General features: G+C 40.3%; 1 protein-coding gene, 1 non-coding gene and 2 pseudogenes across 7 annotated transcripts; 2 read left to right on the top strand and 2 right to left on the bottom strand.

The window, feature by feature from the left end:
* Positions 1-41,653: 41,653 nt before the first annotated feature.
* Positions 41,654-43,681, bottom strand: LOC128563372 (centrosomal protein of 120 kDa-like; annotated as a pseudogene).
* A 6,841-nt stretch (positions 43,682-50,522) lies between these two features.
* LOC128563680 (nicotinamide phosphoribosyltransferase-like) lies at positions 50,523-259,920 on the top strand. 5 transcript variants are annotated; one of them, XR_008373856.1, is made up of 8 exons: positions 50,523-50,639; positions 63,289-63,445; positions 65,184-65,287; positions 68,114-68,242; positions 74,369-74,527; positions 75,502-75,638; positions 87,752-87,849; positions 90,162-90,663. XR_008373856.1 is itself a non-coding variant. In XM_053559111.1 (7 exons), the coding sequence occupies exons 1-7, from the start codon at positions 50,583-50,585 to the stop codon at positions 259,875-259,877; spliced, it is 750 nt and encodes a 249-aa protein (XP_053415086.1). In that variant the 5' UTR covers positions 50,523-50,582; the 3' UTR covers positions 259,878-259,920. The 5 variants fall into 5 exon arrangements, 4 of the variants coding, with proteins under 4 accessions (XP_053415086.1, XP_053415085.1, XP_053415084.1 ...); XM_053559111.1 differs by lacking the exons at positions 87,752-87,849; positions 90,162-90,663 and adding an exon at positions 259,871-259,920; XM_053559110.1 differs by lacking the exon at positions 87,752-87,849.
* Positions 157,990-158,125, top strand: LOC128564241 (U4 spliceosomal RNA). Its single transcript, XR_008374086.1, has one exon. It is a non-coding gene; the product is annotated as a U4 spliceosomal RNA (small nuclear RNA).
* On the bottom strand, positions 196,270-197,987 carry LOC128563679 (KH domain-containing, RNA-binding, signal transduction-associated protein 1-like; annotated as a pseudogene). Its single transcript, XR_008373855.1, has one exon. The product of XR_008373855.1 is annotated as a KH domain-containing, RNA-binding, signal transduction-associated protein 1-like (transcript).
* Positions 259,921-288,358: the final 28,438 nt, after the last annotated feature.

Raw genomic sequence — 288,358 nt, 5'->3', positions numbered from 1 at the left:
TCGTATGCCAGCTATTGTCATTTTCACTTGTTCAATTCATAGTCCTATAAATACTCTTCACCTTTGTCCTTTACACCATTGTCCTTTGGCAATGGTTTACTTCTTTCAGGGGTTGCTTTTAAGATTACTTACATAGAACCAGAGTTTACCCTACGATGAATTTTTACCTGACTACTGAGTCAAACACCTTCTAAAGATGTCACCTGATTCTGCATAAATAATGAGGTTTTCCACCCTGGCTGTTAGAAAAAGGAACTTTTCCAGGCCCAGCAAGAGCTCTAAGCCTTTGGGAAGTTCTTTCTCCATCCTTGGCTAATCTCCTCAGACACATACACTGATCAGTACTCAGCTAAAGATGCAGGTACCCTGTGCTGATCTCCAGAATTCTCTTCTTGAACCCCACCCTGAAAACCCTCACTGCCTTGGCCTCTCCACTCTCTGAACCAAGTCCCTGAGTCAGGCAGACATCCAGGTTCTTCCTGACTTTCCCTTCCCTGTACCGACGGCTGAAAAGTCTGTGTAGGCAGTAAATTGGGGCAATTACAGGGTGTACTTCATTTGTTTTCCATCGCTCAGAGGTCACTGTACTTTAGTACCTCATATCCAGTGTCTTGATGTTCATATCTTTTTTCTTATTTTTTTAGTTGTTTCAGGTAAGAGGTTACATCCAATCCCTGTTACTTCATCTTGATAGAATTGGCCATACTTGTTTGTATTATTATTTAGTAATTGCTCTAGGAGTATAATATATATCCTTACGTGTAATATTGTACCACTGAAGTAAATTATAGAAACCTTGAACTATTGGTTCCATGTGCCCCCAGGTTTCATGGTAAGAGGTGGGGAAGATAAAAATTACTCGTTTGTGTTTGCAACTTTTTATGCTATTTATTCTTTTATGGAGATACCAATGTCATCTAGTATCATTTACCTTTAGCCTGATGAACTCCTTTTAGCATTTCTTCTCATGGGGTCTCTTTGTGATGTTGTTTAGTCTTCTTTCACCTAAAAATATCTTTATTTTACCTTCATTTTTGAAGAATATTTTCTCTGTATATAGAATCTGGATTGATGATTTTTTTCAGCACTTTAAAGTTGCTTTTCTGCTCTCTTTAATTCTCCATGGTTTCTGATTAAAAACTTATCTGTTAATTAATCATTGTTCCCTTGAAGGTAATGTATTATCTCTTGATCCATTGAAGACTTTTTTGCTATATCTGGCTTTTGACAGTTTGACTATGAAGTGCCTTCATGTGGGATTGTGTATGCTTATTTTACTTGATGTTCTTTGAGAATATTATACCTGTAAATTTCTGTCTTTTATCAAATTTAGGAGGAGTTTTTTGCCATTTTATATCAAACTTTTTCTAGTCCTTTTTCTTCTCTTCTTCTGGGACACCAATTATACATATGTTGGAACACTTAATATTAAGATAACAAGTCACTGAAACTCTGTTCCTTTTTTTTTTTCAATCTTTTTTCTCTCTGTTCTTTGCATAGGATAATTACTATTAATCTCTCTTTGAGTTCACTTACTCTTTCCTTTGTCACTTCCATTGAGCTGTTAAGCCTATTCAGTGAATTTCTTTTTATAATAGTTCATATATTTTTCAGTCCTGGAATTTCAACTTAATTTTTTCTGCTCTTTTTTTTCCTCTGTTAAATTATCTATTTTTCTTTATTCATTGAGCTCATATTCTATTTTATTTCATTGCATATCATTATAATAGCTGTTTAAGAAAATCCTTTTATGCAATGTCTAACATCTTGTTTATCTCAAAATCTCACTCAATTTATTTTCTTTCCCTATAAGGATGAGTTTCATTTTTCTAGGTTCTTTTTTGTTGCAAAATTTTGGATTTTCCCTGGACTTTATGAACATTAAGCTGTGTAAACGCTTCACTTATCTGTTTCTTTAACTATTGGTTTTCTTTTGCTTATACAACTTTGTTTCTTGCATGGCAACTCCAGTCTCAGTTCAGATCATTTGCCTTTATTTAGTTGAGCTACCTTGAGTCTGTTTCATTCATGTGTCTCAGGGATCAGTCAGAGAAATCAGTAGACAAAACTTGGAGATGCCCACTCCGTCTCCTTCTCTCTAGGGATTCTCTAACTCTCTCTATCAGCTATAGATTCCCCTACCAGAGATATAGTGGGTTTTCTAGTGAATCCCTACCACATTGTCACTGTGCACACTCAAAGGGTTGCACTGAGACTCAGACTAAAAGCCACAGACATGTGGGAAACTTACTTCATACTGCTCCCCTTATCCAAATATTTCCTCCTCACCCCTATCTTTCTGCTTCTGTCCTCTCTCTAGCACCTTCTGGTATTTGTTTTCTGCTTTATGTCCAGGTTTTATAGTTGTTTACTGCAAAAAGTTACCTGGAGTGTCTTATTCCATCATTACCTGGACCAGAAGTTCCTCTCATTTGTCATTTAAATTCAGGAATCCTGTCACTTATAGTAAAAATATTCTCTCTCCATCTTTACAGATACTTGTTCAAAATTCATTCCCATGATGAAAAACGTCTGCTTTGAAGGCTACCTTCTGTAGCCATTGTTCATCATCAAAGCACTGAGCAAGATCTGGCCAATATTCTCTTGACAATACTTTCAAATTTCACTTTTCAGCTCCAATACCCTATTGAAAAATCTTCCTCCCTGAGCCACCAAATTTCTGTGTATAGCAGCATTTTTTTATGGTCATTGTTGATGTTTTTCCACAGTTATAAAAATATTCTCAAATTAATCTTTGTATATCAAAGTTGGCCATTTTGTAGCATTATCTAAAACTTTCTCCCATTTATCTACAGGAGTGTTTAGCAACAGCACCTCTCTTTAAAGAAGGTAATGTATCGTGACAGTGTGAACAACTTTTTCTTTCAATGAGAAGCAAAAGCACTCACAGAGCCAACCTTTGACAGGCACTGCCAGTCTGGAAGTCAACATGGTCCTCACGAGGCAGACCTTCCATGTATAGATACGAAGTCCAAGCATTAACTACATCTTGGCCTTTCCTCTTTCTGGGCAATTCTTCATTTTCTTGAATTTCATAATTACTTGCAAATCTTACAAATTCTACAGCATGACATCAATTGGTGAAATACGCTAACATCAATTGGTAACTGTGGCTTTCAAGATCATGACAAGTCATCAAAAATTCAACTTGTTTGAGAGTATGTTGTACTGTTTATTTTGAGATTCCAATAGCTGTTTGAGGTGACCAGCACCTTTATTTCTCAAATGGCTGCGGCTTATGTTTAAGGATTCTTTTCTTGTTTTGATTTTTTCAGTTTTGCTGGAGCCACTGCCACATTTGTAAGTTTGACACAGGAGAGGTTGGCAAAGCGTAGCCCATGAAGCAAATCCCACCAGAGGCCTGTTTTTGTACCCTAAGATCTAAGATGGATTTTTATATTTTTAAAGCGATGTAAAGAAACCATCAACCAAAGCAGAGAAGAATACATATAGCAGAGGCTATATGTAGCCTGAAAAGCCTAAAATGTTTACTATCTGGCTCTTTTCAGAAAAAGCTTGTTAATTTCTCACATGGATGATTCTTAAAGGAATGAGATGATTTAGATAATTAACCCATATAAACCCCTTATAAATGCTTTTTTTCTATGTCTTTTGTTCCAACAGTATAGTAAAATGACTCAGAAGATTACAATTCTTCATCACTAACCTTATCAGGGTTATCTCCAGCCCTAAAATCTTTCTCTTCCATCTCATATGTCATCTTCAAAAATTACCAATTGGATTATCAGGCAAGCTTATAAATCACAAACACTGATTAAATATAAGACATAAGAGCACAATTAAGTGAGAAAATATCCAAATTCATAACTCACTATGGAATTCACCTCTAGTTTTTACAATCTACATTTTGCAATGTTCACAACAAAAGGAAAACCAACATTCATTAAAACAGCAGAGGTAAGAGTGGGGAATAGCTAAGTCTTCAGAATGAACATTAAGTTTCCCTCCAATTTCTTATTACATTAGCAGAGCTAGTTACAGCCTGCAGTGCATAAGGGGAGTGTGGGAGAAATAATGGGAGACTGAAAAACTCATGTCATCTGTCCACCATCCTCTCCACCCTGCAACAGAGCACTCATCAGTTACCAATGACTTCCCACATTTGGCATAAGAAGCCACGACTGGACAAAACCAAATGAATACAATCCTAGCCCCCACTGCCACATGGGACTGAAAGACCTCTGATGAAATTGCTGATAGGTCCACTCAGTCACTGTGTAATCTTCACAGTGTATAAAGCTCAAATATTGATGTTTAAATTTTTAAACCAAAATTCCTCAGAGAAATCCTCGTGATGTCTGAACCCTATGTTTTTGTGGAACCCAGATGAGAAACCATGGGCCAAGGTCTCTGTATACCAAAATACTTTATCTTTCATTTGCATAATCCAAAAGTCCATTAAGTCTTGTTCTTCTCTAAAATCAAAGAACTACCTTTCTGCTTAGAAAAATTTAATAACTGCTGGCAGAACTAAAACAGCAGATTATCCTCACTTGCAGCCATCAATGTTTCAGAAGACATCAGGTGCAGAACCAGCATTGTGACTCTGTTACATCAGTACCTCTAATATCCAGAAGACTGTGGTAAGCCCATAGACAGTGGGCCTCTGAGTCCAGAGAGGGAGAAATCACTCTAGGTCGAGGGAACCAGGCAGGGCGTCACAAAGGAGGTAGCATTTACACGTGCAGCAAACCTCAGACGAGGCAAGCACTTCCACGGTCGCATATGATAGGAGGACATTTACGTGGAGTGTTAGTCCATTTGTGTTGCTATGAAGAAAATACCTGCGGCTGGGTAATCAATAAGAAATGAGGTTTATTTGGCTTATGGTTCTACAGGCTGTACAAGGAGTGTGGTGCCAGCCTCTGCTTCTAGGGAGGGCTTCAGAGAGGTTCCAATCAAGGCACAAGACAAAGCAGAAGCAGACGTGTGACCTGGCAAGAGAGGGAAGGGTGCCAGGCTCCTTTAAACAGCCAGTTCTTGTGGGAGTCAGTAAAGTGAGAGCTCATTTGTTATCAGGGGAGGGCACCAAGCCATTCACAAGGGATCCACCTATGACCCATGCAGCTCCCACCAAGTCTCCTCCCCTACAATTAACACTGGGGATCAAATTTCAACATGAGATTTGGAGGGGACCAAACCTCCAAGCCCCATTAGATGAAGAGGACACAATTTCCAAATGCACAGAGGTAGAAAATTGTGGAGTAGGTTCGGACAATAGTCAGTGTTCCAATTTGGCTAAAGTGTAAGTGACATATAGAAGGAATGGGGAAGGATATTGCATTAAAAAGGTGATTTGAAGCCCGAACAACAGCTGGAAGCCTGAATAAAGGCTAAGACTTATTTGTTTATCATGAGAGCTATTAGAAGTTTCCAAGCAGTAGACAACAGAATCTCACGTAAAGTATGAGATACGATTACTATAAAGCCCTTCCCATAGTGTGCTCCATGGTAAGCGACCCAAAAGAAAGAACGTGAGTTGTTTCTGGTAGAACCTTAGTTTTACATATATTCTTTCTTTCATTTCTTCCAGTGAGTCACGTAGGGTGTGACTTGTACACTTGTAAGACTGCTAGTAGGGTTAAGCTGCCTGTGTCAGTGAAATGAGTTTCTCCTCAGAATACATGAAAAGCATCACAGAAGTAGGAAGTAAATGAGGCCCACAGTTGGCAGAGTGGTCGGCCTTACCCAAGTTCGCACTAATGTCTCAAAACCCCACACAGAAAAGCAGACAACCTTGTAGAACCTTTGTATGCTTCTGTCTTTACAGTCAAAATTCTAAAAATTCTTTGAAATAAGAACAACAACAAAAACCTATGAAATATAAGAAGAAATCACTGTGGAAGCAAAAATCCTTCTCCCATGACTTTGCAGAAGGCAGCTTTTGGTCAATATCTGGGTTTTTTCTGGGTCTGGGCCTCTCTGGTGCCTAGTTCCAGCATCCCACCACCAAGCTGCCTAATTTTTCAGTGCCAACCCAGGCTCAAATACAACCCTGTCTTGGGGTTGCCACCTTGGGAGAAAAAGATTTTATTCTGGAATCTTTGTGTTTTAGCAGATAAAATACTAACAAGCACAGCAAAAGATCTGGGGAGAGACCAAAAGGGTAGGTATAGGAAGGCAGATAAGCGTTATCAATAAGGACTCTCCAGGATGACATGAAGGCTGGGAGCAGGCTGGGAGTACGATCAACATCGTATAAACTTGAAGATTAGAGATAAGGAGAGTATGGGGTTGCCACCAGCTCCTGAAATGTTAGAAAGTAGACAGCTCTGAAAGCTTAAAAACTGCTCAAATTGATTGATAAAACAAAAAAACACTTTGGGTTTCATATCCTATATGACTCAATTCAAGTAGGAGTCAAGAAATATCAAGATTACACAAAGAAGAAATAAAGAATAGAGAGTTAAGGAGCCACCATATTCTTGCCAAGCAGGCAGAGTGAGAAGGCAGGAAAATGTTGAGGGAGACAGGAATCCACCACTTCAAGGATGCCAGCCTCCCGGAAGGACCACCACAATGCTTCTCTCTTGATACTTCTCTCAATTTTGTGCAGTGTCTTCTCATGTCAGTCAGCTGGTCTATGACACCAATTGATGACAACAATGTTCAACCTCTGAGGATAGGTCCTGTGGCTTTTGCCTTGTGGTCCTGGATCACTTTCTCTGCAGAACTAGCTGCCCAAGGGTGAGGACCACATGAAAAGGTTAGGAGCCTCCCACTGATGGCTGGGACCAACTTGACAGCCACGTTACTAAGCCACTTTTGAAGCCACTTCACCTCCAACTAAGCTTCCAAATGATTGCAGTCCTGGCCAACATCTAAATAAAATTTATCAAAAGAAAAAGAAACCAACAAACTAACAAAAATAAAAGCCTGAACCAAAACAACCTAGTCAAGTCCATTAAAACTATAAGAAAATACAAGGTCATTATTATTTTTTTGCCATTCAGTTTGTTGTGATTTATTAGAGAGCAATAAATAACTAACACAGTGCCCTACTGGGACCCAAACTGGTGGTAAGCTGAAACTCTTGTCAGTGGAGTAAAGAGGTGACAAACTGAGAAAAGATGAGAGGGGCTAAGGCTTATGAATGTGAGGTTAAGTTTGGGGACTCAAAGTTAGGAAATCCAGTGGATGTTTGAGTTACATAGTCAGGATGAGGGAAGAAGATAAATGCCAATTGCTGACTCCTTTTTTCTGAACTGGGAAAGTACAAGATATGATATCTCTATGGTTCTTTCTGGGAAGGTAAGCCAAAGTCAGAAGAATAGGAAGTCAGCGTAGGTATAACACATGTTCTTGGTGACCTACCCAGATCCTCTTTACAGAACCAAAGTACCAATCCTCCAGCTGCTTCAACCTTTTCAGAGAATTGCTGTGGTAGCGTCCTTACCCAGAAGTGGAACCTGGAGCCATTAGCTAACTGATTAAGGAATATAAAAAACCCCTGTATCCTCAGTGTTCGCCATGTCCAGGGTATCAGTGAGGGAGGATACCTGGGAAAAGTCTATAAAAAAAACAAAGACTTCTCAGAGAAGACCAAGAACACTCCTGCAAGGTCCTCCCCACGTAACCCAGCCCTTAACAATTTGTACAAGTTAGCTTCCTGGGTCCTTGAAACTAACCCTTGCTGCTTGCTTCTGCTTCTATAAACCCTGCACATGATTTGACATCTCCACTGAGAAATAATATGATAATTCCTTTGTCTGTCTACTTGTGGGTCCAATAAAAGGACAAGGACAGAACTGATCAAGGAACTCCATTTTGGATTCTAGTCTGCCATGGCTCCACCAGCTAAAATAAAATTCCTTCTCCTGTAATCTTTGGTGAGATTTTCCCTGGTCCTGCAACATCAATACTATTCTTGCTCCAGAGCTCCCCAGGGAGCAACTGATCCTAAACTCCAGCTGAAACCACATCTTGCTTAGCTTCTTCCTCAGTGCTCTCCTACTTCTCTCATTCCCTTAACAGAAATCACCTGAGATTACTTCCTCACCAAATGGCTTATGCAAGAACTGCTGCCACCAGCTCTGCTTCTAGGGAACCCCAGCTAAGATCCCAGATTGAAATCAAGTGCATATATTTGTAGCATCTATGTGCTGCGTCTCTCAGCCACTATGACTGACCCAGACAGTGTGTACGAATGAGACCCCCCAACAAGAGCTGATTAATACTGTAAATAGTAAATATCTGCATATTTAATGTAGATATGTTTAAATATCTACATATTTAACATAAAAGGAAAACTCACAGAGAATTAAGAGTATTTAAAGAGAAAAGAAGGAAGCACAGGTGATTGTTTCCTGACTTTCAAGTCTAGTTTCAGAAGAACTACCACTGACTCATTTTCAGACACAATATGAACTCTTTGCAAAACTAGTCTAACCCTATGAGATAATTTTATGGCTTTATGTTATATCCCAGACCTCCGTGCAGTTATGCAAAAACACTGGGACAAATAGTATAATAAATTAGCACCTACCCAAGATGCTTCTATCATAGAAGAAAATACAAACAAGGTTATGTGACTATATTACATAGGATCACCAAAGAGTTCCCAGGAAGATTCAGTATAAAAACTAAAATGAGGCTCGGCACCTGTAGCTCAAGTGGCTAGGGAACCAACAACATACTCGAGAGCTGGCAGGTTTGAATCCAGCCCAGGCCTGCTAAACAGCAATGACAACTGCAACCAAAACAGTAACTGGGCGTTGTGGTGGGTGCCTGTAGTCCCAGCTACTTAGGAGGCTAAGGCAAGAGTATCACTTAAGCCCAAGAGTTTTAGGTTGCTGTGAGCTGTGATGTCACAGCACTCTACCCAGGGCAACAGCTTAAGGCTGTATCTCAAAAAAAAAAAAAGACTAAAATGAATTTAAAAAGTTTACACATCTGAAAGAATGTCTATTCTTGGAAGAGAATATAACAAATTTCATATTAGCTTTTGAATCCTCTGTCCAAGCCAATAGCAAAGGAAAAAGAATCAATGGAAGGTGGTTTTCTCAGTCTCCTGGAAAGGAGCTTCTGGAGCTATTCCCCTATTAATTGTAACTCTGATAGCTTCCTCTTTGGCTGACATGCCATCATTGATTAATAACCTCTCTTTGAGGATTATTTCAACTAGGTGGGAATTCCTACCATTGTCATGCTCAGGGTCCAGCAAATGGAGCCAATTTCATCAAACTCACAAATTGGTCCATTTAACACCTTCCACCACCCTCTGCTGGCACATGGACTGTTTCTCAGAGAAATTGGACCCCAGGGGAAAAGGAGATGGCCCCACTAGCTGATAATCTATACACACAACCATCATCAAAACAAAGCCAATGGGGCTGCCATTGCTATCATGTGCCCATCTCCCACCTGCTCACTAACCAGGCCTAACTTCAGCTATACAGAAATGCTGAAGAGGTACAGAACCAATCACCTGCTTGCCCAGGTCAAACACCTCCCTAGGAATGGGCCCAATTCTCAGCATTTATTATCAGCTTTTTATATTTTGCATTTAGAAAGAACACTGTAATCGGTAAACTGCCACAAACTCTGTGACCCAGGGCTCCTCCTCTCTGTTTGCCTCAGTTTGTCAGCAGCAGAACAGACAGATTTATTTTTATCAGTATATGTGCATCAGGAAATGTTGGTTCAGAGAGATGAATCACAAACATACACACACAAAAAAGATTATCTGAGTATAAGAACTAGGGATCACTGCAAACTAGACTCCCCATTTGGGGGATTCCCAATACATTGAGCATAACAAAGGCTTTCTATAATAAATCAATGTGTTTGGCATTGTTTACATCATAAAGATGTTGACCACAGAAACTTTTGGGGTGGTATACTTATTAAAATTCCAAGAAATCTGTCTTTGGTGGGACCCTGAACTAGAAGAGTCTTTAGAGCTTCATGGGGCAGTGATTACAACTGACCTGGCCAACCACAGATCTACATTTTGCTGTAAAGGGATTTTTTAAGTGAGATTAACATTTAAATCAGGTAGGGTTTGAATAAAGAAGATTACTCTCCAATCAGTTGAAGGTCTTAATAGTGAAGTCTGAAGTTTCCCAGAAAAGAAGAGATTACAATGTAGGAACCCTGCCTAAGTTTCCTTTCTGCCTTCATGGTCTGCCCTGTTGATTTGAGGCTCAAAATTGCAAAATCAATTCTCACCTAAATTTTCAGTCTGCCAACCTGCCCTGTGGACTTTGGACTTATTAGGCCCTACAATCACGTGAGACAAATTCTGAAAATAAACCAATATCTCTCTTTCTCATACATATTTTAGAAAGAAATATTTATCTGTTTATCTCTAAAATGTCTGAGAGTGAAATAGAGATAAATAGAGATAGATGACATCGTTAATCCAAGTTCCTGATACAGCTTCTGGTTCAAATTGGCCTTTCATAAAGGCCTTTCAGTGCTAATGTACAATTTATAAAAGATACTTCATGACATCCTGCCTTTGTATACTGTGTCATTACTTTGGAATCCCAACAGAACTCTTATTCTGGCCTGGCTATTCCGTGCAAATAGTCCCTTAAAAGAAGCAAACACCACAAATAGAGTGAGATTCTTTGTGATGTCTGTTACGGGCAAATTTTTTTATCAACTCAATGACTCACATTTCTCATTTACATGGTACTGATATAAAAATTCCTACTCTTTTGTGTTATTATAATATTGACTACGATAATGAATATAAAGTCCTTAGCACAATGCTTGGCATAACAGAAGTGCTCAATGGTTATTATTAATAGTTATTATGAACAGCACAAACAACAGCTTCTTAGATTATCACTGCAAATTTTAACTGAATATAGTTATGTTTGGGAGCACTTTTGTTTGCCTTACGTATAAAATAAAGCAATGTAATAACAAGTATCCACTTATAAATCTTAGTCTAGAAACTCAAATGAGCACAAAATATAGGATTTTTTTCTGTCATTTTTACTTAATTTCTCTTTCTGCTAAGGTAGTGGAAACCTACTCCCAGCCAATTTAGACTCTGCTTTGCCCAAGGTTTGTCTTGGTTTCAGGAGGCCTCAGAGAGCTAAGGCACTGGGTGGGGTAGTAGAGGTGGTAGCCTTTTGTCCCCTAGTTCACTGTGACATCTACACTGTGGTACTTAAGCAAGGTCAAGGCTGAGATTTCCTGTGCTTGTACCGTTTTTTGTGTATCCTTTTCTTGTCCTACTTTCTGACATGTGTGAGGGCACGAGCATCTTCCACTGCTTCCCTGGCAGAGGTCCTCAAACTTTTTAAACAGGGGGCCAGTTCACTGTCCCTCAGACTGTCGGAGGGCCGGACTACAGTTTAAAAAAAAAGAAACTATGAACAATTCCTATGCACATATCTTGTTTTGAAGTAAAAAAACAAAACGGGAACAAATACAATCACACCACCTCATGTGGTCTGCAGGCCATAGTTTGAGGACCCCTGGGAGAGCATGCAGATCCCATTACAGCTGTCTACAGCAGCCTGTCTGCCCAGACACACCATTTCCACAGTTTTTCCTGGGATCTTGCTGCTTCTCAGGTGCTGTGCTTGGTAAATGAATTTCCCTCTATTTCTGGGTCCTTGGAGGTGGGGAGGATTCCTGTTTAACTTTGCTCTTCTCTGGGTTTAGGTTTTAACACACACAAGAGTCTGAGGACTCAGTGGGTTTTCTCTGAATACTTCTGAGGGTTTGTTTGAGTAGGAGAAAGGGGACCTGCTTAGAGAAAGAAAATACAAGCTGGAAACTGCAATTTTTTTTTTTTTTTTTTTTTTGCCATGAGCAGACTATCAGTGACAGTCTACAGTAACTCAACATTTATGAAAGGAAAAATCCAGATAAATATTTTACTTAGAAACATGATCTGAGATGGGTCTTAAAAACCTGAAATCACCAGAGAAGCTACAACGTGGTGGCAAGTCATTCTGGACTTCCCTGCCTTCCCTGGTAGGTGGCAGGGCTGCTGTTGTCCTGCCCCTCTGTATTCGCAAGGAACAGAAAGCCAACCTGAATTAGCTGACACCAAAAGATCACAGAGTCTCATGAAAGGCAGAGTCATCAACAGCTAGAGCCAGGGACTGGAGCACTGTCAACTGCTCTCAGATCCTTTCTTTTCTTCTTTTCTTGGGCCATCTGCCTTTATTTCTTCCACCCTTATAATGACAAACATAGCCCAAAGCTTCTGAATTTTATATCACTAGTAGGTTAAACCATCTGGAAAGAGACTGAGTTGGGTCTCAGATCAATGTCCACATTCCTGGAAAGAAAATTGGTTGACCCAGATTGTATCTGGGGTTCACTCCTAGACCAATAAATTGTGGCACAGGTCTAATTTACATTCAAACTAACGTGGCAGCTCCCAAATTCACCTTGTGGACAAGCAAGAAGACAGGATAGTTCCTAGAAGGGGAAGGGAACCCCCCAAAAAGGAAATGGGTGAACTCTGGGCATACAAAATAATGGAATGCAGTCACCAGCCCCATGTTAGAATGCTCCTCCAAACCCAACAGCCTGCATTCAGACCCACTCACAGAATCCACCAACCCCAGTGAGGACAAGTTATGGGAGAAACAAAATATTAGAAAATTATTTTTATAGAAAAGTTTAGCAGCCTTGATCATCATTTGGTAGTATACTGTTTTTAAAAACCGACATTTTTCCAGATTACAGAGAAGAGGAGGAAGTAATGAAGAGGCAGATCCCACTAACTTGAGTGAGGGACAAGCTGAGATTTTTATCTCTTCATATCAAGCCAGAGAAACTTTTTGAGGGAGTGACTTTGAAAATTAATAATGCTTTAGAGAGGGATGGAAAATAGCTCAACAAAGTCTTGCCCAAGTACTGTAATACTGGCTTGATGAAAAGACTGTTACATGGGGACGGAGGGACAGACAGTGTGACAGGAATAGATCACTGGCTGCTCAGGGCTAATTTTGTAAGTCTGAAGATGGAAGTTCAAATCAGAAAAGCATAAGAGGGAAGGAAAAGCTAAGTCCCTCCTCCCAGACCTTAGTAAGAGCCCATTCTTATTACAATAGAATTGAACTGAGATTCAACTGTACATGCTTACCCAAAAGATGAAAAAAAGATAGATAAAAAACTAATCATGCTGCTTCCCTGGGGGAAACTGGACAGCCAGGCTATGGTGGTGGGACAGAGAGACTTTTACTGTATTCTCTTTTACATTTTTTAATATTTTGACCCATATAATACCTAATAAAAATTAACTAAAATGAGTGGCACCTGTAGCTCAAGTAGCTTAGGCACCAGCCACATACGCCAGAGCTGGCGGGTTCGAATCCAGCCTGGGCCCGCCAAACAACAATGACAACTACAACCAAAAAATAGCCAGGCATTGTGGCGGGCGCCTGTAGTCCCAGCTACTCAGGAGGCTGAGGCAAGAGAATGGCTTAAGCCCAGGAGTTGGAGGTTGCTGTGAGCTATGACACCACAGCACTCTACCCAGGGTGATAGCTTGAGACTCTGTCTCAAAAAAAAAAAAAAAAAATTAACTAAAATGGTTCAAACTTATAAAATCATTAATAGAATAGTAGTAAAAAATAATAAATGGAGAATAAGTTACTGGTAAGATTTTATATATTAATAAATTTTATAATAGAAGGAGGATTATTTTGAAAATGTATCTAGATATGAGTATGGTGCAATTTTAAATGCTGGCCCAAATTGATATTCCCAGAAATACTTTCAATAGGCATATTAACAATAAGTTTTGCCTTTCTCTTTGTAATGAGGATCATATAAAAAGGAAAAAATCCATCCTTAATGCTGTCCCATGATCTTTCTGTTTCCCCATCCTCTGCACTGCTCAACCTCCCACCTTGTCAGCACTGATGCCCAGGGAAGGGAGCCATCAGCTGTGTGGCAGCGGGAATGGGTTCCCTCCACCTTTCCCTGAACGTGTGGAACCATCTTTTCATACCTGTGCCTACCGGAAGGCCACCCTCTCTCTCCAGACACAGAATCACATTGTACAGAATTAAACGTATGTTGAAAGCTTTTCTAGACACCATAAAAAAGACCAGAGTATACAGTTGAATAAAATATAAGGCCTCTACCTAAGAAAATCCTACTCGGTGAGGGCAAATAATAAATACACATATTTTGGCATGATGACACTAAAGCCTATTTATTTGTGCTATTTGCTTGTTTCAGATACTTATTTGAAAATGAAAGCTTGGAAATAACCAAAAGTTCAGTAATTTTCTTACACAAAAAGAGATCTGTTCCTCAATAGTACTAATTTCAAAATGAAAGCAACTTATATAAGCACAGTGCATGTTGGGGGGACATTTTATAAGGCATAAAAAGACTTGTTCCCATATCATAAGGGCAAAGCCAACTGTTCCTCCTTAATTTTTCCCTGTTAGTTCATCCTAGGGCATCAGTTCCTAATCATTTTGTTTGCTTTCCATATTTGGTCCTTTGAGATGAGCTTACTATAGCCTTTCTCTTTCCATTAGTGAATCAAACATGAGACTACCCAATTCATTAATCTATTGCATTTCTTCTGGGTGTTGGGAGGATGGTGGCTGCCTTCAAATATGCAAAACATTCTTATGTAGAAAGGAACTTACCACATATGACGCAGAATACTGAACAACTATAAAGGGGGAGGTTCCTGCACAGCATCAGAACAAGTTTTCTAACTTGGACTGCCTTGTAGTAACTCGTGCTGCCTTAAAGAATTTCGAGTTCCTTTTAGCTTGAGGCGTCCACACAGACACTTAATAAATACTTCCCAGGAATATGAGAAAAGAGGGTTGAAGCTCAGAGGGGGGCCAAAGTAGGACAAGACGTATATTTAGAAGGTCCAGGACAAAATAAAAATGTGGAGCTCTTTGTCCCAAAATTAAAAATGTCAAGATGGTGACAGCAAAGCAGTAAACCAAGTATAAGGCCTTCTGAGCACGGGGCCCTTTGCAAGTGCACAGGAAACGGGCTTGTGAAGAGGGCCCTGGGTCGGAGTTCACTGGCTATGAACTCAAAAGGTGGCTTAGATCCCTTCCAAAGCTAAAAAGGTATGAAATTTGTGCCAGAGTCAACTATCCCGGATCACAGCCCTTAGAATAAGAAGATAGAGATAGTAATGGGTCTGGGAGTTTTAAACCTGGACTTAAAGACTATGTAGGTTCTCAGTGTTGAACCCCCAGAGTCATGGGGGTTCATGTCTAAGCATTCTCTCAGGCAACAGCATCCAGAACTTTTATCTGATTACGGAAGAAGTCTGACACCATCCCTGTAGAAGTCAAGAACCTCTAATCCAACTGCCTCATTTTGTTCATGAGGAAATTGAAGCCTAGAGAGGACAAAATGATTTTTACAGAGTTGAAGAGCTAGTTCCTTTGCAGTGTTTTAGACTCCGGATAAAAAACTTTTTTTTTTATTACTGTAACTCAACCAATCAATTTAACTGAAATTGCCTCACCAGTAAATTTTGTGTTAGTCCCAGCTTTACCCACATTATCATTCTATTTTAACCTTCAGTAATAATTTGATTCATGTTTTACATGAGTCTCTGACATTGTCTGTCACTTTGTAACTTTATTTTGGGAACTAATAAGAAATCCTTATGTTGATTTCTCAAAAAAATATTGAAGACACATTTTAGGAACATTGATGTTGGTGCTCTGCTTCAGTCATGGGATTAATAGAGTAAAACTTCAGCCATAGAAGTTTTGAACCAAGAGAAGAGATTGGCAATTTCCATCTTCTCTTATTATTCAAACATAACTGAAAAGATAGATAAATAGAAAACTTTAATCAGAAATACTAACATATGTAGAAACGATAACAGACTTATAAATACTATACTTATAAATACTTTACATTTCCTTTCTCAAGCTTCTGGGGAGGTTATTATTGGTTTCCTTTGTTTCTTTGGTGTTTTGTTTTGCCTTAAAGATCAACATGATACAATTTGGGTGATATTTTTCTCCACTCACTCTTTGATCTTTCCTCACTAGCATTTTCTTGGCTTGGCCAGAGGATTATTTCCAGTTCACACAGTCTTTTTAGGGTCCCTCAGTCCATTCAAGTCTTTAGGTCCATATTATATTTTGTAGTATAGTCTTTTGACAAATTTGATTTGTCATCAAATTTGATGACATTTAATCTTCATAAAAACCCTATAATGTGTGGTCCATTATATTTTCCAAAATGGCCATGCCAGTATATCCCAATCCAATTGTTCTTGTAATATGATGTTGGCACCCACCTAGTAAGAGGTGGGGTCTACATTTGCTCTTCATGAATCTGGGTAGGCCTGGGACTATGGTGCATGTAATGATTCATGATTTCTGAGGCCAAGGTCCAAAGGACACCTTCTCTCCCACTCTCCTCTTTGGGACAAGTGCCTCGGCAGCCCTCAGCTGACATGCAAAAGTCCAGCTATTCTACAGCTACTATGCTGGAGAGAGCACACAGAGAGACGAAGGAAAGAGAGAAGAAAAAGAGAGAGGGGAAGACCAACCTTGGGAGCCCTGCTTCTCTAGTCCCAGCTGCGTGATCCTCCCTAGCCCAGGCAGGAGGCTTATCAATGAGTGAAGGTCCGAATCATTCCAGCCCCCAGGCTCAAGCCACCACAGTTAATGCTAATGGAGCAGAAACAAGCTACCCCTTCTTATCCCTATCCAGACTGCTGATTTGTGAGCAAACTAAATATTTTCTAGTTTTAAATCGTGAAGTTTTGGTGTCATATGTTATCAGCCATAGGAAACAGGGCTGCAGGTAATGTTACTTTTGGTTTCACTTGTGCACAAGTAATTGAAAATTCAATTTATAGTTTAAGCTTAAGAGCAAATGTGTCACTTTATATATATAACTAGAAGCCCAGAGCTAATGCTGACATGATTTTAATAAGGGGATTATAAGGCGGCCCCAGGCCCTTTGCATCTCTGCTCACCTCCCTGCTGGCAGCCTGTTCAGGTTTCCTGCAGTGGGCAGAGGGAGAGCAACTCCAGACATTTACCCTGTCACATTCAAGTGCCACAGCAGAAACAGAGGGAATTCCAGTTCAACAATTCAAAGGAGAAGTGTATGGGTGCAGCACACAACTATAAAAGGGACTCTACCTAAAAGATTCACATATCATGACCTGGTTGTTTATACCCTCACATTAACTTGAAATAAAAAAAAAAAAATTATACAAAGGTCTTAACTTTAATTCCATTGTATAATGAATGCAAGTCTACCAAAAGTTTAGGAACTCAGAATAGGAGAAGGATATTTCACACACACACACCCAAAAAATTTCTAGATACTAATACCAATAGAAGGATCAAAGAATATTAGCTAGCCAAAAAACAAATGTCCTATTTTCCCTTGACTATGTATGAGAAAGATTTCAAAAGTTTTCTGTCGCGACCCCTAAGGCCCTGGTCTCAGTTGCAACAGGGGGGCATGACTCGGATTAGAAGTACAAGCTTGCAGGAGGCAGGCTAACCTTAAGTGCAGGTAGCCCTGAGCCCCCTCCGCAATGGCTAGTTAGGCAGGTTATACACAACAGGTGTAGAGAGTTAAGGTAATTACATATGAGGGCTGCCTGCGTAAGGACTGCCACGTGCTCTCTCCTCACGTACTCTTTCCCCACAATCCCCATGAAGAAGTACTAAGCATCAATGTTTAACAAATGCTTACTAGTGAGTGACAGATCTTATCTCATTCCAGAACACTGAGTTACTTGGGGGACTGCCCCTAAGTCACGAAACGTCTCTAGGCTTGCCAGGAGACTGTTCTGTTCTCAGGGTTTCCTTTTAATGCGATAAGAATCAGAAACTGTCCTTTGCGAGCATGATGTCCATTCCTCTGCAGTTTTGCTCAATTGTTGCCCTACCATTCATTGAGTAACTGTCATTTTTCGCCCCACAGGATTTGAACACAAGTCTGTCTGATGCAAAGTTCCTTTTCTGCTCTCCAAAGAGAAACGTGCACTCACTTTTCTTCGGAGTTCTTAAGCTGCACACAGCACTCTGAGAAGAGAAACTTTATATGAAATTGGAGAGAGGTAGCTTTCTGTTTTAGTCTCTAATTTAGCTTTCCCTTAGGCTTTCTCCAGCATTCTAGTCAGGGGTCCTCAAACTACAGCCCGCGGGCCACATGAGGCGGTGTGATAGTATTTGTTCCCATTTTTTTTTTTTTTTACTTCAAAATAAATTATGTGCAGTGTGCATAGGAATTTGTTCATAGTTTTTTTTTTTTTTTTTTTTTAACTATAGTCTGGCCCTCCAATGAGGGACAGTGAACTGGCCCCCTGTTTAAAAAGTCTGAGGAGGTGGGCGGCGCCTGTGGCTCAAGGAGTAGGGCGCCGGTCCCATATGCAGAAGGTGGCAGGTTCAAACCTAGCCCCGTCCAAAAAAAAAAGTCTGAGGAGTCCTGTTACCAACAGCCTGCTGCCACTAGTATCAGCTTAAGATTCTTCTCTGCAGAAAAATGCCTTCAGAACCAGTTTTTAAGGGACTTATTCTACACCAACATAAGAGCAATTTCTTTCTTTCTTCATAATAGCTGCTCTATTAAGTTATAATTGACATATAATGTAATTTACCCATTCCAAGTATACAATTCAATGGTTTTTTAGCATATAAACAGCTGTGCAGCCATCACCACAATGAATTTTGAAATTTGCATCACCACTAAAAAGAAATCTGATACCCATTGGCAACCAGTCCCCATTTCCCAGCTGTCCCCTCCCTTTAGCAGCCCTATATCTCTGTGGCTTTCCTTATTCTGAGCATTTCATGTAAGTGGAATCAGACAATATGTGGTCCTTTGTGATCGGCTTCATTCACTTTGCATAATGTATCCATGTTGTAGCACATTTTGGTATTTCATTGCCAAACAATGTTCCATTATATGGATATATCACATTTTAATTACATGTATCCATTCATTAGTTGATGAACATCTGAGTCCTTTTCACTCCTACAGTGCCACTAGGAACACTGACATACAGGTTTTTGTTTGGACATATGTTTTTATTTCTCTTGGGTAGATGCCTATGATTAGAATTGCTGGGTAACTATGGTTAGCCTTTTGAGCAACTGTCAGACTGTTCTCCATTTTCCTTTCTTGCCAGCAGGGTATGAGTGTTTCAATTTCTCCCCCTCCTTGCCAACACTTGTTAGTATCTGTCATTTTGATTATAGCCATGCTAGCTGAAGTAGGGTCGTGTTGCATTGTGGGTTCTACTTGTGTTTCTCTAATGGCTGATGAAGTGAAGGACCGATTCCTGTGCTATTGGCCATTTGTAAATCTTCTCTTGAATAATATCTATTCAGATTCTTTGCCCATTTTTTTAAGTTGTTTTCTTTTTATTATTGGGTTGTAAGAGTTTTTTATTCATTCTAGATACAGATCCCTTATCAGCTATGCACATATGAGTCACAAACATTTTCTTCTATTCCATGGTTTGTATTTTCACATTCTTGATTGGCCTTTAAAGTACAAAGTCTAATTCATCTACTTTCTCTTTTGTCACTTGTGCTTTTGGTGTCAAGTAGGAAACAAATGCCTGGTCAAAGTTCAAAAAGAGCTACAGCGGCTCACACATGTAAACCCAGCAATTCAGGAGGCTGAGACCGGAGGATAGCTTAAGGCCAAAGTTTGAGACCAGACTGGCCAACACAATGAGAACCCCATCTCTAAAAATATGAAAAAGAATTAGTTATGCGTGGCATTGTGTGCCTTTAGTCCCACCTACTCTGGAGGCTGAGCCAGAGGATCACTAAAACCCAGGAGTTTGAGGATTCAGTGAGCAATGATAGTGCCATTGCATTCCAGCCTGGGGGACAGAGTGAGACTCCAATCTCTAAAACATAAATAAACAAATATCAAAAATTTTAATTAAAAATTTAAAAATAGGCAGCACCCATAGCTCAGTGGGTAGGGTCCCAGCCATATACACCCAGGCTGGCGGGTTCAAAACCAGGCCAGGACAGCTAAAGCAACAACAACTACAACCAAAAAAAATAGTTGGGTGTTATGGCAGGTGTCTGTAGTCCCAGCTACTTGAGAGGCTGAGGCAAGAGAATCGCTTATGCCCAAGAGTTTGAGGTTGCTGTGAGCTGTGACACCACAGCACTCAACCCAAGGTGATAGCTTGAGACTCTGTCTCAAAAAATAAAAAAATAATTAAAAATAAAATTAAGAAAATATTTAAAAATTGAAAAGACTTTTGCCTATGTTTACTTCTAAGAGTTTCATAGTTTGAGGCTGTCACGTTTAGTTGTTAAATCCGTTTTATTAATAGTTTTTGTATTTTGTGTTACCTAAAAATCCAATTTCATTCTTTTGCTTGTGGCTATCCAGTTGTCCCTGTACCATTTGTTGAAAAGACTATAGTATTCTCTCCCCCATTGAATGGTATTGATACTGTTGTTAAAAATCAGTTGGTCCCGTGGTTTATTCCTGGACTCTCAATGCTACTCTATTGATCGGTATGTCTATCTTTATGCCAGTACCATATCGTCTTGATTACTCTTGCTTTGTAGTAAATTTTAAAATCAGGAAGTGTGAGTCCTTCAACCTTTTCCTTTCTTTTTCAAGATTATTTTGACTATTCTTGGTCTTTTGAATTCCCGTATGAATTTTAGATAAGCTTGTCCATTTCTTTATGACTGTGTGTTTTCAATCTTGACCATGCATAAATCCTGTTCATAGTGATGCGGTCTATCATTGACAACGTTAGCAAGTTCTGATGTAATTTTTGCCCAAGACTTGCAGTTGTCTGTATGATCTTATCCAGGATGTTTTCTCAGGTAAGATGGTATCTGAATTACTGTCAAAACCTTGTCTAAATCCTGTCCATCAATTTCATGATATGTATTATTATCAGATCAATCAGTACTTTTTCTTCGATTTGTTAAATCTCTTTATCAAATAAAAAGTCAAACTCTTATTGTTCTTGTTCTTCTGGAGTATGTAGTTGATGTCTCATCAGGTAAAGGTGTTGATTTCTTCAGTTTCATTAGAGATAAAGGATGCCTCTTTTTCACTTTTATTCAAAGCACTAAGTCCAAGTAAGAGAAACAGGTAGGCAAATCTCTATGCATTCCTTAAAGATTACTCAGTGAACTTCTAATTCTTGGAAGATTTGGGGCAGACTCTATGTGAGCTAAAGGCTTAGCCTCATGTGAAACTCTTTACTCAAATTCTTCACTCATACTGCAGTATGTGGAATTACTATTGATTATAACAGTATAAATCCTGGCCCAACCCAAAGCGAATTTCCCTGAGGCAGATGGAAAGAGCCTTTGATGTCTTTTATGCTACTCACATCTGGCCTAGAAGCACTCCATTCACTGCTTGTTAAACTGATGGCTTCGTTCATCAACTAACAGGTTACTGCCTTAAACAAATTACCTATGCCTATGTTTTCTTCTAGAGTTAGTGGGATCTTTTAGAACATACGCTCTCAATCAGTGGTACAGCTGGAAAGGAGGTCACAGCAGAAAAATCACATGTGGAGTTTTGCCAAAAACTTGTGGTTGCTTTCCATCCCTGATACCACCCTACTCCCAGAATATCAGGATGAGGACAGAAGAAATACGAAAATCAGACATATTTGTTCGGGAAAATTCCAGGTCAATACAATAACAATAGTTCTAAAATCACATGCAAAGAAACAAGAGTACCGTAAGCTACCAGAAGCCAAGTCTCCAACCTTGGGGTAAGAAGAAACAGATGGAAAGAAGATCAGGTTTGACATTAATATGTTGTTTAATTTGGATCATACAGTGAATGAGAAGCAGAAATGGGCTAATTGGTCTTGCCAATCAAATGGGCAAAAGCAATTAAAGGGCCTGAAGAATTAAACAAAAAGGTTGAAAAAGACATAATAAAAGCAATTGATGAAGTGAAAAATAAGAAGAAAGGAAAACAGAAAGAGAAAAAGGAGGAAGTAAGAGCTTTTCTTAGAAGCTGGAGTCAGGATATGGGAAGTTACATAAGAAACTGCTGACTCTAAAGTGGAATTACAGACACAGGATCCCAGAAGAACCCTTTGAGAATTACTTGAGTTTTATTTTTGAGGAAGTGAGCAAAGATTTGAGAAAAAGAAGAAAAGAAGAATTGAGAAGTAACTTTAAGGAACTGTATAAGAAGAGAAACTTTAAGAAAGAGAAATTGAAACAAAACAACAGTATAGAGTTTATAAAATAAAGGCCACTGTGAGACATTCTTTTTCTGAGGCCAACCTTTCTTTGGTGGAGGCTCAGCAAGGTTAGGTTTATAAACATGAGAGTTATGCCTCACAGAGAGAATAAGAATTAAATAGACCAAGCAGCCAATTAGTTAATCTTCAAAGTTCCTATACATAATCTCAAGAATCTACTGGGTAAACCATTTTTAAAGGCAAAGCTGTAGGGGACTTTATTACTATTTCCCTTAGGGAAGTGATTAATCAAGAAGGGAATACAACAGAACCAAAGGCACTGCTGAATCTTGTGTGCATGTTGTATACTTTCTTTTTTTTTTTTTTTTGTGGTTTTTGGCCGGGGCTGGGTTTGAACCCGCCACCTCCGGCATATGGGACTGGCGCCCTACTCCTTGAGCCACAGGCACCGCCCCAACATGTTGTATACTTTCAACTCAAATAAAATCACACATAATGTGTTTTTAATTGTCTTATTAGGTACTACTTGCAAAACGTGACATTTTCCTTATCTAGTTCCACTGATGTTGTTATGCAATTAGCCAACATTAAGTGATTTTCATGACATGCTTTCTTTTTTACATCACTAATTCGAGTTTTTATTAAAGTTCTTCTGAACTGGCTCCTCACTGTACTGAGTGATCCACGTACAGCCGTGGAGACGCCAGCGTGGAGAATCTGAAGTGGAGGGTTCTAGCTTCCAATCTCACTCCCATTTGCCAGGTGCGTAATTCAGGACAAAGTATCTAATCTCTCTATTCTTGTCTCAAAGCATTGAGACAAACAGTAAGTTAGGTAATTTTTGTAAAATGTTTGTCACAATGCCTGGTACTTAGAAAATGCTCAGTAAAGAGCAATTAGTGTCATTATTATTATTGTTGTTGTTGTTATTTGGAATAACCCTTGTCTTAAAAAACAAACAGACAAAACCCTGTGTTCCAAAAGAAGAAAGGAAATAAACACTTAGTAGCATGAGGAAGAAGGAGCAAGCTTCGTCTCTCATTTTTCTCCCACCCCATGTTTTTTCAGATCTTCCTAAAACATGAATCACATAGCACTGAATATAACTGTTCATCTATTTAGACTTTTTCAAGAATATTTCCATATAAGTCACTGAGAAGATGTGTAGAAATGGCCTTATGCTGCCAATTAACAACTTCTACAAATTCTAACTTACACTTATGTTGTTTATATAGACACAGCTATGCCTTGCCTATTACCCCCATTAACATGAAAACTTCCCGGTGATAATAATAAAAATGGCTTCACACTTTAAAAATTTCCTGATCCTCAAAAGGCTTTTCCAAAAAGGAAGTATAGTATTCAATGTTTATTAAGAAATCAAGTTCTTGGGCGGCGCCTGTGGCTCAGTCGGTAAGGCACCGGCCTCATATACTGAGGGTGGCGGGTTCAAACCCGGCCCCCGCCAAACTGCAACCAAAAAATAGCTGGGCGTTGCAGCAGGCACCTGTAGTCCCAGCTACTTGGGAGGCTGAGGCAAGAGAATCGCTTAAGCCCAGGAGTTGGAGGTTGCTGTGAGCTGTGTGAGGCCACGGCACTCTACCAAGGGCCATAAAGTCAGACTCTGTCTCTACATTAAAAAAAAAAAAAAAGAAGAAGAGAGGCGGAGCAAGATGGCAGCCGAGTAACAGCTTCCTTGCATCTGGGCATCGTGAGTCTGGGGAGATAGGACTCCAGGCATCTCTGGCTGGGGGGAACTGCCTATCATCACTCCTATGAAGATACAGGGAGTCAGCGAGAGACTTCTGGACCCCAAGAGGAGGACTAAAACAGTGGAAAACCGGCAAGTGGTCGCGTGTGTTCAATCCATCTAAACCCGCCCACAACTGTAAGTTCAGTAGCAGCGAGACTGCAAACCAGAAAGGCCTTACCTGTGAACTGTTTTGGTGTCCTTGGACTTGGCACTGAGTTGAACTGCCTTGGGGAGGGCCTGAGTGGGAGTGCGGAGAACTTTGGCCGTTGTCTAGGGCCCCAGTCTGAGCCACTGAGCCAGACGGAGCTAATAGTGTTTGGCAGTGGGTCACACGGAACCATTGTCAGTGATCTGCCCCGGCAAGCTCCGCCCTCAGGGTCGCAGAGCTAGAAACGGGTGGGAGCTGGTAACCCAGCAACCAAGTAGCCTAAGGGTGGGGTCTGAGCAGCCGTGCAGCCCTAACCCTCGGGGGCAGAGTGAGACCGGTTTTGGCACACTGGGTAAGTGGATAGCCACTTCAGCAGTGATTCCAGCGAGAAAAGTGGGAAAGCTTCTGCTCAGCAAGTTTACAAGGTCAAAGTGCCTTTAAGTGGGCTGAAGAGAGATTTAGGGTGTCTACCTGCTGGGGCTTGAGAAATCAGCAGCCTCCAGTCCTATCAGAACTGTAATTAACATCTCATACCCCAGAAGACCACGTGTTGCCCAGACAATATTCAATAACATATACAAACTGCTTTGTTTTTGGTTGTGTATTTTTTTCTTTTTTTTTGTTTGGTTGTTTTTTTTGTTTATTTTGATGTTGTTGATGTTCTTTTGTTTTTTAATTTCAATCTTTTCCACACAGATCCCTTTTTCTTTCTCAATTTTTCTAGTTTAATTATAATTTCCCATTGCTGCCTTTTTTAATAACTAGAACTTCATTTTTGCTAGTGTTTCTACCGCTATCATTTGGTTTTTCACCCAATTTTATCCACGTAAAGTTTTCTGTTTCCTTGTTTTGGTTTGATTTATAGCATTTTTGTCTTTCCTCTCTACTTGGTGGAGGTGGGGTACTGTGTCTGATCAGGTTAGCAAAGAGCTGTTGACCTCAAGGGAACCACCAAACTGGGCACCCCCAGAAGGTGGTTTTTTTTAAGGTTGTGTCAAAGTACACTACTGTACACCTATATTGCCCTGTCTCCCTCTTTCTGTGCCTCTCTTCTTTTTGTCAATATTCCTTATACCCACCCCCTCTCCTTTCTCTATCTTTCTTTTTTTTTTATCACTCGGTCCTCCTTTCTTTCATCCCTTTTTTGCTCTTCAACCTTCTCACCCTTCTGGTCCTGTAACCCTTAGTCCACAGGCACGAGAACTTAAAGAGCAAGAGGAAGTGAAAGGAAAATTAGGGCAAGGAAACAGATAAAAGAAATCACTCATGAGGAAGAATCAACAGAAAACTCGAGGCAACATGAAGAACCAGTCTAGAACAACCCCACCAAGGGACCATGAGGTAGCTACTGCAGATGATTCCACCTGTAAAGAAATGTTAGGAATGACAGAAAGGGAATTTAGAATACACATGTTGAAAACAATGAAAGAAATGATGGAAACAATGAAGGAAATTGCTAATAAAGTAGAAAATAACCAAAAGGAAATCCAAGAACAGAATCAAATAAGAGATGAATGATATGAAGAATATAAAAGGATATGGCAGAGCTGAAGGAACTGAAACAGTCAATTAGGGAACTTAAAGATGCAATGGAAAGTTTCAGCAACAGGTTAGACCATGCAGAAGAAAGAATTTCAGAGGTAGAAGACAAAGTTCTTGAGATAACTCAGACAGTAAAAGAGGCAGAAAAGAAGAGAGAGAAAGCAGAATGTTCACTGTCAGAATTATGGGACTTTATGAAGCGTTCCAACATACGAGTTATAGGAATTCCAGAAGGGGAAGAAGAATGCCCCAGAGGAATGGAAGTCATACTAGAGAATATTATAAAAGAAAATTTCCCAAACATCACCAAAGATTCTGACACACTGCTTTCAGAGGGATATAGGACCCCAGGTAGCCTCAACTCTAACCAAGCTTCTCCAAGACACATTGTGATGAACCTGTCCAAAGTCAAGACAAAAGAAAAGATTCTGCAAGCTGCCAGGAGTAAGCGCCAGTTGACTTACAGGGGCAAATCCATCAGAGTGACCGCAGACTTCTCTAATGAAACTTTCCAAGCAAGAAGACAATGGTCATCTACCTTTAATCTACTTAAACAGAACAATTTTCAGCCCAGAATTCTGTACCATGCTAAGCTAAGCTTCAAAATTGACGGAGAAATCAAATTATTTACGGATATACAAACATTGAGGAAATTCGCCACAACAAGACCAGCTCTACAGGAAATACTTCAACCTGTTCTGCACACTGACCACCGCAATGGATCAGCAGCAAAGTAAGAACTCAGAAATCAAAGGACAGAACCTAACCTCCACACTGATGCAAAAGATAAAACTAAGCAATGGACTCTCACCAAATAAGATGAATAGAATACTACCACGCATATCAATTATCTCAATAAATGTTAATGGCTTGAATTCCCCACTGAAAAGACATAGATTGGCTGACTGGATTAAAAAACACAAGCCATCCATTTGCTGTCTGCAAGAAACAAACCTGGCTTTAAAAGACAAATTAAAGCTCCGAGTCAAGGGTTGGAAGACAATTTTTCAGGCAAATGAAATTCAGAAAAAAAGAGGAGTTGCAATCTTATTTTCAGATACATGTGGATTTAAAGCAACTAAAGTCAAAAAAGACAAAGATGGTCACTTTATATTGGTCAAGGGAAAAATATACAAGAAGACATTTCAATTCTCAATATTTATGCACCCAGTTTAAATGCTCCCAGATTCTTGAAGCAGACCTTACTCAGTCTGAGCAATATGATATCTGATAATACCATCATAACAGGGGACTTTAACACACCTCTGACAGAGCTGGACAGATCCTCTAAACAGAAATTAAACAAAGATGTAAGAGATTTAAATGAGACCCTAGAACAACTATGCTTGATAGATGCATCTAGAACACTCCACCCCAAAGATAAAGAATATACATTCTTCTCATCACCCCATGGAACATTCTCCAAAATTGATCATATCCTGGGACACAAAACAAATATCAACAGAATCAAAAGAATTGAAATTTTACCTTGTATCTTTTCAGACCATAAGGCACTAAAGGTGGAACTCAACTCTAACAAAAATGCTCAAGCCCACCCAAAGGCATGGAAATTAAACAATCTTCTGTTGAATAACAGATGGGTGAAGGAAGAAATAAAACAGGAAATCATTAACTTCCTTGAGCATAACAACAATGAAGACACAAGCTACCAAAACCTGTCGGATACTGCAAAAGCAGTTTTGAGAGGAAAATTCATCGCTTTAGATGCCTACATTCGAAAAACAGAAAGAGAGCACATCAACAATCTCACAAGAGATCTTATGGAATTGGAAAAAGAAGAACAATCTAAGCCTAAACTCAGTAGAAGAAAAGAAATATCCAAAATCAAATCAGAGATCAATGAAATTGAAAACAAAAGAATCGTTCAGAAAATTAATGAAACAAGGAGTTGGTTTTTTGAAAAAATAAATAAAATATATAAACCATTAGCCAGACTAACTAGAAATAGAAAAGTAAAATCTCTAATAACCTCAATCAGAAACGATAAAGGGGAAATAACAACTGATCCCACAGAGATACAAGAGATCATCTCTGAATACTACCAGAAACTCTATGCCCAGAAATTTGACAATGTGAAGGAAATGCATCAATATTTGGAATCACACCCTCTCCCTAGACTTAGCCAGGATGAAATAGACCTCCTGAACAGACCAATTTCAAGCACTGAGATCAAAGAAACAATAAAAAAGCTTCCAACTAAAAAATGCCCTGGTCCAGATGGCTTCACTCCAGAATTCTATCAAACCTTCAAGGAAGAGCTTATTCCTGTACTGCAGAAATTATTCCAAAAAACTGAGGAAGAAGGAATCTTCCCCAACACATTCTATGAAGCAAACATCACCCTGATACCAAAACCAGGAAAAGACCCAAACAAAAAGGAGAATTTCAGACCAATCTCACTCATGAACATAGACGCAAAAATTCTCAACAAAATCCTAGCCAATAGATTACAGCTTATCATCAAAAAAGTCATTCATCATGATCAAGTAGGCTTCATCCCAGGGATGCAAGGCTGGTTTAACATACGCAAGTCTATAAACGTTATCCACCATATTAACAGAGGCAAAAATAAAGATCACATGATCCTCTCAATAGATGCAGAAAAAGCATTTGATAAAATCCAGCATCCCTTTCTAATTAGAACTCTGAAGAGTATAGGCATAGGTGGCACATTTCTAAAACTGATTGAAGCTATCTATGACAAACCCACAGCCAATATTTTACTGAATGGAGTAAAACTGAAAGCTTTTCCTCTTAGAACTGGAACCAGACAAGGTTGTCCTCTGTCACCTTTACTATTCAACGTAGTGCTGGAAGTTCTAGCCAATACAATTAGGCAAGACAAGGAAATAAAGAGAATCCAAATGGGAGCAGAGGAGGTCAAACTCTCCCTCTTTGCTGACGACATGATCTTATACTTAGAGAACCCCAAAGACTCAACCACAAGACTCCTAGAAGTCATCAAAAAATACAGTAATGTTTCAGGATATAAAATCAATGTCCACAAGTCAGTAGCCTTTGTATACACCAATAACAGTCAAGATGAGAAGCTAATTAAGGACACAACTCCCTTCACCATAGTTTCAAAGAAAATGAAATACCTAGGAATATACCTAACGAAGGAGGTGAAGGACCTCTATAAAGAAAACTATGAAATCCTCAGAAAGGAAATAGCAGAGGATATTAACAAATGGAAGAACATACCATGCTCATGGATGGGAAGAATCAACATTGTTAAAATGTCTATACTTCCCAAAGCAATCTACCTATTCAATGCCATTGCTATCAAAGTACCTACATCGTACTTTCAAGATTTGGAAAAAATGATTCTGCGTTTTGTATGGAACCGGAAAAAACCCCGTATAGCTAAGGCAGTTCTTAGTAACAAAAATAAAGCTGGGGGCATCAGCATACCAGATTTTAGTCTGTACTACAAAGCCATAGTGGTCAAGACAGCATGGTACTGGCACAAAAACAGAGACATAGACACTTGGAATCGAATTGAAAACCAAGAAATGAAACTAACATCTTACACCACCTAATCTTTGATAAACCAAACAAGAACTTACCTTGGGGGAAAGACTCCCTATTCAATAAATGGTGTTGGGAGAACTGGATGTCTACATGTAAAAGACTGAAACTGGACCCACACCTTTCCCCACTCACAAAAATTGATTCAAGATGGATAAAGGACTTAAATTTAAGGCATGAAACAATAAAAATCCTCCAAGAAAGCATAGGAAAAACACTGGAAGATATTGGCCTGGGGGAAGACTTCATGAAGAAGACTGCCATGGCAATTGCAACAACAACAAAAATAAACAAATGGGACTTCATTAAACTGAAAAGCTTCTGTACAGCTAAGGACACAATAACCAAAGCAAAGAGACAACCTACACAATGGGAAAGGATATTTGCATATTTTCAATCAGACAAAAGCTTGATAACCAGGATCTATAGAGAACTCAAATTAATCCACATGAAAAAAGCCAACAATCCCTTATATCAATGGGCAAGAGACATGAATAGAACTTTCTCTAAAGATGACAGACGAATGGCTAACAAACATATGAAAAAATGTTCATCATCTCTATATATTAGAGAAATGCAAATCAAAACAACCCTGAGATATCATCTAACCCCAGTGAGAATGGCCCACATCACAAAATCTCAAAACTGCAGATGCTGGCGTGGATGTGGAGAGAAGGGAACACTTTTACACTGCTGGTGGGACTGCAAACTAGTACAACCTTTCTGGAAGGAAGTATGGAGAAACCTCAAAGCACTCAACCTAGACCTCCCATTCGATCCTGCAATCCCATTACTTGGCATCTACCCAGAAGGAAAAAAATCCTTTTATCATAAGGACACTTGTACTAGACTGTTTATGGCAGCTCAATTTACCATTGCCAAAATGTGGAAACAGCCTAAATGCCCACCAACCCAGGAATGGATTAACAAGCTGTGGTATATGTCTACCATGGAATACTATTCAGCTATTAAAAAAAATGGAGACTTTACATCCTTCGTATTAACCTGGATGGAAGTGGAAGACATTATTCTTAGTAAAGCATCACAAGAATGGAGAAGCATGAATCCTATGTACTCAATCTTGATATGAGGACAATTAATGACAATTAAGTTTATGGCGGGGGGAAGCAGAAAGAGGGATGGAGGGAGGAGTGTGGGGCCTTAGTGTGTGTCACACTTTATGGGGGCAAGACATGATTGCAAGAGGGACTTTACCTAACAATTGCAATCAGTGTAACTGGCTTATTGTACCCTCAATGAATCCCAACAATAAAAAAAAAAAAGAGAGAAAGGAAAAAAAAAAAAGAAATCAAGTTCTTTATTTTTTTCTATAAACCATATTTACAACCATGTTTTTACTTTAAGTTTATATATAATCCTATAAATATTTAATCTCGTAAATACCTGCCTTTGCAAATACATCTGTTTCCAAGTAGTTTCAGATAACATGCCACTAACACTTTATTCAATCTTAAGGAAAATCCTGCATTGACTCCACCTATATTTATCAGTTTCACTCCAAATATATTTGTTTACTTCTGTAATTTCCTATAAACTAAGAATTTTGAGCTGAAAGGGGGCATTTACCTAATTTAGTCCAAATCTTTCATTTTACAAAACAAAATGTAAGAGTCATTAATTTACAGTTGCTCTTTCTAAGTTATGCCCCAAGAATGGACAAACCCAGTGGTATGGTTTTTAACCTCAGGCTCATCCCAGCTGCTGATGGCTCTCTCTCCTGACATCGTATCATAATTCCTCGAATTCCCACCCTTAGTTATTGTGTCCTATAGAAGAATTAAAATTCCCCATCAAAACTTGAACTATAACTAGCCATGATGCTGATTCATTGATTAACAGGAAAAAATGTACAAATTATATAGCAACCTAATTGAAAAGAAACATTGAATAAGAACTTTGAAGGATGGGGAAGGAACTAGGAAAAGGTTGCTTTCATTCAGCCAACACGTGTAGAATTGATACTGCCTGCCAAGCACTGTGCTTCCTAAGGTACCAAAAGAGAGCGTGGTCTTACCCTCAAGGCCCACCTGGCCAGGAAGCATTCTAGTAAAAAGCTAAGCACAGCACAATGCAATTAGAACTCCTATAAAAGCATGTACAGATTCATGAGGGTAAAGAGGGTGGAAGAGCTTTGTCCTGCTTCAAAAGGCAAAAGAAGGCCAGAGAGGGTGGCACTGGAGCTTGTTTTAGAGGCTATGTGGCATTTGGGTAATGTCAGTATATGGGCTCTGAAGCCAGATGGAGTGGGTTTAAAACCCACCAGCACTTACTGATCTTAAACAAATATGTTGCCTCCATGTGGCTCAATTCATCACCTGTACAATCAGGATATTAGAATCTACGTGTAGCTGTAATAAGTAATTAATAAATTAATAAACATTAAGCACTTACAGAAATTTGTAAACGTTGTAAGAGCACAAAACTTTTAGCTATTATTGTGGTTTCACAACATGGAAAAATAGGATTAAGGGCCAGAGAGTAGGCCACACCACTAGGGTAGCGCTAGATGGAAATGGGCCCTTTAATTTAATTGCCCTATGATGAGAAAGGTAATAGTGCTACAATAAGTAGCAGAGTCCGGCACACGCAACTGGGTCTGGATGGAAAGCATGTAATGGCACGGCAACCATATCCAAGTCCATATCAAAGCAGATCTTATGTATTTAATGAAGGATTTGTCCTTATTAGAATGGACCTTCAGATCAAATATAAATGATGGAAGAAAAAGTCTTTTTGGAGAAGTGGGTTTCCCTCTAAGCAAAAAGACCTTGGAGCCTTGATAGGGGGGAGAGTCACCAAGGAAGAGGGAAAGGACACAGGAGGGGGAGATTGGAACAAGACAGACGCACAGAAGGGCCTTGGCAATGATGCCAAAGGGCGCAAAGTGGAAGTGGGATCTGAAATGGGGAAGGGAAGACCATGCTCTGTGAAAAATGGGAAACTCAGTCATCACCCAATGAGCCTCACGCCTGGATTTGGGCTTTTGTTGAGATGTGCTGGTATCCCACAGAAACATCTAACAAGTCCCTTTTCAAAACCCAGCATGAGAAGACAAGCTTGATTTGGAAGGTTGAGCTGTGATTTGTGAGGATATTGAAAGTTCAACATTTTATTTCATCAGCCTATAAAGCTCAAGACTGACTAATTTCTTTGGAAATCTAACACAACTAGTTTTTCCCTTCGGTGCAGAGGAAGTCAGGGCCACTGCATGTGGAGGTGAAGGCTGTGCCCTGCCTGCCCAGGGCTTCTGCTGGGGGTGAGTAGGGACAGATGTAGCCTGCTCTGTTTTCACCAAAACCTGAGAGAAGGGCTTCTTGGTCATTAGCACTGAGGTTCTAATATTTAATAGTGGCTATGAGAATTGATTTCTGTTTATTCACTTATGACCAAGGTAGTGTGTTTGTGTTTAGGAGTCATTTGTGCCTAACGTGCGCACGTGTGCGTGTGTACACACACACACACACACACACAGGAATCATACTCGCCACCACTGAAGGAAGAGGACATCACTGTCCCTCATCTCACCTCATATTATCACTTTCTCTTTCTTTTGGTATCAACATACTGAAAGATACTCACCAAAGGGTGACTGAAGAGAGTTTAATGGAGAACTTTACCAAAGCGTGAGCAGGTTTAAGGAAACCAGCAAGGTGTGGGATTGACCCCATGGGTTGGTAACCCCTAGGCCAGAAGTGACAACAGAAAGAGTCCTTACCAGGATTTCCAGGGAGAGATGGAGGGGTGTTGAGCTGCCCCTCAGGAGCAGGGACCTTCCGTAGAGAAGAAACACAGTCATGGCCAAGTGTGCCTTTCTTGTGTATAGTGCCAACATCCCAAACGCTGTGCCACTCAGAGGAGGATGTTCTGGAGTCAGGGTCAAATGGATTCTTCTTTATTGCTCTCCGCCTGCTATTGGAAGTCATTACACATTTTAGATTGTATATTTGGATTCTGACTTTCTTACCTAGCTTTTTTTTTCTCTGGTATTTCTAATTGCATCTAATTTTTCTTCAGAGAAGAAATACCGTCCTTCTTTTTCATGTGATGAATAGATTTCAGCTTCTTAGTCATGCTAGATATTACTTGGAATTCATTCCATTTTTCTTCTTAAAAATCATAATTTTCTCTTTTAATTTGGATTTATTGCTTCCTAGGCCCACTGAACAAATGACATTCTGAGGTTTCTTTTGCAAGAAATTATTATAAGAATTATAAGTAATTGTATTACTGGGTTAGTTCAACTTTTTCTTTTATCTCATGCTTTCTTTTTCTTAGGTTTTTTTCATCTTTAGTTAACTGAATAATATCACTGAGTAACACAGAAAAAAGAAACAACACTGACTTTTTTTTTGCTTAATGCTGCATTTTTCTACTTAACTTTAGAGTGTTGGATCTGGCTAATGTTGAATAGGACCTTGTATTTCCTGCTGGCTGATGAAAGATGGGATACCAATCTTTAGTTACAGATTAGCTCATCTTTAGATGTATAATATTATATTCTGAAAGCCAAGTCCTTGATCATCTAGAAGCAAAATAAACTATTGACTGTCATGAGTATTATTCCTGCCACTCACATGCTATTGGTTTTCTCCATTTGGACCTATGCAGAAACCACTGCCTGCAGGATAGCAGCGAGGTACTGGTCGTGCCAGATGAACCAGCAGCAATGACGAAAAGAGAGAACGGCCTGTACCTCATCTTCACCAATTACTGCCATCTGAACCAGACTTTAGCCAAAACATTGAATCCCACAAAGAGAGCTCCAGGGAGACATAAAACAAAATTGGCAAAGAATCCTTGACTTAAAGGACTTCATCCCCTAAAAAGCACATGCCACAAATGTATTTTAAAAAGGAAAAGGCCATGTACATAATGTTAGAGTAATGATGTCAAGAGCAAATGACCTAAATGGTCTCACTTCATTTCATCTTCACTCACTGAGCCAAAAACAATAAACAAAAACCAGCCATCAACATACATCCACCTGAACAAGGTTTCAGAAGACTTAACTTTTCTGAGCACAGAGACGGTTGCTGAGAAAGTGAGAGGTCAAGTGGGTCTCCAAGGAGACAGGAGAGTTTGTGTCAGGTAGAGAGCTGAGCGGGTCTTTTTTGAAAGCATTTAGGAAGAGCTAGTTAAGTTATATCTACTAGTTCTTGCTCCTTGCCTAGCACTACACTATGAGCTTTGAGATACACAATAAATCCAAGCAGCTCCCTGACCACAGCCAGTTTTCCCCTTTCACATACTTATTCTCGGCCAACAGAAAGATGGCTGCTGAAAAAAAAATCTGGCAGCCAGGACATGAATACCTCAAAAAACTTACAATAACTGACTTTGGTCACCTTCCTCCCAGTGCTCCCCAACAGCTGTTTCAGCTCTCCATCCTCCTCATGTCTGCTCTGTCCTCACTCTCAGCTGACGACACAGCCTTGGGCCTCATCAAACACTGAGTCTGGAACTTGTGCCATTCCCAATCACAACTCCAGGGGCAACTCACTGGCACCCCCAGCCTCTTCTCCCTCGACGTTTACAGTACAGGGATCCCTCCTCCCCTCCAAGGCTCACTGTATTCTGGATCCCACACTCTCCTGTTTTTAGGGATTCTAAAGTTTTTTATTATTTCTTTTCTAGCCAGCATCTTTTGACTCATTAGTCTCTTCTGACTCTTTCTATCTTCATTAAAAGTAAAGAATAAAAGCAAAGACGTTTTACACTCACTTTCTAGCAACTCTCCTTCACTGCAAAACTCATCAAAGGGATTGGCTACATTTGCTGACAGCGTTTCCTCACGTCCCACCAATTACTCAACATATTCCCAGCTAGCTTCTGTCCCTACCAAGCTATGAAACAACTTTCAGAAAGATTTCTAATAATCTGCATATCACCAAATGTGGTAAATATCGTGGTCCTTGGCTTAACTCAGTAGCCACATAGGTGACCAATCCCTTCTCCAAGGACACATATCTCTTAACTTTCACGATACCATGCTCTTCTGGTTTCCTTCTTTCATTTGTAGCTGCTACTTCTGAGTCTTCTTTGTTGTCTCATCCTCCTCTACGCATCCTCTAAGTTTCCCAAGGCTTAGTTGCAGGCCTCGAGACTACCTCCCTTAGGCAATCTCAAACACCCGCAGCTTTAAATACCATGTATCCTAAATCTGTCCTGGACCTTTCCTTTGAGCTCTGGACCAGAACAGCAATGTGCAATCTCTATTTGCTCTGTTTGCACGCATCACAGGCACTTCATGCTCAAATATTCCAAAATGAACTCATGATGTATACCCTCAAAATAAGTTCATCTATGTTGTTTTTATTTCAGTAAATGGCACCAAAATCCATTCAACTGAGCAAGTCAGAGGCTTAAGAGTGACCCTTTCCACCCACCACTTGCTTATCTCCAATAACCAAACCATCACAAAGAGCTTCTCCTGTTACCATCTGAAAACCTCTTGAATCAATCCATTTCCTTCCATCTCTTCTCCTACCAACATGGACCAATCTCTCCCATCTCTCACCTGGACCAATACAGCAGGCTTTTCAACTCATCTTGTACCCTCCAGGCAGTTTTCCAATCCACTAGAAAACTGATTTCTCTTAATTTAAAGATGATCATGACCGGGTTGAGTAGCTCACACCTGCAATGCCAGCACCCCGGGAGGCCAAGGTGGGTGGATAGCTTGGGCTCAAGAGTCAAGGCCAGCCTGAGCAAGAGAGAGACCCCATCTCTAAAAAAATAGCCAGCACATTCGGTCAGGTGCCTATAGTCCCAGCTACTTGGGAGGCTAAGACAGGAGGATCACTTAAGCCCAAGAGTCTGAGGTTGCTGTGAGTTATGATGCCATATCGCTCTACCCAGAGATCCATGGTGACAGAGTGAGACTCTGTCTCAAAATATATTTATACATGAACATGTCATTTCCCAGTCTAAAACCTTGTCAACAAATTCTAATTGCTCTGAAGATTAGGACTAAAATTCACATCATGTATATAATTTGGCCCTGACCCCTTTTCCAGCTTTTTTCTTCCCTACTTTTCTCCTGTAGAAGTCACTGGCAGCCCTGCGGGTACCTGGGCTGTCTTCCACTTCCCAGAATTTGTCATGTTCTGCCCTTCCTCAAAACACTTGTATAAAGTGTTCTTTCTCCACCAAATGCTCTTTTTTACCCCTTCAGTTTACCTACTTAATTCCTCCTTCTCCTGCAGATTTCAGTTCCAACATCCCTGTCTGGGAAGCACTCTCAGACTGGGTCAGGACCACCTTTTAGACATCTCTGCAGCCTCCTGTATCCTTCTTTCACTCATGGGGGCTTGTAATTCAACATCCACCACTAGACTGTGAACTCCAGAAGAGCAAGAACGGTGTTGGTTTTCTCATCACTATTGTAGCCCCAGCCCGGAGCATAGCACTTAGCACAAAGTAGATGCTGAATAAATAAACAAGTCAGTAATGGAGTTTTACTGTGCAAGGCAGCCAGTACAAGAGAAAGAAAGAAATTAATTCTATGTCTCAGGCAATAAGTATAAAAGGACTCAGAGCAGGAAAAAAATCAATATGAATATAATTTCTAGTGACATATTTATGAACCTTTTACAAACTAGAACAAAAGGTGGTTGGGAAAGGATATATAACTCTGTGCCATGTCCTCTGCAGTGCTGTCAGATTCGTTCTGAAAATGTAAAATTCCCAGTAACAGATTCTACAAGAAAACTGGGGAGAGGGGGAATGGAACAAGGGAAGAATAGCAGTTTATAATAAATTTTAAACTAAACTGTCAATTAGTTTTTTTTTTTTTTTTTTTTTGTAAAATAGACCTAACCTTTCCTTCTACTCAAAAAATCTAGAAAAAAAAATGTTCAAAAACTAATGAATCACAAAATAAAAAGCACATATGATTAAACTGAGAAAGAGAGCTAAACGTAGAAAACCACGGTCAGTATCATGCACAAGAGCTCCCAAGAATACAAACAATTGTAGAGCTACTTTAAACCAGGTGCTGGGGAATGATTCTTGTCATAGGCTAAGTGGTAAGTGTTCTAGGAAGAGCAGGAGCTAGGGTTAGATGGCTAGTGAGCTCATCACGCTCAAGGTCAAGCAAGTGCAGGGTGGGTCTCAGAAAGGAACGCCTCCTTCACATTGCACCCTAAGCACTTCTCCGTCCTCATCATGGGCCTAGCCCTGATCTGTGAGTCAGACGGTCTCTGCAGCAGTTACTCCAGTCTGCTGTTGCAGGGCAAAGCAGCCACGGATGTGTAAGCGAACCAAGGTGGCTGTGTTCCAATCAAACTTTGTTGACAAAACAGCTGACAGAGGGGGTTTGGCCCAAAGGCCATAATTTCTGGACCCCGGCTCTAAGCTCAGGATCCACAAATACAAGGAGCACAATTGGGCAAGAAGAGTAAAGAGTTGGACTGGATGAGAATTTTGCCCCTGCACCATCATTTCACCCACTCCACACTAAGCAATAGGCAGCAGTGGCATGTTCAAAATGTCTTTTTTCCTCTCTTGCATTTGAATGCAAGTGTGGCTGATAATAGAATTGTAGTTCAAGTTTCCCTGAGGACTAGACCAGCATCCTGTACTGCTGATGCAAAGGCCATTGGCATTCTGCTTCCTAGTCTTTGGTAAGTGACTTACCTTTTTTTCTCTGCCAACTTTTAGAATTTTCTCTTGATCTTCAGAGGAAAGGAGAATATTTTATATTGATTTGTTGGTGAAAAAAGGTGAAATAGTCAAAAACCTTAACCTGACAATATAACATCTAAAGCATAAAATTAAAAATGTTATTAATGCAAAAAGAGAAGGACAATTGCACAAACATAACGGGAGACTTTAACATATATCTACGGGAAACTGATAGATCAAGTATACTGAATTTAAGGAAAAGTGTAAAGAATTTGAATACTATAATTAACAAACTTAATCTAATATATATTCATTCCCCCTCAAAAAAGAGAATATGAACATTATTTTCCAACACTCATGAAATAGCTACAAAAATTGAACATGAATAAGTAAAAGCGAAATATCTCAAATTCCAAAAAATTTTTGAGAGCTGAAATCATAGTCTTGATTCTCTGATCACAAGTAAAATTAGAAATTTACTAAAGAATAAAGAACATTTTAAATTGTTTCAACCCAACTCTTAAAAAGTGTTCATAAATTAAAACTTAATTTATAAACTATTTTAAAATAAACAAAAATGAGAAAGAATTCTCTAAAACTTAAGTAATGTACACAAAGTAGTATTCAGGCTATAGTGTATCAACTTAAATAATATATTTTAAAACAAAAACAACCAAAAAGAAATTAACTTAAGAAACTAGAAAAACAAAATAACTCAAAAGAAAAACCAAATCCTATGGTAGAACTTCTGTAAGTGGACCACCCAAGGGACTGTAATGCATTGGCCAACATACAGGGGTGGTTGACGTAAGGAACTAGGCCTACTGTATTGATAGGCACGTGTGATATATGTCTGGTCTTTGAAAATCAAGTCAACTTAAGGAGGTGGTCAATGTAGGGAGGTAGGAACTATGGAGGTTCTACTATAATTAATAAAACATTAGAAGCAAAAATTAAATAGAAAATATGACTTGTTCAGTAGTATTACAAGTTAGTCCCTCAAAAAGAGCAATGAAATAAATAGGCCTTTGGTAATCTGATTACAAGGGAAACAAGTAATCACATTAGGTAGGAAGGTAATTATAGAGATGGAGCTTTTTTTTAACTTCAGAGGATTACTAAAGGCCAATATTTCTAGGAAATGAATAATCTTGCTGGAAAATATAGGTAATCAAACTTCTAAAGAGAGAGAGAGAAATAACTTCACTAGATTAAAGAAAAAACCCAGGAGAAATTTAAAAGGTGTCAGAAAATCTCCTGCTAAAGAAATGCTCTGGTTGCAAATTATAGTAGCAACAAGGTTTTAAGTACTCTCAGTTCTTTCCCAAGAAACAGGGCACAACTAGGACACAAAGTCATCTTTCTTCCCCTCGTATTGGCTGGCTGCCTTGCACAGTAAAGCACCCTTACTGACTTGTCTATTCAACATCACTGTGAGGCAAGACACATCTGCGGTGTTGGGGCTCCTAGTTGGCAATGATATGGTGACCCCTGTTGTTGCCCATGCAATGGCCATTCCCAAACCCCTTGTTCCTTGTTGCCAGAACTTTCTACCCATTGTAGAGAGTGAATATGCCAGCTTCCTCTCCCTTTTTAGCCTCCCTTGCAGCTATGGCCTGGGCATGTGTCCAGCTCTGGCCAGCAGGGCCCAAGGGAAGTCTGCTAGAGGCTTGTGGAAAAGAAATCTACACAAAACAAAATACCATTTTCCCTTCTTACTTTTGTGTGTTTTTGCATGCAGTTGGGATACTTAGAGCTATGGCAACCATCTTGCACCCATGCATAAGCAAACATTCGATATAAGGGTAAAAGAGGAGAAAAAAGGGAAAGAGCCAGAAATCCTGATATTTTAGAGTTATTGAATCCACCATAAGAAAGCCTTTCTCAAGATTTCCTGCAGTGGATGAAATTAAACCCCTATTCCTTAACCACATTTAATAGGCTATTGTGTTACTTGCAACCAAAAGTGTCCTGAGAAAAGTGAGGAGAGATCTTTTTATTCAAACAGATGTTACCATTGAAATATCCTCTAGGGAAGCTTTTAGAAAGTTGTCCTAAGTATCTCAGTGAGAGAACCATGAAAGCCAGAATTCTTTTAAATGGTGTATCACCAGTTACAATCACCAACCTGCTAACAGCCTTACCCAGCACTACAATTTACAAATGACAGAAATGATAGATTGAGCACAGCTGTCGTACATGTGGCTGTGGAAAGAGGCCAGACATGCCAGAGGAGCCCACCCTGCATCAGAGTAAAGAACAGTGAGAATGATCCCAAGGTCCCAGAGCAATCAGTGTGTTGAAATGAGTCTCTCAGAGACATGGGGTAGGGAGGATTAGGGAGATTTTGGAAGAAGAGAGAATTTGAAGTCCTAAACCATTTTGTTTCTTTCACACTTTTTTATTACAAAGCTAGTATGACCTGGGGAAACAAAAGAAAATCTAGGATGATGATTTATTATGTGAATGTCTGTAGTACCACAGGTATGGTTCAATAGAACATTCAAAAAGCCTTGGCAAGAGCCACGGACCTTAATTATATTGAATGATTTTAATTAAACATTCTGCATAGAGATGCTGCTCAGTTTCCAGGGTAGTGCTCATTTTCATTCTTACTGAGTTTGGATGACTTTCAAGAGCAGATAAATTTTTCTACAAGTAGCTTATACCATGATATCTGTGGGGAATCCAGTCCATGTGTCCAATTATAAAAGTCTGAATTTCAGGGCAGGGATTCTTCATTCCTCTTTGCATGAGGAGTCCTTCAGCATCCTATGAAAAGTGGAGAAAAGATTTTTGGGACTGATTGTTGGACCCAGAACAGTATGATTAATACCTTTATACAAAGATGGCATATACAACATCCTCTAGCCCCCGATATTAACAGATGCTCTAGGCGAATAATAAATACAACATCGAGAAAGAAAGATGTACCTAGCCTAGACCTAGAACTTCACCTTATGTGTTTAGGAAGATAAATTTTGAGGTAAATAATAGCCAAGCTCCACGGCAGAAAGAACTACGAAATAATAAAGAAAATAGTTAGAACTATGAAATAATAGAGAAAATTTCCCTTTAGAGAAAATGTTCTCTTGCCCTGGTTTTAGAAGAGAAAACAAGAAGAATAGTGTTTTGTTTTGTTTTTTTTTTCTGTACCAGAATGTTTATTGCAGCCTAATTCACAATTGCTAAGTCATGGAAGAAGCCCAAGTGCCCATCGACCCACGAATGGACTAGCAAATTGTGGTACATGTATACCATGGAATATTATGCAGCCTTAAAGAAAGATGGAGACTTTACCTCTTTCATGCTTACATGGATGGAGCTGGAACATATTCTTCTTAGCAAAGTATCTCAAGAATGGAAGAAAAAGTATCCAATGTACTCAGCCCTACTATGAAGCTAATTTATAGCTTTCATATGAAGGCTATAACCCAACTATAGCACAAGACTATGGGGAAAGGGCCAAGGGAGGGGAAGGGAGGGGGAAAGTCAGGGTGGAGGGAGGGTAATGGATGGGGCCCCACCCGCGGTGCATCTCAGAATGGGTACAGGCGAAACTTACTAAATGCAGAATACAAATGTCTACATACAATAACTAAGAAAATGCCATGAAGGCTATGTTGAACAGTTTGATGAGAATATTTCAGATTGTTTATGAAACCAGCATGTTGTACCCCTTGATTGCACAAATGTACACAGCTACGATTTAACAATAAAAAAAAAATTAAAAAGAGAAAAAAAGTTACATATTGTTGACATTCAAAGAAACTAGATAGGGTACCCATGGAACACAGAAAACCCTGCCGTGAAGGATGAAGATGCTAAGTAAACAAAATAGATGGTTTTAAGTAACTTTAGTAACCTGATTTTCAAAAATGTCTTCTTTCATCTCCTTCCACATTTCTAGTTCAAGTGCTGCTTTGTATTCTAAAGTTTCCCGAGGCTCTGTCTGGATCTCTGAAGGGCAAGGTGCTGGGGGAAGAGAAGCTGGCTTCTCTTGTACAGAAGGTACGCTCTGAAAAGAATCAGAGACAAAGATCTCACGCATTTTTACCAGTCCATAATCTTCTAGCGTCACTGTGTAAGAAAGATCTACTATCCTGTTATTTGATCCTTGTGCTCTATCACAGGCACACTTTCACTGTAAGTTTGATGCCAACGCTGTTCACCATTAGAACCTAAAAAACGAGTTTTTTCTGAAGACAAGATGTTAGAAAGCTGGATTCTCGCAATTCCCAGAAGTAAATCTTTACTCATTTTATCCTTATGCCACAATTCAACCAGCAAGGGAATCCTTAAGAAGGTATCCTGTAGCTGATGTGGCATAGTTGCAAAATCAAATGCACAGTAAGACTGGTGAAGAAAAACCTCCATGTTTTTCCAAACTTCTACCAGAGGATTAGTCATAATAGGAGCTGCACTTCCAAAGAAGCAATATGAATACCTTAATATACAGTTGATTGGAAAACTAATCAACTTCCAATTTATGGATACTCCTTAAGTCTATTGAAAAGCAAAAATGATGTGATGTTGCTGGAACAGTAATCTTCTGTCCTGAAGCTGTTTGTGAAACATGGGATGTAGTCACTGGCTGGGCCAGTGAAGCAGGTACAGAAGAATTGATTTTTGCATTCTGTTTGGCGTCCTTATCATACTGTAAGCTTTCCACTTCACTTTCTGTGGCATCATCTTTTGTTGGAGGTGACTGGTTGTGAGGCAGAACAGGGGATGCTTGATGATTTTGGCTCAGTAATTGTCTTCTCCTTTATGGGAGTTAAAACTCTCTTCTTTGAATGCTCTGTCTCATGTTCATTCTGGGTCTTTAATTCAATTAAAGACTGGGAGTCTATGCCCTCCCTCTGCAGAGCCACAGACATTCCCACAGTCAGGGCCAGCTCCACAAGAATAGGTGCAAGTGTTTGTTTGGCTCTGTTTGGAGGGTCAAGGGTAAAAGCACCCTTGACTATGACTGGGTGGTGGTTGATCTCTGTACTGCCCTTTTTCAATAATCCAGTTAAAGGTATTTCTGCACTGCCAAGTGACTGGTCTCCACAGCAGAGATGGATCTGTAGTTTAGACTGAAGAGCCAGGTAAACATGAAGAACTTCTACATTGCTACGTATGCGAACAGACGCTCTTTCTGGCTCAAAGTTTGGGTTGATCAAATCATTGAATGGTTCATTTGTAGCATCATTTCCCAGTAAAGAGTAGTAAAAGAAAAATTCAGGCTGTCTTTCTGGAAGTTTCATAGTACATGGAATTAACTGCTCCCACTGGGTGGCAAATGCGATGGTAACCGACATAATGAAGGAGTCAGTACAATACTCTGCTGGTCCAATCTTATGGTCGCCTCCCTCCTCATTCAGCACGGCCACAATGTCCCTGGGGTCAAGTCCAGACAGGCTGGCAGATATTTTTCCATCTCGAGGGGGGGCCCCTTTCGCTTTAAAACTATCCACTGGTGCCTTTGTGTCTGTTTCCAAAGCAATGTTTATCTGTATTTCAGACTTGAACTTGGTATATTTATTACTCAGCAACTGGTACCATTTCAGTGCCTGTTTTGTTTCTTGAGCAGTTCTTAGGTCCAAAACAATGTAACCTATAGTTTCCTTGGCTGAAGATAAAGGATCTAAGGCAAAACACTGGAGTTTTATAGGAGTACGCTGTAGCCTGTGCCGATGAAGCGCTTTCCTGTCAATTTCCCAGGCTAACTCAGTAGCACATTCTGGCTGGTCAGTATGGTTCACAGGATCAGTAGCCAACTGTTCTCCATCAAACTTTGCTTCTACTACAAGCATATGCTTTGGATGTTTGGGGAAATGGCGACCTTCCAGGATGGACACAACGAGGAGCAGTTGGCCGGACTTGGAGAGCGTGGTCGCCGCGGCCCGGTGGCCGGGTCTGCTGGGGGGAAGTGGGGCCCGAGTGAGTCTCTTTTAGAAGAGAAAACAAGAATAATAGTGTTTAAAAGAAGCAAAGACGACAAACTGTTTTTCTTTTTCCTGGAGTACAAGCCAATATCTGTGAAACATAACCATTGGGTCTGCCAACTTGTATGGCCAAAGGGTCAGTGCCACACAGACCAGTGAAGGTAAGATGAGGAAAGAGAGTAGAGACTCTAGAAAAGGAGACAGAAGTTGTGATAACTGGAGAAGTCTAAAAAACAGTTTGTTCGTTCGTTTGTTTGTTTATTGAGACAGAGTCTCACTTTGTTGCCCCCAGTAAAGTGGGGGCTCACAGCAACCTCAAACTCTTGGGCTCAAGCAATTCTCTTGCCTCAGCTTCCCAAGTAGCTGGGACTACCGGCACCTGCTACAAGGCCCAGCTATTTTTAGAGATGGGGATCTCGCTCTGGCTCAGGCTGATCTCGAACCTGTGAGCTCAGACAATCCACCTGCCTCAGCCTCCCAGAATGCTAGGATTACAGACATGAGCCACCACGCCCAGCCTATAAAGTTTATTTTTTAAGATGGCAAAGATTCAAATGTTAACAGAAACAGAGTGCTTGAAAGTTCAGAAGAAAGAGGGGTGACAACTGAGGAAGGGGATCCAAAGAGACTGGTAGGGTTGGGGGAGATTAGCCCGAGGCAGGAGGGACATCTCCTCCCTGAGCTTGGAAAAAATACATATATCATAAATGGAGGCCTGAATCTGTCAAGAGTAAACAGGTTATAGTGAGGCCACAATCCTCCCCCCCCAAATCTCTGGGGCTCATGACAACAAAGGTTTATTTCTCACTCACATCACACATCCTGGGCCAGTTGACTCTGACTCAGTTCCATGTTGTCCACATGTCAGGATTGCAGCTGTGCATCAGCTCCTATCTAGAGCACCACAGAAGGAAAAGCAAGAAGGGCAAACCCTGAATGAGCTCTTAAAGCTGCTGCTGGGAACGGAGGCACGCCATCCCACATTTCATGGCCAGAGCAACTCTGTGATCGAGCCTGAGTTCAACACAGCAGGGACGTGTGAATACGGGTAACATCACGAAGAGAAGAGCTTTCACTGTGGGCCAACAAGATAGGCTAGTACAGGGCCATCCTACTGTCTTTGATGATAAAAGTTGCTCCTTCCTTCATTCAGCAAATACTTACAAAGCCCCTACCAAGTGCGTGGCATTGTGCTTTGCTCTGAGACTAGACCTCCAAGCAAGACAGACCTCTTTTCTCATAGATATTATAGTGCCCACTTGATGGCCTTGATTTTTCTTACTGGCATAAGCAACATCTTCTGCCGAGAGAGAAGGAGCTGTTTGGAGGTAAGAAGTTTCAGGAGGGAGGTAACTATTTCAAATAACTACTGAGCAAAAGGGAAAGCAAGCTGAATGGGGGGAATGAAAGGATTGTCGGGCATCATGGCATGTGTTCCTTTGGATGCCAAACCCATGGCTGTGTGAGGTTCCCTATCGCTGTTCCGTATCCTGGTTATTCTAAGAGCAAGAAAGACTGGAGGGCTGGAGCCAGAGATGCTGCTGATAATATGAAGGAATAGGGTGTAGGCTAGGTCATAAGGAAGAAAGTGAAGTCAGATGGGCAAATTCTGGGCAAGAGACAAACATCTTGAGAGCTAAGCTTAGTTGTATTTGGAGGAAAGACATGACCTAGAAAGGCAGATATACCGATCAAGAAATGCAATGCTACAGTCTAAAGGTTTCACAGTTCAACCAGTTCTTGGTCTAAAAAAGTCCAAGGTGTGGAAACTGGTTGGAGCTAATTGATCTTTATCAAGACCTTAATTGTTCTTTCAACATTGTCTCTGGAGTCAAGGGTTATATCCACCTGCAGCTGTATGGTGATCTCACTATCAAATATTGAGTCTGATACAGGACAGGTGGCACCCCAGCCAGCTCAGCCAAGCTGAGCTGGAGGGCCTGCCACCTCAGCCCTGGTGAGTTGGTGCTGGGTAGCCAGCAGAGGAACCAGCTGGCTGGAGGGTAGGTAGCCACCCAGCCCATCCCACCTCCACCAGAGGCTCTAGTAGCCAGCGGGGCCCTGAAGGGGACTTGGTGTCTTCTTCCCCTTGCACTTAAGACTGAACAGGGAACCCCCATTTCCTATGCCTAGGTAAATTTCATGTAAGTTTCCTAGGCCTCAATTCCATGAATGGACTGTGTCCATTCATTCATCTTGCCCCACGGAAAGGACTGTATCCATTCATTTCCAGGCCTCATATAACTACAAGGAACCCATGAGACTATATATGCCACTGGACAAAGAGCCCAGGAGAGAGCTTTTCTCCCCCGACTTGAGTTTTCTTTCTCTACCAGGTTTTCTCTTTGGTGTTTTTGGATTCTTTTCTGTAAGTAAATCCTGTCTTACCGCTGATCTGCGGTCCGTGGATTCATTCTTCGAATTACCAAGAACCCACTGAAGACAAAATTCCAGTATCAAGTCTACCGAGAATAATGAATTAACTATTTATATTGTTCTTTTTCCCCCAACCCTTCCAGATGCCAGTCATTTCATAATTGCTCTGAAAAAGAGCTGAGGATAACGCATTTCTTTCTAAAGACCCTTAGTGCTTCATTGTACAGTACTATCTATATACTAACTGTTTATACATTCCTCTTGATTTGAGTCATATTGGCATTGATTCCTTTTCCTGCTTCCTACTCAACAGCAGGAATTTTCAAACTCCTTTTGCTATTGGGATTCTATGAACATACAGCACTTTCAACAACTGTGCTTTCCCTGAGGACAAAGTGGTGCTTATCTCCAAGTCATGTAAAATAAGAAAGAAACAAAAGGATATAAACATGGAAACAATTGAAGAGGAAAGAAAAATATTTTAAGTGATTACAAGAAAAGCAGTCTTTTAAAGTTCAATTTTATTGAGATATAATGTATACAATGCAATTCACCAATTTTAAGTATAGAATTCAATAAATTTTGACAAACGTATACATTATCCCCCAAATTTCCTCATATCCCTTTGCAGTAAACCTGCTTCCCTTAACCCCAGCCTCTGAAAAACACTGACTGATCTGCTTTCTTTCACAATAGCTTTGCCTTCTCTACAATTTCATATAAATGAAATCATATAGTATACAGCCTTTCATGTTCAGGTTCTTATGAGGAGGATATGAAAGCAGCTTACAGGTTAGGGAAAGGCAAATAAGTATCATGAGTCTGAATGCCCGACTACTTCAGCTTCATCCTAAGTAACAATGCCCAAGAAAAATCAGGTTCTATGTTTTAGTAACAGTTTTAATACTCATTAAAAATAAATACATAATTATTAGAAATAACAATGTGTGTCTAATAACAATGTGAGCTCTGATAAGCAGAGCTCACTTAGGAAAAGTGAAGCACAAGATTGACATTCTTTTACACTACAATAGTCTCATTCTCCCAGTCATGGATTTGAGCTAATCAGTCTTAAGTAAAATTTATAATGATAACACTAGAGTCCCACACAGAGCATCACAACGTGCCCATTTGCCTTACTTTTAAGATGAAGTTAAACTTTTTATTTTTGCTTTCTACCTTTATTTTCCATTTTATTTGGCTGGAATTAGAAAAATTTATGCTTGGAAACAATGGAAAACAAAAATAAAGCTAAAGAGGGGGGAAAATTGAGACTTGCCATGCAGCATGCATAGATAGATTGGGAAGACGTCCCAAAGGATGTGAGATTGGAGAATTCAGCAGAAGACAGATGATCAAGTCAGCATTGCCCAGCAAATAGTCAGTTAGGAAAGCAGTGTAGTCAGATTGCAAAGACATTATAGAGAGGGTACTAGAGCATTTGGCAATGGAATGTGGACAATCTACATATTCACACTCATTCTTACTATATATACAATTACTCTATCACTTCTGTATGTTTAAAGACTACAAAGTTTGCTGTGTGCCTCTGTGTGGTTGTGGCGGCTCAGTAGTTTGAGTCATTACGGAATGGAGGGCAGCACTGGTAAGTAAAATTGTATCCATGAAGACCCATATCTTTCTGTAGATGAAGCTTTCTTGTAGGAAATCAGAACTCTGGGAAGTCTCCCCTGGACCTAGGAAATTTGAATTTTAAAAAATTCTGAATTTTCAAAAGCTCTTCTTTTACATTTGTCTTTGTGAAACTGTTGCAACTTACTAAGTATAAAGGAGGTAATCAAGGGAGAAGAAAAGGACCATTGCCAGGGGTTGCAAGTGGGTGAGTTCCACACCTACTTTTCCAGTGTTTTTACAGAACATTGAAATACAAAAGTGTACTAGAGGGGTGCACTGGGGGTGGTGGCGTGTGGAAGCAGAAATGGTCCAAGTTCATACACTTCACCTGATTTAATGTGTGAGGCACAGGTCTTTTATAGCACTTCAAGGGACAGTGAGAAGGAGCTGGACTTCAATTCCCTATGCTCTATTAGCTAATGGTAGGAATGGTACAATAATCTAGGGCTTTGAAACAACCAAGGGGGGCCCAGTTAAATCTATGGGTTAGTTATTTTTTGTCATGTTCTTATGAACCATGAGAAACAGTTTTTCAGATCTTTTACATGCTACTAGATAAACATACTAAATGTTAGCTCTTATGTTGTCAGGTGAGGCAATTTCAAAATTAAATCTTAGCTTTGTATTTGGTAATAATTTCACAGTTCTAAACTCCAAATTTATTCAAAATTGGTCCAGTTTAAACATGTAGTTACACAGAGAATGTGCCTAATTCTGTTTTAGGCAAATGGTGATTTTTCTCTTAGTAACATGACTTCATTGTCATCTTTTCCCCTGGAGATTGCTGTGAAGATTGAGGTCAATACACATATAGGCCTAATTTCTGCATTTAACAAACAATGGCAATACAATATTAACATTTTTCACTTGCACTGATAATACAACTTTCTTATTTTAAAACTGCAAATTCAACTCAAAGATTGCAAGATCAAATTTAGCTTCTTAAAAAACACTACCACAAACGAAGCCCACTTGGTAATCAGAATACTACTTTTCCCCACTGCATAAAACAGCACAGAAAAACGATCAGTTATAGATACACAGATTCCAGGAAGCATATAAGAATTTGTCATGGAAGTAATGTAGGTTGTGCAAATTTTAAATGAATAAAAGAAAAAGCACCAAATTAAGAGGGGGTGGGGAAGGATCTTTCTTGTTTGATTTGTCCTGTTTGAACTAATGTAACAAAATATCCCCAAATATTTTAAAAATAAATATTCAAATGTTTTAAAAAATAATTTTCACCAGTAAACACAGGAATCAACCAAAAAACAAATAAACCATCTTGTTTCTAACCTTATTGCTGAAAATAAGTCTAAAGACGTTAGTAGTATTTACTACACTGATGAGCACCTGGGGATATCTCCCACTTCCTTGATCTTTGTCCTCTGTCTTACCTATAGATGGTGACGATTGCCAATAACATGCACTGACTTCAAGAGATAGTCTGGACCAAAGCTGCTCTTATTTGAAGAAGTCTCAGCATGTTTCCAACATCCTCGAAATAAATCTGTCAATTCACAAGTTCCACTGCCGCCACCACGACCACTGCCCCCAGGTAAATGAGGCTTCTAGTAACTTGAAGGACAGTCTATAAAGGTCCAGTACTGGTTTTCATTCAACTGCCTTTTCCTGGCTATTTGTACCTTATAAAACCTAAATCGTAATTTTTTTTTTTTTAAAGCTATTGAACACGGGGACAAAGGGAATCTTAGTTTCATGCAAAACGCAACCATGCATGAGAACTGCGCAAGTCTTTCTCGGAAGGATCTGTTAAGTCAACAGACGTCAGTCATTTCACTTCATTTGGGGGTTGCCAACTCGTTTCCCAGGATTTAAAGACTGTAACGATGATAAAAGTCAGTTTCGTACCCTATCAAAGATTTGGCCCGTTGCCTTTTGCTTCAGGCAATATTAAGAATCAATTAGGTCTTGTCCCCTCCTTATCTGTGAGGACGGAATTCAACCCTCGCTTTTCAACGAGGCTATTTTCTCCGGGAGAGTCAAAACATCCCTCAGAGATTAAAGAGCCTCTGCCACAGAGCCCGGAGGAGAGTAGAGTGGACGTGTCAGACCATAGGGGACCCTCAGACCTCATTCCCGCAGCTCCTCGGATTTTAAAGAGCGGGTGCGGAGGGTCAGGAGGGACGAGAGGGATGGAGACAAAAGTGAGTAACTGCGCTCTGACCCACCCGGAGCTGGGCAGTGGGAGGCTCCTCGGCCCCCAGCCGAGTGGCGTGACTTAGGAGGACTCAGAAAAATGGCCAGGACTGGGTAGGACAGAAAGGTCCCGGGCGGGGCCGGCGAACCGGCTCCTCCCGGGAGGGGCGAATATGGGAACGCCCCCCAGACCCCGCCCCTGCGCGCGGGGCCGGGAAACGAAACCCAGGCGGGCTCGGGGTCACGCGGCGGGGCGGCCCCGCAGCCTCCAGCGCCTGGAGTTGGCATCGGCCAGAGAGAGCGCGTGCCTCACGTCCTCCCGGCCCCACCCCCTGCGCACGCGCAGCCGCGCCCCGCCCCTTCGCGTCCCGCCAGTTTAAGGGGTAAGGGCGGGGGAGCCAAGGTGGGGAGGCCGCCAGAGCTCCTGATCTGTGAGCACGCGAGCACGCGAGGACGCGAGCGGCCGCCTCCTCCGCCACCGCCCGCACCGCGTCACGGTTCCCGGGCCCGCCCTCCCTTGACCCCTCCCCCTGCTCAATTGTGCCCTCCTCGCCCCACCTCCTCCGACCGAGCGGTGACTTAAGCAACGGAGCGCGGTGAAGCCCCTTTTTCTCCTTCCTCTCAGCCGCGCTGGGGAGTTCGAGGCGCGCGGCCCCTGCACTCCGGCCCGAGATGAATGCTGCGGCAGAAGTCGAGTTCAACATCCTCCTGGCCACGGACTCCTACAAGGTAGAGCTCGGGGGGGGAGCTGGTGACGGAGGAGGGGGGTGCGCTGGGGACGGCGGGGTCTGGGGTCCTGGTGCGGGGTGGCCCCAGGGGAAGGCGCGGGCGGGCGGTGGCGGCGGTGGGATGGGGCAGGTGAAGCTGGCGCAGCAGTGGGGAGGAGGTGGGTGGAGGAGGGATGGAGGGATGGACGGCAGGAGGCGGGGCCGGGTTGGGCGGCTGCAGGGGCGCGGCTGGGGGCCAAGGCGCGAGGACCCGGCTTCGGGGCTTGAGGCTTCGGGCTCGGGGCTTTGCGGGCAGAGCTCACGCCCTCGCCTTAAGCGTGGCCTCTTGGCCCGGGTCTGGGTCCGATCAGTGAATCCATGGCTGGAAGATCGGATCAGTTAAGTAACGGCCGGTGGGGCACGGTGGTGGAGAGAGGGAGCGGGGTTTTCCCTGCAGAGCTGAGTCCGAAGGGCTCGCCCCTTGCGGGCAAGTACGTCCCTTCCAGAGGAAGAGGTGGGTGAAGTCCTGGTCGGGGCGCCAGAACAGCAGTATTCCTCTGCCTGCGGCCCCGGTGGAGGACGCCTGTTTGCCCCCGGTAGCGGTGCTGGGTTCTCTGGTCCTACTCCACTGGGCTCGGTGACAAACTCCTTTGCACCTAGCGATCACTCACGCTCCTTACCCTTGTTGCAGAGGCCAGTCCGCTCCAAGTCCCTTAGGGTCACTACGTGATTTCCGTGAAAAGGAAAGTGAAACACGAGAAATTATAGGAACTGTAGTTATAAACCTGGAAAACTTGTAGAGGGGGAAATGGCACAGCATTGCGTTAATGTGCCTATTGAACACTTGTTTGTGTAGTTTCCACATTAATTTTATTTGAAACTCTCATTTGTAAAGAGAAGAATGATTAGAGAAAAAACTGGCAAATGTTTTTTCTCCTAGTTACAAATTATATAAAGTAAACTGGGCTATACTTTGTTAAGTTTTGGTGGTCAAGACATTCAAAATAGATGTAAGACCAAAAACCCCACTTGGCACAAAATTTTTACTTGAGCAATATGGTGGTTTGGAATCTAGTGATAAAACATAGTAAGTACTATCATGTTTTGGGTCTTTGCTTTTTTGTTTGTTTGTTTTAACCTCTTTATATAGTCTGAAAAAGTATTTTACAGAATCAAATTTTTAAGTTCTATTTTATCTATTTCTTTCATGTTAGCTTAAGATTCTGTGATACTTAGATGGATTATTTAAATTGAGCTAAGATTCATCAGCAAGTAGTCTTTTAACTGTAAAATGGAATTTTAAAGTAGAAATCTACAGTACTGAAAAATCTAATACTGTCAAGTATGGTCCTTGATCATATTATAAAGTATACTTGATGGTACCCTTAATTATGGTCCTTTACTTGACCTTAAAACCTCCTCTTGTGTTATCCTAGCTAAATCAGTGTTTTCATTATCTTTAATAGTGATTTTTAGAATGGTCTCGTTCATAGTTTTATAGAATTTTTTTCTTAAATCTTTAGTAATTTAAAGGTTATTTTAGTATTAGCTTATGAAATGATTTAATTGTAAATGGAAATGGAAATGGAGATTGATTAGTTTAAATTTTAAGAACAAAAAGTAGTACAACTTTAATTTGCAATTCCTCTAACAACTGCACATCAGTTGCTTTAACATCAGTTTTCTGAGCTGCTGTAAATTAGAATGGTGAATTACCTTAAAGAATTCTAATCTCCCAGCGAGGCATACTTAAATGCGCTATTAGAATTTGCACCCATTTAATAAAGGTTATTCTTGTTCTTTTCAAGTCAGGAAGCTATATTTCATGCCCTTTCTAACATGAAACATTGTCAGAATTTTCATCTTAAAAGATTTTTCATTTTTTCCCCAAAAAATCCCCTCAAGAGGATTCAATCAGGTTGATACATTTGATACCAATGGCTTATAGCAGTACACTAAAATAGATTGTGTATTACATAGTCACATTTATCTTTAAGTTTCATTTTCCTTACATTTTTAGTGGGCCTTATGGCCTATTTTCCATTTTTGTTTTTTTAGCTTCTTAAGCTAAGAAGAGAGAAAAATGATAATCTTGAGGTTAGAAATAATGAAACTTTTATTTAGAAATGACAAAAGAATGTTATTACATATCAGTGCTTATAAACTGTTGGCCAATTAAAATTGAAAACTAACAGTTTTAGATATGTTGATGAAGAGAGGTAAATACTGTTGATTTCTTCTTTCTGAAACTGAAGGAAGAATAATTGATTGATTAAGTACTACAAAAAGAACTTTTGCAAGTAGGTGATGTGGTGGCCAAGCACATGACAACATGTGGTAATTTTGTTTTTACTTGTATCCCCTTCAGGAGAGTCCAGAAGAATTTGGACTAAAGAAGGAGCATTTGAAACATACATGCATTTCTGTCACTTCATACTTTACTGTACCTAATAGGTAGGACTTAATAACATAGGCAGAATGGTTCTTCATTATTCATCCTGGGTTCTTGTTACAAATACAGAGAATGTTTAACCTTATGTGTTAATCATTTATATTTTCAAAATAACTTAAAGCAGAATTATATACTCGGTTGTATTACATTGTGCTAAGCCTGCTAGGGAAAGACGCATATGATTCCTTTCCAAATAACATTAAAAGATGCTTTTCTGTTCTTTACCTTCTGTGTAGATATTGTTCATAATAAACTATAGCAGAGACAAAATAACACTTTTTTTTATTAAATCATAGCTGTATACATTAATATGATCATGGGGCACCATACACTTGGTTCACAGACCGTTTGACACATTTTCATCACACTAGTTAACATAGCCTTCCTGGCATTTTCTTAGTTATTTTGCTAAGACAATTACATTCCACATTTACTAAGTTTCACATATACCCTTGTAAGATGCACCGCAGGTGTAATCCTATCAATACCCCTCCCTCTTTCCATCTCCCCCCTCCCTCCCCACCCTTTCCCCCTATTCTTAGGTTGTAACTGGGTTATAGCTTTCATGTGAAGGTCCTAAATTAGTTTCATAGTAGGGATGAGTACATTTGGTACTTTTTCTTCCATTCTTGAGACACTTTACTAAGAAGAATATGTTCCAGCTCCATCCATGTAAACATGAAAGAGGTAAAGTCTCCATCTTTCTTTAAGGCTGCATAGTATTCTATGATGTACATATACCACAATTTATTAATCCATTCGTGGATCCATGGGCATTTGGGCTTTTTCCATGACTTAGCAATTATGAATAGGGCTGCAATAAACATTCTGGTACAAATATCTTTGTTATGATTTGATTTTTGGTCTTCTGGGTATATGCCCAGTAGAGGAATTACAGGATTGAATGGCAGGTCTATTTTTAGATCTCTAAGTGTTCTCCATATATCTTTCTAAAAGGAATGTATTAATTTGCACTCCCACCAGCAGTGCAAAAGTGTTCCCTTTTCTCCACATCCATGCCAACATCTCTGGTCTTGGGATTTTGTGATATAGGCTAGTCTCACTGGAGTTAGATGGTATCTCAAAGTAGTTTTGATATGCATTTCTCTGATGATTAAAGATGATGAGCATTTTTTCATGTGTCTGAAGACCCGCGCGCCTGTCTTCTTCAGAGAAGTTTCTCTTCAAGTCCCTTGCCCAGCCTGCAATGGGATCCCTTGTTTTTTTCTTGCTAATGCGCTTGAGTTCTCTGTGGATTCTAGTTATTAAACCTTTGTCAGAGACATAACCTGCAAATATCTTCTCCCATTCTGAGGGCTGTTTGCTTGCTTTACTTACTGTGTTCTTGGCTGTGCAGAAGCTTTTTAGTTTGATCAAGTCCCAATAGTGTATTTTTGAAGCTCCTTCAATTGCCCGGGGGGTCTTCCTCATAAAAAACTCGCCCAACCCAATTTCTTCAAGGGTTTTCCCTGCACTCTCTTCTAGTATTTTTATAGTTTCATGTCTTAAGTTTAAATCTTTAATCCAGTGAGAGTCTATTTTTGGTTAATGGTGAAAGGTGTGGGTCCAGTTTCAGTTTTCTACTGGTTGCCAGCCAGTTCACCCAGAACCATTTGTTAAATAGGGAATCTTTTCCCCATTGAATGTTTTTAATTGGCTTGCCAAAGATTAAATAACAGAAAGTAGCTGGATTCATCTCTTGGTTCTCTATTCTGTTCCAGACATCTACTTCTCTGTTTTTGTGCCAGTACCATGCTGTTTTGATCACTATCGATTTGTAGTATAGTCTGATGTCTGGTAGCGTGATTCTTCCTACTTTGTTTTTATTTTTGAGTAATGCCTTGGCTATTCGAGGTTTTTTCTGATTCCATATAAAATGAAGTATTGTTTTTTCAAGATCTTTAAAGTATGACAGTGGAGCTTTAATGGGGATTGCGTTGAAATTATATATTGCTTTGGGTAGTATGGACATTTTAACAATGTTGATTCTTCCCAGCCATGAGCATGGTATGTTTTTCCATTTGTTAACATTCTCAGCTATCTCTTTTCTTAGAGTTTCATAGTTCTCTTTATATAGATCTTTCACGTCCTTTGTTAGATAAACTCCCAAATCTTCTTTGGCACTACTGTGAATGGGATAGAGTCCTTAATTGTTTTTTCAACTTGACTATTGTTAGTATATATAAAGCCTACCGATGGATGTTGATTTTCTAACCTGAGACGCTGCTGTATTCCTTGATCACTTCTAAGAGTTTTGTAGTAGAGTCCCTAGTGTTTTCCAGATATACAGTCATATCATCTGCGAGGACCCAAAGTTTGATCTCTTCTGACCCTATGTAGATACCCTTGATCGCCTTTTCTTCCCTAATCGCGATGGCTAAAACTTCCATTACAGTGTTAAAAAGCAATGGAGACAATGGGCAGCCTTGTCTGGTTCCTGATCTGAGTGGAAATGATTCCAATTTAACTCCGTTCAATATGATATTGGCTGTGGGTTTACTATAGATGGCCTCTATCAGTTTAAGAAATGTCCCTTCTATACCAATTTTCTTAAGTGTTCTGATCATGAAGGGATGTTGGATGTTATCAAAAGCTTTTTCTGTATCGATTGAGAGAATCATATGGTCTTTGTTTTTTACTTTGTTTATGTGCTGAATTACATTTATAGATTTACTTATATTGAACCAGCCTTGAGACCCTGGGATAAAACCGACTTGGTCATGATGTATAATTTGTTTGATGTGTTGCTGGATTCTGTTTGTTAGGATCTTGTTGAATATTTTTGTATCTATATTCATTAGTGATATTGGTCTATAATTTTCTTTTCTTGTTGGGTCTTTTCCTGGTTTGGGGCTCAGGGTGATGTTTGCTTCATAGAACATGTTGGGTAGTTTTCCTTCTTTTTCTACCTTTTGGAACAGGTTGAGTAATGTAGGTACTAATTCCTCTTTAAAGGTTTGGTAGAATTCTGATGTGAAACCATCTGGTCCCAGGTTTTTCTTTTTGGGGAGGTTTTGTATGGTTGATGTTATTTCCGAACTTGATATTGGCCTGTTCAACATTTCCATTTGATTTTGGTTAAGTCTTGGAAGGTGACGTGCTTCCAAGTATCGGTCAATTTCCTTCAGTTTTTCATATTTCTGAGAGTAAAGTTTCTTGTAATATTCATTAAGGATTTTTTGGATTTCTGAGGAGTCTGTTGTTATTTCGTCTTTGTCATTTCTGATTGATGAGATTAGAGATTTTACTCTTTTTTCTTGATTAGGTTGGCCAAAGGTTTATCTATTTTGTTGACCTTTTCAAAAAACCAGCTTTTTGATTTATTGATTTGTTGTATTATTCTTTTGTTTTCAATTTCATTTTGTTCTGCTCTGATTTTGGTTATTTCTTTTCTTCTATTGGGTTTGGGGTTGGAGTGTTCTTCCATTTCCAGTTGCTTGAGATGTCCCATTAAATTGTTAACTTCCTCTCTTTCCGTTCTCTTGTGGAAGACTTGCAGTGCTATAAATTTCTCTCTTAGAACTGCCTTTCGGTGTCCCAGAGGTTCTGATAGTTCTTGTCTTCATTATCGTTTTGTTCCAAAAATTTGGCAATTTCCTTCTTAATCTCATCTCTGACCCAGCTATCATGCAGCATAAGGTTATTTAACTTCCATGTTTTTGTATGAGCATTCAGATTCCTGTTGTTACTCAGCTCAAGTTTTATTCCATGGTGGTCCGAGAAGATGCATGGAATAATTTCTATTCCTTTAAATTCACTAAGGTTAGACTTGTGACCTAAGATGTGATCGATTTTGGAGTAAGTTCCGTGGGCTGATGAGAAGTACAAAATAACACTTTTGAACATTCTGCCTATAACATATTAAATGGAAGATGCCAATTACGCTATAATTGTAAAAGACATATAGTGCACAAAAGTATGCTGTAAACGATTTATAATTGAAACCACATTATATATGTAGTAGTTATGGAGTGTGCTGTCCAGTGTAAATTTTTAAGCTTGTTATTGAGAACTCAGCATATTTTCAACCATCCATTTAATCAATATTGGAGACCTATTGGGTATATAAAAGAAGACAAAGATGAATAGTCTCTTAAAATTATAGCATGGAAGAAAGTTGATTTTTTTTTTTAAAGTTTCAAAGAGCTTTATATAAGATGATTAGTCATTTAAGGCAGCTTTGTTAAAAAAGAAAATTTTGCTTCAGTGGCAGAATAACAAATCTTAGACGCTTGGGCTTTTTTTGAAGGAAAGATTTAGAAATAGATGAGAATCATCAGATGGTCATGTTAGTTTTGCCTCAGGCTGTAGATTCCCAATGTTTTCCCCTAAGCTGTTCATGTTTGTCATAGTTGCACATCTTTCACAGTTTCTGTACAGACATTCAGGTGTAATTGTAGTGGCTCCCAAGACAGCCTGATCCTTGTGAGGAATTTGTACCCAGACACTATCTATGAATTCTTTTGATACATCTTTAAAGATATATGTGACATTTTTCATATACTTCAATTTTCCAGTCAAGTTTTGTATTATAAATTATAGGAAAAACTCGGACAACAGAAATTAAATCTTATAAATCATGAATATACTTCATAGGAAGATTAATTTAGGTCAGTAATTAAGATGGTATTCTCATTATAAGTTAATGTCATCTGGCTTGAAGGTATGGCAAAAGAGGTGCAAGTTTTTAGAAACTAAATGCCAGGAGGTTTGAAGGAAGAGGCAATATGATTGTAGATGGTTTTGCAATCTCTTACACTCCCCAAAATAATCAAAAATTCCTAAACCATATATTTTTCTTTCTCTTTTCTTTTTAATTTCACATTAATGTGAGGATACAAACAACTAGGTTACAATATTTGCAGTTTTTAAGTAGAGCCCCTCTTGTAATTGTGTCTGGCATCCAAAGGTGTGCCATGTACCCTTAACATTGTGCTCATTAAGTGGGAGCACACCAATGCCCTCCCTGCTTCCCCTCCCCCCTCATCTGAACTGAATTGGGTTTTCTCTTATGCCGGCATGTATTAGATTGTCTACTAGCTTCATGGTAGTATTGAGTACATTAGATATTTGGTTTTCCATTCTTGTGATACTTTATTGAGGAGAATGTATTTCAGTTCCATCCAGGTTAATACAAAAGATGTAAAGTCTCTATCTTTTTATGGCTGAATAGTATTTCATGGTATACATATACCACAGTTTGTTAATCCATTCCTGGGTTGATGGGCATATGGGTTGGTTCTGCATCTTGGGGACTATAAATTGAGCTGAAATAAGTAATATAGTGCAAATGTCTTTATAAGAGAATGATTTTTTCCTCTGGGTAGATGCATACTCTGTTTCCCTGAAAATAAGACAGTGTCTTATATTAAGGTGTGCTCCCAAAGATGCGCTAGGTCTTATTTTCAGGGGACGTCTTATCTTTCCTGTGAGTAGGTCTTATTTTCGGAGGATGTCTTATTTTCGGGGAAACAGGGTAGTAATGGAATTGCAGGATCAAATGGAAGGTCTAATTTGAGTTCTTTGAGGATTCTCCGTGCTTCTTTCTAAAGAGGCTGTGTTAGTTTGCAGTCCCACCAACAGTGTAAAAGTGTTCCTCTCTCTCCATGTCACGCCAACATCTGCAACTTTGGGACTTTGGGACAAGGGCTATACTCAATGGGGGTTAGGTAATAGCTCAGGATAGCATTTCTGTGATGATTTGGGATGATGAGCATTTTTTCATGTTTGTTAGCCATCTGTCTTCCCCAGAGATCTAAACCATATTTATGAATGATTATAGCTTCAAAGCCAAATAACAATGTATAATTTTCTGGGACAACAGATGGATTTTCTAGGGTTTGAGAAATCTTCGATAATACTAAAAAGAAGAAAGAATAGTTTATAATTTTTGTGTTTCTAGTACAAATCTAGCTTTGAAGTGGCAGAAAGTCTTACCTAATGTAGGGCTGAGTGAATCCTTTTCTGATTGCCCTTAGGTATTATAGATAACATAACTTGCTATGTAACCTTGCATATGTGATCCTATACTTTTACATACATCTTATTTTTTTTAATATTGGTTTGTGATTATTTCTTAGCAGTTAAAAAGAAAGTATAGGCCAGGTGTGGTGGTTCACACCTGTAATGCTAGCACTGTGGGAGGCCTAGGTGGGTAGATTGCTTGGGCTCACTAGTTTGAGACCAGCCTGAGCAAGAGGGACACCTCATCTCTAAAAAATAGCCAGGTGTTTTAGCAGGTACCTGTAGTCCGAGCTACTTGGGAGGCTGAAGCAAGAAGCTTGAGCCCAAGAGTTTGAGGTTGCTGTGAGCTACGATGCCACAGCACTCTACCCAGGGACCTAGAGTGCCAAAGTGAGACTCTGTCTCAAAAAAAGAAGAAAAGAAAAAAAAAAGTAACTGAAAAAATGGGTTAGTAGTAGCTGCCTTTGGTCATGTGATCCCATTGTTAGCATTTCTTTCTATCTTGGAAAGACATCCTATCAACCCTATGGGGTGTCTATAGAAAACTAGACTTTACTCTTCAGAAAGATTCTATTCAACTTAAATATATCTTATACATTCTTTTTTTAAACTCTCATACGTAGAACAAGGGTATTTAGCATTAGGAATAGTTTTCTGATGCCTTTGCTTGGCCAGCTCTGTGTAATGGAAAAAGCTGTCCCTTGTTATAAACTTAAGGCTAGAATCTTGTGTTGTAGGCATTAAAATAAGATCAGTTATTATTATATAGTATGTAATAATTTTTAGAAACGTATCTTTGTGAAGTAAATTTCATAACTGGGAAATTACATTCTATTCAAAGAACTACATTTTTCTGTGTGCTTACGTTCTTTACCACACGTGCATTTGTGTTTAGGCAGCAAGAAAACCATGCCCATTTAGAAAACATTTTCAATGGTAAGGTTTGCTGGGATGTAATCAGATACTTTCTGTTTTGACCACATCTAATGATGATCTTACATTTATTATAGAACCATTTTCTCCGGTGATAGAAGTCAAAATAGTGCTAAAACCTGAATGTGATTTAAGAGCATCCTTTTTGTACTTCACTTTAATTTTGAATATTGGCAACTTTTTGTTAGTACTTAACATTTAAAACTGAGCTCTAAAGGGAAGGAGGGGGGGCATGGAGGGTCAAGGGATAGGGTTCACCTTTGGGGGGAGAGACAAATATAAGAGGGTCCTTAGCTAACAAAACCAATCGGTGTAACCTGCTTCTGTGTACTCTCAATGAATCCCCAACAATAAAAAAAAAAAAAAGAAACTGAGCTCTTGAATTTCCTACTTATTCCTTCCACAGCAGTAAAAACCATTTCATCTTACAAAATGGCACCATTAATGAAGCCGTTCTTAATTCTTCCTCATCATTATCACTCACATCCAGTTGATCAGACTCGTTCTCCTTTGCCTCCAAAAATACTGGGCATTTCTCTCATCTTACCTGATCTTTGGCAGTAGCCTCTTAACTCCTGCTTCCACACTAGTCACCCTATAATCCATTCTCGACCCACCACCAGGCTGATCTTTTAAAAATGTAAGTCAGATCTTATTCACCCCAGCTTAAAGCATGATGGCTTCCCAGTGCACTTCATATAAAATCCAAGCTCCTTGTGGTAGCCTGTAAGCCTTCCAGGATCTTATCCCTGCCTACCTCTCACCTTACCACGTACCACTCCATCCCACCCCCATAGTTTGAGCACCAACCAGACTGGCCTTAACTTCTGCCCCTTATGACAGCATTTCTTGTCTCTTGGTCATTTAGGTTCTGCTCACATATCACTATCTCAGGGAGACTTCCTAGTCCCCTATTTTAAGTGGTCTCCCAGGCTCCCTCTTGCCCATCATTGAGGATTGCTCAAGCAATCCTCCTGCCTCAGCCTCCCAGAATGCTAGGAATACAGGCGTGAGCCACCATACCTGGCCTTTTCTTAATTTTTTATAGCATCCTCATCCGGGTGTGAAATTGTTTTGCTTATGTATTGTTTTTCTCTCTCCTTTAGCTCTCATTAGCCCCATGAGAATAGGGACCATGTCCCTGTGTTTTACTTTCTCACTGTCAGCGTCTGAAACAGTGTCTGCAGAATAGATACAGAGTATGTGCTTGTGAATGAACTATTTATAAAATAATGATTGATTTGAATTTATGTTGTTATCCCATTTTTCTCTTGAAGTTTCAAAATGACCAGTTTAGGAGAAAGTAAAATGAAGACGATAGTAAACTAGCAGAACGAGAATCATTGTAAATCTATAATTCTGCTTTTAAAACATTTCCCAGTTAAACAGTGTGTATATGTACATACAAATAGATCTAAACATGCTTTGTATTCGTCTATAAATTTGTTGGGTGTTAGTAGGTGGTTTATAATAGTAAATTATGTTTTGTGATTAATTACCTATAAGTTTGCCTAGACAACTTTGATTCTTTAGCAGTATTCTAAAACAGTTCTCTTAAGTTTATCCACAAAAGATTTTACTTTGTTTCTAACTAAGCAGCCTGGACAATTTTATATTTTAAATGATATTTGTTTTCCGAGAAGGCATTCTGAATACTCACAGCAAAGGTAAGCTCTCAGATCACATGTTAACTCTAAAAATTTACCTCCAGGGTTGCTTGTATGCACCAACAGGGGCTATTTTTATAGAGTTGCAACTATCCTTCCATTGGCAAGGAAACAGAGGATGTCTGTTGTTAATGGAAATATAGTCATCTTAGACTCTTGTGCTAAGCTACAAAGATTCATTAGGATAGAGCCAAGTTTTACTGAGATTGAGATTGTGCGGTCAAACAAAGAAAACGTGGGCTTTTCTAAACTTGAGGTCAGCGCTAACTAGGAAAAAATGTTTTACTTTCATAGTGGTCGCCCATTAAACTTGGTCCACAAAGATTTCCATAACCATTGCCAGATTCACCGTATACCTTAACCTTTAAGACAGCGGTTCTCAACTGTGGGTCGCAACCCGCAGGAGCTGTATTAAAGGGCCACGGCCTTGGGGGAAGGTTGAGAACCATTGCTTTAAGACATTAGTATTTCTAGTCTTTCAGGGAGGCAAATAATGCAGTACTCTTTCCATTATTTTTTTGTTGGTAAAATATTTTACATAGTTAAAACATTGATAAAAATTCAAATTATAAAGAATACTCATTTTTCACTTTTTTCTCCTTAAAACAAAAGTAGATAAATTTTTAATAGTGGCCCTTACCCAAGCTCATAGAGTAGAAATTTATGCTAAGACGTCTTTATATTTTAATTCATAAGGATTTAATGTTTCATTGCATAGGAATTTATTTTCCAATTAGGAGGTGATTTTGGAAAAAGAAAGATTACAACAGAATTTTTTATTTATTTTTATTTATTTTATTTTATTTTTTTGGCTGCTGTTGCTTTTATCCAGGTATTCCATAGAGTCGCTATGAAGGCTAAAAGTGATCATTCTCAGTACCCCATTGTACAAATAAAGAAGTAGTCATGAGAAGTCATTGACTGTTGACTTAATGGAATATACTGCATATTTTAAGTAGTAACTACCAAATTCTGCTGCCTTTCAGTTCTTTTTTTGTTTGTTTGTTTGTTTTGTTTTTCAGTTTTTGGCCGGGGCTGGGTTTGAACCCACCACCTCTGGCATATGGGGCTGGTGCCCTACTCCATTGAGAACAACAGGCACCGCCGTCAGTTCATTTCTTTATGTTGAACACCAACTAGACTGGCTTTAACTTCTGTTCTGCCCCTTAAGACAGAGCATTTCTTGTCTGTCATTTAGGTTCTGCTCACATGTCACCATCTCAGAGAAGTCTTCCTAGTCCCCTATTTTAAGTGGTCTCCCAGGCTCTCTCTTGCCCCTCATTGAGGATTGCTGAAGCAGTCCTCCTGCCTCAGCCTCCCAGAATGCTAGGAATACGGGTGTGAGCCTGTGTTGTGTGTGTGCCCCCAAGAAGCTCCTTCTCTATTTTCTCCAAGACCAAATGAGATACTTTTCCAGCTTAGAGATGTATATTAATATTTAAGTTTAGTCTGTTTGTTTACAATTTAACATTGTCCTGGAGTTAATAAGTAAGATACTTTTTATTCTGTATAGCAAATACTTTTTATTCTGCTATTCTAATCAATAACAAGAAGTATAGTTTCTCTGATTTTGGAATAATTTCAAGCCTTTTTCTGTTATGATTTATGGTCTATTCTTCTGGTGTTTTCTAACCAAAGTATTTCTCTTTATGTAGGTTACTCACTACAAACAATACCCACCCAACACAAGCAAAGTTTATTCCTACTTTGAATGCCGTGACAAGAAGACAGAAAATTCCAAACTTAGGAGAGTGAAATACGAGGAAACAGTAATTTATGGGTTGCAGTACATTCTTAATAAGTATTTAAAAGGTATTACTTTTCCCAGTAACATTTAACATAGTGTTTTAAATGTTATATAACATTTCATAATTTTTTCCTACATTGTTGTTTCCTACATTATTTGAAATAAGTTTTTTGAATAGTCTTAATTTTGATATTTACTCAATTATTTTAACTATTTTAGAAATCTTTTGGATTTTTATTAATCTGTTAATTTGTATCCATTAAATCTTATAATTTTGTATGCATGCTTGATGTTCTAAGTATGAGAAAGGTTTTCTGAAACTGCTAAATTTGGGAATAAGTTTAGAAAAGTCAGTAATTTTTGGAGATGCTGTGGTTTGTTAATAGATTTTAGTCATTAATTCAAAGTATAGGATTTGTTACTGACCAGGAATTTGTTACTGACCTCATTTTGAATTATGGTAGCAATTAAAATTAGAATATTTTTATATCAGTTTTACCTTAAAGACTTAATTTTTAAAATTACCTATGTCTGTGGACTTAGTTTCAAAAACATATAGAAGCAGAAAAATCCCCACAATAATGTCTGTGCTTTTTCATATGAAAAGCCATGTCTAGTTTCTTTTGTTAATGGTGTTTCTAGGTAGTTCCTAGACATCTATACATTTTAGAAAGTTTATCTCTCTGATCTTTTGAAATAAAAATAATCTTAAAAGTGAATAAAGATTAAGTTGAATTTTATACAAATGGCTGCCTTTTACTGTAATCTTGGCTATTTTAAGATCAGGCAATTCAGATAGTGTTATACTATTGAAAAAGAAAACCTAGCTAGGTATGAAAAATAACTTAGGTGTGGCAAGAATACCCCAGATATTTCTTTGGTTGATTTTTTGAGACAGTTTCTCTGTGCCTTGAGTAGAGTACCATTTGGGATCCTATCTCACAGCAGCCTTAAACTCTTCAGCTCAGGCAATTCCCTTGCCTCAGGCTCCTGAGTAGCTGGGATTATAGGCACTTGCCACAATAATGCACTAGTTTTTCTGTTTTTAGTAGAGTTGGGCGTCTCGCTTTTTGTTCAGGCTGGTCTTGAACTCCTGAGCTCAAGTGAACCACCACACTCAGCCTCCAAGATATTTTCTATAAAGTTACCAAAGACTGATGGTACACTTTAATTTAGTTCTGTAGCTTAAAAACTTTGTAAAATATTATTATCAATTATAACTAAAAGGTATTTATTATCTGCTCTAAACCAGCATTATTTGCAAATGGTTCATACTTCTTAACTCATTTAGTCCTCATTCTCATATTTTAAGTGGATACTCTACTGTTTTCCTCTCTTACTGAGAAAAGCTAACTAAAAGTGTGTTTGGTGGCAAAAATTTAGTAATTGTGAAAATGACTGGCTTACCAGCCCTGAAGATACCTCATTCTCTGTGAATAAAGGGAGGTTCATCTGGTTATGTAAGAAGCTTTTGAGTCATCTCAAATTTGGAGAGTATCTAAATTAATAGAGATAGTAGAGATACATTTTACAAGTTAATTTACTATGATTTTTAAAAAAGTCATAATTTTTTTTATTTACACATCTGCTTTTAAAATAAATGTTTTATGCTTAAAGTGAGTGGTTAGAAATACAAATTCTTTTTCTGACTCTGTTATTGATGCTAGGTGGGTCATTTAATCTCTTAGTTCGTTTTTTAATCCATAGAATGTGTGAACTAACTAAAGATACTAATTCTGTGACAGTTCAGCAACTGACAGAATGGCTTTAGAAATGTAAATACCGACATGTGTATTCTTTTAGGTAAAGTAGTGACCAAAGAGAAAATCCAGGAAGCCAAAGAGGTCTATAAAGAACATTTCCAAGATGATGTCTTTAATGAAAAGGGATGGAACTACATTCTTGAGGTAAAAATAGTTTCATGTTTGATCTATCTTGATTTTGCTTTTAATTCAAAATTTCTTGCAAAGGAATTGAATAGAAGATTATATTACGATTACAATTCTTTTTTGTTGTGCTCTGAATATAATGTCTGTTTTAGACGTTCTTTTTTGTTGTTGTTGTTTAGCAGGCCCAGGATGGTTTCAAACCTATCACCCCTGGTGCCCAGGGCCAATGCTCTAACCATTTAGTTAAGGCACCCAGCCATGGTTTAGACATTCTTTTGAAAAGTTAAGGGTAACTTGATTTGCCCACACACACACTAGTGATGAATAATTAGCATATAGGATCTACGTAAGTCTAAGTACTTAAATCAGTGATTTTCAAACAGTGTGCCGCTGCACAATGCGGTGCCGTGAGAGAAACTTAGCCAGGCCATGAACATTTTTGAGATCACTAATTAAATTATTTTTGAAAGAAATTTAAAGCACAGTGAATATATTTCTTTTTTTAACTCTTTTTTTTTTTTTTTTTTTTTTTTAGCAACTTAATTTAAGTGTGCCATGGAAGTTTTTAACTTATAGGTTCAAATGTGCTGTGAGATAAAAAAGGTTGAAAAACACTGACTTAAATCAATTACAATTTAAATAACTAGCATTTTTCACACATACAGTTTAATCCATTCCTGAAAATACACTGTAATTAAGAAAGGGATGGTTATTTGATAATTTCAAAGAGGTAGAGGATAAAGCTCTTGAGATAACTCAGATAGTTAAAGAGGCATAATTTCAAAAAGATTTTCCTTGTGAAAATAGAGGCAGAGCGCTTATCACTTCCAGTGATTCTGAGAAATTTCTCTCACTGATTAGTTAGAAAAGTTAGGTGTAGATTCATGAAGTTGATTTTCATTCTTTTATTCTTTATTGTATTGTAATATGCATACCTAGTATGTTTGAATTCATTGCTTAAACTTCTAGGCACTCAAAGACATGTTAATTGAGTTACAGAGTTGAATGACCTCTACTTGTTTTCTTTATTACAAAGATGATGGGAATGGAATCTCTTGGCAGCTCATGATGTTACCGGTTAATTTAAATCTCACAAATGAAAGTCTTTTACATTGTATGGGCTATCAAACACAAGATAAGTAGAAAAGTTTCATGCCAATATTATAATACTGAGTTTTACTATTTGGTAATTTTCGATCTTGGAAAAAGGTAAGCACTTAGAGCTACTCTTTTCCCATATTTTAAGTAAGGTCAGTAAAATTTGTGTGCTAACTCCTATATTTGCCCCATTTCTCTTTTATGAAGTTTGTTGTGAGGATAAATACAGTAATGAATTTGGTACTGTGCTTGTTACTGTAATTCCCAGTGGCCAGTGTGGCATATTATTTGATTATGATCACAAAATCTTAGATAATTATAGGTTCCCTACAGATAATCTTATCTAACTCCATTTAACAAACATAGAAGCTGAGACCTAGAAATGTTAAGAAACTTGTGTGAGGTTTCTCAGCTATTTTTGAGTCCAAGCCAGAATTTGTCAGTGTTCTTTTTGCTATATCATGATTCCTCCAGGGCCTCTCATTAATTTTTTCTTTTATTTAATTATTATGTCCCAAATCACATAATTAAACTATTAGGATTTCTTTTTTTTTTTACTATATCACAACATTTTATTTTGTTTTTTAATCCCCAAATTATTAAAACAAGGGAGGGGGAAGAAAAACAGTCCTTGAATGTCATAATTTTTAAGGCACTGTGGCGCATGGATTATGTTGTTATCAAATGAGATAATTGTGTTATCTCATAACACAGAAGTGTTGTGTTTATAATACGGTGACACTGTAGCTGTGCTAAAAAAATATAAACTACATTAACATTTTTTTTTTATTTTTTTATTTTTTATTAAATCATAGCTGCGTACATTGATATAATCATTGGGCATCATTCACTAGCTTCACAGACCGTTTACCAAGTTTCACATATACCCTTGAACTATTAGGATTTCTGAAGCAACTTACCTTCCTAGCAAAAAGTTAGCCACAGTCTTTACCTTTTTTTTTTTTTTTTTTTTTTAGAAATAAGAAAGGTTTATTTAGCAAAAGCCACTAGACTATAGTGACAACATCCAAGGAGTAAGTGGTGGTGGGAGGAGATACACTTAAATATCTATTAACATACCTTGTAGCAAGTAACCCTCAGCCTAATTTTGGAAGAAATTTTGCAGTAGTAAGAAGTCAGTTAAGTCAGACGTGGGTGTTGATTGCTAGGGTTCTGCACCTTGCCTGTGTGATGGTTTCGGGTCTACTACCAGAATAGGGGGAACCTCTGGAGTGTCCTTTTGCAGGGATTTCCCCATCTCTCCTCTCTTTGTTTTCTTTTGTTTTTTAATAGAAATTCCTTATTTTATCTTTTGGTCTTTAGCCTTTCTTTTATGAAAACGAACAATTTAAAATAAAAATAGTATTCTTAGAATACTTTGAATATATGTATGTTGGAATAAGCTCATCCTTTTTTTTCCTGAATGAGCAGGGAAAAAACAACTTTTTTGTTTTATTCAACTTGGAATTATTTACCTCTTCTAGTGATAAATACTCTTAGCAGATGCACTTACCAACATTAAATTTAAAAATTTATATCAGTGCCTAAGTTGTTAATAATTTTAACTAATTTTAAAGGGTCAGGATAAGGATATTCTGACTAGAGTAACCAACAATATAACCTTCGTAAGTGTAGTTTCCTCTTATGACAGTAAATTTAGCTTCTGCAAAATGTGAAGATACTTAGTAGAACAGGTAATTGAGTGTCATCTGTTATATGAATAAATTTGTTATTTTCTTCTACCAGAAATATGACGGACATCTTCCAATAGAAATAAAAGCTGTTCCTGAGGGCTCTGTCATTCCCAGAGGAAATGTTCTTTTCACAGTGGAAAATACAGATCCAGAGTGTTACTGGCTTACAAATTGGATAGAGGTGAGTCGTTTTTCATCTTTTAAATCTTATTTAACATTAATTGAAGGTGTAAAAATCATTGAACGGAGATTCTAGTTTAGAATTTGCTACTAATAAAGCTGTACAATCTCCCACAACTAACTTAACTTTTCCAGACTTCAGTTTCCTCATCTATAAAATGACAGTTAAACTAAATAATCTTTAAGTTTCCTTCCAGTGAAATCTAATGTTCTGAGATTTTATCGAAACCAAATTATTGAGAATTATTACTTTTAAACCTCAGTTGGTTTTCATCTGATTTGTTGCCGTTATAAAAATAGATCATGTTGGAGCAGAATTAGAAAAACAGCACAAGTACATTTCTGGTAACTTAAGACATTTTATGATATTCTAGTCCAGTTATATTAGAAGAAACTGGTTTAAACTTTTAATAACTATTTTCTTCATTTTTCTCTTAATCAGTTGAGGTCCCCAGCTGTATCATCTGACACTTTTTAGCTCATCATCTAACTATAAAGATTTGCTAGTAATACTGTTTAATTTCTAAGCCTGAAAGGAAGGTACATTACGGGCTTTAGATTTATATTCCAAGCCTTTTCTCCTTGCATGTGTTCCTATCCAGTCATGTTTTTTACATAGTCAGTTTTGATAATAATAATCTACTTAACTTCTCAGCAGTTTAATACAGATTTTATCTGTAAGTGTAAATACCCTGAAAAGTAACTATGAAAGTAGCACCTTACTATATAAGAGATATTCCTTTCGTTCATATAACTGACTCCTGGTTAAACTAATTTGTAAAATAATACATTTGTGACTCACTTGTAAAAACTGAAAAAAAAATTAAAATAAAGGTTCAAGAATACGTGTGAAGTTAATTTTGCTAAGTTGACAGAAATTAAAAATATTCTTCTTAGACTCTTGATGGGTCATCAACCAGTAATAGGGTAATAACAGGCTCAGATGTACAGTTGTATATGTAAAAGATGTACAGTTAAATAAATGTTTTTAATAGTCTATACTATATATTAAAACTTTGAATTACTTGTTAACTCAAAGAAAAAGAGAATGTATCTCATTAGTTTTTATGTAATTGTTAATATTATCTGTAGTGACAAATATTTGATTTTGAAGGGATAACACTATAAAAACACAAGAGTAGAAGAATTCCTACCTATATCTGCTTTTACCATAAGTATGGAAAGATCCCAAACAGATGAATCTCATGTAGGAAATTTATCATCTGTGGATTAACTTTATTCATATTTTTCTTTTTAGTTTTCTGACTGGGGATTTAGTTAATAAGTTCTCACCCTTACGTGTAATCAGACTCTCCTAAGCAGGTATTTACAGAAGTAGAGAACTAGTTACCATTCCACCTTGCTTCCTATACAATGTCCTACATTCTCTTCTGAAAGTAAAAATCCCTGGCCTTAAAAAGAAATTTTTGTCCTTTAATCATTTACTTTTTTTTGATGTATTTCACTAAAAAACTATAAAGTAAAAAATTTTATCAGTCATCTTAAAACAGTAGTTTTTTAGCAAATATACAAATGTTATTTTATTTTATTATTATTATTTTTTTTTTTTGCAGTTTTTGGCCGGGGCTGGGTTTGAACCTGCCACCTCTGGCATATGGGGCCGGCGCCCTACTCTTTTGAGCCACAGGCACCGCCCTACAAATGTTATTTTTAATAAAAGAAATTATTGAATGTGGGACTGTTAGATTTTATTTTAAAAAAGTAAATAGGCCCTTGATTTTATTATCTTTTTTTATTTCCAATTAATATGAGGATAGAAATGATTAGGTTATTTTGTTTGCGTTTGTTAGATGAAGTCCACGTTGTAGTTGAGCCTTTCACCCAAGAGGGTCTTAGACCCCTGAATTTAGTTACTTGTAAGAAAAAAAGAATTACATAAAATTTACCTTCTTGCTGCTAATATTTATTATTTTAAAATATTTTAGTCCTATATGGGTTTTTTTTTTTTTTCTTTTGAGACAGAGTCTCACTATGTCACCCTCGGTAGAGTGCTGTGGCATCACAGCTTGCAGCAACCCCAAACTCTTGGGCTCAAGTGATTCTCTTGCCTCAGCCTCCCAGTAGCTGTGACTACAAGCGCCCTCCACAACACTGAGCTATTTTTTTGTTTCAGTTGGCCCCAGCCAGGTTGGAACCTGCTAGTCTCGGTGTATGTGGCTGATGCTGTAACCATTGTGCTACAGGCGCCGAGCCCTATATAGGTATAACAATTTATAGTCTATACTATCTATCCCTTATTGCAGTTTCTGATAGAGCCTATATTTGTTTTATTTACTCTGAATACCAAGTCTCCAGAATAGACCTCTTCATGGACATTTGTCATCCTTTGTGGAGAATCTTGGTGGGATGTAAAGGAAATTCATTCTACTCTAACCAGACCCCAACCCTAAGTTTATCACCTTGTATTTGAAATCTGTTACCACTCCAAATAAACTTGTTACTTACAAACTTGAAGATGTACTTTAGACAGCTCTTGATTTAAAACATTTTAAATAATAGCACTAAATAGTATTCCTTTCAATTCCCTTTCCCAGTATGTTATATATAATATATACTCACCCCATAGTACAGTGAATTTTATTTTATTTTATTATTTTTTTTTTATAAGGAGGTTTTTTTTGTTTTTTGTTTTTTTGTTGTGGTTTTTGGCCGGGGCTGGGTTTGAACCCGCCACCTCCGGCATATGGGACCAGCGTCCTACTCCTTGAGCCACAGGTGCCGCCCAAGTACAGTGAATTTTAAAACATGCTAAAATTATTGAGTTGCTTGATTAATTTCAGTATGGTGCTAGAAGAAACCTTAGTCCTCTCCTTAGATTTCAAAACAAGTATGAGAGAGCCTAAGAGTTATGCAAAGGTGTCTCAGACTTAACGAGGGGCCTGAAGAGCAAGCATGTTGGGCTAAGCTTGCCCCTCTCTTCCACTATAAAACAAAGCAAACCCTTTCTGCTTTGGAAAAGAAAGATGTCTTTAATGACAGTTGCCCTGATCGGATGTCCTCATTTCACAGACAAGGAAATTGAGCCAGGAGAGGTGAACTGACAGGTGAACAGAGTAGGTGCCAGTACCATCTCTCATTCTTTGAAGTACTTATCCTTAGTAGTCACATTATAATAAGCACTTCTGAAAGGAAATTTATAGGTCATTTACTTTAGTCTTATCTCAGCTAATAATTTTATCTTGATTTGTGGGACTAGTTAATATTTTTGAAGTTTCCAACAAGGCCTAGTTTATTAGACCTTGGATTAACCCAAACTAACATTCCCTTTTTTCCCTTGCTTACACTTACACTTACAGTGATCTTTTTAAAAAGGGAGTTGTTTTATTAAGAGTGTAATTTAAGCTGATTTTGTTGGACTGTGGAAAGGAAATGATGATGTGAAGGATCACTGTGTCTGATAGTTATTTCTCTCCTCTGGCATTTTTCAAGGGGTAAGGTTAATCTTCTACCTTTATAATACCACTAGAGTTTTTCACATTATGTTTTATATCTTTCTAATATTCTCAACGATATCAACACTCAAGTTGAAATAAAATGTGAGAGTTGAAGTACTGGCTATGTACCAAAAAAATGCTGGGCACTGAAATTAGAATAAAATATGTCTCATTTAAAGGACCTTTGAGGGAGAAGTGACCATTCTTAAATAACCAGTAATGTCATTCAGAATTCGTGCTGATTTGGTGGCAGGAAAATAGGTAATTCTATCATGAAATGGAAAATAAAAATCTTTAGTAAGGGAAGGAAGAGCTAAAAAAATGGCACAGTGTTCTTAGAATGACAAATAGTCCCGTGGGGACTGCAGCATGGCAGACACAGGGTGGGGAACCTGCAGCCATCTATGGTTCATGGGATGGAAACAGAACATTTTGTTCTGTGAAGTTTGGATTCAGTTCAGGACATACTCAAGGATGCAGAAGGCCACAGATTCCCCACCCATGAGGGCAAGATCATGGAAGGCCTTGAATCCTCTATAAATTGATTCTCCCCCCACCCCCCGCACACACACACCCCATTCACAGTGGATGGCCATTAAAGCCTTTTTAGAATTAGTGCAGTGTGATCAAAACTTGACTTAGAATGCTATCCAGTGGCAATATGAGGAATAATTAAAGAGGTTGAAGATTGGAGGTAGCATAGTTGCAGGCATTGGCAGTGGGATCAAAGAATAATTTCAGAAGCAGAATAGTCAGAGGTTGCAGGTAATTGGTTATAGAGTTCAAGTTAGGAGTTGAATCAGTTTTTGTTTTGTAACAATCTACCCCAACACTTACTGGCTTAAAACAACCATTATTTCCTGTGATTCTCATGATTGACTGGCTAGTCCTGTACTGGTCTTGCTTGATCTTAAGCTGGGGCTCAGCTAGAGCTGGACAGTCTCTGATGGCCTCACTCTCATGTCTCAGGCCTCAACTCAGATAGCCGGGACTATTAGACCTCACTCCATAACAGGCTTCTTCACAGCATGATAGTCTCTGGCTGCTAAGAGAACAAGTGTAGAAGCTGCAAAATCTTGGAACTGGGCATTAGAAGCCACACAACGTGACATCCTCCATGTTCTCTTGGTCAAAATCATAAGGACAGTGCAGAAGTGAGGGATAAGGAAATAGACAGGACCTCTTGATGAAAAGAGTACGAAGCCCTCTTTAATCAGTCACAGGAGTCTGAGGTTACAGGTTTATATTATAAAGGCAGCTTGCTGTGCCAAAGTTGACTACATATGGCAAGTCCAGGTTAAATGATCTTTTTATTTGTTTTTACTTGCTTTATTTATTGATCATTTAGCTTGTATTCAAAAAGAAGTTAAATACCTTTTTGGTTCAGTTCAGACATTGCTATCATCTTAGCACTCCTTCTAAAACAGATTTGAAGTTGCTTCTTTTTTCTTTTTGAGACACAGTCTCACTGTGTTGCCCTTGGTAGAGTGCTGTGGTGTCAACAGCTCACAGCAACCTCAAACTCTTGGGCTTAAATGATTCTTTTGCCTCAGCCTCCCAAATAGCTGGGACTATAGGTGCCTGTCACAACTCCTGACTATTTTTTTGCTGCAGTTGTCATTGCTGTCTAGCAGGCCCAGACCAGTTTCAAACCCGTCGTAAGCCCTGGTGTATGTGGCCGGCGCACTAACTACTGAACTACAGGTGCTGAGCCATGAAGTTGCTTCTAATGATATACTACCTGGTTTATAATATAAAAATAGAAAATTACAATCTTAGAATAGAGAAGTAGTGAATTCCTAAGTCATAATATTTAATATCATTGCTGTGGTTAAGTGCTAGACTTTCTTTGGCATTTCCTGGCAGCCAAGAGAAAAAAGAAAATCAAGAAACAGGTCTTATCAGAAAGTAGACACCTAACAATTCTAATATTTTCTTATTAAGGAACTTACAGTCAGTGAATTAAAGTAGACAGTCACCTTGTAGCACAGTGACATAGCATATGAAGAAAAGTTTCATTTCACTTACTTACAATGACCTTTGATAAAAGGTAAGAACATAAAGCATAACTAACTAAATAGAATTCTCTAGTGCTAAGCTAAAGTGTCTCAAGTTTATAATCTACCGATGTCATGTTAGATCCAAGGGTGTCTAGAAAAATAAATTAATAACTTCTTTATACTATTCAAGATGTAGTCCACGGACCACTGCTGGTCCAGGACCTGTTTGATGCCAGTCCACTTAAAGTACAGAAATCCAGTATAAACATTTAGAATACAGCTGTTTGACATTGCCTCAACATCCATGTGTGAGTGTACTTGATAAACCTATTGGTCCATAACGGATTGAAGTTTTAATCGATCCTTTCATCAGAGATGGTCTTTCAGAATATTATTTGCTTCCTTGGAGCTTTGGATAGAAACTTGGTCATTTGAAATTCTCTACGGTAAGGGCCCAGTGTGCATATCTTCTGTGTTGCTGATGTGAGAGCTGAGCCGTGTACTGCATCTGGAAGGCACATGGTAGGCATCTTGCTGTGCAGTTGAACTGTCTAGTTGGTCTTTCCAATAGAATGGAAGTCTAGGTCATACCTCCAAAGAAAGCTAGGATTTTCCTCAGAAAGAACACCATCTTTTATATATTAATATTTGTGGTTAATTTTGTTACTACAGACTATTCTTGTTCAGTCCTGGTATCCAATCACAGTGGCCACTAATTCTAGAGAGCAGAAGAAAATATTGGCCAAATATTTGTTAGAAACTTCTGATAACTTAAATGGACTGGAATACAAGTTACATGATTTCGGCTACAGAGGAGTCTCTTCCCAAAAGGTAAGAAACAGAAACCAGCTCAGCACCTATGGCTCAAGCAAGCGGCTAAGGCCACCTGAGCTGGCAGGTTCAAATCCAGCCTGGCCCCACCAAACAATTACAGCTGCAACCAAAAAATAGCCGGCATTGTGGTGGGAACCTGTAGTCCCAGCTACTTGGGAGGCAGAGGCAGGAGAATGGCTTGAGCCCAGGAGTTGGAGGTTGCTGTGAGCTGTGATGCCAAGGCACTCTACCCAGGGTGACAGCTTGAGGCTCTGTCTCAAAAAAAAAAAGAAAGAAAGAAAGAAAAAGAAATTGAAACCAGGGTGGCGCCTGTGGCTCAAGGAGTAGGGTGCCGGTCCCATATGCCAGAGGTGGCGGGTTCAAACCCAGCCTCGGCCAAAAAAAAAAAAACCACAAAAAAAAAAAAAAAGAAATTGAAACCATCCTTATTTAATAGCATGTAGATTATTGGTTATAATACCACTATTAGCTTTTGAGGATGGTATTGGAATTATCTTAGGCCTAGGTAGGCCATTTCTGAAATTCCAAAGATTGAACCAGTACCTACTATGTGTTAGCCTCTGTTCAGTGTACATGGGATATAGCCTTCAACAAATGTCTCTGATCTTTATATATTAAATGGATGGATAGATGGATGGACAGACAGAGACAGATATAATAAATACATCAGATGACAAATAATACTACAGAGGAGCATGAGGCAGGGTTAGGGTAGAGAGTGATGGGAGTGAGGGTGAACACTATTAAGTAGGTCTCCTTGAGGAAGTAACAGATGAATCCTTAAATACAGTATTTAGGAAAAATAATTTTGTCATAAGGAACTATTACCTCACAATAGTTAAATATTTTTCTAAGAATAGCTAAAGAAGTAATTCCCTTGGGAACATACTGTACACCTCAAATATGTTTTTTTTTTTGTTTGTTTTGTTTTTTTTTCTTTTTTGGATTCACTTTCTGGTTGATTTTTCTAGACTGCTGGCATAGGAGCATCTGCTCATTTGGTTAACTTCAAAGGAACAGATATAGTAGCAGGAATTGCTCTATTTAAAAAATATTATAGAACGAAAGATCCTGTTCCAGGCTACTCTATTCCAGCAGCAGAACACAGGTAAAATTTGCTCATCCTCCTTTTACCTAAATATTTGCTTTCTAAAACTAATTTCTTGTATTTGTAACTCAGTGATATTTTGCCTAACTACACAGCCAGGTCCTAACAATATTCATGAACTTTAGCAATATAAATTCAGTATTTCTATTTTGTGTAAGATTAGAATCAGAGAGGTAGAAAACTTTTAACTGTGCTAGAAAAAACAAAACAGTTTAAGACCTTTTTCCCATCCTTATATTGCCATATAAGTTTATTGTATGGTAATTTTTCAATTACTGTATTTATTGTAGGATAATTTTTCAGTTACTATATTGTCATATGCAGTTAGATTTTATTAGAAGCACTCACTGTTAGGTACTGGTCACTTTTTTTCCTTTCCCCATTGTTCTACATGACCTTACCCATCCTTGCCCCAGACATCTTCATCTAGACCAAATACCTACAATTGTAGACAAGAAAGTATGATTTTTGATCATGGGTGTCCAACCTGCAGCCCACAGGCCACAGGCTGATTTTGTGAGGACCTTTTTTGCTTATCTGTGGGGTAGGATATCATGAAAAGTATTACATGGACCATTTCTTTTTGCTGATCAGCTTTCATTAATGTTTGTGTAATTCACATGTGGCCCAAGATAGCTCTTCTTTTTTCCAATGTGCGGAAGAGAAAAAAAAAAGGTTTGACACCCCTACAATGAAAGGGACTATGTTCTGATTCTTTTATGCTTTCTTATCTGCTCTTTACTGATCCATTTTCAGTTAAATGAGAAGGAAATTAAAATCCAGGCTGCAGCTGCTTTCAGCCTAGAGCTTAACTTTATTGAAAGTAAATGGAGTTTTTAAATGTATGTCAAATCTTAATTTCTTTTTATAACAAAAGTATTTACTATATTCATTTGGGAATGTTTATTAACTTCTATTCATTCTTGAAAACTACAGAGTTCTAAAACCAGCAGTAAATTTAGAATACAGCTGAGCTTTATTATTATTTATTTGTTTATTTATTGTTGGGGATTCATTGAGGGTACAATAAGCCAGGTAACACTGATTGCATTTGTTAGGTAAAGTCCCTCTTGCAATCCTGTCTTGCCCCCAAAAGATGTGGCACACACCAAGGCCCCACCCCCCTCCTTCTCTCTGCTCTTCCTTTCCCCGCCCCTCCCTCCTTCTTTCTCTCTCTGCTCTCCCCTTCCCCCACCCCCACCGTGACCTTAATTGTCATTAATTGTCCTCATATCAAAATTGAGTACATAGGATTCATGCTTCTCCATTCTTGTGATGCTTTACTAAGAATAATGTCTTCCACTTCCATCCAGGTTAATACGAAGGATGTAAAGTCTCTATTTTTTTTAATGGCTGAATAGTATTCCATGGTATACATATACCACAGCTTGTTAATCCATTCCTGGGTTGGTGGGCATTTAGGCTGTTTCCACATTTTGGCGATTGTAAACTGAGCTGCAGTAAACAGTCTAGTACAAGTGTCCTTATGATAAAAGGATTTTTTTTCCTTCTGGGTAGATGCCCAGTAATGGGATTGCAGGATCAAATGGGAGGTCTAGCTTGAATGCTTTGAGGATTCTCCATACTTCCTTCCAGAAAGGTTGTACTAGTTTGCAGTCCCACCAGCAGTGTAAAAGTGTTCCCTTCTCTCCACATCCAGGCCAGCATCTGCAGTTTTGAGATTTTGTGATGTGGGCCATTCTCGCTGGGGTTAGATGGTATCTCAGGGTGGTTTTGATTTGCATTTCTCTAGTAGATAAGGATGATGAATGTTTTTTCATATGTTTGTTAGCCATTCATCTGTCTTCTTTAGAGAAGGATCTATTCATGTCTCTTGCCCATCGATATATGGGATTGTTGGCTTTTTTCATGTGGATTAATTTGAGTTCTCTATAGCTCCTAGTTATCAAGCTTTTGTCTGATTCAAAATATGCAAATATCCTTTCCCATTGTATAGGTTGTCTCTTTGCTTTGGTTGAGGTCTCCTTAGCTGTACAGAAGCTTTTCAGTTTAATGAAGTCCCATTTGTTTATTTTTGTTGTTGCATTTGCCATGGCAGTCTTCTTCATGAAGTCTTTCCCCAGGCCAATATCTTCCAGTGTTTTTCCTATGCTTTCTTTGAGGATTTTTATTGTTTCATGCCTTAAATTTAAGTCCTTTATCCATCTTTAATCAATTTTTGTAAGTGGGGAAAGGTGTGGGTCCAGTTTCAGTCTTTTACATGTGGATATCCAGTTCTCCCAACACCATTTATTGAACAGGGAGTATTTCCCCCAAGGTATGTTCCTGTTTGGTTTATCAAAGGTTAGGTGGTTGTAAGATGTTAGTTTCATTTCCTGGTTTTCTATTCGATTCCAAGTGTCTATGTCTCTATTTTTGTGCCATTACCACTAGGGCTTTGTAGTATAGCCTAAAATGTGGTATGGTGATGCCACCAGCTTTATTTTTATTACTAAGCACTGCCTTAGCTATACAGGGGTTTTCCTGGTTCCATACAAAATGCAGACTCTTTTTTTCCAAATCTTGAAAGTACGATGTTGGTATTTTAATAGGAGTAGGTAGATTGCTTTGGGAAGTATAGACATTTTAACAATGTTGATTCTTCCCATCCATGAGCATGGTATGTTCTTCCATTTGTTAATATCCCCTGTATTTCCTTTCTGAGGGTTTCATAATTTTCTTTATACAAGTCCTTCACCTCCTTCGTTAGGTATATACCTAGGTATTTCATTTTCTTTGAAACTATGGTCAAGGGAGTTGTGTCCTTAATTAGCTTCTCATCTTGACTGTTATTGGTGTATACAAAGGCTACTGACTTGTGGACATTGATTTTATATCCTGAGACATTACTATATTTTTTGATGACTTCCAGGAGTCTTGTGGATGAGTCTTTGGGATTCTCTAAGTATAAGATCATGTCATCAGCAAAAAGGGAGAGTTTGACCTCCTCTGTTCCCATTTGGATTCCCTTTATTTCCTTGTCTTGCCTAGTTGTATTGGCTACAACTTCCAGCACTATGTTGAATAGTAAAGGTGACAGAGGACAACCTTGTCTGGTTCCAGTTCAAGAGGAAAAGCTTTCAGTTTTACTCCATTCAGTAAAATATTAGCTATGTGTTTGTCATAGATAGCTTCAGTCAGTTTCAGAAATGTGCCACCTATGCCTATATTCCTCAGTGTTCTAATTCGAAAAGGATGCTGGATTTTATCAAATGCTTTTTCTGCATCTATTGAGAGGATTGTATGATCTTTATTTTTGCCTCTGTTAATACGGTGGATAACGTTTGTGGACTTGTGTTATGTTAAACCAGCCTTGCATCCCTGGGATGAAACCTACTTGATCATGATGTATGATTTTTTTGATGATAAGCTGTAATCTATTGGATAGGATTTTGTTGAGAATTTTTGTATCTATATTTGTGAGTGAAATTGGTCTGAAATTCTCCTTTTTGGTTGGGGCTTTTCCTGGTTTTGGAATCAGGGTGTTGTTTGCTTCATAGAACATGTTGGGGAAGATTTCTTCCTCCTCAATTTTTTTGAATAATTTCTGCAGTAGAGGAATAAGCTCTTCCTTGAAGGTTTGATAGAATTCTGGTGTGAAGCCATCTGGACCAGGGCATTTTTTGGTTGGAAGCTTTTTTATTGTTTCTTTAATCTCAGTGGTTGAAATTGGTCTGTTCAGGAGCTCTGTTTCTTCCAGGCTAAGTCTAGGGAGAGGGTGTGATTCCAAATATTGATCCATTTCCTTCACATTGTCAAATTTCTGGGCATAGAGTTTCTGGTAGTATTCAGAGATGATCTCTTGTATCTCTGTAAAATCAATTGTTATTTCCCCTTCATCATTTCTTATTGAGGTTACTAGAGATTTTACTTTTCTATTTCTAGTTAGTCTGGCCAGTGGTTTATCTATTTTATTTATTTTTTCAAAAAAACAACTCCTTGTTTCATTGATTTTCTGAGAAGGACTCCCTGGGCAAATTGAAGCAACACCAAAAATACATTAAGGGGATCTGAACAAACTAAAAAGCTTTTGCACAGCCAAGAGCACAGTAAGTAAAGCAAACAGATAACTTCAGAATGGGAGAAGATTTTTGCAGGTTATGCTTCTGACAAAGGTCTGATAATTAGAATCTACAGAGAATTCAAACTAATCAATAAGAAGGAATAAATAACCCCATTTCTATGTAGGCAAGAGACTTGAACAGAAACTTCTCTGATGAAGACAGGTGCATGGCCTACAAACACATGAAAAAATGCTCATCATTCTTAATTATCAGAGAAATGCAATTCAAAACCACTTTGAGATATCGTCTAACTCTAGTAAGATTATCTCACATCACAAAATCCCAAAACTACAGATGTTGGTGTGAATGCCAGAGAAGGGAATGCTTCTACACTGTTGGTGGGAATGCAGGCTAATAGGACCTTTTTGGAAAGAAGTTTGGAGAACACTCAAGGAACTAAAAGTAGACCTACTGTTCGATCCTGCAGTTCCTCTACTAGGTAGATACCCAGATGATCAAAAATTATTTTACAACACAGACATTTGCACCAGAATGTTTATTGCAGCCCAATTCATAACCTCGAAGACATGCAAACAGCCCAAGTGCCCATCGACTCATGAATGGATTAACAAATTGTGGTATATGTACACCACGAAATACTATGCAGCCATAAAAAAGATGGAGACTTTATCTCTTTTACGTTTACCTGGATAGAGCTGGAACATATTCTTCTTAGTAAAGTATTTCAAGAATGGGGGGGAAAGTATCCAATGTACTCAATACTACTATGAAATCAATATATAATCACTCATATGAATGGCAAAACATAACTATAGTCCAGAAAGTAGAAGGGAAGAGGAGAGAGTGGGGAGAGGGGAGTGAAGGGGGGATATGGGAGGAAGGAGGATATTTGGGGGGACGTCACCTAATGTACATGATGCAATGGTACATTTCAAAACTATTCAGAAATGAGTATAACTGTGACGTATGTGTTACTTAGTTCAACGTAAGCATTTCACCTTGTATATCAAAGCAGTACCCTGAACTCCATAAATGCATCAGTGTTAAAAGTTATGATTTAATAAATAATAATAAGAGTAAGAATATAGGGAGGCGCCTGTGGCTCAAGGAGTAGGGCACCGGTTCCATATGCCGGAGGTGGCAGGTTCAAACCTAGCCCTGACCAAAAATAAAGAAAACAAAAAAAAGAAAGAAAAGAATATAATACCCAACACACCTTGCAGAGACTGGTGATATTAGGCATTTAGTTTTTTTGTTTTCTACAAAGCAATGATAGTTGGTAGAAGTCAAATATCTTTAACTTTTTGTAAATTTCGTAGTTATGATACTTGTTCCTTTTCCTCATCTGCAGAGCTTCAGAGTATTTTTTTTCCATTTATTTACAACCAGATGTTATCATCATGGGAAACCAAGCCTCACATGCTCTCCAGAGCGTTTAGATTGATGGATAGTATTAGGGAAAGATGTGAAAAGCTCGAGTTATGATCCTTTTTACTACTTACCTCGGGCAGGGACAATTCAGGTTTTACTGATTTTGCTTCATATGAAATAGATAGCTTTCTTTTGGAATTTTAAAAACACATCCTTTCGATTTTGTAAAACAGCCTATGACCATAGTACCTCGGGCTCTGGGTTTCCCATTATGTGATTGAAATGCACAGTGGGCAAATGAGAGTCTAAAAAGTTTGGGACTTAATGCTGAAGACAAATTATGATGCTATTTATAAACCTCTGACAAAAAAAAAGTATACCATAAATCTTGAGTAGATTTTCTTTCAGATGCAAATACAAGCATTCCTGAAGTTTTCTAAATACATAAGAACTATAGAATTTCAGGATTTTGAGGAATTAGAAAGTCTTGGGGTCTGTGTTATCTGTGACTCCCACGCTCCTGCCAAATGAGGAGTCAGCCGTCTCTGCCTGAGCCTTTCCCATGGCGGTGCCTCTCTCTCTCCAGAGTCCCCACCTCATTTTCCCAGCACCCGCACATGCCAGGTGCCTCACCAGGGGCCCAATCACCTTGGGAGACACCTCTGTGGGCACAGGATATAGGAGGTGAGCCCACGGATGAGAATAAGAAAGAGATCCTTGAACAACATGAGATGGTTCTGGACGCTGAGTCTAAGCAAAACCTACTTCAGGTGCGACTGGCAACACTGGATGAGCGTTTTCTCTTGGCCACACGCCCATCTGCTCACCTGGCCCTACTGGCAGTTGCTACAGCGTGCTTGCATAACCGACCTTGTGTTTATATTGTATGTTTTCAAAATATCATTTCACTATTTTGAGCAGTGTTACATTGACCCACATCCCTGTCAAAAGGTTTCATGATCTAAATCTTATCATCATCAAAATGATACTTAAAAAGAACAGGAAGGGCTGTTTCTGCAGTCTCTGTTCTTTTCTGATTTTATCAGAAAGCACTCTGGGTGCCTTGTGGGGCCAACAGCAGGTAAGTGATAGGTGGTATGTCTGTGTCATTTTTTGACACACTTTGACCCACCGTGACCCTGGGTGCAGCCTATTAGCGGCACATGGTAACCTGCAGACAAGTCACCTCTGTACACAGGTCACCTCTCTACGTGGCTCAGAGAGGAGAGGTGTGAGGAGAGAGGACCAGCCCCAAACTGCTGTCACTTGAAGGGAGGGGAAAGAGCCAGGGAGAGGAGGTGACAACTGCCAGTGGTAATGCTGACTAGTCAAGGACACCTGAAGCTTCTCTCAGGCTCAGGATAGTGTTTTGTCCTAGAGCAGCAGTTCTCAACCTGTGGGTCGCGACCCACAGGAACTGTATTGAACGGCTGTCAACGTTAGGAAAGTTGAGCACCACTGTCCTAGAGGAAATAGACCATCATTCCTATCCACTGACCTGGAAGGGTATGGTTCCCACTTACCCTTTACGGGGTTTTGGGTCTATTTTCTTTCTTCTTCCTCTTTTCTTCCTTTCCTTACCCATCCCTGTTTTTTGTTTCCTTCCCCCCTTCATTCCTTTTGTTCTCTCTCCCTTCCTCTCGCTCTCTCTCTCTCTCTGTCTGTTTCACTCTCTGCCTCTCTGTCTCCTGCCTCCCTCCCCCTCTCCAGGCCTATCTCCCCTGTAGATGGAAGAACATTCTGGTCATTGATCTAGAGACTGAGATAAGTGTGTAGCAGGAGCCTGAGGCAGAAAGAACATGGGGCTAGGATTCAGGAAACCTGGACTCTCTTCCTGACTTTTTCATTAACATTTCTGATAGATGAGATGAGATGAAAGACATGAATGTGCTTTGAAAAAATAGTACAGAGTACGATTGTCTGTTCTCCCAAAGCTGCTACTGTCAGCATGAGGCTGAGGACACCACTCGGCTGCTGTGCCTGGCATTGGGTCAGAGACCGCATTCAGCAGGTAGAACGCTGCTGGAGCTTAAACAAGCCCATTTAGAGCAAAAAACCTGAAGAATTTGTGCAAGACCAGGCATGCAGTGAAACCTGAGACCACAGTAATTGCTGGGCTCAGTTTAAAGTCAAGATCAATGTTGTCATTCTGAAGTCACTGTTCCGTTTAGCTCCATGCCAAGGATTACTGTCACGCTGAGTGATGAGAGCCATTGGTTCCAGTTCCACACCATGAAAAGCATTAACACATTCAGATGCTGTTATCTCTAATTACATTCTTGAGTGGGCCAGTACTGATGTCTCCAGGATGGGCCAATCCCTGTATGAGCACTACAGGGAATAAAAGTGATTTATAAGCTGCCATGTGCATGCTGAGGATGACAACTGTGTGGAAACACCAATACATTCAAGTCCTCTTTTTACTTCTGGATTGCTCGAGCCAAAGAGTACAAGGAAGGGTCAAATAAATAAAATGGGATGCTTTAGACATTGAATGGCCCCCTACAGTTTAGGCCTTAAATAAATCAGAGATTCTCGAAGTGTGGTCCATAATCTAGCACCAGCATCACCCAAAAACCTGTTAGAAGTGAAAATTCTGACAGTTTCACTGGGCTGAAGTCAAGGTGTTGTTGGGGCTGAGTTCCTTTCTGGAGGCAGTAGGGGAGAATCTGCTTCCTTGTCCTTTCCAGTGTCTGGCGGCTGTCTCTAGTCCTCAGCTTGCAGCCCCTCCTCTGTTTTCAAAGCCAGCAACAGTGGGTCCAGTCCTTTCCACGCTGCCTTCTAGGCTCTCAGACCTTTCTTCCTCCACCTTTCATGACTCACCTGAAAGACTGAGCTTACTGAGATCATCTCCAGGAGTGTCCAACTTGTGGCCCACATGCAGAGCTTTTTAGACCCGTTTTCTTTACCTGTGACACTAGATGTCACAAAAATTATGCACGGACCTTTGTTGTGCTCATCAGCTTTCATGAGTGTTAGTGTATTTAATGTGTGGCCTAAGACAACTCTTCATCTTCCAAAGTGTGGCAGGAAAAAAAAAGGTTGGATACCCCTGACAGCATGTCAAAGTCGGCTAATTAATTTAGTTGCATCTGCCACATTCCTTAAGAAAATTGGTATAGAAGGGACATTTCTTAAACTAATAGAGGTCATCTACAGCAAACCCACAGCCAATATCGTATTGAATGGAGTTAAATTGAAATCATTTCCACTTAGATCAGGAACCAGGCAAGGTTGCCCATTGTCTCCATTGCTCTTCAACATTGTAATGGAAATTTTAGCCATTGCAATTAGGGAAGAAAAGGTGATCAAGTGTATCCACATAGGGTCAGAAGAGATCAAACTTTCACTCTTTGCAGATGACATGATCATATATCTGGAAAACACTAGGGATTCTACTACAAAACTTTTAAAAGTGATCAAGGAGTACAGTAATGTCTCAGGCTACAAAATCAACACCCATAAATCTGTAGCCTTTATATATACCAACAATAGCCAAGCTGAAAACACAGTCAAGGACTGTATTCCTTTCACAGTAGTGCCAAAGAAGATGAAATATTTGTGAGTTTATCTAACAAAGGACGTGAAAGATCTCTATAAAGAGAACAATGAAACGTTAAGAAAAGAAATAGCTGAAGATGTTAACAAATGGAAAAAAATACCATGCTCATGGCTGGGAAGAATCAACATTGTTAAAATGTCTATACTACCCAAAGCAGTATATAATTTTAATGCAATTCCTATCAAAGCTCCATTGTCATATTTTAAAGATCTTGAAAAAATAATACTTCATTTTATATGGAATCAGAAAAAACCTCGAATAGCCAAAACATTACTCAGAAATAAAAACAAAGCAGGAGGAATCACGCTACCAGACCTGAGACTGTACTATAAATCGATAGTGATCAAAACAGCGTGTGAAGCGAGTGTATGATGCCCCATGATCATATCAATGTATACAGTTATGATTTAATAAAAAAAAAAGAAAAGAAAAAGAAAAAGTAGTGGGTCATGTTATGACTCATGAATACAATTTCACTATATAAATTAGGGAACATTTACATGTCAGATTGAAATGATACTTCCGTGTTGTTTGGGGGAGACTTATGTTTACATTTCTGTTTCAGGAGGTATTTTGAACTTTCACATAGTTTGCAAGTGTATTCATTTTTATTTTCTATGAGATCAACTGGGGTGTGTTGTGGAGCTTAAATAATAAACAATAATTTGAATGTAAAAAAAAAAAAACAGCGTGGTAGTGGTACAAAAACAGAGATGATGTCTGGAACAGAATAGAGAACCAAGAGATGAATCCAGCTACTTACCATTATTAGATCTTTGACAAGCCAATTAAAAACATTCAGTGGGGAAAAGATTCCCTATTTAACAAATGGTGCTGGGTGAACTGGCTGGCGATCTGTGAAAGACTGAAACTGGACCCACCTTTAATGGGTTAATGGACCTTTTACCATTAACTAAGATAGACTCTCACTGGATAAAAGATTTAAAGTTAAAACATGAAACTATAAAAATACTTGAAGAAAGTGCAGGGAAAACTCTTGAAGGAATCAGCCTGGGTGAACATTTTATGAGGAAGACTCCCCAGGCAATTGAAGGGGTATCAAAAATACACTACCGGGACCTGATTAAACTAAAAAGTTTCTGCACAGCCAAGAACATAGTAAGTAAAGCAAGCAGACAGCCCTCAGAATGGGGGAAAATATTTGCAGGTTATACCTCCGATAAAGGTTTAATAACCAGAATCCACAGAGAACTCAAATGTATTAGCAAGAAAAGAACAAGTGATCCCATCTCAGGGTGGGCAAAGGACTTGAAGAGAAAATTCTCTAAAGAAGACTGACACACGATCTACAGACACATGAAAAAAAGCTCATCATCCTTAATCATCAGAGAAATGCATATCAAAACTACTTTGAGATATCACTTAACCCCAGTAAGAGTAGCCCACATAACAAAATCCCCAAACCAGAGATGTTGGTGTGGATGCGGAGAAAAGGACACGCTTCTACACTGCTGGTGGGAATGCACACTAATACATTCCTTTTGGAAGGATGTTTGGAGAATACTTAGAGATCTAAAAATGGATCTGCCATTCGATCCTATAATTCCCTAGGATCTAATGACCAAAAATCACAATATAACAAAGACATCTGTACCAGAATGTTTATTGCAGCCCAATTCATAATGGCTAAGTCATGGAAGAAGCCCAAGTGCCCATCGACCCACGAATGGACTAGCAAATTGTGGTACATGTATACCATGGAATATTATGCAGCCTTAAAGAAAGGGTTACCTCTTTACACATTCCTCTTACCTCTTTCATGCTTACATGGATGGAGCTGGAAGATATTCTTCTTAGCAAAGTATCTCAAGAATGGAAGAAAAAGTATCCAATGTACTCAGCCCTACTATGAAGCTAATTTATAGCTTTCACATGAAGGCTATAACCCAACTATAGCACAAGACTATGGGGAAAGGGCCAAGGGAGGGGAAGAGAGGGGAGAAGTCAGGGTGGAGGGAGGGTAATGGGTGGGGCCACACCCATGGTGCATCTTAGAATGGGTACATGTGAAACCTACTAAATGCAGAATACAAATGTCTACATACAATAACTAAAAAAATGCCATGAAGGCTATGTTAAACAGTTTGATGAGAACATTTCAGATTGTATATGAAACCAGCACATTGTACCCCTTGATTGCACAAATGTACACAGCTATGATTTAACAATAAAAAATAGAAAAAAAAGAGTGAAAAAAAAAAAGAAAGTGGCTTCTTGAGATGGAATCTGGTAAAGATGCTGTGAACATTGTTGAAATTACAACAAAGGATTTCTACTACACAAAGCTAGATGATAAAACACCAGCAGAATTTGAGAGGATGGACCCCAAATTGAAGAAGTTCTGGTATGGGCGAAATGCTGTCAAACAGGGTTGCATGCTTCAGAGGAATCTTTCATGAAAGGAAAAGTCTATTGATTGAGCAGATTCATTACTGTCTTATTTGAAGAAATTGCCATACACATTCCACTCTTCTGCAACACCACCCTGATCAGTCAGGAGTCACCAAATCTAGGCAAGACCTTCTACCAGCAAAAAGATTCCAATTCACCAAAGGTTCAGGTGATTGTTAGCACTTTTTAGCAATAAAGTATTTTTAATTTAAGGTAGGCACATTTTCTTGGACATAATACTATTGCATACTTAAGGGACTACAGTATTTTGTGAGCCTAGCTTTTATATGCACTGGGAAACCAAAAAATTTGTGTGACTCACTTTATTGTGATATTCATTTTATTGTGGTGGTCTAGAACCAAAATTGCAATAAATCTGAGTTATGCTAGTAAAAATAAAACAAAGACTCCAACTTTGGAGTGTTAAAAAGGCACCTCAGGCTCACTTTTAGAAGATCCATAACATATTTGAGGATATTAAAAGATCCAAGGAGCTACAGTAAACAAAGCAGAATTCTCAAACTACCCACAGAATACTTTTTCATGTGATGTTTCTGGGACATGTTTCTGAAATGCAGCTCTAGTGACAACAGATAAAAGATGATAACTGTCAGGAATTAGGCAGAGAACTGAGACTATTTGATCTAAAAATGAGAGAAATGAAGTCGCCTGAGTGTGCAAGGGTAGGAAGGATTACTATGCATGTGATAGTACCTGACTGTCTCTATATGCACAGTGAGAAGATAACATGAGAAGAAAGGACTGCACCATCCCAGCAAGTATTATGGAGTACTAACCATGTACTCAGAACAGCATGAGCACCATAGCCTGGGGAAAAAAGGTAAGACCACAGAAGCTGTGTAATTAAGTATTGCAGTGTGTCATGAAATGCTGAGGTAGTAAAGACCTTGGATGGAGGGGAGGGGAGCAATGGGGGCTGCTGATATGATTCAGGGGTGTTTTGTGAAGAGCAGGGATATGAGAGAGGTCCTGTGCACAGGGCAATCTTCTAAGAAGCCAAAGAGAAAGCCACAGTCATGGGGGCTGGAATGAGGAATTTAAATTTTCTAAGACAGTAGTCCCCAACCTTTTTGCCATCAGGGACCTTGTGGGAGACAATTTTTCCACAGATGGGTGTGGAGGATGGTTTTGAGATGATCCATGGGCCTATGCTTACCTGAGATGATCAGGCATTAGATTCTCCTAAGGAGAGCACACAACCTAGATTCCTCACTTGCATGGTTTATGTGGGGTTCACACTCCCTTGAGAATCTCATGCTGCTGATCTGACAGGAGGCAGAGCTTGGGCAGTGACGTGAACAATGGGGAGCAGCTGTAAATACAGATGAAGCTTCACTCACTGCCAACTGTTCATCCCCTGCTGTGCAGCCCTGTTCCTACAGGCCACAGACCAGTACCCATCTGCTGCTGGGGTGTGGGGACTGCAACTTTTAAGAGCAGGAACTATGTCTTATTCACAATCTTGTCTCTAAAACCCACTGAAAGTTCCCACCACTGAATGTGCACCCAATAAATACTGCTAGAATGATTGAAACCTAGGACTTACCGATTTGTGACCTGTTAACAAGGATGCAGTGAGAATGATGAGTAGCTATTTCTTGAGCTTTCACAACATGCTGGGCCCTAGGACAGATACTGGGGAAATAGCTGTCAGAGGAGACTTGCAGGAGTCTTAGCGGAGAGGTTTCCCTTGATAACAAACTTTCAGACGGTGCAGTGGCAGGGTGAATTAAACACAGCCCCTTCTCTGGTCAAAAGGGTGAATCCCATCCTTATCCACCCTTGAGAGTTTACAACCAGCACTGGATGGTGTGAATATTCTGAGCACTTCACAGCAAAACAGTCTAAAATAGATTCTGTTATAATCGTGCCAGGTGATGGACAGACCCACACACACCAGAGGAGACTCATGAGCAGCCATCTCTTTGATTACAATGTCCCCTAGTCAGCTGTGCAGGTCAGCTTGACCTCAACACCCCTGCTTGTACCTCCTTCCTGCATGTAGCATGAAGGCACAGCCCCAGATGACTGGCTGCATCTGTGAAGCTCCACAGGAACCCTGCAGTTCTCTTGGGTGACCTTCTCAGTTCATGGTGGGATGTGAGCACCAGCGCCTACAGTTGTCTTGTTTTTGTGTTTAAATAAATGTGAAGAGCAGAGTCGGTGAAGACATATTTAAAATAAGAGGGGGATGCTATTCTAAGAAATGCTCCAGGGCTCTCAGAAATGTGCTGTCCTTATAAAAGTTTTTAATGGGCTTTGAATTCACAGAGCCAAGAGTCATCATAAATTTTTCCACCTACATGAACATTTGATTAAACGTAATGAAGAGATATTATGCCTCATCTTCCTCTTCTTCCCTCCTTCTGTGTCCTTTTTTCCTCTTACCCTGTCTTCTTCCCTTTTCTTCCCTCCCTGCACTTCCCTTCCCCTTACCTTTCAAACTTAAAAATTGGGACTCAAGTATATGAGAACATATTTACACATAGGAAAATCATTATACTCATTCTTAAGCCTGTCCTTGGGGGTTCAGCATAGGGTAGCATACAATGTGGCTCAAAGGGGACACCAATCTGTGTGAATACTGGGATGGGGGGAGCAGCCTGGTCTCTACAATGCCACCATGCTATCTGCATGGCAATGGTAAGATTCATCATGGAGCAAACCGTGCCATCTTCTCTCTGCCATTCCATTGAATCATTAGTCTTAGCATGAGCCAAATGCTGTTACAAGTACTTCATGTACATTGACTCAGTCCTTACAGCAACCCTAAGTGATAGGTGGCTTATCCTAAGTTTTCAAAGGGGAAACTGAAATACCTGACCAAGAACAGTAAACAGTGGAACTAACCCAAGGACTCTGACCACAAACTCTATCCTTTCTACCACTCTGCCATGCTTGCCTTGAGTCAATAAGCATTGTATCATGATAAAATAAAATGTTTTGAAGGAAAACAACCCCAAATCTGTGTCTTCACGGTGTTCCTATGCTATTTAATCCTTGACATTTCTTTTACAAATCTCCCTATCTGTATATCATATCACACATATATAACACTGTGCTGTGTACATAATGCCACAAATCAAATCAATTGCTAATCTCTGTTCATTGTTTTCTGTTATTTTCACATAGACAATAAATCGAGCTCTTGAACGGTTACTCAAGGATTATCCACCTTTAGAATCTCCTCATTTTCAAGAACCACTTTCTCTGCTCATCCGGCATAGCAAACGTTTAGGGTTGGGGGTGCATGTTGGAGCATCGTTAGAAATGACAGGATTGAGATTGGTATGAAAATCCATACTGAGGACATTTGGCTTTTAAGCAATGGAAGAACCATGGATAGTTTTGAGCAGGAGACTGATAAAGAATCAAAGGTTCAAGCCAACTATGACCTCCAAGATCATCCAAACTAGCACTGGCAAACACATGGTGTCATCACAGCCACACACAAAGCCAATGTTCCTCTTCCTGCTAAGCTCACATGGATCCTCAGAATCCTTCTCCACCCAGCACTATGGGAAGTGGCTATTGGTCAAATTGACTTGAGAAATGGAACTTAAATCTGGAACAACCCTTTAATTTTACAAATGTGAAGACTGAGTACTAGAGAGGCTAAATAAACTCTATGAGATCACATAATTTATGGAAAACTGGAAAAGCTAAGGCTGGCCTCCAAGACTTCCAATTTCTACTCCAGTACTCTTTCCAGCAACATGCAATGGCACTAGCTGGCTCTGCAGGAAGGTATTGGGGTGTGACCATGCAGGATTGTTTGGAAAAGAGAGGGGGCTGTGAAACCAGGTAAGAGACTGCTTTAATAATCAATTTCTTTAAGCAATAAAAGAAAATAACTCTGTAAGGGCCAGGTGCTGTGGCTCATGCCTGTAATCCTAACAATCTGAAGCCAAGGTGGGTGGATTGCTTGAGCTCAGGCATTCAAGACCAACCTGAGTTACAGCGAGACCCCATGTCTACTAAAAATAGAAAAATTAGCCGGGCATTGTGGCAGGTACCTGTGGTCCCAGCTACTCAGGAGGCTAAAGCAAGAGGATCACTTGAGCCCAGGTGTTTGAGGTTGCTGTGAGCTATGACATCACAGCACTCTATCCAGGGTGACAGAGTGAAACTGTCTCAAAAAAAAAAAAAAAGAGAAAAAAAAAATAATATAAGTCTATAATCTGGTTTAATACATTGACTAACTGGGAAGCTAATATACTTTCCCCACATATATGAGATATGATTCGCACAACAACCCCATGGGTCATCAGGGCAGGCAGCCCCCCAGTGGAGAGCAGTGTAAGGAGGCAGCTAAGAGCCCAGGCCAGTTGCCCAAGTTCAGATCCTAGTGTTGCCACTCAGGGCAAGTTGTAGAATACTTCTGTGCCACCCATAGTCACAAGTTCATCAGCAGTGAAGCCAGGTCTGGAACCTAAATCTCCACACTTCACAGCTAGCTCTCTCTCCTCCATGCCTCAGGGCTTAAATGTGATGGAGAAGCCGATGTTGAGTCAGACAGCTCGGGCATTTCTCACTTGCCTCTGAAGAGCTCTTCCATTCCCTTTACTTGAAAAGGCTGTATAATATGAACACAGCAGGGTTTTTTTTGGGTGCCAGGAGAGGTTCTGTGCCTGGGTGAGATCCAAAGCAGACATAGCTGGATGGAGGGAGCAGGGGGTTCGGGAATGACAGCTGCTGTCAACCTAGACAAGTGAAAAAGACAGATTTAGTGATTTAAAGTAAGACCCTGAAAATAAGTTCACGACTCTTGGCAGCCTACAAAAATTTACCAGGATACCTCTGAGAGATACCCATTCATAAAATAAATGAGATCAACATTTTTATAAGTTACCTAGATCTCAAGTATCACTCACTTAAAGTAACAGTCACCAAACACGTAACTTCCAATGAATAATTATTCTGTGTCTGGAATTGACTGCCAAGACTGTAAACTGGTCTAGTGAAGTAGTCTGGGGGGGAAGCAGTGCTTTAATAAAAGTTCTGAGCCACTGAGAATGGCTGTCAGGGTGGAACTGTTATGAAACCAATATATAATTACCCACACTTTCATACGAATGATAAAACACAACTATAGCCAGAATGAAGGAGGGAAGAGGAGGGGGAGGGGAGGGGAGAGGGGAGGCTGCATGGAGAGAGGGTAATCAGTGGGACCTCACCTGTGGTGCACATTGCAAGGGTACATGTCAAATCTATTAAGAATAGAGTGTAAATGTCCTAACACAACAATTAAGTAAGTGAGGGGAAGGCTATGTTAACCAGTTTGATATAAGCACTCCAAATTGTATATAAAATCAGCACATTGTACCCCATAAATGCATTAATGTACACAGTTATGATTTAATAAAAAAACAAATAAAAATATATCTTCTATACCCCCCCCCAAAAAAAAAGGAAAAGAAAAGAAAGAAATGCTCTTTTGGAAAAAGTGTTATCTTTTGCTTCTGTAACTATAAGAACAAGATTTTTCATCCAGCGACTGGTAAGATGTTCAGCACAAAAAGGTTGTGAACCAGTGCGCTAACGCCCACCCAGAGGATATTGTACCTGATTCAAAACATCAGTTCTCAGGACTTTTTCCATATCCAACGTAGGGCATAATACTTATAGCAAAAGTGTCAGCTCATTGCAGGGGAAATTTTGAAGTGACCAATTCCTTTGAAAATACAAGTCTGAAAAAGAAATACTTATTGTAAGACCTGAGATTACAGAGGACTTTAGAGATCAATAAATGGGGAAAGGACATTGCAAAAGAAACTAATGTGGTTTTTCATTTTGATTTTGGATCCCAGAGTATTCTTTACTGGAGAGCAGATGTTCAGCAGGGGCCGGGAGAGTGAGTTTAACCAAAAGTGTCATCTGCTTTGTGTTCAAAGCAAAGGGACAAAGAGAAGGTCTTGAGAGAGTCTTCCCTTTGCTCTCTCCAGGTGACATGAAACAAACACAGCCTCCCACTGCCACTGAGAGCCACGCCTTGTGGTAGGCAGCTTCCGAGTGTTCTGCACTGCGTGGGAGGGAGACACTCCAGTCTCCTGGACACCAGCAGACTGAACAACCCCAGAGAGGAGGCAGGTGGGGTATTGCCTTGTGTCCGGAGATGCTGCATTCACAGAATGTGATGGCCTCTTTATAGAAAGTCTTTTATCAATAAAGTCAATTCAAATGAGAATCTATGAAATTTCAAACTTCTTTTTTTAAAAAAATCCCAACCAGTTACAGTGGCTCACGCCTACAATCTTAAGACTCTGGGAGGCCAAGGCCTGTAGATTGCTTGAGTGCAGGAGTTCAAGATCAGCCTGAGTAAGCCTGAGACCCTGTCTCTACCAAAAATAGAAAAACTAGCTGGGCATTGTGGAGGGGGCCTGTAGTTACAGCTCCATGGGAGGCTGAGGCAAGAGGATGGATCCAGCCCAGGAGTTTGAGGTTGCTGTGAGCTACGATGCCAGAGCACTCTACCCAGGATGACTGAGTGAGACTTTGTCTCAAAAAAGAAAAAAAAAATCCCATAACAAGTTTATTTATCTTGCTCTTCGCAAAGTCTGTGGTGTGAATTTCTGACTTTTCTGCGTGTTTCTTCCACTGGGCTGCTTCTTTTATCACTTTTTGAGTATATAGGCCTATAGAGGGCTAGTATGGATATGAATCAAATGTAAATTATAATATACAGGAGAGTTCAGAAAGAAAACTGAGTGGTCAGGACAGTTCCTTCCGAGAGGCACTAAGAAAGTGCCTAAAAAATGCTCTTGAAACTTCATTCTCTTTATTATGAAATCTTTTTCAAAAGCAAATTGGATTAGAACATTGATAAGTCAGAAATTAAACAGTCTAAAATTTTACTGTACTCAGAAGCTAACAAGCTTTCTATACAGTGTTAGGTGCATATACTGAGAGAATACAAGAGACCTCTAGGTCAGAGAAAAGACCATTTCTCACCCCCAGTAAAAGCAGCTGCAGGACAATGTCTTCCTTTGTTTCCTCAGAGTGATGGGGCCAGATGTTACGGCATGTGCAGTGGTTTGGGCCACAGGAAAGGAAGCCTGAAATTGGGAAAGGGTCTGCTGGCGACTTGTCCATCCTCCCTCTGAAGAGCACTCATTTACTTCAGAATGTATGCAAATCTCTGCAGAGGGGAAGAAGCAAACTTTATTAACCTGGGATGTCTCTATAGAGAGATATCTCTAAGCTGTACTATCTGGGAATGTCTCCTTATACAAACATTGGCTATAAATGCCTTTGCTCAGAGAGCCTGAACCACACAAGAACATCTTGCTTAGAACCCTCAGTGGTTTCCCTCTGCAATTAGAATTACATCCAGCCCTGACTTGTCATGGCCTGGGCGCCCTACTTTGTTTGGTCTCTACTTATCTTTCCAATTTCGTCTCATTCATTCTCCGCTAGACTCCAGCCACGCTGTCCTTATCTGTATCCAGTGGACGTACCACGTTTATTTGCACCTCTGAGTCCTTGAACATGCCGCCCCTTCTGTCTGGATCATTATTACCTGAGACCCTCTCATGACAGAATTCTGATCCTCCTATAGGATGCAACTCAAGTGTCAAGAGAATCCTGTTCTCCCAACACTGGTCCCTCTCAACCATATCACCATTTTCATTGTCTTCTTACTTCCCTCTTTGTTTTTTTTTAATATAAATATATTTTTTAATTTCAAATGAATATGAGGGTATGAATTTTCAGGTTACATTGTTTTCAATTCCTTTTTTTTTTTTTTTTTTTAAGATGGAGTTTCATTTTGTCACCCCCTCAGCGTCACAGCTCACAGCAACCTCCAGCTCTTGGGCTAGGGCAATTCTCTTGCCTTAGCCTCCTGAGTTGCTGGGACTGCAGACACTGGCCACAACCCCCGGCTATTTTTGTTGCAGTTGTCACTGCTGTTTTAGCTGGCCAGGGCCGGGTTTGAACCTGTCACCCTTGGTATATGTGGCTAGTGCCCTACTCACTGAGCCACAGGCACCGCCCACATTGTTTTCAATTCTAAGGTAAAGTTCAAGTTGCAGTTGAGCCCTTCACTCGGGATCTGCTGAACACCCTCACATTGTGCACATTAGGTGAGATCCCACTAATTGCCCTCCCTCCTCTCCCCTCCCCTCTCTCTCCTCGCCTCTTCCCTTTGATAGACTATATTTGTGTTTTATCTTTTGTGTGGGTGTGTAATTGATTATATATTGGTTTCATATTAGTATTGAGTACACTGGATTTTTTTTCCCCATTCTTGAGACATTTTCATAAGCAGAATGTGTATCAGCTTCATCCAGGTAAATGTAAAAGATGTAAAGTCTCCATCTTTTCTTAAGGCTAAATAGTACTCCGTGGTATACATATACCACAATTTGTTAATCCATTCATTGATTGATGGGCATTTGGTGGTTTCCATGACTAGCTTACATTTTAAATTTCAAATTAATATGAGGGTATGAATTTTTAGGTTACATTATTTTAAATTCTAAGGTAAAGTTCAAGTTGTAGTTGAGCCCTTCACTCAGGGGATGTGCTGAGTGAAGCGCTCTTTGTCTTTTGCTTACCATTTTGCTTTCTATCCATCTTCCCCTGTAAGAATGCAAGTCCTGGGAGAGTAGACAACTTGTTTTGTAGCCAATTGTTAATGTAGCAGCTAGAATAATACCTGGCTTATTTCAATAAATATTTGTTGAATGGGTTCGGCTCCTGTAGCTCAGTGGTTAGGGTGCTGGCCACACACACCAGGGCTGGTGGGTTTGAACCAGGCCCAGGCCTGCTAAACAACAATGACAACTACAACAAAAAATAGCCAGGCATTGTAGCAGGCGCCTTTAGTCCGTAGGACTTGGGAGGCTGAGGCAAGAGAATCACTTAAGCTCAAGAGTTTGAAGTTGCTGTGAGCTGTGACGCCAGAGCACTCTACCAAAGGTGACATAGTGAGACTCTATCTCAAAAAAAAAAAATTGTTGAATGAATGTTAACTATGTAAAATGGGGATAATCTTAGCTATTTCATAGAAGCCTAGATGATATAATGAATGCAATGTGCTTTGTAAACTATATAGTATAAAGGAAATGTTTTAATATTAATATTGGGGTCAATCATGTAGGGATTGAGGTAAAGGCATGATGTAAGGGTAAACTCTACACTGTTCCCTACATAGTCATCAGTCTCCCCCAGACATGGCTGCTCCGGCAGAGGACATACCAAATCCAAAGTAATTAAAAAATATGCAAGGGTCTGTTATTTGTGTCTATGCCCCTTGTACTCTTGATCTTTTATGAAAAACTATAAAATGTATGAATTTAATTCAGTGATAGGATAATTGTTTTGTTTCTTGAGAGTTTAGCCCAAGAAGAGAATAAATGTAAATGCGTATTAAGTTGAATTACATTAATTGAATATGTAGATAAAACTGCTCTTAGGGCATAAAGATTAACACCCAGTTTTATTATTTCATTCATTCAACAAATATTTACTGAGAATTTTCAGTTTATAAGATGCTGTGCTGGGCTTGCAGGACCTACTCGTGAAGATGAGTCTCTGCCTCAATGAGCTCTGGTTATTAACCAGGTAGATGAATGAATGAAATTTACCAAACCTAAGGCGATGTTACTAGCCAGGCCTCCAGACTGAGGCATAACATTTATATTCTTTTTCTGATTTTGGTTTATGGCTTATCTTCTCAATGTCTGAATTTCCTTGTCTTAAATGGGCCACCCCCGTGTGTGTTGCAAGGTGAAAACACACTGGCCCAGACAGCCTGGATGTCCTCCCAGATTTTCCTTCTTTAGCAGGGAATGAAAATTTTCTTCACAGCTGTAAAAAACTTTCATCATGGGGAAAAATAGGCCCTACCAAATCTCTCAGTACAAAGATGAAATGAGACTATAAATCAGGGTTTTTCAACCCGTTTTATCTCACAGCACACTTGAACTGTGCTGTATAGTTAAACTGTGAAATATAGTTAAACTTCCCTAGCACACTTTAATTATGTTGGTAAAAAAAAAAAAAAAAAAAAAACAATATATTTACTGTGCTTTGAACGTCTTTTGAAAATAATTTAATTAATGATTTTTAAAAACTTTGGGAACACCCAAGATCCTCACACAGCACACCATTTGAAAATCACTGCTATAAGCGGTGCCCATTGCTCCTTGGGTAGGGCACCAGCCACATACACCCAGGCTGGCTGGTTCGAACCCGGCCTTGGCCAGCTAAACGACAATGATAACTACAACAACAACAACAAAATAGCCCGCCACTGTGGTGGACGCCTGTAGTCCCAGCTACTTGGGAGTCTGAGGCAAGAGAATCGCTAAGCCCAAGAGTTTGAGGTTGCTGTGAGCTATGATGCCACGGCACTCTATCAAGGGCAACATAATGAGACTCTGTCTCCAAAAGAAAGAAAAAGAGAAAGAGAGAAAGGAAGAAAGAAAGAAAATCACTGCTATAAATGCAAAGCAATTTGCTTTGTAAACCAACATAAATTGTTGTCCTTCATCCACTCCTCAATGACCTCAATAATCACTGAGTTCCCCTTGTGTGTGGGACACCACGCTGGGCACTGGAGCTGCTGCAAGAAGGTCTTTAAGAAAGTGGGAGGAAAAAAGGATGGAGATCAGATTGCAGGTGCATTAAAGCCTGAACAATGGAGTTCAGACTTGACCCATCAAGAAAATGGCAGTTTTTAGAGATACACAGATGAGTGACGGCATAGCCCAGTGTTGGGATGCTTACTTGGCAGCAGTTTGTGGAAGGCTCACATGCAGGTTGCAGTGGTCGCAGTGAGGATGATAGAACCCAAACCAGAGAAGTAACAGTGAGCCTGAGGACGAGGGATGAATATGAGTGTTTCTGGAAAAGACATAGATTGCCAACTTCTCCTCAACAATAGAAGTTATATGCAAAGGGTCTTGGAAGCAGCCTGAGTTCAAGTCTCCATGACTTGCTAATGTTGTATCTTTGTACAATTTACTCAATCATTCTGTGTTTAACTTTCTAAGAAAATGGGGGATATTAATACCTATCCCATAGGGTTTAAATGTATACAAAGAGCTTAGAAGAGTGGCTAGAAACACCTAAGTACTCACCAAAGATGAACAATTATTACCATTCATGTACTTGGAAACTGGCTCACCTTAATTCATCCCTTTCACCTTAATTCATCCCTAAGCCCAGGAGTCTTAAATGTACATCCTAAATACTGGACATTTCCATACCTTTTTCACTGGTTATCACTTAGAATTGTTTTTATATCAGAAATCAGAAGGTGCAACATTCCACTCTTTCCCTAGACCAACTCTGTTATCCACTCCTTTTGTCACACTAGCTCTTCAGCCTCAGAAATCTCTAGTCTCTTTTATCCTCCAGTTTCTCCCAGCTGATGAGCTCCTGGCCTCTCTTCCATCTGGAGCCATTTGGGTCCCATCATGGGTCCTCGGAAGTTATCTCTCTCCTATTTTTTGCAGAATTGTTATGGTCTGGTCCTGTGCCTGCCAGCCCTAGATCAGGTACAAGCTTCTCTTTCTCTAGGTCTACGCCCACCCAATCCAATTAGTGTTGCAGGGGGAGAAGTCACACATGGTTTCTGAAGACTGATGCCACGACAGTGTCCAGTCCCTAAGCCAGCCAGTTGCGTCTCACTTGCCCTTTATCAGCTCCCTGTCCCATCCTCTGAAAGACGGTTTTCAATCTTCCTGACTCTTCGCAAGTCTCCTTCACCAACCTCACCCCTCTTTTCTCAGCTGATGACATTTACTGAGAAATGGAGATCCAGAGTGATGATCTGTCTCGGCCTCCTGCTGTCCCGGCTGCCAACCTGTCTCCAGCCACACCTGTTCTCACCTACTCCAGCCTCAGAAAACAAAGAGCCCTACTCTGGCTCAAGACCAGAATCTCCACAGATATCCTTAAGGTCTTCCCCAAATCAAAAATACGCTTCCACCAATCATCCCAGCCTAGTTCCTCTATGTTTTAAAATTGAAAAATGTTTAAATCAAATATGAACCTTTCCCTTTTTAATAACTCCTTCCCTTCAGCCCATAAAGAAGATTCTTTTAAACTTAGAGAAAAATAACACCTCCTTTGACTGCATGTTTTCCTGTAGCTAACTAACAAATCTCCCTGTTCTCTTTCTCATCCAAACTCCTGGGAAGTCTGATCTACTTGCACTGGTCCTGACGTTTCGGCTCCTATCCCCCACCCACAAGCCATTGCAGAGGGATCTGCCTTCCGCAGTCTTCCCTGCAGGCTCAGCTCTCTCCTGATGGTCAGATCTGACGCCCATACTTCAGATTGCCTTATGGCCGTCTCCTGGGATACTCTTGTCCTCACTCTTCGTGCAACATGTCACTGCTTGGAACCCACAGCAGCGCCTTCTCCCCTCTGACCACTGTTTTTCTAGCTTTTTCATGGGCTTCCTTCTGCTCTAACTATCCCTAAGACATTGCTGTCTCTAAATCCCACCTTTACCCCACTGTTTCTCTTACTTTCTACACTACCCTGGAGAAATCACGAGTGATTTTATTCTTTCTTATGGCTTAAACCACTATATGCCAATAACTCCAAAAATCTTCATCTGCTGACCTTTCTCTCCGAGCTCCAGACGTATCCATCCACCTGCCACTGACATCTCTACCCCACATCCCACTGACATTTCCGACTCCATGTGTCCAAAATGCAGCTCTCCATTTTTCTTTTTAAACTGATTCATCTGCCTATTTTCATTCAATCGCAAAACCCAGAAATCTGGAAGATAGATTCTCCTTCCTGCCTTCTTACCCCTCATGTCCAAGCAATCATTTATACTTGCTGAATTTACCTTCTAAATATTCCGGGCTCCAGTGCCTCCTCACCTCTCTTGTTTGGGCCCTCATTTTCTCTTGCTTCTCTTGGACCAGTACAATAGTCTCTTAGTTAGTTGCCCTGCATTCGGTCTTGGACCCCATAAGTCTACTCTCTTTTCTTAATGAATCAAGTTCAAGCTCTTCAATAGCAAAGAGATTTCTCTATGATCTAGCACCTGACAAATTCCCCACCCTCCTCTTTTGCCCTTCCCTGCCTCACACTTTCCACTCCAGACACATTGACTGGGTTCTGTTCCCTGACCTTGTTTGGCTACTTAAGCCTTCTGTTCCATTGTCTGTGCTGCTATTGTCCCCTGCCTGGGAAGCCTTGAGCACCTGTCCCTCCTACACACTCTTATATTCCCCTTCACTTTCCCAGGAAAGCACCCCTGAATGATTTTCAGCCCCTCTTTATTCCAGGAGGCGCCTCTGGGCCGTGCTCCCTGCGTGTGTGTCTCCCACTGCATGTCAGCTTGGCGCACCGCTCTCTCTTCCTCTGTGAAAGGCCCTGTCTGGATTATCTTCTAATCTCCAAACCCTAATCTGTCACATGACATAACAGGTGCTCAAGTAATATTTGTTAAGTGAAACAAAGAAGAAAGAAAGAGGGAAGGAGGGAGGGAGGGAAGAAAGGAAGGGAGAGAGGAAGAATCATCTTTGTAGTAAAAAAAACATAACTTTTGAACATAACAGTCTGATTAAATAAGATAATAAGAAATAGAAGTTTCAACATTTTGATTTTATCTTGGCTAAAATGGGAAGAAATTATGGGTCAGAATCAATTTGATACCTTGGGGGAAAAATCCTGTTGTATCATATTTTAATCATTAATATAGAAGTGGCTGACAAAATGTTTTTATTCTACTAATCTTTGTAGTACAAGGAAGATAGGAATCAGACAGGAGGGAAAATGTCTTATTTTTATTTAAATTACATGAGCTGTGACCACGGCTATGTTTCCTAAAGAGAAGCAACAAGTTCCTGAGATAATCATAAGTTTCTGTCACGTGCTTTTCTTTCCAGGATGGTCTTAAAAGTTAAATACAAACTTTCTGGAATGTAAACTTTCATCTCCAGGCATGTAAAATAGTGAATTGCTTATTTAATCTGTAGGATACATTTGCTTTACAGACTGGAATTTGCTGACTTTAATTATAAATTAACCGTTAATCTGATTCATCTTTATTTAAATTGTGGGGAAGTATTTGTTTATTAGAGAAAATTATTCAGGCCCATGAGTCTAGTTTTCCTCTATACCAATTGTACAATGAATAACAAACATAAGAAGAACCCGTTGGCAATTCAAATGCAAATGTAAGGAGAAGTCTAGTTTCTTTAAAAACATCCTATCTCGGGCAGTGCCTGTGGCTCAAAAGAGTAGGGCACCGGCCCCATATGCCAGAGGTGGCAGGTTCAAAGCCTGCCCTGGCCAAAAACTGCAAAAAAAAAGAAAACATCCTATCTCTTTTCTTAACCATTCATTATTATCATAGATTCAGGTTTCTAAAAAGCACTGTTGGAGTTTCAGCCTTTCTGGTCTCTGAATAGAAACAGTTTTCAAAGTCTTACAGACTTCATTTATTTTTTAATTTTTTGGACAGAAAAAATAATGCCTTAGCCGTGATCTGAATTTCTCAAACATCAAGAACAATTTGAAGCTATTCTTCCATCCTATTTTCCATTTTAGTAATATTCTCCCCTTTCCTTTTAAGAGATTAAGGTTATTTTCCATTTCATGATTTTGCTGCTAATAATAGGGCATTTAAGAACAAATACCAGAGAAAGGTTACAAGGCTTGGGGGTAGGAGACAGCCAAGAACAGTACCACATTCATTGTCTAATTACATCTTGTATTCAAATGAAATCACTTCTCTGCAAGAAGCCTGGCCGGGGACAGCCCAGTTGTTAGGGGAATCGGGAAAGAAGACATCTAAGTGCCAACGTCCATGACCCATATGAAGCAGAAGCTGATTCTGTGGAAGGCTTGTGCTGGGGTCAGAATGTTTATGTCCCCCAAAATTCGTGCGTTGAAACCTAACTTCCCAGGAGAATGTATTAAGAGGTGGGGCCTCTGGAGGTGATTAGCTTGTTATTTCATGAGAGCTCTTCCCTCGTGGATGGTACTAGTATCAAATAAAAGGGCTTGAGGGAGCTAGTTGGCCCCTTTGGCCTTCCACCACATTAGGACTCAGCAACAAGATGCCATCCTTGAGGAACCGGCCCTCACCAGACCCAAATCTGCTGGTGCCTTCACTGTGTGCTTCCCACCCTCCACAACTGTAAGCAATAAGTTTCTGTTGTGGATAAATGGCCAGTCTAAGGTATTTTGTTACAGAGTCCGGACAGACTCAGGCAATTTGGTAGATGGGTGGCCCAGCAGATCTGTGCCACAAAGAGCCTAGGCATGGTGGGCTGGTGGGCAGGCTCCTTGCTGTGTATTTATATCCATTAGATGAGCAGCCACTGTTATACAACTGATAGACTATTCAGTTGGAAATGGCCTTAGGAAAAATAAGCAAAAGTCAGCTGCATTTTTAACATCTCAGCTCTTTAGTCAGTAAATTTTCTTATTTACTTATCAATATGTATACATATTATACACAAAAGGAATGTATTATAGAAAATATATTTTATAACATTAAATCTTATTAGAAAATACATAAGTAATAGCAAAGACTTAAATGTATGTCAAGAGCTTGGTCCTATTGAGGCTCCATACTGGGAACTGTTATTGTTACATGTACATAAAAATTCAAGAAAAAAAATGAAATAAGGGATGCAGTGGCTCATGCCTGTAATCCCAGAACTCTGAGAGACCAAGCTGAGGAGTTGGAGACCAGCCTGAGCAAGAGTGAGTCTAAAAATAGCCGGGTGTTATGGCAGGCACCTGTAGCCCTAGCTACTTTGGAGGCTGAGGCAAGAGGATCACTTGAGCCCAAGAGTTTGAAGTTGCTGTGAGCTATGATGCTACAGTACTCTAATGGAAGGTGAGGGCAACAAAATAAGACTCTGTCTCAAAAAAGAGAGAGAGAGGGTGGCGCCTGTGGCTCAGTGTTTAAGGCTCCAGCCCCATATGCCGAGGGTGGCGGGTTCAAACCCAGTTCCGGCCAAACTGCAACAAAAAAAAAAAAAAAAAGAGAGAGAGAGAAAACAAACAAAAAATGCTACCCCAAAAGTCTTAATTTCTCAAAGAGGATAACAGGTTGTGGTGAAAGACACCCCCAGTACCTCAGCTCATTTACAACATCTTCAGCAATTTCCCAAACATTTATGCTAACAAGATATTCATTATGGCAATTAAACATGCTATTGTTAACATGCCCACAGGACTCCTGGGAATCTTCTAGAGAACACAAATGAAAGCCACTTGTCTAATCATTACCAGATTAAGCTAAACTCTGGAATATCAATGCACCATGTTTTCCTTCCTGTGGGAGCAGTTTTTCTATGAATATAATGTCGATACAAAGTAACACCAGCCATGAAATGCCCACTGAACTTATTCAAGCCTCTGGATTATAAATAATAACTTTCTAAATAAAAGCTTTAGATAAAATATGTATTTTTATCTTTATCAAAACCCTGGGCTTGTAGTTCTCTCTCAACACAATCCTTATAACACACAAAATCACCATGAAATAGACAAGGCTAATCAAGCAATGAGTTAGTGAAGTTTCACAAGGCCAAGCAACCTGGGTCAGAAGAATGATTTTTTTCAAGTGAAATATTTACCCACCCTGATTTATTATGCGGTCTGGGCCATAGACCCATATTTTAATGACATGATGATTTAGGAGATAATCCGCTGTAAACAAAATAATATCAAATCACTGTGCCAATTTCTTCTAAGTAGAAATGCAGATTGTTCAGTATGGTTCTGTTACAGGACGTTAATTTAAACAATATGTTTAAAATAACAAAAAAGGTTGATTTTCAGTAGAGAGACTTAACTTCATCACTCTTTCTTGGAATTCTGGATTTAGGAATGACAATAATGATACTATTCTCTGCAACTTATTAAACATTCACTACATGCTACACATTTTGCATTTATTACTTTCTTTTTTTTTTTTTTTTTTTTATTTTTGGCCGGGGCTGGGCTTGAACCCGCCACCTCCGGCGTATGGGACCGGCGCCCTACCCGTTGAGCCACAGGCGCCGCCCCATTTTGCATTTATTTTCTGGATGAATCCTTGTCATAACCTATGGAGTGTTACTGTTCCTATTTTACTGTGAGGTAAGTTTCATAGCTAATCAATGGAAAATCAAAGATCTGAACCTCCAATTTGTCTAGTTCCAAAGCCTGATCACAACCTGTGGCACTTGCTAGATTTTAATTCAACCAGAAGACAAGCACATCTGCTGAGGGAGGAGAGCCTGGCCAGTCTGTGGAATAAGCAGAGTCACAAGTACCAGAGCACCTGAAAGGCACTCAAACAAACACCTGCCGCTAGGCCTGCAGTTCCACTGTGCAGCATTTATCTATTTCAGTTACACAGTATTGTAACTGTGTTAACTGTGTGATTACACAGTATTGCCCCCAGGAAATCTCTTTAAAAGCAGATGCCCACGAAAAGGAATGCATTTTGTGCAGTCTTGGTCCCCTGAGAAACAGACAGGCAGATGGGATTAGAAGTGCAACAGACTTCCTGGGAGGAAACCTCTGTTAAAAATAGACTGCAGGCTGCAAAGCAAGGATCACACCTTTGAAAGGAGAGTGGGAACTAAGCATCTCAGATTGTAGCACACAATTCTAAAATCCTTCGCCAAGCAGTGGGGAGTCCCCAAGTCCAAGTCATCAGGGGTCCACATGTCTTCCTTCTGCTCCATTGTATGAAAGTGGCCCTACCCCTCCTCTTAACCCGGGGCAATTGCAATGCCATCTGTGACACCTCTCCTTGTCTGCAGGTCCTTAGACACAAGGAGTCTAACGTGTCCCCAACTGCAGCTTGTAGTTCTGTGGAGCTCTTTCTGGGGGTCTTAGCAAGTGTGTGTCCCCTTTGGGAATGAGAACCTCCACTGCAGGCCCAAGAGATGAAATGCACAGAGTCCCCTAGTGGGTCACTGGAAGCGAGACCAGGTGCCAGCACCCCCACTCCCAGTCCTGAGCCCCCAGCCTCCTGGGTTCCTCCTACAGGGACACAGTGCTATAGAAAAGGGTCTAAGGGGACCCCCCCCATCCTTTCAGAAAATCACTCTGACTTCACCTTCCAATGTGCATCCAGTGTGCTACTCCTGTGTTCCAAAGAGGCAGTTACTTCTCGGTGGCACAATTAGTGGTATGATCAGTGAATTCCATGGCCCTGGGCTCACCCACACATTTCCTCGTGTGAAGTGGGTGCCCTGCTCAGCTGCTGGGCTGTGTGGGACTCAGTGTGCCCTACACAGTGGTGCTGGCCGAGACTGCAGTAGACACCAGACAAAATACCAGGAACATTTTTAGAATGTGCTTTTGGTGCCATACTCTATTCTAGGCTTGGAAATACAGAGATGAACAAACAGCTCCCACCCTTGAAGGCCTTCTGAGCAGAGGGGAGTAGATAACGGGAGGAAACAGCTATGGCAGGGCCTTCGACTGGGTCCTTATGACGGTGTCAGGGAGGACATAACAGCAGCCCCGGGAGGCCGGATGTTTGAGCTGAGTATTCCAGAGTGAGGAATACTTACCCGGGTGAAGAAAGGAGGGCAGGGCATGTGTCTTTAGGAGTCTTTTCTGCTGTGTTAGTAGCTAGAGCTCTATGAGGCCCTGAAATTATTTGAAAAGGAGTAACATAAAGAGATTTGTGTTTTGGAAGTGACTTCTAAGCACAGCAGGGAAAAGGAATGGAAGGTGAGCCACCATGGTGGTGGTGAGGAGGCAGAATTGGTAGGACTTGGCGACTGTGTGTGCACGGGCGAGGGAGAGTCCCCCACGGTGACTGCAGGGGCAGGTGGATGGTGGCACCGGTCTCTGAACAGGGAGAGGAGAGAGTGCAAGACAGTAGGTTCTGATTTGGACATGCCGGGTTTGAGATGCCTGCAGGATATCCAGGTGAGCAGAGGGATTAATAAGCTGGAGTTGAAGATTTCATAGGCCCAGACTCCCTTCCCCCAGTCCCAATGTTAGGCTCTGATGTCTGCGCCTGAAACTCTCCCAGGAGCTACAGAGACAAAAGAGACAATAGACACCTCAACAGGGATGAACCCGGCTCTGTGATTAAATGATAGCTCGTTCACATCATAGGAAGGGGCCTAAAAAATGAAGCTTCATGTAGGGATGATGTTGTAGATAATCAGAAGGTGTGTCGTCCCCACGAGATAAACAGAAAGTCTGAACGTTTGCAAGCCAATCAGACATTCTGAAGCCTTGAAGATTAGTGCACTTTAAGATTTTGGATGAATGCCATTCGGAAAATGTTTCCTTTAGGAAGGCATCATTATAATCATGAATGTTTTGCATTTGGAGAAGTTCCGTAATATTTGAAATGTTCAGCCAAAGGGAAAAAGATTAGTAGCTAGTTCCGGTGACTTCTGGAGAACGTGAGAATTTTAGTTTGAGTCTTTTGGGTTTTTTTTTTCCCATTCTAAAATCAAAACAAGGATAGAAAAAAGAAAAATTGGCAAGCTGACTTGACCATAATAATTATAAAAGTAATTGATCATATATACTAGGTTTTTTTTTAAGTGTTTGACATACTTTATTTGATTTGACTTACAAGTAAACGACCCATAATAAATGCAGATTGTTTGTGACAATCCTCCACATTTAAAGAAATGAAGACACTTAAGGGTAGCTTCATCCTCAGCAGCCTTTGAGAAAATGCCCAGACCAGCCAGGATTCCCTTCAGAATACATAGTGATCCTCCCTTCCTCGCCCTTCTCTCCTCCCTCCCTCCATCCCTTCTCTCCTTCCAAAAAGGATAGACTGAGTACTCTGCCATATACGGTGCAAACTACTGAATCTAATAAATATCCTATTATTTATAATAGGATCCTTTTATCCTAAGCTCTGCTTCCAAGTTACTCTGTCTTCAACTAGACATTCTTCTTGGACTTCTCTGTACAAAAAAAGATGAGAGACGACACTCATGGTGGTTCAGGGCCTGGGGTCTACTCAAGTTCCTTGACTCGGGCCAGTGAATTAAACCTTTCATGCCTCAGTTTCCTCACATGTAAAATAATACTTCCCTCAGAGGGTTGTAGGAGTATTAAATTATAAAGCCCTTACCTGGCACTCAATAAACATTTTTGGTTTTTTGCTCTGTTGCCCCAGGCCAGAGTTCTGTGGTGTCATAGCTCGCAGCAACCCCAAACTCCTTGCCTCAGCCTCCAGGGCAGCTGTGACTATAGGCACCAGCCACCATGCCTGGCTAATTTTTCTACTTTTAGTAGAGACGGGGTCTCACTCTTGCTCAGGCTGGTGAACTGAGAACCCCTAAGCTCAAGCAATCCACTCACCTCGGCCTCCCAGAGTGCTGGCATTACAGGAGTGAGCCATTGTGCCTCTATACATTTTAGAAGTATATTTTATCAATAAATGAGCTGTGTCAGCTGAAGATTCCTGTGTGAGAGAAACATGAATCTTTATTCTTATCATTCAGGCACTCATTCACACAATGATAGCTAATCTGCAAATACCTGGGAGGAAGACATTTGCTTTCTTGTTTCCCTTCTTTCCTCCATCTAGAACAAATCCCACAGATGGAGGGGTTTATGAGAACCAAACACAGATCACCAAACATCTCTTAAAACGGCTCAGATCCAATGCCTGCTTAAGGAAGAGAAGACTGTTCCTTTTTAGGGAGCATCCTTATTCAAATCCTGGGCAGTCCCTATCTGAAGTGCTGAGGCAAATGATTCCCAGAGATGACTTTTGAGGACTGTTGAGATGATTTCATCAGTCTAGGCTATTTGGATGGGTGGGAAGATTTTACAGTCTGCTACCAATTCTTCCCAACTGCTAGAGAAGAGGAATATTCGCTCACGATTGCTTCTGCTCGGGTCATGAGGTCATGGTACAATTTTTTTTCTTTTGTCCTTACAAGGAAATCTTTAAAACTTTCTTCAGACAGGGAACCAAAAATAGTGACAAGGAGAAAGGGTTGCCAAAGATGTGTCCTTTCCCCCTCCCCCTTTATTTCATTTATAGTAAAATCTTAAATCTGTGAGAGTGGTTTTGCATGTTCCTCTTAGCAGACACTGTTTATTTCAAGTGGTAATTCATGCTGCTTTGACTGCACAGCTCTGGAGAGATCTTATATTTGAAAGCTACCAGTCGCTACTGTTCCTTTCCATTCATTTCTACTTACCAATAATTTTCCGGAAAGTTGCACTCACCTTTCTGTCTCTGCCAGATTTTAGGGGATTCTGTAATCTCTGAGAGTGACAGCAGGAGGTGAAAACTCCAGGGGGCCTGGGGACAGAAGCCATGAGTTCAAGTTCTGGATTCACCATGTACTTTGAACCTTGAGAAAGTTATCACCCTCCTCACGACTTCACTTACAAAACGTGGGTGACAGTACTGATGCCTCCTCTTCTTCCTCACAGAGCTATTGAGGAGATCAAGTTAAATAATGATATAAAAGCACCTGCAAGCTCTATTTAAATTAGGCTGCACCTGGTGCCTCATGCTGTAATCCCAGCACTTTGGGAGGTCAAAGCAGGAGGGTTGCCTGAGTTCAGGAGTTTGAAACCATCCTGGAATCTCAGGTGCTAAAATGTCAGAGATGCTTAATCAGAAGTTTGTATCCCTAGTTAGAGCAATGATGTGTCTACTATTCTATCCATATGTATATTTGCATACATGCATATTTATGAACTATAAATGTATTTATGTTTATTTAAATTGGTAGAATAGCCTGGCATGGTGGCTCACACCAATAATCCCAGCACTTTGAGAGGCCGAAGCAGGATCACTTAAGGCCAGGAGTTCAAGACCAGTGTGGGCAACATAGAGATACCCTATCTCTACAAAAACAACCAGAAGGCAAGCAACACTTATGCTGTGTACATTTTCCTGTTTGTACGCTATATTTCATTGTACAGAAGATTAAAACAATTGGCTGAAAAAAACGTAATTATATGACAATTACAAATAATTGCTCAATTTCTTTTTTTTTTAGAGACAAAGTCTCACTTTATTACCCTCAGTAGAGTGCTATGGCATCACAGCTCACAGCAACCTCCAACTCCTGGGCTTAGGTGATTCTCTTGCCTCAGCCTCCCAACTAGCTGGGATTACAGGTGCCCACCACAATGTCCGGCTATTTTTTTGCTGCTGTTTGGCCGGGGTCAAGTTCGAACCCACCACCCTCAGTATACGGGCCAGCGTCCTGCCCACTGAGCCACAGGTGCTGCCCCTAATTGTTCAGTTTCTAAAATAAAACATGTTTTAGTCATATGTTAGTGGGTATTCTAACGATTTATTTATTTTTTTCTTAAGAGGCAGGGTCTTGCTCTGCCACCCAGGCTAGAGTGCAGTGGTGCATTCATAGTTCACTATAACCTTGAATTTCTGGGCTCACGTGATCCTGCTTCCTCAGCCTCCTGATGGCTAGGACTATAAGCGTGCACCTCCATTCTCAACTAATTTTTAAAATTATTTTTTGTAGAGTCAGCATCTCATTATGTTGCACTATGCAGGCCCATCTTCAATTCCTGGCCTCAGGTGATCCTCCTGCCTCGGACTCCCAAACTGTTGAGATTACAGCCACCATGACAGGCTATCCTAACAATTTAAGTATACAGACACATTTTACATTTCATAAATACGTGTGAGGGTGTGTGTGTGTGTGTGTATATATAGAGAGAGAGAGAAATAGACACATCAGTGTTCTAACTAGGGCTATGAATTTCTGATTAAGCATCTCTGACATTTTAGAGCCTAGGATTCCAAAAACAGGTGTTTTTTTTTTTTCCCCAAAGGTGACATTTTTGCATGCTTCTTTCACTCATTTGGATTACAAAGGAACGTCAGTCAAAGATAATAATACGTACTATCAAGTTTGTGGCAGAGATTAGTTTCCCATCAAATATTTGTTCTGTCCTCATCTTTTTCTTTCTTTCTCTCTTTTTTTTTTTTTTTTTTGAGAAAGAGTCTCACTATGTCACCCTCAATAGAGTGACCTAGCATCACAGTTCATAGCAACCTCCAACTCTTGGGCATAAGCAATTCTCATGCCTCAGCCTCCCAAGTAGCTGGGACTACAGGCATCCGCCACAATGCCAGGCTTTTTGTTGTTGTTGCTGCTGTTTTTAGCTGGCCAGGGCCAGTTTCAAACCTGCCACCCTCGGTACATGGGGCCAGTGCCCTACCCACTGAGCCATAGGCACAGCCGTGTCCTCGTCTTTCAAATTAACTGAGCCCTGTGTTTAGACGGGCATACCAACACTCTACCCGAAGATGACATTTCCCATTTTCTCTTTCAGCTAGGAGTGGCCATCTGACCATGTTCTGGCCAATAAGATGTAGCAGGAACATTATAGGATTTCTAGAAAATTCTGTAAAAGTAGTTGTGCCCCTCCCCCTCCACTTCCTTCATCCTATTGTTTGGAAATTGGAGATGGCTAAACCTGTAGCAGCTGTCTTAGACATAAAGAATCAGGCAGTGTCCTTCCAGGGGATGGCTGGGGAAAACATGAGAAGGACTTCGTATCCCTGGAGACAACGGAGTCAGCACACAAACTCCTGGCTATCTAGCTCCAGATCTCTTATACGAGTGAAAAATTTAAATAAGTATCTTATTTACCTTTGTGAGGGGTAGGGGTATGGGCTCTGTTATTTACAGCTAAAACTAATTTATCTAAAAAATAACGATCCACGACTCATCAATTTTAAAGACAAGTTTGAACTCTTACCTAAAGTACGATGCTAAGAGACAAAATACATTGCCCAACATGATTATTTGGCACTTTACTGATGATTTCGTGATAAATCCCTATAACTCCTGATTTTTGCCAGTCTTTGGCAAACAACATGACTTAGCACAATAACTAAGAAAATGCCAGGAAGGCTATATTAACCAGTGTGATGAAAATGTGTCAAACGGTCTTTGAAACTAGTGTATGGTGCCCCATGATCACATTAATGTACACAGCTATGATTTAATAAAATTTAAAAAAAAAAACAGAACAGAGTGGACAGAGTGGATTCAAAAAATAAAACTCTGTGAGAACCGTGAATGGGGCAGAGAAGACATGGCAGAGTTTCCTATCTCTTAATGGGGGAAGCTGTTCTAACAGAGTAGCCCAGTGGCTCCTCATGAATCTGCTGAAGGTGGAGGGAGGGCACAGGCAGGGGGTAGAGAAGTGTGTGTGGGCACACGGCCCGCGATTTCACATGCAGCACCAAGGAAATCTAGCTGACGAGCATCTGGAGCTGTCTTGGGAAACTGAGGAGGTGATCGGATGCTCCATTCGTATTTACTGGACATGTTTTTGCACGGATACGATAGACAGTCCCTCTGGGACAGCATGCCTTGATCATCTTGCTTTCAGAAAGCGTGATGCCACTGTGCCCTTCATTCACTTGCTCAGCAAGTATTTACAAAGTCCCTGCAGTGTGCCAGACTGTATATTAAGCCACTGGATGAGCTTCGCTCACGCCATTTCCTCTTCTGGGGTAATATCTTTTTATTCTCTACTCATCTAAGGCCAATGTTCCTCAGAGGCCCAGGGCTGGTCTGAGAAGACTTCCCTCACCACCTGGCTCTGGGCAAGCCTCCGTCTTTTGCAGCGAGCACCTGCAGTACCAGGCATCTGCACCCCCAGCTGGGCACTTAGCCAGTGCTAGGTTTTTCCTGCTGTTATGTGAGTGCTTTGCACTCAGAGACACCCTACTGGAGCTTACAAATGCTTGTGGAGATAATGTGTTCATATAGCACTTTATGCTTTCTTTTAGCCAACATGAATTGGGCATCACCTGCATGCCTTATACTAAGCATCAGTGGGAAGAAAAGATGAATAACGACAAGCCCCGGCCGCGCCCGTTCCCCATCTCGGAGCCGGCCGCAGAGCCCCATCCGCAAGTGGCAGAAACGGCTGCCGGAGGGACGATGAGCGGTGCACGCAGGCGGGCCTGGCTGGCTCGCGGCACTCACACTGCTGACCTGCAGCCTGTGGCCGGCGCGGGAGGACAGCGCGAGCCAAGAGTACTACATGGCGCTCATCAATGTGACGGTGCAGGAGCCTGACCCCGGTGCCCTGCTCAACGTTCCGCATCGACTGCTGGCTCTACGTGCTCAACTCACCCAAGGCCAAGGTGCGCGGTCAGGTGCTGGCAACGCTGCCTCTGCACAGAGTTGCTGCTGAGCTATTGGCTAAAAGATTCTGTCAGTTCCTTGCCCTGTGTGTCTCTTCAAAGAGTCAAACCTGGAGGGGCAGCTTGAGTCATCAGAGAAACGGAGTAGACAGAAAAAGCTAACAAGAGCAAGATGGCGGCCGAGTAACAGCTTCCTTGCATCTGGGCACTGTGAGTCTGGGGAGATAGGACTCCAGGCATCTCTGGCTGGTGGGATCTGCCTATCATCACTCCTATGAGGATACAGGGAGTCAGCGAGAGACTTCCGGACCCCAAGAGGAGGACTAAAACAGTGGAAAACCGGCAAGTGGTCGCGTGTGTTCAATCCGTCTAAACCCACCCACAACTGTAAGTTCAGTAGCAGCGAGACTGCAAACCAGAAAGGCCTTACCTGTGAACTGTTTTGGTGTACTTGGACTTGGCACTGAGTTGAACTGCCTAGGGGAGGGACTGAGCGGGAGCGCGGAGAACTTTGGCCTTTGTCTAGGGCCCCAGTCTGAGCTGCTGAGCCAGACGGAGCTAATAGTGTTTGGCGGTGGGTCACACGGAACCATTGTCAGTGATCTGCCCCGGCAAGCTCCGCCCTCAGGGTCGGAGAGCTAGAAACGGGTGGGAGCTGGTAACCCAGCAACCAAGTAGCCTAAGGGTGGGGTCTGAGCCACCTTGCAGCCCTAACCCTCAGGGGCAGAGGGAGACCGGTTTTGGCACACTGGGTAAGCGGATAGCCACTTCAGCAGTGATTCCAGCGAGAAAGCTGGGAAAGCTTCTGCTCAGCAAGTTTACAAGTTCAAAGTGCCTTTTAAGTGGGCTGAAGAGAGATTTAGGGTGTCTACATGCTGGGGTTTGAGAAATCAGCAGCCTCCAGTCGTATCAGAACTGTGATACCCCAGAAGACCACGTGTTGCCCAGTCAATATTCAATAACATATACAAACTGCTTTGTTTTTGGTTGTGTATTTTTTTTTTTTTTTGGTTTGGATGGGGTTTTTTTTGTTTATTTTGACGTTGTTGATGTTCTTTTGTTTTTTAATTTCAATCTTTTCCATACAGATCCCTTTTTCTTTCTCAATTTTTCTAGTTTAATTATAATTTCCCATTGCTGCCTTTTTTAATAACTAGAACTTCATTTTTGCTAGTGTTTCTACCGCTATCATTTGGTTTGTCACCCAATTTTATCCCCGTAAAGTTTTCTGTTTCCTTGTTTTGGTTTGATTTATAGCATTTTTGTCTTTCCTCTGTACTTGGTGGAGGTGGGGTACTGTGTCTGATCAGGTTAGCAAAGAGCTGCTGACCTCAAGGGAACCACCCAACTGGGCACCCCCAGAAGGTGGGGTTTTTTAAGGTTGTGTCAAAGTACCCTACTGTACACCTATATTGTCCTGTCTCCCTCTTTCTGTGACTCTCTTCTTTTTGTCAATATTCCTTATACCCACCCCCTCTCCTTTCTCTATCTTTCTTTTTTTTCTTATCACTCGGTCCTCCTTTCTTTCATCCCTTTTTTGTTCTTCAACCTTCTCACCCTTCTGGTCCTATAACCCTTAGTCCACAGGCACAAGAACTTAAAGAGCAAGAGGAAGTGAAAGGAAAATTAGGGCAAGGAAACAGATAAAATAAATCACTCATGAGGAAGAATCAGCAGAAAACTCCAGGCAACATGAAGAACCAGTCTAGAACAACCCCACCAAGGGACCATGAGGTAGCTACTGCAGATGATTCCACCTGTAAAGAAATGTTAGGAATGACAGAAAGGGAATTTAGAATACACATGTTGAAAACAATGAAAGAAATGATGGAAACAATGAAGGAAATTACTAATAAAGTGGAAAATAACCAAAAGGAAATCCAAAAACAGAATCAAATAAGAGATGAACGATATGAAGAATATAAAAAGGATATAGCAGACCTGAAGGAATTGAAACAGTCAATTAGGGAACTTAAAGATGCAATGGAAAGTATCAGCAACAGGTTAGACCATGCAGAAGAAAGAATTTCAGAGGTAGAAGACAAAGTTCTTGAGATAACTCAGACAGTAAAAGAGGCAGAAAAGAAGAGAGAGAAAGCAGAACATTCACTGTCAGAATTATGGGACTTTATGAAGCATTCCAACATACCAGTTATAGGAATTCCAGAAGGGGAAGAAGAATGCCCCCAGAGGAATGGAAGCCATACTAGAGAATATTATAAAAGAAAATTTCCCAAATATCACCAAAGATTCTGACATACTACTTTCAGAGGGCTATCGGACCCCAGGTCGCCTCAACTCTAACCGAGCTTCTCCAAGACACATTGTGATGAACCTGTCCAAAGTCAAGACAAAAGAAAAGGTTCTGCAAGCTGCCATGAGTAAGCGCCAGTTGACCTACAGGGGCAAATCCATCAGAGTGACCGCAGACATCTCCAATGAAACTTTCCAAGCAAGAAGACAATGGTCATCTACCTTTAATCTACTTAAACAGAACAATTTCCAGCCCAGAATTCTGTACCCTGCTAAGCTAAGCTTCAAAATTGACGGAGAAATGAAATCATTTACGGATATACAAACATTGAGGAAATTCGCCACAACAAGACCAGCTCTACAGGAAATACTTCAACCTGTTCTGCACACTGACCACCACAATGGATCAGCAGCAAAGTAAGAATTCAGAAATCAAAGAACAGAACCTAACCTCCACACTGATGCAAAAGATAAAACTAAGCAATGGTCTCTCACAAAATAAGACGAATAGAATACTACCACAGTTATCAATTATCTCAATAAATGTTAATGGCTTGAATTCCCCACTGAAGAGACATAGATTGGCTGACTGGATTAAAAAATACAAGCCATCCATTTGCTGTCTGCAAGAAACACACCTGGCTTTAAAAGACAAATAAAAGCTCCGAGTCAAGGGTTGGAAGACAATTTTTCAGGCAAATGGAATTCAGAAGAAAAGAGGAGTTGCAATCTTATTTTCAGATACATGTGGATTTAAAGCAACTAAAGTCAAAAAAGACAAAGATGGTCACTTTATATTGGTCAAGGGAAAAATACAACAAGAAGACATTTCAATTCTAAATATCTATGCACCCAATTTAAATGCTCCCAGATTCTTGAAACAGACCTTACTCAGTCTGAGCAATATGATATCTGATAATACCAAAATAACAGGGGACCTTAACACTCCTCTTACAGAGCTGGACAGATCCTCTAAACAGAAATTAAACAAGGATATAAGAGATTTAAATGAGACCCTAGAACAACTGTGCTTGATGGACGCATATAGAACACTCCATCCCAAAGATAAAGAGTATACATTCTTCTCATCACCCCATGGAACATTCTCCAAAATTGATCATATCCTGGGACACAAAACAAATATCAACAGAATCAAAAGAATTGAAATTTTACCTTGTATCTTCTCAGACCATAAGGCACTAAAGGTGGAACTCAACTCTAACAAAAATGCTCGACCCAACCCAAAGGCATGGAAATTAAACAATCTTCTGTTGAATAACAGATGGGTGCAGGAAGAAATAAAACAGGAAATCATTAACTTCCTTGAGCATAACAACAATGAAGACACAAGCTACCAAATCCTGTGGGATACTGCAAAAGCAGTTTTGAGAGGAAAATTCATCACTTTAGATGCCTACATTCGAAAAACAGAAAGAGAAAAACATCAACAATCTCAAAAGAGATCTTATGAAATTGGAAAAAGAAGAACATTCTAAGCCTAAACTCAGTAGAAGAAAAGAAATATCCAAAATCAAATCAGAGATCAATGAAATTGAAAACAAAAGAATCATTCAGAAAATTAATGAAAAAAGGAGTTGGTTTTTTAAAAAATAAATACAATAGATAAACCATTGGCCAGACTAACTACAAATAGAAAAGTAAAATCTCTAGTAACCTCAATCAGAAATGATAAAGGGGAAATAACAACTGATCCCACAGAGATACAAGAGATCATCTCTGAATACTACCAGAAACTCTATGCCCAGAAATTTGACAATGTGAGGGAAATGGATCAATATTTGGAATCACACCCTCTCCCTAGACTCAGCCAGGAAGAAATAGACCTCCTGAACAGACCAATTTCAAGCACTGAGATCAAAGAAACAATAAAAAAGCTTCCAACTAAAAAATGCCCTGGTCCAGATGGCTTCACTCCAGAATTCTATCAAACCTTCAAGGAAGAGCTTATTCCTGTACTGCAGAAATTATTCCAAAAAATTGAGGAAGAAGGAATCTTCCCCAGCACATTCTATGAAGCAAACATCACCCTGATACCAAAACCAGGAAAAGACCCAAACAAAAAGGAGAATTTCAGACCAATCTCACTCATTAATATAGATGGAAAAATTCTCAACAAAATCCTAGCCAATAGATTACAGCTTATCATCAAAAAAGTCATTCATCATGATCAAGTAGGCTTCATCCCAGGGATGCAAGGCTGGTTTAACGTACGCAAGTCCATAAACGTTATCCACCATATTAACAGAGGCAAAAATAAAGATCACATGATCCTCTCAATAGATGCAGAAAAAGCATTTGATAAAATCCAGCATCCTTTTCTAATTAGAACACTGAAGAGTATAGGCATAGGTGGCACATTTCTAAAACTGATTGAAGCTATCTATGACAAACCCACAGCCAATATTTTACTGAATGGAGTAAAACTGAAAGCTTTTCCTCTTAGAACTGGAACCAGACAAGGTTGTCCTCTGTCACCTTTACTATTCAACGTAGTGCTGGAAGTTCTAGCCAATACAATTAGGCGAGACAAGGAAATAAAGGGAATCCAAATGGGAGCAGAGGAGGTCAAACTCTCCCTCTTTGCTGACGACATGATCTTATACTTAGAGAACCCCAAAGACTCAACCACAAGACTCCTAGAAGTCATCAAAAAATACAGTAATGTTTCAGGATATAAAATCAATGTCCACAAGTCAGTAGCCTTTGTGTACACCAATAACAGTCAAGATGAGAAGCTAATTAAGGACACAACTCCCTTCACCATAGTTTCAAAGAAAATGAAATACCTAGCAATATACCTAACAAAGGAGGTGAAGGACTTCTATAAAGAAAACTATGAAATCCTCAGAAAGGAAATAGCAGAGGATATTAACAAATGGAAGAACATACCATGCTCATGGATGGGAAGAATCAACATTGTTAAAATGTCTATACTTCCCAAAGCAATCTACCTATTCAATGCCATTCCTATGAAAGTACCTACATCGTACTTTCAAGATTTGGAAAAAATGATTCTGCGTTTTGTATGGAACCGGAAAAAACCCCGTATAGCTAAGGCAGTTCTTAGTAACAAAAATAAAGCTGAGGGCATCAGCATACAAGATTTTAGTCTGTACTACAAAGCCATAGTGGTCAAGACAGCATGGTACTGGCACAAAAATGGAGACATAAACACTTGGAATTGAATTGAAAACCAAGAATTGAAACTAACATCTTACAACCACCTAATCTTCGATAAACCAAACAAGAACCTACCTTGGGGGAAAGACTCCCTATTCAATAAATGGTGTTGGGAGAACTGGATGTCTACATGTAAAAGACTGAAACTGGACCCACACCTTTCCCCACTCACAAAAATTGATTCAAGATGGATAAAGGACTTAAATTTAAGACATGAAACAATAAAAATCCTCCAAGAAAGCATAGGAAAAACACTGGAAGATATTGGCCTGGGGGAAGACTTCATGAAGAAGACTGCCATGGCAATTGCAACAACAACAAAAATAAACAAATGGGACTTCATTAAACTGAAAAGCTTCTGTACAGCTAAGGAGACAATAACTAAAGCAAAGAGACAACCTACACAATGGGAAAGGATATTTGCATATTTTCAATCAGACAAAAGCTTGATAACTAGGATCTATAGAGAACTCAAATTAATCCACATGAAAAAAGCCAACAATCCCATATATCACTGGGCAAGAGACATGAATAGAACTTTCTCTAAAGATGACAGACGAATGGCTAACAAACACATGAAAAAATGTTCATCATCTCTATATATTAGAGAAATGCAAATCAAAACAACCCTGAGATATCATCTAACCCCAGTGAGAATGGCCCACATCACAAAATCTCAAAACTGCAGATGCTGGCGTGGATGTGGAGAGAAGGGAACACTTTTACACTGCTGGTGTGACTGCAAACTAGTACAACCTTTCTGGAAGGAAGTATGGAGAAACCTCAAAGCACTCAAGCTAGACCTCCCATTTGATCCTGCAATCCCATTACTGGGCATCTACCCAGAAGGAAAAAAATCCTTTTATCGTAAGGACACTTGTACTAGACTGTTTATTGCAGCTCAATTTACAATCGCCAAAATGTGGAAACAGCCTAAATGCCCACCAACCTAGGAATGGATTAACAAGCTGTGGTATATGTACACCATGGAATACTATTCAGCCATTTAAAAAAATGGAGACTTTACATCCTTCGTATTAACCTGGATGGAAGTGGAAGACATTATTCTTAGTAAAGCATCACAAGAATGGAGAAGCATGAATCCTATGTACTCAATTTTGATATGAGGACAATTAATGACAATTAAGGTTATGGAGGGGAAGCAGAAAGAGGGACGGAGGGATGGGGGTGGGGCTGTGGTGTGTGTCACACTTTATGGGGGCAAGACATGATTGCAGGAGGGACTTTATCTAACAATTGCAATCAGTGTAACCTGGCTTATTGTACCCTCAATGAATCCCCAACAATAAAAAAAAAAAAATAGTGAGAGGTTTTAAAACCAAAAAAAAAAGAAAAGAAATGATGAATAACTCAGACTCACAGGCCGCTGGAGGAGCAAAAGAGCAAACTGATCGTGACAGCTCTACTTTCTGTGTGCTAGGAAAAGGCTGGGAGGAAGTGTTAGAGAAGAGGCTACTGATCACCTTAATGTACACAGCTATGACTTAATAAAAAATAAATAAATAAAAATAAATAAAATAAAATAGACTTCACAGAAGCAGCAGGGTCCCACCAGCTCTGAATGAGAAAGAAAGGCCTGGTGGTTGAGGGGAGTCAGTATTTCACACCAGCAATGAGCCTACACAGCTTCCAGTGAAGTAGGCTGGGCAGTTACTGTAGCTCCACTTTACATACGAAGAAACTGGGAGCAAAACAGGTCCGAGCTTTTACCCAGGGGCTCCTGGTGTAAAGAGAAAGGAAGCAGGTGTGGCTCCTAACCCAGTTCTCTTTCCGCCATAGCTAACTACCTCCCTAAATAACACTGATGACCGTGATTTCTGGCCTGGAGGAAGTCAGGTGTTTCTTATTTTCTCAGTTAAAATGAGTCAAGCAACCCAATTCCTTTAATTTATTGCATTTTCCCATTCCATTTTTCATAATTCTCTCATTTATGAGGCAAAAGTTCTCAGTAATTTCCCTTCCAGAATATTCCCTAAGGAAAGAATCTGAGAGGCAGACATAGAGTTATGTATGAAAATTTTCATTGCAGAGCTATTTATAATAATAGAAAATAGAAAACAACCTAAATTTCCAACAAAAACAGACAAGTGGGCAGGCCCTAAACATCTTTCCACACAATTCCAAAAACACTTCTAAGTGCTTATATTTAATGTTATTGAAAAAAGACAGAATAAAGCCTTGTGATACAATTTTTTTATGTGTATACATGTCTATATATGCATAGAAAAAAGAGAAGAGTATTCAGCAAGACGCAGTGCTATTTTTGTACCGTTTGTCTATATTTTCTATGTTTTCCACAGTGTGTATTTTATCATCCAGGAAAAAAAAAAAAACAATAAAAATTGTTAAATAAAATATAAAAGTCATCAAGAGGGCAATATACCAGAGACTGGATTCCTGTTTCAATCAGGTTTTCTAGAGAAACATAACAAATAGGAGGTGTGTGTGTGTGGGGGTGCTGTGGTGGGGGAAAAGGCAGAGATTTATTTCACAAAATTTTAGGAAATTTTTTCTTGCAATTATGGAAACTGGCAAGTCCAAACTGTCCAGGGAAGAGCTGAATTTCCAGTCTGAGTATAGTCAGCTGACAGAATTTCCTCTTCTTCAGGGAAGGTCAGTCTTTCCTATTAAGATCTTCAACTGGGCTCGGCGCCTGTAGCTCAGTGGTTATGGTGCTGGCCATATACACCGAGGGTGCCCGGTTCAAACCCGGCCCAGGCCAGCTAAACAACAATAAAAACTGCAACAAAAAACAGCCGGGCATTGTGGTGGGCACCTCTAGTCCCAGCTACATGGGGGGCTGAGGCAAAAGAATCACTTAAGCCCAAGAGTTTGAGGTTGTAGTGAGCTGTGACGCCGCAGCACTCCACTGAGGGCGACATGGCTCAGTGAGTAGGGTGCCGACCCCATATACGGAGGGTGGTGGGTTCAAACCTGGCTGGGCCAAACTGCAACAAAAAATAGCCGAGCGTTGTGGCAGGCGCCTGTGGTCCCAGCTACTGGGGAGATTGAGGCAAGAGAATCACCTAAGCCCAGGAGCTGGAGGTTGCTGTGAGGTGTGATGGCACAGCACTCTACCAAGGGCAATAAAGTGAGACTCTGTCTCTACAAAAAAAAAAAATCTTCAACTGATTGGGCAAGGCTCACCCATGTTATGAAGGGTAAACTGCTTTGCTCAAAGTCTATTGATTTAAATGTTAATGCCAGCTAGGCTTGGTGGTTCACGCCTGTAATCCTAGCAGTCTGGGAGGCTGAAGTGGGTGGATTGCTTGAGCTCAGACTCTGTCTCTACTAAAAATAGAAAACAATATCCAGGCATTATGGTGGGTGCCTATAGTCCCAGCTCCTCGGGAGGCTGAGGTAGGAGGATCACTTGAACCCAAGAGTTTGAGGTTGCTGTAAGCAATGATGACACCATAGCACTCTACCCAGGGTGACAGAGTAGGACTCTGTCTAAATAAATAAATAAATGTTAATGATATCTTTAAAAAATACCATTACAGGAACATCTAGACTAAAGTAGAGTAATGTTTGGTCAAGATATGGGAACTGTGGCCCAACCAAGATGGCACATAAAATCAACCTGCAGTTCTCCATCTGTTGAGGATTTCACTTAAGTTTTCTCCCCAGCAGACTTGACTGGCCTCCTCTCTATCTTCCGGTCACTCAACAGAGGGTCTACTCTCTGAATGCGGTAGACATTCAGCAGGTGCTGCGATGAGTGGCTAGGGGAGTGAATTGCTAAGAGGATATGCAACAATATTACTAAGTTATCAACTCATCATGTCACTGTCTATTGTCAGGGTCCCATAACCTAGGACGTGGCCAGCCACCTCAAGGTCCTCTGCTGCACATCTCACTACAAGGGCAGGAGCAAGCCACCAGTGGTAGGCCAAATGCTATGCCACACACCTATTTAGACTGACCATAGACTGTTGTGAACACCCAATTGACCTGAGTGGTAACCAGCAGTTATTTATGACCAGAGAAGTGGGCCCTCTTGGGGCTCCCTGAGGCGAGGGCCCCCACTGGACAGCCTCCCTGGTGACAATGGGAGCAGCTCTTCATTCTGAGCTACAGGTGCAGTTGTCCCTGCTGCCTCAGCCCCAGAGGAGAGCATACGGCATCTCTAGCCACCATGGAGTTCTCTCCCATCTTTGGATGGGAATTTTTATCCCCTTCTGGATTTCTTATTTTATTGAGTGATTTGACCCTTGATTTGGGCCTAGAATCTCAACTGAAGTCATGGAGTCCCACATCCTCTGATCCTCCACTGGTCCACCTCCCTCTGGAGCCTCAGAAGGGCAGGATTCCAGGTTCTCAGGCAGTTCAGAAAGCAAAGAAAGCAGTAAAGACATTCCAATAGCTGAATTCGCCAACGTGCAAAGGCCAGAAAAGACAGGAGGTCATGAAATCACGTGAAAGAAGAAAAAAGGAACAAGGTTGGTCTCCTTACACTGTGAATGAATAAAAATCTATTCCATATGGCAATCTTATTCTAGTCATGCGAAAAGTGTTTTTGGGAAAAAAAAAAAAACTATTATGAAGAATGAATTCTAAGATCTTCCTTATTTTTTAAGAAAATTCAGACACGTCTCCTGATTAAGAGACAAAGACTGGGCTTTCCTTTAGAGATAGAGACAGAAGCCCTGGGTGGTAGACATCTGACCATGCCAAGTGCTGTCAGAGGCAGCAGTGAGGTGGGGAGGGAACCAGGCACCCCCTCCGAGGAGCAGGGCTGCTAGGGGAGTGTGCCCCTTTCTAAACACAATCGTGTTGCCATGCAGTCTCGGTGGGTGGGTGTTAGCGCTGGGTACCGCAGGCGAGAAGCTACCTGGTGGGCAGGAGTCCCAGGAAATCAGCAGCCTGAGAGGTGTGACAGCACTCATTTAGGAGCACTGACCACGGGCCAGGCACTGCTCCAAGTGCTTTGCGTAGAGAAGCTCATTTAATCCTCACAGTGTTTCAATGACGTGACTATGGAAACTCTCCCTGTTTTATAACTTTGAGGCCCAAAGAGATGACCTGGTTTGAGTGGCCCAGAGTGCACACCTAGTCAGTTTAGGAGCTGGGACACCATCACAGCTCTGTGATCTCACAGCTATCACTCTTAAACTCTCTCTCTCTCTCTCACACACACACACACACACACACACACACGCACAGGCACACACAGATTTCTTGGGATGCCAAAGTCATATGCCCTTTTTTCCTCTTAAACAAAAAATGGCATGCAAACTCACTTTCATACTTTCTCAGTTTCAACCTGGAACAATTTTCTGACCCCCATTTCTGTTCCACCTCACCCCAATATTCCAGTAGCAAATCTAAACAGCTTGACCCTGGTCCTGACTGTTCCTCCTCTCTGGTCCCTGCTGTGGGAGCTCCAGGCCCACATGTCACCACTTCCTGAGACACACAGGCATTCTCAGCCCATCAGATGGCTGCCTGGGCACCTGCTTCCTTCATCTTGGCCATGGTGAGGCTTGTGGGGGAGAAGCAGATGAGGACTGGAGACCCCAACTCTACCTCCAGCCAACAGGCAGCCTCCTCAGGCAGAGTTTCTTATCTAAACTGAAGGATATGGTCTCAGTGACCCCTAAAACATTAACAAAAAATGTTTCAGTGGTCTCTTTTCTGGCGTGTGAGACTGATCATTCTTCCTTTTGTAACCACCATGCTTTCCAGGAAGCTTGATGGACCCAAAGGCAAGAATGAGACACAAGGAGACTTATTAGGAAATTGGCCGACCACATACGCAAGCATTTATGGGGTCCTTTGGAGCATAAAAAGAAAGACCCTGACACTGAACAGCAAATGTGTCTTTGCCAAGTCTATCAGAGGAGGTTTCTGATGAACAAGTTTGAATTCATTTCTCAATTCAGAACAACTTGTTCTTCCTCTTTTCCTTTCAGGACATTTGCAGAAGAGAGTTCTGAGACTATTGGCTATTCCAATAGCAAGTTTAAATGACTAATCTTTATAAATCAATAAGAGTTTTCTGGAACCTAGCTTTATTATTTATTTATTTATTTTTTGTAGTTGTCATTGTTGTTTGGCAGGCCTGGGCTGGGTTCGAACCCGCCAGCCCTGGTGTGTGTGGCCAGCGCCCTAGCCACTGAGCTATAGGCACAAAGCCTGGAACCTAGCTTTGAGAAAGGTAAATATTTACAGTTTATCCATTCTGTGCATCAAACAGCATTAGTAAAATAACAAAGAGTGAAAAAATAGCTTCTGGGAGGCAGGCAGGCACCCAAAAGGCATTGAAAAACCAGAGTTGGAGCCACGGGGCCACATGTTAGGGAAACGCCCCCCTCACAGAGCTAGGGCACAGCTGGTTTGTTTTCCTTTGATGCACCATCCTGGCCTTTGGAAGTTGCTGATCCTTCCTTAGAATGGTGGGATTAATGCAGTGAACCTCATTCTCTTTCAGACTTTGCTGGGAACTCTAAAACCAAGAGAGAAAATAAATATGATTAGTGGTTGGCAATCAGTGAGGTGGGTGGGTACTGATATGCTGCCATTCCTGACTAGCTGGTTTCTTGATGTATGAAACCCTCCTGCCCAAGGTAAAATCCTCAAAAACTACATTTCCCAACTTTACTTGCACCTGAAGTATAGGCATGTAACAAGGCATGTAACATAATTTGTGCAGCACAGTGAAAACTGAAAATGTAAGGCTTCTTATGGAAAAGGCAGGGAGGGAAATTACAGTTAAAGGTAATATAGTACAATCAATTTTTCTTTGAAAATATTTGATTAGCTCATAAGTGTATTTTGGGATAATAGTGATACATAAATAACATAAATTTAAAACTTCCAATCCTTAGGTCGCTGGTTTGATTCTGGCTCAAAGGAGATGGGTGTGTTGCCAAAAAATTCTATCAATTTGAGCGGCGCCTGTGGCTCAAAGGAATAGGGCACCGGCACCAGCCCCATATATCGGAGGTGGCGAGTTCAAACCCAGCCCCGGCCAAAAAAAATAACTACAAAAAAAAAAAAATTCTACCAATTTTAAATAATAGGAATGACATGAGTGTGATATCTCAATTGATCATAAGATTTTTCTAACTTGCTTTTCTGTAAATTCATATTTTAGATCATTAAAATTTATGCTTTTAGCAATAACATTTTCAATTAGTATAATTGAAAGTAATATAAGTTGCTCCTGGCAACTACAAGATCACAGATAACTTTTAATTATTTTTAATTTTGAGAACTTTTGTGTTAATGCCACTGATGCTAGAGTTTTTAAAAGTATTTTATACTCTGACAACATTCAGATAAATTTTTGATATTATTTTTTCAAATATGTATAAATTTTGATACATCTAGAGCTGGTGATTGTTGAAAAACAAATTTTCTAAAAAATTAACTCCTCATAGAAATCAGTTTGTGTAAGTTTGAATTCAATTTTAGATGCAAATTTATACAATGGCATTTAAATGTTTCCTCTGACATTTCCTGTTACTTGTTGAAATCCTATAGGAAATTAAAAGCAGCTTCATAATTTATGGAAATTAAAATTATTCAAAACATCTATTTATATATTGTCACTATATCTTCAGTTATAAAGTAAATTTCATCTTTTAAAATTATCTTCCTTGTTAATACTGTATATTTGTTCCATCCAAAGCTTAGTATGGATGCAGAAGTCTTTTTCCTCAAATGTGACAATCAAAATTTAATTTAGTTTCTAACCCTGTGGATATTTGCTTTGCAATATTATAGCAATTTTTAAAACTAGAGATTCTAAATTCTTTAAGGAATTCTAATAATTCCCTGATGTGCTTTATTGCAGTATCTCTTTGTATGCTTTTTTTTTTTTCTTTTGTAATAACTTACCAAAGTAACAGGAGTTCCTATCCAGCTCTCAGGCTGGAGAGTTAATATTTGTGCGGATGCTACAAGGATGCACAGACAACCTGGCTTCTCACCATGGTCCCTGCCTTATGGTGCCTGTTCTCTCTCCCAGGGCCATGGTCCCTGTGACCAAAGGTGCTACTGTTTCTGCTACCACACTTGACACCACCACCACCAATCTGGGCCCATGTCTCCACCTGGCCACCACCTGGAAACCTCAGGGTGCCTTGGACTACCTCAGGTCATGGTGTGAACACTGGGCATCCAAGCCAACTGCGTGGGTCACTCTCTGTCCAGCCTGCAGGCCTGAGCCCATGTGTGCACAGGCTGCCACCCAGTGCATCCTCTTCTGCACTTCCCTACTCCACCGTCCTATCAGGCTTCACATACAAAATGCAACCTCAAAGATAAAATCATACAAAATACAACCTCAAAGATAAAGTCATTAAGACTTTCAAGGCAGCAAGAGTAGCAGAGCAGCAGAACATTAAACCGAGTGTAAACACTCTTCTAGAAAAGGAGCCTTTCACAGCTTGCCTGCCATGAGGCCACCGCTGCATGTAAACACAGTTCCATCGATCAGACATAATCTACAAAAGTTTGATTCAGATGAAAGCTATGCAGAGAAACGGGTGTGGGTGGGCTTCTGTTTTGCCAGCACAGTTGCCAATGGAGGGAGGCAGGGTGCTTCCAGGAGAGATGGTGGGAGCCGTTTCCATACCGTGGCAGTCAGAATGGTGGCTGGAGGTAGCAACTCCTCCATTAGGACAATCAGGAATGGCTCTGGCAGTTATTCCTGGAAATGTACCCAGAGTCCATTTCTTTAGGTCCTGTGGAGTCTTATGAGCCATCTCATATCCCCTACTAGCTCTCTTTATGCTTAATGTAGATAGAGTGAATTCTGGTTTGCAACAAAGAAATCACTCCATCTAGTGAGAAGATGACATGTATCATTTTCTCCATTTTACAGATGAAGAAACTCAAATTCATAGAGAACTTGCCCATGCCACAAACTAGCAAATGGTAGAACAAGGATTCAGACCCAAAGTTAGGGCTATAAACCATGATGCTGCATCAATCCTTCTTCATATGACATCAGAGAACACCCCGAGTCACCCTCTAGACTGCATCGTAACTGTACTGAATATCTCTCATTTTCTCCTCCACTGACATCTTTTCCTTTAGGGAACCGCCCCTTCTACACCTAGTGGGACTATCAGTCACATGCCCTGACTCCACACGCCCTCCCAGGGAGTGGGAGGCATGTGAGGCACCTAAACACAAGGATAGCTCCAGCAGTAGACTTTTGATGCAGGTAAGAGCATTTAAAGTCCATTCTGGAGGATGAATATGGGAAAGAGGGTCTCTCCCTCTAAGACTGTGATCCTTATGTAGGCTAATCGGGCCATTTTTTCCTATCCAAACAAAGAGGGTCTGTTTGGGTAGGAAGCCAACATGGAAGAAAGCAGAGCTGACAGGCAGTCCCAATCCTGTCATCTGAGCCCCTCCGGTCTCACCATTCCTGAAGCCTAATAAATGAGACAATAAATTCCTCTTTTTGCCTATGCTAATTTGAGTTGGTTTTCTGTCTCTAAGCATACTTTTTAAAGCTACAAATAAATTTCATGTAGCAGAAGGGGTGACAGACTTGAGTCATACTTCTTGGCCACCAGCTGTGCCTGCCTCTGTAACTGCTATGAAGATATCTACTCTGACCCAAATAGCTCCTGACCAGGGACCATCTGTAGGGCGGCTCTCACTGTCACACAAGAGAGGACTTCAGAGGGACGTGGACGTGGCATTAAATAGCACTGAATCTGAAATATGCCCATCTTCTCCTAATCTCATCAACCAGGAATTTGGGGATCGTTTATATGGTAACTAGCTTGCATTCCTCAAAAATGTCACTGTCATGAAAGACAAAGAAAGGTTGAGGAATTATTGCAAATTTAAAACGACTAAAAAACAGGACCACTGAATGCAAAACATGATCTGAACTGGTTTCTGTGCCAGGAAAAAATGTGGTAAGTGATATTCTTGGGTTAATTGACAAAATTGAATTATAGGCTTCAGTTAGATAGAAGTATTGCAACAATGTTAAATTTCCTGAGTATGATAACTATACTGTGATTATAAAAAAGGATATCTGGCCCAGCATGGTGGCTCACACTGGTAATCTGGGAGGCTGAGGTGGGAGGCTAGCTTGAGCTCAGGAATTTGAGACCAGACTGAGCAAAGTAAGACTCCATCTCTACTAAAAATAGAAGGCTGAGGCAGGAGGACCCCTTCAGCCTAGGAGTTGGAGGTTGCTGTGAGCTAGGCTGATGCTATAGAACTCTAGCCTGGGCAACAGAGTAAGACTCTGCCTCAAAAAAAAAAAAAAAAGATATCCTTGTTCATAAGAAATACATACTGGGGTATTAAGGGCAACCTACCTAGAGGGTCAGCAAAAAACATGGTCAGTGTTCAAAACTGGCAAATCCAGACGATAGATCTACTGAAGTCCTTCCGTCTTGTCCTTATAACTTCTCTGTAAGTTTGAAATCACATCAAGTCAAAAAGTTTTCTTAAAAAGGAATTAGCCAGTCTTTTAAGTTTCTTTCAACCCTCTTGATTATGTCAAAGAGAAAGTACCAGTTTGGGACTAATATATCTTTAACACTTTTCTAACACTTGCTAAATCTCCTTTTTTAAAAAGGGAGCTCAAGCCTCAGGCTCAGAATCTTTGGCAAGCATTAGTTACCGCCAGACTTTAATAACATCATTTTATTTTCGTCATATTTACTTTTGCATTTACTTTCTACTTATGGCAAGTAGTGTAGCATTCCTTGGATACTAAGATATAAAATGACCTTTTAAGTAAATGTATATAATTCAAAAATGAGTTAATTTAAAAAAGACATTAATATAAAAGTACTAGTGTTGTTTGGAGGGTAAAGATGTGACTTTAATGACAATTGCTTGACATTTAGGAAACACTGGTCTATGCTAATCGCTTCATCTTACAGCTAGGTAAACCAGAACTCTAAAAGGTAAGTGGTTTGCCCAAGGTCACACAGTCCCTAGTGATGGAGACAGACAGGAATGCAAAGGGCTCTCTCTGGTCCACTGCCCATTCTTCCGCAGAATGCTGCTGTGTCTCACAACGTGAGTTCTCAGAGCCAGTGCTACAAAGAGAAAAAAGTTCACAGCGGCCCCATCTATTATTTACACCAGCATATTTCTACCTTTTTTATATCACAGCACACAAGGGCTGATGGTTAAACTTCCATGACACACTTAAAGTATGTGGATCAAAAAAAAGGGAAAGAAAGAATATACTTACTGTGCTTTCAACTTTTTTCGAGAATAATTTAATTAATGCTCTTTAAACATTTGCACAGCACACCTAAGATCCTCTCATGGCACACCAGTTGAAAATCACTGATTTACACACAGACGAAAACCAGCTATCCTTGTGCAAGTCAGGCAACTCACAGCAAAATCAAACCTCACTGTTGGCTTACCCCTTTGATACTAAAACGGTCTAGTTTCTTTTTCTTTTTCTTTTTTCTAGAGCAGCCAACAGAATGGACAGAGTGAGATGTTTCTATAGTTATAGACCCATTTAAAACAGTCTTTTTAAAGAGCACGCACATGATCCCAGGATCCTGGAAGCTTAAAAAAAAAAAATAGCTAATTCAATCTTGTAAATAGTTTCAGAAACAGTTGAGGGAAGCAAATCTGAGAATTCACCTGCTCCAAGGCACGGGCCTTCACCCAGCTCTCATGCTTGCTCTTCTAGAGCTGAAAGTTAAAATAATTTTCCATCTCCTCTGATTTTCTTTTCTTTTCTTTTTTTTTGAGACAGAGTCTCACTATGTCGCCCTTGGTACAGTGCCGTGGCATCACAGCTCACAGCAACCTCAAACTCTTGGGCTTACATGGTTTTCTTGCCTCAGCCTCCCAAGTAGCTGAGACTACAGGTGCCCCCCTCAAAGCCAGACTATTTTTTTGTTGTAGTTGTCATTGTTTAGCAGGCCCAGGCTGGGGTCAAACCCACCACCCCTGGTGCATGTGGCCAGCGCCCTAAGCATTGAGCTATGGGCACCAACCCCTCCTCTGATTTTCTTTCACCACTGTTTTCCATAAATCTGTGGGCAGACCTCACGTGGTCTTCAGTGGAAAGTTAAAACTGCCAGGGTGAGTGCTGGTCATCATGTTTGATCTAGCCCCTCTCCTACTGTCAGGGAATTCAACTGAGATCCCCACTGGCAAGGGGAGGATCCCTTGCTCATGGTGGTGCCCAAGAAGGGCATTTTACAAGTTTCTCACACTCATTCCAAGGTTTAGCCCTTCTGGCTGGCAGGGTGGGATCCCTAGAGGTGCTGCGTGCCTACTCTCCTTCTAACTCCCTCTGTGGAGAGCAAATGGCTTCTGTCTTTGTAAAATAATTTTCATGTGTTTGAAGATTATTACCAATCCTCTCCTGGACTATTTCTCCCCACAGTGAACTCATCCCAGTTTTCCCATCTCCATGCAAAAATAACATTCATCAAGTTATTCATCATCTTTGCAGCTCACCTCTGAGTTTCCACATTGTTTTTAAAATTAATTAATTTTTATTTCTAATTAATATGAGGTTACCTACAAATGCATACATGGTTTGCATTTTAAAGTGAAGTCTAAGTTGTAGTTGTGTCCTTCACCCAGGCAGTGTGCCAGGCACTGGTCCATTGTCCCTGCGGGGAGGGTTCCTGCTAACTCCCCACCTCCACACCTTCTTGGATTTCATTGAGTTTTTCTCTCATGCGAATGAATTTTTGTTAATCTACAAGTTTCAAATTAGTATTGAGTGTTAATGATGCTTGCTTTTTCATTCCCGTGATACTTTACTTTGGAGAGTGTTCTCTAAATCCATCCAAATTATAACAAAAGATACAGAATCTTGGGTGGCACCTGTGGCTCAAGGAGTAGGGTGCCGGTCCCATATGCCGGAGGTGGCAGGTTCAAACCCAGCCCCAGCCAAAACACACACACACAAAAAAAACTCCATCTACTTTATGGCTGAATATACCACAATTTATCAATCCATTCACATGTTGAAGGGCACTTGGGTTGTTTCCACGTCTTTGCAAGTGTGAATTGGGCTGCTATAAACATTCAAGTGCATATGGCCTTATGGTAAAATGACTTTTTTCCCTTGGGTAGATACCTAGCCTTGGGATTGTGGGGTCAAATGGAAGGTCTACTTTTAATTCTTTGAGGACTCTTCATACTTCTTTCCATAAAGGAATATGGACTATCACTCTTAAGATGCTGAGTCCAGAAGAGAGCACAGGATTTTGAGGGTGTGTGTAGACAGTGAAACAATGCCGAAACCCGACACCGGAAGGCCCAAATTTCTCAGAGTGCGCCAGGACCTCCCAGACTGCCCAGGCCTGCACAAATCTGTTCTGAGGACTTGAAGTCCTTTCAGATTGCATCTGCACAATATTTTAGGTCATGGGTGGTGGAGGAAGGACCCCAGAGACATGTTCTCTAACTTCCTAAGTGGCAAGTCCCATGTAGTATGCCCGGTGGTGGTCTAGGGGACTGCTAAAAGCTTAACCAGGTCCTGAAGCCCCATGGAGGCATGTTAACTATTAGTGGAAATCAGATACACAGGTCGTCCTGGAAATTGTCCAGCTCTTACCACAGTAATCCAATGATCTGAGGCTGCTGTGTGGAATAAATTTAGGGAAACTGAGAAATCACAAAGAGATGCTCCTCTCCCCAGAACTGTGGGAGAAATTTCACACCATGCCCTAACAGTTCAATTTACTTAACACATTTCAACTTCACTTAGCAATTCTATAGGAGATTTTTGCCCTGTCTTCCTCACAGTGATGTGAGGACCAGTAACACTGGGTAACACTCTTTGGAAACTGACAAAGTAAGGGGGAGGTCAAAGGAAGGTGGGGCCAGGGAGTGCTAAGAGCAATTTTTTTTTTTTTTTGCAGTTTTTGGCCATGGCTGGGTTTGAACCCACCACCTCCAGCATATGGGGCAGGCGCCCTACTACTCGAGCCACAAACAGCGCCCCCTAAGAGCAAATTTTTACACAGTTCTGTCTCTGAAGTAGTTTTAAGACAGAACTAGACTGTCACTGAGGCCGGTCACAATCTGAATGTCCCACTCAGATTCAAGGAGTCAGATTCCACTGGGGGGTGTACAGGGGGTGGTGTCAAATGGATGTATATGGACAATCTACCCAAATGTCAGAAAAATTATTCACTCAACAGTGTTTTATAATGATTCCCAAAAGCCAGGGAATCTAGACTTCTCCCCTTATTTGTGGGGAAACTGAAGCCCAGAGTGGATAGAGACACGGGTGGTGACAGAATAAGGACTAAGCCTGGCCTCTCTTTCCTCAGCTATTCTGGGCCCCCTTTGAAAATTCTGGCACATAAAACTGCTAAACAGAATGCAAGAGTCCTCCATCTCTCAATCCAACATCGGGACAGATGGGTACACATCAGTGGTCGTTTTCTGTTTCGATTCAGATAGCGAATCCAGCCTGGGTAAGTGGGAGGCAGGGTTGAACAGCGTGTGTGTGCATTTCACTTCTTTCTTTGTATTTTGGTTACATTTCACAACGTGTTACCTCTTCACAGAGTAGTTTATATCATTTGCACCATGCCAAGAATGACATCAACATCTATTAAAACCTAACATTTCATGTTCTCCACTGTAAACATTAACATCGCCTGGTTTCCAGATATAAACTCAAAGTCATTCTCAAGTTGGATGGTTTCTTTCCAAGAAAGTTGGTGTTACTGTAATGAAATTTACCCAATTAATCTCCTTAAAGAGAGAAAGAATCCAATGATGACTGTTCATAAAGACCTCAACAGTCTTCTTGTAATCAGAGCAAGGCAATCCGCAGATTCGTTTGGGGATAGACCATAACTTTCCAAATAAATCTTAGTAAGGCTTTGCAGACAGGGCACTTGAGTCATTTCCCCACTTGTCTGGCTTGCTTTCAGCCTTAGCTAGCCCTGCATAAATATCTCTAGAACTTCTGGGTGTGCTTCTAGTCTCCTGTGACCTTGGTCCCCTAAGTCCAAAATCACTATTCTTAATGTCATGAACTCATGTAAAAGGTCCATATGAATGGAATGAAACTATTGGCTTTCCATATTGCAAAGCCAGACTCTTCTCCATCACTATCAGCATGCAGGGTGCACGGACCCATCCTCCACACCTTTGCACAAGTTTAGCTGCATTCAGCAGTGAGGGTGCAGCAGAGCAGGAGTCACCCTCTGCCAAGGACTTCCTTGAACATCAGGAGATATGCCATCCACACATATGTAACCAAAGATTTCCCCTTGCAAAGGAGCAAAGGGTGTCACACCAGGGTATAGGAAGCCACCCTATCTCTTACTCCCAAATTCAAGAGGACTCCAGAAGAAGAGGCACATAGGGAAGGGCCTTGTGAGAGATGACCTTCCGGGAGATGTTGAGGGAGCACAGGGGTTTATTAGCACTGGAACTAGGGGTCCAACAGGTATAAAGGAAATCACTGGGTAGAAGCCTTGGTTTCTCAGGGTCCTCTGGGTTACAGCAGTATGGGCAGAGTTAAGAGATTATAGAGAAAGGTCAGGAATGCAGCAAGAATCTGGTTTTTTAAGACTGGAGCAGGGGTCATGGAGAGACAAATGCCCAAGGGTAACTTGATCTTCATCCCCCGAATAAGTGCTGAATCTATATAAGTCCTGGCTGATTTGGGACATGAGCAGACTGGGAAGAGAAGTGAGTGTGGGTTTGTAGGGGGTAAGTGGGATAAAGAATGTCAAGGCAGGTAACATGTTAGGCTTGACATTATTTCAGCAAAGAAGGCCATAAACAGTCCCAAGAAGCCAGTGGCCTGAGTAGAATTTTCAGGAACAGAATCTCCTCCCACTCTCCATCCCATCAGTGGAAGAATATTGCTCTGACCTTGATATGGTAGCATTATAAGCTCATGGTGGTCATTCTTGCTAAGCTGCCTCCACTCCCCTTGGAGGAGTCTGGAGTCTGGCACTGGGCTCTACCTTCCACATAACTGGTTCCATCATTTGTGTCCCATACTGGATTGGAAGTTCCCCAAGGGCAGGGGACAGATCTATTTCTATAGATCAATTTCTGACACAATGCTGGCACAGACTTGGCACTCAGCTAATGCTTGATGAATGAATGACTAACTGTGGCAGATAGGATGACTGTGCTCAAATGTCTCCTTCCTCCTTCCCCATAACACGTCCTGCCTCCACTGACTTTGGGGTTGGCCATGTGACTTGCTTCTGCATGACATGGCTGCATGAACGGCAGACTAAGAGGGGGTTGCATGGCTGGCCTCAGCCCCCTGTGCCTCTGCTTTCCCCAGTGGCTGCAGGTGGGACTGGGCTGCAGACTGAGTCCCAGAATGAGAAAATGCAAGAAGACATGAAGGGCGGACTCAAAGTTGGCCCGCAGCCTGGAGCAGAGCTGTGGCCAATCGTTGGTCTCACATAGTATGATGGAGAAATGAAGGTTTATTGTCATCAGCCAAAAGGATTTGGGAGCTGTCCCCATGGCAAAAGCCTTGATGTTGAAATAAAAAGGTCTCTCCTCTTCATGTTTTGCACAGATGCTGAAACAGCTGCCTTCAATGCCTTCATTTTGTCAAAGCTGAGAGCAGAGGGCAAACCCCGTCCCATTTAGGAAGTGCCCTTTCTGCTGTCTTCTTTCAAAAAACACCCAGAGAGCTCCCTCCACCCCAGAGAAACCTAATGGTTAACTGTCAAGGGTGCTTAATGTGAAAAGTGGCTTGATACCAGGCTTACATATCGTATTTTAAACATTTACACAGTTTTAAAACAAATATAAGCCTGGGGCCTTCCCTTTCTTTACCTGCCAGCGAAACATGTTCTCTTCAGTTCTTCAAAAAGCCAGAGCACTACTCGGGGCTGGGGGCGAAGTCTAGTCTAGAATCTGCAATGCCAAGGCTCTCATGGCCCTTTCCCTCCAGACCGGCCTCTGGTTTATCTTGGCAAGATAACCAGATGCACATGGGGCTGAGGGAAAAGAAGAAGAAAAGGGAGACCAAAGGGGATCCCAGAAACACTGTATCCTCTTTTACTCACTGAAGCCATCTGTATGATATTAAAACTTTTGATGAAAAGTGGGAAAAAATGCAGTCCGATCTATGAGATAGTAAATTACCAAATATTTGGAAACAATTCAATGGTTTATAGTCAGCATCTGTGATGACATCCACTCTCACAGTCTGTGCCAATAGTCTGATAATTTCAAATTCTACATCTCTAATCTTGACTTTTCTCATAAGACAGATTGCGGCTAGGCATGATAGCTCAGGCCTGGAATCCTAGAACACTAGGAGGCTGAAATGGGAAGATCACTTGAGCCTCGGCATTCGAATCCAGCAAAATAGGGAGGTCCCAGGCAGCGCCTGTGGCTCAGTGGGTAGAGTGCCAGCCCCATATACCCAGAGTGGTGGGTTCAAGCCCGGCCCTGGCCAAACTGCAACAACAACAAAATATAGTCGGGCATTGTGGCGGGTGCCTGTAGCTACTCGGGAGGCTGAGACAAGAGAATCTCCTAAGCCTAGGAGTTGGAGGTTGCTGTGAGCTGTGATAGTACAGCACTCTACTGAGGGTGATAAAGTAAGACTCTGCCTGTTAAAAAAAATAATAAATAAAATAAAATAAAATAAAATTCCTCATGTAGAGTGGCACCTATGGCTCAAAGAAGTAGGCACTGGCCCTATATACCGGAGGTGGCAGGCTCAAACCCGGCCCCGGCCAAAAACTGCAAAAAAAAAAAGTCATAGGGAGATCCCATCTCTACAAAAAAATTTAAAAATCAGGTGGGCATGGTGGTACACACCTGTAGTCACAGCTACTTTGGAGGCTGAGGCAGGAGGATCACTTAAGCCTAGAAATCTGAGGCTGCTGTGAGCTATGATGATACTACTTCTCTCCAGCCTGAGTGATGTAGCAAAACCTTATCTCAGAAAAAAAAAAAAAAAAAAGATGCAATCCTTAGAGCCACTTAATTATTCACACCAATTCTAGCTCACAGTTTGAAATTAAACTTTGGATCTCTGCTTGACCATTGGCTCCTGTTCCCTACTGATCAAGACCAGACCCTCTACACAGTCACCCACACCAGAGCCTGGGAGTCTTACCAGGTACTCTCTTTTCCCCCAGCCCTTATGTTTATTTAGTTATCAAATCCTGTGATTCTACCCCAAATCCTTTGTGAGATAAAGCTGGCTGTAAGAAATTCATGTATGTGTTTATAAATAAAGGTACTATATATAGGATTTCTGAAATTTCCCCCAAACTCCTCCCTCTATCCTGCTCAATACCCACCACCCTAATTGTCGTAGTTTATACTTATATTGCACAACCTCTTAACTGGACTCTGTGTCCAGTCTAGCTGTTGTCCCTTGACCTGTAGTCTCCTTCAGGCCAAAGTCCCCTTCCTAAAACACAGATTTAATGATCCTACTCCCTGCTTGGAAAGCCTGTCATGGCTTTCCATCAGCTACAGAATAAAGCTCAAAAAGTGGAGACCTTTGTGACTAACCCTTGCCTGGGTCATCGGTCACACTTGTCTCAGCCATTCCAAACACTGGCCATTTTTGACACCCTGTACTTTTCCCCTGTGTGTGCCTAGGCGACCCCTGCTTCTCTTTCATGACTCAGCCCAAGGATCCTAATACCTGTGGAAGCTGCCCCAACCCCCAGGCAGTCAGGCAGCCCCTCTCTGCATGGCTCAAAGGCCAGCACAGCTCCAACAGTGCTGCTTTTAAAGGCATGTTGATGTCTTGCCTCCCCTTTCAAACTGTGAGTGGTATGGGGCAGCAAAACCATCTGAGCTGTCTCTGGGCCACCACTTTGCATATGTCCTGCAAACATCACTGAAAAAATGGAAGCATGAATGTTGGAAGGCTGTAGCCATAGCTGTGCTTTCTTAATGGATTAATGACTTAGCACATTAATTTTCCTATCTACAAAATGAAAATCAGATTTTAAAATGTTCTTCAAAATAGAACAAAAAAAATCATACACCCTCAGTATTATTTCTGTATGGATGATGGTATTTGCTGTAGAACTTGAACATGAGGATTCTGATAATGCTGATGTATCACATCAACTGCCCTGTGCGGCAATATTAAGCGGGTGGGGGATAGGGAGGTTGTTAGGGATGAAGGAGTCTAGAATTTAAGCTTTTTCCTTTGTAATGAGAAAGCAGAAAAGCTGCTTTTGCACCCAGGCAGAGCTTCCATACTTCGATTTTAACAGTCATTAAATGATGGACTTTGGAGACACGCTCCCTAGGGTTGAGTATCAGCCCCAGCACTTACCAGCTCTGTGACTGTGGGTAAGTAACTTAACTCCGCTATACCTCAACTTTCCTATCTGTAAAATTCGTATTTAACAGCACCTACGTCAGAGGTGAGGATTACCAGGGTTAAACGAATTCATGCAGATAAGCACAGGAAGACAGTACCTGGCATAACTTCAATGCTATTTAAGCCATGTATTTTCCACATACACTAGAATACAGAGATCGCTAGATCCGCTTTAAATGGCATTGCTCCTACGCAACCAAGGGTCATTTTTGCATTCCTTTGGTTTCTTGTCATGAAGTACCGTGCGGAGTTTTACAAAATCCACACGATTTTTACAACACATATAAGGAGATTTGGAGAAATAGATGTCACATGTCAAGGTACCGTGAGTTTAGCCTGGCGCCCTGCTCTCCTTGGGCCGCAGCTTTTGCTCAGGGCGGATACAGCACCGGCGCGCGGCGAGGCGGGCCTGGGTCACTGCGCCATCTAGCGGACGCGGAGCTCGGCGCAGGGAAGGGGCGGGGGATGCCCCACGTCCAGACCAGCAGCGCCGGCTCCCAGATGCTCTCCTAAACCACCCCTTGATGTGCATCCCCAGCACTAATCGTCTGGGACACCGGAATCCCTCTTATAAGCCGAAAGCTCTGCTCATGAGTTCAGCCTGTTCATCTTCCAGCACAGCCGTCTTGGCAAAACCAGACAGAGGAGAAAGGAATGAAAACTGACATGACCATATTAATAAGAGCAAGAAAGACGCTAGCCAGCTTTCACCTACGTTTTAATAAGGACATAGTGAACAAGCCATTTGGCAAGATGGGCCAACCCCAGTGACTTTCTGACCTCCGTTTTTGGCTCCAATGCATCTCAGCACAAGGACGCTTGGGACTGATGATGCCTACAGAGGATCGAATCTCACTTCATGAAAGTGTTTTTAGAGAAGGCCAACTGCTCTTTGTGGGTGATTAAAAGCTTATCCCCAGAAGGCCGGTAAGCACCCCCCTGCCAGTAACTCAGCTCTGGCACGCAGGGTATTGAACGCCATAATGGGGAGAGAGCACCCACATAAAATCTCAATCAAAGGCAAGGTTTGCCTCTGAGGGGTGAACGGAAGCCAAGACCCACCTTGTCTTTATTTTCTACTTAGAGTTCCTGGCCACAGCGACCAGGCGGACCAACATTAAACTTGAAAGACCATGAGTTTGGAATCAACAACTGAAATCACTTAATTGGGCCCCAGCTAGCACATTCTGGCAGTAGATGAATTAACCAGTGAGATGGCAATAGGTGGGTTTAGCTGGGTCTTATCCAGATTTCTTGAGGTGATCCATTTATCTCGGTGTGCTCGGAAAATTTTATATTATTATTAGAAAGAATAAAGTCTCCAGGACACTATTTGTCTCGGACCCCTTAATTTTTGATGAAAAGCAAATTCCTTACCTAGAAAAGGAGTCAAGTATGAAAAGTCTAAACTGAAATTATTTCAAAATAAAAGTTTGGGGGACAGCAGTAAAAGTGAGAGTTACAGTCAAGGCCTGTCTAGACAAGTAGGCAGAGTCTATTTGGCTACTCCCCAAATCACAGACTTTTAAGCCTTGTTGTTTTTAAAGACTAATAAGGGAAAATAAACTGAATAAAGGCACCATTACATGAAACCTTAAGGAGAAGCAGCTATCAAACAGTCCTAATTTATAGTACAGAGGTTTTCAGGAAGGAGGAAAATCTTGCTCCATCTCTTTGGTGACTTGCTGTCCCGAGACAGGCAGGTCAGTTTAGGTCCTCTGAAAGGTGGACACAGATCCTGGTGAGCCCGAAGCTAAAAAGAGCAAGACTTCAAGCTATCCCTCCTGCCACAAAACTGCACAGGTCCCAAAGATGTTAAGGTTATTCAGCTAGTCAGTGGCCCAGCTGAGATTCAAAATTCTAAAGCTTGGGCCCCAAGTTCTTATTTCCTTTCATCACTTCTGTAACAATAACCAGGAGAAAATTCATTCATTCAAAAAAATTTTGAGTTCCAATAAAATGTGACAATACTAGAGTGAATGAAATACAGTCCCTGCCTCCAGTGAGTTTGCCATCCAAAGAAAATAAACAAGCATATCAACAGTTACAAAGCAGTGTGGTGAGTGTCGTGGGCAGGTCCACATCCCATGAGTGTGTGACAAAAGGCATCCAGGTCAGCTCTGGAGGGCAAGGGAAGGTTTTGTTAAAAGACTTAACACTGAATCTAGCCAGGTATGATGTCTCACGCTCAGCAGTTTGAGGGGCGGAGGCAAAAGGATTGCTAGAACCTAGGAGTTCCAGGTTACAGTGAGTTATGATCATGCCTCTGTACTCCAGCCTGCGCAACAGAGCAAAAGCCTGTTTCTATTAAAAAATAAAAATAAAAAAAAAAAGCCTTGACTCTGAATCCTGAAGAGTGGATTGAAGTCAGAAGGGAAAGTATTCTAGAAAGGGCTTCAAACATGGGAGAATAGGATAAACTCAGGAAAGTGCAAAAGGTTGCACATGGTTAGAGCCCAGGATATTTATATACACATTGTGTGTGTGCTTGTGCACATAAGGGTGTTAGTTGCTCACTGTTAAAAAGAAAGGAGAAGAAGAAACCAATGAGACAGGCTGGATTAGAAAAATCTTGAATGTCATGCTAAGAAATTCAGGTTTTAGCCTGAAGGCAATGGGCCTTTTAGGGCAAGTGAGTACACTTCTTCTCCTTGTAACCAAAGAAGGGAAGTGAACACATTCTGGTATCTCAGAAGCCAGACCAAGATTGAGATTTGTTGATGCAAACTCAGACTTGTCAGTGGTTTACCAGATGGTTATTTAATATCCCACCACACAGTTTCCTTGCCCTGTCTTGGGCAAGAGAGTTATGGGGTCCTCATCCTGGAGCCATGAGTCTATGGAAAGCCTCACAGACGCACCCTGCCCGGGATCAGGAAAGCTCACAGCCCATTGCAAAAGTGGAGGAGAAAAGTTGCAGGAACAGGGAAACAACAGTGGCCTCCCCGGGGGCCGTGAAGAACACCCCAAGCTCATGAGCATTGGCCTGCTGGGGCAGCTCCCAGGTGCCAGTGTCACCATTTTTCAGTTTCATTGCACAACCCTCACCAAGCACAGACCAGGTGCCAGGCTGGGAAGATACAGGGAAAGTGAGAGAATGTTCTTAAGGAGCTTGCGGTCTCTGTGGAAATGATGTAGGCTCAGGAAACAGTGGTCTAAGGCACAAATATTTATTTTTCTTGTGCAATTATTTTGTACTTTGCCAGGTACTACTTCAGGCCTTCTTGGACATTTTTGCTAGCTCTGACCACAGCCCTGCAAGGCTGGTATTGAACCATTTTACTTACAATCAGACATAAGAATCAGGAAGTTCATTTTTTCAGGACAAAAAACCAGTAGGAAGCCATAGCAGGTTTGCAGAAGAGTGATGTCATGACAATGGCACTTGGGCAAGTTTAATTGGAAAATGATAGTAAGGCTTGTCTAAAGTAGAGGAAACCATACATTTTAAACTAATCTATGCAGAACTGAGGTAGGACTGTGGCTGAGGGAAAGGAGGTTCGAAGAAGAGAGATGCCCAATCATCCAGGACCCAGTGACAAGACCCTGTAAGAACTGACCCAGTTTCAAGTCCAAAATCATGTTTGCTGACAACAAATTATAGACACATGTTCACACACACATATGCCCACATCTTCTATCACATCAATTTTTTTAATATGCAAAGTTAACAAATCTCGTGAATCTGAGCTAATTTTGGAGTTGATAATGTTCGGCGTGGCCAGGCTCATGTGTGAGGCAATTGTCACCATCTGCGCCAGCCCAGCACCCACTCTATCCCTATCCACAGCCTCTGCTGAAGATGTAAGCGCAGGTGGCCCTTCCCACCTGGCCCCATCTCAAACGTACACCTGTTAGGCAGGAGTCACCCACTGGCCAAAAACTAGTGAACTTTCTCACAAGACTCTGAAGTTCATTACTGAGACTATACCCAGAAACAGTGTCCCTGGCTCCTACCAGTGTGCCACTCCTGTTCCCACATGCCCTGCTTACATTAATACATTGGGGTTTTGTTCAGGCAGTTACTTGTTGAACACTTATGGGCAACTGCCTTCTGCTTGAGCTAACTCGAGTGGAACCATGTTCTTCACGATTAAGTAACCCCTGCCTGGGTGAGATGTCCACAGGGTGGGTCACGGGCATGTTTGCTTCAACTTACGTGGGGCTCCTGCTGTTATAATTTGAATGTAGCTGCCTTTCTTTTTTTTTTTAATTTATTTATTTTTATTAAACCATAGCTGTGTACATTAGTATGATCGTGGGGCACCATACACTTGGTTCATAGATCGTTTGACACATTTTCATCACATTAGTCAACATAGCTTTTATAGCATTTTCTTAGTTATTTTGCTAAGACTTTTACATTCCACATTTACTAGGATTCACATATACCCTTGTAAGATGCACCGCAGGTGTAATCCCATTAATCCCCCTTCTCCCTCCCCTCCCTTTCCCCTTTCTCCCTATTCTTAGGTTGTAACTGGGTTATAGCTTTCATGTGAAGGTCCTACATTAGTTTCATAATAAGGGTGAGTACATTGGGTACTTTTTCTTCCATTCTTGAGACACTTTACTAAGAAGAATATGTTCCAGCTCCATCCATGTAAACACGAAAGAGGTAAAGTCTCCATCTTTCTTTAAGGCTGCATAATATTCCATGGTGTATATATACCGCAATTTATTAATCCATTTGTGGATCGATGGGCACTTGGGCTTTTTCCATGACTTAGCAATTATGAATAGGGTTGCAATAAATATTCTGATACAAATATCTTTGTTATGGTGTGATTTTTGGTCTTCTGGGTATATTCCCAGTAGGGGGATTACAGGATTGAATGGCAGATCTATTTTTAGATCTCTAAGAGTTCTCCATATCTCTTTCCAAAAGGAATGTATTAATTTGCATTCCCACCAGCAGTGTAGAAGTGTTCCCTTTTCTCCACATCCATGCCAACATCTCTGGTCTTGGGATTTTGTGATATAAGCTAGTCTCACTGGAGTTAGATGATATCTCAAAGTAGAAATTATTCCATGCATCTTCTCGGACCATCATAGAATAAAACTTGAGATGAGTAACAACAGGAATCTGCATACACATACAAAAACATGGAAGTTAAATAACCTTATGCTGAATGATAGCTGGGTCAGAGATGAGATCAAGAAGGAAATTGCCAAATTTCTGGAACAAAACGACAATGAAGACACAAACTATTAGAACCTCTGGGACACAGCAAAGGCAGTTCTAAGAGGGAAATTTATAGCACTGTAGCTGCCTTTCAACAGAGCGTGTTCCCCACCTCTTATCATGTTACCATAATACCTGCATCTCCTCTTTCATTTCACATTCCCTGTTTTACCCCTGTAATTACTTGAATTTGAAATCTTTGATGTAGACCTGGTATGGTGTGTGTGTGTGTGTGTGTGTGTGTGTGTGTGTGTGTGTGTGTGTGTAGCAGGCAAATGATATGTGCCTATGAGGGCACCCATCCCAAGTGATAGTAAAATGGAAAGAATTCTGGCTAGGAGCAGAGTACCCTTGCATCTTTTTAGTTATTTGAAAGCAAATATTTTGTGAGCAAAAACCTTTGGAAACAGAGAGAAAATGGCAGTGTATAATTAAACCAAGGGTACCGTCAAGCTTCCCTGACATACTGTTTAGGGGCCATTTTATAACTTGGTGAACAGGTACAATGGCCACATTACTTGGGATGCTTTGGGTTGTAAGTGGCAACCCAAACTAGGTCGAAAACGGGGGTTGACTCCTACTCAGTATCAAAGGAAAAGCTTCTGTAAAACCAGAGTTCATGGGACAGAGGACCTAGCACCACCACACCTCTCTGCTCCTTCCTGTCTCTTTCTCTCTATATTCTTGTTTTTATTCTGCAGAAAGACAGCCTTTCTCTCTCTCTCTCTCTCTCTCTCTCTCTCTCTCTCTCTCTCTCTCGATTGCTGGTACCCTCAGACCTATATAATCCAAATGCCCCAAGCACTCTGAGAAGAGAACTCTCTTTCGCCTTCTGGAAACATGACTGATTCCTATGGGACAGTTTTTATTAGCCCCACGTGGCTCAGGCTCTGGGGGAATGGGATTCTCTAATTTGCTGGCCCAAGGCAGAACAAGGGAAACAGCAGAGAATGTTATAGGTGACCAAAAATAATAATAGCTACACATAAATCACTACAATTGCTTCCAATTCTATTTTTAGTTAAATAACTTTATCTAGTGTTACTTTGCAATTTTCCAAGCATGACGAAAATAACAACCAAATCCATCTATGCGTCAGCAATGGTCACAATTTCAGGACTGTTGTATATTTGTTTTTATACTAATTTTTCTTTTTATGAAGCCAGAATCACCCTGATACCAAGGAAAGGAAAGGACACAACAACAACAAAAAGAACTATAGACCAGTATCCCTTATGAACATAGATGCAGACATCCTTAACAAAATACGAGCAAACCGAATGCAACAGCACACCACATCACAAAGTCTCAGAACACCAGATGCTGGCATGGATGTGGAGAGAAGGGAACACATCTACACTGCTGGTGGGATTGCAAACTAATACAGTTTTTTGCAGAAAAGTATGGAGAATCCTCAAAGATCTAAAAGTATATCTTCCATTTGAATTACTTGAGTTTGAAATCTTGAGTCTGCAATCCCATTACTAGGTACCTAGTCAGAAAAACAAAAAATATTTTACCACAAAGACATTTGCACTAGAATGTTTACTGTGGCTCAATTCATAATTTCCAAATCATGGAAGCAACCTAAGTTCCCATCAACCCATGAATGGATCAAAAACTATGGTATATGTATACCATGGAATATTTATTCAGCCATTAAAAAAGATGGAGACTTTACATCTTTTACATTTACCTGGATGGAGTTGAAATACATTCTTCTTAGTAAAGTATCGCAAGAATGAAAAAATAAATATCCAATGCACTCCATACTAATAATAAATCAATATATAAACAATTACATGTTCCTAAGGACAATAAAACACTATTATAGTCCATTTGGAGGTAGAGGGTATGACAGAGGGAGAGAGGACAGGAAGTGGGATCTCACCTAATGTGCACATTGTGAGGGTGTATAACACGCCCCCTGGGTGAAGGGCTCTTCTACAAATGGAACTTTACCCTGGAAGTGAAAGCAATGTAACCTAAATATTGTACCCTCATATTAATTTGAATAGAGTTAAAATTAAAAAAAAAATAGCCAAATACAACAGCACATCAAAGAGATAATACCTCATTTACCAAGCCATCTTCATCCCAGGGGTGCAAGGATGGGTAACATAGGCAAAACAATGTGTGATTCACTGTATCAACAGAAACAACCAGGAGATCAAGTAAGATGGTGGCTGAGTAACAGATTCCCTGCAACTGGGCACTGTGAATCTGGGGAGATAAGACTCCAGGCATCTCTGGCTGGTGGGATCTGCCTATGATCATCCCTTCGAGGATACAGGGAGTCAGCAAGGGACTTCTGGACCCCAAGAGGAGGACAAAAACAGTGGAAAACTGGCAAGTGGTTGCATGTGTTCGATCAACCTAATCCTGCTGGCAGCCATAAGTACAAGCAGCACTGAGACTGCAAACCGGAAAGGCCATGCCTGTGAACTGTTTCCGTGTTTTTGGACTTGGCACTCAGTTGCACTGCCTTGGAGAGAGCTTGAGCAGGAGTGCAGATAACTTTGAGCATTGTTTAGGGCCCCAGACTGAGCTGCTGAGCAGCATTGAGCTAATAGTATTCAGCTGTGTGCCATAGGGAGCCAGTGTGAGAGAACTGCGCCAGCAAGCTCCGCCATCAGGGTCACAGAGCAAGGATCAGACGGGAGCTAATAACCTAGTGACTGATCAGCCTAAAGGCAGGGACTGAGCTGCCTTATAGCCTTAACACTCAGTGGCAGAGTGAGACCAGTTTTGGCACACTGGAGCCTTGGGCTGTTGCCCAGGTAGAGTGCCATGGTGTTACAACTCATAGAAACCTCAAACTCCTGGACTTGGCACCGCCCAAACCTCCATAAGAGCTGTGCCACAACACCCGACCAACAACCTGCACCTGCCAGGCCTCTGCATGCCCTGACCAGGAACTGCGGGAGCCATGCAACCCTGCGTCCTCCCTCCTGTACCCTCCCTGCCTCCACACCATCCCGTTCATCTGGCCAGGGACTCTGGTAGCCACATGCCCTCCAGAGCCCTCCCTGCCTCTGTGCAGAGCCCTTATCCTGGCCAGAGACTGCTGGAGTCTTGGGCTCTCTGTGCCAAAGTCACTGGGTGCCAGGAACTCCCAGAACCGTGTGCACCACCACCTGCCCCATTGCTGGATCCGGGTGTGTCACACTCCGGAGCTGCTTCCACAACCAGAACTCCCTGGCTGGGGCAACCCCAGAGGAAATACACAGGGTCGCTCCCTACAAAAATCCAGCAACAATAGAGTGATCCCGCTGGGGGTCTTATCTTGGAGAGACACCTCCCCAACTCTGAGGATGGCGAGAGGCAATGGTGAAAAACAATCATGAGGCAAAATCAACAGAAAAACTCTGGCAATGTGAATAATCACAGTAGATCAACTCCCCCAAGGATCAATGGGGCAGACACAGCACAAGATCCCATGCACAAACAAATAGCTGAGATGTCAGAAATCGAATTCAGAATATGGATAGCAAATAAGATCGAATTAGAATTCCAAGCAGTAACCCAAAAGATATCTCAAGAATTCAATGAATTCAAAGACCAAATGACCAAAGATTTGGACACATTGAGACAAGAAGTTGCATTCCTCAAAGATCTGAGAAACACAGTAGAATCCCTCCGTAACAGAATGGAGCAAGCAGAAGGAAGGATTTCTGACATTGAAGACAAAGCTTTTGAATGCTCCCAAACTCTCAAAGAGGAAGAGAAATGGAGGGCAAAAATAGATCACTCTCTCAGAGAGCTCTGGGATAATTCGAAGAAAGCCAATATTCATCTTATAGGGATCCCCAAAAGTGATGAAGTAGCTTCACAAGACACAGAGTCTCTTCTCCATGAGATTATGAAGGAGGACTTTCCAGACATGCCAAGAGATCCTGAGGTAGAAGACAGTTTCAGAACTCCAACACAACTCAACTCAAATAAGACATCCCCCAGACACATTATAATCAATTTCACTAAAGTTAATATGAAGGAGAAAATTCTGAAAGCAGCCAGACAAAAGAAAAGCATAACCTACAAGGGGAAGAATATTAGAATAACTGCAGATCTCTCTGCTGAAACCTTTCAAGCTAGAAGAGGATCATCAACTTCTAATCTCCTAAAACAAAATAACTTTCAACCCAGGATCCTGTACCCAGCTAAACTGAGTTTCACGTATGACGGAGGAATTAAATACTTCAATGACATTCACATCTTGAAGAAATTTGCCATAACTAAACCAGCTCTCCAGAGCTATCCTCCATAAAGACCAGCGTAATCCTCCACCACAAAAGTAAACCCACCCAGAAAATTTTGATCAAATTCCAACTTCCACAGTCGCAAAAGGATTAAAAACATCCACCAGACTCTTGAAAGGCTTATCAATATTCTCAATTAGTGTGAATGGTTTAAATTGTCCTCGAAAGAGGTAGAGGTTGGCTGACTAGATACAAAAACTCAAGCCAGATATCTGCTGCATAAAAGAATCGCATCTTACATTAAAAGACAAATATAGACTCAAGGTGAAGGGATGGTCATCTATACTCCAGGCAAATGGAAAGCAGAAAAAATCAGGTGTTGCAATTTTACTCACAGACGCAATAGGCTTTAAACCAACCAAAATAAGGAAGGATAAGGATGGACACTTCATATTTGTTAAAGGTAATACTCAATATGATGAGATTTCAATTATTAATATTTATGCGCCCAACCAGAATGCACCTCAATTTATAGGAGAAACTCTAACAGACATGAGCAATTTGATTTCCTCCAGTTGCATAGTAGTTGAAGATTTTAATACCCCTTTAAGCATTGCTGGATAGATCGCCCAAAAAGAAGCTAAGTAAAGAAATTTTAGATTTAAACTTAACCATTCAATATCTGGACCTAACAGACATCTACAGAACATTTCATCCCAACAAAACCGAATACACATTCTTCTTATCACCCACGGAACATACTCCAAAATTGACCACATCCTAGGCCACAAATCTAACCTCAGCAAATTTAAAACAATAGAAATTATTCCTTGCATCTTCTCAGATCATCATGCAATAAAAGTTGAACTCAATAACAACAGGAACCTGCATACCCATACATGGAAGCTAAACAACTTTATCCTGAAAGATAGATGGGTTACAGACGAGATTAAGAAGGAAATCACCACGTTTTTGGAACAAAACAACAGTCAAGACACAAATTACTAGAACCTCTGGGATACTGCAAAGGCAGTCTGAACAGGGAAATTTATAGCACTGCAAGACTTCCTCAAGAAAATGAAAAGAGAGGAAGTTAATAATTTAATGGGACATCTCAAGCAACTGGAGAAGGAAGAACACTCCAACCCCAAACCCAGCAGAAGAAAAGAAATAACCAAAATCAGAGCAGAACTAAATGAAACTGAAAACAAAAGAATTATACAATAGATCAATAAATCCAAAACTTGGTTTCTTGAAAAGATCAATAAAATAGATAAACCTTTGGCCAACCTAACCAGGAAAAAAAAAAAGACTAAAATCTCTAATTTCATCAATTAGAAAAGGCTATGATGAAATAACAACAGATCCCTCAGGAATTCAAAAAACCCTTAATGAATACTACAAGAAATTCTACTCTCGGAAATATGAAAATCTGAAAGAAATTGACCAATACCTGGTAGTACGCCACCTACCAAGACTTAGCCAGAATGAAGTGGAAATGTTGAACAGGCCTATATCAAGTTCTGAAATAGCATCAACTATACAAAATCTCCCTAAAAAGAAAAGCCCAGGACCAGATGTCTTTACGTCAGAATTCTACCAAACCTTGAAAGAAGAACTAGTACCTATATTACTAAACCTCTTCCAAAATATAGAAAAAGAAGGAATATTACCCAACACATTCTAAGAAGCAAACATCACCTTGATCTCCAAACCAGGGAAAGACCCAACAAGAAAAGAAAATTATAGACCAATATCACTAATGAATATTGATGCTAAAATACTCAATAAGATTCTAACAAACAGAATCCAACAGCACATTAAAAAAATTATACACTGCGACCAAGAGGGATTTATCCCAGGGTCTCAAGGCTGGTTCAATATACGTAAATCTATAAATGTAATTCAGCACACAAACAAACTAAAAAATAAGGATCATATGATTCTTTCAATTGATGCAGAAAAAGCTTTTGATATTATCCAGCATCCCTTCATGATCAGAACACTTAAGAAAATTGGTATAGAAGGGACATTTCTTAAACTAATAGAGGCCATCTACAGCAAACCCACAGCCAATATCGTATCGAATGGAGTTAAATTGAAATCATTTCCACTTAGATCAGGAACCAGGCAAGGTTGCCCATTGTCTCTGTTGCTCTTTAACATTGGAATGGAAGTTTTAACCATTGCAATTAGGGAAGAAAAGGTGATCAAGGGCATCCACATAGGGTCAGAAGAGATCAAACTTTCACTCTTCACAGATGATATGATTGCATATCTGGAAAACACTAGGGATTCTACTACAAAACTTTTAGAAGTGATCAAGGAATACAGCAATGTCTCAGGCTACAAAATCAACACCCATAAATCTGTAGCCTTTATATATACCAACAATAACCAAGCCAAAAAAACAGTCCAGGACTCTATTCCTTTCACAGTAGTGCCAAAGAAGATGAAATATTTGGGAGTATACCTGACAAAGGATGTGAAAGATCTCTACAAAGAGAACTATGAAACTTTAAGAAAAGAAATAGCTGAAGATGTTAACAAATGCAAAAACATAACATGCTCATGTCTGGGAAGAATCAACATTGTTAAAATGTCCATACTACCAAAGCAATATATAATTTTAATGCAATTCCCATTAAAGCTCCATTGACGTATTTTAAAGATCTTGAAAAAATAATACTTCTTTTTATATGGAATCATAAAAAAACCTCGAGTAGCAAAACATTACTCAGCAATAAAAACACAGCAGAAGGAATATGCTACCAGACCTGAGACTGTACTATAAATTGATAGTGGTCAAAACAGCATGGTATTGGCACAAAAACAGAGAAGTAGATGTCTGGAACAGAATAGAGAACCAAGAAATGAATCCAGCTACTTACTGTTATTTGATCTTTGACAAGCCAATTAAAAACATCCAGTGGAGAAAAGATTCCCTATTTAACAAAAGGTGTTGGGTGAATTGGCTGGCAACATGTAGAAGACTGAAACTAGACCCACACCTTTCACCATTAACTAAGATAGACTCTCATTGGATAAAAGATTTAAACTTAAGACATGAAACTATAAAAATACTTGAAGAAAGTGCAGGGAAAACTCTTGAAGGAATCGGCCTGGGTGAATATTTTATGAGGAGGACTCCCCAGGCAATTGAAGCAGTATCAAAAATACACTACTGGGACCTGATCAAACTGAAAAGCTTCTCCACAGCCAAGAACATAGTAGGTAAAGCAAGCAGACAGCCCTCAGAATGGGAGAAAATATTTGCAGGTTATACCTCTGATAAAGGTCTAATAACCAGAATCCACAGGGAACACAAATGTATTAGCAGGAAAAGAACATGTGATCCGATCTCAGGGTGGGCAAGGGACTTGAAGAGAAACTTCTCTAAAGAAGACAGATGCACGATCTACAGACACATGAAAAAAAGCTCATCATCCTTAATCATCAGAGAAATGCAAATCAAAACTACTTTGAGATATTACCTAACCCCAGTAACAGTAGACCACATAACAAAATCCCAAAACCAGAGATGTTGGCGTGGATGTGGAGAAAAGGGCACACTTCTACACTGCTGGTGGGAATGCACACTAATACGTTCCTTCTGGAAGGATGTTTGGAGAATACTTAGAGACCTAAAAATAGACCTGCCATTCGATCCTATAATTCCTTTACTAACTAGGTTAATACCCAGAAGACCAAAAATCACAATATAACAAAGACATCTATACCAGAATGTTTATTACAGCCCAACTCATAATTGCTAAGTCATGGAAGAAGCCCAAGTGCCCACAAATGGACTAGCAAATTGTGGTACATGTATACCATGGAATATTATGCAGCCTTAAAGAAAGATGGAGACTTTACCTCTTTTATGTTTACATGGATGGAGCTGGAACATATTCTTCTTAGCAAAGTATCTCAGGAATGGAAGAAAAAGTATCCAATGTTACTCAGCCCTACTATGAAGCTAAATTATAGCTTTCACATGAAGGCTATAACCCAACTATAGCACAAGAGTAAGAGGAAAGGGCCAAGGAAGGTGAAGGGAGGGGGGGAGGTTAGGGTGGAGGGAGGGTAATGGTTGGGGCTACATCTATGGTGCATCTTAGAGCGGGTATAGGGGAAACTTACTAAAGGCAGAATACAAATGTCTACATACAATAACTAAGAAAATGCCATGAAGGCTATGTTGAACAATTTGATGAGAATGTTTCAGATTGTATATGAAACCAGCACATTGTACCCCTTGATTGCACTAATGTACACAGCTATGATTTAACTATAAATAAAAAAAAAACAGAAACAAAACAAATAGATTAATTTACTTTATTTTTCAAAATGTAAATAATGCACGTGAATTAGAATCATATCATAAATATAATAAATATTAAATAATGATAAAGATACAAAGAAAAAGACATTGTTCCACTGCAAAGTGAATGAAGACTATGTTCAGAAGGATAACCAGATGTATAATCCTACAAAGGTGAGGAGTCCAAATTTCTTGGCCAGTTTTAGAAAACAAAATTCACAAATTAGTAAAGATGAATTGGCTCAGCGCCTGTAGCTCAGTGAGTAGGGCGCCGGCTACATACACCAAATTTGGGTTTAAGCCCAGCCTGGCCTGCTAAACAATAATGACAACTGCAACAAAAAATTAGCCGGGCGTTGTGGCAGGCGCCTGTAGTCCCAGCTACTTGGGAGGCTGAGGAAACAGAATCGCTTAAGCCCAAGAGTTTGAGGTTGCTGTGAAATGTGATGCCACAGCACTCTACCGAGGGTGACATAATAAGACTCTATCTCAAAAAAAAAAAAAAAAAAAAAGAAAGAAAGAAAGAAAAGAAAAGGAAAGATGAATTGCCCAGAGATAGATTTTAGTGAAAGTGAGCACACCTCAGCAGCATACTTATTACCTTGAATTAATGATTTCACAGAGGTACACCTGATAACAGAATACACGCTGCTTAAACCATCCAACTGCATCTGGTCTTACCTTTTCTTTTTTTTTTTCCCCAGGGCTGTTGCTTGGCTGACAGTGATTGTAAAGTGAATCTCCGTGACTAAGATGTTAAAACATAGCAGGTCGCCACTGGGCAGTTATAGATCTCAATGTGGAATAACCAAGAGGAAATCTGCTTTTCGTGACACTCTTTGTCAGACTGGTAAGCAGGTCCCCCCTCCCCTTGGCCTGACCAGAGTTTCTGGAATTGCCAATCTGGACCACCTCTTGGACCATGGGACCCTTCCTTCCCAGGTACCTCCATCTGTGAGACCGGGCCTGGGTACCAGCAGCCTTCTCGTCTCTGAGGGCAGCGGGGATCAGCACGTCTAAACAGAGATGGCAGGCTTGCTGAGAAAGATTTGTCACTACTCGCATCCTTTGCAGTATGATGGCAATGATGGCTTTCGTCCCCTCTGGTTATATGATTGACTTATTTGCTGTCTGAGAGTAATAATGTCTGCGCCACCTCCTCCTGTAGTCAACACATAGGAAGTTGATGCTACCTACTGGGATTACTGGAAACCAAGAGAGGCACCCCTCTCAAAAAAAAGTATGAAGTGGTGCTATTATTAAACAAAGGTCTTCAAAGGACAGATAGGAATAATGATCCCTACACACAGCTGAGGACGCGTTCTTCTTTAATGAAGTTATTTATTCTCATGCCTCTGGTTCCTGCAGGGCAGATAATCTCAGTAGCTTGTTTTCCTAGCCTTTCATTTTATTTACCCCTTTGAATATAAAAAGCCTGTTCTGAATTAACTCAAATATGCCTCCAACTCAAAAGTATGCTTGTGGTCATGCCCTTTTACACATTTAATGTGGAAAAACCTAACTAATAAAGAAATTATTAGGCTGGGAGATAAAGAGCTCCTGTCCTCCCGTGGTCTCCACGCATCCACGTGGTGCCCGGGCCCTGAAGCCCAACTGCGCCCCTGCCCCTTCCAGCTGCGCACCCTGCAGCCCCCGAAGCTCCTGGTGAGGGCAGCTCCTTTCACGCAACAGAGAGCCCCTGAAATGAAAGCCTTGGATGGTTGACATCTACTCAGCAAAGGAAGCCCAGGCGGACAGAAGCGACTCAGCCAGCGCTAACTCGATTCTGTTGGGTGCCTGGAATACACCAAGGCCAAGACCTCAGAGATGAAGCGAGGCCGCGCGGCTCCACGGGTGAACGCGACCCGGCTGCTCGCACAGCACTCCACCCTGTTTTAATCACCTCCTCTACGCCCCGCTGGTGACAGAGGGGGTCCCGCCCTAGGGTTCTGGGGATGGCTGAACTCATAACACCCGACACGGGACAGATGAGACCCCCAGCAGCCTGTTAGTCACAGACACTCACAGCCCGGGGAAGGAGGCGGCCGGACGCCCTGCAGGGTCTGTGGCATTCCCTTGGAGTCATGACAGGGGTGGCGCCATGGCAAACAGGAGAGACAGCAAGTGGCAATTCTCCTCTTTCTCCTCTCTACAGATGTCAAGGATCCTCTCCCCAGTCCTGCCCAGAAAAAATTCAGGATGTTCTTTTTATTGTTATGCCTTACATTTTTTTCTCTCTGTCTTAGATAATTCTAAGGTTCTGGAATAATTTCTCAGAGAGTGTTCAAGAATCCTTTTTTCTAAAAGTCATTCAGAGCAAGAAAGATAACGCCTCCTGAGAGATGGAAGCAGGTGGTAGTCCTTGGCCTCCACAGTGGAACAATGCCATGTTCACACTAACATGAGCTCCAAGATGTGCCACCGAAGAATGAGTCGGAATGTCATGCCATGACTGTCTTCAGGCCAGAGCTGTAAGAAGCTGACGTTTCCCCAGGGCCTCCCTCTTGTACAGTAAAAACTGATTTGCAAAAAGGAACTGAGAAAAAAGAGTTTTCAATTCGATTGTAAAATTTATCAAGTGACCACTTTGTAATGTGATCAAATCACTCAGATTTTACAAAACAAATAGGTTCGCTACAGGTTGCTACCCAGAAGAATATCAAGTACATGATCGGAGACAGGATGTAGCCTGACCTAACAGGCTAAAAGTTGGTAGTTTGGGGTCAGATGCAAATCCCAACGTTAGGATTAAACAGCTGTGTGACCTTGAGACCAGTATCAAACCTACATTTCCTCATCTGTAAAATGAAGCTTAGAAGAATACCTAATAAGAGTGATTTGCAAAGATCAAGTCAGATACATACTCTGGTTAACACAAGGTCTAGCCACACAGCACACACTCAAAAATATTAGCCATTATCATCTAAATAAGTAAATGGGGCCCAGCCCCTGTAGCTCAGTGGCTGGGGTGCCAGCCTTGTACACTGGAGCTGGTGGGTTCTAATCCAGCCCAGACCTATCAAGCAGCAATGACATTTGCAGCCAAAGAATAGCCGGGCATTGTAGCGGGTGCCTGTAGTTCCAGCTACTTGGGAGGCTAAGGCAGGAGAATCACTTAAGCCCAAGAATTTGAGTTTTCTGTGAGCTTTGATGCCACAACACTTTGCCAAGGGCAACATAGTGAGACTCTGTCTCAAAAAATAAATAAATAAATAAATAAATGATAGTAATAGAGATTAAAAACAAAATGATAGCAAAAAAGCTTCCTGTCCTAAATCAGCTTTTAAGTAGTTACTTTTCTCAGCCACTCCAGGCTTGGGAAGGAGTGAAGCATATTTGTGCCTCTTCCTTTTCCTTATCAATGTGCTCCTGAAAATTCCAGGTGAGTCGACTTTACATACCATCTTTTTTTTTTTTTTTTTTTTGAGACAGAATCTCACTATGTCACCCTTGGTAGAGTACCCTGGCATCACACCTCACAGCAACCTCAAACTCTTGGGATTAAGCAATTCTCTTGCCTCAGCCTCCCAGTAGCTGGGACTATAGCCTGCCACAATGCCCAGCTGGATTTTTTGTTATTGTTGTCATTGTTGTTTAGCAGGCCCAGGCTGTGTTCGAACCCACCAGCCCCGGTGCATGTGGCCAGTGCCCTAACCAGCGGGTATGGGTGCTGAGCCAAATATAGAACCCTGAAATACTACTGCATCTTTTTATCCTGCACAATGCTGAGGTTCTCTTATGATTTAGAGATGAGGTCTTGCTCTGGCTCAGCTGGTCTCAACCCTGTGAGCTCAAGCTATCCACCTGCCTTGGCCTTCCAAGTGCTGGGATTACAGGCGTGAGCCACCACACCCGGCTACCATCTTATTTTTTATTTTTTATTTTTTTACATATACATGTGTTTATTAGGTTTCCACTTTTTGCCTTCACAGAATTAAAAAGGCTTAAAATTTAATAACAATAACAATGTTTAAGATAAGTACTAGAAACAAAAACCTCGTAAAGAACGAACGAAGATAAATACATTCAGAAAAGAAATCAGACAATTGCTGCATTGAAATATTAAGCAATAATAATAATAATGCAAAGAAAGTAACATTCATATTGTCAAATAAGAGTATGTCTATTATAGAATGCTTTGACTCTGAGATTCAGTATGGAGTCATCAGTTAACTTCTTACTTTTTTCCCCCAAAGTTTCAAAAAATAGACAACTAATATTTATAAATAAAAAGTAAAAGATAATTTCAAAAAACAGATCATACCAAATCTTACAGACAATAAAAATAAGAAATACTTCAAAATAATTCTACTTCATCTGGATACACCTGATATTAAAAATGGGAAAAAATATTATTATAAAGGGGAAATTATAAACATGTTTCACTTATAAATGATGATGCAATATCCTAAACAACATATTAACAAGTTGAATTAAAATTAATGTTTAAGTAATGTACTTTGGTCAAAATTAAATCCAATTTATGTGAAAATTAGTCACTATTTTCTTTTCTTTTTTTTTTTTTTCCTTTCCCTCACCCACTCCCTCCTTCTCTGTCTGGTCTCCCCTTCCCCCATGCCCCACCATGTCATTAATTATCATTAATTGTCTTCATATCAAAGTTGAATACATAGGAGTCATACTTCTCCATTCCTGTGATGCTTCACTAAGAATAATGTGTTCTACCTCCATCCAGGTTAGTACAAATGCTGCAAAATCTCCGTTTTTGATGGCTGAATAATATTCCACAGTATATATATACCACAGCTTGCCAATCCATTCCTGGGTTGAAGGACATTTAGGCTGTTTCCACATTGTAGCGATTGTAAATTGGGCTGCTATAAACAGCCTAGTACAAGTGTCTTTATAATAAAAGGCATTTTTCCTTCTGGATAGATACACAGTAATGGGACTGCAGTATCAAATGGGAGGTCTAGGTTGAGTTCTTTGAGGTTTCTCCATACTTCCTTCCAAAAAGGTTGTAGTAGTTTCCAGTCCCACTGGTAGTGTAAAACTGTTCCTTTCTCTTCCACATCTGTTCCAGCATCTTCAGTTTTGAGATTTTGTGATATAGGCCATTAATTTAATTTTTTTTTTTTTTTTCAGTTTTTGGCCAGGGCTGGGTTTGAACCCACCACCTCCGGCATATGGGGCCAGCGCCTTACTCCTCTGAGCCACAGGCACTGCCCTAATTTAAATTTTTTTATATAGGCCATTTAATTTAAACACACAAGGGAATTTTCTTTTTTATTTATTTATTTATTTTTTTTAGAGACAGAGTCTCACTTTATTGCCCTTGGTAGAGTGTCATGTCATCACAACTCACAGCAACCTCCAACTCCCGGGCTTAGGTGATTCTCTTGCCTCAGCCTCCCGAGTAGCTGGGACTACAGGCGCCCGCCACAGTGCCCAGCTATTTTTTTGTTGCAGTTTGGCTGGGGTTGGGTTTGAACCCGCCACCCTCGGCATATGGGGACGGCGCCCTCCCCACTGAGCCACAGGCGCCGCCCGGGAATTTTCTTTTTTGGTAGGATGCTTTGCAGTTAGTCCTCTTATAATGTAAATTTTCATAATTTTATTCAATGCATCTGATCCGGTTTCTTTAAAACAGGGCTTCCTAACAGATTGTTAAATTGTCATTACATTGACAGCATTTTCATAGATGAAAAAGAGTGGGGGAAATGGTTGTCTTCACAGGGTCAGTACTGTCAGTACATTTCCTCCCTCAGTACTCTCAGGGAGGAAATTCTCTTTGCTCAGGAAAATACCTTGATGAGCTCCTCGGAATGGAAGATGAGACCCTGGAGATTTAACCAAATAAAAGAAGTTGCCAGGCTTCACAGCATTAGAAGTAACCAGGTGTTGGGGGCGTGAGAAGAATGTGAGACTGGGATTGTTGAGTAACTCGGAGCAGCAGGAAAGGACTTTGGAAAACCAGGGGTGGGAGGTTAACTGTATATGTCACCTTGGCTGGGCCACAGTGCCCAGATATGGGTTCTAACATTACTCTGAATGTTTCTTTGAGGGTGTGTTTGGATAAGATTAACATTTTATTCAGTGGACTTTGCACAAGGCAGATTGCCCTCCATAGTGTGGATGGGCTTCATCCAATCGGTTGGAGGCTTGAACAGAACAAAGACTGACCTTCCTCAAGGAGGAGTGAACCCCGCCAGCAGGCAGCCTTCCTTCAGACCCGACTGCAACATCGGCTAATCCTTCAGTCGCCAGCATCACAGTCTTCAGACCAGAACTGCAGATTTTGGACTTGACGGTCTCCATAAGCATGTGAGCCAATTCCTCAAAATGAATCTCTCTCGAAGCACTCATCACATTACTTCTGTTTCTCCAGAGAATTCTAATACAACTATGATGTCTAAAGCTAAATATGCAATTGTTCTGCTGTGCCGTGTTTTTCCAATCCGTTTTCTCAAACACATTCAGTTTGCAACCCAGCCACATGCCTTGTGTAAGTGGTTGTGTGTATATTTGTGTGTACGTGCAAATGTGTGTGCACCAAAAGAAGGGGCTAAGTTCCAAGTCTGCGTTGTCATAGCACAAAACAAAAATAGCACCTAACAGGTGGCAACACAACCTGCAACCTGAGTGTGCCCAAGAGAGGCAGGATTGAGGAGCAAGGCACCACTCTGAGAAAGAGCCTTTCTCCTGCCTCCCCAGGAATTTGCACAGCTGTAGAGTAAGCAACAGGTTTCCCCGACATTCAGGCCAACTCAAGGAGCACTTAAGAGACAGGGAAGGGACCAATCTTGGACGTCTGAGTTCCGTAAAGATCAAAACACTTTTTTCTTTTAAATTCAAAGACTATTATATTAAATGTCTTCAGTAAACATACCTAGAAGTAGAACCAGGTGATTAATTTTGCTAGTGATCACAGCTTGCTTCTAATTATTTGTGCTCCTCTCTGAGAGTAATAAAAACACCACCAAATAAATCAAAACAAAATAAAACACTCTGAAAGGCAATGTGCAAAGGGAAGGGTTGATGCAACTGGACTCAGCAGAGGGGCAAGAACAGAAAACGCCTCCCAGCGTCATCCCAGGTGCGTCATGGCCAATGTGGCTCCCTGCCCCAGGCAGGGGAGGACGGAGGAGGGAGGGTGGGAAAAGCCATCTCAGGACGCAGCAGGTGTGGAGCCTGCCGACAATGGGGCTGTCATGGTAGCCCATTTCTGGGGTTGGTAGAGATGCTTAGGATGACCCAAAATGACAAAAATGCCTGAATGAACTAAAAATAATTACCTGAATGTGAATGACATTCTTGGTACCATGGAGAGAGTTAAAGATCAAGACAGACTTCAAACTTCCGTGTCTTAGGGGAGGAAAGAAATGACAATTTGGGAACTGAGCAGTGCCCTGCGGTCCAGCAGAATCCTTTTCTAAAGACTTTTCTCGGCAGCTTTGCACAGTGGCAGCATCGTAGCCAGTGAGGTTTATCTGAGGCGTGATTATTGCTCATTCAAAGCTTTTCCCAATACCCCGTCATGACGACCTGTAATATAGTCAGCAATTTTTGACGGTCTCTGCAAGAGACTGAATATTAAAAAGAGAGAGAGAGAAATAAATAAATAAAGGCTCTCTTGACAGATACCTGGATCACAGTGTCAGGTGTATGTTGGAACGGGTGGCCTTTTGTGGTGGCCAGGAAACAGATGTAGAACTGAGGGTGTCTGGTGCTCTCTGTCTGAAACTCGCCCTCCTCCTTACAGCTGGCCTCATCATTCGGGCCATCAGAATGTTTGAGAGGGTCACAGTATTGTTCTTCATTGCACCAGTATTTTTTCTTTCTAAATCCAGTTACATTGTATAAGTTATATGTGATTCATAGGCCAGATGAAAGAAATGTGAGATTTAAAACCAAAAACAACACATTCCCAGAGTTAAATAGAAAGGTCACAACCAATAAAGTCATCTAATTAGACTCATTAGTATGTTCCTTTAGCCGCATTTCTCTTACTCAACGGAGCGTATCTCCTCTGAAGAACCAGTAGATTTCACAATAACACACACCAGGGCAGAAGAAGGAATCCGTGCGATGCGGCCAGTGCCCCTCAGACCAGGAGCGTTGGCCTCAGGGGAGAAGGAGGGACAGATATTTGAAGTGCAACACCAGCTTTCTGACAAATTCTGACAGTCACACAGATCTGTAAAGCTTACCAAAATTTCAGCAAGACATCCTGGCATTCACCTTCAAGAACTCCTGTTACTAAGCTCCAAATGGAGAGCTCCTTCTGACCCTGTGGGATTAAGAGCAGGATTTCTTTCCAGAGCCCATTTAACTTTTTCTGAGGTTGTAACGGATCTTTCCTTGGCATCACTAATAGATCATGGGCCCAAGATTCCATAAATAATTGGAAGCCATATTCAATAATGAATTCAATATAATTCAAAATTAATAATCAAAAGAGTTAGTGGATTTTTACTATCTCAAGTTTACCCTGAATGAAATCGGGGTTTTGGTGATTCCTACCAAACGTAGATTGACATCTTCTTTCAGCTTATGGTGAAAGTCTCTCCTCTGTGTCCTTGGCCGCTGCTTCTCTTTCTCCTCCATCCGGTGTCCCCAACGCCCAGTCACAGGCAGCCTCTTCTGTCTACATCCTTTTCTCAGGCAGTTCCCTCCAGGCTCTGGCACTGCTGACTCTCACACCTGCCGACTTGGTAACTCCACTTGATCTACGACTCCACAAGTTGAGCTTAGAACACTCCATCTTCCCTCAGGTCTGTTTTCCTACTAGGAGCAGGAATGTTTATTAAATTCCTCCCTTTCCCTCATTCTCCTCATTCAGTCATCAAGTCCTCTTAGTTTACTTTTCAAATATGTTCCAAATCCTTTCTCCTTTGGCCCTTCCCTAGTCCAAACCACCATCCTCTTGTGACCAAACCACCTTTCCAGCCTCCTCAAGGTCCTCCCTTCCCCACCTCCTGGCCTCACCCACAGAGTTCCCCACAGAGCAGCCAGAGGGAACGTGCAGCATCAGATACCACCACTCTGTTGCTGAAAACCCTCCAGGAGGCCTCTGCTTCCACTTAGCATGCAGAAAGCCTTCAAGAATGTAGCTCCCCCGACAATGAAAAAATGGAACATGTCTACAAAATCATAACTTTTCTTTGAACTCATCAAAGAGCTGAGGTTAGAAGGTGACCAAGTAAACTAAATTCTAAGGAGTGCAGAGCCCTGTGAGGAAACATGAGATGCAGCTACTTCTCCACCTTTGGCAGAGCAAGGGAGAAAGAGGTGGCTGCCAGACCGGTGGGGAGATGGAAATTATCTAAAACTTTAACATATTCCTGAAAACTAGTGTGGGCTAGTGTGTCAGTTTGGGATCAGTGGGATCACTGGCCAGGAGGGGAGTTAGGACTCACCTGCAAGCCTCTGACAGGGGCTTCTGAGACAGGCTGGGGTAGGGCCACAGGCCCCAGAGAGACCCTGTGAGCAGCACAGGTGCAGCAGAAGCTCAGTTCCAAGGGCAAGATTCTTAGCTTGAACTGAAAAAACAAGACCCAAATATATGTTGTAGGTAGGAAATCCACTTTAAAAATCGAAACACAAATGGGTTAAAAGTAAAAGAATGGGGGAAAGACATACCATGAAATTACTAGTCAAAATAAAACTGATGTGGTTACATTATGATCAAAGTAGGTGTCAGAGAAAAGGAATACTGCCAGGACAAGGAGAGAGAAACGTTACACAGTGACAAAGTGGTTCCTGCGTCAAAAAAACATAACAGGAACCACTTTGTCACTGTGTAACGTTTCTCTGCGTCAAAAAAACACCTACACCTCGGCCTCCCTCCCAAGTGCTAGGATTATAGGCATGAGCTACTTCACCCAGCTAAAGATAAGAGTTCTTTTAAACACAAACCCTATGACATCTTGAAAACGTTAATCATAATTCATGGGAGGTGCCTGTGGCTCAGTCGGTAAGGCGCCAGCCCATATACCGAGGGTGGTGGGTTCAAACCTGGCCCCGGCTGAACTGCAACCAAAAAGTAGCTGGGCGTTGTGGCAGCTGCCTGGAGTCCCAGCTACTCGGGAGGCTGAGGCAAGAGAATCGCTTAAGCCCAGGAGTTGGAGGTTGCTGTGAGCTGTGTGATGCCACTGCACTCTACCAAGGGCCATAAAGTGAGACTCTGTCTCTACAAAAAAAAAAAAAAAAAAACATAACAATCCTACCTGACATGTTCTTCATGGTGCTTCAAAATACATGAAGCATAAACTGAACAACAACAAAGAAATCAACAAATATTTGATCATAATTTGGATATTTTAACACTCCTCTTTCAGTAACATTTTTATAATTTTTATTGTACTTTGTATGTAAAGAATGCAACATGATGTTTTGATACACATATTAAAATAGTCACCCTAGTCCTGCCTATTAACATTCTCATCATCTCATACATTTACCCCTTTGTGTGTGTGTGTGTGTGTGTGTGTGTGTGTGTGTGTGTGTGTGTGTGGTAAGAGCACCTAAAAGCCACTCTCTTAGCAAACTTCCAGCATACGATATAATATTATTAACTCTAGTTCTCATGCCTTATTTGTCCTACGTAAGTGCAACTTTATACCCTTTGACCTATATCTCCCCATTTCCTCCCCTCCCTGGCCCTGGTACCTACTGTCCTACTCAGTCTCTATGTATTTGACTTTTTTTAGATTCCACATATATACAAGATCAGGCAGTATTTTCCTTCTGTGTCTGGCTTATTTAATTTGGTCTAATGTCCTCCAGGTCCATTCAGGTTGTCATAAATGGCAGGATACCCTTTTGAAGACTGACTGATATTCCACTGAATGCGTATAACAAAATTTCTTTAAGTGTCTGTCCATGAATATGTAGGTTGCCTCTGTACCTTGGCTGCTGTAGATAATGCCACAATGAACTTGGAAACGTGGATATCTCAACCAGGTACTGATTCCATTTCCTTTGTGTGTATGGTAGTGAGATTGCCAGATCATATGGTAGTTCTGTTTTTAATTTTTTGAGGAACATCCATCCTGTTTTCCATGATGACTGCACCGATTTATATTCCCAAAGCTGTGTACAAGGGTTCTCTTTCCTCCACATTCTCTCCAACACTTGTTATCTCTTGTCTTTCAGAGAACAGACACCTGACAGCTGTGAGGTGATACCTCAGTGGGCTTTGTTTGTATTTCCCTGACGATGAGTGATGCTGAGCACCTTTTCAGAAACCTGCTGACTTCTCCAAATAATTGACAGAAGAAGTAGACAGAAAATCAGGACGATTTTAGGGACCAACACTATCAAACAAACTGACCTCACTGACATTTAGTGAACACTCTAACCACCAACAGCTGAATACACACTCACTCGACATGTTTATGAAATTTCACCAAGATAGGCCATATTTCTAGGTCATAAAACAAACAAGCTTGATGATTTTTTTTCAATTAAGGTCATATTAAAAAATCTGTTCTCTGACCACAACACTAAAACTAAAACTAAAGTAACAGAAGACTATCTAGACAAATCTCTAAATATTTTTATGTTGAGCAACACCCTTCTAAACAATCCTCAGTTAAAAGAAGAACTCACAAGAGGTGTTAAAAAATACTTTTACAAAGACAAAAAAGAAAATATATTAAAATTTGAGGGATGTAACTAACATAGTTCTTAGATGGAGATTTATAATATTGAATGCTTATGTTTGAAAATGAGAATGCTGTGTGGCGCCTGTGACTCAAGGAGTAAGGTGCCAGTCCCATATCCTGGAGGTGGTGGGTTCAAACCCAGCCCCAGCCAAAAACCACAAAATAAAGAAAATGAGAATGCTCTCAAATCAATTATCTAAGTTTCAACCTTAGGAAATGAAAGTAGAGCAAATCAAACCCAAACAAGCAGAAGGAAGGAAATAATGATAAGAGCATAAATCAAGTAAACTGAAAGCCAGTAAAGATAATCAATCAACAGCTGGATTTTTGAGAAAATCAATGCAATCTGTAAACTTTGAGCCAGTCTGATCAAGAAAAAAGAACGAAAGAATGCAAGCTACCAAGATCAGGAATGAAAGAGGGGAGAACCACTATAGATCTCACAGACATTAAAATGTTAAAATGGAGCATAATGAACTTTAGACCAAAACATCTGATAAGTAAAAAAGAAAGAGTTCTTAAAAGATACAAATGACAAAGCTCATTCAACAAGAAATAGGTGATGGAAATAGTCCTATATCTATAAAAAAGAAAAAATTGGAATCCATAAGTAAAACCTGCTTACAAAGGAAAGCTTTGCAATGCCTTTCTGGTGAACTCTACCAAACGTTAAAGAAAGAAATCATACCAACTATACAAAACCTCTTGAAGAAAATGGAAGTAGAAGGAGTATTTTGGTTAAGTCAACATTACCCTGATAACAATCTAGGCAAAGACTTTAAAAAAAAACACTACACACTGGGCACAAGGACTCATGCCTGTAATCCTAGCACTCTGGGAGACTGAGGCAGGTGGATTGCCTGAGCTCAGGAGTTTGAGACCACCCTGAGCAATGGCAAGACCCTGTCTCTACTAAAAATAGAAAAACTGAGGCAAGAGGATCTGTTGTGATCTATGACACCATGGCACTCTACCCAGAGCAACAGCATGAGACTCTGTCTCAAAAAAAAAAAGAAAGAAAGAAAGAAAGAAAAGAAAAGAAAAAAGACAACTACAGATCAACAGCTGAAAACAATCCAAATGCCCATCAGCTGGTGAATGAATAAACAAACTGTGCGTCACCATACAATGGGACACCACTCAGCAAGCAGCAGGAACAAACACACAGCTCACAGCAACCTCCAACTCTTGGGCTTAAGCGATTCTCTTGCCTCAGCCTCCCAAGTAGCTGGGACTACAAGTGCCCGCCACAACACCCAGCTATTTTTTGGTTGCAGTTGTCACTGCTGTTTTAGCTGGCTGGGGCCAGGTTCAAACCTACCACCCTCAGTATATGGGGCCAGCGCCCTACCAACTAAGCCACAGACACCGCCTGTGGCTCGTAATTTTCACAACTATCATTTTAAAACTTCAACTCCAGACCCATTGCATATACATGTGCCTGCCTTGCTGCCCTATGAGTCCCCAAAAAAAGGTGTCTCCAACTGCCATCTCAGAGAATGGCAAATAAAGCTACCAATAAATGCATGGAGAATTATATCTTTATGTTAGAAATTTACTGTATCTAAAGACTAAAGAACAAAGTAAAATTAATTAAAATTCATTTATTAGGAATCATCATCTGAAACCTTTTTAGAAAGAACTTACATGTACGTTTTTAAAAACAAAATTGGCACTTCTATTTTCAACATTAATCATCACTTTAATGAAAGTCTTCTGCCTTCTTCAAAAGTATGAATAACAGCTGCTAAGTTCACATTGCAACAAAAGCAGACAAGATCTGGGGCTTTGTTTCACACACGAATATCCTTCACTAAATCAGTTAAATCAAAATCTGATTGATGAATTTGTTAGCAAGTCTTTCCTACGGTGGTTGTTACCTTTTGTTTGGCTTTTAACTGTGACTCTTCATTCATTTGAAGTTGCCTTCAAGGGTAGGACAAATGTTTGCTGAATGACTGCACTGTGGGGTATAGAAAGGGACAGGGAAAATCCACCCATTCAGATAGGTGGGGGACCAGTTTATCATAACATTAATACAGAACATTAAGGTTGTTAAGAGCCGGCTTTAGAATCAGGAGGAGTTGAATTTGAATCTGAATTTATGACTTTCACATGAAAGCTATAACCCCTTTACAACCTAAGAATAGGGGAAAGGGGGAAAGTGAAGGGAGGGAGGGGGGAGGTGGGAAGAGGGAGGGGGATTGGTAGGATTACATCTGCGGTGCATCTTACAAGGGTATATGTGAAACTTAGTAAATGTGGAATGTAAACGTCTTAGCACAATAACTAAGAAAATGCCAGGAAGGCTATGTTAGCCAGTGTGATGAAAATGTGTCAACCGGTCTATGAAACTAGTGTATGGTGCCCCATGATCACATTAATGTACACAGCTATGATTTAATAAAAAAATAATAAATTAAATTAAATAAAAAAAAAAAAAGAATTTGAATCCCAGTTCTGCCACCCATGTGCTGTGTCAACTGAGGCAAGTTACTTAACTTCTCTGAAACCCCTCTGTGGTATCACTATCATATTCACACTTATCTTAGAAGGCTGGTGAAAAATTAAATAAGATAATAGATATAAAGCATTAGAATTCAACTAAAATAAGGGATAAATTAAAACAATAACTATTATGAAATACTTAATGAAAGGAAAAGTCTGAATTGTGGATTTTAACTGTAGATTTACTACTTTCATATATATTTAATAACTGAAGTATACATAATGACTGATTATCATAATTGGCAACATAATTATCAACAAATGTTCCTGAGAATCTATTTAATTTAGGGTATTCGGTGCCACCAACTGGAGAAAAGAAGAGGTAAATAAACATTTAGCTGAAGACTTGGGTCTTAATACGGCCTAGTGAAGGATTTGAAAGGATCTTCTTAAATAATTAGGTAAAAATGACTCAAATGAGTGTTATTTTTATGTTAGGTAGAGCTTAAAAGTACTTGAAAAAGCTATTTTCCTGAGCATTTTATTTAAAATCTCCTTCATACTATTAAAGGTCTGTGAGTACTCATTTTATTGCAGATAGTACAAAATTAAATTCTAACCAGTACCAGGGTGAGTGGTGCTGGAACTGGAATCTGAATTGATGTGGTTTTTCTCCTTGTGTGCATTTGCGTATATGTGTAGCACTACTTTGCTACTAAAACTACTCTGGCCAGTACATAAACAGAATACTCACAGGACATCCATGCACTTGGGGTCAGTGGTCACTTCCAATCAAATATAAAGTTAGCAGAAGAAAACCCTCGCTACTAGGTAAAGCCTGTTGAGCCTGTGAACTATCTAAATTAGAAATATCCTTCATCCTTTGCACAACTGGCAACTTCTAAATCCTTTGTTACTTAGTGTTTTGGAAATACAAAACTGTGTTTTTGCACTCCTCCTGACAATTCCATACGTATCTTTAGGTAAGGTGCTTATTCTCACATAGTAGTGCCCTGGAGAAAATAACTCTTATTTAAGGCTCAGGAAATACATCTTTTTCAAAATTCTGGAATGACACAATCCTAGGCCCCATGCAGTTCACTTTCTCTATGTTCACTTTGGCTATGTGGCATCTTCTGATGGAGTCAGTAATTAGAAACCCAAGTCAGCACAGAATTCAGTAATCACAAGAATTTGAGCAGGCATGGGGAGCTCCGGGATTCCCACGTGTTCTCATGACTGAGACCCTGTGAAGGAGCCTGGCTGGCTAACAGAGAACAGCCCTGACCTTTCAACCCTGTGAATTCAAATGCAATTTGTCATCCGATGTAAAATGAATTTGGCCATGTGTAATCCTGCGCGATGGAGAGGCCTTGCCCCAGAAAAACTTGAGAACATGAAAGAGGGGCATTGAAAACTAAAACCCACAAAATAGTTGGGAACACACATCCATATGGTAATAACAAATTCCTTTTCCAAAATAATAAACAGCCCTGTGATTCTCAGGGCAGTGTGGACCCTTGGACACAGGGGTCCAAGTGGGAAATTGCAGCTATTTTATTTTTCTCTCCCTAGAATTTGAAATACATTTTTATATTTGTTTTTCACTATCTCCTTTTATCATTCAGAATCAGGCCATCCTGTTATGGTGGTTGCATTCTACTTCTCCCTCCAACCACCAAAGAAGGAAGGTTGAATTGCTACAGTCTCTCATTTCTAATGGACCTTTCCTAATGGATCAGGATCTGGATTAGGCTGGACAGAACACACCCTCTGGGAGAAGCTTAGAGAAGGAAACCTGTCAAAGCACCCACATCTCCTTGGTAGTTCCAGGACCTGCTGTGTTTTTTCCACCCAGCAACCTTTCAACTGCCTTAGCATTGTTTCAAAGAGCTTTTTTTTTTTTGAGGCAGTCTCAAACTCTTGCCCTGGGTAGAGTGCTGTGGCAACACAGCTCACAGCAACTTCAAACTCTTGGGCTTAAGTAACTCTCCCGCTTCAGCCTCCCAAGTAGCCGGGATTACAGGTACCCACCACAATGCCCAGCTATTTTTTTCTTGCAGTTGTCACTGTCGTTTAGCTGGCCCAGGTCAGGCTCGAACCCACCAGCCTTGGTGTATGCGGCCCACTGCACTATGGGCACCGCCCAAGAGCATTTTTAAAGTAAATCTCTTTTCTACAATTGTTTCCAAGTTGCTTAAGCACCACCATTAATTGGGTAGCAGTTATAAAGACTGGAAGCCCAGCGAATTATGAAATGCATTGTTCTTTTGACATTTGAGGTTCATCATTATTGTCCATTTGAAAGCTTGTAATTATGAAATGAAACAATCTTGTGAACAGCTACAAATAATTCACTAGTGTGAAATATTTGCACACGCACACCTTCAGATGGTAAGAGTAGAGAAACCAAGACCTCTGTGGATGTATCCTTCATCCTCTCTATTTTCTCCTGGAGTGTTTTTGAATTTCTTTCCTTGGAAGATCAAGAAAATATTCCAAAGTCTCACCTCAATCTGTCAGAGATGTTTCTTAAGCCCCCATAAGTTGTCATCAGTCTTGTCCTTTGTAATTGTAAAAGAAGTCCACTTTTTTTCTTTCTAGACTTTCTAGACTTCTAGACTTCTACTCTAATGCGAACTCAGTGGCCAAAAATTGTCCATGACTCAAAGGAATCACTATGTTCTTAAATTCAGTGGAACCTCTGTGATTTGACCAACCAAGGGACTGTAATGAACTGGTCAACATATGGAGGTGGTCAGCATAAAGAACTAGGCCTACTGTACTGATATGTACATGGGATACAGGTCTGCTCTATGAAAAGCAGGTCAACTTAAGGAGATGGTCATTATAGGGAGGTGGTCACTGTGGAGGGTCTACTATATAAGAAAAGGTGAATCTTTTTTTTTTTTTTTTGAGACAGAGTCTCAAGCTGTCACCCTGGGTAGAGTGCTGTGGTGTCATAGCTCACAGAAACCTCAAACTCCTGGGCCCAAGTGATTCTCCTGCCTCAGATTCCCAAGTAGCTGGGACTACAGGCGCCTGCCACAATGCCTGGCTACTTTTGTTGTTGTTGTTGCAGTTGTCTGTTTATTTTTAGCTGCCTGGGCCAGATTTGACCCTGCCACCCTCGGTGCATGTGGCCAGCACCCTGCCAACTGAGCTACAGGCGGTGCCTAGAAAGGTAAATCTTTATCTAAAAAGGATGGTTATGGCCAGGCATGGTGGATCACCCTTATAATCCTAGCATTGTGGGAGGCTGAGGCAGAAGGATCACTTGAGCTCAGGAATTCAAGACTAGCCTGAGCAAGAGAGAGACCCCATCTCTACTAAAAGTGAAAAAATTAGCTGGGCATTGTGATAGTGCCTGTACTCTCAGCTATTTTGGAGGCTGAGGCTGGAGAATCCCTTGAACCCAGGAGTTTGAGATTGCTGTGAGTTAGGCTGATGTTACAGCACTCTAGCCTGGGGCAACAGAGTGAGACCCTGTCTCAAAAAATTAATTAATTAATTAAATTTGATGATCATGAAAATCACACTGCATTGTTTTCTTTCCCACTTTCATTGTGAAAATAATAAATAATTGTTTAATTATTTTTAAAATGTAACAAGAAGAAATGTGCTACATATCTTTGTCATAAACCATCTTTGCCACCCCACCCTCTTATACACGGTTCATACCAGTCACTGATTTCTCAGCATCCTACTTCAACATCGTACATGTTATACCCCCAAGCCAACCAATGTGCTGTGCTTCCTTGTTGGAATGACTTTCTTTACTTTTCTCTGCCTAGCAAAGCCTCCTCCAAATGTGAAGACTCTCTAGTCGCTCCCACAGACAGTGGTAAGCCCTCTGACTTCCACGCTCACACAGAACTTCTCATCTGCTTCCATTTCTGCATTCATCTCAGTACCGGACCTGGTTGGTTATGGATCTGTCTCTCCTTCAATAAAGGGCAAACAGGATTATTCACCTCAACATTCCTTTTTTTTTTACAATTATATTTTTAAATTTCCCAATTTTTAATCGACAAATCATAATAGTAATGCATATTTTTTTCTTGGTGCCGAGGGCACAATCACGGACAAAGCTATTAACTATAGTAGAACCTCTGTACTCTGTAAGTTGACCACCCAAGGGATTGTAACAAACTAGCCAACATATGGAGGTGGTCACCACAAGGAACTAGACCTTAATACGGTTCAGTGCATATCTGGTCTATGAAAATTAGGTCAACTTAAGGAGATGGTCATAATGGTAATATATTTATAGAGTACATCAACTGAAAAAGAGAGGGAGACTTCCTAAAAAGAAAGAAAGGAAAGGAAAATGACTCAGAAACAGGCATTGCAAAATAAATACACATGCCACAGTAAATGATGGGCCTACCTGGGATGGAGGGTAAAGAAAGACAGAGGTTTCAAAGGAAAAATGAAGAAGATGACATAGTTATTTTGAGATAATTATCCTTGGCTACAAGAATCAATGAGGATGGTGCAAGTCCAAAATTGGACAGGCAGTTGCTGGACAGACGTCCTCACAAAAGTACTTTTCTGTAGAAGGCTGTGATGGCCTTTGTGCAAGGTTGTGGTTTTTACAGTTTTGTGATAGTCCTTCTATTGACATTGATGTGTGAGAAGCCCTCCTTCATGACCTTCCCTGGCTCTATCTGTCAGGGCTTTTAACACAAGCCACTCCATTTTGATTCTTATGAGTATAATGTGATGTTTTAATATATGGACTTAATATGGAGTTATTAAACAAAGCTAACTGACATATTCATCACCTCACTTGACTTTTTCTGGTGATTTATTTGATATTTACTTTTAGTTATTTTGAAACATACATTATTCCTGACTATAGCCACTCTGCTGCACAAGAGATCTCAAACTTATTCCTCCTGTCTCACTGAAACTTTGTACCCTTTGCCCAGCAAGTCCCCTTTACTCCAAAGAGCTCCCTAATTGTCCTATGCCATGTACAGATTTCAAATGCCCCATCCTCCTTGAATAAGATCCACTCTGCATCTGTGTCCATTTCCAAAGTTGCTCTAATCCATTGCTGACTCCTTTGCCCTACTCACCTCCTGCTGTGTGGCCTGGTTCCTAACAGGTCATGAACATGTACCAGTCTGTGGCCTGGGGGTTGGGGACCACAGGACTAAACTATCTAGGTTAGTATGTGTGCAGTTTATGGTGTTCTCACAACAAAATCCTTAACAATGAATTTGTCAGAACATATCACCCTTGTTAAGTAACTCACAAGCCAAATCATCCCCTCATGCCTAGCCCACCCTTGTACCCAGGCTACCTCATCTGGAGAAACATGATAGGCTATGGCATAGGATAGACATGGTTCAAATCTCACTCTGGCCAGGCATGGTGGCTCATGCCTATAATCTTTGGGGAATCCAAGGCAGGAGGATTGCTTGAAGCCAGAAATTTAAGACCGGTCTGGGCAACCTGGTGAGACCCTATCTCTACAAACAAAATATTAAAAAAGAAAAGAAAAGGAAATAAATTAGCCAGGAATGGTAATGGCACATGCCAATACTCCTAGCTACTTGGGAGGGTGAGGAGAAGGATTGTTTGACCCTAGCAGTTTGAGGTTATAATGAGCTATGATCAGACCACTGCACTCTGGGCGACAGAATGAGACCTTGTCTCTAAATAAACAAATGAATAAATAAATAAAATAAATCTTGGTTCTGCCATTAACTAGCCATGAGACCTCAAGAATGTTTCTTAACCACTCAGACCCTCACCTAAAATGGGGTGAATAGTGATAACAGTAATATCTGTCTCATTGGGCTTATTGTCAGGAACGAATGAAATAATGCTTGTCAGTGCTTAGTACGGTACCTGACGTAGACTGGGCGAGTGGCAATGGGACTTAACTGATGTGCACATTCACTAAATATTCACTGCTTTGGGCCTACCTTCATCTCGCAGGTCTCTGTGGAGATACCACACTCCCTCTTAGCAATGTAGCAATTCTATGTCCCACTGTGCACAGACTCCCAGCACATGCTGCTTCACAGACACCTAGGAGTGGCAGGGGGTGGAGTCAGTGAAAGTGGCTGTTCTCCAGATGGACAAGTCACGCACTGATGATTTTACATGTGACTTCCTATATCAGCATTAACTGCTGGGCAATAGGGCTGTGAATAAAGAAAAAAAAAAAACAGGAAGAGAGGAGGAAGCCTTTCTGAGATTGGTAGGAGGTGGGCGTAGGGTGTGGGGGAGAATCTTAGATTCTGTGTTGTTTCCTTGAACCAACATCGTAAGTACAAAAGTTAGTATTTAAGAGAATAGATCTGAACATTTTAAGTTAACTCCAATATGAACATTTCCTTCATCTCTTTCAAAAACACACTTAGGGAGGTATCATTTCTCCGTAAGTCAAAAGTGTAAGTAAACTCTTATCAGGCAGTTTAAGAAATCAGAGCTGCCACCCTGCAGAACAGAGCGCAAGAATGCTCACAAAAGCCTTTCTTGAACACACTTGCACCACCACCCCTATTTCAACAGCAGCAATTACTGAAAAAGAACTGAAGTAGGGTTCCTCTCTGACCTTGTCCCCCCCAGAAGGAAAACAAGATCTCACTGGCATGCACAAATGAGTCCCTTTATGCAGACTCCTTAGTCCACATTCCTGGCCATGATCAGAGAAGCTGCAGGCACACAAGGGTGTCGTGTGACATTCTTTGTTACCAGGAACCTGCAAGCTTTCTTTCATCTTGTTAAAATTATACCCTTCCTGCTAAGATTGAAAAGAAAACCAAGAATTGGTAATTGTATCCCACTCAACCCTGTCTAAAGAGGGGAAGCAGCCCATCAAGACTTCTCACGTTACAGAACTATTCGTTTTGTATTTCAGTTTCACATACCACTCCCCTACCACCCCCCCACACACACACACTTCAAGGGTTTTGCTTGATCCTTGAACAGTGGGAACCATCCTGAAGGGTTATAATAACATTATTAGGCACCAGAGGCAGTCACCAGCTAAGAGCTTTATGTACTTTCTTTTACTTCAGTCTCCCAACACCCCAACGTGTAGGTGTTATTATTATTTTGGGGTTTTTTTTACATGTCCATGTGGATACTTGGTGAGGCAAGGAAACTTGACCACAGTTAAACAACTAGCAATTTCTAAAGTGGGGATTTGATCCCAAGCAGCCTGGCATCAGAGCCCACATGGCTAAACTATATTCTAACATGAATTTCAAAACCTCAGCCTGCTTTGCTAGAGACTGAATGTTTTTGAACCTCACAAACTGGTAAGTTGAAGCCTACTCCTCAATTGATGTGATGGTATCAGCACTTGGGACCTTTGAGAAGTAATTAGGTCTTGAGGGGGGAGCCCCATTAGAGAGATTTTTTTTTTTTTTTTTTTTTGCCGTTTTTGGCCAGGGCTGGGTTTGAACCTGCCACCTCCAGCATATGGGGCCCGCGCCCTACTCCGTTGAGCCACAGGTGCCGCCCTATTAGAGGGATTAATGCTCTTATAAAAGAGGTGGGAACATGTGAGGACACAGTAGAAGACCACCTACAAACCTAGCAGCAGGCCCTCACCATACACCAGACCTGCCACCAGCTCGATCTTCGATTACCCAGCCTCCAGAACTGTGGAAGGAACTGTTTATTGTTTCAGCACCCAGTCTATGGGAATTTGTTACAGCAGCCAGAGCTGGCTAAGACATGCTGGGTTAAGATGCCTACCAGGTTGCTAGAAGGTCCAGGATACTCCACTTCCTCAATAACTCTGAAACCAACAGATATGGCACTCAGCAGCCAGCCAGCCATGTGGGGCTCCAGTCTGGCTCCCAGGGCCACCTCACTAACTCCTTGGCTGGATCTCAAGAGGGACTGGAAATTTCTTCAGGCCATAGCCACACCCTATAGGTCTTCCCAGCACCTGGACAAGCTGCCATGAGCCTGCAGAGAAATAGGAGGGGGCAAGGCTGTCAAATTTTTTCAGGCCACTTAGAAGCTGCAGCTTAGAGAGGTTTAGCCATGGCAGAGCAATCATTGTAGGTGACATGTCCAGTCCTAGGGTGGGGGGCATTCTCCTCTTGCCCTTTATCACACTGTCCTTCGTCTTTCCCTTCCTCTACCTTTCTTTCCCTGCCTGTCCAAACAGCCTGCCACTTTTCAATGACTTCATGGACCAGGATGCTCTGGTATCCAAGTAGCCCTGGGAATTCCACCCAGGAGGAGGGTGTAGAGACATGGGGAGCTGATGCCTCTCCTATGCCCCCAATGGTTGTCAGTCTCCCTTTCCTGTGTGTCAGGTCTGCAAGGACAAGGATTGTGCTTATTTTTCTTTTTTCCTCTTCTTTTTCTTTTTTTTCTTTTCTTTTTCTTTTTTTGGTTTTTGAGACAGAGCCTCAAGCTATCGCCTGAGGTAGAGTGCCGTGGCATCACAGCTCACAGCAACCTCCAAATCCTGGGCTCAAGTGATTCTCCTGCCTCTGACTCCCAAGCAGCTGGGATTACAGGTACCCACTACAATGCCCGGCTATATTTTGGTTGCAACCGTCATTGTTGTTTAGTGGGCCCAGGCTGGATTCGAACCCGCCAGCTCAGGTGTATGTGGCTGGTGCCTTAGCTGCTTGAGCCACAGGTGCCAAGCCAAGGATTGTGCTTATTTTTCTTTAAATTTCCATTGGCTAACTTAGTGCCTGCTATATTTGAGATCAATGTGTATTACAATAAACTAATTAGTAATTTTCCTAATAGATTTCCCATATTTCACTTACTGATTTAATATGCCTTCTATGCCAGAAATGAAATTTTAAAGAAAGTCAGTGCTGTGTGTTTACTCTTTAGCTTATAATATTCATCCCATCCCATCCCATCATGCTATCCTTGTTCACCCATCCACACTAGCATGTAAAATCTCTGGAGTCAAAAACTATAGCCTGCTTATCCTTCAATGTCCCCTGCAGTGCTTCACATCTCAGGCTCAGTGGGTGCTCAGTTGATATGAATAATCTCTCTACACACGGAAACTATATGCTCCCATGGAAATACTCATGCAAGGCCATCTACAACTAAAGAACTCAAGAGTAGGGGGCTGGGTGCAGTGGCTCACACCTGTAATCCTAGCACTCTGGGAGGCCAAGGTGGGTGGATCGCTTGAGCTGGAGAGTTCGAGACCAGCCTAAGTAAGAGTGAGACTCCGTCTATATTAAAAACAGAAAAAACTATCAGGGTGCGGAGCAAGATGACAGATCTGAAAGATCATTTAGCAGAACTCTCCTAGAATGACTGGGGAAAAGAGAGAATGCAGAACCCAGAGAGAACCTGGTACAGGAACCTTACTGTGAGTTGTAGCTCAGGGAGCACAGAGAGCAGGTGGTGGGCTGGATATGGCATATGATCCTGAGCAGTGGATAGCTGATGAATAAGGCAAGTGATTGTAACCTTCTGGGATTGGCTGATCCCCCATGGAGGTCTGGGATGGGAGGAAGCTTTTTTGGAGTTTCCAGTTGTTGGAAGAAGCTGCACCTTGAGTGGAAACCTTGGAAGAGTGGGAAGACTTGAAAAATATACAGCAACCAGATTTGAATGCCAGTTGGAGGGGATTTGCCATAGGTTTGGTAACTGGGGAGATAGCCATACTGAGAAGGTCTCAGTGCCAGGGGGCTTCCATTGTGGGAAGGTCGGGAGAAGGTCTTAACAGGGGCCTAAAGCATGGCTGTCTTAATTCTGCTTGCCAGGATCAGAACTCCACTCTTGGGACAGGATGTGGGACTCCCACATCCCATGGGAACAGGAGTCAGGAGGTCCTGTGAGATCTGCCCCTGAAGGATTCTTGTGAGCTTTAAGATGCCAAGCCAGCAGGTTCTGACTGCTGAGAAAACAATCTGGCAATCACTGAAGGCAACTATGTTTGGAATAAGAACCATAGAGGTTGCTGACTGTGTCCTCTATCTCCTAAAAAAAAAAAAAAGAAAGAAAAAACAATCATTGTGCCACCTGGTGTCCTGGTGATGTATTGCAACACATTGTCATCAAGAGCAAGGACTCTTGTTTTTCTGGCCAGGAGGAAGAGTTTGGCTTTGCTCAGGCTGAGGCCACTTGAATACCTAAGCTTCAAGAGCATGCATGTGGCTCAAGGAGTAGGGTGCTGGCACCATATACCTGGGGTGGCAGGTTCAAGCCCAGCCCTGGCCAAAACTGCAAAAAAAAAAAAACAAAAAAAAATGATCTGGCTTGGTACCTGTGGCTCAAGCGGATAGGGCGCCAGCCACATACAACTGAGCTGGCAGGTTCGAATCCAGCCCGGACCCACCAAACAACAATGACGGCTGCAACCAAAAAATAGCCAGGCATTGTGGCAGGCACCTGTATTCCCAGCTACTTGGGAGGCGGAGGCAGGAGAATCACATCAGCCCAGAAGTTGGAGGTTGCTGTGAGCTGTGATGCCACGGCATGCTACCCAGGGTAACATCTTGAGGCTCTGTCTCAAAAAAAAAAAGATCTAAGCTTTGAGGTAAGGTAATTTGAAGGAAAGGAGGAAGTGAGAAGGAAAAAAAAAGGACTGGCTCAGCGCCTGTAGCACAGTGGTTATGACACCAGCCACCTACATTGAGGGTGGTGGGTTCAAACCCAGCCTGGGCCAGCTAAACAACTGCAACCAAAAAATAGCCAGGTACCGTGGCAGGCACCTGTGGTCCCAGCTACCTGAGAGGCTGAGGCAAGAGAATGGCTTAAGCCCAAGAGTTAGAGGCATAGCTTGGGCAATGAAGGCAAAACAATTAGGGGGTGTAAAGATGCAGTAGAAAGTATAAAAAATAGGTTAGACCTTGGAGAAGAAAGAACCTCAGAGCTAGAGGATAAAGCTTTCAAGTTAACCCAGGAGGCAGAAAAGAAGAAAGAGAAAGCAAAACAGTCGCTTAGAGAACTACAAAACTCTATGAAGCATTCAAACATACAAATAACAGGGATCCTTGAAAGGGAAGAAGATTGTCCCAAAGGAATGGAAGCCATACTGGAGACTATCATAAATGAAAACTTCCCAAGTTTTACTAAAGGCCCCGACATACTCCTTTCAGATGGGTATTGAACCCTGGGGCATCTCAGCTCAAACAGAGCTTCTCCAAGACACATTGTAATGAACCTGTCCAAAGTCAAGATGAAAGAAAAAATTCTGCAAGCAGCCAGTAGTAAATGCCAACTGACTGACAGAGGCAGAGCCATTAGGATGACAGCAGGCTTTTCCCCTGAAACTTTCCAAGCTAGAAGATAATGATCATCCACCTTCAACATTCTTATACAAAACAAATTTCAGCCCAGAATTCTGTATCCTGCTAAACTAAGCTTCAAAATTGATGGAGAAATCAAATCTTTAGTGGACATATAAACACTGAGGAAATTCACCACAAGACCAATTCTACGTGGCAGGGCACCCATAGCACAGTGGTTACAGTACCAGCCACATACACAGAAGCTGGCATGTTCGAACCCAGCCCAAGTCAGCTAAACAATAATGACAACTGCAATAAAAAATAGCTGAGTGTTGTGGTGGGTGCCTGTAGTCCCAAGTCCTTGGGAGGCTGAGGCAAGAGAATCACGTAAGCCCAAGAGTTTGAGGTTGCTGTGAGCTGTGATGTCACAGCAGTCTACTAAAGGTGACAAAGTGAGACTCTGTCTCAAAAAAAAAAAAAAAAACCAGCTCTACAGGAAATACTCAGACCTATTTTCAACACTGACCTTCACAATGGACCACCAGCAAAGTAAACACCCACAAGGTAAAGGTCAAAACTTAGCTTCCATGATGGTATAAAGGATAAAAATACACAATGGACTTTCACAATATAAAGATGAATATAACTCCACTGCAATTATCAATTCTCTCAAATGTCAATGGACTGAATTCACTACTGAACAGGTGCAGGCTGGCTGATTGGATAAAAAAAGCACAAGCCATCCATATCTGTCTCCAAGAGACACACCTAGCCTTGAAGGACAAATCAAGACTCAGGGTTAAGGGATGGAAAACAGTATTTCAAGCAAATGGAAATCAGAAGAAAGGACGGGCTACAATCTTATTTTCAGATACAAATGGATTTAAAGCAACTAAACTTAAGAAAGACAAAGGTGGACACTTTATACTGGTCAAAGAAACAATACAAGAAGAAGACATTTCAATTTAAAATATTTATGCACCCTACTTAAATGTTCCCAGATTTATGAAACAGACCTTGATGGGTCTGAACAATATGATATCCCATAATACCATGATAGCCAGAAACTTTAACAACCCTCTGACAGAACTGGACAGATGCTCTAAACAGAAACTAAACAAAAATACAAAGGACTTAAATGTGACCCTATGAAAACATTTCCACTCAGATCTGGAACTAGGCTAAGATGCCCATTGTCTCCCATACTATTCAACATAGTAATGGAAGTCTTAGCCATCGCAATCAGGCAAGAGAAGGCAATCAAGGGTATTCGAATGGGGTCAGAGGAGATCAAACTCTCACTCTTTGTGGATGATATGATCCTATACTTGGAAAACCCCACGGACTCAGCTACAAAACAAAAACAAGCAAACAAACAAAGCCAGGCACTGTGGCAGTCACCTGTAGTCCCAGGTACCAGGAAGGCTGAGGCAAAAGAATCGCTTGAGCCCAAGAGTTTGAGGTTACTGTGAGCTATGACACCACGACACTCTACTTAGGGTGACAAAGTGAGACTCTATCTCAATAAAAATAAATAAATAAGGCAGTGCCCATAGCTCAGTGGGTAGGGCACCGGCCACATACATCAAGGTTGGTGGGTTTGAACCCAGCCTGGGCCAGCTAAAACAATAATGATGACAACTGCAACAACAAAAAAAAAATAGCTGGGCATTGTGGCAGGCACCTGTAGTCCCAGCTACTTGGGAGGCTGAGGCAAGAGAATCACTTAAGACCAAGAGTTTGAGGTTGCTATAAGCTGTGATGCCATAGCACTCTACCCAGGGTGACAGCTTGAGACTCTGTTTCAATAAATAAATAAATAAATATTGTCAAAATGTGTGTACTTCCGAAAACAATCTACAGATTCAATGCAATCTCCATTAAAATACCATCATCATACTTTCAAGATTTGGAAAAAAACAATTCTTCATTTTGTATGGAACGAGAAGAAACCCCATATAGCCAAGGCAATTCTTAGTAATAAAAACAAAGCAGGGGGTACCACTCTACCAGACTTCTAGCTATACTACAAGGCCATAGTGATCACACAGGATGGTATTTGCACAAAAATTGAGACATTGATATCTGGAACCTAATATAAAACCGTGAGATGAAACTAACATCTTAAAGCCACCTGATCTTTGATAAGGCAGACAAGAATATATACTTGGGAAAAGAATCCCTATTCAATAAATGGTGCTGGGAGAACTGGATAACCACATATAAAAGACTAAAACGGGACCTGCACTTCTCACCACTTACAAAAATTGATTCAAGATGGATAAAATATTTAAATCTAAGGCATGAAACAATAAAAATCCTCAAAGAAAGTGTGGGGAAAACATTTGAAGATATCAGCCTGAGAAAGATTTTATGAGGAAGATTTCTGTGGCAATTGCAACAACAACAAAAATAAACAAATGGGGCTTAATTAAATGGAAAAGCCTCTGTACAGCAAAGGAAACAACAACCAAAGCAAACAAACTGAACTGGACAAAAGTTGGATCTAGAGAATCAACAAAAAAAGGCCAAGAACCCCATACATCGTTGGATAAGAGACATGAATAGACCTTCTCTAAAGAAGACAGACAAATGGCTAACAAACATATGAAAAAATGCTTATCATCCTTAATCATCAGAGAAGTGCAAATCAAAACTACTCTGAGATATCATCTAACGCCAGTGAGAATGGCCCACATCACAAAGTCTCAAAGCTGCAGATGCCGGCATGGATATGGAGAGAAGGGAACATTTTTACACTGCTGGTGGGACTGCAAACTAATACAACCTTTTTGGAAGGAAGTATGGAGAACCCTCAAAGAATTCAATTAGACCTCCATTTGATCCTGCAATCCCATTACTGGGCATCTATCCAGAAGAAAAAGAATTCTTTTTTTTTTTTTTTTTTTTTTTTGTAGAGACAGAGTTTTACCTTATGGCCCTTGGTAGAGTGCCATGGCATCACACAGCTCACAGCAACCTCCAACTCCTGGGCCTAAGCGATTCTCTCGCCTAAGCCTCCCGAGCAGCCGGGACTACAGGCGCCCGCCACAACGCCCGGCTATATTTTTTGTTGCAGTTCGGCCGGGGCCAGGTTCGAACCCACCACCCTCCGGTATATGGGGCCGGCGCCCTACCGACTGAGCCACAGGCGCCGCCCAGAAAAAGAATTCTTTTATCACAAGGACATTTGCACTAGACTGTTTCTCGCGGCTCAATTTACAATTGCCAAAATGTGGAAACAGCCTAAATGCCCACCAACCCAGGAATGGATGAACAAGCTGTGGTGTATGCATACCATGGAATACTATTCAGCCATTAAAAATATGGAGACTTTACATCTTTTGTATTCACCTAGAGGGAGGTGGAACACAGTCTTCTTAGTAAAACATCGTAAGAATGGAGAATCCAATTTACTCAATTCTAATATGGAGGCAGTAGATGAGCAAATACAAGATAGGCAATAGGGAAATGAGGGAGTGGGGAGAAGGGAGGGGGATGGAGGTCACAGTGTATGGCACAGCTCTTGGGGGTGGGACACAAGTATAAGAAGGCCTTTATCCGGCGGCGCCTGTGGATCAGTCGGTAAGGTGCCAGCCCCTTATACCGAGGGTGGCGGGTTCAAACCCGGCCCCGGCTGAACAGCAACCAAAAAATAGCTGGGCGTTGAGGCGGGCACCTGTAGTCCCAGCTACTTGGGAGGCTGAGGCAAGAGAATCGCTTAAGCCCAGGAGTTGGAGGTTGCTGTGAGCTGTGTGATGCCATGGCACTCTATTGAGGGCCATAAAGTGAGACTCTGTCTCTACAAAAAAAAAAAAAAAAAGAAGGACTTTATCTAACAAACGCAATCAATGTAACCTAATTCTCTGTACCCTCGATGAATCCCAAACAATAAAAAATAAAAAAATAACTGGGTGTGGTGGCTCACACCTATAATCACAGAACTGTGGGAGGCTGAGGCAGGAGGATTGCTTGACCTCAGGATTTTGAGTCTTGTCTGAGCAGGAGTGAGACCCTGACTCATAAAAAAAAATTGAAAAACTCAGCGGGGCACCTCAGGGAAGGACTGTAATGGCAGCAGCTTCAGAGGCTGAGGCAGCAGGATGCCCACAGCCTGAGTCTGCCATTGTGCTCTGCTCAGGGCATAGGGTAGAACCCTGTATCAACAACAAAATAATAATATAATAATACAATAGCTGGGTGAGGTGGCTCACGCCCTTGGGAGGCCGAGGCAGGTAGATTGCCTTGAGCTCACAGCCTGAGCCAGAGAGAGACCTCGTCTCTAAAAATAGCTGGGCATTGTGGTGAGCTCCTGTAGTCCCAGCTACTTGGGAGGCTGAGACAGGAGAATCACTTGAGCCCAAGAGTTTGAGGTTGCTGTGAGCTACGATGCCATGGCACTGTGCTGAGGGTAACAAAATGAGACTCTGTCTCTATTAGGCAACAGAGTAACTCTTGTCTCAAAACAAAAAAAATCAACTCTTGTCTCAAATCAAAAGAAGAAGAATTTGAAAGAATTCAAGAATAAGGTTGGTTATTAGTGGCTGGAGGCTCTTGAGGATAAGGGTAGTGAAAGCAGTAGCCGCGGAATCAATGAGGAGCTCAGATTCTTGTGGCTGCGCAGGGATTTAACCACCCTCAGATCTAGTAAAAAGGCAAACACAAAGACCGCCGAGAAGCTCCCTCAGCTCACAACATCTAATGTATTAGCCGTGTTTGACCAGTCACAGAATCAGGAATTCAAAGAGGCCTTCAACATGATTGATCAAAACAGAGATGGTTTCATTGACTAGGAAGATCTCACTGACGAAAAATCCAACTGAAGAGAATCTGGATGCCATGATGAATGAGGCTTCCGGACCCATCAGTTTCACCATGTTCTTCACCATGTTTGGTGAGAAGTTAGTTAAATGGCACAGATCCGGAAGATGTCATCAGAAATGCCTGTACTTGCTTTGATAAAGAAGCAACTGCCACTATTTATGATTATTGCCCAAGAGAGCTGCTGCAACAATGGGTGATCCTTTTATAGATGAGGAGGTGGATGTGCTATACAGAGAAGCACCTACTGACAAAAGGGGAATTTCAATTGCATTGAGTTCACGCACATCCTCAAACCAGGAGCAAAAAACAAAAATGAATGAAAAGAACTTCAAATCACAGGGAAACATTCTTGTTGCCATTTGGGGTACTTCCGAGATTTTCTCTTGGAGACTATCACATGCACTTAGCTTTATAAGTTTTGCTTTTCCTATTGTATTTATTCTCAGTCATTTTGAGCATATGTATCTTTACAAGCAGACTGGAAACGGGACTTTTTACCATTTTCAGAATAGAAAATATGGTAATTCAACTTATCCACCCCATCCCCCAATAACTGCAGTCTACAGAGTCAATATATTTTTTCAGAGAAAGTTATTTGCTCAATTTTTTCTGAACCATAACTAAACTTTACAATTAAAAAAAAAAAAGAATTTGGGCGGCGCCTGTGGCTCAGTGAGTAGGGCGCCGGCCCCATATGCCGAGGGTGGCGGGTTCAAACCCAGCCCCGGCCAAACTGCAACAAAAAAATAGCCGGGCGTTGTGGCGGGCGCCTGTAGTCCCAGCTGCTCGGGAGGCTGAGGCAGGAGAATCGCTTAAGCCCAAGAGTTAGAGGTTGCTGTGAGCCGTGTGACGCCACGGCACTCTACCCGAGGGCGGTACAGTGAGACTCTGTCTCTACAAAAAAAAAAAAAAAAAAAAAGAATTCAAGAGCAGATGGCTTTCTAATCTTGCCAAATCATAAGAAAGATCCCTTGAGCTACTAAAACTTTCACAGGAATTCACAGGTTTGAACTGCAATGTAACAAGGGTGTTTACTCCCTTTCCTCCCCTTGTCCGGGGCTCCCCCTAAGGTGCAGGGCTCCAAATCTCACCACTGTGCTTTGAATTTTCATCTCAAGATTTGACTAGAACTTTCTTTGTCTTCAATCCTATGTGGTCTCTGTAATCAATACCAGAGTCTCTACGTTGGCCTGGCAGCTTAGAACCCCTCTTTAAGATCAGTTCCCATCAGGGTTGAAGTTCTGATAACTCTGCTCTTTCCTAAAGCTGTGGGGTTGAGAAGGATGGATCCGCTGATTTAGCCACTCCTCTCAGGCACCCACGCAAACACTCACCAGCCCCAAATGTCCTGGCCCCTATCACAGCTCCCAGACCTGTGTCATGGTGGGGCTCAAGAGTGTCTGTTTGATCCTCAAAATACAGAAATATTCTCTCACTTCCAACCTGTTTTGGATCAGAGTCCTCCAGCACCAAAGAGCTCATTCCTCTCCTTCTCCGCCATAGAACCAGAGAGTTCATCAGTTAAAGAGTTTGGCAATGGAAGGGTCCCAAGGCATCAAAAGATCTGTTTAGCCTCCATAGCATTGATGAAGACCTGACTTAGAAACAGAAAAAGCTACTTCTCTACAAGGTTTACTGACCAAAAAAAAAAAAAAAAAGGGAAAGAAAAAAATAAAAGAAAGAAACAGAAAAACCTTCAACTTCTTCCTGAAAATGTAATACTTTCCTCTCCCCTCCACTACGTCCCAGCCCTCCATCCACACTGCAGCCCAGGAAAGGAGGCCCTCTGGGCTCCAGTAGCATGAGGCAAAGCACCAGTAAAGGTCTCAGCAGCTCACTCCATTAATTCAGATTTCTGGTTGGGGGTGTGGGGAGAGATAGGGTCTTGCTCTATGACTCAGGCTGGAGTGCAGTGGTGTTGTCATAGCCCATTGCAACCTCAAACTCCTGGGCTTTAGCCAACTTCCTACCTCAGCTTCTAGAGGAGCTAGGAACACAGGCATGTGGTGGTGCAGGCCTGGTTAATTTTTAAAAAAATTTTTGTATGAGGCTTTTCTATGTTCCCCAGGCTGGTCTTGAACACCTGGCCTCTAGCAATCCTCCTACTTCAAACTCCCCACATTCTGAGACTTACAGACATGACCTTCACTAAGTTTTTAATGAGATGTCCTTCCACGGGTGCTATGTAGATTGTTCTTTTTTCTTTTTTGTACACAGGTTCAGAATTTTCTGCCAATTTGTTGGAAAGCCAGGTCGGGGAGGAGGGGGATACTGTAAGTGAAGAAAGGAAGTCAATCCTAAACAAAACACCAAGAGCACTCAAGATTATAAACCTGAATGTACTCAATGCTACTGAACTGTACACACGGAAAATAGTTCAGACGATACATTTTATGTTTTGTATATTTTATCACAATTAAAAAAATACTTATTGAAGCACAGCTTGTAGTTGGAGAGGAGAGAATGGTTGTCAGAAATTGTTTCAAGTACATTTTCCAAGTCTTTCAAATTGTAGATCAATTTTTCAAGATATTTAATCTGCTAAGATACATTTACACTAAATGAAATTGGCTCGCATGAACCAAAGATGTCTTCTTTTCTTCCATCTTTTCTGTTGTTGTCACCAGAACAATAATCTATAATCTACACTTTAAGTTTGTCAGCTGCCTCAGAAATAACCAGGTATAGGATGAGATTTCTGATGGTTTTATTTCACCAGATCAAGGTTTTGAAAGACAGGTTTTTGGTCTCTTTTCATGCACACATTATCTTAGATTACTTTCAGGTTCATAGAGTTATAGAAAAATTACAGGCTGAAGTCTCTCTAGTTTCAGGTCAGAACATGGCACATGTAAAACACTCAATGAATCAAAAGCATTCCTCTCCTCACATATCCGTTTTGTGTAGATATTAACTTGTATTCCAAGGACTGTAAATTGTGCCTGTAATGGTGAACACATACATTTTCTGTGTTTAGCTTAATACTCTATGGGAGCGCCAGGTACTGATGGCAATTTCTATACTTCTTTAAACATAAGCATCAATCAGGGTACAGACTATAAGCATTTTGGAAACACTGTACATTAAAAGCGAAGAACTGTTCAAGGAATCTCAAATATTTATTCTAAAGCAGGTCTTAATTCAGCTTTCTTCTGACTTGGACTGTCTGCTGACATCAGTCAACACCCCAAACCCTTTCAAGTAACAGCCAGCTCTTCATAATTCTAGGTGGCAGTCCTCCTTATTTTCTTTTCCTTCTTCTTTCTCTTTTTTTTTGAGACAGAGTCTTAAGCTGTCACCCTGGGTAGAGTTCTATGGCGCCATAACACTCATAGCTCACAGCAACCTCAAACTCTTGGGCTTAAGCAATTCTCTTGCCTCAGACTCCCAAGTAGCTGGGACTACAGGTGCCTACCACAATGCCTGGCTATTTTTTGGTTGTGGTTGTCATTGTTATTTGGCAGGCCTGGGCTGGATTCGAACCCGCCAGCTCCGGTGTATGTGGCTGGCGCCCTAGCTCCTTGAGCTACAGGTGCTGCCAGTCCTCATTTCAAATGCAGAAAAATCAGAACCAAAGATATGTTAAACACTTGAAATTATATAGCTAATTATATGCATCTATGATGGACTTGGTGACAGAGTGCTGTGAGGAGCTGCCTCCTAGAAACTGGGTGACACCGAGGGAGCCACTTGATGTGAGAGGTCTCTGCTGTCCTTATCCACAAGATTGTGTTACACCCATTGGTGACCTCATCTTCCAATGGGCAAATGAAATCATATGAGTACCAGGATTGGAATATGTCATCTCCAAAATTCAGATGTTGCCAGTGTGACAGTATTAGGAGACTTTAAGAGGGGATGAGGCCAGGAGGAATGAGATTAGGCACTCTCATAAAAGGGATTGACAGGCCAGGCATAGTGGCTCACACCTGCAATCCTAGCACTCTGGGAGGCTGAAGCAGGTGGATTGCTTGAGCTTTGGAATTCAAGACCAGCCCGAGCAAGAGTGAGACCATATCTCCACTAAAAATAGAAAAAATTAGCCAGGCATTGTGGCAGGTGTCTGTAGTCCCTAGTTACTTGGGAGGCTGAGGCATGAGGACCACTTGAGCCCAAGAGTTTAAGGTGCTGTGAGCTGTGATGATACCATGGCATTCTACCCAGGGGGACTGAGTCAGACTCCGTCTAAAAAAAAAAAAAAAAGGATTGACGGAGGGGATCCATCCCTTTTGTCCTCCTACCTTCTGCCATGTGAGAACAATGTTTCTCTGCTCTGGAGGACGCAGCAACAAGGCATCATCTTGAAAGTGGAGATGGGGCTCTTATCAGACATGGAATCTGCTGGTGCCTTGATCTTGGACATTCCAGCCTCCAGAATTGTGAGAAATAAATTTCTATTGCTTATAAATTAATCAGTCTCAGGTATTTGTTGTAGCTGCTCTAAACAGACTAAAACAGTGAGTGAAAAGTTGTTTATTATTTTATTTATTTATTTATTTTGTAAAGACAGAGTTTCACTTTATCGCCCTCAGTAGAGAGCCGTGGCATCACACAACTCTAAGCAACCTCCAACTCCTGGCCTTAGGTGATTCTCTTGCCTCAGCCTCCCAGTAGCTGGGACTACTGGCGCCCGCTACAATGCCTGGCTACTTTTTTGTTGAAGTTTGGCTGGGGTCAGGTTTGAACCCACTACCCTCAGTATATGGGGCCAACACCCTACCCACTGAGCCACAGGCACCGTCCAAAAAGTTGTTCAATTCATAAATCACTATGCAGATGCCAGTTATTATTAAATTTTAAACTATTATTTGGAGTTCTACAGTATACCTATTTATTTTTTGTCATGGGAAGGCTTTCTTCCCCTAAGCTTGAAATCCTCAATGGTGTGATGGGGGAGGAATTAGTGAAGATTAAGTGGCCCATCAATTATAGGTGCACCTGGAGGATATTTCAGGTTTATGTTCCAGGACATCACAATATCACAAACATCACAATAAAGTGAATTGCACAAAATTTTTGGTTTCCCAGTGCATCTAAAAATTGTACTTACGCTATAGTCTATTAGGTGTGCAATAGAATTATTCCTTTTTTTTTTTTTTTTTTTTTGTGGAGACAGAGTCTCACCTTATCGCCCTTGGTAGAGTGCTTATGGCATCACACAGCTCACAGCAACCTCCAACTCCTGGGCTTAGGCGATTCTCCTGCCTCAGCCTCCCAAGTAGCTGGGACTACAGGCGCCCACCACAACACCCGGCTATTTTTTTGTTGCAGTTTTGGCCGGGGCTGGGTTTGAACCCGCCACCCTTGGTATATGGGTCTGGCGCCCTACCTGCTGAGCCACAGGCGCCACCAGCAATAGTATTATTTCTAAAACACAAGTACAGTAGATCCCCTAATTTAAAAATAGTTTTTTGCTAAAGGATTGTCTGAGCCCCACCACATCATAATCTTCTTTATGCTGGCAGAGGGTCTTGCATTAAGGTTGATGGCTGCTGACTGATCAGAGTGGTGCAATTTTCCACTTGTGGTATCATGTCAATACTCAAAAAGGTTTGAATTTGGGAGTATTTTGGATTTCAAGTTTTCCCATTAGGAGTGCTCAACCTGCATCTAATATGTACCTGGAGAGCCACTCCATAGATGAGCCACTGCTCAGTCATTCACCGCTAGAGTGACAATCATTGTTAGTGTTTCTAGAGTGGGAAGACAAGACTTTTGGTCTCACTCACCCCCTTCCTGCATTTCTGGCCACGCCCATGGTGGGAAGGGAGCTTCGCTTGGTTCCCACGTCATAGTAGTGCCATGGGAGTGGCCTCATTTACCCAGAGGGACGCATGTTTGCCACGCAGGCGTTCCACCATGAAAAACCTGAAAGACCAAGCCTGTCCCTAAGGGAGAGGACTATTCACAAGCTGCTGCCTTCCATCTCCTCAAGAAAAGGAACCTCCAGAGCCTTGACCTCCCGTTGCCCAGGCTGGGGAGAAGGGAAACCAGAGGGGTTAAAAACAGGAGACCATGAAGACAGGATTCCTGGTGCTCAATTCACGTCAACTGTATGGAAAAAGTAAAAAATCTTTTCTGCCACCATTTGGACCCACTATCTGGGTCCCCTGCCTGTTCGCCTCCCCTTGAAATTCCATTACCAGATGCTGGCGAGACTGTTTATATGGTGCGGGGCTGTGCAGAGATGCTGCTCTCAGTCACGCGTGTCCCAGGCTGCCTGCTCCCCAAACCCTTCTCGCCGCATCCCACCAAGTATTCAGGCTGAAGGGCAGATTCGGGTTCATTTGTGCAAGTGCTGCTGGAAGGAAGGTCTAGGCCCCATCTGATGTCTGTGCTGGAGGCCTCACTGGGACCAGAAAAAGCAGCAGAATTGGTGGGAACTAGGGGCAGGGGTCAATGGCCTCTGAATCCTTGGGGGCTTTCTTGCTTTATCACCATCTTAAGTTTATATTCTCCTCCTTTCCTTCAGACCCCGACCCTTCCATCTGGGACCTTCCTTCCAGCTGAGACAATTTAGCCCAGCCTATTGCTCAATTTTGCACTCATCTACTCCCCAACTCTGGGTCCAATCCACATATCAGGGACCACCCCAGACTCAGTCTCAGTTGGTAGGAAAGCCTGGAAGGAAGGTAGAGCAGCACCATACCCAGTGTCACTTGCCCTGCCCCTTGCTGTAACCCCCGGACTGCTTTTACCTTGTTATCTTTGTAGGTTGTTCTCCATCTGGTTACCCCAGATCTGTTCTCTCTTCATCCTCCATACTCCAAGAAGGTGATTTCCATGGAATGCATCATCCATACTCCATTATTGACTGACTTTGAACTGGGGTTGGCCTTGGCAGGTACTGGCAGGAGGTGGAAGGAGTTGGGGACATGCCTGCTCCCCAGGGCGTCCCACCTCTGGCAGTCCTCATAACCACAGGTCCTCCCATGCAGCTCTTTTTCCCAGCAACACTTCCCCCTGGGATCAGGTGATGCTATTTCCTTCCTTTTGACCGCTTAACCCTAAGGGTTGTAATGACTTTGCACAGTGTCAGGCTCTGGGTACATCACAATCTTATCTGCTTCCTTAACCCTGTGCATAAAGGCTGTGCATTTCTGCCATTTCCTAATGGGGTTGCTACCCATACATGGTCCAGCCATCTTCTTCCTGAACTCGTGGTCTCGTCTTCATTCCCTTCTTAATACTGTGCTGCAGTTTCTCTGGAGAAAGGGTGATGGCTACTGTGCTTTGCCCCCAGATCTCCCCTTTAGGGCAGTACTCATTCACCAGTTGTTGACAGGTGTTATTCACCACAGACCCCCTTCAGAAATTTCCCTCAGCAGAGGAGAACCACATTAACTGAGTGTCGCACCCCATGATCCAGTGACTGATCAGTGCAGGGAAGGCTGGAGTTTATTAAAGGTGAATCTCTTCGCTTCCAGATGGCATAACCCTGCAGGTCTTTTCCAGATCTGCAGATCCACATAGGGTTCAGGAAAGCCTTCGCTGAGACCTCACTGCCGTTCAAGTCCTCTGACCAATTATCCTGCCTGCTTTCCTCCTCAGGACTGTTACTGACAGCAGCACTGCTGGTAAAATTCCTGCACACTAAGCTTCAACGTGGAGCCTGCTTCCCAGGAAACCTGTCCTAAGACTAAAGACCAGGAAATGGGCTCTCAGCTACAGATTGTTAGCCTTATAAGAGAGTGCCTGCCAGACTAGGGTCAATTTCCTCCTTCTGTGAGGTCCTAACCTAAACTTGCCACTCACATGTCTGGGTCTCCTACCTGTTCCCCATTCCTTGGAAATTCCATTAGTTGGTCCCATCTTGCTCGCATTACTTGAAGAGTCCAGTGCGTCTGGATTGAACTATCTCATTATCACTGACCTCTAGCTCTGACATCCTTCTTGCAAAACACTAGATTCTTCTCAGTTCACACTGGGTGTTAGGCCCAGTGCTAGCACCAGGGACTTAGAAATAAGGAAGGCGTCTCTTTGAGGAGCCCCAGTCCCACCTAAGCCACTTCTCTAGCTGTAGATTTTGTTATAGGAAGTGGCTTGAAAGTCAGGAGGAGAATGAAGAGAAGAGAATGCTCTGGAAGCCTCCATAAAGAAAAGAGAGAGCAACTATGTCAAAAGCTGCTTGAGAGATCAAACAAGGACTGGGAATTGTCATTGGCTTTGGTAACAGGGAGGTGACAAGACACCTTGGCAAGTGCTGTTCAGTGGAGTGGGGAGGCCAATGGCATGGGTTCAAGAGAGAAAGGGCATTGAGGAAGGGAGACTGAGCACACAGCACTCTTTGGAGTTTTGCTGTGAAGGGAAACAAATAAATGGAGTTGCAGATCACAAAATGTTTCCTTGTGTGTTCATTTAAGACAATTTTGGAGCAAGATTTTATGCTAGTGAAAATGATGGGATTAACAGGGGAGGTTGTGCTGATTGGGGATATGATTGCTAGAGTGAGAGGAGATAAACATGTATCTGCTGAGCAAGAGAAGGGCTTCCCTGTAGGAACATGGGTAGTACTCGTGGGAGTACAGAGGCAGAAGGGTTCATAGATAAGGGTTTGGAGTAAAGGCAAGTTCCCTACTGAATGCTTCCGCTTTCTCAGTGAAGTTAGGAGAAGCTCAGAGGGAGAGGGTGACCTTCCCAAGAGAAGAGAGGTATGCAATAGTCCCCCAGGGCAATGGAATGAGAATGTGTAGAGTAGGGATTGTAAAGCTGGGTTGTTGGGAAGATTCACCAAGTTGGTAGATGAAAAGCATGTAGTACAATGCCCTACACATAATGAACATGTAAAAATAATTAGTTCTTATTAAATCAACCTGGTGATGATCCTTCTGCTTATAAACAAAGTGTTTTAAGCAGCACCCACTCCCAGGAAAATTAGGAAACTAACCCCAGAGGCAATGAATTATGAGCTGTTTTAGGAAGGGGGTGGAGGAACATTTTAACAATTACAAAAGGAACACTATGTACTAAACACACTGCTGCTACTGACAAGGAACTAGCCAGTGCCTTGTTTTTATAAATAAAATTTTATTGGAACGCAGTCATGCTCATTAATGACAGATTGCCTACAACTGTTTTCACGCTACAATGTCAGAGTTAAGTGGTTGTAATAGAGACTGGTCTGCAAGGCCTAAATTTTTTAGTCTGTTGCTTTTTATCAAAAAGAGTTGGCCAATCCCTGGACATAGAAGTAGATAAAAAGTGGTTGTAGATCTAAGACAACAAATTTGAGACACAAATAATATCACTACTGAATTTATAATTAAGAAAGAGCAAGGAAGAAAAGAGACAGAAACAAAACTGCTGACTTAGAAGAAACGCTAAAATAACCATCAGTGAATGCACAGATTTAAGCAGTCAGGAAGAAAATGGAAAATATTAACAAACTCTTATTCTGCAACTTTTCAGATCTGTAGAACAGATGAAGATGATCCCAATTTTTGGTGCCCCTGAAGTAGAGAACTCAAAAATATGAAACAGAAAGAGTAAGTATTCAAAGATTTAATAAAAGAAAACTTTAAAAATTGCAGAAAGAATTGAATCTGCAGCCTTGAAAGAACATACCATGTTCCAGGACATTTTGAACTGGTACAACCTACAGTGAATCATATTCTGATTTAGTTTCAAGAATAAAGAAAATCTTCAGACATCCAGGCAGGAATGGCAAATAATCTAAGGGATAAAACATTGTGAGGGATCAGATTTTTTTTTTTTTGGTTGCAGTTCAGCCGAGGCCGGGTTTGAACCCGCCACCCTCAGTATATGGGGCCGGCGCCTTACCGACTGAGCCACAGGTGCCGCCCGAGGAATCAGATTTTTCCACAGCAACAATTAATGCCAGAAGACAATGAAATAACAACCACAAAGCTCTGATGGGAAGAAAAATGGCCATTCCAACCTCTGAGTGTTTTTCATACTCTCGCAACCTCACAACAGTAGTTCTTAGGCCTAACTGCAAATTAGGATCCCCCAGCATCTTTAAAAAATTATACATGTTCAATAGGCCACCTCAAGCCAATTAGATCAGTGTCTCTAGGGGTAGAGGCTGGAGAGTGGTAGTCTGAAAAAGTTCCCTAGGTAGCTCCAGATACAGATGGTACTAAGGCAGGTCTACTGAAAGTATGGTCAGCTGGGAGCTTTTAGAAATGAAGATTCTCTTCGACTCCACTCTAAACCTACAGGAATCTAGATTTTAACAAGTTCTCCAGGAGATCTGGATGTATACTTCAGTTTGAAAAGCCTGCAGATTCCTCAAAGAACTAAAAGTAGACCTACCATTTGATCTAGGAATCCCATTACTGGGTATTTACCCAAAGGAAAAAAAGCCATTTTATCAAGAAGACATGTGCATTCAAACATTTATTGCAGCATAATTCCCAATTGCAAAAATGTGGAATTAACCCAAGACCCATCAATTCATGACTGGATTTAAAAAATGTGGTATATGTACATCACGGAGTACTACTCAGCCATAATAAAAGATGGCGAACTAACAGCCTGGTTGAAACTGCTGACCATTCTTCTGAATGAAGTGTCAACAAGAATGGAAAAACAAACACCACACGAACTCATTATTAAATAGGAACTAATTCATCAACACTCATGTACACATTTGGTAGTAAAACTCAATGGAAAGCAAGCAGGTGAGAGGGGATGAAAAGGGAGGGGTAAATGCATGTCTAAGTGGTACGATGCTAATATCTGGGGGAGAGGCTCTCTTATAACTGTGACTCTATATAAAAGCAACTCATGTAACCGAAGCATTTGTACCTCCATAATATCCTGAAATGTTTTTTAAAAAGGCTTTGTAGAGGAATGTTTTAAGAAAGACAATCCAGGCCAGGCACAGTGGCTCATGCCTGTAATCCTAACGCTCTGGGAGGCTGAGGCTCAGGCTGAATTGCCTGAGCTCACAGGTTCGAGACCAGCCTGAGCCAGAGTGAGACCTCATTTCTAAAAATATCCAGGCTTTGGCTCAGCGCCTGGAGCACAGTGGTTATGATACCAGCCACATACACCAAGGCTGTTGGGTTCGAACCCAACCTGGGTCAGCTAAAGCAACAATGATAACTGCAACAACAATAAAAAAATAAATAGCCGAGCATTGTGGCGGGCACCTGTAGTACCAGCTACTTGGAAAGCTGAGGCAAGAGAATCGCTTAAGCTCAAAAGTTGGAGGTTACTGTGAGCTAATGATACCACAGCACTCTACTGAGGGTGACAAAGTAAGACAAGAAAGAAAGAAAGAGACAGAAATCTAGATCAGATCTAGATTTAGAAACGAATCTAGGCTCGGTGCCTGTGGCTCAAGCGGCTAAGGCGCCAGCCACGTACACCTGAGCTGGCAGGTTCAAATCCAGCCCGGGCCCGCCAAACAATGACGGCTGCAACCAAAAAGTAGCCGGGCATTGTGGCGGGCGCCTGTAGTCCCAGCTACTTGGGAGGCAGAGGCAGGAGAATCGCTTGAGCCCAGGAGTTTGGAGCTTGCTGTAAGCTGTGATGCCACAGCACTCTACCCAGGGTGACAGCATGAGGCTCTGTCTCAAAAAAAAAAAGAAAAGAAAAGAAAAGAAATGACTCTAACATGGATTTAAATATGGATTTATAATATGTAATTTTAAAATTAATAATATTTGAATTTAAGCAAATTCCTCTATTGCACATAGGTTTTTCTTATATCAGAGTAAAAATTAAGTTGAATAACTTTATTCAAACATAGCATCAATGGGATCATCCCACTTTAAAGTGTTTTTCATCTATCTGCAAAGATGCAGAGAAAGATGTTCACTTGAAGTTATTTGTAAGTAGTAAGATTTGAGGTGATTTTAGACTTTTATACTGGGCTATATTGCTGAAATTTCTAAAAAAGTATATATATATTTTTAATTACTAAAATGATTTTTTAATTTAAAAAAGCCTTCAATTTGTTTGATGATCAGGATCTGTGTACCAATTCACATCAACCAAATTTACAAGTACTATGAATCAGAATAGCAATCCGTTAATTAACATACCCCATCCTAGATCTGCATGCCATCCAAAGAAGGTATCTGCTTTTCGTCAATGTATTATGTTCAATCAGGAGTCTAAATTACATATTAGAAGGCTGCTTGGTCAGTGGAGAAATAGAGAAAGGAAGTGAGTCTTAGGAAATTTCTTTGAAACTATCATTGACTCATGATTTGTCCTTCACTGAAGTAATTATTCTTTGTAAAGAACTGTTTTCTCAGTCTAAAATCAAAACTCTGCCTTTCTATCCTAAATATTTATCACAAGGCACAGTTTCCCAAGAGTATGATTGATGTTGCTTATACTGGAGGAATGTCCAAATCACAAAGGCAGAAGAGTCCTTTCTGAAAAGATTGTATTCAATCCCAAACACAAGTTTAACACCCATAATAGCTACAACATCAGAAGTTGGCATCTCATCCTTATCTCCAAATTTTGGATTTACCTTACTTGGGGGTGATTTGAACTTTCTGTGTATTTAAATACATTCTGGTTTTGTTAGGAACTTCACAAGGAACAAAAAAAGTACATGTAATTTAAAGAAGTAGAGCCTGTAGATTTTTTGGAAAGATTTAATGAAAAACATAAATTAAATGGAATGCCAAGACTAAAAAAGTGATTCATTATTGTCAACACATCTCATTTATTAAAAAGAAACAAACATTCCATAAGCATTCCACTCCTGTCTTGAATTGGCTTGAGTTGAACAGGGAAGATTAGGGGGCGGGAGTGCAGACATAATTATCCATGTACACAATCCCAGTTTTCCATTCTACTGGCATAAATGCTTCAAGATGTGTTAGTGTCCTAACTCAGGAACTCAACTCAGTCTTAAGAGATATTTTTGTCTGTGGAAATACTATCTTGCCCTGAACTTTAGGTTATTAAAACATAATTATATGCAGCTCAGCGTCCGTAGCTCATGTGAGTAGGGCACCAGCCACATACACCGAAGGTGGCGGGTTTGACCCTGGCCTGGGCCTGCTCAACAACAATGACAACTGCAACCAAAAAAAAATAAATAAAATGGCCAGGCATGGTGGCAGGTGCCTGTGGTCCCAGCCACAGGGAGGCTGAAGTAAGAGAATCGCTTGAGCCTAAGAGTTTGAGGTTGCTGTGAGCTGTGATGCCACACCACTCTACTGAGGGCAACATAATGAGAATCTGTCTCAAAAGAAACCCCAAAGAACCAAAAAAGAAAAACTCCATTATATGTATCATCTAAATTTAGGGTTTTTAAAATTAGTATTTCATGGAGTTTAGGATTGTGACCTTTGAATTCTAGTAGGTTAGAATCTTAGAAGCCTCCCACTTGTTGGCTAGAGACCTAGTATAAAATATAGACCCTAAATTTAATTCATTTATAAAGCAGGAATCATATCACCTATTTACTTTTTAGGGTTTTCATAAGGCTTGTATTAGATGTGTAGAGTACACAGTAGTTCAATATATGAAATCCATCTGATTATCTAAGGTGTTGAGAAGTGTTCCTCTAAAAAAGAATTCTTCAAATTTTTGTTTTAGAATAACCTTCTGCCAGCTTGCTATTGCTTAAATGCTTGACCACACTTGGGGGAGGTGATCCAAAGATTGAAAAGACACAGGCAATATCTAAATCAATCTCAAGCAAAATTCAGATGGAAGCACAAATAAATATACCCACTTAAGTTTATGTAATCATCCTTCTGGGAGCCAATGCATCATAATAACGTATACAAACGCATGTACGCAAGAACACAGAACATGCCCATTATTCTATGTCTGTGATAGTTCCTCTTTCTCCTTCTTTTGTCTTCTTCCTTCCTCCCATCCCTATGAATTTGGCCTCTCTCCTCTCCACTGAGAAAACTCAGTCTTTACTATGCAAAAGTTTCTTAAAGTTCTAATTCTAGTCAACATCTTTTTCCATAATGACAGACCTGTATCCCCTTATTCCCCCAAACTAGCATCTTCTCCTAAGATTTGAAATTTAAGCTGGTTTTGCTTCTTCCTTTCCTAATACCCTATATCCAAACAGTCGATCTTAAGTCCTCTGCCTGCTGTCCTAATTAAGAAGGGCCTTTCTTCCCATTCCTGCTTCTCTCCTCCTGTGGACAGATTCTTCCCTTCATTTCTATAAGAATCTCCTAAGTGGTTTCCCAACTTTCTGGGTCCTCTCGTTGCATCTGGCCCACCAGTTACACTGGGATGAATCTTCCCAAATCACAGAAGCAACTATTTACTTTCATTCTCAGATCTCCAGTTGGGAAACAGATTAAACCTAAACTCACATTTAGCATGCAGGTTTTCTATCAACGGTCATCAAGTTGTCTTTTAAGCCCCATTGGCCTATATTCCTTTTCCCTGGGGTTGTAAGTGAACGGTCACACAAAGCCAAATCTGGCTTGCATGTGTTAATTTTTTTTTTGGCCCATACAATGGCTTCGTAAGTTTTTTTTTTTTTTTTTTACTTTGATTAAAAAAGGACTAAACTTTATTGACAAACTGCTGCAGACATTTTGACATAAGTTTAAGCTACCTATTTAGGCAGACTTAACACATGTAGCATTTAATCTTCCAAGAACAAAATGGGAGGACGGTACAAATCCAAGTAGGACTTTAACTTATGTACAAAGTGGATTTTGATTCCTTTTTCATTCAGCTGCAGTGTCCCTTTTTATATTATGCTAGTGTTGAGACATACTTGACTAACTTGGGAATAGTTCAATATTAACAGGTGTCAACTTAAGAAAATCATCAGCTTTTGGCCTCAGCGTCCAAGTGAGCTTTTTGTGGAGTGCAGAATCTCAGATGGACAAAATACTCATCTTCTTAAATACTGAAATTTTAACTGTCAGTACTATGACTGAAAGATTGTGGCTAAAAAGCTCTGTATCAAAATCAATGCAGGTAGCCATCCCCGTGCCCCGTCAACCTTTTCAAAACCTATTCCCTCTTCCCCTAAGTATCTCTCAACACTGTATGTCTGGGGCTAGATTTCAAAACTCACGTAATGAAAAAGTCAGTTTTACAAGCCTAATTTTTTTTTTTTTAAATATCAACTAACGTTAAAAAATTGCATCGACTATTTAATTCATGACGATCTTTCGTATTAAAATTTAGCCTTAAGATTCAACCGCCATGTGTTTTTAAAGGAGACATTTTTTTTAGAGACATCTGAGCTCACTTTTACATGGTGGCGCCTACTGCCATTATCATTTGTCATTTTAAATCTTAAACAGCCCTGAATTTTGAAATGTAGCCTAGTTTGGGATTCTGCAACTACAACTTTACGGGATGCCTCAAATCAAAACTAAGAGAAAGTTGGGGCAGCGCCTGTGGCTCAGTCAGTAAGGCGCCGGCCCCATATACCGAGGGTGGCGGGTTCAAACCCAGCCTCGGCCAAACTGCAACCAAAAAAAATAGCTGAGCGTTGTGGCGGGCGCCTGTAGTCCCAGCTACTCGGGAGGCTGAGGCAAGAGAATCGCTTAAGCCCATGAGTTGGAGGTTGCTGTGAGCTGTGTGAGGCCACGGCACTCTACCGAGGGCCGTAAAGTGAGACTCTGCCTCTACAAAAAAAAAAAAAAAAAAAAAACTAAGAGAAAGTTAACAAGTCTTTACTTCAGAACCTTTAAGCAAGCAATGTCATTTTTGAAACTAACAGGTTTGTGGATTTTTTTTTTTTTTACTCAACTTTTTATTATAAAAGGTACACTTCTGTTTATATTTAAACAACAAAGAAAAAAGCATCTACACACTTAAAAATTAATTTGATATTCCTAAATCTATTTTAACTCATTTTAAAATACTACATACAGAAGCCAGAATGCAGAGTTAAGAATGGAATAAGGTGGGGAGAAGAAGGGGACCACGAAGAAAAACACTTAGACAATTACTTGTCTGTTGTGGGTAAAGCAACAGGAATCCTGGGAGATACAAGAAATCAGTAACAACTTTGCTCATAACTAATATTCTCCCCTCATGTTTGTTTTAATAACGTCCATATCGGCGCTCTCTGTATGCTCCCTTCACTGGCCTAGCTGGAGGGGCCTTCAGTGATGGCCTTGTCCCATTCCAGTCGTCCTGGCCATAAGCTTCATAAGAATCTTGAACCTCCCCATGTCCATAGTCATAATATTCTGAATCCCCTTGGCTCTGGCTGTAATAACCTTCGTAGCCTTCATAACTCTGTTCTGCATATGTATCATCATATCCATATTCTTCATATGTTTCTGGTGCAGGGGGTGGAGGCAAAGGTATTCTCTGGATGCCTGCTGTTCATGCTCTTGGTGTTGGAGCACCTCTCACAGTAGGTGGGGGTGGCACGCCTCGAGTCACGGTGGCACCTCTGGTGATGGCTTCTCTCACTGGAGTACCAAGCACCAAAGCCCCATGAGGTGGTCCAACACCACGGCCCCTAGGAACAGGTGGAGGGGGAGGTGCAGCTTCTCGACCTCTCACTGGCACCCCACGTCCACGAGAAGGCTCAGGTACTCCATTCAAGTATGACAGCTCTAGAAATTGTTCCTGGCAGATATCATCCATCATATCTGGTACTAAAAATTTCTTGACTTCTTCCATGGCATGGGCCATAAGAGCATAAGCCTCACATGGGGGTCCAAAGACTTCAATGAAGACATGTAGATCCATATTCAAGTGGACATACTTCGGGTCTTCACCTTTGCGCAGCTCCTCCTCCTTGGCTTTGTCTCTCATTGAGCCCTTTCCCAACACAGAGATCTTTGCACCAGTCTCTTCCTGCAGTCTTTTGATTGTATTCCCTTGTGGTCCAAGAATCTTCCCCACAAAATTGAACTTGGGATACTGCTTGACAGGTATCAGCACCCGCTCTTTCAGCTTCATATTCTTATGAGAAAATAAATCCAAGTAATTCTCCTCATCATCCTTTTTTGAATCTCCCTTCTGAATCTTCTCAATTTCTGCGGTCAGCAGCTGCACGGCGTGAGTGAAGGACGGGTCCAGCGAGTCTTTCTCCGCCATGAGTTCGGACAGGTACTTGTTCTCCGGCTCCATTTTGACCCAGGCTGTGGCTGAGGGGGGCAGAGTGGGGTGGGCGCTGGACCGCCCACTGTCGCTTCGGGACCGGTGGCAGAGGGCAGCAGGAGCCGCAGCGGCTGTGTGGTGGGCGAGGCCCGGGCGCCCCCTGGGGACCCCCCTCCGCCTCCCCGGGACCGGGGAGGCAGCGGCGGCTGCGGAGACGGCGTCTGACGCACCGAGGGGTCGGCACCTGAGGGGTCCCTGGAGCCGCTGCGGCCCGAGGACCGGCTCATGGGCGCGGCGGGGTCGTCCCGGCGCTGCATGGGGAAGACGTACGATCGAGGGAGCGAGGAAGCGACGCGGCAGCTGCAGAGGCCCGAGCGGCAGTTGGCGGGGGTGGGAGAGCGGGACCCACAGCGACCAAAGCCCACCCGAGCGACCCAGCGAGAGCGGCTTCGTAAGTTTTTAATTAGTTGTTTATTTTAAATTAGTTGCTAAGATGTATACATTGATTGGAAGTTTTCACATAAAAATCCAGATTCTGGCTTCTCATGAAAAGTTGAAATGCCTGGCACGCTGGGCCTACATGGCACAAAGAGCAGGAGCCAGGCAGCAGTGCCCTTGGCTTGTAGAAACAGTGCCAGGCACCACAGCCTTCACCTGACCATGTCGCTCCTTCTGGTAATGGTGCCTACATAAGTCTGAATTCATGATGCTTGCTCTATCTTACCTGGTGCTCTGGTCAAGTGCATCATCATTCCCAAATCAGACAATGTGTTTACTTATGTTTTCCTCTCTTTCTAAAAATATCTTCTCCTTTCATTTCTCCTGTCTCTTTTCTTTGCCTTTTGGGTTCTTGCTCTTGCTCAGGCTGGTCTTGAACCCCTGAGCTCAAGCGATCTCCATCTCTCCTGTCTTTAAGGCCCATTTCAAACATCACATTTTCCATGATGCTTTCTCTGAACACCCTACTGGATATCACTGCCCTGTTTCTGACCTTCTATAACATTCCGTGGTCCTCTTGTGGCCTGGAACTCACTCTCCTTGGGGTCACTGGTATCCTTCTTGTCTCCCCTTTCTCTGGAAGGTATACAGATGCAACACTTCTCCCCACTCCTCACGCTTTCTTGAGGAAGAGTTTGGGGATCACTCCCCAGCCACTTTTCCTCTCTGGGATCTGCCTGTCATGCTGGCAGTACAGACGCTAATGGGCCAGTCGGCCTGAGGTTGTTAGCACTGCCCGGGTGTCACCTCTGCCCCATTCTGAAGCTCAGGCTTGGGAGGACTATTGGTGCCACACACTCAAGACAGGGTTTCCCATCCGTGTTTCATCAAAAAAACAAGCTAATATTTTGATCTTCATTGCTTGAATACTTATCTCACACTGTTTCTAAACTCAAGCAGGGAAAAGGAGGGGTTCTTACTGACCCCCTTCTAACCTTAGCAATAAGGACTCCTTTTTCCTCAAAGCTTCTGCAGCGGCTTGTAAATTTCATTACACAGGACAGGCACTCAAAAAATATTTAGCAAATGGAATCAAAAGACATAATCAATATGTATGAAATTCATGGAATATAATTTATCTTATGCTTATGTTCCTATAAACCGTCATTTAAATCTCTGTAACATTAACAAAATACAAATTGTTCCGTGACACAAAATATTTATTTCCTATTTACATTTCAATTTTAATGTATATCATTATGATCATATCACATATTAAAAAATAGAAGAAAACAAAAATATATACTTTAAAAATCAGTGAAAAATGCATCACACTCTGTGATATTTATCAGCAATCTCGTAGTTCTTGTTTCTTGCCTTTTTTTGATTTTCTGGCTGCTTCCTGGCGAATGGTATTATATTCCAAAATGGCCATTCTGGAAAGCCTCTATAAGTATTGGGAAGGTGCTCCAGTGAGAGGATCACTAAAGCTACAACCTGGGGTGGGGGTGGTGGTGGTGGTAATAAGCTATTAAAATTAAGTTGAGCACAGATGAATAATATTCTATGAAATATAGTGTGAGTGAAATATATGTTCCTCAAATGACTACTAAACACTACTAGGTCTTCATATGACATACACTTTGAACTGTAAATACCAATGCTTACTTTCTAAAGTAACTGTGACAGTGATAGCAAGTCACTTCAGAAAATATTTAACTAAAAAATTAATTAAAGGCTTATATTTAATTATGTAAAAGTAAATCTGATTCTGCAATGTACTTTCTAAAACATGGGATAGCTGTGGACTTTATTCCAAAGTAAAAGGCTCAATCTGCATAAATAATTAACTCATTTCATACTTTACATTCTTATCAAGTTATTTTCTTCAAATACAATCATTTCCCCTAAGTGCTAAGTAAAATAGTAAAATCGTAAAGCAAAATAAATCATTCACTTAACTGAAATAGCATTAATCAAGCTTCCATTATAGAGTGATAGTAATAATAATAGATAACATTTATTGAGTGATCTTTGTCAGATACTTTACATTTATTTTATCCAAATAAAAAATCCTATCTCAAATTATAGATTTTAAAAAGAATCTGTGGAGGTTAAGGAATGTGCTATGAGCACCAGTAACAGTCAAGAGGCAGGACTGAAACCCAGATCTCAAACTCAAAGTTCCTATGTAAGCACTACCTATTGCCTCTAAATATATAAATATGTGAAAATATTTCTATTTAGAAACACATAAGTCTTTGAAAATAATGTACTGACCCACATTGGTTTAAAATACTATTATTTAATTTCAAACAGTTTCAGGTGTCAAAAAAAAAAATAAAATCCCTGTCTTCTATTCTCCCTTGAGGTTTTTATTTTTTGCTTGTTTTGTTTTGTTTGCAGGTGTAATATGAGTGAGAAGTTCAGAGAGAGTTGAGAATTAAGAATATGATCAGGACTCCTGTTCTTAGCAGTATAATGGACCTGACACTTTAAAAGACCCTCCAGCAACAAAATAACTAGATTCCAGGCATTAAGCAAACCTGAAAAAAATTCAAAGAATCAGTATTATATACACAAATGCAATTAACTTATAAGTTGTTAACAGTAAATTAAAGATTCTCAAATATGTAGACATTTATACATATTATAAATTAATTATTCATCAGTCAAAAAGGAAATCATAATAAAAATTTTAAAAACTTGTAACTAAATTATAAATTTCACAAAACTTGTGTGATGCAGAAAAAGTTGTACACAGAGAGGTTTATACCCTAAAATTCCTCTGTTAGTAAAGAAGGTTGAAAATGTACTTGTGTATCTTCTACCTAGCCTATATTTTATATTTTACAGGCTAGGTAGAAGATACACAAGTAAACAAAAAAAAAAAAAAGAAAGAAAAAAGGTAATATAGGAAAGAGAATAAATCTCAATGAAGTAGAAAACAAAGTTACAATGGAAGACATTTTTTTAAAAAGACAAAAGTTCTTCATTGAAAAGATTAATAATGGCTTGGCACCCGTAGCTCAGTGAGTAGGACACCAGCCACATACACTGAGGCTGGCGCGTTTGAGTCGAGCCAGGCCTGCTAAAGAACAATGACAACTGCAACCAAAAAATAGCCAGGCGTCGTGGCAGTGGCTGTAGTCCCAGCAACTCAGGAGGCTGAGGCAAGAATATCACTTAATGTATGGTGCCCCATGATCATATTGATGTACACTGCTATGATTTCATTAAAAAAAAGAATATCACTTAAGCCCAAGAGTTTGAGGTTGCTGTGAGCTGTGACACCACAGCACTCTACCGAGGGCAACATAGTGATACTATGTCTCAAAAAAAAATTAATAAAAAGGAAAGCATCTGGCAAGACTAATCAAACAAAAGGAAAAAGCACCTATATACAATATCAGGAAAAGAGGGACAGGGCTACAGATAAATCAAAGACTAAACTTTATAGCAACAAATTTTAAAACTTTGACAAAAAACAAAATTTGCTAAAAAATGTAACTTACCAAAATTAATTGAAGGATCAGAATGCCTTAAGAGTCCTAAAGTTAAAATGATTGAATCAACATTAAAGATTCTCCCAAGGAAAATAAGCAACCCAAATAACTTTACAATTTTTTTTTTTTTTTTTAATGAAGAGACAGAGTCTCACTTTACCGCCCTCAGTAGAGTTCCATGACTACAGCTCACAGCAACCTCCAGCTCTTAGGCTTAGGCAATTCTCTTGCCTCAACCTCCTAAGCAGCTGGGACTACAGGTGCCCGCCACAATGCCCAGCTATTTTTTTTGTTGCAGTTTGGGCGGGGCCGAGTTTGAACCCCTCCACCCTTGATATATGGGGCCGGTGCCCTACTCACTGAGCCACAGATGCTGCCCTACAAATAAATTTTATTAGACTTTCAAGAAAGAATGGTCATTCTAATTTTAGGTCATATCCTTCCGAAAATAGAAGAGAGGAAATAGTCCCTAATTCATTCCATTAGGCCATTAAAATCTTGACACTGAATCCAGAGGACAGAACAAAAAAGGAAGGTGGATGGCTATAAGATCAAATTGTAAAAATTAATTACATTTCCAAATACCTATAATAGAAATCTAGAAATCTTGGGTGGCTCCTGTGGCTCAGTGAGCAGGGCATCGGCCCCATATACTGAGGGTGGCGGGTTCAAGCCCAGCCCCGGCCAAACTGCAACAAAAAAATAGCCGGGCGTTGTGGCGGACGCCTGTAGTCCCAGCTACTCGGGAGGCTGAGGCAGGAGAATCTCCTAAGCCCAGGAGTTGGAGGTTGCTGTGAGCTGTGTGACGCCACGGCACTCTACCGAGGGCAACAAAGTTAAACTCTGTCTCTACAAAAAAAAAAAAAAAAAAAAAAAAAAAAAGAAATCTAGAAATCTTAATTTGTTTCTTTTGCTTTTCTTAACATAGCCTTCCTGGCATTTTCTTAATTATAGAAATCTTAATTTCAAAAGAATTGTGGCAGATCATTAGCTAAACTTTCAAAACTTTTTACTCTTGGGCGGTGCCTATGGCTCAATGAGCAGGGCATTGGCCCCATGTACCGAGGGTGTTGGGTTCAAACCCAGCCCCAGTCAAACTGCAATAAAAAAATAGCCGGGCGCCTGTAGTCCCAGCTACTCGGGAGGCTGAGGCCGGAGAATTGCCTAAGCCCAGGAGTTGGAGGTTGCTGTGAGTTGTGTTACGCCATGGCACTCCACCGAGGGCTATAAAGTGAAACTCTGTCTCTACAAAAAAAAAAACAAAAAAAACTTTTTACTCTTTCTTCCATAACAGAATTTTAACTGGGCATATGGTCATCCAGGTATAGATTACATTTCTTAGCTTGATTTAAAGCCAAACACAGCCATGTTACTAAGATACTAACTGAAATAAATTTCTGTTGTTTATAAGCCATTGTTTATAGTATTTTGTTATAGCAGCCCAAACAAACTAAGATGCATGGATCATTTGTAGGTCTGCTTCTGTCATCTGTTTCTCCTCTTGGTTTTTGTCATTATTTCCCCCCTAAGCTTGGTAAACTGTGATTGAATGTTAAACACTATATGTAAAGAGCTATAAAGCTCTGGTCTATCTTACAGTCCTCAGAGAGAATTTAAATTTCTTGTGATAGGAAGATCACTTTAATTCAGTACAGACTAGGTTTTACTGAGGTTTTTGGATTTTTTTATTTAAAAAAAAGGTTTTGTTTTTTTTTGTTGTTGTTGGAGATTCATTAAGGGTACAATAAGCCAGGTTACACTGATTGCATTTGGTAGGTAAAGTCCCTCTTGCAAAAAAAAGTTTTTTTTTGTAGAGACAGAGTCTCACTGTACTGCCCTCGGGTAGAGTGCCGTGGCGTTACACGGCTCACAGCAACCTCTAACTCTTGGGCTTACGCGATTCTCCTGCCTCAGCCTCCCGAGCAGCTGGGACTACAGGCGCCCGCCACAACGCCCGGCTACTTTTCTGTTGCAGTTTGGCCGGGGCTGGGTCCAAACCCGCCACCCTCGGCATATGGGGCCGGCTCCCTACTCACTGCGCCACAAGTTTTTTTAAGACAGAATCTTGCCCTGTCATCCAGGGCTGGAGTGCAGTGGCCCAATCATAAGTTACTGTAACCTCAAACTCCTGGCTTCAAGCAATCTTCCCATCCTAGCCTCCTCTCCTGGCCTCAAGTGATCTCCTTCCTTGGCTTCCCAAAGCACTAGGATTATAGGTGTAATTCCTATGGGAATTTTAATTGAAAGCCAGGGGTGTTTACCAAGGACCCTCCATCTTGGCAGTGCTAAACTCCCATCTCTGTCTTCACAGAAAAGGCTATGTTACCAAAATCTCTGCTCAGTTCTTAAGCCTCTTGAAAGCTCTTTTCTGCTTGATTTCCTAAAATATTGACTCGCACATAACTACTTGGGAATAAACACATAGAGGGGAAACTGCTTGCAAAATTTGGGTCTCCTTTTCTTTGGTTATGTCTTCAGGATGTCAGCTTCTCCAATCTTATCTACTGGTAAAGATGGTGTGACAAAAGCTTGTCCATTATAGCCAGAGAAGAAAGTTCTCAAGATCATTTTTTAAAAGGTATAACTATTAGCTGGGTGCGATGGCTCATGCCTATAATCCTAGCATTCCAGAGGCCAAGGCAAGTAGATTCCATGTGGTGCCGGAACCTCTGCGCTACGGGTGCTAAGGTAATAGTAGCACTTAAAAAGACGGAATATATAAAATGAAAATAGAACAGAAAACATCAAGAAGGGTAAGTAATATTTTGTATAATATTACTTGATCTTTATGTGTGTTACAGGGTAATATTCCTACCCCAGTAATGCTAATAATAATAGTTGTTAGTAAATTGTAATTGTTATACTTAATGATTCAGACAGAGGTAACATGATGCTGGTGTTTCCCAAGCTGAACTTTGGACAATTTCACTCAATGAGAGAGAAGGTCAGCTACCTTCCACATCCACTTCAAACTGATAGAATGCTTACTCTTTCTTTCTGTTTTTAATTTCACAGTATTAAGGGGCTACACATGTTTTTGTCACATGGATAGCTTTTATAATGCTTAAGTCAGAACTCTCCCTCTTTCCACATAACTTTAGTTTAGGACTTCCACAACTTGTCTACCTGTATATAGTTATAGGCATATTGGCCCTTTGACATTTAGATTCCTGACCTTTTATTTACTACTTTGTGTAATTCTGTTGCTATTTGGGTTTTAAATAAATTCAAGTAGCTTACTTTGTGGTATTTCCTAGGATCTAAGTTGGGGTGATACATTTTCAATAATCACTGGCAAAGCTATTTAGTACTTAAATCTTTGTTATAAAGAAATACCATAGGGTGGCGCCTGTGGCTCAAGGAGTAGGGCGCCGGTCCCATATGCTGGAGGTGGTGGGTTCAAACCCAGCCCTGGCCAAAAAAATAAGAAATACCATATATTAAATTATACCTTGTCATTACTGTTGCATTAGGACATTATTTTTAAACTTTGGATGAAATAATTCATGGTTTAACTGAAGTAAATATTATTTTTTATTTATTTATTTTTATTAAACCATAGCTGTGTACATTAGTATGATCGTGGGGCACCATACACTTGGTTCATAGATCGTTTGACACATTTTCATCACATTAGTTAACATAGCTTTTGTAGCATTTTCTTAGTTATTTTGCTAAGACCTTTACATTCCACATTTACTAGGGAGCTGGAACATATTATTCTTAGTAAAGTGTCTCAAGAATGGAACAAAAAGTACCCAATGTACTCACCCTTATTATAAAACTAATGTAGGACCTTCACATGAAAGCTATAACCCAGTTACAACCTAAGAATAGGGAGAAAGGGGAAAGGGAAGGGAGAGGGGGGGAGGGAGGGGGAAGGAGGAGGATTAATGGGATTACACCTGAAGTAAACATTATTGATAAACCGTTGATTGATATGGGTTTCTAAATATCATGTGAGTTTTTTCGGCTGTGTGATTTGTCTTAAAATAAGATAAATGGCCCAATTTTTTGTTATGTTAATGTTCATTGATTATATAAGAGTTATATATGAATTAAATAATTAATACTAAAATGAATGATTCATATAATTTATAAGTCAGGTTTGGGATTCAAATACCTAGTTCTATCACTTACCTAACTATGAGGTATCTACTCTTCAAGTAATTATGATGATAACATCAAGATCAGAGCTTAAATATATATAGCGCCTAGTAACAACTTATTTAATAGTGACTAATATTACATATGTTTAAGAAATAGTTTTCATAGATGGAGATGTCTGCCTGCAATGATTTCTGGATAGCAAGGCGAAACTCAATGACCAGTATATTTAGTCTACAGATAAAAACACATTGAGTATTGCTGTGAGCCGTGTGACGCCACGGCACTCTACCCGAGGGCGGTACAGTGAGACTCTGTCTCTACAAAAAAAAAAAAAAAAAAAAAACCACATTGAGTATATTATGACTCATGGGCAGATAACTTTTATAGATAGCCTTAACATTTCCATGTTTGAATTTCTTGCTTTTTAGGTCGAAGGTTAAAATATTCTGAAATGTCAAGCTAGGGATCTTCATTTGGAAAAATGCAGTCAGTTGGTCAGTTGCAGACCTATGTGAGTTCACCCCATCACTGCCTCTGGCCACACCTCATCGCCTGTAATTTGTGCAATCTTCACCGGTGGCAAAGGGGAGATAGAAGGTCACATCTGAAGGTTACTGAAAAATCTCTTCCCTTTTAATGACAGGAAAAACTATCCATTCAGAAACCTATCTTTTGTGTAACATATAGCTATTTTGTATTGGGCCCAGCTATTTTATATCTAGTCCTCAGAGAAGAAGACTTAGTGGACAGGACTATGGGAACCCTACCCTTGCAGAAACCAGGTGGAACTGTTCTAACATATAGAGCTAAAGATGCATAACCATGTAAAGAAGTGAAACAGTTCAATAGAAGCACCTGATTTGTATGTATAACATATGCACACGTACAAACACACACACACACATATGTGTGTATATATATATGTATATGTATGTATATCTCCTTTGGAGATGATAAATATTGCTAGCTATGCTTAATGGTGGAAAAGACCCATGGGTGAGCAAAAGCCCTTTCTACACCAAATATATGGTATGATATTTGTGGCCACAGCTATTGCATGCAGAGTTGTTTACAGAGCACAGCTTCATCTTTTAGATTTCTAGTCCTTCTAAATGCCAGTCCAGTTTTGTATAAGCCAGAAATGAAAATTGACCTCCCAAAACATAGGACATGACTAAACATATTATGTTAGTATAGCACATAAAACTGTCATCCAGTGAGCCACTGGCCAGCTGCACAACATTAAATGGCCTTTTAAGCAGGCTGAAAAGTTTGGGCACCAGGAGGAAGTGAATCAAGTGTTTTCTCCTATTATCTGAGTAATTTTTATGTTTTTGAATCATTTATCTAAACAATAAAATACACCAAGTTCATTTTGGTACATTATTTACTATCTAGTTTAGAATTCCTTAAGAAGGGTTTTCTAGAAATTTTTTTTTTGAGACAGAGTCTCTTTGTTGCCCTTGGTGGAGGACTGTGGTGTCATAGCTCACAGCAACCTCAAACTCTTAGGCTCAAGTGATCCTCTTGTCTCAGCCTCCCAAGTAGCTGAGACTTCAGATGCCCACCACATCACCTGGCTATTTATTTAAAACCGGGGTCTTGCTCTGGCTCAGGCTGGCCTAAAATTCATGAGCTCAGGCATTCTACCCCCTCAGTCTCCCAGAGTGCTAGGATTACAGGCATGAACCACTGCACCTGGTCAGTTTTCTAGCTAAGCTTGAGTACTAGACTCTAAGGATGTCCACTGAATATGTATATTGCTTTAGTCAAATTTTTTTTGCTTTAATCAAATTTTTAATTTATGCAAATGTAAATCCAACAAATACCATCTATGGCCATTAGACTTTCTTAATCTTATTTTCTAAGACATTAATCTGAGAAAAACAAATTCTAAGCTTTTCATATAAATAAAAGGGTTAACATAATAATAACAACAACCCCATGGTGTCATCCCACATTCCCATTCCCTCACTGTGTATGTTTAGTGTTTGCTTCTGAAAGTCTAAGTAGACAAGAGAAGAAAGCACAGGCAGATGGCGACTTAGCATTGCTGCAGAAGACAGAACTTTTGTGTTGCTTGATCTTTTTGCTTTAAAGTTCTCATCCTAACAACACGGTTAGGAGATTGCCAGGTGCCACAGATTTGGTGGATAAACAAAGAACACCACATTCACAACAGAAATAGGCTGAAAGGAACTCATTTGCTTTCTGTAAAACCACCACTAGATAGGTTGAAAATGAGAACACTGTTTTCTGACTGCCTCTTGGCATTCCTGGCCAGTCTGAGAAACATTGTGGGGCTAGTCTTATTTATCTTGCCTACTCTTTAGCCTGCTTGCCCTTCTCTACACCTATTTTCCTTTCCTTTCCCTTATAGGGGCAAGTTCTCAGCCTCTTTGGGGCTGCTCAGGGCCCTCTGACACAGCACTATCTCTATTACTAATAGTTAAACTACCAGTTACGCTGTTACTAATCTTTCCTTCAAAGGTCCCTTCCCTAACCCATTGAAACATCTGCCCAGTACCCTTTGCTTCTGGCCCTTTTTCTACCAACCTCATACCACTATGAGAATCAGATTATATCCTGACCCAAATGAATATATCCTCATCAGTAGAATTCCAGGCAATGGAGATATTTTGATGAGTGGAAGCTTTTATGTTATACCACAAAACATTCACCTATTAAGCACGATTGTAAGGCTGATATTACTGGAAAAATACATTTTAGTAAAAGGGACCATCAATCTTTTAAAAATTTACCACTTATATATGTACATATACCATGGAATAGTATTCAGCCATTTAAAGATGGAGACTTTACCTGGATAATGGAGTTAGAGAACATTATCTTTAGTACAGTATCACAAGAATGGAAAATCAAGTATCCAATGGATTCAACAACTAATATAAAGCCAATAGATGCACTAACACATGCCCATACAAGAGAAAAACTCAATTTAATTCCAGTTGGAGGAAGGAGGGAGAAGGGAGGGAGGAAAAAGGAAGGAGGGGGATGGGTGTGCTCCCACCTAATGGGCTACCCCGTGAAGGTATGTGTACACCTCCTCGGTGTCGGACACAACTATAACAGGAACCTCACCTAATAAATGCGAACACTGTAACCTACTCATTTCACACATGTAATGTCCTCTAATCTGAAATTTAAACAAATTACCACTGAAATAGCATATAATCATTTTTTCCTCTCCCTTTCCCCAATCTCAACCCCACTGACAGAATAAAAATTCTCTTTGCGCTGAAACCTAAATACATGGCTTTAGAATTTTTTAAATGGGGTTAATTTCTTGACTAGATCTCAAGCTTCTAACTCTGGAGCTTATTATTGTTTTCAATAAAATGACCATATGTTCATTTAAGGACACTACAAATAAATTCCCTCTCATTTATATTGTCTCTTTTTGGCTTTCTTTTTTTATCTGAACATTATAATAAGGGTGATACCTCACATATTAATGACTGCTTTTAGTCAACTGATTACAGTATTTACTCTCTCATTCCACCGAAAGTATATTTGGTGCTAAATTCACCCTTTTGATTCTTGGTTTCTCTTTGCTGTAGATGACTTTATTTCCTTTTGATTTATTTACTCTCTAATTATTTCCCAACTTCAGTACTCATCAAAAGGTCTCTCTCTCAAGGAAATGTTTTCTTTCTCAGCTTAATGATTTACTGTTGTTCGTGTCTAGAAATTTCCTTTACAATCAACAATCTTTTATGTTAAATCAACCTTCTACAAAAGCATGTGGGAGTAAAAGTGATTTCAAATTAACCCCTAATATAAGCAAGTTAATATGATTTCTATGCACAAGGTTTCAGGGGGTTCTGAAGATCTCATGGGTTGTCTCCATGGATCTCTGGACTTAGACATAATTTCCTGACACCATTTCCACATTTCCAACCTCCTCTGTGATACTTCCACTCCCTTATCAATTAGTTCCTCTGGCCTAACAGAGAGCTGGAAAAGGAAACTCATGACGTCACTCTCCACCCTTCCTGCAAGGAATTCTCCCTGATTTTTCTATTTCTTTTTAGACAGAGTCTCACTATGTCACCCTTGGTAGAGTGCTGTGGTGTCACAACGCACAGCAACCTCCAACTCTTGAGCTTAAGCGACTCTCTTCCCTCAGAATCCCAAGTAGCTGGGACTACAGGCACCCGCCACAATGCCCAGCTATTTTTTTGTTATTGTTGTCATTGTTGTTTTTAGCAGGCCCAGGCTGGTTTCAAACCCACCAGCCCCGGTGCATGTGGCTGGCGCCCTAACCACTGAGCTACGGGTGCTGAGCTGAGATTTTTCTATTTCTATTAGGAGTACTGTCTTTATTTCATTTTTCCAGCCTTGGATTTAAAGTTGTTTTCAGAATGTTAACTTGTCATTCCTGAACAATTGCATATGGTGTGCTCCCACTTAACAGACACAATGTCAGGGTATATGGCCGCACCTCTTGGGTGCAGGATACAACTACAAGAGAGATTCTACCTTACAAGAGAGATTCTACCTAACAAAAGCAAACATTATAATGTAATTGCTTGTACCCTCACATTAATCTGAAACTAAAAAAAAAAAAAAAAATTTGCATTAATCTAATTTGTTCAATTGCCTCCAGTCTTGCTCATTTTCTTACTAGGGACTGAATGGACGTAGGAGAAGAGGGAATTCAAGGAGTGGAGGATGCTTTCCACTGTCATCTCTTTCACTCTCCCAACAGCTTTAATAAAGTCACCTTGGGGGTTAAGATTACAATATATAAACTTTGTGGGGACGTAAACATTCATACTATAGCACGATGAAACAAACTTAAGTCAGGAGAAGACAAAACTATCTAGGGAGATGGCAATTTTGCTCTTTTGTTTGGTTCTATTAGTTAAAACATTTTGGACTTCCAGTATAAACTTTCTGAACTTCCTAGCCATGACCACATAGTGTTAGTGAAAAGTGTTAATGGGTTTAGAAGAAATAGTTCTCAGTTGAATTGTTTGGATGCAATAGTTTATGTTGCTTGGTTTTCGTTTCTATGTGCAATCTGGAGTTAAAGTAAGTTTGCATACCTGAAAGTGCAACTGAATGAAACCAAAGGCATCTGGTGATCCACACAGGATAGTTTTATCTAGAAGATGGGGAAGGATGAGAGAATTTAAAATAATTTAATGAGAGATGCATTAGTGATGCGAGGTAGACAATTTTTTAAAAAATCACGAAGACTACTGATTAGAGTTTATTCATTAAGCACCTAAGTATAATCATTGTGTTAGGTGGTATAAAGTAAACAGCTCTCAATCAGACATGTCTTGGACACGGAGGAGTTTTAATACAGAAGAAGGGATGAGGTAAATGACTAATCGCCAAGACAACAGAAGGAAGTCTTTGGGAGGTGATTAAATCTTGAGGGTGGAGCCCCCATAAATGAGATTCATACCTTTATAAAGAGGCTCCAGAGACAGCCCTTGTAAGGACACACTGAGAGGGTACCCTCTGTGATCCAGGCAATGGATCTGTAGTCTTACCAGACACCAAATCTGCTGATGCTTTCATCTTGGATTTACCAGCCTCCAGAACCATGAGAAATAAATTCCTGTTATTTATAAGCTACCTAGTCGATGTTTTTTTTTTTTTGCACCCTGAATGTATTAAGATATACCCTTTCCCCCATTTTCCTTACTGAACTCTTCCTCCCACTCAAAATTTAGGAAAATATATAGTTTTCAAAGTGCAATACCAACATCAACCAATTGACACAAGGGCTGTCTGGAAAGTATCTGGCCATGTAATATGAACAATAGAGACACACGTGGCTGGAAATGTTCCACACAGCCCTTGTACGTCATAGGAGAGAATTTAAACAATTAGATATTCTTGTGCATGAAATTTTGTTTTTCTGAGAGTCAGAGTTTTGCTGTGTCACCTGGATAGAGTGCCATGGTATCAGCCTAGTTCACAGCAATCTCAAACTTCTGGGTTTCAGTGATCCTCCTAACTCAGCCTCTGAAGTAGTTGGGACTACAGGTACCAATTACAACACTGGCTAATTTTTCTATTTTTAAGTGGATACAGTGGTCTTGGTTAGCTCAGGCTGGTCTCAAACTCTTGATCTCAAGTGATTCTCCCACCGTGACCTCGGATTGTAGGTGTGAGCCACTGCACCAGGCTCGTTTATGAAAATTTTTGATGGAAAGCATCATCTTTAACATCTGAGTACTCCAGAAGTGATAAAGATATCCGATCTTAAGACTAAGTCTGATTCTTGGGAGCTCCAGACTGAATAGAAAGCACCTGTCCAAGCTCAGGTACACTCTAGAATGATCAGCATGTTGGCTTCTAAGCCAGGAGTGCCCTGTGGCACTTTGTATTACGAGTCCTTGGAATGCAAGTGTTCAATCAGTATCTGCTGACTCAAAATGAGAGGAATGACCAGCTCCAGGGACCTTACGCCAAGCCTGGTATTCAGCTCACTCAAGCAGAGCCAGCTGATGCAGGATCCTGACAAGTACCTTGGTATTTCTCCGAGGGAGATAGGAGAAACTGCGGTCAGGTTATTTGATAAATAGCTGGGTACAACTAATATCTCCATTTAAAAATGTAATCTCCCGAACAGAAGATTCTGTATTTTACCATTGCACTGTCCATATGTATTTCAAATAATAAGGAGAATCACTGTTATTCTTAAATTATGATAGAAATCTATGAAGCGAAGCTTGTTCACACCAGTAGGTGTCTCTGTTCTATAATGCTGTGCCCTTAACTTGCCCAGGTTTCTCCTGGAAATATAGATGTTACATAAAAGGCATCTTTAGCAATGTATGCTTTATAGAGAAGATATAAAATGACTTATCTTTTTATTTATATTCACTTTAATTCTGAATTTGGCCTTGCTTTGCAGCACTGGTTGCTGAAAACTCTGGAGTACATTTTCAAAATAACCCCCTTTTCACTCTTTAGTACTTAAAATTAGCCTCGTTGCTAAGCTTTATCTCACCCAGATCAGTGGTGCAGTTCTGAGAAAAACAGCAATAACTAAGCTTCTAGGTATGTGGTGCTGCTCAAAAGGTCAGAATCTTTCCTCTAAACATTTGCTCTCTTGCTCATAAAATGAAGTCGTGGGTTGAGTGGCCTCTGAGATAATCTCAGGTGTTAATTATTCACTGATGGGCTACCTAACAGTTAAGTATGTAGCCTCTGGCTCCAAACTATCTGGGCCCAAATCTTGGCTCTGCCTTTCATTACCTGATTGATTTTCTTTGAGCCTCTTACTCATTTTGTGCTTCAGTTTCCTCATATACATACATTAAATGAGGGTAATGATAATATTAGCACTACATGGAGTTGTCATAGAGATGAACTCTCTAAGCAGTATTCAAAGTGCTTGGAACTCTGCACAACATGTGATAGGTTGTATAGTTCTTTTACACGTATAGGAGATATATATTTATATGCAGATATAGGTAGGTAGGTAGGTAGATAGATATAAAGCTAGTTAGCACTGTGACATAGCTGGACTGAGGTACTAAGGTTACCGGAGGGCATATGTGCATCTTCTTTGTGACTTGTCTCATAAAAGCTATGGATGCTGGAGTAATGAAGCTGTAAGTCTTGTTGAGTTTCCCGTGAAGTTAGTTATTTCATCCACCTTAAGTATTTCCTTCCTTCCTTCTTCCCTCTTTCCCTCCCTTTCTGTTTTCCCCTTCCCTCTCCTCTCCCCTTCTTTCTTTTCTCTCTCTTCTCTTTCTTTCTCTTTTTTCTTTGTTTCTTTAGACAGACTCTCACTCTGTTGCCCAATCAAGAGTGCCACTGGGGCCATGATAGGTCACAGCAACCTCAAACTCCTGGGTTCAGGTGATCCTCCTCCTCAGCCTCCTGAGTAGCTGGGACTACAGACACTTGCCACAATGCCCAGCTAATTTTTCTATTTTCAGTAGAGATAAGGTCTTGCTCTTGCTCAGGTTGGTCTTGAACTCCTGAGCTCAAGAGATCCTCCTGCCTTGGCTTCCCAACGTGCTAGGATTACAGCCGTAAGCCATGGTGCTTGGCCTGCTTCAAGTATTTTCATAAAAGAAGAGCCAGCGGTCATCTTCCAAACTCCTGGGAAGGTTTCCTCCCACTTCCTTTCCATGTGGAGTTGGGTTACATGCTTTGGGCTGTTACAACTTTAAAAATGAACACAGTAAAATAAATAGGAACTGAATCATGGGAAAATGATCCACCCATAAGATGCACACATGTTTTTATGACATAGCCCAAGAACTGTCCTCCAAGTGATGTTTCTGGGTAGGTTCCCCCAGTCAGAGGTGGCTGGAGTCTTCTCTCCCCTGTCTTACCATGAGTGGATGGTTGGAGATGTGTCTATTCTGCCATCTTACTCCACTGCCCACCCCAAGAGCTGTCCTGATTGCTAAACATACTTGATTAGGATATAAACTAAATGAAGGGAGATGACAACTAAGCACTTGTATCTATCAGCTCATGCCAGCCTCTTTCACATGTTTAAGGGTAGGTACCATCATCATCCTTAGTTTATAGAAGGAGGAAAGACAGCGGTTAAGGACCATACCCAGTGCTAAATACTCGACATATGTTAGTTCCTGTTCTCTTCACCTCTAAGTGGCCAGTTGATACTATTCTTGTCTTCATTATGCAAAGTGGGAAACTGAGGCACAGAGAGATTCAGTAAGATCTTCAGATCTACTTAAGTGGCCAATGTGGGAGTTGAACCCAGCCAGTCTGGCTCTGGCAATGAAGGAATTAGCACAGTGGTTCTCAAACTTGAGACTGCACAATCAGAATCACCTGCTGCAAGACAGCCTGGTGAGATGATGCTGCAACTCAGCTGTGACTGCTGGCAAGCCCTGGCTAAAAAGGCAGTGTTGGCCTTTCGTGGGTAGAATTCTCAGTTTGGGACCTGGCTCTAGTTGGATCAATGATGTCATAGCACACAGTTGTCTAAAAATAAAACATTTGATGCCTCCCTCCCCTTATTTATTCAATGCTATTTCCAAGTGAAAGGCTTTGAATGGTGTGTGCCCTCGTGTGTCTGTGTTTGGAAGAAGTACAACTGGTTTGATTTGAGGGTAAAAGCCCTGAAATGTCCATGCAAGGATAAGTAAATCCTGAGGGCCAATCCCATATCACTGTATTTTCCTTATTAGGGAAAAGGAGGCAAGGCTGCTTTCAAATTCACAAAAGGCTCTGAGAAGACCCTGAAATGGGGCCGAGAGATGTAGGCTGTTGTCAGGTTCTGCTTGATAGAGACCTTACAATTCTCTAAATGGGAAAATGAATTCTCCAAGTGAATACACACGCAATGTAGAAAATTGCTACTGATGCTATCTAGAGTTTAATTCCTTTTCAAAAAAGCCTTGAGAACAGAATAAACACATTATGCTTGGCTGGAGTATTCAAGAAACCTCCTCTATAGGAAATGACTTTAGAATTCTTATTTTCCCTTTCCTTTGCCAGTGCCTGACAATGCCTGATAGAGTACTAGAATGGGGCATCCAAATTCAGGTCCTGAAGGTCTTTTTGTTGCACACTGAATGAGAGAACTGAAGCAAAATCAAGTCTGTCTAGTCAGAACACACTCTTCACTGTGTTCTCATGCCCCTGACCTGTACTGTTTTTCATAAAAAGTATTTGCATGTTAAGTAGTGATCCATAGCTGGCAACTTTTCTGAACCTGCTATAATTTTGCTTTTATCCTCACTCTCCTACTGAAACTCTTGTCTCAGGGGTCACTGGTCCTAACTTGTCCCAGAATTCAATGTTACTTTAAAATATTTTCCTTTCTTGATCCCTGGGCAGGATTTTACACTACGGACTACTTCTTCTTCTTGAAACCTTCTCTTCCCTTGGATTCCATGATGGCACAGAACTCCCTTCGTTTTCCTCTTACTTCCTGGCCAGCTCTTAATCTCCCATCCTGGATGCCCTTTCCATATTCCTTCACTGTTGGTGTTTTTTATTCATTCTTATCATGACTTTATCCATTCTTCCCTACTTCTACTTCGTACATACTTAATACATTCTTCTCTACCTCTTCCAGTGGTTCTGAATATCGTCTATACACTGGTAGTTCTCAGATCTACATTTCCCGGGTAGATGAAACGCTGCTCCCACCACGGTTCTACCACCACCACCACCTCCACCAGCCCACTAAAGAGTCATTGAGGCTAAGGGCCTTGCAAGCATCATTTCATTTATTTCTCCCATTATCCTATAAAGTAGGTAATATTATTTCGTCTTCTGATGAAGGAATTAAAGCTCAGAAAGGTTTAGAAACATAACTTGTCCAAACTCACACAGCTCATGAGTGACTTGAGCCTTCCCCTGGCCCGACTTAGAAGCTGATTTTGTTATTACTGTTGTAAATGCCAACACGGAAAGGATGACCAATAAAGGCAGTTGCAAAGATGACTGGCCTCTCTGTCCCCAGTTCTAGAACCATTAATCCAATTGACAGCTGAATATTTTCCTTAAGCTATCTCAGGGGTACTTTTGACCCAGGTGTGCTCCCTGTTCTCTGTGTCTTTCCTGCCACTACACAGAACACACGGACCTCTGCGTATTCATTTCTTGGTCTGTTTGGCTCATTAGGCAAGGCCAAGGCCAAGGCTAAGGACAGTGGTCATATCCACATCCATTTTTCTAATCCTTCTGTACCCAATACTTGGTATACGACCAGTGTTAATAGTGGTTGACTGTCTGTCTGACTAAACCTGGAATTCCAACCTTCCTGAAACTGTCTGAAAAATGGCTAGGAAGAAAAATAGCAACTTGTCATTCTGCTGATATTGCCACATTAGTCAAATCCAAGTTTGGGTCAGCTCCTGGCCAAAGGATAATTTTGCTGTGTGGGTAGCCTGGGGAAGGGAGTTTTTGTAAGCCAGGTTCTCTTCTGTGGGAGGGAGATCACCCTTAGTGGAAAGGGTCTTCTTGGCAACTCATATTAATCTTCTTGAAAGCACAGGAATGGCTGGGGTGCTGTGATTCAACCCTCTGCTCCTGCTGTTCTGCAGCTGTTGCCTTTGTCTGAACCTCGTCATTATCATCATCATGACCAGGCCACTGCAGTACTCCCCACACTTCCTGCCTCTGACTCTCCGTTTCCCAGGCAGCCCTCCATCCCACGACCTCAGTGAGCTCCCTAAAATATTAATACTAATCTGATGGCTGGGTTGCCAACAAGGTAATGAGAAAACACCTCAGCCGGGCTGTTTATGATTCTGTTGTTTCCAACTTACTTTTCAGTCTCAGCTGCTTTTCCTCCCCAGGTGTGCTTATTTTCCTGTGGCATGCTATAAGCATGTGGAGGGAAGAAAATATGCTCCATTTTTTCTTTTCTTTTCTTTCCCTTTTATTTTTTGAGACAGAGTTTCAAGCTGTTGTCCTGGGTAGGGTGCCATGGTGTCATAGCTCACAGCAACCTCAAACTCTTGGGCTTAAGCAATTCTCTTGCCTCAGCCTCCCAAGTAGTTGGGACTACAGGCGCCTACCACAACGCCCGGCTTTTTTGGTTGCAGTTGTCAGTATTGTTTGATAGGCCCCGGCTGGGTTCGAACCCACCATCTCCAGTGTATGTGTCTGGTGCCCTTGCCTCTGAGCTACAGGCGCTGAGCCTATGCTTCATTTCTTCAATCCATTCATTCATCACTCCCCTACTGATACACCAGTTAACTAAGTGGGACTGTGGGCCAGACACTGGAATAAATTGGAGAGCAAACTCAGACATCGTTCCTATTCTCACATGGTTGAGACGGGCATTTGTAAAAGAACTGAGAAGTGATTATTCATTTCTGTGAAGTGAAGACTGACGTTTTATACCACAAAGATGACTGACCTAGACTAGGGGGTCGGGGATGCTTCCCTGAGGAAATGATGCCTTAAATATTTACAGAATGAATCAGGAAAGGTGGAAAAATCCCTAGAAAAAGGCATTTTAGACCTTGTTTTAGAAGAAGACTGACTATGCATGCAGCATGATTCAAAGGCTTAGAATTTTCAGGATATGCCAGAAGAAAAGAAAAAAGAACAGTCTTTGTTCAAGTGGAGGATGACAGTTCCTGTAGACAGGTGTTCAAGAACCAGCATCTTAGGAAGCTGGGAACACATTGTTGTTTTTTTTTTTTGCCTCAAATCAAAAAGAAAAAAAATGAATTGGAAGTTAAATGTAAAGAAAAGGACCGCTTAAATCAGCTTGTAAATCTTATTATATAACATCCAGGGGATACTAAAGCTAAACTTCAATTTTCCCACTGAGTTCACCAGACAGTAGGGAGGACATCCCCAGCCACTTCCGAATCTAAATTACTAAATATAGTGGCAGATAGGCACAGGGTTACTGATGCTTTCAGACTCTACTTTTGGCATAGTCTGACTCTGACGTCTTTTAAACATAGCTTTGATTTTCTATTTGCAAACATTTTGTGTTGGAAGAATCCAACTGTGTCTCTCTGTTCCTCCAGGTCAAATTATTTTAGGTTGTGTGAAGCATTTAGTAGGGGCTTCAAACAGGCTCTGTTCTGCTGGGCATAAAATGTACCTTGAATTGACTTTATCTGTTCTATTCATCTTTCAGTTTGCAGAATGTACAGATTTCTTATTTAAAAAATATACTTTTAAATAGTTTTTGAAGATTGCAACTTGATTTTATTTATCAAGGATACTTCATGGTTGGTTAATTCTTTGTAAATAAAAGTAGCAAGGAACACACAGTTATCAGCAAGTACCTATTTTTACTTCCAAGCAAACAAACTTTGATTTGCTTGTCTGCTATTAATGGAAGAATTCTTATAGCGGTACTGATTGTCCCACCTCTATGGTTAGAATATGAGGAGATACATCCTTGTAATCATAGACACCCAGGGTCATAATTGCCTGGTGCATCCTTCAAGGACAGGTAATATGAGGTCACAACTGGTAGCTCTGGTGGCAATAGTGTGATACTTACAATGGAAAACTTAACATTAATTAGAAAGCAGTCAAATGACAAGGCAGTCATTGCTGTCGGGAAAGATATATTTTAAGAAGTCAAAACATTGCGAGTCACTCTCTTACAATGCAATTCTCTATTTTGGCTCCACCTTGCTAATTTGCAAACCAACTTCTACTCTAAGAGAGGAAATGATTTTTACATAAAATCACCTAAGCAGCTTTCTTTCACCATACCGTTTGAATTTTACAGAGTATCTTTTCAACTGTTTTGCAAATTTTTGTTGAGAAAAAATTGAAACAGCATCAACAGAAGCAAAAACAAAGAACATATGAGCCTCTCAATAGATGCAGAAAAAGCATTCGATAAAATCCAGCATCCTTTTTTAATTAGAACACTGAAGAGTATAGGCATAGGTGGCACATTTCTTAAACCAATCAAAGCCATCTACTACAAACTCACAGCTAATATTTTACTGAATGGAGTAAAACTGAAAGCTTTTCCACTTAGAACTGGAACCAGACAAGGTTGTCCTCTATCGCCATTACTATTCAACACAGTTCTAGAAGTTCTAGCCAATACAGTTAGGCAAGAGAAGGAAATAAGGGGAATCCAAATGGGAGCAGAGGAGGTCACACTGTCCTCCTTTGCTGACAATCTGATCTTATACTTAGAGAATCCCAAAGACTCAACCACAAGACTCCTGGAAGTGGTAAAAAATACAGTAATGTCTCAGGATATAAAATCAATATCCACAAATCAGTAGACATTGTATATGCCAAAAACAGCCAAGATGACAAGCTAGTTAAGGACAGAACCCCCTTCACAGCAGCTCCAAAGAAAATGAAATACCTAGGAATATACCTAACAAAAGAGGTGAAGGACCTCTATAAAGAAAATTATGCAATCCTAAGAAAAGAAATAGCAGAAAATATTAACAAATGGAAGAACATACCAAGCTCATGGCTAGGAAGAATCAACCTTGTTAAAATGTCTATACTTCCCAAAGCAATCTACAAATTTGATACCATCCCTATTAAAATACTAACATCATACTTTCAATACTCGGAAAAAATAATTCTTCGTTTTGTATGGAACCGCAAGACCCCCGTATAGCTAAGGCAATTCTTAGTAATAAAAACAAAGCAAGGGGCACCAGCATATCAGACTTTAGGCTCTTCTTCAAGGCCATAGTGATTAAAATAGCATGGTATTAAGGGAACACTTCTACACTGCTGGTGGGAATGCAAATTAATACATTCCTTTTGGAAAGATGTTTGGAGAACACTTAGAGATCTAAAAATAGATCTGCCATTCAATCCTATAATTCCTCTACTAGGTATATACCCAGAAGATCAAAAACCACATTATAACAAAGATATTTGTACCAGAATGTGTATTGCAGCCCAATTCATACTTGTTAATTCATGGAAAAAGCCCAAGTGCCCATCAATCCACGAATGGATTAATAAATTGTGGTATATGTATACCATGGAATATTATGCAGCCTTAAAGAAAGATGGAGACTTTACCTCTTTCATGTTTACATGGATGGAGCTGGAACATATTCTTCTTAGTAAAATATCTCAAGAATGGAAGAAAAAGTATCCAATGTACCCAGCCCTACTATGAAACTAATCTATGGCTTTCACATGAAAGCTATAACCCAGTTATAACTTCTTAAGAATAGGGTGAAGGGCGAAAGGGAGGGGAGGGAGGGAGGAGGTGGGCATAGGGAGGGTGATTGGTGGGATTACACCTGTGCATCTTACAAGGGTATATGTGAAACTTAGTAAATGTAGAATGTAAATGTCTTAACACAATAACTAAGAAAATGCCAGGAAGGCTATGTTAACCAGTGTGATGAAAATGTGTCAAACGGTCTATAAAACCAGTGTATGGTGCCCCATGATCGCATTAATGTACACAGGTATGATTTAATAATAATAAAAAAAAATAGCATGGTATTGGCACAAAGATAGAGACATAGACATCTGGAACTGAATAGAAAACCAGGACATGAAGCTAACATCTTACAGCCACCTAATCTTTGATAAACCAAACAAGAATGGTCAATGGGGGAAAGAATCCCTACTTAATAAAGAGTGCTGGGAGAACTGGATAGCCACATGTATGTTGTCTATTCTGCTTTGGTTGTTATCTCCTTAGCTGTATAGAAGCTTTTCAGTTTAATTAAGTCCGACTTGTTTATTGGATATCCACATGTGAAAGACTGAAACTGGACCTGCACCTTTCTCCATTCAGAAAAATTGATTCAAGATGGATAAAAGACCTAAGTTTAAGGCATGAAACAATAAAAATCCTCAAAGAAAGCACAGGAAAAACACTGGAAGATACCAGCCTGGGGAAAGACTTTATGAAGAAGACTGCCATGGCAATTGCAACAACAAAAATAAACAAATGGGACTTAATTAAACTGAAAAGCTTCTGTACAGCTAAGAAGACAACGACCAAAACAAATAGACAACCTACACAATGGGAAAGGATATTTGCATATTTTGAATCAGACAAAAGCTTGACAACTAGGCTGTATAGAGAACTCAAATTTGTCAACATGATAAAAGCCAACAATTCCTTATATCAATTAGCAAGAGAGATAAATATAACCCTCTCTAAAGAAGAGAGATGAATGGCTAGGAAACATGAAAAAATGCTCATTGCCCCTAATTATTAGAGAAATGCAAATCATTTCCACCCGGAGATACTATCTAACCCCAGTGAGAAGGGCCCACATCACAAAATCTCAAAACTGCAGATGCTGGCATGGATGTGGAGAGAAGGGAACACTTTTACACTGCTGGTGGGACTGCAAACTAATACAACCTTTTTGGAAGGAAGTATGGAGAATCCTCAAAGAACTCAAGCTAGACCTCCCATTTGATCCTGCAAGCTCATTACTGGGCATCTATCCAGAAGGAAAAAAGTCCTTTTATCTTAAGGACACTTGCAGTAGAATGTTTATCACAGCTCAATTTACAATTGCCAAAATGTGGAAACAGCCTAAATGCCCACCAACCCAGGAATGGATTAACAAGCTGTGGTATATGTACACAATAGAATACTATTCAGCCATTAAAAAAGATGGAGACTTTACATCTTTTGTATTAACCTGGATAGAAGTGGAACACATTATTCTTAGTAGAGCATCACAAGAATGGAGAAACAAGAATCCTGTATGTTATGTCTCTACCAAAAAAAAAAAAAAAAGAATCCTGTATGTTCAATTCTGATATGAGGACAGCTAATGATGTAGTAGACAGTGGGAGTTGGGGGAAGGGGAGGGTAGAGAGAGCGAAGGAGGGAGGCAGGTGGGGGTCATGGTGTGCGACACATCTTTTGGGGGTGGGACACAATTATAAGAGGGACTTTACCTAACAAATGCAATCAATGTAACCTGGTTCTGTGTACCCTCAATGAATCCCTAGCAATAAAAAAAAAAAAAAAAATTGGAACCACACACACAAATAAAACTTGAAACAAATACCTTTTCAAATTATAAATAAATTGTTTAATTTGACCTAATCCTAGAACAGAAGAACATGGTCAAAACCTCTTCCTGGCAATGTTTTTTTTTTTTTTTTTCCTGGCAATGTTTTTGATATGGGCTAAAGTCATAAAAATCTAAAGAGATCTAAAAGGTAAACGATTCATTGGTTTCTTTAAACAATAAGTTTAGATGGAAACTATATATGGCTTAAGCAATTAAAACACCAGAAATTAATTTTTTTAAGTGGGAAAAGAAAGAGCAAAAGACACAATGCCAGGTTCTCACTTTGCTTGCATTTTTTTCCTTCCCCTAAAGCTTCCTTAAACACAGCAAACAGTTCGATTATATGCAAAAATAAAACCCAGGTATTCATTTGAAAATGAAAATGGCAGCTTTAGGGCTATTGGAAGACCCAACAAAAAAGTTGAAGGTCAGAGAGAGAAAATGGAATAGTGGCTTCCTTCGGATGATAGAGGAGAAGGGTCTTTTTCTGGGTGAATCCCGTGGATTTGGCTTGGAATTGTTCCTGCTATAGACAGTGGCTCAGAGGGGTTCCACCCTTTTTCACAGGCACCTTTGTTCTGCATCCCAAAGGCCTTTTAATAATTCCTGATGGTCTGGAAGCTTTTGGTGAGCACAGCACACCGCATAAATTCTGGATGGACCTGAATAATTAGTCATCCCAAAGTTCTTGGTGGGTCCAAGGTTAGAGTCAGGCTACTGGAACAGATTTAGGCATCTGATTGAAGACCATTTTTCTAGAAGCAAGCCTGCCTCACATGCCCACAACAGCCCAAAAGTTCTACTTCCTAATGAACAGTCAATGGCAATGTGACACTTGTGCTCTGGGGTAATGGGAAGCAAATGCCCACTGCAGCCGGCCACTGAGCAGCCCCTCCATCCTGCCTAAGTGCCATTGCTCTTGTGCTGAAAGCTTTCTTCCTATAAAATGCCACACATCATTAAAATCCACTTAACTATCTAATGATGTTATAATTTAACACACAATTATTTCCATAAGGAAATAATTTTTACTTTCCTTAAGGAAACATTTTTACTTTCTTCAAGTACATTCTCGAGTGTCCTTCCTTAAGTGCCATCTGAGTGGCCAAAGGGAGTAAAAAACTGAGAACTATGGTTCCTGGGAATTGGGAGATTTCAGGAGGGAAAAGGACAGAGAGAATCCTTGGTAAAAGCTCTGTTAATTCAGCCTACTAGTGTGTTTCATCAGTCTGCAGAGAGCTTTAACAACATTCAGTTATCTTCATTTTCAGAGGTCAAGCTTAGCTTCTAAGAGATTTTCAGACTTCGAAAAACTTTGGTTCTTAGGTCATATAAATAAACTATTTGATAGATGGGAGTTGGAAACCCATTGAAAGTGAGGTCAAAACTTGGCAGGTGTTTTCACGGTTAAAAGATGATCATAAGTGGTTCTTTAGAAGAGTTCAGTTAAAGCTTTTCAGTTAAAGTGGTTCTGTAGAAGAGTTCAGTTAAAGCTGTCTTGCATCTACCCATCCATCCATCCACCCAAACCATCCATCTATCTACTCATCTATTCTGTTTGAGGTACCAAGAATGCAAAAGGGGGTAAGACGGGGTTCCTGTCTCCTGGATGTCCTATTCAGGTGAGCAGGAAGGAAAGAAGAAGGGAAGGATAGAATAGGAAAGAATGAAGTAAGGGGAGAGGGAAGAGGGAAGGAATTTGAGCAAAGAATTATAATATGAAGTGATAAACTTTCAAGTGTAAGTTTATGTAACATGTTATGGGAACACCAAGGAAGAAGTCTTAACACACAAAAAAATTTTTTTTTTTTTTTTTTTGTAGAGACAGAGTCTCACTTTATGGCCCTCGGTAGAGTGCCGTGGCCTCACACAGCTCACAGCAACCTCCAACTCCTGGGCTTAAGCGATTCTCTTGCCTCAGCCTCCCGAGTAGCTGGGACTACAGGCGCCCGCTACAACGCCCGGCTATTTTTTGGTTGCAGTTTGGCCGAGGCCGGGCTTGAACCTGCCACCCTCGCTATATGGGGCTGGCGCCCTACCGACTGAGCCACAGGCGCCACCCAGAAAAAAAATTTTTTAAGCACCAAAGCTGGCTGGACAAGGTGGCTCATGCCTGTAATCCTAGCATGCTGGGAGGCTAAGGCAGGTGGATTGCTTCAGCTCAGGAGTTTGAGATCAGCCTGAGAAAGAGCGAGACCCCCATCTCTAAAAATAGGGCATTGTGATGGTTGCCTATATTCCCAGCTACTTGGGGGGCTAAGGTAAGAGGATCGCTTGAGCCCAGGCGTTTGATGTTGCTGTGAACTATACTGCCACAGAACTCTACTGGAGCAAGAAAGTGAGACTCTATTCCAAAACAAACAAACAAACAAACAAACAAACATTAAAGCTACTTAGAGGCAACCAGCTAAGCTAATTTAATTTGTATCTTTGTTTCTGTCATCCAATTGTTAAAGAACTTTAGAATGTCCAAGAGCATTTCAATGAACAGAAGAAAAATGGGGTAAAGTTAATATTATACAGAAAAGTGGTTAACTTACAAAGATTCTAGAAATATCTATACACACTTAAAAATAGCATTGTAGTTATGCATCTTAGTAATGCTATGCCTACTTGTCAGCAGAACAACATCGAATGAAAGTAACTGGTGATTTAATCAACTTCTGTATACATGGAAATGGAAAAAAATGATCTAAAAGTAAAAAATGAGAAATGAAAATATTTCATTTATTCTCTATTCCTCAAACTCCCCACCTTTTAAAAATAGCATGGATATCGGGGCGGCGCCTGTGGCTCAGTGAGCAGGGCGCCGGCCCCACATACCGAGGGTGGCGGGTTCAAACCCGGCCCCGGCCAAACTGCAACAAAAAAATAGCCGGGCGTTGTGGCGGGCGCCTGTAGTCCCAGCTGCTCGGGAGGCTGAGGCAGGAGAATCGCTTAAGCCCAGGAGTTGGAGGTTGCTGTGAACTGTGTGATGCCACGGCACTCTACCGAGGGCAGTAAAGTGAAACCCTGTCTCTACAAAAAAAAAAAAAAAAAATAGCATGGATATCTATTTTTACTTATATTGCTCGTATGAGAGCCAGCTTGCTTTGGATTGTGGTTATTTGTTTATATTTCCACATGGTTTTCTCTCCCCTAGTAGCCTGTGGTCTCTTCAAGGGCAAAAAGCTGTGTCTTATCTACCTAAATTTCTTTAATTTAAGGAAAATTAATTTTTTGTTAAATAAAATAATCACATTTTCCTTCTAAAACCTAAAATAGGTGGAAGGAAACTTCCACTGTTTACCTGACAAGACTGAGGTATCTGGTTTCTTAGATACGTGGCTTCCATGGAGAGGATAATCTTTTCAGAGATAATCTTTGATTTAGGAACATTTGAGAGGTACTTCCATCAGCTTGTATCTCATTCTGTGGCAAGGAAGTGGCATGATTTACCTTAAGTAGTTTTAGAACAGGCATCACCGCCGGCCACATGAAGCGGTGTGAATTGTATTTGTTCCCGTTTTGGATTTTTTTTTACTTCAAAATAAGATGTGTGCAGTGTGCATAGGAATTTGTTCATAGTTTCTTTTTTTTTTTTTTTAACTATAGTCCGGCCCTCCAACGGTCTGAGGGACAGTGAATTGGCCCCCTGTTTAAAAAGTTTGAGGACGCCTGTTTTAGAAGGTCTACTCAAGTGTTCCAATGTCTGCTTTCAAAACAATTTTTAAACCAAAAAGAACTTCAGACTAGATGAGTGACAATAGCTAGAAATTTTGCTTTCTGAGTTACTTCAAATTCTATTGTCATCGAATTTTACAATTAGAAATGAATTGAGAGGTTATCCACAGAGATCCTTAACTCTGAAGAGGAAGACATAAGAGCCTTAACCAACATCTCCTTGGGACCAAAACTCTGATTTCCCAACTCTCCTTTTAGACTTCTTTCCACTATATATTTCCTCACAGATGGAAGAAAAATAAGATTCAAGGAAAGAAATATGCCAATCTTCCTTATTTTAGTCAGCCATCTGAGACAAAATCACAGAATAAGCCAGTAATACTATCCCAAATACTAATGGTAGATATCTAATATCCCTAAACCACATTATTTCCTAAAATCCAAATGTCTTTTTATACAGTAATTAGATTGTACACTCAGTTGTTCATTTAAACATTATTTTATGAATGTCAGCTATTTGTTGGACAATAGGCTTTCTCACAGTAAAATCACAGTAGACACTTCTTCCATGGGTGAAATATTTGGTCAGCTCCAGCCCTAATCCCGTGGTACGTCAATGCCCAAATAGTGCGCCCTTCTAATGTTTCCCCTCTCAGCTTCTCAATCTTCTTCTTCTTTTTTTTTTTTTTTTTTTTTGGAGACAGAATCTCACTTTCTCACCCTTGGTGTAATGCCATGACATCACAGCTCACAGCAACGTCAAACACTTTTTTTTTTTTTTATTGTTGGGGATTCATTGAGGGTACAATAAGCCAGGTTACACTGATTGCATTTGTTAGGCAAAGTCCCTCTTGCAATCATGTCTTGCCCCCAGAAGGTGTGGCACACACCAAGGCCCCGCCCCCCTCTCTCCTTCTCTCTCTCTGCTTGCAACGTCCAACAGTTGATCCCAAGTGATCCTCTTGCCTCAGCATCCTGAGTAGCTAGGAATATGGGTTCTTGCTACAACACCCAGCTATTTTTAGAGATGAGGTCTTTCTATGGCTCAGGCTGATTTCAACCTGTGAGCTCAGACATTCCACCTGCCTTGGCCTCCCAGTGTGCTAGGACTACAGGCGAGAGCCACCACTCGACCACAACCTTCTTAAATTGAATTTTCTTCCAATTCATCTGTCCAGTTCCATTCCCTCACCAGAATCTTGGCATCACCTGGCAACACACCACCCTTGGATCTGAACCTCTAAAATTCTCACCTCTGATCAGAGCTTCACATCCCTCTTGCTTTCTCACTACACTCTTTCCAACACCTGTCTCTGGCCTTCATCATGGTCTTCTGTTCCTTTTCTCCTTCATATTTTGATCCTTCCTTAGCTTCATTTTTCTTCTCCATCCAGTCTTGACTCCATTGTTTTGCCATTACCCTTTAGTTTCATTGTCCCCTGTCTATCTGCACCCCCACCCTGATATAGATTAAACTATAGTCTTTTGTGAGTCCTATATCTGGTCTATGGATTACTACCCTACCTATGCTGACTAATGCTGGGAGAAACCAGAGTTTCAGCTGAGCCCTCAACATTACTGACTGGTCCTATCCCACTTGTTGCTTAGTTCCCTCTTCTGCTATTTTAAAACTTCCTTGTGCCTCTCAAACCACCTTCTTCCATCCACCTTCTCTTTTCACTATGACTTTATTTCCCATTTCAACAGAAAATAGAGGCACCAGGATTAAAGTATCTCAAATTCCTACTCTGCTTCTCCAAAATAACATTACCTGCCCTTGATTTTCATTGCTGATGGGAATGTGAAGTGGTACAAGTTCTTTGGTAGGGAGTTTGGTGACATCTAGTAAAAATGCATATACCTTGACTCAGCAAACCCACTTCTAGGAAACTGTCCAAAGATGAAATGGCAAAACACAAATTGACATATACACAGACTATCACTTCTATCACTGTTTATAAGAAGAAGAGACTGGAAACAACCCAAATGCCCTATAGTAGAATCAACTACTATGGCACATCCACAGTGGAGCATTATGCACCTATAGAAAAGGAAGAGAAAGAGCTCTATAGATTACAGTGGAATGGAGTTTCAGCATTTATTAAGTGAAAAAAGCAAGGTGTAGAAGAGAGTTATAATGCACTATATGAATCTATTACATGTACGTTTTGCCTATACATGTATTTCCAAAAAGAAACAACGTGTGGCTCTCTGACTCTTCCAATCTAGACTCCATAGTTTTAGCAGCATCTTCAGTTTCATTGCCCCTGTCTCTCTGCCACTCTCACCCTGCCAGAGATCAATCCAACCATTTGTCTTTTGTAAGTCCTATATTTGGTCCATGGACTGCTGCTGAAGAAATTGGCCCTACTATGCACCTATTTGGTAGGAGAAACTCAAAGACCAAAGTTTTGACCGAGGCAGGACAGGGTTCTGCCTAGTTTTCACAAACCTTGTTACTGTTTCTTGCCAATCACTTGCTAAAAGTGCCCAACACTGTCATTGCTTTCAGATATTCTTCCAGCCCTTCCTCACTGCACCATTAGGGTCATCCACTGTAGCAGGAGTCCACGCCTCATCCAGATCCCAGCTTGCTCTCCTTCCTTGCCTGGCTTGCTATGTGCCCACAAATCTCTGACCTATTGCTTCCAGAGTACAGGGTTTCAGAGGGCCAGAAAAAAGAAATAATGATGGTTTCAAAAGCAACCTATAGGCATTCAAAAAACATAACCTATATTTTGTTGTTTCTGTACTTAAGCACAAAAATGCTTAGCTAAAGCAGTCACTATATGGAAAGGCAAATCAGTTTCCCAGAGCATAAAAGATAAAGCAAGCTGACAGGCTTTTGTAAGTTGAGGAATCTAGAAGAAATCTGTCAAAAGCCAAACTCATTGATGTATATGAGGAAAAAAAAAAAAAACTTACAATTTCATTGGCTCAGTACAGTACTTGGTCTATAGTTCACATTCAGAAAATAGATCTGGAATATTTGGTGAATATTAAACAGTTTTTGTGAGGTTGACTGAACAGTAATGTTCATGAACCCATGAAGAAACAACCTTTTAAAGTAAATGTCTAGGAAGTTCAGAAAAATTATAAAGAAATGTGAAAGAGCAAGGGAAACTTCTGGCTTGGTTTGATAAGAGTCCTGGCTTAATTTTTTTTTTTTTTTGGTTGTACTTTTTTTTTTTTTTTATTGTTGGGGATTCATTGATGGGACAATAAGCCAGGTTACACTGATTGCAATTGTTAGGCAAAGTCCCTCTTGCAATCATGTCTTGCCCCCATAAAGTGTGACACACACCAAAGCCCCACCCACCTCCCTCCATCCCTCTTTCTGCTTTTCCTCCCCCCCATAACCTTAATTGTCATTAATTGTTTTCATATCAAAATTGAGTACATAGGATTCATGCTTCTCCATTCTTGTGATGCTTTGCTAAGAATAATGTCTTCCGCTTAAATCCAGGTTAATACGAAGGATGTAAAGTCTCCATTTTTTTTAATAGCTGAATAGTATTCCATGGTATACATATACCACAGCTTGTTAATCCATTCCTGGGTTGGTGGGCATTTAGGCTATCTCCACATTTTGGTGATTGTAAATTGAGCTGCAATAAACAGTCTAGTACAAGTGTCCTTATGATAAAAGGATTTTTTTTCCTTCTGGGTAGATGCCCAGTAATGGGATTGCAGGATCAAATGGGAGGTCTAGCTTGAGTGCTTTGAGGTTTCTCCATACTTCCTTCCAGAAAGGTTGTAGTAGTTTGCAGTCCCACCAGCAGTGTAAAAGTGTTCCCTTCTCTCCACATCCATGCCAGCATCTGCAGTTTTGAGATTTTGTGATGTGGGCCATTCTCACTGGGGTTAGATGATATCTCAGGGTTGTTTTGATTTGCATTTCTTTAATATATAGAGATGATGAACATTTTTTCATGTGTTTGTTAGCCATTCATCTGTCATCTTTAGAGAAGGTTCTATTCATGTCTCTTGCCCATTGATATATGGGATTGTTGGCTTTTTTCACGTGGATTAATTTGAGTTCTCTATAGATCCTAGTTATCAAGCTTTTGTCTGATTGAAAATATGCAAATATCCTTTCCCATTGTGTAGGTTGTCTCTTTGCTTTGGTTATTGTCTCCTTAGCTGTACAGAAGCTTTTCAGTTTAATGAAGTCCCATTTGTTTATTTTTGTTGTTATTGCAATTGCCATGCAGTCTTCTTCATGAAGTCTTTCCCCAGGGCAATATCTTCCAGTGTTTTTCCTATGCTTTCTTTGAGGATTTTTATTGTTTCATGCCTTAAATTTAAGTCCTTTATCCATTTTGAATCAATTTTTGTGAGTGGGGAAAGGTGTGGGTCCAGTTTCAGTCTTTTACATATAGACATCCAGTTCTCCCAACACCATTTATTGAATAGGGAGTCTTTCCCGCAAGGTATGTTCTTGTTTGGTTTATCAAAGATTAGGTGGTTGTAAGATGTTAGTTTCATTTCTTGGTGTTCAATTCGATTCCAAGTGTCTATGTCTCTGTTTTTGTGCCAGTACCATGCTGTCTTGAGCACTATGGCTTTGTAGTACAGACTAAAATCTGGTATGCTGATGCCCCCAGCTTTATTTTTATTACTAAGAACTGCCTTAGCTATATGGGTTTTTTTCCGGTTCCATACAAAACGCAGAATCATTTTTTCCAAATCTTGAAAGTACGATGTTGGTATTTTGATAGGAATGGCATTGAATAGGTAGATTGCTTTGGGAAGTATAGACATTTTAACAATGTTGATTCTTCCTGTCCATGAGCATGGTATATTCTTCCATTTGTTAATATCCTCTGCTATTTCCTTTCTGAGGATTTCATAATTTTCTTTATAGAGGTCCTTCACCTCCTTTGTTAGGTATATTTCTAGGTATTTCATTTTCTTTGAAACTATGGTGAAGGGAGTTGTGTCCTTAATTAGCTTATCATCTTGACTGTTATTTGTGTATACAAAGGCTACCTACTTGTGGAAATTGATTTTATATCCTGAAACATTACTGTATTTTTTGATGACTTCTAGGAGTCTTGTGGTTGAGTCTTTGGGGTTCTCTAAGTATAAGATCATGTCATCATCAAAGAGGGAGACTTCGACCTCCTCTGCTCCCATTCGGATTCCCTTAATTTCCTTGTCTTGCCTAATTGTATTGGCTAGAACTTCCAGCACTATGTTGAATAGTAAACGTGACAGAGGACAACCTTGTCTGGTTCCAGTTCTAAGAGGAAAAGCTTTTGGTTTTACTCCATTCAGTAAAGTATTAGCTATGGATAGCTAATACTATCCATAGATAGCTTCAATCAGTTTTAGAAATGTGCCACCTATGCCTATACTCTTCAGTGTTCTAATTAGAAAAGGATGCTGGATTTTATTGAATCCTTTTTCTGCATCATTGAGAGGATCATATGATCTTTATTTTTGCCTCTGTTAATGCAGTGGATGACGTTTATGGACTTGCATATGTTAAACCAGGCTTGGATCCCTGGCCTACTTGATCATGATGTATGACTTTTTTGATGATAAGCTCTAATCTATTGGCTAGGATTTTGTTGAGAATTTTTGCATCTATATTCATGAGTGAAATTGGTCTGAAATTCTCCTTTTTGGTTGGGTCTTTTCCTGGTTTTGGTATCAGGGTGATGTTTGCTTCATAGAACGTGTTGGGGAAGTTTCCCTCCTCCTCAATTTTTTGTAATAATTTCTGTAGTGTGGGTATAAGCTCTTCCTTTAAGGTTTGATAGAATTCTGGAGTGAAGCCATCTGAACCAGGGCATTTTTTTTTGGGGGGGGGGGCAGCTTTTCTATTGTTTCTTAAATCTCAGTGCTTGAAATTGGTCTGTTCAGGAGCTCTATTTCTTCCTGGCTAAGTCTACGGAGAGGGTGTGATTCCAATATTGATCCATTTCCTTCACATTGTCATATTTCTGGGCATAGAGTTTCTGGTACTATTCAGAGATGATCTCTTGTATTTCTGTGGGATCAGTTGTCATTTTCCATTTATCATTTCTGATTGAGGTTACTACAGATTTTCTTTTGTATGTCTTGTTAGTCTTGCCAAAGATTTATCTATTTTATTTATTTTTTTCAAAAAGCCAACTCATTGTTTCATTAATTTTCTGAATGATTCTTTTGTTTTCAATATCATTGATCTCTGATTTAATTTTGGATATTTCTTTTCTTCTACTGGGTTCAGGCTTAGATTTTTCTTCTTTTTCCAATTCCCTAAGATCTCTTGTGAGATTGTTGATGCGCTCTCTTTCTGTTTTTCAAATGTAGGCATCTAAAGTGATAAATTTTCCTCCCAAAACTGCTTTTGCAGTATCCCACAGGTTTTGGTACCTGTGTCTTCATAGTTGTTATGCTCAAGGAAGTTAATGATTTCCTGTTTTATTTCTTCCTGCACCCATCTGTTATTCAACAGATGGTTGTTTAATTTCCATGCCTTTGTGTGGGGTCAAACTTTTTTTAGGGTTGAGTTCCACTTTTAATGCCTTATGGTCTCAGAAGAAACAAGGTAAAATTTCAATTCTTTTTATTCTGTTGATATTTGTTTTGTGTCCCAGGATATGATCGGTTTTGGAGAATGTTTCATGGGATGATGAGAAGAATGTATATTCTTTATCTTTGGGATGGAATGTTCTATATGCGTCTATCAAGCACAGTTTTTCTAGGATCTCATTTAAGTCTCTTATATCTTTGTTTAATTTCTGTTTAGAGGATCTGTCCAGCTCTGTAAAAGGAGTGTTAAAGTCCTCTGTTCTTATGGTATTATCGGGTGTCATATGCTCAGACTGAGTAAGGTCTATTTCAAGAATCTTGGAGTATTTAAATTGGGTGCATAAATATTTAGAGTTGAAACATCCTCTTGTTGTATTTTTCCCTTGACCAATATAAAGTGACCATCTTTGTCTGTCTTGACTTTAGTTGCTTTAAATCCACATGTATCTGAAAATAAGATTGCAACTCCTCTTTTCTTCTGAATTCCATTTGCCTGAAAAATTGTCTTCTAACCCTTGACTCAGAGTTTTAATTTGTCTTTTGATGCCAGGTGTGTTTCTTGCAGACAGCAAATAGATGGCTTGTGTTTTTTAATCCAGTCAGCCAATCCATGCCTCTTCAGTGGGGAATTAAGCCATTAACATTTATTGAGATAATTGATAAGTGTGGTATATTTCTATTCACCTTATTTTGTGAGAGTCCATTGCTTAGTTTTATCTTTTGCATCAGTGTGGAAGTTAGGCTGTGTTCTTTAATGTCTGAGTTCTTACTTTGCTGCTGATCCATTGTGATGATCAGTGTGTAGAACAGGTTGAAGTATTTCCTGTAGAGCTGGTCTTGTTGTGGCAAATTTCCTCAATGTTTGTATATCTGTAAAAGATCTGATTTCTCCGTCAAATTTAAAGCTTAGTTTAGCAGGGTATAGTTTTCTGGGCTGCAAATTGTTCTGTTTAAGTAGATTAAAGGTAGATGACCATTGTCTTCTTGCTTGGAAAGTTTCATTAGAGAAGTCTGCGGTCACTCTGATGGATTTGTCCCTGTAGGTCAACTGACGCTTACTCCTGGCAGCTTGCAGAATCTTTTCTTTTGTCTTCACTTTTTACAGGTTCATCGCAATGTGTCTTGGAGAAGCTCGGTTAGAGTTGAGGCGACCTGGGGTCTGATATCCCACCGAAAGCAGTGTGTCAGAATCTTTGGTGATATTTGGGAAATTTTTATTTATAATATTCTCTAGTATGTCTTCCATTCCTCAGGGGCATTCTTCTTCCCCTTCTGGGATTCTTATAACTCGCATGTTGGAGCGCTTCATAAAGTCCCATAACTCTGTCAGTGAATGTTCTGCTTTCTCTCTCTTCTTTTCTGCCTCTTTAACGATCTGAGTTATCTCAAACACTTTGTCCTCGACCTCCGAAATTCTTTCTTCTGCATGGTCTAACCTGTTGCTGATACTTTCCATTGCATCTTTAAGTTTCCTAATTGACTGCTTCAGTTACTTCAGCTCCACTATATCCTTTCTATATTCTTCGTATCGTTCATCTCTTATATCATTCTGTTTTTGGATTTCCTTTTGGCTATTTTCCACTTTAGTAGAAGTTTCCTTTATTGTTTCCATCATCTCCTTCATTGTTTTCATCATGTGTATTCTAAATTCCCTTTCTGTCATTCCTAACATTTCTTTACAGGTAGAATCCTCTGCAGTACTTACCTCATGGTCCCTTGAAGGGGTTGCTCTGGACTGGTTCTTCTGTTACCAGAAGTTTTCTGCTGATTCTTCCTAGTGAGTGATTTCTTTTATGTTTCCTTGCCCTAATTTTCCTTTCATTTCTTCTTACTCTTTAAGTTCCCATCCCTGTGGACTAAGGTTTTGATAAGTCCTTTTGCTATAGGACCAGAAGGATGGGAATATTGAAGAGCAAGAAGGGATAAGAAAAGGAGAAAGAAAGAAAGAAAGAAAGAAAGAAAGAAAGAAAGAAAGAAAGAAAGAAAGAAAGAAAGAAAGAAAGAAAGAGAGAAAAATAGAGAAAGGAGAAAGGGTGGGTAAAAGAGAATATTGACAAAAGGAAGAGAGGCACAGAAAGAGGAAGACAGAGCAATATTGGTGTACAGTAGGGTAGGGTACTTTGGCACAACCTTAAAAAACCCCAACCATTGTGGGTGCCCAGTTGGGTGGTTCCCTTGAGGTCAGCAGATCTTTGCTAACCTAATTGGACACAGTACCACACCTCCACCAAGTAGAGATGAAAGACAAGAATGCTATAAATCAAACCAAAACAAGCAAACAGAAAACTTTACAGGGTAAAATTGGGTGAAAAACCAAATATAGGGGTAGAAACACTAGCAAAAATGAAATTCTAATTATTGAAAAAGGCAGCAATGGGAAATTGTATTTATACTAGGAAAATGGAGAAAGAAAAGAAAGAAAGAAAAGGAATTGAAAAATCTATAGGGAAAAGGTTTAAATTAAAAAATAAAACAACAACAACAAAAATAAACAAAAAAACAAACAACAACAAAGAACAAAAACAAAGCAGTATATACATCTTGTTGAGTATTGTCTGGGCAACAGGTGGTCTTCTTGGGTATGAGATGTTAATCACAATGCTGATACGACTGGAGCCTCCACTGATTTCTCAAACCCCACAGGGAGGAGACCCTAAATCTCTTTTCAACCCTCTTAAAAGGCACTTGAAACTTCTACACTTGGCTAAGCAGAAGCTTTCCCAGGATAATGCTTGTTGCTAGGATCACTGCTGAATTGGCTATCCACTTACCCAGTGTGCCAAAACTTGTCTCACTCTGCTCCTGAGGGTTAAGGCTGTAAGGCAGCTCAGTCCCTGCCTTTAGGCTGCTCACTCACTAGGTTACTAGCTCCTGCCCAATCCTTGTTCTGTGACAATGAGGGTGGAGCTTTCTTGGGCAGTTCTCTCACAATGACTCCCTGCAGCCCACAGATGAACACTATTAGCTTTGTCCAGCTCAGCGGCTCAGTCTGGGGCCCTAGACAGTGCCCAAAGTTCTCCGCACTCCTGCCCAAGCTCTCCCAAAGGCAGTTCAACTGAGTGCCAAGTCCAAAAACACCAAAGCAGCTCCCAGGAAAGACCTTTCCGGTTTGCAGTCTCACTTCTGCTGTACTTACAGCTGCCAGCGGGATTAGACGGATCGAACACACACAACCACTTGCCAGTTTTCCAGTTTTTGTCCTCCTCCTGGGGTCCAGAAGTATCTTGCTGACTCTCTGTATCCTCAAAGGGATGATTGATTATAGGCAGATCCCACCAGCCAGAAATGCCTGTAGTCTTATCTGGCCAGGCTCACAGTGCCCAGTTGCAGGGAAGCTGTTATTTGGCTGCCATCTTGCTCTCATCTCAAAGACAAAGCTTTTGAATGATCCCAAACACTCAAAGAGGCAGACAAATGGAAAGCAAAAACTGATCATTCCCTGAGAGAGTTGCGGGATCACATGAAAAGATCAAACATTCGTCTTATAGGAATTCCTAAAGGAGAAGAGGGTGGTCCTAAAGGTATAGAGGCTCTACTCCAAGAGATAGTGGAGGAGAACTTCCCAAGCATTGCAAAGAACACAGAACTTCAGATAGCAGTCAGTTTCAGAACCCCAGCAAAACTCAATCCAACTAAAGCATCTCCTACACACATTGTGATTAACTTTGCCAAAGTTAAGATGAAGGAGAAAATTCTGCAAGCAGCCAGACATAAGAAAAGCATCACCCACAAAGGGAGAAGTATCAGAATGACTGCAGACCTCTCAGCCAAAATGTTTCCAGGCAGAAGAAGATGTTCATCAACCTTCAATCTCCGAAAACAAAACAACTTCCACCCCAGGATCCTGTATCCAGCTAAACTGAGATTCATTTGCGATGGAGAAATCAAATAATTTAATGACATACACATGTTGAAGACATTTCCCATAACTAAACCAGCTCTCCAGGATATTCTCAGACCCATCCTGCACAATGACCAGCTCAATGTTCTACCTCCAAAGTAAACTCACTCAGAAATTTTTTAACAAAACCCAACTTCCAAAGTGGTAAAAGAATTAAAAATGCCAACCACACATCCAAAAATCATGACACCCAAAACACAACCAGGCTTATTAATTCTCTCAATTAGTGTGAATGGTTTAAATGATCCTCTAAAGGGCAATGGCTGGCTGACTGGATACATAAACTCAGACCAGATATTTGCTATATGCAAGAATCTCATCTTAACTTAAAGGATAAAAATAGACTCAGGGTGAAGGGATGGACTTCTACAATACAGGCAAATGGAAACAAGAAAAAAGCAGGGGTTGCAATTGTAGTTGCAGATACAATTGGCTATAAACCTAAAAAGATAAAGAAAGATAGGGATTGTCACTCCATATTTGTCAAGGGAAACACCCAACATGAAGAGATTTTGATAATTAACATTTATGCACCCTACCAGAATGCTCCTCAATTCAGTTAAGCAAACCCTAATGGATATGAACAACATGAAAACTCCCTGAACTACAATAGTTGGAGATTTTAACACCTCTTTGACAGTTTTGGATAAATCCTATAAGAAGAAACTAAACAAAGAATTATTATACTTTAACCTGACAAATGGTCTTTACAGACCTCTACAGAATATTTTATCCTAATTAAACCAAATATACATTCTTCTGATCAGCTCATGGATCATCCTCCAAAATAGATCAGATCCTAGGAAACAATCTAACCTCACCAAACTTAAAAGATTAGAAATTATCCCTTCTATCTGTTTGTTCTGGAAGTTTTTTTTATTAAATCATAAAGAGGTAGTTCATGAATATGTTAATCATTTAGTGGGTAGAATGTGCTCAGTTCATATACAATTTGAAATGCTTACATTGTACTGGTTCATATATCCCTCACCTCATTTATTTACTTATCATGTTAAGACATTTATACTCTATCCTTAATAGATCCCAGACCACTATGGAATAAAAGTTGAACTCAAAGGAAACAGGAATCTTCATACTCAAAAAAAGACATGAAAACTAAATACTAGTTTAATTGATTATTAGCCCATTATTAATAGGCTGAATGATAGCTGGGTCCCAAATGAGATTAAGAAGGAAATCGCCAAATTGTTGGAACAAAGTCATAATGAACACACAAATTATCAAAACTGTGAGATACTGTAAAGGCAGTCCTAAGAGGGAAATTTATAGCATGGGAAGCCTTCATCATGAAAACAGATAGAGACAAAGCCAACAACTTAATGAATCATCTCAAGCAACTGAAAAAGGAAGAACATTCAAACACCAAAACCAGGAGAAGAAAAGAAATAACCAAAAATTAGGGCAGAATTCAATAAAATTGAAAACAAAAGAATCATCCAGAAGATCTATGGAAAAAATAGTTGGTTTTTTTTTGAAAATATTAATACAACCGATAAAACTTTGGCCAACTGAACCAGAAATAGAGAAGTAAAATCTCTAATATCATCTATCAGAAATGATAAAAGAGAACTAACAACAGACACTTCAGAAATTAAAAAAATCCACAATGATTAATATAAAAAACTCTAATCACAGAAATATGAAAATCTGAAGGAAAAGGACCAATACCTGGAAGCACACCTCAGAAGAATTAGAAATCTTGAATAGACCTATATCAATCACGAAAATAACATCAATAATACAAGAGCTCTCCCAAAAAGAAAAATCCTGGACCAGAAGACTTCACATCTGAATTCTATGAAGCATTTCAAGAGGAAGTAGTACGTATGATATGCAACCTTCACCGAAGCATAGAAAAACATGAAATACTTCCCAACACATTCTAGGAAGCAAATATTACCCTCATCCCAAAACCAAAAAACGATCCAATAAGGAAAGAAAAACAGAGACCAATGTCATGAATGAATATCAATACAAAAATATTCAATAAGATCTTAGCAAACAGAATTCAACAACACATCAAAAAAAATCACACACCATGATCAAGTTGGTTTTATTCCAGGGGTACGGGGTTGGTTCAACATTTGCAAATATGTAAATATAATACTTCACATCAATAAAATAAAAAACAAATACTATATGATTCTCTCAATTGAGGCAGAAAAAGCCCTTGATAATATCTGGCATCCTTTCATGATCCAAACATTTCAGAAAACAGGTATACAAGGGACATTTCTTTCTTTCTTTTTTTTTCTTTGTAGAGACAGAGTCTCACTTTATGGCCCTCGGTAGAGTGCCGTGGCATCATAGCTCACAGCAACCTCCAACTCCTGGACTTAGGCGATTCTCTTGCCTCAGCCTCCCAAGTAGCTGGGACTACAGGCGCCCACCACAACGCCCAGCTATTTTTTTGTTGCAGTTCGCCGGGGCCAGGTTTGAACCTGCCAACCTTGGTATATGGGGCCAGTGCCCTACTCACTGAGCCACAGGCACCACACACAGGAACATTTCTTAAACTGATAGAGGCCAAGGGACATTTCTTAAACTGATAGAGGCCATCTACACAAACCCACAGCCAATATCGTATTGAAGAGTATAACGCTGAAAACATTTCTACTCAGATCAGGAACGAGGCAAGGATGCCCACTGTCTCCACTGCTATTCAACACAGTAATGGAAGTTTATACGTTGCAATCAGGGAAGAGAAGGTGATCAAGGCTATCCAAATAGGGTCAGAGGAGATCAAACTCTCACTCTTCACTGATGATATGATCCTATATCTGGAAAATTGCAGGGACTCAACTTCAAAACTTTTAGAAGTGATCAAGGAATGCAACAGCCTCTCAGGATGCCAAATCAATACTTGCAAATAGGTAGCTTTTATTTATGCCAATACTAGTCAAGCTGAAAATAGTCAAGGACTCTATTTCTTTTACAGTAGGCCCAAAGACTGGTAATGTACCTAAAAAAGGATATGAAAGATCTCTATAATGAGAACTATGAAATTTTGAGAAAACAAATAGCTGAAGATGTTAACAAATGGAAAAACATACCATTCTCATGGCTGGGAAGAATCAACATTGTTAGATTGTCCATATTAACCAAAGCAATCTACAGATTTAATGCAATCCTTATTGAAGTACCACCGTCATACTTTAAAGAACTTGAGAAAATAGAACTTCATTTTATGTGAAATCAGAAAAAAAGTCGAATAGCAAATACATTACTCAGAAATGAGAACAAAGCAGGAGGTATCATGTTACCAGACATCAATGTATACAATAAACATATAGTGATCAAAACAGCATGATACTGGCACAAAAACACAGAGGTAGATTTATGGAACAGAACAGATAACCAAGAGAGGAACTCAGTTACTTATTGTCAGTTGGTCTTCAACAAGCCTATGAAAAATCTTCAGTGGGGGAAAGACTCCCTATTTAACAAATGGTGCTGGGTGAACTGCCTGGCAACCTGTAGAAGACTGGAACTGGACCTGCACCTTTCACCATTAACAAAAATTGATTCTCACTGGATAAAAGATTTATACTCAAGACATGAAACTATAAAAATAATAGAAGACAGTGCAGGGAAAACACTTAAAGAAATCGGCCTGGGAGAATATTTTGCGATGAGGACCCCCTGGGCAATCGAAAAACACCAAAAATACATTACTGAGATCTGATCAAACTACAAAGCTTTTGCATAGCCTAGAGCACAGTAAGTAAAGCAAACAGACAACCTTTGGAATGGGACAAGATTTTTGTAGGTTATGCTTCAGACAAAAGTCTGATAACTAGACTTTACATAGAACTCAAACAAATCAATAAGAAAAGGACAAATAGCCCCTTTGCTATGTGGGCAAGAGACTTTTCTGATCAAGGCGGGCTCATGGCCTACAAACACATGAAAAAATGCTCATCATCCTTCATCATCAGAGAAATGCAAATCAAAACCACTTTGAGAAATCATCTAACTCCAGGAAGATTACCCACATCACAAAATCCCAAACTACAGATGTTGGTGTGGATATGGAGAGAAGGGAACACTGCTACACTGCTGGTGGGAATGCAAGCTAATATGACCTTTTTGGAAGGAAGTTTGGAGAACACTCAAGGAACTAAAAGTAGACCTACCATTCGATCCTGCAAATCCTCTACTAGGTATATACCCAGATGATCAAAAGTTATTTTACCGCAAAGACATTTGCACCAGAATGTTTATTGCACTCCAATTCATGACTGCCAAGACATGGAAACAGCCCAAGTGCCCATCAGACCCATGAATGCATTAACAAATTGTGGTATACGTACACCATGGAATACTATGTATCCATTAAAAGACTTCACATCTTTTAAGTTTACCTGCATGGAACCGGAACATATTCGTCTTAGTAAGTATCTCAAGAATGGAAAAACAGTATCCACTGTCCTCAATACTACTATGAAATCATTATATAATCACCTACACACTAATATGAATGGAAAAACATAACTATAGTCTAGAGAACGGAAGGGAAAAGGAGAGGGGGAGGGGAGGAGGGATATGGGAGGAGGGAGGGTATTTGGGGGGACCTCACCTATTGTGCATGATGCAATAGTACATTTCAAAACTAGTACATATCAAAGCTCAGGTTGGTCTCCACCTCCTTAGCTCAGGCAATCCACCCACCTCAGCCTCCCAGCATGCTAGGATGACAACCATGAGCTATTGTGCCCAACCAAATTTTCGTCTCACCTGAAGCCTCTCACTTTTTTTATTTTTATTTATTTGTTTATTTATTTCTTGCAATTTTTAGCTGGGGCCTGGTTCGAAGCCGCCACACCTATTATGTGGGGCTGGCACCCCACTCCTTGAGCCAAAAAAGCCTCTCACATTTTTTTGTTGTTGTTTGTTTGTTTGTTTTGTTGTTTTTTTGCAGTTTTTGGCGGGGGCTGTGCTTGAATCCGCCACCTCCGGCATATGGGTCCGGCGCCCTACTCCTTTGAGCCACAGGCGCCACCCCCATTGTCCGTGTTCTAACTGTGATGATGAAGCATGGTTACATTGGCGAATTTGAAATCCTCCATGATCGCAGAGCTGGGAAAATTGTTGAGAACCTCACAGGCAGGTTAAACGAGTGTGGAGCAATCAGCCCCAGGTTTGCTGTGCGACTCTAAAGAGATGGCAGAATTGTCTGCTCCAATCCGGCCGGTTTGGTTTCACTGTACCGACAACTTCAGCTGGCATCACGGACCACGAAGAAGCAAGAAGAAAACACACAGGAGGGAAAATCCTGGGACTCTTTTTCTAGGGATGTAATACATACTGAAAAAATACAATGCCTCTGTGAAAACAAAACAAAAGCAAAGGGAACAAACAAACAAGATTATCAGTCCTGTACTCTACCTAACTCAAATCGGGTCACCCGCAAATGCTTTGAGCATCGCCTACCTCTGCTGAGGCTCATGTGCCTCTCGGACCGTCCCCCCTCCCCTCGCGGAGGGCCCCTGGGGATGAAGAGTGATTGTGGTCTGAGTGTGGGCTGAGCTGGGGGTGGGGGTGGGAGAGGGGAGATCCCGCATTTGGCAGAGTTGTGACACCGAGGAGCCAGCCAACCGAGCTTGTCTGTCTGAGAAATGGGACTGCCAGCCCAGCCCAGCCCAGCCCCACCCGAGAGCTCCCACGATGGCGTGAATTCTGTGGGATGTCTCATTCACCTGGACCTCACATCAGATCAAACCGAGCCCTGTCCTGCTTGGTCAGAGAGGGTCACGGGTGGTGCAGAAAAAGCTCAGCTCGATGTGGCCCTTTCAGGGGAGTTCCTGCCTCTTTGGGGGTATCAAAAAGTAGAAAGGACCGTAGGGGCTCTGTATTTTGGTTTTGGTTTCTTTTGTCTGTCTGTTTATTTGGAGACAGAGCGTCTCAAGCTGTCTCCCTGGGTACAGTGACGTGGCATCAGAGCTCACAGGAACCTCCAACTGGGGCTCAAGCGATCCGCTTGCTTCACTTTCTCTGTTGTTTTTTAGTCGAGACCGGGTGGGGTGTGGGGAGGGGTCTCACTCTTGCTCAGGCTGGTCTCGAACTCTCAAGCAGTCCACCCGCCTTGGCTTCCCAGAGGGTTAGGATGACAGGCATGAGGCACCATGCCCAGGCCCTTTGTGACATTTCTCCACTCAGCTGAATTCCTGTGCCACTGCCCCTGCTCCCGGCCCTCACCCTTGTGAATCAGATTTCATGGCGGAGCCATGAGGGCTGTTGCCATATGTGCCCTAGGTGCCTAGGTAGACCCTGTGTGTTGGTGATGATGACCAAGACGAGGACGATGATTATCCCCCGAGGATGTCTGAGATCACAGCGGGACAGGGAAGAGTATCAGTGTCCATGTCAGCTTTCCATCGGTCACGGAGATAGATGTATACAAACACTACTATTTGGCAGGCTCTGACCCGCGTGAGCAGAACCAATGGCACGTTCCTTCCTTTCAGGGGCATCCCCTTGATATTTATGGAGGACAAAAGACCCACTCCCAAGCCATCTGGCCACCTGTGCCTCCTCATCTACTGGCTGGAATCCCAGCTGACTCCGGAGGCTGAGGAAAGAGAATCGTTTGGGCCTCTCCTTCTGTGAAGGTCCACAGCACTCAGGTGAGAGGCCTGTTTGCTTTTGGCGTCATTCTCCCCGCCCAACCCCCACCCCCTCCCACACACACAGCCAAGCCTCTCACTTTTTAAAGGAATCTATTCTTATGCCTCTCTGAGCTTAAAAATAGAACTCATATTTTTTTCCTTTTTATTTCTTTTTTTTTATTATTATTGTTGGGGATTCATTGAGGGTACAATAAGCCAGGTTACACTGATTGCAAATGTTAGGTAAAGTCCCTCTTGCAATCATGTCTTGCCCCCATAAAGTGTGAAACACACCAAAGCCCCACCCCCTCCCTCCGTCCCACTTTCTGCTTCCCCCCCATAACCTTAATTGTCATTAGTTGTCCTCATATCAAAATTGAGTACATAGGATTCATGCTTCTCCATTCTTGTGATGCTTTACTAAGAATAATGTCTTCCACGTCCATCCAGGTTAATACGAAGGATGTAAAGTCTCCATTTTTTTAATGGCTGAATAGTATTCCATGGTATACATATACCACAGCTTGTTAATCCATTCCTGGGTTGGTGGGCATTTAGGCTGTTTCCACGTTTTGGCGATTGTAAATTGAGCTGCAGTAAACAGTCTAGTACAAGTGTCCTTATGATAAAAGCATTTCTTTCCTTCTGGGTAGATGCCCAGTAATGGGATTGCAGGATCAAATGGGAGGTCTAGCTTGAGTGCTTTGAGGTTTCTTCATACTTCCTTCCAGAAAGGTTGTACTAGTTTGCAGTCCCACCAGCAGTGTAAAAGTGTTCCCTTCTCTCCACATCCACACCAGCATCTGCAGTTTTGAGATTTTGTGATGTGGGCCATTCTCACTGGGGTTAGATGATATCTCAGGGTTGTTTTGATTTGCATATCTCTAATATATAGAGATGATGAACATTTTTTCATGTGTTTGTTAGCCATTCATCTGTCATCTTTAGAGAAGGTTCTATTCATGTCTCTTGCCCATTGATATATGGGATTGTTGGCTTTTTTCATGTGGATTAATTTGAGTTCTCTATAGATGATAGTTATCAAGCTTTTGTCTGATTGAAAATATGCAAATATCCTTTCCCATTGTGTAGGTTGTCTCTTTGCTTTAGTAATTGTCTCCTTAGCTGTACAGAAGCTTTTCAGTTTAATGAAGTCCCATTTGTTTATTTTTGTTGTTATTGCAATTGCCATGGCAGTCTTCTTCATGAAGTCTTTCCCCAGGCCAATATCTTCCAGTGTTTTTCCTGTGCTTTCTTGGAGGATTTTTATTGTTTCATGCCTTAAGTTTAAGTCCTTTATCCATCTGGAATCAATTTTTGTGAGTGGGGAAAGGTGTGGGTCCAGTTTCAGTCTTTTACATGTAGACATCCAGTTCTCCCAACACCATTTATTGAATAGGGAGTCTTTCCCGCAAGGTATGTTCTTTTTTGGTTTATCAAAGATTAGGTGGTTGTAAGATGTTAGTTTCATTTCTTGGTTTTCAATTCAATTCCAAGTGTATATGTCTCTGTTTTTGTGCCAGTACCATGCTGTCTTGAGCACTATGGCTTTGTAGTACAGACTAAAATCTGGTATGCTGATGCCCCCAGCTTTATTTTTGTTACAAAGAACTGCCTTAGCTATACGGGTTTTTTTCCGGATCCGTACAAAACGCAGAATCATTTTTTCCAAATCTTGAAAGTACGATGTTGGTATTTTCATAGGAATGGCATTGAATAGGTAGATTGCTTTGGGAAGTATACACATTTTAACAATGTTGATTCTTCCCATCCATGAGCATGGTATATTCTTCCATTTGTTAATATCCTCTGCTATATTATTTCTGAGGATTTCATAGTTTTCTTTATAGAGGTATTTCACCTCATTCGTTAGGTATATTCCTAGGTATTGCATTATCTTTGAAACTATGGTGAAGGGAGTTGTGTCCTTAATTAGCTTCTCATCTTGACTGTTATTGGTGTATACAAAAGCTACTGACTTGTGGACATTGATTTTATATCCTGAAACATTACTGTATTTTATGATGACTTCTAGGAGTCTTGTGGTTGAGTCTTTTGGTTTTCTAAGTATAAGATCATGTCGTCAGCAAAGAGGGAGACTTTGACCTCCTCTGCTCCCATTTGGATTCCCTTTATTTCCTTGTCTTGCCTAATTGTATTAGCTAGAACTTCCAGCACTATGTTGAATAGTAAAGGTGACAGAGGACAACCTTGTCTGGTTCCAGTTCTAAGAGGAAAGCTTTCAGTTTTACTCCATTCAGTAAAATATTGGCTGTGGGTTTGTCATAGATAGCTTCAATCAGTTTTAGAAATGTGCCACCTATGCCTATACTCTTCAGTGTTCTAATTAGAAAAGGATGCTGGATTTTATCAAATGCTTTTTCTGCATCTATTGAGAGGATCATGTGATCTTTATTTTTGCCTCTGTTAATATGGTGGATAACGTTTATGAACTTGCGTATGTTAAACCAGCCTTGCATCCCTGGGATGAAGCCTATTTGATCATGATGAATGACTTTTTTGATGATAAGCTGCAATCTATTGGCTAGGATTTTGTTGAGAATTTTTGCATATACATTCATGAGTGAGATTGGTCTGAAATTCTCCTTTTTGTTTGGGTCTTTTCCTGGTTTTGGTTTCAGAGTGATGTTTGCTTCATAGAATGTGTTGGGGAAGATTCCTTCTTCCTCAGTTTTTTGGAATAATTTCTGCAGTACAGGAATAAGCTCTTCCTTGAAAGTTTGATAGAATTCTGGAGTGAAGCCATCTGAACCAGGGCATTTTTTGGTTGGAAGAGTTTTTATTGTTTATTTGATCTTAGTGCTTGAAATTGGTCTGTTCAGGAGGTCTATTTCTTCCTGGCTGAGTCTAGGGAGAGGGTGTGATTCCAAATATTGATCCATTTCCTTCACATTGTCAAATTTCTGGGCATAGAGTTTCTGGTAGTATTCAGAGATGATCTCCTGTATCTCTGTGGGATCAGTTGTAATTTCCCCTTTATCATTTCTGATGGAGGTTACTAGAGATTTTACTTTTCTATTCCTCGTTAGTCTGGCCAATGGTTTATCTATTTTATTTATTTTTTAAAAAAACCACCTCCTTGTTTCATTAATTTTCTGAATGATTCTTTTGTTTTCAATTTCATTGATCTCCTTTTTGATTTTGGATATTTCTTTTCTTCCACTGAGTTTAGGCTTAGATTGTTCTTCTTTTTCCAATTCCGTAAGATCTCTCGTGACATTGTTGATGCACTCTCTTTCTGTTTTTCGAATGTAGGCATGTAAAGCGATGAATTTTCCTCTCAAAACTGCTTTTGCAGTATCCCACAGGTTTTGGTAGCTTGTGTCTTCATTGTTGTTATGCTCAAGGAAGTTAATGATTTCCTGTTTTATTTCTTCCTTCACCCATCTGTTATTCAACAGAAGATTGTTTAATTTCCATGCCTTTAGGTGGGGTCGAGCATTTTTGTTAGAGTTGAGTTCCACCTTTAGTGCCTTATGGTCTGAGAAGATACAAGGTAAAATTTCAATTCTTTTGATTCTGTTGATATTTGTTTTGTGTCCCAGAATATGATCAATTTTGGAGAATGTTCCATGGGGTGATGAGAAGAATGTATATTCTTTACCTTTGGGATGGAGTGTTCTATATGCGTCTATCAAGCACAGTTATTCTAGGATCTCATTTAAATCTCTTATATTTTTGTTTAATTTCTGTTTAGAGGATCTGTCCAGCTCTGTAAGAGGAGTGTTAAAATCACCTGTTATTATGGTATTATCAGATATCATATTGCTCAGACTGAGTAAGGTTTGTTTCAAGAATCTGGGAGCATTTAAATTGGGTGCATAAATATTTAGCATTGAAATGTCTTCTTGTTGTGTTTTTCCCTTGACCAATATAAAGTGACCATCTTTGTCTTTTTTGACTTTAGTTGCTTTAAATCCACATGAATCTGAAAATATGATTGCAACTCCTCTTTTCTTCTGAATGCCATTTGCCTGAAAACTTGTCTTCCAAACCTTGACTCGGAGCTTTAATTTGTCTTTTGAAGCCAGGTGTGTTTCTTGCAGACAGCAAATGGATGGCTTGTGTTTTTTTATTCAGTCAATCAATCTATGTCTCTTCAGTGAGGAATTCAAGCCATTAACATTGATTGAGATAATTGATAAGTGTGGTAGTATTCTATTTGTCTTATTTGGTGAGAGTCCATTGCTTAGTTTTATCTTTTGCATCAGTGTGGAGGTTAGGTTCTGTCCTTTAATTTCTGAGTTCTGACTGTGCTGCTGATCCACTGTGGTGGTCAGTGTGCAGAACAGGTTGAAGTATTTCCTGTAGAGCTGGTCTTGTTGTGGCGAATATCCTCAATGTTTGTATATCCGTAAATGATGTGATTTCTCCGTCAATTTTTAAGCTTAGCTTAGCAGGGTACAGAATTCTGGGCTGGAAATTGTTCTGTTTAAGTAGATTAAAGGTAGCTGACCATTGTTTTCTTGCTTGGAAAGTTTTATTAGAGAAGTCTGCGGTCACTCTGATGGATTTGCCCCTGTAGGTCAACTGGCGCTTACTCCTGGCAGCTTGCAGAATCTTTTCTTTTGTCTTGACTTTGGACAGGTTCATCACAATATGTCTTGGAGAAGCTCGGTTAGAGTTGAGGCGCCCTGGGGTCCGATATACCTCTGAAAGCAGTGTGTCAGAATCTTTGGTGATATTTGGGAAACTTTCTTTTATAATATTCTCTAGCATGGCTTCCATTCCTCTGGGGCATTCTTCTTCCCCTTCTGAATTTCTATAAGTCGTATGTTGGAACGCTTCATAAAGTCCCATAATTCTGACAGTGAACATTCTGCTTTCTCTCTCTTCTTTTCTGCCTCTTTTACTATCTGAGTTATCTCAAGAACTTTGTCTTCTACCTCTGAAATTCTTTCTTCTGCATGGTCTAACCTGTTGCTGATACTTTCCATTGCATCTTTAAGTTCCCTAATTGACTGTTTCAATTCCTTCAGCTCTGCTATATCATTTTATATTCTTCATATCGTTCATCTCTTATTTGATTCTATTTTTGGATTTCCTTTTGGTTGTTTTCCACTTTATCAGCAGATTCCTTCATTGTTTTTTATCATTTCTTTCATTGTTTTCAACATGTGTATTCTAAATTCCCTTTCTGTCATTACTAACATTTCTTTATAGGTGGAATCATCTGCAGTATCTACCTCATGGTCCTTTGGCGGGGTTGTTCTGGACTGGTTCTTCATGTTGCCTTTAGTTTTCTGCTGATTCTTCCTCATGAGTGATTTCTTGTATCTGTTCCCTTGCCCTAATTTTCCTTTCACTTCCTCTTGCTCTTTAAGTTCTCGTGCCTGTGGACTAAGGGTTACAGGACCAGAAGGGTCAGAAGGTTGAAGAGCAAAAAAGAGATGAAAGAAAGGAGGACCGAGTGATAAGAAAAACAAAGAAAAATAGAGAAAGGAGAGGTGGTGGGTAAAAGGAATATTGACAAAAAGAAGAGAGGCACAGAAAGAGGGAGATAGAGCAATATAGGTGTACAGTAAATTACTTTGACACAACCTTAAAAATTCGGCCTTCTGGGGGTACCCGGATGGGTGGTTCCCTTGAGATCAGCAACTCTTTGCTAACCTGATCAGACACAGTACTCCACTTCCCCCAAGTAGAGAAGAAAGACAAAAATGCTATAAATCAAACCAAAACAAGCAAACAGAAAACTTTACGAGATAAAATTGGGTGGAAAACCAAATAATAGTGGTAGAAACACTAGCAAAAATGAAGTTCTAATTATTGAAAAAGGCAGCAATGGGAAATTATGATTAAACTAGAAAAATTGAGAAAGAGAAAGGATCTGTATGGAAAAGGTTGAACTTAAAAAACAAAACAATATCAATAACATCAAAATAAACTAAAAAAACAACCGAACCAAGAAAAAAAAAAAAAACACAACCAAAAACAAAGCAGTATGTATATGTTATTGAATATTGTCTGGGCAACACGTGGTCTTCTGGGGTATGAGATGTTAATCACAGTTCTGATACCACTGGAGGCTGCTGATTTCTCAAACCCCAGCAGGTAGACACCCTAAATCTCTCTTCAGCCCACTTAAAAGGCACTTTGAACTTGTTCACTTGCTGAGCAGAAGCTTTCCTAGGAAAGTGCTTGTCGCTGGAATCACTGCTGAAGTGGCTATCCACTTACCCAGTGTGCCAAAACTGGTCTCACTCTGCTCCTGAGGGTTAGGGCTGCAAAGCTGCTCAGACCCCGGCCTTAGGCTACTTGGTCGCTGGGTTACCAGCTCCCACCCAATTCTAGGTCTGCGACCCTCAGGGCGGAGCTTGCCAGGGGAGATCGCTCACAATGGCTCCCTGTGACCCACAGCCAAACACTATTAGCACTGTCTGGCTCAGCGGCTCAGACTGGGGCCCTAGACAACGGCGAAAGTTCTCCGCACTCCTGCTCAGGGTCTCCCCAAGGCAGTTCAACTGAGTGCCAAGTCCAAAGACACCTAAACAGTTCACAGGTAAGGCCTTTTTGGTTTGCAGTCTCAGCCCGCTCTCACTCAGGGGGAGGGTCATGGCCCAGCCTGTTTCCCCCCTCTCTGTAGGGACCATGCACAGGGCCATGCGTCCTAGAAGAGGACTCTCCACTGAGAACCGCGCAAGTGTCTGTCTTTGTTACTTTAAAAGAAGTCTTGAGACACAGCCTGTGCAACTCTCCGCTTGGCATAGGGGCAAAGGCAGTGAGACCCCAGGGTGGAAGAAAGCTTGTTACAAGGCCACATGGCTGAGGAGGTGACTCAGCAGGGAGACATCTCAAATAGGTATGCAGAAATGTATAGGTAAGACTGAAATACGACTCCCAGGTGTCAGTTGCAAAACTGGAAATGGAAGCAATGATGTGATTGCATTTCCTACCAAACCTACATTGGAAAACACTTCAAACAACATTAAAACCAGGGAGGCTGGCTGCAGAGCAGCAGTGACATTCAAAGACCACTGCTAACCAGTCCGTGCCCCAGGAAGTCTGGAGGTTATACTGAACAGTTGCCAAGCACCCACTTGCTGGGAGCCCACCTGATCACATGTCATGGGCCGAAATTCATAACTTCATGTCTGATGTCCCCAGAAGATGACTGCATTAGGACAAAGGACCTTGTAATTACATGTTCCTAATAACATATGACTGGTGTCCTTCTAAGAACAGGTGCTAAGGACACAGACAGGCATGACAGAGGACCTCTCTGTGAATGAGGAGATGAAACGTGGCCACAGAAGCCAAGGAGAGAGGCCTCTGAGAGACCTCCCCAGCTGGCAGTGTCACGTGGGACTTCCAGCCTCCAGAACTGAGAGGAAGTCAATTTCTACTGAGGGAGCCCTTCAGCCTTGGGGCTAAGTTCTGCCAGCTCCCCGAACTGTCCCAGCCAATTGGGACACAGCAGGTTCCCTGTAGCATGGCTGACTGAGAAATAGGATTGTATCCAGTCAGGCTCCACAGGCATTGAAAGGCTGGGCAGCAGAGGGAAACGGCCTCCCTGAGGGAAAATGGCCAAGACTGGAGGGCAGAGCACCTGCCTGGTGGGGCTACAAGGATCTGTTCCTGAGATGTCACTTTGCAGACAAGAGCAGACAGCAGCTTTGTCTCCTTCTGTGTGTGACCACCTCCCATTTTGTTTAGGCCCCCTGGTTTAGTGCTCGCTGTTAGTGTTGGAGACACCGGGAAGGGAACTGCCTGCCTACTCCGGGAGACCCTTGGGCCATATTAAATCTGTGAGAGCAGCAGCCACATGGGGAACTATTCCAGGACTCATGTAAAGTGAAAACTACAGGAAGCATTTCCTCTGACATCCCCACAAGTATGTGAGTAATGAAGGTGCCTCTTACCAAGTTGCCACTGGGGACACACGAAGGCCAGAATATTTAGGGAGGGGATTGTGGGTCACTCAAGGGGTAAAACTGCCAAGGACAGAGCCCGGGGCATCCCTCTTTGGGTCTGTGGAGACCCCTTTATGCCCATTCTCACCCCAGTATGGCGCTAGCCACGGTCGGCGGCCTGGTGCACCAGTTCTTTATCCAAAGACAGAGATTGTGCGGACTCCTCCAGCAGCTCCTCATGGATTACCTCCAGGGAGCTCTGGAAAGAGAGGGCCCAACATTGGGCTGAGAGCCTTCAATGGCAGCCAGGTGCTCTCCTCAGGGCAACCACCAATGGAGACTCATCTCTATTCTAGCATGGACGAAGAGAGACACACTGTCAGTGACCCTGATCCTCCAGAGAATGGGCTCTGATCCTCAATGCAGGCAGCTCCAGCCCTTCAGAGACTCATGCCCTTAGAAGTCATGGGTGTCCATGATTCTACACTTATCACCTGAAACGTGATGGGCACAAATCGCTGCATGAAACCACTGACACCTTCCAGGCTGCTTCAGGGAGGTTGTTAGGCAGAACAACAATGCCCTGCTCACACACCACGTATGAGGAGCACTGTGCAGTGAGTCCCCAAATGGCCCTCACTGTGCAAATGAGAAAACTCAGGCTCTGGGATGTCACCTGGCTATCACCAGCATGTGGGAAATGGCTGCGGCCCTCCAAGGGAGGCCTCCATGAATTTCCCTCTAAGCTCACAGAGACTCAGCCTGCTCTCACTTGGGGAGAGGGTCTTGGGCCAGCCTGTTTTCTCCCTCTCTGTAGAGACCATGCCCAGGACCAGACGTGCCAGAAGAAAGCTCTCTACTGAGAACAGCGCTGGTGTCTGTCTTCGTTGCATTGAACAGATTCCTGAGAAACAGCCTCAGCAACTCTGGGGCTGGCATAGGGGCAAATTCTATGAAACCCCAGGGTGGAAGAAAGCTTGTTACAGGGCCACAGGGCTGAGCAGGTGACTCAGGGGAGAGAAATCCCAAATAGATATGAAGACCCTGAAATGTGACTCCCAGGTGTCAATCGCAAAGCTAAAAACGGAAGCAATGATGTGATTGCATTTCCTACCAAACCAACATTGGAAACCACTAAAAACAATATTAACACCAGGGAGGTTGGCTCCAGAGCAACAGTGACATTCAAAGACCACTGCTAACCAGTCTCTGCCACAGGAAGTCTGGAAGTTATACTGAATGCAGCCAATACAACTCTCCAATGTAAACTGTTGGCAAGCACCCCCTTCCTGGGAGCCCACCTGAGCACATGTCATGGGCCGAAATTCAGACCCTCATGTCTGATGCCCTCAGAATGTGACTGCATTAGGACAAAAGGTCCTTGTAGTTACATGTCCCTAATAACATATGACTGGTGTCCTTATAAGAGGAGGTGCTAAGGACACAGACAGGCATGACAAAGGACCTCTCTGTGAATGCGGAGATGAAACGTGGCCACAGAAGCCGAGGAGAGAGGCCTCTGAGAGACCTCCCCAGCCGGCAGCGTCACATGGGAATTCCGGCCTCCAGAACTGAGAGGAAGTCAATTTCTATTGAAGGAGCCCTTCAGCCTTGGGGCTAAGTTCTGCCAGCTCCCCGAACTGTCCCAGCCACTTGGTACACAGCAGGTTCCCTGCAGCATTGCTGACTGAGAAATAGGATTGTGTCCGGTCAGGCTCCCCCAGCATTGAAAGGCTGGGCGGCAACGGGAAACGGCCTCCCTGAGGAAAAATGACCAAGACCGGAGGGCAGAGCTCCTGCCCGCTGGGGCTACAAGGATCTATTCCCGAGATGTCACTTTGCAGACAAGAGCAGGCATTGTCTCCTTCTGTGTGTGACCCCTCCCATTTTGTTTAGCCACCCTGGTGTAGAGTGGCTGTTAGAGTTGGAGAGGCCTGGCCGGGAAGGGAACTGCCTGCCTACTCCAGGAGACCCCTGGGCCGGGTTAAACTGTGAGAGCAGCAGCCACATTGGGAACTATTCCTGGACTCGTGTAAAGTGAAAACTACAGGAAGCATTTTCTCTGTCATCCCCGCAAGTATGTGAGCAGTTTTGATGCATCATACCAAGTTGCCATTGGGGACACACGAAGGCTGGATTCTTTAGGGAGGGGATTGTGGATCACTCAAGCGGGAAAACTGCCGTGGACAGAGCCTGGGGCATCCCTCTTTGGGTCTGTGGGGACCCCCTCTGTGCCCATTCTCACCCCAGTGTGGCGCTGGACATAGTCGGTGGACTGGTGGAGCACCGACTCGAGCAGGTGGCATCTGCTCTTCATCTGAGATCAGAGATTGTGTGGAGTCCTCCAGGGGCTCCTCACGGAGGTCCTGCATCCCCACGCACCTCTGTAAACAGAAGGCCCCATGCTGGGGCGAGATGCATCAATGGCTCCCTGGTGCTCTCCACAGGGGAAACCCCCTGGGAGATCCTGCTCCCTAGAACACACACAGTGGGGCGTCTGAACAGACCTCCCACCAGGGAAGAAGACAGATGACAGGTGGATATCTAGGGATGACATCTCAGTTGACAAACTTGTCCTTGACACTCACCTTTCCGTCCAAACAGCCAGGACATGGAGTTCTGGTGTATCATCCTGACAGCCCCACCAGGATTCCCATTGGTGACACCCTGCTCCTGTTCAGTAGGGGTCCCCTTGTCTCTTCCTTCCCCAAACACAGTGATATGAGGCATGTGGACCTCCCCAGATGGGCTCACAGGTGAGACCGTGCCTGCAAGAGACTACATGGGGCTGCCTGTGTTACCTGTAGATGCCCTCTGCCAGGTCTCCGCAGGCAACAGGAGTAGAGGGAGCGCCAACATCGGTCAACTCGGATAAGGCACCCACTTGGGGCGTTCCGGACGTCAGCATCACGAAAAGGTGCGACGCAACAGGAGAACATCTTGCTCTCTTGAGCGTCTCCCACCAAATGAGCCAGACACAGGTCTGTGTCTAGAATGTGGGTGCCTGGCTACCAAGGGTTCTAAGTTCTGTTGGGGTCTGTCACCAAGGAAGTAACTTCACTTTTCCAAGTTCCACATTTGGCCCTCACCCTCTTCATATGTCAACTCCTCACCTGTACACTGTTATACAAATGCAGCCCCCTCAGTGCTCGGTCCCCCACACTGTGGAGACAGGGCTGGCTCTCAATCTCCCTTCCTGACCTTGAAGGTCACCCTAGACAAGTCCTGTGTGTTTTTCCATTCTGTCCCCCAGTTGAATACGTGCACACTGGGGATTGTGCTATCCTCTACATCCTAGGGAATTCATCAAGTGTACTTGAAAACAACGTAGAGGGCTTACATTGTCTTGTCACCTCTGGATAACACACAGACTTGTGGGTGGAAGAATCACAAGAAGGGGTGGAGACAGAACACTGAATGGTACCAGTTGATGAGGCTATTCAAAAAGCCCACCGGATATTTGAAACAGCTACAAGTTTACCATGTTCTGGTATTAAAGCGATATGAATTCCTTGGGGGAAAAAATAAACACATCTGCTCTAATCCCTGAGAGCACTCTGAGGCAGGGGAATGCAACTGCACAGGTGTGAGTCTCCACCTTCCCTAGACTGTCATTGTCTGGGTTTCAATATAATTGTGATTCCCCGTCACTTCAAAGCAGGGATAGTAGAAGTGTAAGTCAATCACTTTACAAATAACCCAGGGACGTGGAGAGAACAAGATCGTCTTCTAACCATCTCTCTAACTGCATAGCATTCCAGAGAGAAACTGAGAAGCAGATTGTAAAGGGAGATTATATAAATCTGGAGCCCAGCAACATGTATTATAGTGTACATGCAGAAATTGTCCCATTGGAAAATACACATGTATTTCAAGTGGACCAATGAACAATATAGAACATTTAATCAATTCTGATAGACATTCTACGTATTCACTCTATTAAACATGAAGCAAGATAGCCTTATAGGATATTTTACTGCAGAACTAAGGAAAAAGTTCCATAAGAAACATTTCCATATTTAATGAGAATGTCTCCAATTCAAAAATGGTCATGTGTATGATAAACAAGGAAGGTTACATTTGATGTAGCCTTGGTGCAATGATTGGTTGAAATTATGATGATGAAGAAAATCCCTCAAAGAAAATAAGAATACACCTTCCATGATACCACTGACAGCAGATTATCCGCTCTAATAAGTTTTAGATTTCTCTCTTAATTCCTTCTTGTTTTATTTGTTTTCTTTTGACAAGATCATAAAGTAAAAAGTGTCCTAAAGGGACCAGAAAATACATGAGCAAGTAGTGAAACTTGGTATATACCATTTCAAGTTTTCTACTATAATTTTTATTAAAGTTAATTTTTAAAATATGTAATGATCTTACAGAAGAAATGATTTCTTTTTTCGTGACAGAGTCTCAATATGTTGCCCAGTAGAGTGCCATGGCATCACAGCTCACAGCAGTCTCTAACTTTTGGGCTTAAAGCCATTCTCTCGTCTCAGCCTCCCAAGCAGCTGGGACTTCAGGAGCCTGCCACAGTGCCCAGCCCAGCGATTTTTTGGGTGGAGTTGTCATTGTTATTCTGCAGGCCTGGGCTGGATTCAAACCTACCAGACCTGGTGTATGTAGCCGCAGCATAGCTGCTGAGCTACAGGCACCAAGCAACAAAATAAATTATTCTACAAAAACAAACAAACAAACAAACAAACAAAAGCAATATGAATGTATTAAAAATAGAAACTCCTAAAATTTTACTTTAGGGAACTATACCTTGTTCAGCCCGCAAATTGTTATTATTTGGTTTCATATGTTTAAAATATGTCAATATTTATTTATATATTCATTCATTCATGTCTTAGACAGGATCACACTCTATCACCCTGGGTAGAGGGCTGTAGCGTTATAGGTCACAGCAACCTTAAACTGGGGCTTACGCTATCCTCCTACCTCAGCCTCCGTAGTATCTGAGATTACAGGTGCCTGCCAGGACACCAGGCTAATTTTTCTTTTTTTTTTTTTTTTGTTTTTTGTTTTTTGTTTTTATTTTATTTTATTTTATTTTTTATTGTTAAATCATAGCTGTGTACATGAGTGCAATCGCCTGTACCCATTAATTTTTCTATTTTTAGTAGAGATGGGGTCTTGATCCTTCTCAGGCTGTTTTCCAACTCATGAGATCAAGCAATCCACCCACCTCGGCCTCCCAGAGTGCTGAGATAGCAGGTGTGAGCCACTGCACCCAGCAGAAATATCTAAACATTTAAATCACTTTTCTCAATCTGAGCTAAAGAAAGATGCTGTGAGAAAGCTGAAAGCACGTGGGAAGTTTGCAGCATGACCTGCTCACTAATGGTCAAGTAGAAACGAGCAGGAATCAGGAGCCTGGAGTTGGCCACACGAGCCTTCCTTGAACAGTTTTCTTACCAGAACTACTAAAATAATGTGTATTAGCACAATTAGGGTTTTTTTCTTTTTATTTGTTTTTATTTTATTTATTCATTCATTTTTTAATTGTTAAATCATAGTTGTATACATTAGTGCTGTCAAGGGGTACAATGTGCTGGTTTCATATACAATCTGAAATATTCTCATCAAACTGTCGAACGTAGCCTTCATGGCATTTTCTTAGACAATTAGGGTTCTATGCACACACATGTATGTTCATGTGGTGGGAAACCTGTGGCCTTCTTGATCCTTGTATGCAACCTTTTAAATGAATCCAAATGTTACAGAGCCAATCCTTTTCATAAAGAGATGTATTCTCTGGGAGTGCCTGTGGCTCAAAGGAGTAGGGCACCGGCCCCATGTACCGGAGGTGGTGGTTCAAACCCGGCCCCAGCCAAAAACTGCAAAAAACAACAACAACAACAAATGAGATTTATTCTGTGAAATTTGGATTTGGTCAAGGGACCATACTTGGGGTTCTGAAGGGCCATATTGGCCTGACGCCAGTTTCCCCATGTTTCAAATCTGGATGGTACCGCATGCTGCACGCCTAGGCTGTCTGACATGGCCTAATGATTTTGGACTACAAATCTGTACAGCACGTTTTGAACATAACAGGCAATCGTGACAGTAAGTATTTGTGTGTCCGAACATGTCTAAACTTTGAAAAGGTATACTGAAAGTACAGTATAAAAGATCGTTTTCAATGGTATCCCAGCACAGGACACTCACCATGAAGGAAGCTTACAAAATTAGAAGTAAGTCTCTGGGTAAGTCAGCGAGTTAAGGGGTGAGTACATGTGAAGGGTTAGGGGATTACCATATACTGTTGTAGACTTTATAAATACTGTACACTTAGCTACACTATATTTATATTAAAAATTATTCTTTCTTCAGTAATAAATTAACCTTACCTTCCTGTATTTTTTTACTTTGTACATCTTTGAATGTTGTGAACATTCTTACCTTTCTGTAATAAAAGTTTACATAGCCCAACTGTCCAAAAGTTTTTTCTTTCTTTATATCCTAATTCTATAAGCTTTTTCTATTTTTATGATTTTCTTCATCTATTATACATAATGCAATGGTACATTTTAAAACCATGAAGTGCGGAGCATAAATGTCTTACCATGAAAAATAAGCAAGTCAGGTGCTGGTTACGTTAACGAGTTTGATGTGAGCTTTGCAACCTGTATATCTGTTTAGGGCAATGTACCCTATAAATGCATTACTATACACAGTCATGATTTCATAGAATTAAAAATGAAAGTCATTTCGATTAAAAAAATTGAAGAAAGCCTTTCCCCAGGCCAATATCTTCCAGTGTTTTTCCTATGCTTTCTTTGAGGATTTTTATTGTTTCATGCCTTAAATTTAAGTCCTTTATCCATCTTGAATCAGTTTTTGTGAGTGGGGAAAGGTGTGGGTCCAGTTTCAGTGTTTTACATGTAGACATCCAGTTCTCCCAACACCATTTATTGAACAGGGAGTCTTTCCCCCAAGGTAAGTTCTTGTTTGGTTTATCGAAGATAAGGTGGTTGTAAGATGTTAGTTTCATTTCTTGGTTTTCAATTCGATTCCAAGTGTCTATGTCTCTGTTTTTGTGCCAGTACCATGCTGTCTTGAGCACTATGGCTTTGTAGTACAGACTAAAATCTGGTATGCTGATGCCCCCAGCTTTATTGTTGTTACTAAGAACTGCCTTAGCTATACGGGGATTTTTCCGGTTCCATATAAAACGCAGAATCATTTTTTCCAAATCTTGAAAGTATGATGTAGGTACTTTGATAGGAATGGCATTGAATAGGTAGATTGCTCTGGGAAGTATAGACATTTTAACAATGTTGATTCTTCCCATCCATGAGCATGGTATGTTCTTCCATTTGTTAATATCCTCCGCTATTTCCTTTCTGAGGATTTCATAGTTTTCTTTATAGAGGTCCTTCACCTCCTTCGTTAGGTATATTCCTAGGTATTTCATTTTCTTTGAAACTATGGTGAAGGGAGTTGTGTCCTTAATTAGCTTCTCATCTTGACTGTTATTGGTGTATACAAAGGCTACTGACTTGTGGACATTGATTTTATATCCTGAAACATTACTGTATTTTTTGATGACTTCTAGGAGTCTTGTGGTTGAGTCTTCGGGGTTCTCTAAGTATAAGATCATGTCATCAGCAAAGAGGGAGAGTTTGACCTCCTCTGCTCCCATTTGGATTCCCTTTATTTCCTTGTCTTGCCTAATTGTATTGGCTAGAACTTCCAGCACTATGTTGAATAGTAAAGGTGACAGAGGACAACCTTGTCTGGTTCCAGTTCTAAGAGGAAAAGCTTTCACTTTTACTCCATTCAGTAAAATATAGGCTGTGGGTTTGTCATAGATAGTTTCAATCAGTTTTAGAAATGTGCAACCTATGCCTATACTCTTCAGTGTTCTAATTAGAAAAGGATGCTGGATTTTATCAAATGCTTTTTCTGCATCTATTGAGAGGATCATGTGATCTTTATTTTTGCCTCTGTTAATATGGTGGATAACGTTTATGGACTTGCGTATGTTAAACCAGCCTTGCATCCCTGGGATGAAGCCTACTTGATCATGATGAATGACTTTTTTGATGATAACCTGTAATCTATTGGCTAGGATTTTGTTGAGAATTTTTCCATTTATATTCATGAGTGAGACTGGTCTGAAATTCTCCTTTTTGGTTGGATCTTTTCCAGGTTTTGGTATCAGGGTGATGTTTCCTTCATAGAATGTGTTGGGGAAGATTCCTTCTTCCTCAGTTTTTTGGAATAATTTCTGCAGTACAGGAATAAGCTCTTCCTTGAAGGTTTGATAGAATTCTGGAGTGAAGCCATCTGGACCAGGGCGTTTTTTAGTTGGAAGCTTTTTTATTGTTTCTTTGATCTCAGTGCTTGAAATTGGTCTGTTCACGAGCTCTATTTCTTCCTGGCTAAGTCTAGGGAGAGGGTGTTATTCCAAATATTGATCCATTTCCTTCACATTGTCAAATTTCTGGGCATAGAGTTTCTGGTAGTATTCAGAGATGATCTCTTGTATCTCTGTGGAATCAGTTGTTATTTCCCCTTTAATATTTCTGATTGAGGTTACTAGAGATTTTACTTTTCTATTTCTAGTTAGTCTGGCCAATGGTTTATCTATTTTATTTATTTTTTCAAAAAACCAACTCCTTGTTTGATTAATTTTCTGAATGATTCTTTTGTTTTCAATTTCATTGATCTCTGATTTGATTTTGGATATTTCTTTTCTTCTACTGAGTTTAGGCTTGGATTGTTCTTCTTTATCCAAATCCATAAGATCTCTTGTGAGATTGTTGATGTGCTCTCTTTCTGATTTTCGAATTTGGGCATCTAAAGCGATGAATTTTCCTCTCAAAACTGCTTTTGCAGTATCCCACAGGTTTTGGTAGCTTGTGTCTTCATTGTTGTTATGCTCAAGGAAGTTAATGATTTCCTGTTTTATTTCTTCCTGCACCCATCTGTTATTCAACAGAAGATTGTTTAGTTTCCATGCCTTTGTGTGAGGTTGAGCATTTTTGTTAGAGTTGAGTTCCACCTTTAGTGCCTTATGGTCTGAAAAGATACAAGGTAAAATTTAAATTCTTTTGATTCTGTTGATATTTGTTTTGTGTCCCAGGATATGATCAATTTTGGAGAATGTTCCATGGGGTGATGAGAAGAATGTATATTTTTTATCTTTGTGGTGGAGTGTTCTATATGCGTCTATCAAGCATAGTTGTTCTAGGGTCTCATTTAAATCTCTTATATCTTTGTTTAATTTCTGTTTAGAGTATCTGTTCAGCTCTGTAAGAGGTGTGTTAAAGTCCCCTGTTATGATGGTATTATCAGATATCATTTTGCTCAGACTGAGTAAGGTCTGCTTCAAGAATCTGGGAGCATTTAATTTGGGCTCATAAATATTTAGAATTGAAATGTCTTCTTGTTGTATTTTTCCCTTGACCAATATAAAGTGACCATCTTTGTCTTTTTTGACTTTAGTTGCTTTAAATCCACATGTATCTGAAAATAAGATCGCAACTCCTCTTTTCTTCTGAATTCCATTTGCCTGAAAAATTGTCTTCCAACCCTTGACTCGGAGCTTTAATTTGTCTTTTGAAGCCAGGTGTGTTTCTTGCAGACAGCAAATGGATGGCTTGTGTTTTTTAATCCAGTCAGCCAATCTATGTCTCTTCAGTGGGGAATTCAAGCCACTAACATTTATTGAGATAATTGATAAGTGTGGTAGTATTCTATTCATCTTATTTTGTGAGAGTCCATTGCTTAGTTTTATCTTTTGCATCAGTGTGGAGGTTAGGTTCCTTCCTTTAATTTCTGAGTTCTGACTTTTCTGCTGATCCATTTTGGTGGTCAGCGTGCAGAACAGGTTGAAGTATTTCCTGTAGAGCTGGTTTTGTTGTGCTGAATTTCCTCAGTGTTTGTATATCTGTAAATGATTTGATTTCTCCGTCAATTTTGAAGTTTAGCAGGGTACAGAATTCTGGGCTGGAAATTGTTCTGTTTAAGTAGATTAAAGGTAGATGACCATTGTCTTCTTGCCTGGAAAGTTTCATTAGAGAAGTCTGTAGTCACTCTGATGGATTTGCCCCTGTAGGTCAACTGGCACTTACTCCTGGCAGCTTGCAGAATCTTTTCTTTTGTCTTGACTTTGGACAGGTTCATCACAATGTGTCTTGGAGAAGCTCGGTTGGAGTTGAGGCGACCTGGGTTCCGATATCCCTCTGAAAGCAGTGTGTCAGAATCTTTGGTGATTTTGGGAAATTTTCTTTTATAATATTCTCTAGTATGGTTTCTATTCCTCTGGGGCATTCTTTTTCCCCTTCTGGGATTCCTATAACTCGTAGTTTGGAACGCTTCATAACGTCCCATAATTCTGACAGTGAATGTTCTGCTTTCTCTCTCTTCTTTTGTGCCTCTTTTACTATCTGAGTTATCTCAAGAACTTTGTTTTCTACCTCTGAAATTCTTTCTTCTGCATGGTCTAACCTGTTGCTGTTACGTTCCATTGCATCTTTAAGTTCCCTAATTGACTGTTTCAGTTCCTTCAGCTCTGCTATATCCTTTTTATATTCTTTATATCATTTATCTCTTATTTGATTCTGTTTTTGGATTTCCTTTTGGTTATTTTCCACTGTATTAGCAGTTTCCTTAATTTCTTTCATTGTTTTTATCATGTGTATTTTAAATTCCCTTTCTGTCATTCCTAACATTTCTTTATAGGTGGAATCCTCTGCAATAGCTACCTCATGATCCCTTGGTGGGGTTGTGCTGGACTGGTTCTTCATGTTGCCTTGAGTTTTCTGCTGATTGTTCCTCATGAGTGATTTCTTGTATCTGTTTCCTTGCCCTAATTTTCTTTTCACTTCTTCTTGCTCTTTAAGTTCTCGTGCCTGTGGACTAAGGGTTCAATGAGTCCTTTTTGTACAGGACCAGAAGGGTGAGAATTTTGAACAGCAAGAAAGGGATGAAAGAAAGGAGGACAGACTGGAAAGAAAAAGAAAATAGAGAAAGGAGAGGGGGTGGGTAAAAGGAATATTGACAAAAAGAAGAGAGGCAAAGAAAAACCAATATAGGTGTACAGTAGGGTATTTTGACACAACCTTAAAAAAAAAACCACCTTGTGGGGGTGCCCAGTTTGGTAGTTCCATTGAGGTCAGCAGCTCTTTGCTAACCTGATCAGACACCATACCCACCTCCACCAAGTAGACAGGAAAGACAAAAATGCTATAAATAAAACCAAAACAAGCAAACAGAAAACTTTACCGGATAATATTGGGTGAAAAACCAAATAATAGCAGTAGAAACAATAGCAAAAATGAAGTTCTAGTTATTAAAAATGGTAGCAATGGGAAATTATATTTAAACTAGAAAAATTGACAAAGAAAAAAAGATCTGTACAGAAAAGTTTGAAATTAAAAAACAAAACATCAACATCAAAATAAACAAACAATAAAACCCCCAAAAAACAAAACACAACCAAAAACAAAGCAGTATGTATATGTTGTTGAATATTGTCTACGCAACACGTGGTCTTCTGGTGTATGAGATGTTAATCACAGTTCTGATACGACTGGAGGCTGCTGATTTCTCAAACCCCAGCAGGTAGACACCCTAAATCTCTCTTCAGCCCACTTAAAAGGCACTTTGAACTTGTAAACTTGCTGAGCAGAAGCTTTCCCAGGAAAGTTCTTGTCACTGGAATCACTGCTGAAGTGGCTACCCACTTACCCAGTGTGCCAAAACTGGTCTCACTCTGCCCCTGAGGGTTAGGGTTCAGACCGCAAGGCGGCTCAGACCCCACCCTTAGGCTACTCAGTCAGTCGCTGGGTTACCCGCTCCTCCTGATTCTAGTTCTGCAACCCTGAGGGCGGAGCTTGCCGGGTCAGATCGCTCACAATGGCTCCCTGTGGCCCAAAGTCAAACACTATTACCTCCGTCTTGCTCAGCGGCTCAGACTGGGGCCCTAAACAATGGCCAAATTTCTCCACATTCCCGCTCAGGTTCTCCCCAAGACATTTCAACTGAGTGTCAAGTCCAAAGACACCAAAACAGTTCACAGGTAAGGCCTTTTCAGTTTGCAGTCTCGCTGCTACTGAACTTACCGTTGCAAGCGGGTTTAGACCGATTGAACACATGCGACCACTTGCCGGTTTTCCACTGTTTTATTCCTCCTCTTGTGGTCCAGAACTCTCTCACTGACTCTCTGTATCCTCACAGGGGTGATGATAGGCAGATCTCACCAGCCAGAGATGCCTGGAGTCCTATCTCCCTGGACTCATGGTGCCCAGATGCAAGGAAGCTGTTACTCGGCCACCATCTTGCTCTCCTCCTCCTGGACTTTATTATTATTAGCTTAGGGAATTTTTTTTAAGACATCCAGACACAACATTGGCCACATACAACATTGATTTCTTAAGAATTTACTACTTTACTATTACTTTCAAAGATTATGGTTCCATTCTTATGAAGACTTTTATAATATACCTTGTAGAGCTTAAGTTTGAGTATTCATTGGATATAATTGAAAGTAATTACTAATAGAAATGATCAACCAAGTACAAAGTGTTTAGTTCATATGAATGGAATGGGAAGGAAGTTGTTTAGCACTGACAGTGATAATTACAACATACCTAGAGTAAGAATGATCAAAGGACACTAAATGTGCTGACAAACAAAGAAAATTGTCCTCAACTGTTTATATCTGCAGGCTAGATTGCCCTATGCTTTTATAAATAAAATGACTTAATCATTCTATAAAAAGATGTTTTTGTTTCTGTTTACACACAGTTATAGTGGGGTGTCAACTGTCTTGTTCCTTCCTAGATAGCTAAAGGGCAGGTGCTCAATAAAAATTCATTGATTAAATAAAGGAATTCAATATATGGTCTCAAAATACAGCTGGTCCTCATGTAGCACTTGGATCAGAGCAGTAGATCAGCAACTTTTTGTTGAGTGGATGTGTGACTAGCTTAAGCAATACATCCATATATGCAAAGTTGACTTCTCATCTCTGTCCCTAGGCTGAACTCCTGATTTTCAAATAATGATGGGCAATATCTGATGAACAGATGTTATCAGACTTTACCAAACTTTCCCCAGAAAAAGCAAGCAAAGAGCAAGGTCACTCCCCCTTCTCTAGGGATGCTCTTACCTTGCCTCACTCCCCTTAAGAAAAACTATGAATGCATGTGAGTAAAGTTTGATGACCAATTGTGAGTAGCTAATGCAGCCCCTACCGCAGAATGTGGAGCTCTTCCTCTTGTCTTTTGAGATAAGAAAGAAATGCTGTTGAGAAATATTTGTTCTCTCACAAGAGAAAGTGCTAGAAATAGGTAAAGAAAAAAAATACTTTGGCTGAGAATTCCAGCTCACCAGTCTCATGGACCTCAGAACATATCCCAGCTGTGCTGGGAATGACTTTTGTGTCCTGAGGCAAACATTTCATCCTTCTAATACAAGAACAACAATAATAACAGCAACGTGTAAGGAGTGTAGCACCAAATTTTACAACTCCTGTTTTTGAGGGTGTGCCCTGTAAGTTAAAATAAACATACCAGTAAGAGTTCTTAAAAAGTGCTGTGGTCACTTTGTGGCCTTCAAAGGTGACTGTGCAAGTCAGGGAGCCTGATGCTTAAGCTTTGTTAGCTAACACTTTTGCTAACACTGTGTGCCAGTCACTGTTGTAAGGGATTGGATGTAAATCAACTCACTTAACAGTGCTGTGAAGAAAGTACTATTATTTCACCTATTTTACATTGAAGGCAACTAAGATACCACACAATGCAGCAAGTAGTAAGTGGCAGGCACAGAGTTCAAATCCATGCTCTAAGCCAGTACGCTGTGTGGTCTACGCAGGACTTCTTTTTCTCATTGTTAACCCCAAATCGCCAAGTGTTTGGATTAAATCTGATTATCTATAAAATACTTTGCACAGTCCTAGGACATAATGAAAGCTCAATATTCACTTGTCGTTCGTGCCTGCTAGATTCTCGTGCTAGATAATTTTCTAAGTTTTTAATGTTTAAGGCAGCATGGTATTTGGGGCTTTGAAATAGCAACTTTGACCACTGGAATTTCTTTTTCTTTTCTTTTTGAGACAAAGTCTCCCTTTGTTGCCTTTAGCAGCCTTATACAATTAAATGTTTCCTTATAATATTTAAAACAATAGATCATTATTTAGTTCACCTTTTATTTAGAAACTGAGATACTTACATTGTCTCTTTGTGATCTGTTACGCTCACTGTCTGTGATTATAGTATATTTTGCAATGTTTTCTTTCCCATTGACAGATTTTATATTTTAAATTCTAACACTCTAAGTATAATAAATGGTTTGTTTAAATTCAAGGAGCCTGGATATTTTTGAGTGTGTGAAATAATTCAGATAAGAATAAGAAAGAACATTGATCATCTTTTTTTTTTTTGAACAAGAAACATTTTTATGCTATTATTTGTATCTACAAAGGAGAAGGAAGAGGTGAGGGTATGTTTAAATTAAGAGTCTTAATATATATCAAGTATATTTGCCTAACATTTATCAGTTATGCAATGTATTATTTTTGTGTGATTACCCATGTTTTATTTCATAATATAACTTTAAAATCACAATTTTTTAAAATCAAATACCCAGAAGTTTTCAAGAATAAGCATGGAGGCGCAACCTATACAATTCTGAACACGTATATTGTGCGGAGGGAGTTCTAATCATCTACTTTTTCAAAATGGAAAAAGCAAAAAAGAGGGTAATTATAACAGTTGAATTTAGAGCATATTTTTCATCTAGAATACAAACCACTCTGTAGAATAGACACTACATACATACAATATATACATAGATATGTACAGATGTATGTGCAAAGATAGGCGTGTATTAATATGTGTACATATGAAAGCGCACACCTACATGCATACATTAAAGTAGTATCTCTTTAAGCTATTAGGCTGTATTCACAATCGCAAAGACATGGAAACACCCCAAGTGCCACTAATACATGATGGATTAATAAAATGTGCTACTGAACCAAAAAAAAAAAATAAATAAGTAAATAAAATAATTTAAAAAAAATGAGATCTGGTATCGTTTGTGACAACCTGGATGGAACTGGAAATCATTCTTCCAAGTGAAATATAACATGTATTCATATACATGTATACATATGAATACAAAGATACATGTATTCACATTCTTCCAAGTGAAATATAACAAGAATGGAGGAACAAACACGTGTATTCAATACTAATCTATATACTCTTAAGATTAAGTGCACATTTGGAAGTATAAATCTCAATGAAAATCAAGCTGGGGAAAAGTGAAGCACAGGATGAGTAAATTCACACCTTTTGGGTACAATGCACACTATCTGAGTGAAGGATACACTTAAACCTTTGACTACAAAAAAAAAATGTGTACCCCCTTAAATTCTGCATTAAAAAAATGTTATTAGATGTGGGAGCAATAGCTCATGCCTGTAATCCTAGCAGTTTGGGTGGCTGAAGAGGGTAGATTGATTGAGCTCACCAACTTGATCTAGACCCAGTCTCTAAAAAATGAATGGTTATTGAGTGGGGCCCCTCTAGTCCCAGCTACTTGGAAGGCTGAGGCAAGAGGCTCCCTTGAGCCCAACAGTTTGAGATTGCTGGGAGCTATGATGCCACAGCACACTACTCAGGGCAACAGAGGGAGACTGTGTCTCAAAAAAAAATAATAATAATAAAATAAATATGTGTGTGTGTGTGTGTGTATAAAGGTATATTTCTCAAACTTTACTAAGCTTCTCTAAATACTAAACATATTTCTTCTGTTCATTTCTGTAAAAAGCAGCAAACCTTCATTCTTTATTACTTATACGTATGTATATATTCTCTAATAACAACGTGTTTTATTTACACTTTCCTGAGTGTATTGTTTCAGAATCTTCTTTCACATTAAATAAAAAATAATAGCAAGGATGATTGTGTGTTTCTTATAAATAAATTGCATATATGTGAATCTGAATCACAGAAGCAGCAATTTAAATTGATGCTTACCCAAATGACCAAAATCATTTAGTATTGAAATAAAATGGACCAACAGATAAATTGACTTAGATTCCTCTCTCTTTATGAAGTTAACGTTAATAATAAATAAGCATTAAAAGACATTCTTTTGTTCAATTTTTAGTCAAAGTAATGTCACCTCCGGAGTATGATCACTTTTGTATTCTAGTCTCTTCTCAACTTTGGTGTCTAGAATCTTTCCTTACTGTCAATTTTGTTCTGATAAGGCTTAATCAGATCAACAATTGCAGCTACATGGAGGTAACTTTCAAAGTGAAGATATTGTGCTCTTGCTCTATAATAAAGTCATTTCCTTTACTAAAGGAACAGTATATTGCTGGAAATTACTGATGACAGGTGCTATAGACATTCTGTATCACTCTAGTCATTAATTTATCTTCCCCTTTATTATTTAAATCAGATTTGGGAAGAATTATTATTGCCCAAGGTATTTCAAGTATAGAAAAATATAGCTAAGGTTAATGTACAATGTGAGTGACCTTTTAAAAGATAATGATTTCCATGAGATTCTACTTAGAATATGACCACTCTAACTCTTCCACACAGCCGTGCACAGTTATGTGAGTACATACGTGCATACACGCACTCACACGGCAGCCCTACCCTTTCCCCAGTAGAATATCATGATTATATTTTAAACCTTAAGAAGACTTAGAAATATTAGGTGTCCTTAAAAATGGTTTCTCTGTTGTACTGTATTTTATAGTATTCATTAATTTCCCATGCACCATAAAATTTATTTGTTCGTGTTTCATTTTTATTGGTAGGTCTCTTTCTCTGTGTAAACTCCTAACAAGAGGGATCTTGGTTTTTATATCCTGAGGGATCTAAGTGCCTGCAACAGAACACAGAGAACATATTCTGACACAGAATACATTTGTGGAATGATGAAATTAAATCACTCATAATTTAATAGGTCTGTAGAATTAGATATTTTGAAGAATAAAGAAGTGTTGACTATCTGATTATGCTATTGCTTTGTTTGTAATTACTTTGGTGATTCACTCTGAATACCACTTTCGAACTAAAAACGTAAGTGGATACAGTATCTTTACAGTAGCCATATGCCCTTAAATTATGTGAGATTCCAAACTTTTAGGACAATGTTAAAGAATAATTTATCCCAGAAAATTCAATACTTTAATTTAAAATGTCTAAAATTAGATAAGTAATTTATAGGTCCTGGGTTTAATTATTCTTCTCATTTCTTAATAGTAACATACCTTTGGGAAACGAATTCTGTCCCTAGTACTTAAAATGGGTGCAGAATTTGAACTGGGTGATGTATTGAAAATAATTAAAATTGTCTGGTATATAGTGACTATACAAATATTCTTGGCAATGATAATGACAATTATTCAATAATGTAAATTCCATAACAGCTTACTAAATCATGGTTATTTTGTGTCAATTGTATTTATATGCCCATTCAAAAAACATTTTTGTGAAAGTTGCTGTGCCCAAAATTTGATTCCCATATTTCTCATCTTCTATTTTCTGTAGAAGGTCATTGATCTTTATAGCTTTAAAAATATATTTTATAACTTTAAGTATTTCAAGAAATATATGCAAAAATCAAATAGAGGCACAACGCATATTTTCTGTACTACATACAGACTCTGTCTCACAAAATCATGTATTTTTTGCATAGAATCTTTTCAGTGGACTAACAATTTATTATATTTGAAATTACATATCTACTATAGATATTATAATATTACTAATATATCAATTCCCTCATGCAAAATACTACTGCATGCATTTAAAACTTTAACCTGTTTTTAAAGAATATATAAATTCCTTGTCAATTTTTTCAATATTTTATGTCTCTATATTTGTTATTACTTTGCATCCAAATTCCAATTAATACTGATTTATAGAATTCTATATCCTGAGGATTGTACTAGGCACATTTGTGTTTTATTTTTTGTAATCATTATAACAAACCTTTGAGTTTATGAACATTCTCTTTCTATTTTACAGTTGAAGAAGCAAAATTTTAACAAGTTTGGGAAGTTTATAAAGATTACACAGCAAGAAAGTAGTAGCTCAGGGAAGTTGAAAAACAGCATTCTGACTTCTAATTTAGTCTTTAATTTCCAAGCAATACCACCCCTATTAAATGAATTTATTATTTCACAATGCATATTAACATATATGCAGTTAAATTTGAATTTAAATTTTTAATGCCCTTTTATGACATCTGATTATTTACAAGTGTATTTGTATATATAATTTTATGCATATATTTTGACTATTGACTGGCTAGGAATTAAAGAACTGCAATGTTTATTTGCTTTGTACAATATGGGAATAAATCAATACATATATGAATTTCTTCATATCTTGCAAAAAGTGGAGAGATAGGGTGAAACGCATAATGTTAATTCAAAATTAATCGGAGCTTATCTCCATATGCCACACTGTAAAACCCTCTGTTTACTATTAAACGATGGGACTTCTTATATTAAAAAAATAAATAAGCCTGAATGGCCTGGATATGAATCTCCTTCAGTACAATGGAGAGCTTTTCTTGTCTTTATGCAAATGATAAAATCAGTATAACTTCCCCAGGCGCATGTGTGTGTATCTATAATTTAAGTACTTAATTACCTCTAGTCAAGAGTTAATTAAACATTTCTGTACTGACATTGTGTTTTTTTTTTAAAACAAAACTCATTATTATAGTCTATTCTGGGGAGACTTTGGCAGAGGGTCAGAGGGATAGGAAATAAAAAAATCACTATGACATAATCTTTTTTTCAATTTATCCATTGATGGACGTTTCTTGTCCCTGTTGACAGTAGATCCTATTATCTAATTTCTCCATAGTCTGAAACAGATTTTGTGAACTATCATGGCTCTAGTATATTTGGTATGAAAAGGCCCCATTGCCACATGTGAAAAGTCTAGCATTCTCATTTGTAATTATTTGATAAAGGTAAAGTTTATTCATTAAACTAAAAAGGATTGAGTATGGCTTTATCTTAGGGAAACAACTTTTGAAAGTCTTATAGAGTTAATAATAAGTGATGCATGCAGGAAGTGAATGTATTCTAAGGCTTTAAAGATAATATTACTAAACATTTTTGTCATTTTAATTAATTCTCATTAGAGTGCCTTACATGATTTTTTTTTTTTTTTGGAATCTTGAAAACAGTAAATGGCAGATTTTTATTCCAAACAGTGTGTCTTTTCTTATGACAGGTACCAGATCTTGTCTTAGTTGTATTAATAAAATTGTTTTCTACATCACTGACTGGGCCTGTGTAAATATTTCAGCAGTTAGAAAATACCTACCAATGATAAATGTGCTAATAGAAGCAGGTACAAGGAAATAATCTATACCTGAATTTTTAATAGTTACAGTCTCTTATCAAAGTTTCGACTTACCCAGAATTTCTCATAATCTCCTGTCTGTCATCTCAGATCTCTTGGAGACTACCTTTCACTCCCACTTAGAGGAAAAAATGTCTTAACATCTAGCTTCTTCTTTCCTCCCTCTCTTTCTCCTCTTTTATCACGTTTCCACTCATGATAGGATATGTTTCACATGAAAGATATTGCTCCATGTTTTTAATTTTAATTGGAACCTTAATTTAATATTTTGTGACCCAAATTTTATATTTATTGTTCTTTTAGAGTATTATTTTACACAATTTATATGCAAAATTGCTCCTGATATTCAACTTGAAAATAAAAATATCTTTGTTTGTACTAGAAAGTATATGTTACAAAGTCTATGTCCTCTGAAAAAAAAGTATTACAAGGTGTGAGGCAGGAGGGGTTTCATTAAGTTCCCACTTAACAAGTACAAGGTAGGGGTGTATGGAACACTTCTGAGTAAAGGAATCAAAGGCACCTTGGACTTTACCTTACACACAGAGTACCCTCATATAAATCCAATGTTTTTGAAAAGTGAACACTTAGATTTTTTAATCTAGGGCAGTGCCTGTGGCTCAAAGGGGTAGGGCGCCGGTCCCATATGCCAGAGGTGGTGGGTTCAAACCCAGGCCTGGCCAAAAAAAAAGAATTTTTAATGTAGAAGAAAATTTCCATGGCAGTAAGATTTCAGCTTTAGGAGGTCAGCCAAATTAAGTTTATGAACTCATGCTGGACAAAGTGAGACATATCTCATTGCTGAGACTCACCACGGTCACCTTCAAAGTACTCCCCTTGGGAAACTATACACTGAGGCCTGTGCCTGGTCCTCCCTTTAAAGCAGTTTTAGAACTCTTTTTCTGGAATGGCCAGTACATTATTGTACTAGGTCAGACAATTAAGTTTGTGAACTCATCTTCTTAGTAAAGTATCCCAAGAATGGAAGAAAAAGTACCCAATGTACACAGCCCTACTATGAAACTAATTTGGGACTCTCACATGAAAGCTATAACCCAGCTACAACTTAACAATAGGGGGAAGTGGGAAGGGGGGGAGTGGGTAGAGGGAGGGGGATCGGTGGGATCACACCTGTGGTGCATCTTACAGGGGTATTTGTGAAACTTGGTAAATGTAGAATGTAAATGTTTTGGCACAGTAACTGAGATAACGCCAGAAAGGCTATGTTAACCACTGTGATAAAAATGTGTCAAATGGTTTATGAAGCGAGTGTATGATGCCCCATGATCATATCAATGTATACAGTTATGATTTAATAAAAAAAATAAATAAAAAAGAAAAAAAAAAAAGAAAAAGTGCTTTGAAGGGTGGACCAGATGCCATTGTCATTGTATAGCTTCCCAAAAGGACTTTGAAGGTGGCAGTAATGATATGGAGCAATGAGGAATGTAGCACTTTTTCTAGGACAAGCTGGCAAACTTAATTGTCCAAACTTGTACGATAGAAACAAAAATAACATGTTGATGGATTAAAATAAACGAGAGCTTCATCTTTCTTATGCAACTTTCTTCAGTGAATATAGACTTTCAATTGAGTTAAATGCCATATGTAGCTGAAAAGGAGATTACCAGAACCTCTGATTTCTCGGGAACAACTATGAATCCAGTGTTAAGGTATGACAGAGACCTGAAAACCTATCAATATAGGTTGCTAAAGCCAGGAAACCTCCTTAAGCATGTGCCTTTAGAAAATTTACTTAAAATTCTATATAATCAAAATTATATCCTTTCATAGGCCCAGTGACCACATTGTCTAGGAAATCAGAACACCAGCAGTAATAACTTTTAAGAGAACTATTGTTGCTGGAGGTAAATACATAAGAAGGAACAGAGGCAAAAGTTTACAAAGTTATAACTTCATTCCAGTTCATCCTAGTTGGTGATCTAACGGCAACACACACACACACACAAATTGGAATATTAAGTTAATTTTATGAAGAAAAAAGTATGTATTTATTTTAGAAAAATTTATTGTAAATGCAGTTAAAATATAAAAATAATACACAAAAATTATTGGTATTTAAAAGAAAGAATAATTACCAAAATGCTCATACTATATTACAAATTTTGAATAATATTTTATGTAAGTAGTATTATAACTATAATAATGAAGTTAAATTAGTGAAGCATATAATCTGGATAATCCACTTTTAAAGGTCCAAAGTATTTTTAGGTAATAGCAGAAAACTTGTAACATTTTTGAATAATAGTATGTAAAAGTCAGTATCATGTTTACTCACCGAAATTTACAACTTACCTAATTCAGCTTCTCTCTTCTGTATCATTTTAAGGCTCACTTATCTGCACTAAGGATTCTGTTCTGTGACTCAATCCACATTCTCTGAATCAAGCCAAACTTTTCTCACTTCACTGACAATCCTCTGGTCTGCGATTTGTGGTCCATCACTTCAACACTGTATTTGGTATCAGGTATATTCCAATTGTGTCATTCTCTTCCCTTTTTCTATTCTTCCAGCTTTTTTTCCTCAAAAGCTTTAGTATATTATAATTAATCTATTGATTTTCTAGTTATAAAACTTTGGTGTTTTTTCTGTGTTTTTATTTTCTCTAGAAATTACAATGTACATGCCTAAATTATCACAGTTTATCTCAATTTAATAGTTTAATATTTCAAGTAAGATGTAGACGACTTACAACCCTACAGGATACTTTGCACTCCCCTTTCTGGCCCCTGTGTGACAGTTGTCATGTATATTATACAGGACATATATACTTCGAAAACTCCATGGGATGAGAATTTTTCCTTTCAATTATTGTGCAAATGTTTACCATTTCAGTTCTTCTTTCATTCCTGAAGATTCTAATTTCCCCTCTGGTATTATTTTGCTATAGCATGAAACCTTCCTTTAGCTTTTCTTTTTGAAATATTGATTGGCAATAAGTACATTTGGTTTACCTTCACCTGAGAATGTTCTTATTTTGCCTTCATTTCTGAAAGATATTTTTCCAAAATTCTGGTTCGATGGTTGCTTTTCTTCAGTAATTTTAAGATGCCATGCCATTGTGTTCTGGTTGTAATTTATTCTCATAAGTAACCCAGGATCGTCTAAATCATTGTTCCCCTCTTAAGTTAATAATGAAACAAATTTAATAAACACATGAATAGGAAGAGAGACAGAGAAGAGAATAAATATACTGTATGTTATTTTGATATGAGTATATGGATGTCAATGATGATAATTCCTGCTATGTTAATATGTATGATTTTAAAAAAGGAAAAAATAAAGTTGTAAGCTTCTGTGATTTAAAATATGCCCTTTGCCTGTTAAAATATGTCTAAATAGCCTGTATATTTTTTGTGTAGGACTGAAGAATTTAAATTCAATAGAAACCCTCTACCAGTTTAGAATAAGGTTTAGGTCATAAAATAAAAAGGAAAAAAAAATAAGCAGCATGAATAAGTTAAAAATTGATTTGTCTTTCTCTCATAAAAAGTTTGCCATGGCTTAGATGATAGGTTCACATTTGGTGGAAGATAAGTGGAGAGTGGGCTGTGTTACTTCTCCACAATCCTCAGCGTAGGATTCCTTGCTCAGGTTCACCTTGTCACCCATGTTGGAGGTGAAGTCCAGTCATCATGTTTATTTTTCAGAGAGGCAAACACAGAGAAGGAGAGAAGAAACAGAGGAACTATCCCATATGAGTTAGTCATAGTTAAGGACCTATCTAGGCAGACCCCCAATGGACACTTCTAAAAGTAAGGGAAACTATACATTGTAACTTTTAGGTAGTAATAGTACTTTTTTTTTGAGAAAATAAAACTGGATTTTTATATTTAAGAAAGCAAGAGTGTGGGCAGTGCCTGTGGCTCAGTGAGTAGGGTGCTGGCCCCATATACCGAGGGTGGTGGGTTCAAACCTAGCCCCGGCCAAATTGCAACAACAACAACAACAACAAAAAAAACAATAGTTGGGCTTTGTGGCAGGCACCTGCAGTCTCAGCTCCTTGGGAGGCTGAGGTAAGAGAATCGCCTAAGCCCAAGAGCTGGAGGTGGCTGTGAGCTGTGACACCACCGCATTCTACCAAGGGTGACATACTGAGTCTCTGTCTCAAAAAAATAGAAAATAAAAATAAAATAAATAAATAAAATAAAACAAAAAGAACATAGTTCATGTTTTCATACAACCACAGGACTGGGATAGAAAGAACTCGAGAGGCCTGCAAAGACTTTGTGTTGAACAACCTCTCTGCATCAGACATAGAAAAGAGCCTCCTGATCCAAGGCCAGTAGTATTTCCAGCACACCATAGTTAATAAGAAATCACTATATTTTCTGTGTTAGAATTAAAATGTATTTTGGAGGAGATGTGACAATTTAAATTATTTAATTATTGTCCAGAAGTTTTCCTTGAAGTATTGTTTTTTCTGTATAAAAACTTTTATCATTTATAGAATACAGTGAAATTAAAAAAAAATTAATTGATCTGAATGGCAGATTCAAATAGAGAATTTAATTTCAAAGTAAGGAGGTGTAGGGACTGCCTGCATAAGATAACATATCTTAAACATTTTGTCACTAATAGAAGGAATTATTAGCATTTTTTTTTTTTTTTTGGAGACAGAGTCTCACTTTATGGCCCTCAATAGAGTGCCATGGCATCACACAGCTCACAGCAACCTCCAACTCCTGGGCTTAAGCGATTCTCTTGCCTCAGCCTCCCTAGTAGCTGGGACTACAGGTGCCCGCCACAAAGCCCGGCTATTTTTTTTTTGGTTGCAGTTCAGCCGGGGCCAGGTTTGAACCCGCCACCCTGGGTATATGGGGCCGGTGCCCAACCAACTGAGCCACAGGCACCACCCAGGAATCATTAGCATTTTTAAAGAACTGTGAAAAGGCTGGAAGTAGTATTAGAGCATTAAATTGTAAGTAGTATTTTGTTTTTTATTTATTTATTATTTATTTCAAACCCCCAGCAGTGAATCAGTATTTTTTATTTTTTTGAGACAGAGTCTCACTCTGACCCCTGGGTAGAGTGTGGTGGCGTCACAGCTCACAGCAACCTCAAAATCTTGGGCTTAAGCAATTCTCTTGCCTCAGCCTCCCAAGAAGGTGGGACTACAGGCGCCCACCACAACACCTGGCTATTTTTTTGTTGTAGTTGTCACTGTTGTTTGGCATGCCTGGTGGGGTTGGAACTCACTAGCTCCAGTGTATGTGGCTGGCACCCTAGCTGCTGAGCTACAGGCGCCGAGCCCCAAAACTCCTTTAAAGAAAGTTTCCCATTGTTCTTGAGAGAAAACCTAAAATCTTTACTGTAGTGAAAGGTCCTGGCCCCTGCTCACCTCCACAACCTCAGTCCAAGTTAGACTTTCATTTCCTTCTGTCTGACCACCCAAGATTTCTGCCCGTTTCCCTACCACTGGCCTCCTCCAGGCTTTTGCACAGGTTGGTTCATCAATCTAGAACGCATTTCTCTGTCAATTCTGTGAAGTTCGCCTGGGAGAAGGCCCCAGATTCAGAGGTTTAAGCCATTCTCCTAAAGAGAAAAGTCCAAAGTTTAATATTTATTTATTTTATTTTATTTATTTTTAGGCAGAGTCTCTCTTTGTCGCCTTCGGTACCTGTCGTCACAGCTCACAGCAACCTCAGATTCTTGGACTCACGCGATTCTCTGGTCTCAGCCTCCCAAGTAACTGGGAGTACACAGGCACCCACCACAAAATCCTGCTATTTTTTAAAGACAAGGTGTCGCTCTAGCTCAGCAATCTGCCGTCCTAGGCCTCCCAGAATGCTGGAATTACAGGCGGGAGCCTCCGCGTCCGGCCAAAGGGTTAATATTTAAAAAGCACAACTGGGCGGCGTCTGTGGCTCAAGGAGTAGGGCGCTGGTCCCATATGCCAGAGGTGGCGGGTTCAAACCCAGCCCCGGCCAAAAACCACAAAAAAAAAATAAATAAAAATAAATAAATAAAAATAAAAAGCACAACAAAACTAGCTTTAGGGTCATAACAGTTATGAGTGACTGAGCCTGCAGTGTTGGACACGTTGTTTGCATTAGCTAGCTCATTCATTCGCCCTAAAAGCCAAGCAAGCCAGGTACTATTGTTATTATACTCTGTTAAACATGAGGAAACCAAAGGTCTGGGAAGTTAGTTTAATTGTGCAAATAAAACTTCCCTAATAGGGTCTGTTTTATTCCTGGAGGGGCCCAGGACTTCCGGATTCTACCGGCCCCCGCCCATGGGCCCACCCACAGACCACGCCCCTCAATCCCCGGAGAGGCCCTTTCCAGCCTCCGCTCGGCCCTGCCCCGACCCTAGTCTCACCCTTTCCTCGCCCCTTTCCCTTCCCGCCCCTTCCTCATCCCGCCCCCTGCCCTCGCCCGGCCTTTGCCGGGAGAGGTGGCTGCAGTGCGAGCTGTGGCCGCCGAGGGGCGGCCGTGTTGCTCGGGCCGACCGTTCTGGGCGCGCTCCTCGCTCGCCCTCCGACTGGGCTCCGGCCGCCCAGCTGGCGGAGCCCCGTGGCCCCTACATGCACCGGCGCCTGGGGCCGCCTTGTGGATCGCCCTCACGGGCGCCCCCTCGGGGAGCTCGGCCTGGGGGCTGGCTGGCCTGGGGATGGTTGTCCAGAGTGCGATACTCCCTCTCTCCTCCTGCTCAGGGTTCTGGAAGAGCCTGGCCTCTCTTGGCACAGGCCCTGGGTCCTTCCCCAGTCTCGACTTCCTCTTCTCGGCCTGCGACCCCTCTATTCCCTCGATCGTGCTGGGACTATTTTATATTTTAATATACTTTAATATGTGGGCAAGTAGAAGATTATTAGTAAAACACTGAAAATAATATGTTCAATTCCTGAGATTCATGAATTACATAAAAGCATAAAACAAGAAGTTCATAGTGAGGCAGCATTATACGGATCTGCCTTTACTAAATATAAGTTTCACACTGGGAAAAAAAATATAAACTAAAATACTTTTCATTTTCCATAGTTCCTACAGGAGAAGTTGGTCTTTGTACAAATACATGGGTTTGCACTGAGAATTATTTTAGTAATGTGCTACTGCAGATCAATTAACCCAAAGGTCAGCGGCTTAAAAGTACATAAGTTCTCTCTGTTTCTATAGGTTGGGAATCCAGGCACTGCTTGCCTGGGCCTTTCAGTGCTTACAAGTCTTCAGTCATCTCCATGTTAAACTGGGAGAAATAATTTTTTAGCTCCTCCACATGGTCATTGATAAGATTTAATTTCTTGTTGGCAGTTGGTGCTGAGCTATTGGCCAAAAGATTCTGTCAGTTCCTTGCCCTGTGTGTCTCTCCAAAGAGTCAAACCTGGAGGGGCAGCTTGAGTCATCAGAGAAACGGAGTAGACAGAAAATGCTAACAAGAGAGGTAAGTCACTGGCTTCTGTAACTCAGTACTAGAAGTGATTACCAATCACTTTGCCATATTCATATTCTATTCATTAAAATGAAGTCTTTAGGTCCATCTCACACTGAAGGAGGAAAATTAGTTATACCAGGGTATGAATGTCAGGAAGCTGGGGTCATGTCAGGAAGCCATGTCAGAAATTGCCTTTACCGAGATCAACTGATTCTATGTACTTGAAAAATATCACAGTATGATAGAGATAACTTTAACTTTAGCAGGTACACATGAATACCTGCAGCTTAGTAAAAAGTATATAGCTTAGACGTAGAAATAGATAAAAATTACGTGATTTTCCAAATTTTAAGTATCTGTAGAACTTAAAATAATTTTTCAGACAATTTTAGGTTCACTGCAAAATTGAAGGGAAAGTACAGAAATTTCTTGTGTACTCGGTGCCCCAAAACATGGCCTACCCCTAGATTTACATTTTTTTTTTTTTATTGTTGGGGATTCATTGAGGGTACAATAAGCCAGGTTACACTGATTGCAATTGTTAGGTAAAGTCCCTCTTGCAATCATGTCTTGCCCCCATAAAGGGTGACACACACCAAGGCCCCATCCCCCTCCCTCCGTCCCTCTTTCTGCTTCCCCCCCCATAACCTTAATTGTCATGAATTGTCCTCATATCAAAATTGAGTACATAGGATTCATGCTTCTCCATTCTTGTGATGCTTTACTAAGAATAATGTTAAAACCGATGAAGCTACATTGTCACATTATAATCACTCACACTATATAGTTTAGGTTTAACTCTGGTGTTACATATATTATGGGTTTGGATAAATGTCTTATTCATCCCCATCCCCACCAATTTCTCGCCAACACTGATCTGTGGCCATAGGTTATCCTTTTCCATGTCACATGGTTAGAATAACACAATACATAGCTTTTTCAGATTCATTACTTCCACTTTGTGATAGGCATTTATGTTTACTCCCTGTCTGTACATGACTTGATAGCTCATTTCTTCTTAGTGGTGAATATAATCCATTGTTTAAACTTAACATAGTTTATCCATAAACCCACTCAATGACAATCATGGTTGTTCCCTAGTTTTGCCAGTGGGAAAGAATAAAGCTGCTATAAAAATCTATGTTCATTTTTTGTACGTGTTGAAATGCCTTTGGATAGATACCAAGGAGTATTATTCTTAGGTTATGTGGTAAGAAGATGATTACTTTTGAAAAAGAAGTTGCCAAACTGTCTTACAAAGTCAATGTAACATTTTGTATCCCTGCCTCCTGAAAGTAATGAGGCTTCCAAGGGTTTGCCTACACCCTTGCTGGCATCTGGTGTCCTCAGTGTTCTAAATTTGGCCTTTCTGATGGGTGTCCAGGGGATCTAAATGTGATTTTAATTTTGGAATTTCCTAACAGCGTATGATGTGGAGCGTCTTCTCACGTGCTATTTGCCATGTGCATATCTTCTTTAGTGAGGTGTTTGTTAAGGTTAAAGACCATTTTTTTTTATTTAGGATGTTTCCTTTTATTGTTGAGTCTTAAAGCGTTTTTTTTCACACATACTTTCTCTCAGCTTGTATCTGCTCTTTTCACTCCCTGGGCATAGTCCTTTACAGTCAGAAGGTTTTTATTTTAATAAAATACCTATGATCAATTTTTTTCATAGATTGTGCCCATGATGTTATATCCAAAAAGTAATCCCTATATTTAAGGACATTTAGAGTTTTACCTATGTTATCTTCTATGAGTTTTATGGTTCACTTTACATTTAGGGTAATTTTTGCGAAGTAAAAAAGCCTTTGTCTTGATTCATTTTTCACGTACTCAGTGCATTCATGCCAACACCATTTGTTGAATTATAGTCCTTTCTAGCGGAAAGAGTACAAGCTAGTGAAATAGAAATCCCAGAGTTAATGATTCTTTCTTATTATTTATGAGCTACCCAGCTTTTGATAAATTATCTTACCTGTGTTGAGCCTTAGTTTCCTCACCTGCAGTATATGGCTAATGGAACTTCTCTTGTCTATGGGTGTCTTCTTCTCTTTGTCTTTGTCTAGGTCAAAAATTTACTAGAATGATTCAAAAAATAGTGTGAATATCCAAGTGTCTTATATAGGACATTGTTTCATGTTAATACAGTAACACAGTATGTAGCCTTTTCAGATTCATTACTTTCCTTTCATATTTCATATAGGAATGAAACTATAAGAAAAGATTCTGATAGGTATGAAACTATATAAATAGTAAGCTGACTTATGTGCGTAAGTCATAATTTTGTTTGCCAAAGTGGTGAAATGATAGTATTTGATAAATAATCTAATAATTTGTCTTCTTTCTTTAAAATGGGAATACAAATATACTTTTTATTGAATGTTAATTCAGTGTTAATGTTTTCATAGAATATGCTCTTTTTGTAGAGAAGCAAATTGAATAAACAAATTCTTATTTGGAAAGAACTGAATATATTTGGGTAAATAGGGTTATTTCACTCTACTGTAATCTGAATGACTGGCTCTTTAGGACCATGTTTTCATAAATATATTCTAATAAAATTAGATTGCCCAATTATCAAAGGACAACTTTATTGCATATTAGGTATATATTGGGGTTATAGAATGGATATTTGAAATGCTTTTATACAATCAAATATGAGCATATACACGTGTTTCAATAATTATGACTTCCATACTCAGTGATTATAAGATTAAATCATTTTGAGAAGTATAGATGCAGTTTCCTCTATTCCCATTGCTTATTCTTTCTTACTTAAATACCACAAAAATCATCCTTTAATGGTTTATGTAAACAGTTTGCCTCTAACTTTAGAAACCCTCATTAGATTAGCAAAAGACTCAGAAGCAGCCCCATATGATATTCTATGGGTTTAAACTTCCCCATATGCTTCAAATCACCTACTAAACTTTGTTTGGAATCATCAGTGAGACATCAGAGTAATGTAAAGCTACTCCCCAAGTAGTATCATCTTACAGTAGACAGAACCTGTGAAGAAACTAGATGATGAACCAAACGTAAAAAGCAGTCAGAGAGAAGACTGACTAAATTAAAACTCATTAACTCTATGGTGCTGCTTACTGAAGTAATAGCAACATTTCTGAACTAGCATAAAGAAGTAGATGTAACCAGTGAATCATAAGGAAGAATATAATGTATTCATTTAAATTAAGTATTTTAGTATGCATTTTAAATCTCAACTTTTGCTTATATCCCCAATACATACAGTAGGTGTAAGGAAACATTAGCTCAATGAAACCAAAACAATTAAAGAAACAACATGGATGGAGCTGGAACATATTCTTCTTAGTAAAGTGTCTCAAGAATGGAGGAAAAAGTACCCAATGTACTCACCTTTATAATGAAACTAATGTAGGACCTTCACATGAAAGCTATAACCCAGTTACAACCTAAGAATAGGGAGAAGGTGGAAAGGGAGGGGAGGGAGGGGGGAGGTAGGTGGAGGGAGGGGGATTAATGGGATTACACCTGCCGTGCATCTTACAATGGTATATGTGAATCCTAGTAAATGTGGAATGTAAAGGTCTTAGCAAAATAACTAAGAAAATGCCAGGAAAGCTATGTTAACTAGTGTGATGAAAATGTGTCAAACGGTCTATGAACCAAGTGTATGGTGCCCCATGATCATACTAACGTACACAGCTATGATTTAATAAATAAATAAAACAAAGAAACAAAAGAAAATATTAGTCAAGTAATGAACTAGATGGTCCTTTGCAAGTGTTGTTGGCAATAGCAATAGCATATAGAAAAGCCTAGGGACAAGAGAAATTGTAGATGTGTGTCAGAAACTATATAATTTTTTTCTTTTTTATTTCAGATGAATATCAGGGTACAAATGATTAGGTTAAATTGTTTTCATTTGTTAGGTAAAGTTCATATTGTAGTTAAGCCCTTCACCCAGGGGTAGAACTATAGAAAATCTAATAGAACTTGGACATAGTGTAAAATTTTTCAAAGATATGATTGAAATAATTGACCTGGGGCAAGATAACATTCAAGCTAAGATCACAGGTAAATAACTAAGACTAATAAAACATTTCATTATGTAAAAAGGGTTTTATTTTTTCAAATGGTTGCTCAGTGATGATGGCTAAAAAATTTCTAACTTCTTTTCTAGTTATTTGATGATAGACTATATTAAACGTGGGCGGCGCCTGTGGCTCAAGGAGTAGGGCGCCGGTCCCATATGCCGGAGGTGGCGGGTTCAAACCCAGCCCCGGCCAAAAAAAATCACACACACACACAAAAAAGAAAGAATATATTAAACGTATGAGTCATAAATTAATTTCTTCTCAGCTGTCCATGCCACATAAAAGGGCAGTGACCCAGTTGGGCTCCAGATCTATGCTCTATTTGCTAACTTGTTGCAACTACCTGAATTGAAGGCCTAAATCTAGGAGGATATGAAAAAAACCATAGACCAAGTAACTACAAATAGAGATGTTCCAAGTGTGCCATATGTTGTCAGTGTTTTATGATGTCTCCATCTCCTCCAACTGATCATGTAGTATTTTGAATGTAGGAACCATGGCTTGTCATTATTCTACGCAACTCTGTATTAAGCACAGTTCCTGAAAACAATAGGTGATCAGTAAATACTTGTTGAAGAAGCGACAGTTTTTAAATTCAAAGAATTTTTATGAGTAAATCCTAACAGCAAATTTGCCCATGCGGAAAAAGTGTTGCTAAAGACACTTTTATATAATATATTTTAGAAAGTCGAAGCCCATTCTATTGTGAACTAAACTATTATATCAAGGAATGTATGCAATATCAGTTATTTTAATGCCCATATTAGTTTAAACTAGCTCTTCACCATCTGTTCCAACTCTTAACTATGAATGCAAAAGAACACATTTTCCTATTACATTTGTAAAATGTAATATATAAATGATTTAAATACAGTTATACACTCACGAAATAAGGCTGCATGCAACTGGTACATGGCTCCCGTATGTCACAAACAGAAACAAAAAAAGAGAGCTTGCTTATTATCTCTGATACAGAGAGATTCATGCTGTATGATGTTTTTTTTCAATGCCAATGGAAGATCAAGTCTTCACCACAACACAAAATTGATTTTTCTCAGTAATGAACTTCCTTTATATAAACTAAAATTCCTCCCACCTCTGTTTTGTTTAACCATCTGTTCATAAGTATAGTTTAAATTCTTGAAAATTTATTAAATTCTATGAATTTCTCAATAAATGAACATTTGTGTCTCTTATGAAATTTTTACTGTGTTATATGCATCTTTATAGATTTTACAGTGGATTCTTTGCGTTATGTTATAAAGGCTCACCTAAAGAATTGTTTACAGGGTCCAATTAAAGTATAGTCATCTATATAACCATTGGCAAGAAGACATTTAAAAATTAATGAACATGCTTTATTTGGCCTTCCAATATTCAGAATTCATTTTAAAAATAATTTAAAAGAAATATAATTACACTGTCATGCTGTTTATCAAATCTATATCCTTATGATAAACATTTGAATGGTTTTAAAAACTACAATTTTATGTTTATATCTAACAAATGAAGCATAATACATGTTTATATTTTAAGGAGAATAGGAAATGAGAATTGACAGGAAAAATGTGCCAAGATTTTAAAATTCTTGCACTATATTGATAACATGTTTCCCTCACTCCCTGAATAAAATAAGATAATTGTTACTGGAATATAATTGAGAAAGTAGGCTATTTCTGCCATGACCTGGTATACTAGTGACATTTAATGTTAACTTTTTTTTTTTAATGACAAGAAGAGAAAGTTGGGCGGCGCCTGTGGCTCAAGGAATAGGGCACTGGTCCCATATGCCGGAGGTGGCGGGTTCAAACCCAGCCCTGGCCAAAAAAAAAAAAAAAAACAAAAAACAAAAACGAAGAGAAAGTTAACAGTTTATTGTAAATTAGATTAGTAGCTTTAAAACTTTATATTTATGAAATACATTTCTCAGGAAAAAATAATAAGCTATTTTTCACTTATTCCTGAACTAAAAATAGATATTTAGACTATCTTTCAAATGCTATTGTTTATAATTGCAGATAAAGCCTGCACATACACATACACACACACTGCCCTGTCATTATGTAAAAATACTATAAGACAATTTGAGGTGATTCAGTAACAAGTTATGGAAATTCAACCAGAAGAACTGTTACATTTTAAGCTGAAACGTCAGATTCATAAGAATCCATCTTCTATTTTAGTTTACTTCTAACAATTTACCTACCTACTAAAATACTGGTCAAATTTAGTTTTAATGCTTAAGGTCTTATAGTCATAACCTTATAAAGTTGATCCATCGAATCATTATATACAACCTCAAACAAAATAGAACAAAGTTTGCCTAGTCTCATGCTCTCACTTCATCCAGGAGATTGAAGTGTTTAGAGACTGTTTCATACAAACTCAGCTGTTTTACCACTCAGTATATATTTTTCAGTTTATCAAAAGATATTTGTACTCCTATGTTTACTGTAATATTGTTATAGTAGCAAAGATATAGGCTCACCCCAAACATCACCAATGGATGAAAGGATAAAGAAAATGTAGTACATGCATGTGATAGAGTATTATTCAATCACAAAAAAGTGAGGTTCTGTAATTTTCAATAACATGTATGGAAATAGAAGACATTATTTTAAATGAAATAAGCAAGCCAGAAATAAGACAAGTATTTTCATGTTCTCACTCATAAATGGGAGCTAAAAAAAAAAAAAAAAGGATCTCATAGAAACAGAAGATAGAATGATGCTGAGACTGGGAAGGATAGTTGTTGAGAGGGAAGATAAAAGTGCTTGGTTAATGAGTACAAAAATACAGTTGCTAGGAATAATATCTAGCATTTGGTAGCACAATTGGGCAACTATAATTTATAATAGTTTATTTACATTCAAAATCTCTAGAAGTGTGGAATTGATTGGAATATTCCAAACACAAAGAAATAATAAATCCCTGAGGTGATGTGATGGATGACCCAGTTACTCTTACTTGATCACTACTTATCATATGCTTGTATCAAAATTGCATATATGCCCATAAATGTATGTAGTTATATGTATATATACATGTATGTTTGTACATGTATATAAACTATTATATATCCACAGTTATTTTAAAGGTAAATCTAAACTTTAGGTCAAATTTAAGTTGAAGTATTCACACATCCTAAAAATATTCTAACATTATAATAAGTGTTCACATAATATCTTTTGTAAAAAGAGAATAAAAGAAGGCCTTCCTGGAATTAAAAGTACTGTGAAGTCCTTACAAATTACCTATTGCTCCCACTTTGCTCAGTCTGACAGGAAGCTTTGATATTCATTCGATGTGAATTGATCATACTTCTTTATGATTTTCTTTTCATTCTTGAAATATGGTGTTCCAGAGTTGTGATGAGTCAATTGAGTTCATATGAAAACAGTTAATATAGTGGCTAGCATACGTGTGCACCCACCAGATAATTGTTTCCTTATATAAAACATATTGTTTTATGTTTTTTTTTTTTTTTGAGACAGAGTCTCACTTGTTCACCCTCAGTGACCAAGTGCCATGGTGTCATACCTCACAGCAACCTCAAACTCTTGGGCTCAAGCGATTCTCTTGCCTCAGCCTCCCAAGCAGCTGGGACTACCAGTGCCTGCCACAAGGCCCAGCTATTTTTTTAGAGACTGGGTCTTGCTCTTGCTCCTCTGGTCTCGAACCTGTGAGCTCAGGCAATCCACCCATCTCAGCCTCCCATGTGCTGGGATTACAGGCATGAGCCACTGTGCCCAGCCTTATCACTGTCCTTTTGAATATGATATTTTTAAATTAAATCATAGCTGTTTACATAATGCAATCATGGGGTACAATGTGCTGGTTTATATAAAATTTGAAATGTTTTCATCTAACTGGTTAACATAGCCTTCACGGCATTTTCTTAGTTATTGTGTTAAGATATTTATATTCTACACCTAGTAAATTTCACGTGTACCCTTGTAAGATGCACCATAGATGTGGTCCCACCAATTACTCTCCCCTCTACCCATCCTCTACCCTCCCCTCCCCTTCTTCTCCCCTTTTCCCTTCTTCTTGAGCTATAATTGGGTTATAGCTTTCATAAGAAAGCTGTAAATTGGTTTCATAGTAAGACTGAGTACATTAGATAATTTTTCTTTCATTCTTGAGATACTTTGCAAAGAGGAATATGTTCCAGCTCCATCCATGTAAACATGTAAGAGGTAAAGTCTCCACATTTCTTTAAGGCTGCATAATATTCCATGGTGTACATATAACACAATTTATTAATCCATTCATGGGTGAATGGGCTCTTGGGCTTCTTCCATGAATTAGCAATTATGAATTGGGCTACAATAAACATTCTGGTACATATATCTTTGTTATAATGTGATTTTTGGTCTTCTGGATATATACCTAGTAGAAGAATTGTAGAATCAAATGGCAGGTCTATTTTTAGATCTCTAAGTGTTCTCCAAACATCTTTCCAAAAGGAATGTATTACTTTACATTCCCAACAGCAGTGTAGAAGTGTTCCCTTTTCTCCACATCCACGCCAACATCTCTGGTTTTGGGATTTTGTAATGTGAGCTAATCTTACTGGAGTTAAATGATATCTCAAAGTAGTTTTGATTTGCATGTCTCTGATGATTAAGGATGGTGAGCATTTTTTCATGTGTCTGTAGGTGGTGTGCCTGTCTTCTTCAGAGAAGTTTCTCTTCAAGTCCCTTGCCCAGTCTGTGATGGGATCACTTGTTCTCTTCTTGAGAGAATGCGTTTGAGTTTTCTGTGGATTCTAGTTATTAAACCTTTGTCAGAGACATAACCTTCAAATACCTTCTCCCATTCTGAGGACTGTCTGCTTGCTTTACTTACTGTGTTCCTGGCTGTGCAGAAGCTTTTTAGTTTGATCAGGTCCAAGTAGTGTATTTTTGATGTTGCTTCAATTGCCTAAGGGGTCCTCCCTCCTCTTAAAATATTCTCCCAGGCTGATTTCTTCAAGAGTTTTGCCTGCACTTTCTTCTACTATTTTTAGTTTCCTGTCTTAAATTTAAATCTTTAATCCAGTGAGAGTCTATCTTAGTTAATGGTGAAAGGTTTGGGTCCAGTTTCAGTGTTCTACAGGTCGCCAGCCAGTTCACCCAGCACCATTTGTTAAATAGGGAATCTTTTCCCCACTGACTGTTTTTAATTGGCTTGTCAAAGATCAAATAACCATAAGTAGCTGGGTTCATCTCTTGGTTCTCTATTCTGTTCCAGACATCTACCTCTCTGTTTTTGTGCCAGTATCATGCTGTTTGATCAGTATCTATTTATAGTATAGCCTGAGATCTGGTACTGTAATTCCTGCTGCTTTGTTTTTATTTCTGAGTTATGTCTTGGCTATTCAAGTTTTTTTCTGATTACATATAAAATGAAATATTATTTGTAATATTAAATGCTGGTATAGCTGAGCAACAGCTGGTATAGCTGAGAAACATGTTTCAAGTAGATTCAGGATAATATTATACTGACAATTAGTAAAATTTAGGAATCTGACTTTACCAAGGAAAAGGCTCCTTGTATTATTGGAAAATTTTAGAGAAAGAATGGCCGAGATTATATAGTATATTAGTATATATAATCAAGGCTTTCTTACAGTCTAATTAGATAATCGAGGCTTACTTTTCTTTTTTTTGAGACTGAGTTTCACTTTATTGCCCATGGTAGAGTGCCGTGGCATCACACAGCTCACAGCAACCTCCAACTCCTGGGCTTAGGCGATTCCCTTGCCTAAGGGAATCAATATCAATCAATTTATACCACAATTCCTGGTCACTGTTATTTTCCAAAAAAGTTTATATTTTGGGCTAAACATTTTAATTTCTATGTTAAAAGTTACAAGAAGAAGTGAAATATTTTTATCCTATTCACCACCACATATTCAGAAATTAACAAAGTTCCTGTTAATTTCCTAATAAATACTGAATAGATAATTTTTAATTAAAAAGATACTTAAAAGGGTGTGGAGCAACATGGCAGGGAGGAACAATGTGTGGGGTCCTAGTGCACATTGGCTCTGGTGCACCTGCTGAATTTGATTGGCCATTCTTACAGTGATCAGAGAAGTGCCTGTATCGCCTGCCCCCAGAGGGCCACTTTGTGGTCAGGGGACACTGTCTGATAGGCCTCTTGGGAAGTCTGGTGAGAGCTTTGGAACCCCAGTCCAACAGGGACTAAATGTTAAAGCATGAAACAGGCAAGGATTGAGAGCAAAGGGCATTTTAATGTATATTTAATATATAATGCATATTAATATGATATTTTAATTAATTAATAGCATATTTTAGTATGTATGTTTAATGTATTAATATATACATATATTATATATACATATATATGTATATATAATATACATTATACATATATGTATAATACATATAGTATATATGTATATATAATATATGTATATACCCCTCCCTTAGAGCTGCAGGTGTGGTTGCAGTACCCTACTGAAAACCCATTTATTATATATAATAATATTATATAAATATACATATTTAATACATATTACATATAACTATTATAACTATATATAATAATATAACTATATGGTAACACATATATTTAATATATAATATATACAACTATATATATAGTTACAATATATATAAATGTTTATATATTATATATAAAATGCATATATTTTACAAGTACATTTTTTATATTTTTTTATTTAAACACATATATGATGTTTTACTTTTTTTGCATCTTTTTCGATTTTTT

This window comes from Nycticebus coucang, chromosome 13 (assembly GCF_027406575.1).
Source record: "Nycticebus coucang isolate mNycCou1 chromosome 13, mNycCou1.pri, whole genome shotgun sequence".
Lineage (NCBI taxonomy): Eukaryota > Metazoa > Chordata > Mammalia > Primates > Lorisidae > Nycticebus > Nycticebus coucang.
The sequence above is the reverse complement of the archived record's forward strand: the minus strand, read 5'-3'. Positions and strand labels throughout refer to the sequence as shown.

What these genes read in the sequence shown, in the direction of transcription:
- LOC128563680 (XM_053559109.1), top strand. Translation starts at nt 50,583, where the DNA reads ATGAATGCTGCGGCAGAAGTCGAGTTCAACATCCTCCTGGCCACGGAC. An exon ending in TGGCCACGGACTCCTACAAG is followed by an intron (nt 50,640 to 63,288) that starts GTAGAGCTCGGG and finishes CTCTTTATGTAG; the next exon opens with GTTACTCACTACAAACAATA. An exon ending in GATGGAACTACATTCTTGAG is followed by an intron (nt 65,288 to 68,113) that starts GTAAAAATAGTT and finishes TTCTTCTACCAG; the next exon opens with AAATATGACGGACATCTTCC.